The 250,349-nt window shown below is 51.1% G+C and overlaps 6 protein-coding genes and 1 long non-coding RNA gene across 13 annotated transcripts; 4 read left to right on the top strand and 3 right to left on the bottom strand.

The window, feature by feature from the left end:
- Positions 1-22,457: 22,457 nt before the first annotated feature.
- Positions 22,458-73,042, bottom strand: SLC37A1 (solute carrier family 37 member 1). 4 transcript variants are annotated; one of them, XM_033131017.1, is made up of 20 exons: positions 72,788-73,040; positions 68,414-68,639; positions 61,855-61,936; positions 58,931-59,063; positions 58,182-58,260; positions 54,827-54,962; positions 53,275-53,351; positions 52,208-52,374; positions 48,562-48,599; positions 43,084-43,161; positions 39,464-39,595; positions 37,046-37,136; positions 35,833-35,895; positions 35,267-35,352; positions 34,219-34,267; positions 32,939-33,012; positions 30,187-30,265; positions 25,025-25,122; positions 23,030-23,094; positions 22,458-22,565 (listed from the first exon to the last, which is right to left on the bottom strand). In XM_033131017.1, exons 2-20 carry the CDS (start codon positions 68,467-68,469, stop codon positions 22,550-22,552), a joined length of 1,599 nt encoding a protein of 532 aa, XP_032986908.1. In that variant the 5' UTR covers positions 68,470-68,639; positions 72,788-73,040; the 3' UTR covers positions 22,458-22,549. The 4 variants fall into 4 exon arrangements, 3 of the variants coding, with proteins under 3 accessions (XP_032986908.1, XP_032986915.1, XP_032986923.1); XM_033131024.1 differs by lacking the exon at positions 72,788-73,040 and adding an exon at positions 71,904-72,179; XM_033131032.1 differs by lacking the exon at positions 35,833-35,895 and having other exon boundaries at positions 72,788-73,042.
- Positions 73,043-83,211: 10,169 nt separating this feature from the next.
- On the bottom strand, positions 83,212-85,880 carry LOC117031336 (uncharacterized). Its single transcript, XR_004424505.1, has 3 exons — positions 85,839-85,880; positions 84,684-84,775; positions 83,212-83,343 (listed from the first exon to the last, which is right to left on the bottom strand). It is a non-coding gene; the product is annotated as an uncharacterized LOC117031336 (long non-coding RNA).
- Positions 85,881-90,549: 4,669 nt separating this feature from the next.
- Positions 90,550-106,670, top strand: RSPH1 (radial spoke head component 1). Its single transcript, XM_033121892.1, has 9 exons — positions 90,550-90,702; positions 92,050-92,163; positions 92,266-92,371; positions 96,490-96,580; positions 97,075-97,210; positions 100,557-100,628; positions 103,713-103,872; positions 104,808-104,963; positions 106,476-106,670. Exons 1-9 carry the CDS (start codon positions 90,649-90,651, stop codon positions 106,526-106,528), a joined length of 942 nt encoding a protein of 313 aa, XP_032977783.1. The 5' UTR covers positions 90,550-90,648; the 3' UTR covers positions 106,529-106,670.
- Positions 106,671-110,483: 3,813 nt separating this feature from the next.
- UBASH3A (ubiquitin associated and SH3 domain containing A) lies at positions 110,484-151,222 on the bottom strand. 2 transcript variants are annotated; one of them, XM_033122580.1, is made up of 14 exons: positions 151,103-151,215; positions 149,107-149,160; positions 146,449-146,635; positions 143,830-144,028; positions 139,738-139,907; positions 138,512-138,720; positions 130,671-130,797; positions 126,744-126,843; positions 123,875-123,997; positions 121,551-121,643; positions 117,149-117,293; positions 116,316-116,422; positions 113,659-113,768; positions 110,484-111,401 (listed from the first exon to the last, which is right to left on the bottom strand). In XM_033122580.1, exons 1-14 carry the CDS (start codon positions 151,213-151,215, stop codon positions 111,264-111,266), a joined length of 1,875 nt encoding a protein of 624 aa, XP_032978471.1. In that variant the 3' UTR covers positions 110,484-111,263. The 2 variants fall into 2 exon arrangements, with proteins under 2 accessions (XP_032978471.1, XP_032978478.1); XM_033122587.1 differs by lacking the exons at positions 113,659-113,768; positions 116,316-116,422 and having other exon boundaries at positions 151,103-151,222.
- Positions 151,223-155,924: 4,702 nt separating this feature from the next.
- On the top strand, positions 155,925-181,252 carry TMPRSS3 (transmembrane serine protease 3). 3 transcript variants are annotated; one of them, XM_033092072.1, is made up of 13 exons: positions 155,925-156,047; positions 157,387-157,525; positions 161,568-161,678; positions 162,543-162,659; positions 163,058-163,181; positions 166,387-166,512; positions 167,490-167,533; positions 168,260-168,425; positions 169,135-169,304; positions 171,133-171,228; positions 173,787-173,929; positions 174,616-174,768; positions 177,991-181,252. In XM_033092072.1, the coding sequence occupies exons 1-13, from the start codon at positions 156,027-156,029 to the stop codon at positions 178,006-178,008; spliced, it is 1,428 nt and encodes a 475-aa protein (XP_032947963.1). In that variant the 5' UTR covers positions 155,925-156,026; the 3' UTR covers positions 178,009-181,252. The 3 variants fall into 3 exon arrangements, with proteins under 3 accessions (XP_032947963.1, XP_032947983.1, XP_032947972.1); XM_033092092.1 differs by lacking the exon at positions 155,925-156,047 and adding an exon at positions 156,792-156,934; XM_033092081.1 differs by lacking the exons at positions 155,925-156,047; positions 157,387-157,525 and having other exon boundaries at positions 161,569-161,678; positions 163,012-163,181.
- A 32,969-nt stretch (positions 181,253-214,221) lies between these two features.
- Positions 214,222-217,696, top strand: TFF2 (trefoil factor 2). Its single transcript, XM_033132741.1, has 4 exons — positions 214,222-214,421; positions 215,392-215,541; positions 216,471-216,617; positions 217,495-217,696. Exons 1-4 carry the CDS (start codon positions 214,343-214,345, stop codon positions 217,506-217,508), a joined length of 390 nt encoding a protein of 129 aa, XP_032988632.1. The 5' UTR covers positions 214,222-214,342; the 3' UTR covers positions 217,509-217,696.
- Positions 217,697-237,231: 19,535 nt separating this feature from the next.
- LOC117031805 (trefoil factor 3) lies at positions 237,232-240,110 on the top strand. The gene is made up of 3 exons (XM_033122547.1): positions 237,232-237,325; positions 238,678-238,824; positions 239,911-240,110. Exons 1-3 carry the CDS (start codon positions 237,244-237,246, stop codon positions 239,922-239,924), a joined length of 243 nt encoding a protein of 80 aa, XP_032978438.1. The 5' UTR covers positions 237,232-237,243; the 3' UTR covers positions 239,925-240,110.
- The last annotated feature ends 10,239 nt before the right edge of the window (positions 240,111-250,349 follow it).

Raw genomic sequence — 250,349 nt, 5'->3', positions numbered from 1 at the left:
CAGTTGGGCCTGTGTCCCTTTGACATTCATCCATCATGGGATTTTTCTCTTCTGTCATCCCCTCCTCTCCCCTCGGTTTCCCTCCCCTCCCCTCAGCTCCTCTCCCCTCCTCTCCCCTTTCCTCTCCGCTCTCTTTTTTTAGCACTTTCCTACTTTCTGGCACCACGAGGCGCTCCGAGCTCATCTGGCATATTTCCTGCCCTCGTCCCAGAATCAGCCACTTCTCCGGGAGTCCCATCTCCTTTTAGTGGAGAATGAGATTAGAAGCCAACATCTGGTGCCAGGTGTTCTCATTGCCACCGGGTGTTGTTGCTTCTAGACCCTGTCAGCTGACAGCGCAAGAAAATATGTGCATATACTGACCTGTGTATACGTACCTACCTGTAACTGTTTCCACCTATAACCTCTGTATCCATATGAGGTCAAATGTGGTCGTACTGGCATCTTCAGCTCTAACCCATCACCACACGAGTCATTCCAGCCTCTCCTCCTGCTTATCTGTTACCCCATTTCCCCAGGGAGAGAGCCGGCTCCCACCATCCACTGTCCCTTACCTAGTTGTCCGTGCCACCCGTGTGTACTGCTGTTTGGAGAGCATTTGGGGGTGGATGGCCTCGGGGCCTGGCCACCTGGATGCAGAGGTGAGGAGGGCACAGGAGGACACCTGAACCTGCAGCTTCCAGCCGGGGAGTCTGGCTGCACAGCCAGGGGACTGCTCCGCTCCCAGCTCTGGGACCGTGGCCACAGAGCAGTCCAGGCTCTCTGACCTCGACGGAGGCCGAGGCCGCGCAGTGTTCGAGGAGTAAGCTTTTGCCATGAAATTCATGGACATTTGAGCTGCTTCTCTGCGGAATGTTCGGTAAGGGCACTGGACAGACGTGCATTTCCTCCTCCCCTCACGGGCAGAGTGTGGGGACTGCAGAGAGACACGCAAGAAGGATGTTTTCACAAGCCCTGCCTGTGTGGGAGGCAAGAAGCACACACAATACAGCAAACCATCAAAGGCTGCAAGAGAATAAATTAGGACACGGACAGAGGACCCGTCAGCCCAGCCCTTAACCCGGGGAGGATACGTGAGCAGCAAAGCCACATGCTGACAGAGGAAGTTACTGTGAATTAAGCAGTGAACCTCTTGATAGAGGCCCAGGGTCGAGATGGCAACTTCAGAGCAGAATGTTGAAAGGTAGCCATCGTCTTACCCTTCATCCAAAGTGACCTGAACCTTTGAGAAGTCCCCTCGCCTGACCCAGGTAGCTAGGGCGGAAACCCCAGGAGCCCGCCTGATGAAAGCGATGGCGTTAGGAAATTCTCCGCCATGGGGTCTGCTCCTGGAGCAGGGTCCCCGGGACGGCCCTGAAGCCCTTCCTGTCCCTTTGCCCTCCCTGGATGGCTGGGTATGTGGGTTTGGGGCTGCTCTGCTGGCTGTGATTGTCCAGCTCTGGCCAAGAGCCCCCTCTGGCTCTGCCCTGTGGGTCAGCAGAGCTGGCCTGAGCATTTTGCTCAAAAGTAGCCCAACACCAACCATGGGGGAGTGTAGGAAGCCCCCATATAACCTGACCCTGGTACCGATTTCCCGTTGACACACAAGCTGTCATTATCCCCCACACCTCTCCCCACGCAGCTGTACATCCCCTCATTGCCGCGTGTTCCTTTCCCTATAGTGAGACGTCCGGTACTTCTCATCAGACTTTGCAAGTGAGATCACAGAGCAACCGCGAGAGCTCTGGGAAGGTGGTGTGGGTCACCAGGGGCGTCTTTCCTCACGTGTGCGAAATCCTATTCATGAGCCCGTTTAGCACCAGTGGGCATCCCTCATCTGGGACCTGCAGATCGCTCTCCTCCCACCTACAAAACACACACAGCCTCCAAGACCTAGGAAGTCTCATCAGGGCGGCCTAAGAAAATGCACGGTCATATTTTTATCATTTTGCAACCCAGATTAATTCTTCTAAGAAATGCTGTTACCGGCATGTGGGTTTGATGTAATTATGTGCATGGTAAAAATAATACCAGCCCACGCTCCCAATTAATGCCATTATTTGTCCTGCATGACAGGTTGGTTTTATACACTGGCCTTCCACTCACTTTGCAGCTTTAATAAAAAGCGAAGAAAATGGTGTGTGAGATGGCATGAAACCGGAAATAGCAAACCACTTTGGAAAATCAAGCAAGGCTTCCTTTACTGCGTGTGGTGTTTGTAGCGGGTTATTAATAGGTTACACAATAGCACATGATTGTGGTATTAGTTTTACAGGACAAGAAAAGAACCACGCGCTGCAGTCGAAGAGTTAGTCAGATGGCGGATTTGTCACTGTCGAATAAATATCTAGTTATCTGACTGAATGTAAACCTCTCCAGTGACGGATTGGGTGTTCGTGGACAGTGCTCTAATGAATCATTGTTAAACCTACTTAGCTCCCTCGCAGAGGAAGGAGAAAGCTGTCCTAAGTAAACCAAATGGAAACCAGAGAACATGCTCTAGAGTTCTGTGCGTTCTGTTCTTCGCTTTCACCCGGGGCAAATAAGAAAAGCTGCTGCAGTCAGCCGGGTCCTGCCCGCTGCTGTGTGGATGCGGACGTGTTCACCTGGGGCCCTGGGTCAGTGGCAGAGCTGCCTGGCGTCGGTGAGGACATGGGCCGTGGTGACTGTACAAGAGGCAAAGCTTTCTTGGTCCGTGGCACTTGCATGTGTGTCCCTGTGTGTGTTTCTATGTGCAAACTCCGAGAAGAGAGCAAGGGGGGAGTTAAAGATGAGGTTAATGTGTGAATGACGGATGGATGGATGCTTGGACGTACGTATGCATCACAGATGCCTGCATGTATGTGTACGTGGGCGCTTTGATGGATGCATGGATGTACGGCTGGGTAGGTGGACGATAGATGGATGCAAGGACGTATGTATTAGGTTGGTGCAAAAGTCATTGCGGTTTTTGCAATTATTTTTAACCTTTTAAACCACAATGACTTTTGCACCAACCTAATATGCATCGTGGATGCTGAGATGTGTGTACGTATGTGTGTATGTGTGTGTATGTGTGCATGGGTGTGTGCATGGATGTGTGCAAGGACGTGTGCATGGATGTGTGCAAGGATGCTTTGTCGGATGTGTGGGAGAATGAAAAATAAATAGATGTTTGGTTTGGGGGAGAGAAATGCCAGCACGTTCCGTCACAGGGTAAGTGGACACACGTTCACTGGGCGCTCATTTTGCTTCAGGTGTGAGGAGCACAGGCTTTCTGCTTGCGTGAGGGTCCCCTCGCAGGGCGTGGGGACCACTGTGGCTGGCAGAGAGCATCAGGAAGGCCTCTGAGGAGCTGGCATCTGACCAGCACCTGACTGTGAGAAGGCATCAGGCTTGCGCAGGTGGGGAACAACAGTGGTAGAGACGGCCTGGTGACCATGTGCGGTTTCCCAAAGGCCTGAGGGCTGTAACGGGGCAGCCCCTGCAGGTCCCTCTGATCCCCATGCAGGGCTGGGGGGGGTCGCACATCAAACTACCCGGCCGCGGCCCCGACGGTGCCACAAACAGACTAGAGGCCAGGCTTCCTGGGGTGGTGGTGGCGGTGTCCTGTCCTCAGAATGTGACATACACAGGACGCCTGAGAAATTAGGGCCACTGCACAGTCCTCGGTGGGGAAGGCAATTTTACGGAAAAACACGCTGAGGTCACCTGAGTTGAATAGCTTTCAACGTTGAGCTGCTTCTCTGCTGGATTTGTAATGTCTAGGTCAATGCCTGCCTTTTTGTTTTATAAATTGGTTCCCAGATGTCAGCACAAAAAGATCCTGGAAAGTGAATAATGTACGTGGGGCTGGGTATCCTGTCATGGTGACCCAGTTGTGGTGACCTGCTTGGAGGCTCCCGAGGTCGTGTAGACTTAGGTCCCCAGAGGGCACTTAGCTCCCCAGAGGGTTCACTTAGGTCCCCAGAGGGCACTTAGGTCCCCGGGGGGTTCACTTAGGTCCCCAGAGGGCACTTAGGTCCCCGGGGGGTTCACTTAGGTCCCCAGAGGGCACTTAGGTCCCCGGGGGGTTCACTTAGGTCCCCAGAGGGTACTTAGATCCCCGGGGGGTTCACTTAGGTCCCCGGGGGGTTCACTTAGGTCCCCAGAGGGCTCTTAGGTCCCCGGGGGGTTCACTTAGGTCCCCAGGGGATTCACTTAGGTCCCCAGAGGGCACTTAGGTCCCCGGGGGGTTCACTTAGGTCCCCAGAGGGCACTTAGGTCCCCGGGGGGTTCACTTAGGTCCCCAGAGGGCTCTTAGGTCCCCGGGGGGTTCACTTAGGTACCCGGGGGGTTCACTTAGGTCCCCAGAGGGCTCTTAGGTCCCCGGGGGGTTCACTTAGGTCCCCGGGGGGTTCACTTAGGTCCCCAGAGGGCACTTAGGTCCCCAGGGAGCTCACCGCCTCACTGTGAGCCGGGGCTCCAATGACACGTGTAGTGTCTGTGGGCTGAATGGCAGTCCCTTCAAAAGGCGTCTCTCCCCTGGGCCGTGAATGCGACCTTATTGGGAAACAGTGTCTTTGCAGATGGAATCAAGCTGAACATCTGCACTGAGATCATCCTGCATCAGGCGGGTCTCACATCCAATGGCAGGTGTCCTTATGGGGAGGGGGACACGGAGACACGGGGGGGGGGCATGTCAAGATGAGGCAGACACTGGAGTGACACATCTATAAGCCAAGGGTCGCCAAGGACGGCGGGTGACCAGCAGAGCCGGGGACAGGCGCTCCCCGAGCTCCAGAAGGAGCCAGCCCTGCGTGGTTCCTTCATTTTGGACTTCCTTCATTCTGGCCTCGAGAACTGTGAGAGGATGAATTTCTACTGTCTTAAGCCACCAAGTCTGTGGTGTCATGGCAGCCGTGGGAAGCCTTGGGAAGCCTAATTCAGTGTGTGAAGAGTTGTAAAAATCCAACTCGTTTATGACTTCAGTATCACCTTCACAGAGAAAAATGCATGCGAGGGGCATGACGGGAACCTAAAGCGTTTCTTTTTTCTGCTTCACCTGCCACCTGCTCTGTGGACTCAGGCAAGGCTGTCTTCTTTGCAAACCAGGCTGCTTCCTGGGTCCAGAGCGGGAGGTGAGGATGGCCCCTTCCCTTTCAGACCCCAGCCTGGTGTGAAGAGAGGAGAGACGCCCGAGCCGAGGGTGGGGCACCCAGGGGGCCTGGGACAGAGGGGACAGAGTGTAGGAGGAAAGCAAGAACATATCAGTGCGGGAAGACTGTCCAAATGCTTCCCCCTCCCACCAACGCTGCACCAAAGAAGTCAAGACAAGACAGGAAGGAGAGTTTCCGAGCTGGAAGGAGCCAGGCTCGCATCCAGGGACCAGTGCCAGTGACAGCTGGGGTCCCTGGCGCGAAGGGGCTGGCAAGGACTCCTCGCTGACCTGAGGCCACCACAGAGGATGTCCTCCTCCAACCCAATTCGCAGTCATGGAGGTCAAACTGAGACGTGTTTTTCTGCGTCTCCTTCTCTGGGTCTTCCTCCTGGGTTTCAGACTCTCAGTAGCATCTGCCTTTGTGCTGTGACTTTGAAAGCTCACATTTCATTGCAGGGACCTTTAAACACAATGGGAAGACTTGACCTGTCAGCCTTTCAGGAACAGCCCTGCTTGTAAGACGAGACAGACCTGTGCCGAGGGGCTGCCACCTGCACTGAGATAAAATCGACACCTGGGCTTGCTTTGGAGAACATCCTGTGGGACTCAAAAGACCTCTTTCTGAAGACTCCTTCACTGCGTGCTGCATTTCTTCCATAAATGCACTGAGCACCAGACTGTAGGTTCTGAGGACAGGGACATGGTCAGTCCTGATCGCTGCTGGGCCCGGCCTTCTAAATGGTGTCCTCCCAATAGACATGGGTTGAACGACTAATAAATAAAACAAACGAAAAAGTGGACAAATAATTCAGGGACCCTAGACAGCAAAGTAGAGCTCAAATGGCAATCTTGAGTCTGCAGAGCAGAGAGTGACTGGGCACTTGGTGGCACCCAGGAAACTCCTTCTCAGCCTACCCCTTTTAAACACCCTCCTCACCTACCGTTCTTGTTTTACAATCGGGAAACTGAGGTCAGGGAGGTGACGGAACCGTCCACGGGAACACAGCTTGTGCGTGGGAAGTGAGATTCGAACCCAGCGTCCTCCAACCAGAGCTTGGCTCCGTCAGCCGCCCAAGAAAGTGCGACTGGAAGGGAAGGGATAGCTGGGCGCCGAGGTACAGCTGGGAGATACTTTGGGAACTCAGGGCATGAGGGACAGAAACTCTCGGATGGGTTTGGGTTACTTTAAGGGCACACCTGTGGGTTCTATAGGGGGGCCAAGTCTCCCCCAAGAGAGCCCGAGAGAAGGTGGAAGCTGAATCATCAGCAAGTGCTGAGTGAGAACCATCTGGCTGCCGGGAGGAAACCGGTGGTCTGAACACGACTCCTGGGGATGGTCCTTGAGCCGGGGGAGGGGGGTGCAAAGGTCCTGGTATGGGGCTGTGAGAGTGGCAGAGCTGGACGTTTGGGGGTGGTGTCACAGCACTGGAGGGGAGGGGACCTTTGGCAGGAGGGGAGGGATATAATGGTGGCATCTACGTGGTCCTATGCCTTAGAGAAAGAAGAAGGCAGTGCGTAGCACCCACCGCACACGGGGAAGTGGCCCTCACGCACACCACCTTGTTTAAGGGAGAATGGCACACACTTTCAAGTTGTCTGATGGGCTTAAGCTTGGGAGGGAGGAAGGGTGGGCTGCCCTCTGGGACCTACTGCCCAAGGTGTGAGAGACGGTGGTCCCCAAGGGGCTGAGGCATTGGCACCGAGTACTCTCTGAGCCCGAAGAAGCTTTCTCCCGATCACAACACAAACACGGGCTTTACAGCAAACAGACAGCTCCAATATCCACACACAAAACAGTCCACTGCCCGAAAACCTGTGTAATAAGATGGGACCGACCGCCTGAAGACCCACGTGAGAAGATGGACACGCTGCTCCTGAGCGGGGTGGTGAGGCCGCTTCATGGCCCAGGGGAGGCCGCCTGCCCAGTTGCTCTCTGGCGGAGGTGACCTGCCTTCCCCATGATTTCCCAACCTCCGAGGGTGAAGTGCACTGACCGGGGCATAGATGTAAACTCTGGATTCAGGGTGAGGTTCTGCAGACGGCCCCTCCAGCTCGGCCACCCTACGCCTTCTCCATAAGCATACAGCCTCCTGGCCTGGGCCTGGGGAACGGTGTCTGGCCCTGTGCTGTGCACCCACCCCCTCAGCAGGCTTCTGCAACGCACCCATCCCTCCAGTTCACACGCTCATGTCCCATTTATTCCCTCCCTGCGCTCCTCATTTCAGACCACACAGCAGCTGCGTTCTTAAAGAGTCCCCAGATGGGTGCTGAGACACGCTGCATTGCAGAGAGCCTCCTGAGTGCTGCAAAGTCAGACACCAACGGCGTGCACAGTTTTGGGGCTGGGGCTGGTGAGGAGGGGGCCCCTTGAAGTGTGGGTCCCAGCCTCCACAGCAAGGCTTGGTGGGAAACCCCCATTCCCTCTGCCCTCGATCCAGAAGACCCCGGCTGCTGACGACCATAGGAAAGGATGGACGGGGAGGCTGTAAAGATGACGACCCTGACAGGGTCCACCCATCTCGACAGCGTCCCAAAGCAGACATGCTCTCATAGCTACCGTTCAGTAGCTAATCTGAGTCATCATTAGCCAGCTGCCCCTAAATTAGTCCGTGCACATCCGTAGGCATTGCAGGGAAGCAGTGACTGACAGCTTGTCCCCAAACGGAAATGCAGATGACAGGAGCTTCGTCAAAATAGAAAAGGCCGTATTTTTAAAGCGGAGACACAGCTTGCCCTGAAAGGAAGCCAGCGTGGCCTTGAGTCAGTGAGGCGAGCTGTGAAAACGTGACTCAGCAGGACCGGAGGACCGAAGGACCGGCTGGGAGCAGGGCACTCCTCTCTGTGGGGGTCCCCCGCTCTGGTGGGGTCACCCCTGGTGGGCGAGGACTGAGTCTTACTCATCTCCGTGATCCCCACAGCATCCAGCGTGATGTCAGACACAACGGCAATGACTTTGGGGGCGTGAGTGGGTGGGGGCAAGGAGTGAATAAGGCCAGTGACATCTGGGAGGTAGGAGATGAAACCAGCCTCCACGAGGCCAACGGAGGCGAATCTCACTGGATACTGAAAGATGCCTGCTGCCCCTGTCAACCAGGGAGAGACACACAGGCATTTCCAACCTGGCGGAAATACCCCCCAGGCTAAGTTCCGTCCTTGGAGAGTAAGAACAAGAGAGTGGAGGAAAGTCACATCTTCAACAGGAGCGGGCGCCTCACAACGGCTAAATCCTGAATCCAAGACCTCTAAGCCATGCCCTTGTGAAGGATGACAGCAGACAGGAAAAAGTGCCATTTGTTCACTCATTCATTCATTCAGCAACATTATTTTGAATGTCAGTAGGTGCTGGGCACTGAGCTGGGCCCCAGCGACCCAGGGTGAGTGACCACAGCTTGCCCTCCTAGAGGTCACAGAGTAGCATGGAGACAGACAATTCCAATTTTTCACGGGAAGAACTGAGATGGTGCATGAGGGGCACGGAGACTCCGAGGGGCAGCACAGACCCTGCCCACATCCAGTGGGCAAGGATGGGAGAGGTCCTCCCACTCTTGAGCGTTCTGACCTCTTAACACTCTGACTAAACGGTGCTGATTTTAGAAGGGCGGTGGGAAGGAGGCCTGGGGGGGGGTGTATGTCTTCAGAGCACCCATGCAGAACCGAATGCCACAGAATCGTCAGAGTAGCGGACTCCTGGTTTATGGTGAAGCAGAATAAAACATCTGCCTTCTCCGAAACAACTCAGAATGCCTCTGAGTCTTGGGCAACAACACAGGTGGGCTTTTCTTGGTTCCTGCTGCTCACCTACAGTGTAAGTTGCTTGAGGGTGGTGAGCGGATCTTTCGCGACCAGCTCAGTCATCTTTACTACCTAACCCATGTCTTGCTTACAACTATGTGCCCAGTCGATTGTGGGTACTCGTCGGGGGAGCGTAATACGCCTGCTGCGCGTCTTGGGGTACGGGACACGTGCAGTTGCCTTTTAAAACGTCTTTGTGCTTCAACGGCAGACTTTTTCTTATTTGTAGCTTTGAATTGCATTTCACTGGAAAACGAATACAAAAGAGCGTGCTCTAAAATGCGGAGGCGCTTCAACTCGCCCGTCTGGAGGCTGGGGCCTTGGAAAAGATGATTCCACATTTGCCCCTGAGATTTGGTTTCTCCAGCTGCTTTCTGCTGCCAGAACCAGTGCCCTGTCACCTTTCTGAAGTCAGGAGGCGGAGCCATCTGTCAGTCATGACACAGAACACAAAAGTACGGAAATAGAAAAGACGGTTTGGCTCAAGGGCACGGCCGTGTCCTCCGGCACGATTTTCAGGGAGGTTTTGCGCTCACACTTCTCAACTCACGTTGCCAGTTACTCTGGTGGGCACAGCCTCATTCACCTTCGCCTTTAGACTCCTCTGGACAAAGATGAGGGCTTTCTAGAATATCTGCTCTGAATGAATCGTGTTCACGGTGGGCAGTCCCACCGCAGGCCACCCACTGTGACAACAGGCTGCGTCTCAGCGCTGTTCCTATGAGAACAACAGACGGTGTGGTCCGCTGGCAGTGGGGACAAGGTACGGGCCATTCCTTGGAGGCTCGAGAGCAGATTCCCTGAGTTCAGAAGTCTGAGTGAGTAAATGCGCCCACGTGAGGGTTTTGCTTACAGGCACTCTGAATTCCGTACGGCGTAGGAGACCCTGCTGTTTTGAAGACAAGTACTTAAAATGACTCTAGATGGTGTTTTTCCTGGACCCACATGACAAGAAGTGAGCTGAGCAGAGCGAGAGCTGGTCTGTGAGCATGGAGGGTGCCTCCCCCCGCGGACGGGTCTTGCAGCCCCTGCAGGCTCTCCAAATAGGCTCCCGGCGGGCAAACCCACTTTAGTTTGCCACTTAAGTCCTTCAGTGTCCTTTGTGAAAGTTCTTCAAGGGGCAGTGTCTTGTGCAAAACACAGGCCTTCATCCTCTGAAAGTAATGAGCTGCTGGAGAGCTGTGAGGGGGTCATCGTGTGTGAAACAGGCCGTGATTTGCGTGTGGATAGCAGTTTGGGACACAGTTTCTTGTCTTTTAACAGACGTGGCAGCTTCCCTCTTTCTGAGGACAAAAACAGTCAATCGCAAGAAGGCTCCTCGGTGACAGAAATCTCTTTAATGAATTCGGATATTCGCCCTCGTGGCACAGCCACTTCTGGACACACTGTCCTCACTGCAGCCCCTATCCTTACACGGTCCTGCAACCCTCTGGGTAAGGGCCACACGCCCGCATGCCACCTCCAGGGAGCCACCCAGCCTCATCCACGCGGGTGACTGTCCTCACCAGGCTGTGTTTGCTGTACTTGTCTATTTACAGTGACACTGGTCGTGGGAGAAACGTGATGCCCCAGGGTATCCCATGGGTGCCAAACACTCCTCCCCCTCACTTGTATCACCAGCCCTGTGCCTCCAGACGAGCAGGGGCAGTTATTCCTGCCGACTCGGTGCCTCTCTGCCTGGTGGTCTGCTGGCAGGAGGAGTCGCTGCCACCTGGCCTGTTTCTCCGGGATCCTGTCGGCAGGATCACCTCTTTCCTATTATTGCCGCGGAGCCCATGGCTGAAAGGGCGCCACCCAACGTCAGCCCCGCTGAGCCGAGGACGGCCACCCCCACCATGGTATCCCCTCATGGGTGCGTTTCTGGGATTCCTAGAAAAAGTCACCAAAGACTTTTAAATATCTGCAATGTAGGGAGGTCTTTCCGATCAGTAGACGAACTCTGCCGAGCTGGGGCGGAGGCTGGCAGTGAGCAGTGTCCGTGGGCAGTGCCCACGTGGAAACACCCCCGCGGGCCTCACCAGGGAGCCCACACAGCCCCAGGAAAGCACGACGTGACACCATCCTTCATCTATCAACCGGAAAAGGTTAATGAGAAGTTTGGAAATTCTACGCTTGCAGGCAGCTTCCAAGGCCTCCACGCCTCTCCGTGTCGGTCTGATTCATGGAGCCGTTTCCTTCCGCTTCGTCTCTGTCATTCTGTTCCTTTCACGGCCGCCCTGTAGGGAGCTTTGCTGCTTCTCATTCACAAAACAGTTTTCATTTCTTCTGCGCCCATGACACGTGGAAGCGGACGCACGCTGCCGGTCACACCGCAGAACCACCGGGACCGCGTAGAGAACGTTCCCTGGGCAGAGCACTGCTCATCCCTGGGACTAGAAAAAGTATTAGTGCAAAGTTGAACGTGGCCGTGGACCGTGTGTGCCCGTGTGTACGTGCATGCGTGTGTGTACGAGGGATCAAGCCCAGCCCTGGGACAGGGAGCCAGTGAGGGGGACGGAAGGGGGTGCAGGGAGGGCCCCAGGAGGTCTCGTCTGGGCTCTGCTCCCTACTTCCTTCCACGTCTGGGCAAATCGCTGAGTCAGCTTTTGCCGCTGAGGTGCCTAACCTCCCTTTCAGCTCAGGTCTCAGTTTCTGTGACCCGCAGGGGTGGGACAAGCTTTTGCCGTGGAAGGGCTGGTCCGGGCATAGGTGCGGAGCCTGCCCTGTGAGTAAGGACCGACAAGATCACTGCCTGAACCTGCCCTCTGTCCACGTGGCACCATCCTTCTGGACGCCTGTGGAGTCTGCCAAGCTGTGTTCAGAAGCCAAACCGTCGGGGAGAAACTTTGTCCAGATCTGCAGAAGGTCATAAATGTCAAATGTACCCTCATCCCTGTAAAGCCCAGAGAAGTCCCTTTTGGGAAAAGAAGAACTCCAAAGTCTGGTTGTCCAAGACCAGACCCTTGGTGAATATCACTTTCTACAACCAGGAACGGGGTTTCTCACAGAAGAGCAGGCAGTGCCCAGGGGCGGGCCGGACTTGGACCAGTGTCCCTGGGCTGGCAGCCTGGGACCGTGCAAGGACTCCCGCTTCTGTGAGTCTCCTTTCTTCACCTGGGAGTTGGGGAAAGCCACACTGACCGCGCAGGGGTGTGGGAGCCCAGCTCAGCTCCCTGTGAGGAGCGGAACTGCTCTGGTGCTTGGATGACCCCACCCCGTTCATTATGTGGGCTCCTCTTGTGGCGACAGCAAACTCGGAAGCTTTTCTGTTTTGTAGAAAAACAGCACAACAGAATTGTCCGTGAAAGGAATGCGTGGGCAACCGAATCCTGCCAGGAATGCAAACTTGACTTTGTTTTTCAACTGATAATAAAAAAAGAAAGAGAAAAGCAGCAGTTCTGTAGAACCTGCACATACGTGATTCAGGCAAAGATTTTAAAATATATGAGGCCAGAGAGCCCCTGCCTCACAGACGCCCAGTTTATAAATACTCGTAAATACAAGTAGTCTAGAAGCCGAGGGCAGCCCCTGTCCTCGCCTGTCCCCCGTCTCCCGTCACTGGTCCCTCCTGACACAATACCGATGCCACTCCACCCCAGAGCCGGCGGAAAACTATCCAGACTTGGAACTTGAGCGATGCCTCGGATGCAGAATTGGAGGTGGGCAGGCAGGACGGAACCAAGTACAGACTCCTCAGTGACCTTCGCTTGCTCTCTCCCCCAGATCGTTTCACCAACTGTCCCTGCGGGCTTTCTCTCCACTGCTACCTCTGCTGCCTGAGCTGATGGACTCGTCAGTCACAACAGGTGCCTCTGCGAAAACGTGAAGCACAGATGGGCAGAGTGATGGTGTGTACTTGTCCTAGCAGCTTCCTCCTGCCGTCACCTCTGAGCAGAGGTGGCCTGCAAAGAAGGAATTTGAGATTTTATCATCATGGAGGACGATGAGATGAACTGGGGACAGGCTGGATGAGGCTGTCCCATGGGCAGTGGGGACCCCAGGAAGGCATGGGTGCCTGGAGGTCAGTGCTCAGAACACAGAGAGGGGCAGGCAAGTGCCGAAGGCAGACGGTACGGAGGGCGGCACATCCATGGCCTCCTCTTGTAGTTCTCCTCCCGCCTGCAGCCCTGATGCCACGACCCAGACTTCAGACCCCTCCCGTGGCCTCAGTGGTTGGGTGCACGCGGGGCTCTTGAGGGCTGTCCTGTCCTGTTTGGGACACACACTCTGAACTCCAGAGAAGTCACTCACAGATGAACCTTGGGATGCGACCTACTTGGAGTTTTAGATAAGCCTGTACTTAAGTGTCAGAACTTTTTAGAAAGCTTTGACCAGACTTGCAAAGACGTAACCCTGTACTTCCCCCGGGAGCCACACTCAGGGCCGGCTAATCCCGCACTCTTCATCAAACATAAGCACTGCAGATAAGGGGAGCTGACTGGCTTCTTGCAGGTATGCCGTTTCTTGGTAGTGCCATCCTGTTAAAAACACCGTTGGCTCCTGACTGCAGTTACGGGCGCGAGAACTACGGGCCACGCGAGCCTACAACGCCGAGACGGGGGAGCCTTGCCTCAGCCTCTCTCCCTGTGTCCATCTGAAATGATTCCCTGGGTGCCGCCCTGATCCAGTCAGAGGTTTTGGAAATGGATGAGGCCGCGGCTTGATTTCATTCTTGCAAATGGCTGGGTTTAGTTGGCAACCGCTGCTTTGGGCGAGCCTCAGTTTTCTCTCTTTGCTGTGGGTGTTGGAGAAGCTTCTTTCTAATCCTGCAAGCTCCTGAATCTGTTAGCTCTGTATCCCCTTTCATCCCTGTCTATAAGCCAGAGAATTATTCTCTGAGCTCATCTTTTTCTCATAATATCTTCCCAACAGAATCCAACACACACTCCTAAAACCCAGCTTCCCGCCACTTCCCCCAGAGCTACAGTTTCCTGAGGCATAATAAGAGCCGCCTCCCACGGACTCACAGGTCACAGTGCTACTAAAGGCGTCACCATTGCCTCCCAAGAGCCACCATCTTCCGGTCTCTGGTAAGTTTCCTCACTGCCCTCCTACCAGTCCTGTCTTGGAGGTTGGTTACATGGCTGGGACCACTGGGGACCGTCGGGAATCGTAGGGATGGTCAGCGACTCCGCTTCACGTCTAAGTCAGACTCACCGAGCAGTCAGCTTCTCGAACGTTGCTGGCCGCCATGGCCGAGGGAAAAGAGCTCTGGAGGGTCACGACTGGGGATTAAATCTTCCATCCCAGGAGGGATACACGTCACCCCACTCATAGTATGTTGGCCAGATGAGGCAGGGGGCTGGCAGTGCCATCGCTGCTTGTGTTGAGAAGGGTCACGAGCTGGCAATAATTGGCAGAAAACGCTAATGACCACTGCAGAGGACCACTGGGAGGACTTCGGAGGGGCTCAGGGAACGGGTGCATTCTAAGCCGGTTTGCAGCACCCAGGGCCCGGAGGAGAAGCCCCGCCAAGCGGGCTTGCCAAGATGGTCAGGTCGGTCCCTGCTCTGGCTCACGCTGGCTGCACACGATGGGCCTGTGAGACCCTGAACCTTGGCACACACCTGGTCGTGCACCTGACAGCCCTTTGCGCTCCCTCTGCCACCCTCTGCGCGTCCTAATTACGGGAACAGGTCCTGGGTTTTTGTCCCAGCTTGATTTGGGAGCCCTGGAAATGCTCAATCTTTGCTGCTCCCCACACAGCACTTACAAATGGTTTGGGCACCTTTGGAGGAGAGCTGGGTCTGTCCCGGAGGGTGTCAATAACGTGATTAGTTTGTCACCGAATTGAAAGCCCTCCAGTGGTTCCTGGTCCCCATCAAATGCCACCCCCGCTGCTCCGAGTCATAGGCACTGGGATGGTTTTCGTGCATTTCGTATCATCTGGAGGCATCGGTTTATCCTTTTCCCTCCTTGGTATTCCAGAGACATCCACTTCTCATGTCATACTGAAGTTTCTATAAATAAAGTTAGCAGCAACTTGAGTTTCTTACTCATTTCTCTTCCCTTTCAACACCAGGCGACTGGATTTGCACAGTCCTGCGCTGAGGACATGCGTGAAGGTCGAGGTAACCTGGGTCCTTCCTGTCACTCACGCACACCGTGTTTCGGTCCAGGTGGCCCACATGTGAGCACCTGCACAGGTGGGATGAGCGGCCAAGGTGGGGCTCTCTCCTTCCCCTTGTGGGGTCGGTCCCAGGCAGGCCCCGTGGCCCAGGAGGCGCTCAGCTCTGCATCTGGTGAGATGGCTCTGTGGAGTCGCTGACCTGTTGGGGGCTTTGATGTCTTCGCCTGGCCGGTGGAGAACAGTGTTTGCTCTTTGCTCCCACAGAATGAGGCAGGTCCAGGCAGGGAAGTAGTTTGGGGTGCAACGACAGGATTTTAGAATTTGCTTAAAAACACATAACATTGTAAGAGGAAAACGAGACTGCAACGGCAGGTAGAGATGAAACGGGGCTGGCACAGGCTGCTAACCGCGGAGTCAGGTGACAGGGGTGTGGCGCTTATCACGTTACCGTGTCTATTTCTGCATACGCATGAAAATTCCCATCATAAGTGTAGAAATCCCGTAAAACAAAATCACAAGGGAACCTGGCTTGCTCCGGCCTCTCGGGGCAGAGCTGGGCCTCCTCGCCTGGCGGGGGGAAGGACAGACGGACGGTGAGCGGCAGACTCGGGCCGATGCTGACCCTGCTCAGACACAAAGGGTCGAAGGGGCTTGAGCCTGGTGACCTCCCTGGATGGACCTGAGCGCCTTCATTTCTTTATTAAAAGGAGGGGGTGACAGGCGTCACAAGAAGCGATGGGGAGAGTGGGTGGTGACTGAGTGTGAACGAGCTTCCCATGTTGGAGCTGCTCAAATGTCGGGGGGGGGGGGCGGGGGTGATCATCCTCCCTCCGTGCTCGGTCCGTCCCCTTCCCCAGCTGCCTCTGGTTCCCCACGTGTCCCCTTGCCTAGATGCTGAGCTGACACAAAGAGCCTGCCCTTTAGTTCCTTGTACCACGTTAAATTCGATGAGAAGCAATCGGACCCTCTGACAGCCCAACCCTGAGGGGGACCCCAGGGGGCCTGCTGGGCCCGGGTGCCCAGGCGCGGGACGGGCACATCCAATGGGGCCAGCTCCTCCCGGCGGAGCACATCCCTGGAGCTGGGCGTGGCCTCCCCCACTCCTTGGGGCTCATGTGAACCAGCGCTTGGAAGCCCTCTTGTGGCAGCAAAGGAAGAATCTAGGCTGCAGAACAAAGGGAAACAAAAGCAGGGCCTCAGCCTTTCAGACCCCCAGGCAGCTGGCCTCCCCTGAGGCCACCACCCTCGGACTGTGGGGCCCCCGGTCTTCCGCTGACCATGGTGCAGACCCCGGCTGGACACTGCGTCACCATGGTGCCCACCCCAGGGTCTGCAGCGATGGCACTGGTCACAGAGTGAGGATGGCCGCCTGTGCTGGAGGGCACAAGGCACACGGTGGCTGCAAGCAGCACTGCAGAGACGAGGGGCCCCTCCAGCGGGCCTGCCGTGGGCGCTTGCACAGGATGGGGCGGAAAGCACAGACCGGTGGCCAACACACCTGCGTCTGGGCTCCCCTGTGCTCTCGCTTTGGGCCTCAGTTTCCTCAACTGTCAGGTGACCTCTGAAGTCGCCGTCAGCTCTGACATTGTGATTATCTGACCCAAACTGAACCTGTTACTGTTCCACCCAGAACTGGCTTTCCTGCTGACCCTTCCATTTCTGAGGCTGCTGTGTCCTTTCAACAATTCCCCAGCTTCACGCCCCCCGCTTCCAGCATCTGCCCCAGAGCCTCAGCTCCGAGGGCCTGCCCAGCACCGCCCCCCTGAGCCCCTCACCGACTCTGCACCCACCTCCCATCCAGCGTGGCGCTCCTGGCCTCCCCGCCCTCCATCGTCCCTCCTCCCCTTGGCTCTGCGTGTCAGGAGAACCCCAGTCCTGTTAAAATCCCTGGCTCGGCAAGGACTTCCCCTGCATGGTTTGCGCTGCCACCGTGTCCCTGAGTCCTCTGCTTGGTGTCCCCTCCGGGAGGCTGCCTGGTATAAAATGCCCTTCCCCCCGTCCTGCCCTTCGCGTGTTCTGCTTGTTTCTTCCCAGGACTGGCCTCCCTGAAACGGCCTGCCTGCTTGTCGCTTGTTTCCGTCTGTTGTCGCAGGAGGGCAGGGACTGCTCACCCTGTCACTGTCCCCACACTCAGTCTCTCGGGTTTGCAGAGAACCTTCCAGGCTTTGCTCATGTCTGTGATAGGGAGTTTCCTGTCGCCTTGGCGGGGCTGTCGTGCCCAGGTGTACAGTCAAACATGACTCCAGGTGTGACTCGGAGGCACCTGGTCGCCGTGGTGACTGCCCTCAAACATGCGACCAAGTGAAGGCGATGGATTATCTTTGCTGCCCTGGGTGGGCCTGGCTCAGTCAGTGAGGCCCTCAGAGAAGAACCAAGAGTTGCCTGAGGAGGAGGAGCTGCCTGCGGACCCCAGATCAGGCCCTGCCCCAGAGGTGGCACCCGCCAGCCTGCCCCGGGGATGTCAGTCCCGCCTGTGGCTGCAGCTGCGTACTGGAGTCCGTGGGACGTGTGTGTGTGAGATTCCCCTACTGGATGTTTCTCTCTTAGAACCCTGGCTTATCAACACCCCCATATTGTCTACAGGTCTTACACTGGACATGCCTTATTTTGAAAAGCAGGGGTAATGCTAGAAAGCTGAGAAGCGCTCTATGCACGGTTGCTGTTTGCTGGGATGGTTGTGCTTTGAGTCCATTTCCCAGGAGATGATGCAGTAGCTCCGTGAATGCAGCCTGCTGCCACGCCCTCAGTGACATCAGATGTCACCAGCTCTACAAGGTCCTGCCCTTGAAGCCCACGAAGACATCTGTCAGGTGCCCGGAATCACGATTTCAAATCTGACTGGTGGACTGGTGTCACTCACTCAGCAGGGAGACCTGGGGCTACTTCTGGGGGGCTGGTACAGTCTCTCTTGCCCCGACACCGGTTACACAGTTTCTGAACTGTACACAGAAGCTATAGGGGGCTCCTGGGCCAGGATCTGGCTCAGGGATGGGTGGAGAGGACGCCACCCCAGCACTGTCTGGGGGTCACATACGGTGATGGAGTCAGTACTGTCGTTCCTGCCCTTTGAGCAGGTTGCTGCTTCTCGGGGTCCTGAGCACCCAGGTTCCCTGGTGCAGACACAGCTAATGTGTTTATACTATACTTATAGTTGTTTTAGACTGGACTCTTTCTACTTATTACAAAACAAAGTTACTTCATGGGCACTGGTGTCCCTTGGGGACCAGAGAGAGGTGGCGTTTGCACAGCACGGTGACTACACTAAATGCCACTGTCGTGTACACTTGAAAACAGTTAAGTACATGCTGTGTACATTTCACCTCAGTGAAAACATAAAGCACTCGAGAGCAGGAGCAGCTGCATGGCTTCCTGGGGCAATCCAGCTCCTTCTGACGGCCTCGAGGACATTTTGGGGAGTAGGTGCCACTGCTGCAGACCCTGCACGTCCTCAGGCCTCGGGCACAGTGACTTCATAGAAGCACGTTGGATTTTTCTGGGCTCCGCTCCGTGTGCATCAAACCCCAAGGGCCTGCTAGGACAGGGTGTGGCTTCTAACAAATTGCAGAATATCTAATTCGGGCTCACAGGAGAACTTCCAAGGGGGGCAGGGCCTCCTTGGTCATTGACACGTCAGGAGGAAGGTGACAGGATCTCAGGCTCTGCGATTCCCTGTCAGCTTTCATTAACAGTCATGACGTCCGGCTCACTGACCCTTCCTGGACGACAGCTGAGCCTCCCACAACTCCCCTCGTGCCTTGCTCCGGGTGTGACCGTTGTGTCAGTGTGTCCGGGAGGAGGCTGGGACCGTGGCAGAGGTCAGGGGATTCTGGGTGGGCACGAGCTCCGTCCCCTCTTCCCCTGGGATTGCTGAGGAGAGCCAAGCTGCCCAGCCCTCCCTGTCCCAGGACGCCTGCTCCCGCCGTCTCAGCTGCCAACTGCTGTCAACAGTGTGTGCAGTGCCCACTGAGCTGGCTCCTAGCGAGTTCTGAGGGCGGCAGTCCTGCCCTGTTGCGGATCGCTTTAGATGGCCATGGCTGTGACTGTTTCCGAGTTGGGCTTCACGTCTGTCACACATGCCAGCTCCTTCATTCTGTTTTGTGTGTGACAGAGTCTGGCTCCCAGCTGAAGGTTCCCACTGCGCTCAGGACGTCTTCCCAGAGGCACCTGGCAAAGGGGCTCTCCCTCGGTTAGCATCCCTCTGCAGTGGCTGGGAGGAACGGCCCCGGGGGGACAAGGCCAGCTGCCCTTACCCACAGTTCCTTAGAAGCATATCAGACAGTATGAGCCTTCAGGGGACAATGACACCAAGCTGACTGGTGAAAGGATAACTTAAAGGAGTTGATGGCTGGAGTCAGACAGCGTGGCTGGCCCTGCTTTCGGAAAGCTTTGAAGGGGGAGCTCAGAAACATGCGTTTGTTCTTTAGTGGGTGGGCCACTCTGGAACACACCACACAAGGAAGTCCACCTGGCAGTGCCCCTAAACTGGCTGCAGAGCATGGAGGGGCCCGACCAGGCAAGGGGACCAGGTGGCCCATCCTGCCCCACGCCAGCCCTCCAGCCCAGCCCTGTCTGGCCAGCAGGACGGCCTCACGGGACACGACCAGAGCAGTCCCGTGCTGGGGACTGAATGCTCTGCAGTCACCGAGTTGAATGTCAGCCTTGCACTTGTGCTTTGTCAGTGCAGTCGGTGGGACAGTGGAGCATTGCGGGGGGGGGGGGGGGGGGGGGGGGGGGGGACCCCCTGTGACCCCGCCCCCTTCTGCCTCCTCCAGCGGAAGGAAGAAGACATTTTATATTTCAGTACCTTGAACAGCACCTTCCCCTGCGTTTCGAAGGAGGGGCCCACGTTTCCATCTGGCTCTGGGCCCTGGTGCAGAAACAAGCCTGCGGACGGACGCACGGACGGACCGGCCAGGCCCCTGGGCCCGGAAGTCAGGCTGCTGAGGCCCCTGTTACCTCATGAGCAGGGAGGCGGACTGTAGCACCTGCAGACTCCTACGGCAAGCTGGCAGGGGTTTTCTTGAATCTAACAATAAAAAATTAGGACTTGTGTTTGTTTTTCAGTTTCTTTTTCCTAGCAATTTATTTTTATTGAATTTTACAGTTGGCAGTTGGAGAGGTGGTTCCGGGTTTTTTACTTTGAGGGTGCTTCTCATTACGTGAGCTGCTTCCGGGACAGTGTTTCATTCCTTTGTGTTTGGAGGGCTGTGGTCCCACCCTTAGCTCTTTCACTGTTCCTGTCACCAGCTTGCATTTCAATCATCCTGTGCATTTTGTGCTGATTTGAGTAGGAAAGTCTTAGTGACACGCAAATTCATGAGAGGCAAAGTCAAATTTCCATATGAATGCAAGAATCTCAGCTACTGCTCTGGATGAAATGAAGTGTTTTTATATTCAAATCATAGGTCATGATGAAATCTTCCATTCAGGGATCAAGAATGTGCTTCAGCTAAAGGGCTGTGAAAACCAGCTGTGTGTACTCATTTTCAAAGAGGGTCGACTGCCCACTTCTAAGGGCGCCCTTGGTCCTTCAGCTTCTCCTCAGGGTCCCCACAGCAGGCTCCTGGCAGCCTGTCCCTGTGTAACGGCGTGGGAGATTGTCTTCTTTAGTCCCCATTTGGGGAAAACGACAATCACCGACCACCTCAAACTGCCTGTCGCTAAACCCCAGGACATGGTGGCTATTCTTTGGGGAAGGTGCAAAATGAAGTGGGTCTACCAACTCCTGCCCTGGGCATCTGAGCGTTCAGGCCTCAGGGCGCAGCGGACTCCAAACATTTACTAAAGGAACACTGTGCACTACCCTCCCTTTGTTGACTCAATTTAATTCGCAAGTGAACACCTAGGATGGAGGCTGCGTGGTGAACTAGGGGGCTGCAGCCGTGACCCCTGGGGCTGGGCGGGGAGGGGTGCTGAAAGCCAGGGGCAGGAAAACGGACGGCTGCCCTCAGCGAACAAAGGCAAGCAAACACGGGATGCAAAGCAGCAACCTGGGAGCTGGGTGAAGTATGTAAGAAGCTGTAAATGTGTCAGTAACTTCTGTTACTAAGGAAAAAGCAAGCCTGCCTGTGAGGACAACTGCCACCCAGGAGACCTGCCTCCTGTGGCCCTTCCCTAGAGAGGCGCAAGAGCCCTGGTGGGAGTGAGGGGGACCTGTAGCCGCAGGTTGGACCACTGCCCTTCCTGCCGCGGTGAAGGGTGACGGCAGGACTCTCTCAGCACGCAGAAAGTGTTCACACATGGCATTTGGCTCCCAGAAAAATGTGCATCATGCAGACTTTGAAGACGCTTGTTTCTAACAAGTTTGAAAGCCCGCTCTCCACTGTGCGATTTCAAGTGCAGCCCTGCTCCTCCCGTGTTTGACATTTGTAGTCAAGGACAAACCTTGGGATACTCCTTAAATGGCATGATTTGCGAAATCGGCAGATGCTGTGTTGCTGGGGCCGGGCTCAGCCGCGGTGGCCTCCACGGCCGTGCTGCAAACCTGGGGGGCCTGGTTCCAGGCAGGGCAGCCCTTCTCTACTGGAACCGGTCTCAGCTTCCGGCTGCAAAACCACTGACTGTCCCACCCCAGAAAACCAAGAACACGCAGTTCTATCCAGAAGTTTTCTTTTTTTAAAATAATGGAAACATGAGCAGGAGTAATCACCATTCTGCTTGAGTTTTTTACATTTTATTCCAAAGGGTGGATGTTTGCTAGGCATCCGCCGAGGGAACGGTGGCCAGAGAACAACAGCTCTGTCTTAATAAATAACCAAACGCGGTTCTGTTACTACCCTTCTGTAACATAGTACACACCCTGAACAAACAATGCGCTCTGCTGCCGTGCAGCTCAGGATGGGTCCAGGTGTCTGGCGTGTCATGGAGTGCAGCAAATCCCACACTGGGGACCCGTCCACTCCCAGCCCCCCACCAGGTACCAGCAGCGTCATGGCCCTTGGAGCTGGGACCACAGGAATATCGGGGGTGTTCTGGGGCTGGCCTTCCGGTGCCCGCAACCCATGCAGGCCGAGCCGGCTTCACCGCCACGCACTCTCACAGTGGTTTCCCTGGGCCCGGGTAGGGGGAGGAAGCGCCGGCAGTCTTCAGGTGATGTGACAAGTCCAGGGCCCTCTGCGTTTCTGATCCAGCTGTCAGCTCTCTTGTCCTTTGGGAGCCTGGCTGTTAGCTGGCTGCTATGTCACGCGCGCTGCCGTACACTGTCTTCCATATGGCACGTTCAGACGACATCAGGGTCCCCACCGAGCCGCCCTCACCCGGTGCTAGCACTCGACGCTGAAGTACCTGAGATACCGGGGGCACGCCTCACAGCGGCCCAGTTGCCCCCACAGGCCGTGGGGCAGCTGCCAGTGCCCTGCCAGGCGCCTGCTCGTCAGGCCCGGGCGCGCCCACGGCTGAAAGCACGTCCCAGGACTTCCTCACTGCTATCCTGGGCCCCAGGGCTCTCTAACCAGTACCAGGAACTCTCAAGGTGTCTTCTGTGTCTTCTAGGTAGGTGCGAAAGGCAAGAGTAAATCATTCTTTTCAACACAGGATCCTTTATTTGAACTTTCCCTTGAAAGACAGTTTGTGAAGGGCGGGCCCAGCCTCCCTCCATGGGACCCCAGGGGTCAGTGTTCCTTAAACCTGAAAGAAAAGGAAAGAATGGCAGCTGCTTACATAGCCGGCAGCCGGCAGAGGACAGATGCTGAATCCCCGCCAAATGCACAAACCCCACGGAACACCAGCCCCCCTCCCCTATGCCAGGGTCTCCCTGACCCCACCCCACAGCCTCGAGGGGACCGAGGGGAGAGCAGAGGAGACAGAAGGGGACAGGAGGCCAGGCCGAGCTCTGGGGAAAGCTGAGTTCATGGAGAACAAAGGGGCCGTTCCCTCAGTCTCCCACTCAGACACTGAGGAGAGGTGGCCACGAGCACACCCCCCGGAATTCACTAGGAAAAGAAACAGGAGTGTGCGCAGACAGGCAGTGAGGGGCAGCCACGAGCCGAGCCGTCTTTCCTTCCTTCTGCAGGTGCAGAAGGCAGATAAGCCAGAGCGACATTCTCAAGCTGCACTTTAATTACGGGGAGAGGGGCCCCTGGGGGACTTACGGAACTTGGTCCCCCGTCGCCAACCCTGAGCAGCTCAGCTCCTTGTGTATGAGGCGGATCAGGAACTGCACCCAGAACAAAGACAAGACCACCTGTGACCACCAGTGGCAGGGACGCTGAGTGATGGGGACACCTGCTGTCACCGTGTAGACCCCAGCCCTGCGCCCACTGGAACCCACCTGCCTGTGGCTCCCCCACAGCACACACCAGGGGTCTGCCCCACGGAGACACTTCTTCAGAACATAAAAGACTTGCCTAAAGGAGAGCAGCGGGAGCCCCCTGCGCGCCCCCCAAGCTGGCACAGCCAGCCGAGGCCTGGCCCTGAGTCACTACGGAGGACGGGCTCCCGGAAACAGGCTGTCAGGACAGACTTCAGCCTGAATGACCCCCGAGGCCAGTCATGGTTAAAACGAAATGAGTCCAGTCCTAACATGTCCAGACTGGAAACAGACAGAAAATAAAGCCAAGGTGACCCACAACCACGGTGACATGGGGGGGTGGACTGGGGAGCTGCGCAGGTGACGGAGAGTCGGGTCAGCTTCATCAGCCATCAGCGCTGGGAGCTGACCAGGCTGTCACTAGAACAGCCGTGTTTTACGAGGAAGCGTCTAGAGAGCCCCTGGCCCCGCTGGGACCCGGAGTCACTGAGCCGCTGTCAGGCTCACCAGGGGACAACTCCAGGTCACCTGGTCGAGCTCTTCTTCACGTTCCTTTTCATGCTAAAAGGGCTCAGAACCAGTTTGCAAGTCCAGACTAATGACTGAGTGCCACCCTAATAACTGCTTTTGTGTGTTTGAGGCTGTGAATCTAGTCTTTCCCCAAGCGTGACACCGGCCCCCCCCCGAAAAGTGCTCCCCCATGGAAGGCAATGCACTGGGGCTTTGAAACGGGTTCCTGAGGGAAGTCCTGGTTCTGGTGGCCCACTTCTTAGAAGGCCTGGGGTCCTCAAACCCAGGAGGGACCTGTGGGCCAGGAGGCCCTCGGCGGGGCGGTGAGGGGGGTGCTGGCGGAGGGTTCTCAGGGCCGACTTAAAACCCGGGCAGCTACGTGGGACCGAGCCTCAGCGAGAACGCTCGAAGCAGACACGCTCATTGTCTTACATGCTGAAGGTTCAAGTAGGAGCTTCAAAGTCCCTCGAGCCCCGCCTAGGAGCGCAGGCTAAGGAGAACAGGTATTTCTCCTGCAGGTAAGACGCGTGCCAGCCACTCTGCCTGACCCGGGGGAGTGTTCTCACAGTTGCAGTGATAACGGCAGCATGTGGGACATGTCAGGTGCCCCAGGTAGTGTTGGCAGCAGCAGTGGCATTTTTGTTAGATAAATCGAGCCCCGTGAATTTGAACCCCGCCTTCAACTACGAGCATGGCCTGCTGAGTTTGAGGTGGTGTCTCATGAACATGAATTCTACCAGGTCCCAGATGTGACAAGTGTCAGTCGTAGGAAGAAGCCTATGATTATAAAGAGCACATCGCTAAGAGAAAAGAGGAGCAATTATCTGCCGTGCAGCCTGCGGGGATGGAGTAAGTTGTAAACAGCAGCAGAAATTCTGTGTCAGGACAAACATCAAGTTCTAAAACGAGACAGAAGTTCTGGTCTGTGCACACGGTTCCCAACGGAGGGACCTGCCAGCGATAGGCGTTGGCCGATGGCTGGAGCCCGGTGTGACGTGAACTGGAGAGGCTAAGCCTTGCATGTGAGCAAGACCACCGGGTTTGACCACTGCCACGGCCAGTCCCACAGGCCCCCCAGGGGACAAGGTCAGGGGCCCCCGCCCCGGGTCTCCACCGTCCTCTGCCAGCAACTCTAGGCACGGAGGGACCTGCTTCCGCTTTGGACCTCTGTGAAGCCAGAACGAGCAAGGGTCTTGGGCTCGGGCCACGTACACAAGTTGGCATGTGTCCCAGGCCCAACCTCCCTGCGGGCAGCAGGGTCCATGGGAAGAGGTGTCACCAGAGACGCTCATGAAAGGTCACCTGGACGAGAAGTCAGACGACTCACCAGTAAGGCACAGGCGTCTGCAAACATGAGCATGTAGAACACGTTGTTCCACCCGGACGGGGAGATGAGCCCAGCGAGCAAAGGGCCCAGGGCCGCACCTGAAACGAGGCAAGAGGCACACGGCGCTGTGTGAGGAGAGGTCCGGAACGTGATTCAAGTGCCCACGCCCACAGGCCACGCACGGCGGTGCTCACGCCCTCACCCATAGGAAAAACACAGGAAAACAGTGACATCTCATCCTCACCCAGCAGATTGCTGAGCGGGTATAAAACTTAACAACCCTAGGCAGTGCTGAGGGCATGACTGGCACCTTTTTCTAGAAGCAAATCTAACAGTATGTATTGACATTAAAATAATTATAAAGACCACATGCTTTTGATCCAATAATCTCATTAAAATTTTTTATTATAAAGATCCGAATCTAATGCTATAAAATATTATTTGGGAAAGTGTGCGTAAGGTTTGTATGTACTAATACTGTATCGGCGTGAATTGCCTGATTCTGCTCACTGTGCTGTGCTTATGTCAGGGGATTCCTTGTTTTTAGGGAACAGCTACTCATGCCATCTTTATTGGAAAATGGGCAGCGTGTCTGCAATGTCCTCTTCAGAGGCTCAGGAAAAACATGTATCGTGTACAAATGTGTGCTTATATGTGTGTGTTACAAATATGTGTGTGTGCGAGAAAGGCAGACGGTACAATACAGTACAAAACAAATACAGTAAATGTGAATACTTTGTACTTATTTGCAGCTTTTCTTAAGCCTGAAATTATGTGAAAATAATTTTTGTCAAAATAACTTTTTATGTCAAAATAATTTTAAAGAACTGTAAAAACAAAAGAAAGCAAGTACTCCGCAAGATGCCCAAAGATGCCCGTGAAGCATGCCTGTCTCTTGTCTGGCGGAGTCTTTTCCTACACGAGCCTGGAGCAAGTTGTGATCCGTGTGTAGGTGGCTTATTGTTTGGCGTGGGAAGTAGAAAGCATTCACACCAAAGTATGAACTGAGGTTTGATCTCACACACGAAGGAGTCCCGGGCTTTCCTACTTTATGTACTGACGTTCTTTCAAGTATTTACAAAGAGCACTTACTACTTTTATAATCCGAGAAGCAACTGTATGTTTAAGTCTCAGAAGAATTTCCAGGTAAACGCGGCAGATTGTTCTATACCTCTCACACACCACAAAATGGACCCTAATTGAACTGGACAATTATAAACCCACAAAGAGAAGGGCAGATGAGAGAAGGCACCGTCCTGGAAGATGGAATTTGAAGGGCACGACAGCTGACACAGGTACCAGTCTCCTTGCTCTCGAGGGGGACGCAGGGTCTCCCTGCTCAGAGCCCGGCCCGCCCGCCCGCGCGCAGGAGGCAGCGGAGGTGGGGAGGGCGAACGGGAGTGGGTGGTGAGCCTCGTACAAGACACTGTTCCGTGTCGCCCCTGCACCCTCCTCTGATGCCAGGCTTCTCCTCAACGTCACTACTCCACTGGCCCCCTCCCGCCCTAGGAGAGCAGCAGCTAAACCTCTGGAGAATCTGAGCCAGAGCTCTGGGCCCGGGGACACCAAGGACAGTGTAGGGCAAGGATGAGGCCACAGCTGAGCCCAGGGAAGCAGGACGCCACCAGCTCCCGCCCAGCAGCCGCCCACCCGTCCGCCTGCCCACACGATGACAGAATGCAGGCAGCCAGGCCCACACCCCCGTGGACACTGGGGGCGTCTCCTCCAGACCCCAGGAGGATCCCACTGCCGTGAAGACCAGAAGTTCACACGCCCTCCCATATGGAAAGGGCTTCTGACATGTGCATTGTGGCCCATTCTTAACTATGAAGATATGAGGGACGACCAAGATCCACCTGTGTCTGAGGGAGGCTCAGCAAGCTGCAAGGAGGGGAACCTGCGGGGAATAAAGAAACTGGGGACAAGGAAATTCCCAGAGAACTAACAGAAGACTAAGTTGGACCATCTGAAACTCCTGCTTTGTATCTGAAAACCAATTCAGTATCAGCAGTCACGCTGGACTCAGTCTACCACACACTGCAGCCAGGAAATAGGAGTGGGAGCACTAACGGACAGAAAAAGCCTCCTGAAGACTCAGTGATGAGAGCCAGAATGAAAAGTTCAATGCAAAGCTTGGAAAGTCAGGAACATCTCTGAGAAAGTAGAAGAACAGATACAGGTAGGAAGGGAAAAAAGAAAATTGAAGGATTAATCCAGAAAGTTCAACATCTGAATAATAAGTTTTCCAGGAAGAAAATACAGAGATAATAGTAGGGGAAACTTATAAAAACAGAGCCCAGTTTCTCAGAGATGAGGGCATGTGTGTCTAGACTGAGTTGTCCCAGGACATGGGGGTCCGGGGGGAACACATGGGGGGAAGGCCCATACGTTTCAAAGGGAAAACCAGAGGTCAGAGAGGAAGGCCCGAGCTACGGCCCCCAGGGGGCTTCTCCACTTGACAAGGGAAGCTAGAAGGCGCTGCAATCTGGAAGGAAAAGACTGTCAACCTCGAATTCTGTATCGACAAACTATCCATCAAGTGAGAGCAGAATCCAGACACAACAGACTTTCCAGTTCTCAAAACCCCCCTCCCATGAGCCACTGCTCAGGAAGCTACTAGAAGACTTCTTCCAGCGAGGAGGGGTAAACATGGGATCTAGAAAGCAGTGCGAGGTGGGCAGGAGATGAGAGGGACCCATATGTCGGCCCATAGGAGGTGCTGAAAGCTGTTGGGACCCTGGGAGCACAGGGAGGTGCCTGCACAGGCTGACCGTGGAAAGCTGCGACGACAGAGGGGGTCTGTGGGATCGTGGAGGAAGGCGACCACTGCCATAGCAACTTATACACAAGGACGAACGAGGCACTCGTTAGTTTGGGGGAAAACAAATATTTGCATATTCGGGGTGTATAATTAAAGCCATTTCTTGGCTCAAGCAGACAGGACAGTAACACAGCCGGGCAATTGATGAGGCTGGGGAGAGGGAATCTGGGGTGTAAAAGAGGTCCCCACTCCCCGTCTTTCCTATAGGAGGACAGTAGACTGTGTCCCAAAACAAATGAAGGAAGAAACGTGAATGTGCATGCAGGGAGGGTCAGGAAGGACTGCTGAAAGTGAGGCTGAGGGCACCGCTCTTTGCATAGCAATAAGCAGGTAGGCCTAGTCGGCTTCTAAAGTTACAGTATGCTCTCCTTTGATAAAATAAAAATTAACTCGAACAAATTCAGGGCTCTAACTTCTCCGCATCAACCAGGCAGAAGAGACAAGCCACGCTCCCACTGGGATGCGATTCTAAGCACGGAACAGATGAGCTTGTCATTGGAACCATGCGGCCGCTGTGGGGGTGGGTACCGACATAGGTACAGTCAGTCCAGCTTTGCGCCACAGAAACCAGTATTTACAGCATTTAATACACATCCAGGAAGCTCTCTGGTGAGCGGATGTTTTGCTAGACAGTGTGCATTTCCACCCAGGCCTTTCTGTTTCTGTCTAGTTGGGTAGCATTGATGGAGAGAAACAATGACAGAGAAGCAGCGGTGGGCAAGCGTGTGCCGTTTCCATGGCGACTGTTTCCTGGGGCCCCAGCACACGGGAGCGGCAGAGCCTGCAAGTCCGAGCCCCTGTCCGGCGTCTGGTGTGGGTGTGACGCCCACCGTGGTCAGCACGCGTGTGCTCAGCGAGGAGTCCTCGTGAGGGGAAGGCTCTCAGAGCCGTGCTCTGGTTTCCCCTTCGCAGCTCAGGGCCCCCCTGCCCCTTTAAGGTGCAGCATCGCCCCCCTCAGCCAGGTACGTCCCTCGTTCTGAGAGAAGATCAACAAGATATGTTTTCCCGCCTAATTCATACCTGCCCTCTTTTCCAGCTCCCACCGTCTGCTTGGTGCTGCCCGCAGCGCTCCCGCGCAGCCTAACGGGCTTCACACTGGGAGCTGGCCTGACTCCCAGGGGCCTCCGGGGGCAGCGGGCAGAGCGGCTGTGCAGTCCCAGTTCATTGGAAGCGCTCTGCCCAGCAGTCCTGACTTCTGACTGAGCGAGCCTTCCAGGCTGGCAAGCTTCCCCGAGTGCTGCGTGAGCCGGGAGAGTGGCAGCCATGCCACCCCGCAGGCGCCCGTCACGGGGCACAGCACCCGCCTCCCTTTTCCTAGACATGACCGCAGGCCCCAAGAGGTACCACTTTCACATAAACATCAGATGTGACCCCTAATGCCGTCCAGCAAATTCAAAGTCACCCCTGGATCCAGCAAAACGAAGGAACCAATGAAGACAGAAGTGAGGCAGGCATGGCTTTGCAGAAGGCAAGAAGCTTGAGCCCGGCCTTCTGCACAACAGACCAGACCTGGTGTGTCTCAGATCAAGCAGGGACGCCACAGTGAGCAGCTGCTGGAGCCCCTGGGAGAACCTGCAGGCTGAGGGTAGGCAGCCAGTCTCTCTGAGCCCTTCCCTCACTGCCTGGTCCCGCCTGCGAGTCCAGGTGTCTCAGAGCAGCTAGGCGGTGCGAGGTCGTGCAGCCTAGGTAGCTGCAGGATCTTTGGGCAGGGAGCCGTCAGTGCATGTGTTCCCTGCACAAAGGCTCCAGAAAGGTCACGGACGTTGCTGTCAACGGGCGGGGAGACGGGCGGGGGAGACGAGGCTTGGCGGGTTACCAGTTCCCGCCTGTGTACCTCTGAGGGACGAGCTGCTATGTTAGCACCTTTCTTTCCTCCAGGACATGCTACTGAATTCTGTCCAAGAACCTTAATGAGGCCGGTAGCACTGAGAGTCCTGTGTGCTTTGGGGCCCATTAGTTTTCCTGTCATATAGATTTAAATAAGATCCTGTCCTTGAGATGACAGTGATAAACTGTCACTGAACCGGTGCGCCATGGGACATCGTTTGCCAACTGACATCTTAAATGAAAACCTGCATTCTTTCAGACAGAAGCTAGTTCCAACCAGCCACACGTCCATATCATCTCTGGAACCATCTGACCAAAGAGGACCGAGTGCCACACACCCACGTCCCCTGGGTTTGCATGTGCTTCTGACCCACATATTTTAAGAAGGCCAGCTGATCCTAAAACCACCAAAACAATTGGAACCCGTGGCACCTGTTAATTAGGACGGGACAATGTGGTTCCCCCATGACCGCACGTACCTACAGACCCGGTAGAGCTAAAAATATGCACGTACCTACAGACCCGGTCCCGTCGATGATGGCGGTCACGGTGGAGAGGGCATGGGAGTTTCCTTTCAGACTTTTATGAGTCCCCTGAAAACAGGGAAAAACAAGTGTGAAGCATATCCCAGCAGCATCAGTGGAACAAGTAAACCTGCATCTTCCACATGACAATTAATGCAAATAACTTTGCAAAGCAATTCAAAAGGTGGGATACATTCCATTAGAAAATTTAAACTCCACACCATCCCAAACTTATCTTGGAAAGGCAGGCAAAGTTTCAGGGGTTTTTAATAGTCAAAAATCATCAGAAACACTGTTGAAGCATATTCTAGTTTAAAGAACTCTTAGAATTCTCTCCAAATAAACAAATATTCAGCACAATGAACACCTTCCCCGAGGCACCACGCCAACCAACACGGAAGATAAAAAGATGAATGGCACTGGTGCCCATCCCTAAGCTGTGCCAGCGTTAATTAGTGTCCACTTCCCCGTTTCTGGATTCTAGGGATTTCTGTGACTCGTGCCAGATGGCTCTGCAGTATCTAAAACCAGCCGATTTATGGCCAATGCCAGGGAGAATGGGGAAGAGGGCAGGACCCAAGAGACCAACGCAGGGGCTCAAGTCCAAGTGACAGGTCAACAGGAGCTCTGGTTTGCAAAAAGCCACCCATATAAGGTGGGGAGAACATCACAAACTGAGGACATTAAAAGGAAAAAAAGATGAATCAGGAATTAGTGCTTGGACGCCTAAAATGACAAAACAAATCAAAGCTTTTCAAAGTAAATACTGAGTACACGTACCTACGTGTATAATATGAACTAAAGCATACACGCAAAGCGATAATCATCCATAATCCACATTTTCTGGAGTCTGGAAAGGAAGTGAAAGCTGCTCCTCTGCCCTCTGACCCCACGGGGCAGACCACTGCTACTGGTCTGCTGTGGACCTTTCTGGAACGTTCTGTGCTCATGCAGACAACAGCATGGACATGCTTCGTAAAGGCAGTCTGAGGAGCATTGTCTCTACACCAAGGAGGGCCTGGTGGGCAGGGGGGCGCCCTGGGGCAGACGAAGGTGAGAAGAGCTCACCCCCAGTGCCCCTTTGCTCTGCTTCTCTCTGCTGAGCTGGGGACAGGGCTTCTGGGTCCCCGAGGTGCCTAGGGCTGTCAGGTAGCCACAGGTGTGGCCCTGAGGGCAGGTGCAGGGCTGCAGGCCGGGCTTGCTGTGCTTTCTAACCAGGAGAATGAGCTGGAGGCTGTGGTGCTGGCCCGATTCTAGAAGAGGGCAGGGCTGCTGCAGCCAGCAGGAAAGTTCCCGGGACTCAGGAACTGGCCCAGCCATCCTGCCCACGAGTGTCAATTTCCAGGGAAGTGCTTTTGGTTTTAAATGACCTAGGAATGTTCGGCCCAGATTCACAGAAAAGTTACCCACCTTCCTGTGTTAGTCTCATATTGTTATGCTGTATTAGTTGTAACTAAACACCCAACAGGGACGCATCATTAACTAAAATCTACACTTTATTCAGACTCCCTTGGTTTTACTCTGATGTCTGTCCCAGGATGCCATCCAGAACACATGACATTTAGTCACTGAGTCTTCTTAGGCTCTTCTTGGCTGTGCCGGTTTCCCAGACCTTCCTTGTTTCTGATGACCTTGACAGTTTGAGAAGTAGAATCTTCCTCACTGGGATTTGTCTGATGTTTTTCTCATGATTACATGGGGGTCTGGGTTTTGGGGAGGAAAACTAGAGATGAAGTGCCATTTCGTCACATCACACCAAGGGCACGTGTATAAACACGACTCCTCACTGTTGGTGTTGACCTTGACCACCTGCAGAGGTCGTCTGGCAGGTTTCTCCATGCTACACTTCCCTTCCCCGTCCACACTGTCCCGTGGAAGCAGGTGACACGCACAGGCCCCCTGCTGAGGAGATGGGAGACGCACTCCCCTCCTGGAGGGCACGGCATCTGCATAACTTCTTCTGTTCGGGAAACGACTCTTCTCTCCATTATTTATGGAAACTACTTTTTAAAAGGGGATTTTGTATTTTAGTGTCATGCTCCCTTCAGATGCCCATGACTGCCGTGTGACCTGTCTTTCCTGTCAGGTAGAGGAGAGGGGGCTGCCTCCTCTGGGGTGGGACTGGGGTCTCTATGCTCGGGAGTCACGTGGCCCCTGGTCAGCAGAGCAGCCCCCTTCCTTCAGGAAGAATGGTCAGCCATCCCTGTGGACCCCAAGGCCATGGGTGATTCCTGCCACCATGATGTGGCATTTACCATCCTGCACATTAACTATTTCTGTACCACATGGCTTCCTCTCGGGAACATGGCCTGCCAGGGTCGGGACCCCGTCTGGCTCATCTGCAGTCCCCACACCAGCAGGGGGCCGGGTCCAGAGTGGGGGACACAGGGGGGAGCCAACTCACTCTGTCGTGGCCTGGGGCAGACCCTGAGGTGCATGGCCAGCAGCCCATGGGGCGAGGTGAGGGCAGCACAGAGGAGCGAGCCAGAGCCCTGGCCTGAGACCTCAGACGCGGCCTTCCGGCTCACCTCAGCCCCTTGCTTATCCAATGTGGCTGCCATCTCCCTCCCTTTATTTGCTCAGAAAACTCTAAACAGCATAAATACTAGTCATCTTAAAAAAAAAGTGCTTATATAAACATGCATCTTCCTAATAGAGACCATCATTGTCACGAATGGAAGAGGTGACCCGCACGGCCAGCATTCGGCCCCTGGCTCTGCGCTGAGACGTGCAGCCACTCACCAGGTCGGCGGAGACGGCGGTGGTGATGAGTGCGTACGGCCCACTGACCAGGGCCCCACTGAGCAGCAGCATGGCTGTGGGAACAGAAACCAGAGGGGTTTAGTGAGCAGAACCTCAGCAACCCCCTAGGAGGGCACCCTGGTGTCACGCACAGGTCCTGGCCTGAGCTGGATGTGGGCAGGTGCCGGGGGCGCGGAGCACACATCCCTCAGCTGGCAACTGCCCGGGCGAGCGTCATACACGCCTTTCTTTAGAGTCGCCCTGAGATGTGTTTTGTGAGCCCAGCCACACCTCCCCAACGATTCAGGCCGTGTTTGGACCTGGAACTCGGTTTCTTCCACTCAGTGGGCAGCAGCTGCTGACACACGGAGAAGGGGCGAGAAACCTGGCGTACGAGTGCAGACGTGACCCAGGTGAGCAAATGCTCCCTGCCATCTGTGTCAGCCCTCAGCAGCCACAGCCCTCTGTGCAGCGCTAAGGACCTCCTCTCTACACCCACAGCTGCTGACGGTGGCCCCCAGGGAAGCCTGGAGCCCCACAGCCGAGTTCCCCCAGGCAGGACAACCACACCGACTTCTGAAGCTCACAGTTGCTTTCCTAGACTGTCCTCTAGGCTCCCTTTCCTAAACGATCTTCTGGGTTGACAATCCTCTGTGCAGAAGCTTCTGGACTGAGAGGTCACAGAAAACTCAGTGATCCCCCCATCAGCAACTGCATTGGGGTAACTTTCAGTGGGATCACACACAGCCTCCACCCCTTCTGATCTTCATTCACTGCTGGCTTGTTAGGACAGAGACGGTATTTACTAGGCATTAGAGCCCTATATAGAGCGCAGACGGCAGAAAGTTAAAAATAGCCTCGCAGTATTATGTAACCGCCACAATGGCGGGCAACAGGAGCCCATGGGGAGGGGACGGGCTGGGAGCCTGACAGGCCCAGCTCTGCCCAGCTCTCACCTGCCAAGGGTGCAGCCTGCTGCTTTCCAGGTGACATCTGGCGTCCGCGAGTGGCTCCTTGCCACTGGGCACGCAAGGCTTCTCACTGCCCCAGACCAGCTGGCCTGTACCCTCCCACACCTGCAGATGGTCAGGCCTTATGCCCAGAGCAGGAGTTCCCGTGGGCTCCACCCAAAGAGGGACACGGGAATATTTTAATTTAGCACGCCATATGCTCCAGTTACACAAGCTAAATGCTCCTTTGTTTATTTTTTATTTCATTTCACCAAGTCATGCGGTCAAAAAGCATATGAGAGAAAAGAGGGAAAGGCCTCGTGGACTCACCTATGGTGGCCTCCAGACCCATTTTGCTGACAGTGGAGAATACGTAGAGCTGTGAACGGGTGAAAACAGTGGTTTACTACAAGTAGCTGGAAGGCTGCCCGGGAATCTGTATTTCTGAAAAGCCAACCAGAGAGGGGACAGCTCTAAAACAGAACGAAGGCCGCGCTGCCCTAGGTAGGTGGGCTGAAGACAGGTGTCCATGGTGTGGCCAGCCCAGAGGCTGTGGCCTTGTCCCAGACACGCGGGGCCTGGTTCTGCTCACTGGCTGGGGACCCCGCAGGCACCTCTCTCTCTGAGCTCCGGGCAGAAGCACTGGGTGGGGGCAGTGCTCCCTGAGCTCTGAGTCCAACCGCTTCCTGCTCAGGCCATCCGTCCCCACAGCTGTGTCCAAGGACATGGGGGTCACACGGCATGGAGGCCACACACAGTCAGCTCTTTAGCAAAGGTTCTTTGGGTGTCTATAGTGGGCAACACCCATGCCCCCACAATGACTGAAAAGCAGGCCTGGTTCTGGGGACAGTCACAGCCCAGTGGAGTGGTAAACGGGCAAATGCAAGTCAATGAGTAACAATATATGTGATACTGTTGTAAAAACAGCGATGATGTAACAATGCTTCACTTAATGCCCACACTGCCCATGTGAGGTCACGCTGCCGTCATCCTCCTTTTCCGGACAAGGAAACTGAGGCACAGAGGGAAGGCCACCTGCCTGAGCCATGCACCAATAAACCGCAAAGCAGGATGAGCCCATTTACGGTCATGATGGGCGGGGAGGCTGGGAAGATGCCAGGACCCCACAGGTCAGCAGGAGGCTGCTGGGGGAGGGAGGGGACAGGGGTGAGGCAGGTGGGGGCCCAGACTGAATGAGAAGCAGAGGGCAGTTGGCCACCTCATGGGGAAGCTGGGGTTCTGCAGGCTCGCGCGGTGCGCTACGGGGTTTTTCAGGCCATGAGCCATGCACGGAGCAGCCTGGGCCGAGCGGACAGGCGGGCAAGCGTTTGCTGGTGGGGAGGAGCGCGGCTGTTCCTGGGGTGGGGGGCAGGCTCACCGTGGGCGCCGCGAGCAGCAGCATGAGGCCGCAGGTGGAGGCCCTCTTCTTCAGTCGATCTGAGATGACGCCTGCCAGGATCCCACCTGCAATGCAGAGGGGTGGGTCCTGAGGTGCTCGCATCCCCGGCAACGCCCCACGGAGAGGAAGCAGAACAGTTACAGCAGCAAGAAGAAAGGGGCTCCTTGCCTGGTCCCTTTCCACATCCCCATTAGCAGGAAGCTGCCTCAGCAACGCCTGACACCGAACACGCCTATGAGGTTGTGGTCAGACGTAAGTGACCCGGAGGGCAGCTCCCAGTGAGACAGCGGGGAGTCTTGGGTCTGGTTTTAGGCGGGTCCCACAGCCAGTCTGTTGCCTACTGTGAGGTGTGCACCTGTCTGTGGCGCGGTCAGAATCGGGGCACAGGATGCCGGGGAAAAGGGATGTCAACTCAGGTGACATGACATTCTGGGGCACATGTCCGCCTCTCAGGAGGACGTCACCTCTGAGAGATCCCGGGCCCCAGGTGTTCGGACACCATCCTTAGTGTTTTGTGGCGGGAGGACGGGTGGGGGTGGGCTCACCGAAGATCCCGCCCACGTCAAACAAGGTGGACAGCTCCCCCGCCTTCTTGGCATCCAGGTGATCTACAAAAATGACCAGAGTGTCACTTTGGGGACGATCTCACATGACATCCTTGTTTCACAAGCATGATTTAAACCGAGCAGCAACTAGAGAACTCAGACGGACAGAAAACAAGCAGTCCAGCATGGGGGGACATACAGGAAGGATGGAAACGAAACACTCAGCCCCAAAGGGGATGTGCCCGCCGAGTCTAATTAGTACCTGACCTTTGACTCAGTGTAGCCAGAGGTACACGCTACACAGGACAGAAGTGCGATGACTGGCAGGGAAGGACGCTCCGAGCCCCCACAACTCCTTACTGCCGCCCCTCCCCTCAGCCCTCCACAGGCCCTGTCCCTGCTAACATGGGATTGTCCCCTGGCTGCCTCTCCAACTTCCATCTCTGTGAAATTCACACACCCCGCTTATCCTCATGTCACTGCTGGGAACACGTGGCCTGTACTCTGCGAACCCTGCATTCCACGTTTCTCCTCTGTCGCAGGCACCAGAGCCCCCATCTCAGGGGCACGCCCAGTGGCTCCTTGACCATCCCCCATCCTGCCCCAACCCCCCGCCCCCTTTCAGCTCAAGAACTGCTGGGCCCTCCTGGTCGTTCTGTCATCAGGCAGCATGTACGCAGAGCACACTAGTACTGAGCTGGCAAATGCTGGCACAACCTATGGCTTCAGCCCTGCTGGACTCTGGAAATAGGACAAACTCGCTAGAATTCGAGCTCATCTCCAAGAAGCAATTTCCAGGTCAGCTTATGAAGCATTTATTTTCTCAGATCCCCGAGGCCTCCACTTCTGCTCACCAGCTGCTGTGACCCAAAGTCCAGTGTCGCCTAAATTTAAAGGCAGGCTGCCCCAGAATAGCAAACACCTCACGGAACTGGTAACCACGGCCGGGACGTAACATGTCGGACCTTTAAAGCCATCAGGGCTGTTACCATGGCAAAACGTACCATGGTACCATACAAAACGTGCATGTCTGAATTTCCCTTTTGTCTACACATTCCGACTAATCGTGTCGTTTGATTCACAAGTGTCTCTGAAATTGCCTGGTATCACGCGTGCTTTCTCTTTCCAAGACTATGGAAACCAGCAGGTGAAAGGGCATTCGCTCCAGCCACTGCCCAGAACTGAACATCTGTACTTTGCGACAGACACTCACCGACATTTGTGATGTAGAGAGGGAGCCAAAAGAGGAAAGTGTAGCTGACGAGCTTCGCGAAGAGCAAACACAGGGAGAACTCTATCACACCCTGAAAGAGAGAGTCACCGGGTTTATGGAAACATGGGACAATCACCAAAGACCTGATTTCAGAAGGGGCCTGCAGCTCTGGTCCGCCATGAGCACCTCCAGATGTGGCAGAGGGGACGTGTGGCTGCACGGCGTGAGGTCACCGGACAGCTGCCCGATAGACTGTCAGAGCACATGGCCACCTTGTAAGATAGAAACCCAGCGTCCTTCCTTCAGATTGGTCAGTCAGTATGCGCTGCCCTGATTCTCACACCATGGCTGGAAACTTAGCTAACTAAAGACCGCTGGCAGCAGGGGACAGGCGTCTGGTTGCTGCATGTAATGGCTGTTTCTTTCTGCCCTGAAACAGAAAACACTGCAAATGACGGTGACCGGGAAACTCACAGAACCCACAATTCTGCCCATTCTGGGAGACACGCAGGCCAGCGCACCCTGCCTGCGACCAACAGTGTGGGTGCTGGGAAAGCGGCACAGGGCTGGCTGAGGAGCTCAACGGTGAGTGTGCGGCTGCTGTGACGTGCCTGGCAGCGTCCACGACAGGCTGGGCTTCAGAGGGCAGTGGCACTTGTGACGCAATTCCAGGTACCACCTGGGAAGCCTGAGTGACAAACTGGTCCCACTGAGTCCTCGCCCCCCCCGCTCTCCCCCTCCTCGCGCGGTACGTGCACAGAGACGCCCGTCACGGGCTGAAGAACACGCCACTCCACTAAGTGCCTCTGAGACAGTGGGACCCCAGCATGAGGATGTGTGTGCCTTCCTGGGCCCGTGACTAAGCGTCTCATTCAATCCTCAGAACAACAGTAAAGATGACGCCAGCCATTGGCCCGTATTGCGGACCCGGGAAAGGAGGTTCAGAGTGGCTCACACACTTGCCTGGGACACACAGCTCGTCTGTGGCAGGACCTGGACGAGCCAGGCCAGGGCTCTGAGCTTCTTCTCCTCACAACCTCACTTGTACTTTCATAACCAGTGTGCACCCTGCTCTCAGCAAAAGTATCTGAGGCAGCAACACACTAAGATACAACAGAAAGGTTACCAGTTGTTATTAATAACACAATTTAAAAATAACTTTCTATTTAAAACCAGCATCTCCTCCAGGCCAGCCCACAGATCTCTTCAAGGACTCTGGTTACCAGGCCGGGGCTCAGCAGCTCCAGGGGGCGCAGCGGCCCTGGTCTCACGGGGCGCTGGCCGCACCTCCTGTTCTACAGCAGCTCTCCTAGCCTCCTTCATTTGTGGTCTGTTCTGTGGGTTCTGGGTGCAGTGTTTACGCCCCAGCCCACACAATCCCAAAGGGGCCTCTGGGTCGGGGCCCCGCTGTGCCTCCTCACGGGGACCCCTCAGTGAGACGGGGCTGTCTGCGTGAGCGCCACACCTGCTCCTTGGAGTGTGAACACCCACGGCCCGGAGCCCAGATGTGTGCCGGCGTGCTGCACAGGCCTGGCTGTCCTACTCACGTGGGCAGGGCTTGCTCTTCCCTCTCCAGCTGCCCAGATTCTGTCTGGGGGAGCCCAGGAATTTAACACAAGGAAACGCTAAAGCAGTAAGAGGTCTCATCACTGCACACTCCCCGCCACCCACCGGCCCTGTCTTAAATAACCTTCTCACTGATCTCCTCCACATCCTGTCACATACAGGTGGCCCGGCCAGCAGGCACGACACATGCCTGATAGCTCAGAGTCAGGGCCAGCTGCTTCACCAGGCACCAGCACCCCTGATTTTAAATAAAGAACAAGCCCGGGTTCTGTGGACTGTTGGCTTTCTGTCTCCACAGGTGGCTCCTTGTCCCTTCCCTGGGTCCCTGCACACCCTCCTTCCGTGAGCACCGGAGGCCAATCAGACCAGGTTGGTGCTCTGAAAAGCACTTCAAAGGGTAAAGAGAATGGAGCAGGCTCCCCCAGGCCACAGAACACAAGGAGGTGATAGTGACACAGTGAGGAGCACAGTGCCTCCCGGGGGCTCACCCTCGGGCCAGGCACAGAGCGCAGTGGGGAGGCCTGAGCCCCAGGGCGTGAGGCCAGAGGAGCCAGCTTTTCTGGTTTTGCAGGTGCAGATGAGAGGCCGATTTGTCTATGAAATTTCTGAATTTCTAAATGGAGACAGCCAATTTCAAAACCTTTTAAACACAGTGTGAGGCGAACAGAAGCTGCAGCCATGCTCAGTGCTGCCTGCACGCAGCCTTGGCTCCTGCTGTGGATTCCTGACGCACGCATCACACAATCACGACCTCTGGTTTTAAACCTGGTGATCCACGACGTCGCCGGCGTCCTTTCACAGACGACGCAAAGAGGACCCCTCTGGAAACTCTTCCCAGGCACATGTACTCACGGGAATTTTCAAGGCCCCAGTGAAGCTGATGGCAGCCATGCCACTGCCGCCGTCGGCCGGGAGGACGACAACGTGGTTCTGATGGACGGACCGCTTTCCATCTGACAGCAGTAAGCACTGCATCTCCGGGTCCTGGGGCTGAGGACCATTGAAAAGAAGAAAGAAGAGAAAAGGTCACCAGTTCATGGGTTGAAGCGAGGCCAGAATTCCTTGCCCCACCACAAGTCCTGGGGACACGACGCCCTGGACAATATTCTCACCATGTTAGCATCCACATGGTTTTAGGAAATACTAACTAAACATGCAAAACCCTTTGACCCAGCAATTCTAGGATCTATTTGCAAAACTAATTTGAAAAATGAAAAACTACTTATACAATAAAATGCATGTCACACCTCCACTGAGGAAAATTGGTAAGGTACATTCATATAAATGACATATCTCGCAGGAGTTAAAAATAATTTGTAGATTTTAATGACATGGAAAAATGCTTCTGACACATTAAATAATAAAACCACTCAAAACTGCATTTTCATCATGATGTCAAGGAATGTTGACATAGATATCTGTATAACCAGGTAACCACAGGATGTATTTACAGAAATAAAGAAGCTAAATTCTAAACTGGGAATGGTTATTACCAAGCAGTAGAATTAGGTGTAATTTTTATGAAAATGTCAGTATATTCTTTACATGATCTGTATTTTCTGAGGAGTTCAAAAGGAACATGTTATCAGAAAAAAGATTATTTTAAGATTCATAAACCAATTCTGACATTTTGTAAATTCTGATCTTGGCCGTTCCCAAAGGATGTTTGCATTATTAAAGTAAAAACAGCGGCCCCAACTCGGGGTGGGGTTGCAAGTCAGAGCAAGGATGATCCAGAATGTTCCTCATGAGTGAACTAGGAAGTTCAAGGGCGTACAAAGAAATGTTTCTGTGTGTGTCAGACCTTCCCCCAAATCAAACAGCTTTTATTGCATTCATCTCACTGCGGTGTATGTGGTTGGATTCAAAATGCAGTTAAATTAAAAAAAGAAAAAGATAATGCATTGTCATATCTGTCTCTCGAAATTTAGAATGCCCTTCGGTGAAAACAGAACTTTGGGAAAGCGGGTGGTGGCGACAGCAAGGGCAGTTCTGCACAGGCAGGAGGGTCCCCAGCACTGAGAGGCCGCGGGGTGGGGTGGGGGGGGCTGGCCTGGGGAGGAATGCATCCACAGACAGCCCACCCCCTTCCCAATGCTAACTCCACACAAGGGTATGAGAACGGGAACAACGATTTGAGTTTGGAAAGAAACCTTTCTCTCATGAATCACACGAGCCGTCCAGTTAGGAGACTAAATGAATAGTTCTCAACCCTGGAGTCTCCTGGGTCTTGGAGCAACCGGGGTGGCCACGCTGTACCCCGGACCCAGCACAGTAGTCCCTGGGCAGGCCCCCCAGAGGCCAAGGCAGGGTCAAGGCTGAGAACTGCAGGACTTCACAAAATTTTTAACACTAAGTAGGCTGACCTATCCAAGTGGGTGAAATGCAGCCAGATAGAGAATAAGTAGAGTGAAAATATTCTGCTTAGCCAGGGGAGTGCCTCTGACTGAGACAGGTATTGCAGGTCCAGCACCACTGGGAGGGGTTAACGTGCAGACCCACCCTCTGCTCCGTAAGCAGTGAGGAGCCGCTCCACCAGACGGTGGGAACTCCCTATGTAGAGAACAGGCCTCCTGCCCACCCCCACTCATCTCTTCTGCACAGTCCGGGGGCTCCCAGTCACCCAGCTCCAGTCGTCTGCAGTGTCTGGAGGAGATGGGAGAGGTGAGGTCACGGCAGGGTTTCCAAAACAAACCAGGAAGCACGGGTGCCTCCTCCTTATACAGCTAACAACAGACCACCTGGTGGACAGACAGACGGGACGCTGTGTCTGGTGCCCCCACGGGCTCTGACACATCAGCCCTCGAGGGGCTGGGGCCGCTTCAGCCAGGCAGCCCACTCTCAGGTTTACACTTTTGAAGAGCAGAAGGGCTCCACACAGTCCTAACACCACCGTGGAATGGACTGCTCCCATCTAATCACGCGTCCACGCCCCACCCTGGTGCTTCTGCAGCTACACTGTGGCAAGGCCCTCTGTTCCCACAGGAATTCCAGGGCATCCCCCTGGTCCAAAAGGTGGAACAACCTTCAGCATTAAGACGGCCGCTCTTGCCTCAAAGGAAAAAGCAAGTCTTCAATAGTATGGGAGAGGAATTACAGCCTCTTGGACACTGATTAACACCTGATGCTCTGGGCCGAGTATTTGTGTTCCTCCAAAATTCAGATGTTGAACCCCAGTCTCTACTGTGATAGTATTTGGAGGTGGGGCCTTCGGTCCTGCGAGTGGAGCCCTCTGGGTGGGGTTACTGCCCCACCAAGAGAGACAGCAGGGAGCTGGCCCACTCTCTGCCCCCTGCCACCTGCGAGCCAGGGAGGGGCCCTACCCAGGCCCAGGTCTGCGGGGCACTTTGACCTTAGACTTCTCAGCCTCCCCAAGGAAGTGTCTGAAATGGGAAAAATAGATGGTTTCCGGTTAAGCCCCCTAGTCTATGGAATTATTGTTATAGCAACCCAAACTAAGACACCTGATCTTTTTCAACATAAACTCAGAAGTGAGCAGGTTTTAACGCATTTCAGTTGAATTAATCCTACCTACACTCTCCCTAAAATCTAAGGAACAAGATGCACGAGACATTATTTTTCCATATTCCATTATTTCAACCCCCACAACTAAATTTCCTTAGGCGATAAAGGAGAAAAAAAAAGTAAGAAGCCTGTTTAGTACATTTCTCCTGTAAGCTATTTGATTTTAGAAGAAAACAGCTTATAGTTTCGATGCTTAAAACCAAATCTAAAACGCCCGTGCCTCGGTGCGGCAGCCAAGCAGAAGTGAAGTGAGGAACGTCTAGGGGTATCCTGAAAAAGGGGGGTGAAGACCCAGGCACCAGCGGTGACCACTAGGCTGCATCGCAGCCTCCCCACTTCCCAGGGGGGCCAGGCAGGTAACTCCGCCTGCCGGCGCCTCAATTTCCTCTGTAAACGCGGAGAGAAAGGATGGAAGGCTCAAGATGACTTTATGTTATCACTCGGTCCCACCTCACCTTCCCAGCCCACCCTGCACTCCCTCTACCTGAAAGCCCCTTGGCTCAGGTACGTGCAGACTCGCTCCTCACCTTCTTCACAGCTCTAGTCAGTGCCACCTGCTGTGAGGGGGCTCCCAACACCAGGCCTGAACTCAGGCCCATGCACCCCTCTCTCAGCGGGCTGTGTCTTCCTGGCATTTAGCTGCTGCAGGAGGCTGGTTTTCTGTCTGGCCACCCCCTCCCAGGTGGGCTCCCCTGTAGGCATGCTGGGACTGACAGCGCAGCCCAGCCTGGAGCAGCGCCCGCCACACTGAATGCTGCAAACAGCTTTGAATGAATGAGTGAATGAATGAATGACTTAAATTTGATTAAAAGTTTAAAGTAAGCTGAGCCTACTATCCAAAGAAATCTAACAAGGGTAAACTCAAGTTTTACTGCAGAAACACCAGACCCCATTTCATAAGGAGAGAGGACCCTGACTTCCTGCTAGGCGGCATCTGGGTGACTCACCAGGGGCTTCTTCTCAGAGGGTAAGGCTTGCTTCTGCAGTTTAAACCTGTGCATGCCATTCTCATAGCTTTTCGAGTGCTGGAAGGAGAGAATTTAATTAGAGCAATTACTGAATCAACAGCCAGAAATCACACCAAACCTCACTGCAGCAAGGATACTTAACTATCTTCCCCAAAAAGGTACCAAGGGAGAAAAGACAAATGATTAAAATAAAACGAAGGGCTAATCAATTTAATCTCAAAGCTCCAGACTATCAGGTAACAGAAGGTGAAAATAAAACTCTTCCTTGAAGAATAATCCAGACCCAGGTGTACGGTCAGCGGTTTTTAGTTCCCAGTCCCGTGACCGTCACCAGTTCTAGAACATTCTGGTCATCCTTGGAAAAGAAACCATCTGCATCAGCACGCACTCCTCCTTCCTCCCATGTGCACCCAGCCCTGGCAACCACTACATGTGCTTTCTGACTCGGTTTTCCTGCTCTGGACATGTCATATGAGTGGAATCATACCACATGTGACCTTTCATGACTGGCTTCTTTTACTCAGCTTGTATTTTCACAGTTTATCTGTGCTGTAGCGGGGGTCAGCGCTTCATTCCTATTTATTGTTGAAAAACAGTCCACTGTACGGACATACCATATTTTATTTATCTATTCATCAACTGGTAGATATTACGTTGTTTCCTCTTTTTGGCTGTTAGGAATCATGAACTTTCGGGTTCAAGTTTTTCTGTGGACAAATGTTTTCATTTCTCTTGGACGTGTACCCAGGAGTGGAACTGCTGGGTCATACGGTGGGGAACCCTGACTTTCTAAGAAACTGCCAGACAGTTTTGCAAAGTGGCAGCACCATTTTACATGCTCCCCAGCAGTGTATGAGGGTTTCAGTTTGTCATTACTTGTCTGATTCTAGCCATCCTGGTGGGCGTGGTGTCCCATCATGGTTTTGATGATAATTTCCTGATGGCTAATGATACTGAAGAGCCTTTCGTGTGTTTCTTGGCCATTTGTGTATCTTTTTGGAAAATCATCTATTCAGCTCCTTTGCCCATTTTTTAACTGGATTGTCTTTTTATTACTGAGTTGTAAGAGTTTTTGTATAGTCTAGATACAAGTCCCTTATCAGACATATTATTTGGAATATTTTCTCCCATCTGTGGGTTGTCTTTTCACTTTCTTGATGGTGTCCTTGGAAGCATAAAAGTTTTAAATCCAGATGAATTCCAATTTATGTATTTTTCCTTCCACGCCTTGTGCTTTGGGTAGCAAATCTAAGAAGGCTTGGCCTAATTCAAAGTCATGAAGATATACTCCTATATTTTCTTCTAAGAGTTTTATAGTTTTAGCTTTTACATTTAGATCTTTGATCCATCTTAATTTTCATGAATGTTAAGAAGGGGTCTAAATACATTCTTTGCATGGGGATATCCAGCTGTTCCAGCACTGTAGGTGAAAAGATTATCCTTTTCCCACTGAATGGTCTTTGCACCCTTGTCAAAAATCAACTGACCGTAAAGGAATGTTCACTTCTGGACTCTCAGTTCTCTCTCATTGGTCTGTATGTCCACCATTATGACAGTAACACAATCTCAATCAGTGTAGTTTTGTAGTAAGTTTTGAAATCAGGAACTCTTCAACTTTGTTCTTTTTCAAGATTGTTTTGGCTGTTCTGGACCCCTTGAATTTCCATAAGAATTTTACGATCAGCTTGTCAATTTCTGTCAAGCCAGCTATGGTTTTGACACAGATTATACCGAATCTGTAGTCAATTTGGGGAATATTCCCTTCTTGATATTGTCTTTCAATCAGTGAACATGGGATTTTTTTTCATTAATTTAGGTCTTTAATTTCTTTTAACAATGTTTCGTAGTTCTCAATGTATAAGTCTTGCACTTCCTCAATTAAATTTATTCCTAAGTATCTTATTCTTTTTGATGCTATTGCAAATGAGATTTTCTTAACTTCATTTTGAGATTGCTCCTTGCTAATGTATAGAAATACAGTTGATTTCTTTTTTTAAAAACTTAGTTTTTTTTTTAATTGGGGAATGTTTCTCCAGGGCCCATCAGCTCCAAGTCGTTGTCCTTCAGTCTAGTTGTGGTGGGCACAGCTCAGCTCCAAGTCCAGTCGCCGTTTTCAATCTTTAGTTGCAGGGGGTGTAGCTCACCATCCCATGTGGGAACTGAACCCTCAACCTTGTTGTTGAGAGCTCGTGCTCTAACCAACTGAGCCATCCGGCCGCCCCTAGAAATACAGTTGATTTCTGTACACTGATCTTTTATCCTGCAACCTTGCTGACTTGTTAATTAGCTCTAATAGTTTTTTTGTGGACTACTTAGGCTTTTTTAAGATCATGTTATCTGCAAACAGAGGTACTTTTATTTCTTCTCATCCAATCTGCCTGCCTTTTATTTCATTTTCTCGCCTAACTGCCCTGGCTAGAACCCCCTGTGCAACATTAAACAGACATGGCAAGAGCAAGTACCCTTGTCTCATTCCTGATCTTAAGAAGAAGCATCCAGTCTTTCACCATCAAGTGTGATATTAGCTGTGGGGTTGTACAGACGTCCTTTATCTTGTTGAGGCAGTTCTCCTCTACGCGTAGTTTGTTGAGTGTTTTATCACAAAGGATGTTTGATTTTGTCAAATGCTTTTTTTGCTTCTATTGAGACGATCACATTTCTGTCCTTTAATCTATTCACCCGGTGTATTGCATTGATTGGTTTTCAGATGTTAAAACAATTATGTGTTCCTTGGATAAATCCCATTCAATCATGGTATATAACCCATTTTATATGTTTCTGGAAGAGGTTTGCTAGTATTTTGTTGAGGAATTTTACATCTTATTCATAAGAGATACTGGTCTATAGTTTTGATTTCTTCGGATGTCTTGTCTTCTTTTGCTATCAGGATAATACGTTACGAGTGGAAAGTGTTCTCTTTTATTTTTTGGAAGAGTTGTGAATAATTGGTACTAATTCTTCTTTAAATGTTTGGAAGAATTCATCAGTGAAACCATCTGGTCCTGGGCTTTTGTATTAAATTTTTAAAGGCATAATTAAATTCTTTCCTTGTTATAGGTCTATTCAGATTTTCTCTTTTCTTAAGTCATTTTGCGTAGTTTATGTCTTTCCAAGAATTTTTCCATTTTTCTGAATATTCTAATTTGTTAGCATACAGCTGTCCCTTATCACTGTTTTTATTTCTGTAAAGTTGGTAGTGATGTCTCCTCTCTCATTCCAGACTTTGGTAATTTGAGACCACTGTCTTTTTCTTGGTCAGTCTAGCTAAAGGGGGAGAGAAAAGAGGAAGAGGAGACCCTTCTGCAGGGCACTTGGGGACCACAGAGCTCAGTGGGCCGGTCCACTCTCCGGTACTTCTGAAGATTCGCTCTCTCCCCAAAGCCCCTGCACACTCAGTGCCTATGTCCATGCCCAGATGTCGTCCCAGGGTGGCAGATGAGCGCTGAAGTTCTCCCCAGTTCCAGAGGTGGTTGGTCCTTGCATCTCTAAGCTATTCCACAGCACGACAGAAAATTGGATAAGCACGGACATTGAAATTCATGCTCATGGCAGGAAAATGGCTTTTAAAACATTTAGAAATATCAACTAGAATTAAAAAGAATCATATAATGTTAATCTTTCTAAAGGCAGTGATTTTCAGAATTGATTTTGTTTCCTTATTTTTGTAAGGTACCAGAATCCTTCAAGTTAATTGTACTCAAAAGTTCAAAGTGTTAACAAACGGATCCAACCAGAACCCTTGGACTCCCTCTCTGGCACGATGGCGGGTGCTGTTTTGGGAGCAACTGGGCATTTGGCAGAGAGCACGATGGAGTCCTGCCCTCAGAACTCTCTCACCGGCTAGAAGGGGAGACAGCAGTAAGAGGCAAACTGGATTTTATGCTGAGGAAACTGGGGAGCTGCCGGAGGCTGTAAGCAAGGCAGTGCCATGCTCTGACTTCTGTTTCAGGAAAATGTTTCCAGGTGAAGTGTGAAGAACAGATTTTAGAGAAACAAAAGAGGATTGTTTTAGGAGACTGACTAGTGGCTCAGGGAGAGATGATGGCAACCTGGATCAGAGCAGTGGAGGTGACGAGAGGGTTTATATCCCATCCCCCAGCACACACACACACACACACACACACACACACACACACACACAAATGATGGGTCTGGCAGTAGATGGGCTGAAGGAAGGAGGGGCTGGGACGACTGCTCCAGACTGGCTTGTCCATGGGTGGACAGGGCTCCCTGAGATGGGGATGCCAGGGACCTAGCACGTTTCTGGGGTGAAATAAAGAGACCTATCCTGGTTGTGTGAAGTCAGAGAAGACAACAGATGTCTCTGTGGGATGTCAGGTGGGTGTGGGATCTATGAGCGTGGAGCCCGGGGCGAGGGCCAGGCTGGCACATCAGTGGGACTCTCAACATGAACCCACATGGGCCGGGCGAGGTCTCCGACATGAAAGAATGGATGAGGAAGAGGGGGCCGGGCCCCAGGCCGGGGTGTCCCACATCTGGGGGCCTGGCAGAGGAGGGGGGCCAGCAAAGCCCTGTGCAGGCACGGCCATCGTGGTGAACGGAAGGGCAAGAAAAAGCATCTCGTGGAGGGAGGGGCAGCTGCCCTGTCTCATGCTGGTGACAGGTCAAGTGGGGTAAGGCCAGAGCACTGACGACACGTGGCCGGATGCTGCTGCTGTTTCGGTGGAACAGTGGAGGCCTGGGGAGGGGAGAGGAGCCATGCAAGAGAAGTCAGGGAGGGGACAACTCATGGGATCGGCTCCAAGGTAAACAGGTAAGCAGGGACACAGGTGTGACGGTAACAGAGGCTTCCTCCAAGGTGGGTGACGCCATGTGCTGGGAGTGACCCAGGACAGGGGGACTGCAGGAGCACGGTCCCACGGCCCTGACGGGGGAGGGCTGGCCAGGTGGGCAGGGCATCCCACCGAGTGACGGGGGAAAGGCAGAGCCGGCCGTGGGTGCCGGCAGGTATGTGCCCTTTGTGGCCGCTGATCTGCTCAACGGCCCAGACCGCAGGGTCGTTTGTCAGCTGAGCAGAAGCATAGGTGAGGAGAGGTGGCAGTGGGCACTGAGCAGGGGAAAGGTGGCCGGTGGCTGAGCGGAGCCGATGGCCCACCGACATGTGTGGACAGCAGTTTAAAGTGACATCAGCCAGCTCACCTTCGCATCCTTCTGCAGTCACACAGTGTCACCTGTCCAGGGGGGAAAGCCAGGAAGGCCCCAGTCCTCGTGAGGCCGGGCCAGCCCCCAGCCTCTGGTCCCCACTCACACGACGTCCCCAACCTGACTCCAGTCAGTAGGCCTTTCCTAAAACTGCTGACATTTTGAGAGTGGGACCATGTCCACACTTTGTTACCCCTTACTGCACAGACAGGACCAGGCTAGTGGCAGTCATTAGCCACCTGGCAGATGACCCAGCAGCCAAGAAGACACATGAAGCAGAGGGCGAGTCCTTACCGCCACCAGGGTGGATGAGCAGGCGATGTCCTTCGGATCTGAAACACCAAAAGGGCAACAACGTGTGAACCCAGGGCTGGGTGATTCCACCAACACAAGAAGTTAAACCGGAACAAGACCCACAAGACCCATCTGACAGTTGTACTCCATGAGCAGCAACTTAAGAAAAAAGACAAGGCCCGAGGAGGCATGTGTCTTGCATTGAGGGAAAGCGCGGTCAACCCACTAAGAACCCACAGCGCCCCTCCCTCCCTCAGTCCCCAGGAATGCTCAGTCCCCGTGGACTGTGGGGGGCATGGTGGGGAGGGCAGGAAACTGCCACCAAGAAACCCAAGTCGCCAGGCACGTGAAGACTGCGATATGGAGAAGGTACATGTGACACCAAAAGTGAGCCGAGCACGCGCTTACTACAGTGACAAGCCGTGTGAAGTACATTTAAAGAAGCAGAAGGAGACATACAAACAAACACACAGACAGAAAGTGTATTAGAGTCAGGGTTACGAACAACATTTACGATGAGTTGTTTAATGTTATGGAATTAGAAATAAAAAATTACTGCGGATAAAACGGCTCCCTTGCTATAGAACAAAATGCCTTTTATCTAAATGCAAGGAAGGAAGGATATGTGAAGAGTAACAAGACCAGAAGCTGGGCTCCTTCCGTCTCATTACTTAAAAATTACTCTCGTGTGAATTGGGCACCGACGGCCACACTCACGGCCACGAGGAGCGGGGGAAGCAACCCCCCTTCTGTTCAGAACCCAGGGCCGCCAGTAAACAGCTTTATTCCCTCCCCACCACCCAGATCCTGGTCTTTATATCACTTTTGATAAAACAATTTAACTGCCTTGAAACAAACTGAGCTACGGGGCTTTCAACTCCCCACAGCTGAGTTCCTTCCTGTGTGACACAGAGGGTGACGCCTGTGGACGGTCTCGCTGAGCACTTCCTACTGGACTGCAGGCTCCCCCACGCCCGCCCTGTGAGGGGCGGCAGGGACAGCACTGGTGGCCCCAATGGCTCACTTGAGATGTGCGGTCACCCCTTAAAGTGATGGCAGCAGCCCACCCATGTGGGCTTCTCCAGCCACGCTGACCCCCAAGGCTCAGTCAGGAGGCCTCCCTGCTGAGGCGTGGCCAGTCCCTCCACACCATGAGCTTCTCTGGGCTTTCACCGTGTAGGATGTTAGTACCGGAACCCTCGGCTGGGACACGTCCAAGGGCGCTTCCCAGGCAGACCCGAGGGGCCCGGGGGGGCAGCCATGGGTGGGAAGGAGGAGCAGGACAGAGCTCGGGCCTCGCTGCTGGTCACAAGGGGCACAGCACCTGAAGCCTTCGCTGCCCACCCACGGTCAGCAAGCAGGGACGACAAGGGAGCAGAAATAAAGCAGCAAGAAGCACGCGGAACGTGTCTCCCGTCTGCAAAGGGAGTTCTGCTCTTGGACACAGCGTTTGCTTGTCATTACTCACAGCTGCCTTTTGTCATTCATACCTGTCACCTCCCTGTCACAAGGAGAATGAGTGTGACAGCGAGTCCCTCGGCAGAGGGTCTGACGGTCTGAGTTTTGATCTGCCGTGGAGGACAGCGAGTCACCCTCAGATGGACATGCCCTGTGTCCACACTGCACTTGGGCTGGCAGGTGACAGTGGACCACGGAGACAGGCCTCAGTGACACGAGCGGCCAAAGCGGGTCCAGAGCCTGCGAACCGGGCTCTCTCTGCCCCCAGAGACTCATGGGCACAGGGCCCAGCATGAGGGCAAGTCAGGGCTACAGGACACTTCCGCCTCTTCCGCTGACACTGGCCGGAGGGGCCACCTCAGAGGCCTAACATACCGGGGAGCACATGGGAGCCCCATCAAAGCCATGTGCGAGAACCCCTCAGACCTCGGCCCAGAGCCCGTGCCCATGAGAACTGGCTCCTTGTCCATTTGATCAGGAGGAAACAGGGCGGGACAGGCTCCTGTAACCAGTGACAGTGGCCCAGAAGACACAGTGCCTGGTGCTTCTCAGGTGCTTCTTAAAGAAGAGTTCTCCCCGCCCCTCGGCAGCGCCCCTCCCACGCCCCCCAGAAGCCACGGGGGGGCTGGGGCAGGGGCTCAGTGGGAAGGAGGCTCTCGTTTCATTACGAAAGCCCAAACACAACTCCCTTGTTCTGGGAAACCCTGCCCCGAGCAGGCACAAGGCCCGGGAGCAGGACGGAGCTGAGGGGACTGGTACTGAGACCCCGACCAGGCCAGCGAGCCAGTTCGTGTCCCCTGCACACATTCTGCGCCACTGCACTTCCTCCACTTCCTCCCCCCCCACAACCAGCCTTTCAGCACGTGAGGAAGAGAATAACAGGCACCGTGGACTCTAGACCTCGGGCAGACCGCACCCAGGGGCCCCTGCACTGGGGAAAAGCACGTGTGTTGTTGTCCAGGTGACTCGTGTGTAAGGAACACTCTGGAGAGCCCAGGTGACAAAGCTCCAGGTGCTGGGGAGCCAGCCTGGAGGAAAACAGGTGACACAGTGACCTTTCACAGAACTCTGGTGACACTCAAGCTACAGTTAAATGCCACAAGTTGGCACATTGGTAAGGGAGTCAAAACACGACTGCATCCCCTTCTGTTTAGCAAATCACTTGTATTGGCCATTTTGAGACGTTGCTGAAAGCTGGCTGGCCCTGGAGAACGGGGGGGAGCAGCCGCTCCGCCCCCGCAGTGGGCATCGGAATTCCTCGGAGGCTGACTTCCATCTCAACACAGACCAGGCTGGCCTGAGAGCCTCCTATCTGCTCGGCGAGAGGGGGAGCATTTAAAAAATCAAAAACTTCACTTTAGCAACAGGAAAACCAAGGGAGGAACTGAATATGCCTTGACTTCTTGGACGATGAAGCTGGCAGCTTGGACGTGCAGCTCAGCTGCGCTCCACTGACCAGCACGACGGGCTAGCGGCCTCGGGGGTAGCCTGCCCTGGAGTCCACCATAGGCAGCCACCTAGCACCGTATGACTTTGCCTTGCTTTCAGCCAAATCAAAGATGTAAATGCCAAATAAAGCCCAGAGCCAGCGGGGCTGGGAGGCCCCGACACGGCCCCACTTCTCTGTCTTTGGCATAACTGAGAATCTTTGTCCTGCTGGATCTCTGTTTTAAAACTTAATTCCAAATTCAATTCAAACAAAAGTTTGGTATTGAGTCTAGACTGGAACCAGTAATTTGATTTTCTCACAGAACACTCGTCAGCTAATCAAGATACATGATCTTCGGTTACGCCGTGCTTTTACAACGCTGTCCCAGGTATGCCTTATCAGAAAGCAAACAAGCTGACAATCCCATTTCAATGGTGGCAGCAAGACGGGGGCGAGCGGGTGCCAGGCCCATGGCCCTGGACGTGTGCGACGTGGCAGGCCTAAGTCTGACACGCCCAAACCCGGACAACCACACGCCTGGGAGCACAGGGCGGAAGGAATGTCAACAGCGGTTAATCTAGAAATCAGGAAACGGCCGCAAGTGCAGCACAGCCAGGGGAGTCTACCCTTGCAGAAGGCAATCTGCCTGGTGAGGGGGACCCCGCGCCACCGCACCTGCCCAGGACGCAGCAGAGCCCGGCCCCTTCACAACTCGCCCCAAAGCCCTCGGGGCCCTTCTCCCAGGCCCCGGGTACTCACGTTCGATGAGAAAGAGGAAGCACACGATCCCCATGGCGGCCACGATGGCCCCAGGCACGATGAAGGACAGGCCCCAGCACGTGGACACCCAGTAGCCAGCAATCAAAGACCCCAAAATGTTTCCCACGGAGGTGTGGGAATTCCAGACCCCCATAATCAAACCTCGCCTGCAACACAAGACACAAGGCAGCAAATGATGTCGAGAAGCTTAAAGGGGCCGGTTGTGTAGCACACACCAGTGAGAGCAACACGCAAGAGCTAGTCCGGGACTTCAGGGGTGAGGCGGCCACTTCCGCACGATGGATGCAGGTCTGGAGGTGCTGACAAGGGAGCTGGGCTTCCCTTCACCTGGGAGATGTGCGTCGTCACACACCTTGGAGAGTCTTTATTTGTGATTAAAATGAGGAAGCTGGCCCTTTCCTGAAATTCTGGGAAGGCCCCAAACTTAAATCTGTGCCTCTGTAATCTAAATTCGATCCTTTCATGAAATACCCCATTAACCAAAGCTCGGGCTGGCCCACCGGATGAATGAGTGCAGGACAACAGCTGCCCAGGCTCCGGGGGCTGGTCCTCGCGCCCATCGCTGCATCGCGGTTAGTGTCGCCCACGCTTCTGAGCCTTGGACCTGGCCCAGGGCTGAGTGTCACACAGACCTTACAACATCCGGCCTGCAGTCAGGCCACCAGAGGCTGGGTGCACCTCTGCCCCCCACTCCGTGTGCCTCTGAGTCTTGTTTTTAATGTAGCTTCTAAGTCAAAAGGCCTGGGGCGGGTGTCTGACCTCCACACTTCCCCAGTTCCCGGGAGGCCAGGCAAGGCCACTGCCGGTCAGCTGCACAGAAGGTCCCAGCCTCGACCCTGCTCGCTGCAGGGAGGGCCTCTCCCAGGACAAAGGTACCGGGATTTCAGAATCTCAAGTCCTAGAGGTTTCAGTCATCTCATTTCATAGAATAAACTAGTTAAAGTGCTTTTTTTGTTCTGCAATAAATCTAAAGAAAAACTAAAGTCTTAAAAAAAAAATCTTTTAAAAAAAGCAATGCTGCTGGAAACAGGGCCGCCTTTTCTCACCTGCCTTTTCCAAACCAGTTGCTGAGGCAGGTGACGACGCTGGGCCAGCCGGTGGTCTGCACCAGTCCGTTGATGATCTGTGTCAGACGACAAACGGGAGGGCTCACCGGGAGGAAAACTCGCAGCCAGAGCCTGTCCTCAGGCGGGGCTCCCAGAAGCTCCCTCCCCTCGCTTCTTGGGATGTGTGGGGGCACAGCTGGGACTCTCACAAAAAGAAGGGGGGTGGGCAGGCCCTATTTGATGTGAGCCTCAACAGCCAAAGACGTATTTTAAACCACATAAGAGTATATATACATATACTCGTATATATAATTACAAATGTAATACATAGCTATTGTGAAAATTTCAGAATAAGCAGAGAAAAGAAAACCACTTGCTAGGAGATGAACTACTGTTAACGCTTGGGGTCACGCTTTTCAGTCTCTTTCTAATCTAAAACTTCATAACAAGAGAAAACGTTTCTTTTCATAGAACTATGATTGTACTGTAAGTATGGCTTGTGAATCGCACGCTTTCACTGCTCGTGTCGTGAGGAAGGTCCTGTTGTTGGTGAACCTCTGAACCAACGTGGCCTTGGCGTACAGCCTGGAGAAAGCGTTTCTCCACTTTTCAAGAGGACCCTGAGCTTACGATTTAGGAAGAGACTTAGGAAGTGTATTGGCCGATGGGTTTGTGTCAGGGGCAAGCTTACAAGGCACCATGAAACAAGGTCCCGCCTAGCGCCTCCTACCCCCCCCCTCCCCGGGATGGACCAGCTCTCCAGGAGACTGTCGGGGGCACCGCTGGTCTGGCCTCAGGACCGGCCAGGCGTGGCCTCCCCTCCAGGAACATGCTGGGATTCTGGGAAATCGATTTTCCCCCTTCCTTCTAATTTTCTATGAAGTGTGAATTACTTTGGTAATTAAAACAACCAAACTTTTTCAAGTCCTATGGCAACATTTTTCAAAGTGAATTCCGTCCAACACCCCCTTAGGCTATCTGGAGTGCCTCAGAAGTTGGACTCATTATTTCAAGGCATTTTCCATTTCTGGTCAATATTTATCCACAGGGCCGCTGGGAGGCAGAACGGCTGAGCGTTCTAGGAAGAGCGAGGCCCCGCTGGAAGGGTGAAGCCACAGGGCCGGTCTCGCCCTCACCCCCACCTTCCAGCACCCTCGGACCCCCCTTTCCTCCCACTGACCACCTCCAACCCCGTCGCACTGCCAACGACGCCCAACTCCTCCCTTCCTCCTGCCCTCGCGACACCCCACATCCCTCCTGAGTGGTCCGATCTGTCACAGGACAGAACATCTCAAACTAAGATTCTTTCGGAGGCAACTCCTGAAGCTAAGGGAAACTTCATGGCTGCCGGGATTTCCGAGGAGAGAGGAGAGGGACTGTCCATGCCAGCGCTGACCCTGACGCTGGACAGGACACAGGTCTGCCCCCCTTCTTCCCGCTCCCATCACCTGCTATCTTCTCTCTTGGCAGAGTCAGGGGTCTGCGACATAAACACCCAGTCCAACTCATCATGGAAACCCCGTATGTGCTGAGCCGTGGACCCAGACCTTACCTGAGTTACGACGTAGAATCCGAAACTGTGGATGCTGTAGAAATACCCTAACCCAAAGAGGGCAGTGAAGGCGCCACTGGCCAGCATCCCGAAAGTCAGGTAATACCTAATTGGCAGGCGCTCCCCTATGATGCCACTGAGGACACGGAGAAAGAAAGACAAATATGAAGAAACAAACACATCCACAATGTACATGACCCCGCGGCTTCTTTCCGGATGTTTTCATGCTGTTCTCTGAGCTTTTAGAACTCCAAAGCACCACAGTTTCTAAGAAGATCTAATCATGACTATTTCCCACTAGAGCATTTATTAGCCAGAAATTGGCAACTGGCAACATCTTTTAAGACTTTTTATTCCTAGTAAAAGTCACTATCAAATAATGAACCTCAAACACCACTGATCACACACAAAACCTTTCCCTCTGGGAGGAGGGATCGCCTGTGACCATGAGGAAGCCTCTGGGTGCCTGCGCTGTCAGTAAGTCACCGCATTGGCACGTGAGCTGGCTGAGCTCTGCCAGCTCCCCGGCCACAGAACTGGGATCTGGGTTAAAGGTGAGATTTCCTTTAGGGAAATCTGACGTACGGGGGGTGGCACCGCCATGCTCCTTTTGAACAGCAACATGACTCAATACAGAGCCAGCACCTTTGGAGAATTCCCTCCTAGGCTGCCTGGGGCTCACCTGAGATCAGTGTGGGTTACGTGCCAGGTCCATGATGGTGCTGGCGAGGATGAAAAGTCGCGTTTCCTACTAGAGCGCATATTTGACAGGCTTTTACACCCCACGGCCCCCAATGCCATAGGGAGTACATGCTGCACTGCCTTATGGAAAATGCCAGTGTGGAGCAACTTGACATTGCCACTTACTAATGAATAAAGAAATCACAAGTGATCGCGAGCCTTTTGCAATCATTAAAAACTCTACAGGTCTCATTTTCTTCTACGTATCCTTCTAGGAGTCAGATAAACACGAAGCATCATGCAGAATGAAACCTGTCTGCCCATGAACAGCACTGGGGAACCATCTCCAAAATTCTGGTTTCCAAGAGCCAGAGAACTTCTCCTTCTGAATTCACCAAATAAAAAAGAGTGGCCTGCTATCACACAAATGACCTTTAAAGCACTAAAACAGAGGAACCCCTTGAAAATTACAAATAACATTCAGGTCACATTTTAAGCTGAGTAGAAGCTGATCACATGCAAACTCAAGCAGAGCATTCTGGAGAGAAATGAGTTATCTACGCCCACGTGCTTACTTCTGAGATGAGGACACATGTCCCAGAGGGGCTGGCTGACCTGCCCAAGGTCACAGAACAAGTGGCAGAGTCAGATGGGCCTCTTGAGAGCTAGTACCACGGGCTAGGGCTGAGAAGCGCTCTCCTATGCGTTTCTTGCTTGCTGTACAATACTGGGTCCCAATTTGATCTCTACTTACAAGTTTTAAAAGAAAAGCCTGATGCAATGGACACCATTCCACACTGTATCAGACTCAGGCTCTAAAGGTCACACCGCACCTGCTGGGACCTGCCACGATCGACCTGGGCTAACGAAGGCTCTAGTTTAACCCGTGTGTCATGATGTCACTAAAAGGCCATGGAAGGAGCAGCGCATGCCCTTGTTACAGTCAGGAGTCGAGCGTGGGTTTCACAGCAGACAGGATGTCAGAACCCCCACTGGCGAGCTGCATGAAAACTTCTAAGTAGGCAACACTAAAACCACTTCATTTAAACCAGGTTTTTAACCTCAGCACTCCTGACATCCGGCTGGGTTCTCTGTGGTGAGAGGCTGTCCTGTGGACGGCAGCATGCTTAGCAGCTCCCTGGTCTCTGCCCACTAGATGCCAGGGGCACCCCTTCTCCAGTGATGACAACCAAAAATGTCTCCAGATAGCATTCCCTATTTCTTAGGGGGACAAAATCACTCCCAGCTGAGAACAACATTTAATACTGTTTTCTAGTAACGAGAGAAACAGACTCCAACACTTGGGTCTTTCTGTGCTGTAGCTTATTGGTGTCCAGTGAGAACACAGCGTTTAGAACGTAAGTCTTACTCCTCAGGCTGGCACGCGGCTGGCGGCCAGGTTGCCAGCCACGCCCTAGAAGCCCCAGGCTACGCCATGCTTGTCTTCACTCGGGCTCACGTTCTGTCATGCGCCACACACCTCGGGCTCCTGAGTCCAGGATCACCCATGGGTGTGCACTCAGACAAGTGCTGCAGCAGTACGCAAATATGCAACCACAACGAAGGGAAACCATTGTCTCCATCCGCAGAACTGCCTGGCTGGGCAACACACACACACACACACACAGACACACAGACACACACACACACACACACACACACACACACACACACACACACACACAGCACTGGGCTGGGGCGGGGCCCAGGTATGGATGATGCCACACTCTGGGGGGAGGGGGGCGGGGGAACGGTCTCAGGAAAGAGGCTCAACAGTCACAGGATCCCCAAGCTTCGGAATCTCTAAAGATCTCCATCTGAACAAAACCCTCTTAGGCCAAAGGGCTTAGTCCCTATTATTTTGCTTTTTGTTTCAAACCTGGCTGGACTGACACAGTACCAGTATTTGATCTGCCAATGGCAGGTGCTGTTACCCACATCACACTTACCAACTTCCCCCATCAGTTCAAGAACAGGATCAGGAAGGGCCAGGAACAAGCACACGTAACAGACGCTGGGCGTGGGCCACGTGCCGGCGCCGTGCCGAGCGTCCTGTATGCACTCTCGCATTTAATCCCCACCACAAGCCCGTGGGGTGGGAACTACTATTGCCCCCATTTACAAAGGGAAAACTGAGGTCCAAAGCAGTACAGTGAGCTTTGGGCGAGCAGGTGGTGGGGGCCGGGACTCAGATCCCAGCTGTGTGTCTGCAGCCACACCCCAGCCACCAGCCACGCAGCCTGTGCAGTCAGGTGAGGAGCTCTGCGTGGGCCGAGCAGGACGTCCAGGTGGACACGTCCAGCATGGCACACGCAAACAGGTGGCAGCTCTGGGACCAGGGACGAGGACGCGCTCGGCTGAGCATCACGGGGAGCTGCCAGGACCCTGTCCCTCAGTGACCACAGCCTGGCAGGGTTCACAGTGCATCCCAAACCCCGGGGCCAGGAGAGCCATCCAGGGACCACACCCTGCTCAGCGGCCTACCCGGCTCGAGTAAATGCGCTGCTTCGCGGCCGCAGTCCCGCCTGCACAGACAAGCACCACACGTGGGCTCTAATTGATCCCCGTCTCTGAGAAGAGACTGCGGGTGGGCCCCATCCCACGTGCCCGGGAGGGAGCCTTCCGCGCTGAATGGCCAGAGCTGGCGAGGGGCTCGTACACAAAGCAGACCTACCTCAGGTACATGCCGATGGCGTACGCACACAGGAAGGAGTAGTCCAGGGCCCCGAGCAGCTGCTGGTAGTTGTCCTGATCTGCAGGTGAAAATCAACAGGTGACGGTGAGTGGTGCTGTTTTCACTAGCCATCAGGGTATCGTCTGGAGCGGGCAGTAAAACACGAAACGTCTGCCCTCTGAGTGCCGCAGTGTGCACAGAAGCACAGAAGTACACAGAAGCACGGCGCACGTCTTCTGTTCACTTCTCAGCAAAGGGACAGGAAGCCACTGCACTCAGTCAGTCAGGAAACCTACCTTATTCGATCGATAAAACCCACGGAGAGCACGGTGAGCATGGGTTTCTTTATTCTGTTGCACGTAAAACTGGCTTTTCCTCTGCACCCCGCGTAGGCCAGCCCCCACTAGGCCTCTGTGGTCTCTCTCCTTCTCCCTCCCCACCCCGTTTCTGCTCTGCGAGCCTTGACTTCCAGCTCTAATATGAAATGCAAATTGTCTTCAGCAGATCTCCCCACCAGGAGAATCTCTGTCCAGGTGGCAAGAGCCCTGCACACAGGCCCTGCAGACACAGCGGCTGAGCTGTGAGCACTGTGGCAGGACAGCTGTACCCGGGCAGTTACACTCGAGGACGTCATCACTGCCGTAGAAACTGGCAAGGCTGGAAGAGTCCCACGAGGCCATGGGAGAAGCCCGCAGGGGCCGCCCCCTTCAGTGACTGGACGGTCACGGGTGGACTGATGGAGAACTCACCGAATGGGGCCCAGCCGCAGTCAGTCTCGTTGCTTGGGAGCTGGCGAGGGGGCGTGTCACTGGCTTTTTGGCTCTGGCTGTTGAACCTGAGTTCACCCTCGCTCGCAGAAGCACAGTACCTGTGCAGCTCACCCTGCGACATCCACGGGGAGGACAGAAGTCAGAGAGAAGCGCACTCAGGTGACGGTCGCAGAGTAAGAAGTGTCAGCAGAGTAAGCGTCCCCTCCTGTAGCCTCCCCAGGGCAGCCTGTGCACAGGCCACACTGTGCCTGCCAGGCTCTCCGGCAGCCCCACGCCTGAGCACACACACACACAGCACAGACAAGCACACTAAGAACCGCCCAAGTCGACTGCTCAGAGCAGCTGTGCAGCCGAAAGCTGACTGCCGTCGTCCTTGGACCACCTGCCCAGGGTGGACGAATGGGTGCATCTTGCTGGATTTATACAGCTGAGGACTGCACGGCAATATGAGAGAGCAAGTTTCAGGTCTGTGTGACGGCGGTGACAACTCTCAGAAACAAAACAAGCCTCACAAAGGAGCCATCACGGTAGGATTTCACTTAGGAGGGTCAAGACCAGGGAAGTGAATCCGAGGTGACCTTGGTGAGAACCGCAGTCAGCTGGAGGAGGGTAAGGATGGGAGACAGGGCCCAAGGAGCCTGCTGGGAGCTGGAAAGGGGCCAGACCGCAACCCAGGCGATCATTTCCTGGGTGAGCATTGAAATATTTGTCCTGGCATGGCACCCAGGACTCGGCCGCTCTGTGGTCAAATGGCTGGGTCACCACCGCCGAGCTGTTCTGCTGTCATTTAAACATCACCCTAAAAGCCTAGCCAATGGCTCTGCTTTATAAATTCAGACTAGCTGAGAGCTGTCCTCCCAGCGGGGGCTTTGTGGTGTGGTGAGTGGCCCCGCCTGTGCTCAGCTCACACTCCGCCAGGCGGACCCTGAGCTCCAGGCAGGGGTGCTGGGCGGGCTAGCGGCCCCTCCTGTGGGCACAGAGCTGCATTTCCAGTGTTTCCCCATTCACCTGATTTTATACTTTCTCCTCTTTGCCTTCAGAAGTCAGGTGTCTCTGCTCACCTTTCCTGCTGCTGCTCATGGAAGCCCAGCTGGCCAGACCTGGGGCACACTGGTACCACCCTGCTCAGCCCTACTAAGAAAGCCACAGGCAGACGGGAGAGGGCCTGCCTAGGCCAAGAGGGGCCCACAGGCCAGGCTGCAGTGAGCCGGGAGCCCACACACATCATACACAGAAGTGACGGGAAAGGAGTATTGCAGACCACTGCATCAAACAGAATTTGACATCCTGTCTCATCATCTCATACTCCCAGGGAGGAACCATCCGTGGGAAATATAAGAGATTAGAGCTGATCTCTTTTTGTTTCATAAAGAAGCAGAAAAGCCTTTGTTTTGTTTAATCCTAGGAGAAGAGGCAGCCTAACCTCCTGGTTGGGGACTCGGGCTCTGAGCTGGGAACCTGACGCCCTGTGCTGCTTGCGACCTCGGCCAAGTCCCGTGAACTCCTGCCCGTCGGTTATGCAGCCGGTACAGTGCGGCCAGCCCAGCGCTGCCAGAGAGACGACGACCTGTCCCAGTCTCACTGCACTGCCTCTGTCCCAACACCGGCCCTCTGTCACCGGGCTGGTGGCTGCACGCTGAAGCTAATGCTCCAAGCTTTCAAGATCAATCCTGAACCCCAGGAGGTTCCCGACGACTCGTGTTCCTTTAATTCCATGGCACTCCCTGAGGCTCTTCAGCCTCTTCCATTTTTATGAGCTGCCTTCTCTTCAGCTCTGTGTGCGTTTCCCCAAGCAGGAGGACTAAAATCCTCCTGGGATTTAAATGTACGGCGGCTGCTCGCTGGTCCTGATGTTAGTCACGGGTCAGGGGGAGGAGTGTTAAGGCCCACTGTCTCTTTTCTCATCCTTATTTTCTTTTTAAACACTGTATTTCAAAAGGTCTGCAAACATTTTAAGTCATTAAAACTTGGTGTGGCAAAAAAGTGAGAACTTCGCCAGCGCCTGGAAGGGCATGGCAATTTCCTGCTTCCTAGGAGTCAAGGAGGAATTTTAGAGGCTGCTGAGCACATGCATGACGTCTGCCAGCCCCGGGGGTGACTGGAGGACAGGGAGCAGGTCCTGTCCACAGAAGTGACAGCCTTGGCGTCGCCTCTCCCACTGGCCTGAGACTTAGGGGCAGACGTCCAGTGCTCAGTCACTCACAGGACTCAGGGTCAGCAGTTGCCGTCCTGGACCTGTGTCCTTGCCAGTGACTAGAGAGTGAGGGAAGGGCCATAAGCTATCGATGAGCTGTCTCTGGCCCTGGGTGACTCCTTGCAATAGAGGCAAAAGCCATTCAAGCCTGTTGACAGTCTATAGACAAAATGCTGTCAGAGTCAGAAAACTCTCCTGCTTTTCCCCACATTCTACCCGGCTGCTACGCTGGCCTGTCCGCTTTACTCGTCTTTAGACAAAGTCTAGGTAAATGCCTGCTCAACAGCCTCCTGCCCAGAAAGTCTGTGTTCCAGGGATAAGGGAGAACCACCACTACGGACAGACTCAGAACCAAATCAAATGATTGTAGAAGCAATTCGCGAACAATTTAAGATTGGATATTTTGGAGGGAACATTCACACAAGACAGAATAAATATTTAATTAAGCTTCAGAATGCCGAAACTGTCAACTAATGTGACTGAAAGTACACTACCTCTAAAATTATAAATCCTAAAAACATTTTAAAGATTGTAATTTCAGGAAAGAATAACTAAAAACCAAAGCAGCAAAATAACTTCCTTCTACACAATCCATTTCCTCCTTTTTTCTTAGCCCCCACATTCTCCCTCCGCCAAATTGCCTCTTAACAACTAGTCCTTACAGAGATTACAGGTAGGATAGGAAATTAAGTGTTTTATGATTTCTTACCTTAACTATGCTGATAGGCTTTCGAGATAAGTGGAAACTTGCATACAGCAAAAATGTCAGAATAAAAGTGAAGGCTCTATACCTGAAACACAAAACAGTGGTAGGAAATGATGTCCAATAATGAGACGCATGAAGAATACGACTGTATTCTTAAATTACCTTATGCTGCGTATTATTCATTCAGTCCTATATCAATTATCAATCCTATTTATAATATTGCTACAATAGTACATTAAAAAAACTTGCCACTTTTGCTGTCCAAATCGAAACTACTTAAACATTCATTAAAAAAAATTATAATCAAAGAGAAATCTGGGACTCAGCAGATGAGTACATGTTTACAAGGCACACGAAAAGGAAGATTTAGTTTGAAACAAAATGAAGGGCAAGTTTCTTGTAAGCCTGCTATCCTGGGCATGTAAGATGTATTTATTTTTTACTCTTCAGCTTCTATGTAACTTTTCAGAAGGACACAAGCAAGGAAGAAGCATAAATACCTCACTGACCTCTGTGAGGAAAACTCAGTGATGCCGATAAGCTATGAATAAGGCCGATGAATAAAAATACTGGCCCAAAGCCCAGCTGCTCTTTCTGGCTTATGAGAAAAGCAGTTTAAGGGGGAAGTGCTGAAATATGTGGGAGTCTAAAGGAAAGAAGATACTTTAATAAGAAGATAAAAGTTCGTTCCAGTCTAGAAGTTTGAACCACGCTATAGAGACATTTCTTAGGGGAAGAAAATAGGTCAGGAGGAAAAAGTATTTGGCAAGAGATGAAGATAAGGGCTCCCACTAGAAAGGCGGTCCTCTGTGTGGGGAGCCCCAGCCCCTCATCCTGAAAAGACCTTTGGCTTTGAAGCTGAGTGGTGGCTCCAGTGGTAATTCCCCAAGGCAGAGGCAGCTGGTTAGAACAGAGAAAGGCTGGCGCATGTCCCCGGGGGCCCTCGGTGACACTGGGACCGTCCTCCAGTCTCACCTCTACATTTTCAATGTTGTGGTTTCCTCTTCAAGGGCAGCCTTCCATGAGTAACACAAAGAATCCCAGGGGTGTGGCCTATTTCTCTGGACATTAGTGGTCAAACAAATATTTCCAGATTTAAAAAAAAAATCAAGATGCTATTTGAGGTGGGGAAAAAAGGGGTGGTGGGACCACGGGGCTACAGCCAACCACCAGGATAACCGTGCCTTAGGGAAAGGAAAACACCAACCGACTTGCCAGGCACTCAATACATATGTGGGAAACGACTAAAGAAATGCCCCCATGCTCTCCTCTTCATCAAGGAGACACACACCTTTCTAGGACTCTTTGTTTTCCAAGCTGCCAAAGACCAGATAGGAAAAAAGTGAACCCATAGAAAAACAAGTCTGTAATTTATGCCAAACAAGAAAGGTCACGCAGGTACCGTGGGTTTGTTATGAAGTCCAGCCTTTGTCCTGGTGTTTCTGAAAACTGTCAGGTGGAGAACAGAAGCTCTGTTACCCACCCACTGCTCCTACGTGCCGTAAGTTGCCAGCACAGGAAGCTTCTAGGCCACTGGAACGCTGTGAGCCCGCAATACCCAAACTCCCAGCCCACAGGGAGATTCGCTGGTCACTCACCTCCTCACTGGACGTAAATTACTAGGGCGAGTGCAGTCTGTGGGGGGCCCTGACTGCCCCCAGTAGGTACAGGGCCCCCTTTTCCAATCTCCATAAGGGAGTATTTTGAAAAAGTTCTCAGACTGAGTGACCCCCCCCAGCTCCCAAATCAGCTGAAGAGCAGGCGGAGCCCTCGAGAAAGCCACATACCACCTCTGACAGGTGTGCGATCGACCAGGAGGATCTGAATGTCGCAATCACCCAGCTAAGAAGGATTTTGAGAACGTAGCTCTGCTTAAATGGGCCTTGGTTCTGCTCTCTACTCTGTACCCACACATAAATAGACCACTCTGTAAATATTCTATTTTTATTAAATATATTAGCATTTATAAAATAGAATAAATAACCCAGAAATACATAACTCTCCATAGACAATGTCTGCAGAGCCCCGGGGCCCTAACTTACCTGCCTTCTTAGATGCTCGAGGCTGTCCAGGTTATCAGAATCTAGTGGCCATCCCGGGGTCTCCGCCCCCTCCCCGGCCGGCCCCCTCCCAGCCTGGCCCCCTCCTCTATCCAGCAGTTGGGCAGTGGTGCTCCCCAGTGGGCACAGGTGGTCCCAGGACTGCCTGGCTGGGGGGTGTCCCCTGAGCGCTGTGGGCCACAGAGGGTACAACACGTTTCTGGGCTGCACTGAATTGTCAGCTCGGTTTTGTGCGGAAGTGGAATACGCTGATGCATCCCCCCTCTGGGGAAGGTAACTGCCCACAGGTTGCCAGGATCGTCTAAGAACCTTTTTACTTCCGCGGGATTATCCTGGGTCAGGGCTCTAACGTCCTAAATGACCTTCCCTAAGTCCTCTGCCTATTTTGTGATTCTCTTCTCCTTTTCTTCCTTCCTTTATCACTTATGATGCAAGGATTTCAGACGGTGTTATGTCCTTTTATCCATCTCCTATGGGCAGAATACTGTCCTCCCAAATTCACAGCTGTCTCAGATTCTCAGAATGTGACCTTATTTAGACCAACTCTTGCAGATGGGACCAGGGCAGCTGAGGTCCTACTTCACTCATGCATGACCTCAAATCCAATGAGATCCTAAATCCAGGGACTGATGCCCTCATAAAGACCACGTGAAGACACAGGGACAGACAGGGAGGAAGGCCATGTGACGACAGAGGCTGCGAAGGCGAGGAGGCGCCTTTCCCCGGAGCCCCCAGTGGGAGCCGGCCCTACCACACCTCCACCGCAGACTTCCGGCGTCCCCAACAGTCAGAATCAGTTCCTGCTCACACACGCACAGACTTTGTTACAGCAGCCCTAGCAAACTAATAGAACCCACTACTTGAGGTGTTTTGTGTAACATTTAGGCTTCTGAATACTACACAAACACAATTAAAAATGAATTTTCCAATCCTTTCCCTCGTCAGTGTTCCACTTCCTTTGGGCAGTTCTGTCTACCCGTTGCATTGTTTCATCTACCAATACACACTACAGCAGCAGCGTCTGGGCTAAGCCCACGTTTCTATCTCGGCAACGACGGCATGGGGCAGTGTGCACCTTGGAGGCCTCCTCGGAAATGGTCGCAAGTGTGACATGTTACCAGGTGAGCAGCAGCTGCTCCGAGCTGAGACTCGTGCAGAATGTTTCCTCATTTGAGCGCTGTTTATCTCTGTCACACGTGAATCAGGAAAACACACAGGCTTTAGGTGGCAGTTTCTGAGCAGTATGAGCTGGCACAGAAGTTAGTCCAAAGACAGCCTTAGCTCAGAGACGACGACACCACGTGGCTGCCATGTGAGTCCCAGGGGAGGCACCCTGCTGAGGGGTTACCTCCCCATCACCCCCCAGGAAGCCTGCTCTATCAGGAACTGCTGGGAACTGCTGGGAACTGCTGGGAACGCTGAGATGACGTAGGGAACCGGTTCCTCCCACTTTCCCCCAAGTGTGTGTCCCCTGATGACGCGGCACTGCTGATGGTGACAGGATGGCGACCTGGTGCTCTGCTGTGGGAGGAGCTGGGCTGTCTCCGGTCTCCTGCTCAGGCACGTACTGAGTTACAGCCGCAGGGACTCACTTGGTTCTGTTTATCCAGCAGGCTATGATCCATTACTGGTATCGCTTATTTTAAATCTCCCATCACCTCAGGTTTGGCCAGTGAGAAGCCCTCATTTTGCAGCACATCCTTATTTTCTGGCACAAGATGTCCCAGGCTCCTCCTACTTTCCCTGCCCTGGTGCTGACATCAGCCCAGGCTCTGAAGATGCCAGGTTTGTTCAGCGAGAAACAGAACGAGGATGTCCTGACCGGCACAGGGGTGCTCACGGCGGAGGGGGGTCGTTGCTCCCAGGACCTCTTGGTGGGTAGGGATGGAGCATTTTACACACGCACACACACGCACACACGCACATACAACATACACACACGTCACATACCACACAAAACTATATATACCTCTTTCCCCCTCTTGCCCTTCAGTCCTTGATATCTTTAGTTCCACTCCAATACCACATGGTCCATTCAGCCCCACCCCCATATTTATAACTCCTGCACCATCAGTGAGAAGCGGTCTCCCTTCTGTGATATTCCTGACAAAAATGCACAATCAGAATCAAATGACAAGGAAATACTAGACACCCCCAAAACAAAAGACAGTCTATAAAAAAATGGCTTATGCCCTTCAAAAACGTCAAGGTCAGAAAAGACAAAGAAAGGCCAAGAAACATTTCCAGGTGAAAGGAGACTAACCCACAGGACAACTAAGTGCAACATCTGATCTTGGACTGGGTCCTGGGTCAGGGAAAAGCTACCACCCATTGGACATCTGACACAGTTCTGAACATGGACTATGGATTAGATAATAGCATTGGATCAGTGTTAAATTTCTTGACTTTCATCTTTGTGTGTAGTTATATGAGAACATCTTATTCACAGGAACTGCACACTGAAGTATTTAGAAATAAAAGGGCATGAGATCAGCAACATACTCTCAAATGGTTCAGGAAAAACAAATGTGTACACACACACACACACACACACACACTCACACACACTCACACACACGGAGAAGCCAATGAGGCACAATGACAACAAGCTGTCGGCCAGGTGAGCCCAGGCCCCACAGCAAGACTAGGTGCATTTTAACAGTCCCTCTGCCCTAGGCCCACTCTACTCAAGATGCAAAGTCCCAGGAGACACCAGTAAATGGCCTGAGGTCCCATCCTGCCTCCTGCGGGGCCTGCGCTGTTCCAGGAAGCTCAAGGGAATGGACCTCGAGGCCTTCCGTCGGCCGCCATCAGGGGACGGGAAGTCCTGAGACTCACCTCCTTGTCCCAACTGCACCCAAAGGAGGGAAGTCAGTTCCCAAACGGAAATCAAAGTGCTGCTAGAAACAGGCAGGTGCGCTGGACAGAAAAACAAACTTTGCAGGAATGTTAAAGCCAATCTCTTCTCTCACAGCTAAGAAAGGTTATATAATTCTTAAAGGCCAAAGAGCAAGTTGGAGGCAGAGATGGAACAGAATTAAGCAAAACACTCTGTAGCCTGGCCTCCCAGAGTGTGGTCAATGCACTGACAGCACGCATCACCTGGGAAATGCAGACGCTCAGGCGCCCGCCCAAACTACTGAGTCAGAATCTGCATTTTAACAAGTTCTTGGGGTGATTCACACACAATGAAGTTTGAGAAGCAGTGCTCTACCTTTGTAGGTCTCAACCTTAAAAAAAAGACTTTGTGATACATAGTTCTGTGTGGCATTCTTATAATTTTCTTCTGTGTTTTAAAATTATATCAAAATAAAGAAGCTAAACACCCCCAAAACACAAGGTAAGTGTTTAAACACTTGTGGCTAGATTAGCAGTAGACCTGAAATGAATGAACGAGGGAGTGCTCTGGAAAGAAGGAGAAGTCTGAGGTCACACCTGAGACCTGGTGGGGGCTCCACCAACCAGCAGGGGCCCGACAGGCTGCAAAGGTGTGGAGGCCACAAGTGGGTTGTCGTGATGGAGATGACAGGGTCCGGAAAGGCCACTATGGCATAAAAATTATTTTGAGCAGAAAGTATTTGAGTTCCTGAAATCTCTTTTCTGCCCAAAAGCAGAGCCTCCCGAAAGAACTCAGTTGTTGTAACTCTCTTCCTGGGAGTGATGAGGGGAGATGGACTCTTCTTATTGGAAATGAGAATTGTCCCCACCGCACCTAAACAGACACTGTCACGACACTATCATATCTCCCATCTATTCCCCTAAGGGCCCACCTACTTTTCTAAAAAGTCATCTGTTTTCCCACAAGTCCCCCCACTCCATTAAGAGGGTCTCTAAGCCCCAAATTCTAACAGCCCCTTTGAGTCACATTTTTCTGTGAGCTTCCATACATATGCGATCAGTTTAATTTGCATGCCCCAATTACTGAACCTAAGAGCGTAGAGGAAAACTTTTTCCTTCCCCACCGAGATCAGCAAAGGAGAGAAACCACTGAGAGTGTGGGTTAGAGGCCAGAGAGCTGGGCTCCAGACTCTGCCCTCGCCACCTGCTTCTGCTCAGAAGCATAGGACTAACGAGCAATGTGAGCAGGAACCTCAGAGCTGCTCAGGAACAGAGTGCTGCTCTGCTCTGAGTATTTCATTTCCTCTCTGAAAGATCTGCCCCAGTCAGGCCCCTCATTGGAGCTCAGAGTGAATATACTTATTTTACCCACAGCTATTTTATAATCCTGCCGGTAGTTAGCAGTCATTTCTTGGTGGGAAGCATGATTATACAGAAACCACTGAAGACCAGGAAGGGTCCAAACGCTATCTGTCACCGCCAGAACCAAAGACAGAGGGCAACTCAGCAGTGTTCCTGGTCACAGCTTCCAACAAGCAAGCCAACAGTTACGGGGAGGCCAGTATCCACGTGTGTTTTACAGTGAAGCCGGGAAGACAGCTGGCCACCCGGTGGTCCCCACCTATACGTGGCACCACCCGGAGACCAGAGTCGCTGGGACTTACCACTGGTCCCGGGAGAATGAGACGAGGAAGCGGATGCCGGTGGGGAGTGGAGCCATTTACACACAGACCGTGGGCTCCAGTCACGGAATCCGTGCTTCATAAAGAGGCTGTTCAATCTGGTTCCAAGTGGTCCTCTGTTGCCCCTGAACTCACACGGCCTGGAAAGCGAGACGTCCTCTTAGGTCTAGCGGGAGTCCTCTCTTCCTTCCGGCAGAGGCTCAGCTCTCTATAAGGAAAAGGAGGAGTTGAGAATTCAGGTATTCTGATAATGGCCCCGTGGAGTCCCTGGCAGAAATAACTCCCTGCATGGCTGCTACCCAGCCCAGATCAAAGCCTTCCCTGACGACAGGGTCACCCACCCAGAGGGGCTCAAGGTGGCAGGAGAGCGTCTGCCCTGGGGGCATCCGTTCAAAGAGCCCTGAAATGATTTTCACAGGATGTTCTGATGAGGTAAAAAAGAGCCCCTGAGCTCCTGTCCATCTGGAAGGCGTCCACTGAGGAAGCATGGTCCTTGCCTACAACACTGCTGAACTAACACATTCACACGAAGCACGACTACGTGCCCAGTGCTCACAGCATGTGCTCAACCAAAGCAGCCAGGACTCCGGCCGTGTTCGAGTCCACCCATGTGAACCAGGCCACATTGGAGCCACCGTAACAGAGAGGAGTGTAGGCCTGGACCAGATGGCAGCTCATCAAATCAATCATGTAACTGTGGCTATGCAACTGAACTGAAACGCATCGAACGCTGTGGGAATGAACTTCGGCTCCTATCTGCCTCTTCATTTCTCATCTCCTGTGCTCACTTCAGAGGCCACGGGAAATGACCCCATTCCGAAGTCAGGGCTGCAGGCAGAGCAAGACAGGAAAGAATCGGCAGGGAGGCCTGAGCGCCGCAAGGGGCCTGGCACACCGGCCTGCTTTCCTGCCCCACGGCCGACCTCACGGCTTGTCTTATTTTTCAGTTGTTCTTCTCCACGTGGTAGCAGGAATCTTTTGGACCAATGAGTTAAATAAGACAGTTCCCAGTGTATAAGGACCGTGGATTGTCCTGTCTCATGCTTATTTAAAATTCACAGGTTATACACTTTTTAAAAAGAAAGCTACTTTTGAGTAAACATTAATCTTGATTTAAGAAGCTGACATTTATTTAATGTCTTCAAACAACTTCCTTGAGATAACAGACGTCGCAGCAAATAGTTCAGATGTAGAGGGCTGAAACTCTCTTCACAAGTGCCCATGTCTTCCCAGTTAGAATGGATTCCCTCCCCCACGTCATTCCTGCCCTCCCTCCAGAGGGAGCTGTTTCAATGACTTTTCTTTATACCACTTTTGGAAAAAAATTAAAAATCTTTGGTGAGCGCTGGCCCCAGAAACCCTCACCCCTCCATCTTGTCTCAGGGAGGCAGTGGAGAAGCCCCCTCTGCTCCAGCCGGAGCTTCATCTCTATCCCCACCAGCTTGGCCCCAGACCCCACCAGGGCCTTCACTACATTACACAGCCTCAGCTACTCATTCCACCTGGAGTGTCACCTGGCCCCACAGCTGACCTTGGGCTCCCTCATCTTCTGCAGCTAAAAACAGGGAGGACGACACCTACGTTTTGGGGCTGTTATAGGAGGAAATGAGAACCCGAGGAAAGCCCTCAGCAGCAGCCTGGCACTTAGCAGAGGGTCAGTACACAGCCGCTGGTGTTGTTCTCACGGTAAATTCAGGAGGAAGGGACTGCAGGGGACGGCCGCGTCCCATCCCCTGGTTCAGAACCCAGCACACAGCAAGCGCTCAAGAAACGTGGGGAACGAATTTCCACAATTTTTCAAAATCGTTTTTGCTCAAATCTCTACATTTAAAAAATGTTAGTAAAGTTCTGCTCAAAATGAGTGGACTTCTGTTTGGGCTTAAATATACTTTAAGAAACACGTCTGTGACGATGACCTCAGAGTAAAGGATTTGGTTTAACTTTTACAATGGAAGGCCAGAATGCAACATCATCCTGAGTAAACACACTGCTTCTCTCAGCTTGTCTGGAAATAGTCCACTGCCATCTAAGGAATCCATCAATCAACCTCAATTCCATTCTGGCAAAACCCGAAACAACAGCAGAAATCCAGAAGGCACTGGAAAATCAGCAGGAAAGAAAACTCGATTTCCTTCTAAAACAGCGTGGGCTCTTCTGCCTGTGAAACAGGTGAGAGCAAGTGCTATAAATTCTCAAAGTACAATTAAGACGTGCACAGATCGTGATCTTACACGTGGGATGTTCGGAGCTCACTGTAATGAGGCCTCCCCCTGCAAAGCCAGGGCCGTGCTTTGGAAACCATCCCGTGAGAGCTGGTGCAGACCTCTGAGGTCCTCGGGGAGGACTCCGTGCCCTCGCGTGAGCCCACGGCCACCCTGGGAGAGGCACATGCTCACTTCTGGGCAGAACAATGAGGTCAGTGGCTGGCCCCTGGCAAGCGGACTGCTGCGGGGACAATTCAGGTTCGTCCAGTTTCCCTCTGTCCTCTCCTCCGGCTCACCCCCACCACACACGGCAGCAGAACTGGAGCAAATCATGTGGTTTAAACCCTGTTTGGGGCACACAGCCCAAGTACATAAGAAGATATACTTTTTTAAAAAATGTGTGTTAATAGGCACCCCTGGAACCTATAGGGAAAAGTGTCAGAATATCCGGTTTCATTCTACTGTCAGAGCGCCTTGGGAACCAGCCACTCAGACCATCTCTAAGAGAGCCTTCTGCAACAGCCCAACCTAGTCACCCAGTACAGAATGACCCGAGGGAAATATGCATTCTCGAGCCCCACCCTCCGACTCCACACTGGTGATCTGTGCAGCCTAGAAAGTTCCGCATACTCTTCAGAGACAAAAATAATCAGACTCAAAAGTAAGTAATGGCCAGAGTATTATCGAAAGGGCCTTTCCACAACTAAAGCACTGCTGTAAATAATCAAAGCAGCCCCAGGCATATTTTAAATCATCTACTTAAAGACCAAGTTTTAAAAGTGGATCTTATTTCAAGGCAAAGGTGGGTGGGAAACGCATGTCTTCTGAGAAAGAGGAAACACTTCCTTGCCAGGAAACAAACACACCCGCTTTCTATGGCTAGTGCTTTGAAGGCTCTATTCAATATTTAAGATGAATGCCAGAGGCCACTCTCTCTTCCCCTTGGCTTCAATACGAAACGGAGTCCTCCGTCTGCACCACCACCAACCAGGACCTCAGAGGTGGGCTGCGCCAACCAGCACCTGCCGATGCAGTTCGAACACAGTGCGGGGGAAACTTGGGGGCTGGAGGCCAGGACTTCAAGCTTGATCTCAGAGGTTAATGCCGGAGCTGGGGGGGGGGGGGGGCGGAAATCTAAGCTAGTTTCCCACGTTTTCAAACCACCTCACACTATTTAAGTTCAAGGGCAGGCGGGCACTTTCCGGGCAGTGAGCTCTGGGAGACTAAAGGAAAGGTTGCCTTAGGATTCCACCTTTAGAAATTCAAACCTGGGGGTGGGGTAAGGGGCTCTCCAGTGCGCTCCGTTCAAATGCAAATCCTGATGGTTCACCGCGGTCACCAGCATAAGCAGCAAGAAGCTGGGAGGGCAGGATGATGGCAGCTAGAAGTAAAATGAGCCCAAAGGTGGTGGCGGCGACTGGTGGACTTTCCTGGGCTTTAAGCCCTACAAATACGTCAGGTCACGGGCATGGCCCGCGCTAGCTGGGAGGCTCAACGGCTCCGGAACCAGCTGCTCAACAGACAAACAACCCGAAGGCCCGGGTGCTGACGTGCCAGCCCCCCGGGTGCCTTTTTGCGCTGGCTCCTCCCCAGCGACTGATCCGCGGAGGAGGTGGACCCGGCGGGCATGCCCACAGCCACATCACGGGCGGACAATGCGCCGGTCTCCTCCTGCGGGATCCCTAGACCCCCGGCTGTCACCCTGGGCGGGGTGGGTGGGGAGGGGACCTGGCAGGACAGCTCAGCTCGTCCCTGCCCGGGGCTCCGGTGGGCGGCTGCCAGCCCAGCCCCGCTCCCCTGCCTCCACTTCCTGGGAATGCCCGTGCCACCCGGTACCGGACGCCGGCCGGGCGTCCGCTACTCCTCTAGACCCTTCATTCGGAAGACTTCCCTAAAGCTGGGGGAGCTCCAGACCGCCTGGCCCCAGCCAACGACAAAAACAAAGACGGGCGAAGGGGGAGCAGGGCGCAGGGACCCGGCCCGAACGGGCGCTGTACCCCTCCAGCGCGGGCAGCGGGCGGCCCCGCCTGTCGCCCACGGTGGCAGGTGCCGCGAGGCTGCGCCACCAGAGTCCGGATTCCCCGCAGGTGCGGGCGGTGGGGAGGGGTCCTTGCGCCACTTCCCAGCGCCAGTCCCCGTCCCCGCGTCTCACCTGTGCCTCCCAGGCCCCCGCAGCGCAGCCTGGCCCGGTGGCCGGGCCTCCGTGGGCGCTTCCTGCTCTCGACTTCCTGGGGCGGCGCGGAGGCCCCGCGGCCCTTTCACTTTCCTGAGGCCGCGGGGCGCCCGGCCCGGCGGCTGCGGGCGGCTCGGCCCCTCCCCTTGCAGCTCATCCGCTCCCCGGTTCTCCCGCAGGCCCCGGAGCGCGCCAGGGTCCCAAACGGCCATGGGGGCGCCCCCGCGCGGAGTGGCGCCGCCCGCCCGCCTGCCAGCTGTTGGGGCCGCCGTCATTGGTCCGCTCAGGATTCTTCGCGGCCATCCTGTGCCTTGCACCTGCCGCCCAGCGGGCGGGCGGCATTTACCGATACGTTCTCCGCAAGCCAAGCCGCACAAGCCAAGCCGGAGCTCCCCAACGGCCCTTTGTCCTCGAGGTAGGTCTTACCAACAGGAACAAAGCCAGGCGTCCCTCAGGAAGGACCAGTGCTAAAGAGGGCCTGCCTGCCTTGGCCACCTCAGCTCCCTTCCTACCGACCCGTCTCAAGAGTGAGAATCAGGAAACTAGCATTCTGTTAAGTGACAATGCGGACCACGAGGCTATGCTGAACCATCTTTTATCACACCTGTGTGCATGCGTGACACACGCAGCTCACACGGCTGTGCTGGGGAAGCCCAGCCTGGCCCCGGTCACTTGGCCCGGTCACCCAGCATCCCTGGTGCCCTCACCAGGGACAATCGCTCTCTGAATCCCACGCTCACTTCTGGCCCAAATTTGACCTCTGGCAGCCTGTGAGAAAGGCCCGATTAGAGACCCGCCTAGGAGTACCTGCAGAACCCTCCCAGTAGACACAAGGCATCCAAACTCAAGCCAGGAGCCCAGCTCCCAGGAGAACACCTCTCAGGAAAAGCCAAATGAAGCAGAAAATACATTTGACAAATGAAATTCCAGAAGGAAGGCTGCCCCTGCTTTACACAATTCTAAGGCTAAAACCAGTCCAAGGCCGGGCTGTAAATGCCCAGGGAGGTCAGTGTGGACAGAGCCCTGGGCCTCAGGCGGGCACCATGCCCCACGCTGCCCAGCACTCCCCTCACGCCAGCCTTAGAAGGCTGCCCCCTCCCTGCCAGGCCCCACAGTTTTCCACGGGGGCTGTTGTGTTTCCAGAACACCTTGGTATCTTTTTCCGTCTGCTGGATTGGGTTGCATCAAGTGCACCTCTCAGGCTTTTGAGAAGTGTTCTCCATGCAGAAAGGAAAGCTGCCAGCCTCACTGTGGCCCTAATGTGCAGCCACAGGACACCTGCGGGGTCCCCTCTTCCTGCAAGGGAGCTGGTCCAGGCCTCTGGACTTCTCTCTCCCTTTGGGGTGGTCTCTTTCTGCAGACCTCCTGTCTGCCGGTTCCTTCTCCTCCCTTTCCTAACGCTCCATTCCTGGTGAGCCCCAAAGCAGTCCAGTCGGGCCCCCAACCCCCTGTCCTTTGGGGCACTCTGCAGAACCGGCTCAGGGCCCCTCTCTCACTGAACTGGGGCATCAGCCTCCCCAGTTCCAAGCTCTCCCTCATGCAACCCACTCTCTGGCTGTCTCTCACTGCCCTTCTAAAGGCCTAACCCACCCGTGCATCTTTCTGCCCATTGCTGCTGGTTTCCAAGATGCGTGCTTTCTCCTACGTTGGTATTTCTGCTTTGGTCCTCCTGACCCCAGCCTGGCATGGTGAGCTCAAACTTGGGGGCCCAGGTCAATTATTTCTCTGTTCTCTCAGGCAGTCTTCACTGCATTTTCGGGGCGCTGCAGGCACCTCTGGATCCTGACATATCACAATGAGTTAGGACTAGTTATCTCTAAATCCATCTCCTGCCCCCTAGACATGGGTTGGAGGGCTTCTCGGGGTCATGCCCACTCCGAGGGCACTGATCCACGTTTGCAAACTGCATGAATGGATGTGGTGTGACAGTACAGGGTATCCCAACATTTTTCACATTTTCTCACGGAGAAAACGATAATATTTGCATGGCACCCTAGGGAAAACCAGAGGGGACTTATCATATTTGCTTAAAAATATTAATCTTTTATAAAATGTTAATTTTTATATTAATCTTTTATATGATTGTAATAAACATTTAAAATGTGTTGGAGGAGCTAGTAAATTTGTGTAAAACTCCCAAATAAAACAGTTCACATTCTGAAATGAAAACCTGTGATTGCTCTGATGAACACATAAAGTTTTGTGCTTGAAACAATAGCACACAAGTTCAGACCAGAGGGGGCAACTGGGACGCCAAGATTGAGACACTTTGTTCCTGCAACTAATGATAACTTTAAAGCCATTTTTTATAATCAAACACATTTTACAACAGTTGAAATGATATTTAAAGAATCTAACAAGCCTTCCTCTTCTTTCATTGACATATAAGATTGAAATTTCTTGTGAGAGTCGAATGCATTTCCAATCCAGCTAAACTTCACATCCAGTACTTGAAATCACCACCAAGCATGCCAGGCCCAGGGAGGTGTGTCCTTGGGCTGCCGCTGACTCAGATCCGGCCAGGGCTCAGAGAGATGAGGCCAGATGCCCAGACTCGCACTGCCTGGGCGGGACCCTGCTTCAACCCCAAACTTCCATGCTGGCTTTGAATTTGTTTTGATTTTATTTCAGTAAGAGAGGAACAGATGAAATCAGAGGCACGCGCACTCTTATCCAACAAGTATTCACTGGGTGCCTACAGAGGCCAGCGCTGTGCCAGCCCTGACGCCTCGCGGAGTCAACAAGGGGCCTTGCCTTTGCAGAGGTCACAGAGCAAGAGGCAGGTGGCAGGAACAGGTGGTCCACTCAAGGGGAAGCTGACGGGAGGGTCAGGAAGGTGCTATATTCATTTCCTAGGGCTGCTCTCTCAAAGGCCTTCACACCAGTGGCTTAAAACACCGGCAACTGACGGGTCAGGAGGCCAGAAACCTGAGCTCAAGGAGTTGGCAGGGCCCGCTCCCTCCGATGGCCCCGGGAACAACCTGCTCCAGTCTTCCCTTGGCTACTGGTGTTGCCGGTAGTCCTTGGTGCTCGTTGGCTTGTAGGTGCATCACTCCAATCCGCCTGTCATCACGTGGCCTTCTTCCTGTGTCTTCACATCGTCTTCCATCGGTGTGTCTGTGTGTCCATGTCTCCCCCTCATGAGGACACAGTCACAGTGGACTTGGGGTACACTCTACTCCAGAAGCCTTCAACTTCACTAATTACATCTGCAACTAACTACCCTATTTCCAAAGATGGTCACATTCTCAAGTTCTGGGAAGGAAATGGCTTTTTTTTGTTGTTTTCTTTTGGGGGTGGGGCACTATTTAACCCAATACAGGGCCACTGCGTAAGTTTTAGCAGGCTGCAGGGAAATTAACAAAAGTGCACCCCCAGGCTGGCAACACCAGGAAGTTGTTAAGTCATCAGCACCCTAAGCGTCAGGCTGCAGAGGGCACTGCTAGACAGAAGGGGCTTTGGTAGGAATGCAGCTGCCTCCACATTACAGCCCAGCAGGGAAGGGGTGCGGGTAAACAACCCCACCTCTCCTCCTGCCCTCCCCGACCCAACCCAAGACAGGTGGAGGCCCAGGGGCCACACTGCGGCCCCAGGAGGCACTAGGACAGGTGTGGCCCTCCCCATAAGTGAAGACCGCAGACAGGTAGCCAGCAAGCCCAGCACTGTGTTACGTGTTACAACAGAGGGCACACGGGGTGCAAGAGAGTGTCACCTGACCCAGGCTAGGTGGTCACGGCAAGTGACATCTCAGGAGCATACGAGGAACTGGCCAAGGGCACAGTAGGGATGGGACACAGCATGTTGTCACAACAGAAGCCGCAGGCCAGACTGGTGTCAGAGATGGTGCAGGTAACGTGAGGGCGCAGAGGGGACGAGGGGACAATACAGCCGAGATTTCGGCAGTGGGGAGCGCCGACTGGAGAAAGGTCTAGGAGGTGAGAGAAAGGAGGCAAGGGAGAGGGAGGAGCCAGGATGACTGCCAGGCGTCCGGCTTGGGCAGCTAAGTGGATGGAGGCGTCTTCATGGAGAGAGGGAGCATGCAAAGGCCAAACAGACTGGGGGGTGGGCTGAGGCGAGGACTTTACTTGCTCTTGTTGAGTGTGGGGTTCCTGGGGGACCTCTCAGTGGAGCTGTTGACCGGGCTGGATGTGTGGTCTGGAGTCTGAAAGAATCCTAGGCCAGTGAGCGAGGCCTGCTATGGACAGCAATTGACAGCCAGGGAGTAGGAAGCTTCCCTGGGCAGGAGACTAGACTGAACCCCAGAGTGCTAACACTTCAGGGCCAGGCAGGGAGGAGCGGTTGGAAGCCAGGGATGGATTGGTGGGAAAGGCCAGGAGAATGTGTTGTCCAAGAAGCCCAAGGAAAGCAGTGTGTCCAGAAGGGGAGAGAGCGGTCCACAGAGTCAGATGCTGCGAAGATGTCCAGGTTTGCTGGCTTCACCCAGCAGCTCACGGCTGACACTTCCATGGGGGTGGGGTGGGCGGGCAGACTGCTGTGGGTGAGGACTGAGTGGGGAGTGAGGAAGACGAGGCAGCACGGAGCCGACCACCATTTCAGGAAGGGAAGAGACAGGAGGGCCCAAAGCTGGAGAGGGACTTGGGAAGGAGGAGGGTATTTGTAAAACATGGACATTTTCAAGCATATGCTGCAGTTGAGAGAACACTGCAGTGAAACACGTGTACCCATAATCCAGCTGCATCAATTATCAACACACGGCTGATTTTGTTTCCTCTTGGTTTTGACTTCACTTCCTGCCCCCGGATCATTTGGCAGCACATGACAGATATAGTATCTCTTCTGTAAAGTTTTATCTGTATCTCTAAAAGATATGGTTTTAAACACAACCACAAAACCATCATCATGGCTGTGCCAAACCAGAACAATTCCGTAACAGCATCAAGTGTCCAGCCTGGGTCCTCACTTCCCGGACTGTCCTATAAGTGTTCTGGCTCTTGCTTTTGTTTGTTTTAAATGGGGATCCACAGGTGTGACAGTCCACAGGTGTGTTGTTTGACACGTCTCCTCATCTGGAAACTTCCCGGCCTGTCTCTCTCTGCCCCAGCTGCTGGTTGCAGTTGTCATGGAGGCAGGTCACTTGTCTGTTTCCTACACTCTGCCTGGTGCAGACTCCACCTTCACGCTGTGGTCTGAACGGTCTTTTGCCCGCAGCACTTCCTGAAATTGGCAGTGAGGTGTAGAGGCCTGATGAGATTTGGTAGGTTCGAGGCAGGCACACGGCAGCTGGGCATCTCGTTCTGCGGGCTGAGGTTCCTTCTCTAAGTTCACTGATTCTTTAGAAGTCAGAACTCACAGAAGGGAAACTGTGATGGCCGAATTCCACTCTTCTGTCTTTATCAGCGCACTTCTGTAACGAGAAACTTCCCCTCGTCATGTATCTAGTTAACTCTGAGGTAGTTTGTACAGGAAAGGCAGCATAAACTCGGAATAATGCCTTCCTTTGTCACTTTTCCAAATGAGTTGGTTTTCTAGTATTCTTCAAAAGTCACGAGTGTGTTTTGTTACATGCACTGGGGACTGAGTCACAGCTGGTACGCTGACCCACTGAGTACGCTTCTTACTGAATCTCACTTGCCTGCCTTTGGCCAGTGGGAGTCTCTTCTCAAGGTCTGGAGTCCTTCTGACACGACCCTGGCACCTTTGAGTGTCACTGCTTTCTAGTGTGACAAGCTATTCTGAGCTCATCTCACCCAGTTCCTGCCCCAGACCTGGAAGCAGCCATCTTTCCTAGGAGGCCAGGTCCTGAAGAAGTAGGAGACGACGGAGTCGGTAGGTACAGGATAGGGGCTCTCACTCAAGGACACATGTCCCTTCACAGGCAGAAAGACAAGGGATCCAAAGCGCGTGTGGAGAAACAAGCTGCGGATGGAGAAGGGACAGTGCGTAGGCAGAGGCATTTTGGAGGCGGAAGGCCCCAGCTGAGAGCTCTCATCTGTGTTCCCGTTGTCACAGAAGGTGAAGACCATCGCTGAAAGTGAAGAGGGAGGAAGTGACCTCTGGTGTTTGCGGAAGTCTGGAGGATTGAGGGTAGCCACTGGGAACCCTAACGAGAGGACAGCAGCTGTTGCCAGACGATGAGCTGGAAGGAAACGAGTGAATTTCTATTGGCGCTGATCTGTATGACGGTGTGTGAGTGTCTGGGAGCCCAAGTGGGTGCTGGACAAACAGGTGGGCAGAACTCACCGGAAGGGAGGCTTTGCCATCCGCCCAACTTGCATTGAAGACTCACTCCTTTTCCCTGCTCTTAAGAAAGAGGCAACTGTGACACCTACTGGAAAGCTTGCTCATTCATGTGAGAGAAGCAATAAGAGCTAGAACCTTCTATGTGCAAAAGAAGCCCTGTGCTAGGAGCCAGGGTTGCGATGAGACATAAGAGTTTTGAAAAGGACGTCTGTCCAGGAGATCAGCCTCTCCAGGGAAACCGCAAGGTGTGGCGAAGAGGCCGTCCAGGAGAGGACAGAAGCTCCAGCCAGGCCAAGGCAGGCGCAAGCGCAGGCCCTGCCTATCGGGAGCTTGGAGGACCGTGGGCCCCAGAGCCAGAGAAAATGCCTCAAGCTTGGAAAGCATAAACGCATCACCCATTATTTGAGAGATAAGGAAAGGTGAAATCAGAACCTGTTTACATAATGTGGATAATTTTATCTCCGCGGATAGAAAAGCAAGAGTTGTAGCAGTGTGGGCACTAACTGCTAAGCCAGGAGAGCTCTGCTCAATGCTGCTGATAACAACAGAATGAAGGGCGTCCCGCTGTGAAGCGTGGCCCACGTTCCAGGCAGTCCATGTGCCAGGAAGCTGGGGCCCCATCAGTTGTGAGGCGCGGGCCTGCCGGATCCTGCAGAAGCCCAGAGAGGAGCTGCTCAGGCTGCACCAGGCCCGACTGGCTCATGTACGAGAGCTGCGTCTCCCCCAAGGGCTCCCCTCCTGGATGGGGAAGGGAAGGGCCCAGGAAGGGGCCTTGAACATGGTTAGAGAGGGTTAGAGAGTCCCCTTGGCTACATCCTTGGTCCCACTGGGTCAGGGAGTGGGAGGGGGTGTCAGAGAGCTAGGTCTCATCTCCACAACGAGGGGTCTGAACCCACCGAAAGTCAGCCTGCTCAGTCTTTAGAAATAGGGAGGGGTGCCGGGGTGGGGGTTGGGGGGAGGCCAAGAGTGGAAGGCAGTGGCCTCTGGGCTGTAGGATGAGGAACGAAGGGACAGAGCTGTGTCTTTCAGTACTGTTTGATTTTAAACTACAGCTGTGCATTGTCAAATAAAATAAAAATTAATGTAAAAAAAGAGAAGGCTATGCTTAGCTTAGGCAATGGCTTGTTGGTGGTAGGATTGTAGACCCTGCGATACCTGAGTCTGGGACACCTTTCCAAGTGTCCTGAAATCATATGGAGGAAACGGCTCATTTACACGGGTGGGCTTGGCAAACTGCCTGCAGAAGACAGGGTGAGCCAATGTCCTTGCTCTGGATCCTTCGCCCTGATCCTAGAAGAGATCTTTCTTGCCTTTCCTGTGTACGTGGGTAAGGTCCCTGAGAAACGTCCCCCCTCCCAGTGCCTTTGGGGGGAACTGGAGCCAATTGGCCGTGGGCTGCTGGAGGGGCTGGCACTGAACTGGGACTTACATCCCCGCCAGGCGAGCTCCCCTCCGGGCTCATGTGTTGCCTGAGTCCGTCTGCTGTACATTCCCCTTCATTTTCAGCCTCCAGGTAGTTACCAGGTCAGGAACGTGGAAATAGAAGCTGACCCATCACCCAAGGAGTCACGCCCTCAGTGGAGCTTGGCAGATAAATGTGGTAAGCATGACGGGAAATTTTACAAGGTTTCCCGCAAGGCTCAACACTCTGCAGCCCAGGCGTGGTTTGGTCAAGTATACGGCTTATGTTGAGGGCTGTACTTACGACTCCCTTTGGGCCTGTACTGATGATTTCTGAAGACAAGGTACTTTTATTCGAAACGATATGCTGACTAACAAGCCTGGTGGGTAGTAACAGCCACTGCTCATGTTCCCTCACCAAACCTAGTGGTCTTGCTTAGTACCACCGTGCCCATCTTTTCTCAGCCGACAGGGAGTCTGCGCAGGTCTGGCCTCGCATGGTGAGGCTCTTTGTCCAAGCAGCAGAATCCACCGTACTCACCAGGGCGCGGACAGTGCACGAAGCCACTGGCCCCTAATGACCTCAGCACTCACTGTGGCCACAGGAAGGCTGGGCCCGGGGGTCTGCCAAGTAGCTATGTTTTCTAGTTCACTAACTGATTAACTTCTATAGTTGAAACCATTTGTTTTCAGTCTTTTCTAAAACTAGACTTGTGTAACTCAATAATAGATGTGATTTATTGGCTATGGCATTTTTTTCTTTACTGTCCCTTGAAGTCACCTTTTTGAACACCAGTCATGAGTCCACAGTGCGTAGCAGTCTAGAAGGAAAGGCTGGGATCTGGAATCTGAAGATGTGGATTCAAATCCTGAGTCCACACTTACTGGTGGGGGACCCTGGGATGTCACTTTACTCTCCCGAGCACTGGTTTCCCTGCTGTGCCTCCCTGGGGCTGACGTGAGGGTGAAAGAGGTAATGTGTCAGGATGTGGCCTCTGCGAGGGCAGAGAGTTCTACCTGCTTTGTGCTCTGGTGAGCCCGTATCACCTGGAATCAAGCTGGCACAGCGCAGATGCTCAACAAGTCTCTGTTGTCGAATGACCAGTCACAAACGTCCTTCAAACTGTGAGTCAGCGCACAGAGGCCTGGGCGACTCTAATTACTGGGCAGCACAGCAAATTATTCCGATCACGTAACGATTCTAGGACATGTCGGGAGCTGGGGTAAGAGAGTCCTTTCCGTCAGCTTATTTTGTTGATTTGCCGTTTCCTTCTAAAAATGGAGTTTGACTCCCTGCCCCCTCATCTCTAATCTAAATCCTGTTAAGATTTGGTTAGGTGGCAGGAAGTTAATAGAGGTTTTTAAACCAAATATGCCTACAAAATCCGAGCTATCTGCAGCTGACAATGATAGCCAAGCTATCATTTGGCTGTACTAAGGGAACTAATCAAAGGAATGAACTGGTGAAGTGAGACTATTTTCACCAAACTGACCTTGCTTATAAATGCCTGTTTTTACATTTCCATTCTCGTTCAATGGGGGAACTTTAAGGCTCCCTGCACGGAGACCCTGTACCCAGTGCGATAAGTAACTGGCACTACGCTGATGAGTTCTGACATTGCCCGGAGCGGGTTGCCAGGGGCCTGACATGGCCCAAGTAGATCCCAGCCTGGTTCTTTTCCATGCCAGGTCTCAGGGCTCAGATGGCACGGGTGCCAGTCCCAGGAAACCTAACACTACCAACCTGGTTTAAAATCTTCCTGGCTGTCAGGAAGGGGGGAGGGAAACGATTCACTGAGCTCTCCTGCCAGCTGCAGTTGGTCCACAACCACTAAGGGCTTGTCCTAGCAGCTCGATCCTCCTGGGGAGGACAGAAAGACGCACAAACAAGCAGGCATGTCGGAGCCGTAAGAGGAGGGGCCAGAGCTGAGGAAGGGCTTTTGGTGGGCGTCCCAGAGTACTGCTGAATGAGGTACCCAGCAAAGACACCTGAAACAGTGTTTTCTTAATAACATACTGGAGTAGAATATCCTTAAGTAACGCCCCCTGCTTCAAATCTGTATTAAACATTTCCATTCACTCTTTTATCGAACCTTGATTTGAGTCAAGATAATTCTGGTATATCTTTAAAGTAAAACACTATTCAGTCTTTTGAAACACGTTTGAAGAAGTTTTCACATGTTTACCACATAATGAAGGGTATGTGGTCGTGGCAAGTGACAAATAAAACAAAGTACAAGTATATATGCATTTGAACAGCCTAGAAGGGTTCACACCAAAATGCCAGCAGCGGCCGTGTCTGGGAGGTGAGGTTTCCAGTCTTCACTTTCTTCTTTCTACTTTATTGTATTTTCCCGACTTGCCAAGGGCATTTAGTAATTTTAGTACTCTGAGCCTCAACTAAGTGTCAGACTCTGTGCTAGACTGTGGGGGTCAAAGCCCTGGGGGCACTTAGGGAGGTTAACCTGGAAACACAAGTCACAACTGTGCAAGGAGTGTGACAGAAGCACAACCAGAGGGATGGTAAGAAGGGGCCCGAAGCAGTTAGGACAGGGGTCCCGGGGAAGGTGTCAGAGTTGAAGACTTGCTCAGCAGAGGGAAAAACGGGAACAACGTACAGGGAGATGAGGGTGCCTGAGGAAAAAGGATCTAAGTAACTAGTAGTGAATGTAGATGAAGAATAAACCTCGGTGGGGAAGGCCCTTATCCTCGCAAATAATCAAGGAAATACAAAGTAAGGGCACCAGGAGACGCTGCTGTGCCCATCAAGTTAGCAAGGAAGAAAATGACTTACAGCAGTTGAGGCAGCAGTGGAGTCCCTCACTGGGCTCCAGCGGGGCCGGCAGCCGTCCTAGGGCCACGCGGGACGTAGTTAGTGCTCCGCTCCGGCCCAGCACCACCTCAATCTGTATGACTGCACTCTCGAGTGGGACCTGAGATGAGGGCAGAGATCTATGCATCAGAAGTTCACTGTCACTCCATTCGGTCATTCATGTCTTTATTCCGGGGAGTGGGCTCACAGGTGTTGCACTGCATTATTTTGCTATATCACTGCCATATGCATCAAATACTATATAACCATGATTTAAAAACCCAAGTTAAATATATACAGTACATTTCTATAGCATCTGGCATTTCCAGACCATTTTCGTCCTCATTATCTTATTTGATCCTCATGACCTTCCTGCAAGTTGGGCAGGGCGAGCCTTATTCTGAGAAAAGAGGGCACACGTCAGCTTGCAGCCTCCTCCCGTCCCTTCCTTGGAGAACCTGGTCCATTTCTGGAAGGTGCAGCCCCTTGCACTACGGTCTCCCACCACCACCACTGGCCATAGCAAGGTCACCTGTAATGTTAAAGCAGAACCCACCTTACATGTGCACTAGGAGGGGAGAGTGACATCCGTTTTAGGATGAGGAAGTAACATGTAGCCAGCAGGCATCATAATTTGGGTAATTTTTTTTAATAGTATGGATTAATGTTGAATTTACCCCAAACGGGTCTTTAGTTTTTTTCCTCATTTTCTCATAGGCCCCCTAGTATATGACCTAGGGACACAGCTCACTCTGTTGTAGTTATTTAGCTGATGTACTGAGAGAGCCCTGGAAAATGGAAAATGATTTAAGAAGAATAAAAAAACCAAGATTGTAAACCAGAAGAAAAAAGGAATAAAAAATTCACGCACTTTTTTTCTTTTTTACGTGTTGCATAAATAGTATCTAGCATTCAATTTCATGAGCACACGTTAACTGAGCACTTACTATGTGCTGGGCACTGTGTTATGTGGTGGGGGAGAGGAGCACAGGTGAGCCACAGACGGTTTCTACCCTTGGGTTGCTGTCCAACACGAAATTCAAGTCTGCCCAATTTCCTGACAGCTCACCTCCACCCTGGCTGACTCCATCGGCCAGCCCACCCCACTGGCGTGATACATCACTAAAGAATCCCACTTCCTGGGTGGAAAAGAATTTGTTTTTCTCTCTTGAGCACAGCATTCTCAATCCTTCCATTAAGCCAAATATCTCAGGTTGGGGTGTGTGTGCGTGTGTGTGTGTGTGTGTATCTGGTTATTTCCTCCTTGTTGGTTGCCATTTTTTTAAGAGTCATAACCTTGAACAGTTAAAATACTTACACTTAAGAATCTGCCTGTCTGTATATGTCTAGAAACTTCAGTCTCCTCCCACCCTCATGTATATTAGTATTAATGTTTACTGCACGAGCATTAAACATCGTCTGTTCATCACAGACTAACTTCTGATTGTCACAAACAATTACCTGGCTGAACCATCTTTGGCAGCTTGATCCTCTTCAGGAAGAAATAACGATTGAAAATGAGTCAAAACCGTTGTCCAAAGTTCCCCAAAGACCTATTGATAGACAAAAGGTGGTTAGCTTACCATGCGAGTGACACCAGTACAATTATTACTAGTAATAGCTAACAGTTACTAATCGCCAGGCGCTGGGCTAAGCTCATTATAAATATCTTATGTAGACCTCACAACCGCCCCAGTTAACTATGGTTTCCATTTGACAGATGGGTAAATTGACTTCAGAAAGAAATAAACAGAACTAGGATTCCAACCCTGGTTCTGACTCCTACCCACTAGATGCCATAAAAACTCTGTTTCAAAAATTCATTAAATGTATCGGGGTGATATTGGTTAATAAGATTATATGTTTCAAGGGTACAATATTATAACACGTAACCTGTATACTGCACTGTGTGCTCACCACCCAAAGTTTAGTCTCTTTCCATCACCGTATATTTGACCCCCTTTACCCTAAAAACTTTTTAAGAAAGAAGTTGCAATTCCTGTCTTTTTGATACCTAGCTATATATACACCTATTATATGTGCATACATAATAGTTAAATTTGCAAGAATACAAATATTTTAACAACCTCAAATTTCCATAGGTACGATGGGCCTGAACTCATTTTGTTGCAAGTCCCTGTTTTTTATCTGAGCAGTTGCTAGAAACTTAAAAAACAAAACCAAACACGCTGTTTGCATTTGTCTGATCTCCCTGAGTTCTTAAAGGCCCTTTCTCTGCATTGTCCTGGGAAGCGCAGAGGAAACAGGCCCAGGCATTCAGCCAGTCGCCATGGCAACTGCCAGGTTGTCCCTGACTGCAGCTTGGAGGCGTGTCATAAAGGTGTGGCAGATAGGGAGGGGACCCCAGGCGGGCTTCCAGGGCACCTCCAAACCCCGGGGGATCCCACCATAGAAGCAGAAGGCACCCTCACCAGGGCCTCTGCGCAGACGCACCACGGCCAGCCAGGCCCGAGTTTCTTTACCCTTTTCGTACTGGGGGTCACAGGCGTCGGTAGGGAGGTGGGTCTTATTTACAGTTAAGAAAGGAAAGAAAATAATTTCTTACTGGGGAAACGGACCTTGGCGGAACCGGGGGCACTCACCCTCCCCACTCACCTGAGGCCTTGCCGCCTGGACCAGCCCTTCTCCAGGGACAGCGGCATCTGCGCGAGCGCCCAGCTGGGCATGATGGGAAATCCCTCCTGGGGGATGATGGGAAGTGCAAGGTTTTTAAGAGGTAGGAGAGGATTTCCTCCTTTTTTCCGGGGAAGAAACCCCTCTGGTGAAATCCTCCCCTTTTTGCCTCTCATTCCCCGGAAGAAAAGAGGAAGATGAGTTAAGCGAGTGTTTTGAGGGCCTTCAGAGTTTGAAAGCTCTGCTTCTGTGATTACCAAGCACTTCCGGGTCACCCAGGGGTTAGGAGGTCAGGCAGCCTGGAGCTGCAAGGAATCAACTTGGCCTGATGAAGGCTTCCTGGGACTCCCCAGATCTCTCAGAGGGAAAGAGTGGGTTCTCTGTGGCTGACCTGAGCTGGGAGCTGGGGCGCAGCCTCTTTCTGGAAGGGGCGTTTGGATCTGGCCCAGTTGCTGCTGTGGGAGGCTGGGACGTGGTCCTTTTGTTGACCCCGTCTTGCTTTATTTGGACGATTGCTAAACCTGGAGTGTAGTGAATTTACGGTAGATTCACTGAAAGGGTTTTTGGGGACAAACGAGGACTGATTTACATGGGCCATAACAAGGATTGTAAATTTTAGGATTCACCAGTGCTATGGCTAGGGCGCCCAGCTGCTACTGCTGTGGTTCAGAACAGGGTTTGCGTAAGCCTCTTTCTGGTGTTTTCCATCTCAGGCTTATTGAGCTAGAGCTTCCCGGCTTGGTAGGTGGTTTAAGGCCACTCCCAGCAAACCGGAGTTATTCCTTGACGTCAGCGATCTGGGCGCAGGCAGTGCAGTGACGAATAGTAATGGCTCTTGAGTCAGAAGACTTGGTTTGAATTCCATTGGCTGTATGATCGCCCTGTGGCTCCCTTTCCTTAGCTGTACGAAGGGGAAATGACTGTGAGCATTTAGTAAGGTAACTCATACGAAACTCGGAAAACATACCAAACCAGTCAAAACTTAGCAAACATTAGTTACTGTCATTCTCAAAGCAAATTTGAAAGTTACTTTTCTGACGCTTTTATATGCAAAAAGCTAACATTTATTTGCGTGTTCTTGATTACCGTTCCAGATTTCTAACATTTAAAATATTTTTCATGTTTTATTATATAAAGACATGCTCAATTATAGTAAATGTGGCAAAGGCCAAGTTTAAAGAAGGAAATAATGATCCGTTATTCCAAGCTCCTTACTTTTCCCCACAAGAAAAATTGTTAAATTTTGGTGTTTATAGTCTGTTTATCTTTGCAACCAATAAAAAAATATGATTATAAGGTCTTGTGTGTTAATTTGCTTGTAAATTGTTTCTTTCTTCAGTAAGTGATATGTTTGGGCCTGAGATTTGGTTAAGATTGAGCCTTCCTTTATGAAATTGTTTCTGAGGGAAAAGTCTGCATGGTACGCATGTTCAGGAAGATCTGTGGCTTATTCACCTTGTGGATTTGGCACTCGTAATGCCGCCAGCAGGATCAAACTCTGTTATGTTTTTCAGCCACTCCCCCATCTCCCTCAGCAACAACAAACAATGAACCTTGGAGTGGGTGTGAGAGGAACTTTCTATTAATGATATGTGATTTCTTTGTAATATCTTCATAGTTAATCATAATAAATAACAATACATTAATAAAATATCGTCCTTGATCCCTGTGGAAGCTCTTTGAGATTGGTAAGGCTTACTCTACCCAGTTTACAGAATAGGAAACAGACTCAGAAGGCAGGTGAGTTATATGGGGCAGGAAAAATAATTTTCTCTCTACCCTTTTAAGTTCTGGCTGGTCTAATAACCAAATTAACATGAAACAGATTAACAGGAGAAAATAACCAAATTTATTACATATGTACATACGGGGGTTCCTTAAGAATATGGGACCTGAGAGTAGGCAATTCACAGGTAGAGAAGGAGGAGCAAACATTTGGTACACAAATTCTTGCCGGGCCACCCAGAAACAATGGGACACAGAGGGGAGTCTCACAAACAGACTTTACAGGTTCCTCTGTCTGATACATTTAATTTATATTATGCAAAAGTGATCTCCCTTCCTTTAAACAGGTATGTCTATTTGAATTCCTTTAGGGAGGTAAGGGGGAGAATCAAAGTTTCTTTCTGTGTCTTCTGTTTCTTAAAAATAACCAGGTTACTGTAGTCAATGTCCCAAACAGGCATATTTTGGGGTGGCAAACTCTGCTTCTTCTTGGTTGCTGAGGTGACCAAAGCTAATAAGCCTTGGGGACCCAGAATTAAAACTTGGCCATTCTGGCTCTAGGTGAGTATTGTTTTCACCAATCAATGTTGACTTTAAGACCTGTTTTCCCTCCATTTAGATAAATTATTTTGAATACTTAAATATTATATTTAAAGAAATAAAACGATTGGGTTATGCTTATTGTTGAAGGTATTAAATCTCAAAAGCAATTAAGAGCACCAAACAATATTTAGATTTAATTTTATAACTTGCACAAACACACTAGAAATTGGATATACACATGTACGATGGCCAGACCTATATAAAAACAGAACTCTGATGCACAGTCTGCATCCAGGAAACCAACCTGTTATGTCCAGTAACCATCCTAGAAAGCCAGCCTGCTGTAAATCAGACTTGTAGGAAGTCAGTCTGCTATCTCCACCAACTGATCCGGAACAAACAATAACCCTGTAACAACCGGCGTCCAGTGGCCAGGACCTGATTAATAACTGAGAGTTTTCTAACTTTTGTCTGAAGTTCTAACTTAGGACGGAGCAGAGAAAGCTGAATTTGCACACTAACCAATCACACAGGCCCCGCCCCCCCTAGTTAACCAGCCCACAGCTTCTTCAGGACACAGCCTCCAAGCAGGGCTCACCCAGAGCTGTCCCTTTGTCCACTAAGAAGCCTTTCCGCCCTTCTGCCTGCGACTCTCTGCCAAATGCAATCATGGTGGCTGACAGTCATTGCTTGTTCTCATTTGGATGTTTTTTTTAATTTATTTCCACACACAAAATAGATTCCTTCAAAAAAGACAGATAAAGAAAGAAAGGCCTCAACCATATTTCCATCTCACTAGGGATGTAAAGGCCCATATGGACTGGATTTCGCTGGCTTGGTTGAGCAGCATACTGTGTGAAAACACTTTTCTGGGTTCTGTAGGGGAGACAGAGATGAGGAAGGCATGGCTACTGAGTATACAGACATCAGAAAACCACCCAGATGACCTGAGACAGAACTTGTCTCGTGTGTGATGAAGGTGATGCAAGGAACTCTGGGAGTTAAGAGACGGACAGCCCATCTAACTTGGAGGATCAATCGGAGCTGCAGGAAGGTGACAAATACTCAGAGTAAAAACTTACACATACATAGAAATGTGGTTAATGTATACTAATAAGATACACCCCTTAGATTTAAAATTTGCATGTCGTTATCCTCAGACCTTTAAAATAGAGATAGATGGGTGATGGCTAGATGATACATCGAGTTGAAGTCCTTCCTTCTTCTCCAAGTTCCATTCTCCTCTCCCTCCCTGAGGGCGCCCTTAGGACTTTGGAGCTTTTTTGGGAAGTGGCCGCTAGCAGTCTTTGAAGAATGCTGTTATTTTTGGTAGGCAGAGCTGGAACAAGGAAGGCACTTCAGGGGGAGAGTATGGCGCGGGCACAGGCATAGAAGTGGGACAGCGGGGGGCAGTGCCTGTGCTTTGGTTTTGTGTAAAGCATGTAACAAGTACAGGAAGGGATGGTGGCCCTGAGGCTGAGACGATGTCTGGGGCCTGGAACGGGGAGATGCTGAATGCCAGCCAATGAGAGGCTGCATCCGGGTTACTAAGTAGATGACGAGTGTGAGGAGGCTGAGAGGGCCAGATGCTGGAGGCAGAGGGGCTGAGTTAGGGGCTGTGGCCTGCATTTACAGAGGGAGTAAGACGGCCTGGACGGGGCGATGACAGAGGAACTGGGAGGATCGCGAGTGGCCCTGGGGAGGCGGTGTCACACGTCTAGAACAGACTGTCAGATGGCAGGGGGAGGGGCCCATTAGTGGGTGGAAATGAGTGTGAATGTGTGCGTGTGTGTGTAGTGTGTGTATGCATTGTCTGTGGACACGTATGTCCTAAGAGGTCGGAGCTGCCTCCTTGAGTAAGGAGGAACTGTTTACAAACACCAGTAAAGATCTCGGCGGACACATCTCTATGGACAGAAGGGTTGCAAGAGCCCAGAAAGGTGAGGAGGAGCGGGCAGGCTCGCAGGGCCCCCCCAGAAGCCGAGGGGCGGGGTCAGAAGTGGTAGTGCCCAGCATCCCGCAGGGGTGAAGCCCTCTCCAGGGCTGGCCTGACTCTCTTTTGCGCCCCTCCCCTTTAGGGCCCTGATCCAAACAAAGGTGGCTCCTCGTTCCCGCATCACTCAGCAGCCGACTAAAGGGTTTCTAGGGGCCATCTACATGGCGTCCTGGTTGGAGAGCTGGTGGGTACCACGTCCGTCCCAGGCCCCACCTCCGCCCCTTCCCGTTGCTATGACAGCATACGAAGGCTGCCAGTGGCTCCTCCCTAAGCCTCCTGCCTCTCCCCTACACCAGGCCACGCCTCCTCTTCCCGGGCGGTGATTGGTGGATGCGTCCCGTTGCTATGACAGCACTCGTAGACTGCCAGGGGCTCCTCCCTGCTCCTTCCCATCCCTCCGCCCCCTGGGGGAATGAGGCGGGTCTGGACGCGTTTCCATGGCGACGGCGGACGCGGCGGGGCGGGCCGCGAGTACCTACCCACTAGAGACCCGTCGTCGGCGGCTGGCATCGAAGCTGGGGCGAGGCCATGTCGGACCTGGGCTCAGAGGAGTTAGAGGAGGAGGGAGAGAATGATCTTGGGGTAAGAGCTCCGGGTGAGGGAGGGTCTTCCCGGGGTGCGCGGTGGCGGGCGGCTCCCCGGTTGCCGTATTGGGAGAGTCACAGTTCACCCCGGAGGCCCAGCCAGGGACGAGAACCACGACGGCCACCGCGGGCGCTGCGTCCTGGAAGTTGGTGGTGAAAGGTGCAACGTTATGACGTCGGCTTGCCACATCCTTTCTCGCTCTACCCCCTCCCCATCCCACCTCCCATTAAAGGCAAAGATTTCCAAGTCAAAGGCTCCGGAAGCATCCTCCTCCCCGCTGTCACGCTCCATTCTGGCAGTTTTCCTGGATGGCTGGGTCATCCCAGCTGCCATACTATATCATGCCATGTAATCATTTCGGTAATGGAGCTTGGCTCCTTAGGATTGATGGATGAAGGAAAGCTGCTTCCTGGGAGCCTTCAAGAAATACTGAGGAAGTCTCAGGTTCCGTGAAGGCTTCCTGAAGAGATTACCATATAGGTGTGTCATCACATGTGCTTTCTTCACTCTTGTGGGGACTGAGCCAGGTCGCTGGAATTAGTCCCTGGTTTAGGCAGCAGAGAGGAGGCAAGGGGATGCACAGCCAGTGAGGTGAGCTGGGCTGGGGGTGGGCCTTACACACCGCCCACACGAACCTCCCTAAGCCAGAGGCGACCATTTCCTGGCAGATAGGGTGGAACCTCCTCCTCTATGTGTATGCAGGGTTCAGAGTTGAGATAGTTTCAGAATTAACTGAAAAACCTAGCACCTCGGCAGAGATGCCGTTCGTGACTGCTCTGTGAATCCGTCTCCCAGCCTCTTCCTGCTTCGCCGCTCCAGGAGCACCTGTATGCATTGAAGCCACCGGCCACCAGGGAGAGCCAGAAGTGCCTGGGACCTCCATGTTCCAGGCAGCCAGCAGCTAGTGCTAACAAACAGGACAACCTGCAGTGATCTACACTCCAGAATTCCCTGTGCCATGACGTCAAATCTGGGACATCACTGGACGTCACTCACACTTGGCAGCCCCCACTTTCATGTCTGTCTCTCTGCCTGCCTACACTTACGGTTTCTGTTTTAAGGGAGCACCTCTTAAAAAAAGTCAATTGCTCCGGGTCTGCTTCTGGGGAAAACCAACCTACCATACCTGCCCAGTAAGCTTTCTAGTTTGTCTCCTCAAATGGCTCCACTGATGTGTCACTTTTTAGTGCCCAAGGAGATGTTGCCCAGGTGTGGTTACCTATGTCACCTGTAAGCCTGGGCCGAGGATGGGGAGGATTCGATGGAATGCTATTTGGAAGAAGCTTAGCATATGGTTGGCGCTTAAAAATTAGCAGCTGTAATTATCCTGATTTCTTTTGCCAGGAATACGAAGGGGATCGGAACGAGGCAGGTGAAAGGCATGGCCATGGGAAAGCGAGACTGCCCAATGGGGACACATACGAGGGGGACTATGAACACGGTAAAAGACATGGCCAGGTCAGAATGGGTGACTTGAGCGGGTAGTTTTCTCTATTTAATAGTCTATTAGTGAGTATTAAATTCAGGAATGATATGAATCCTATAACCAATGTGTTTCAGGGGATCTACAAATTTAAAAATGGTGCTCGATACATTGGAGAATATGTTAAAAACAAAAAGCACGGTCAAGGCACTTTTATATACCCAGATGGATCAAGATATGAAGGTACAATGTTCTCACAAAGTGGATTTTTGCGTTACATAGGTCTTCTTTCGGGACTGAACGTACCTGTGGAAAGTCAGATAAATGAGAAAGCTTAAAGTTCTCCAGATGAGTCAGTCACTCAACACAACCCTTGCTCCAGCATTTACAGGGTTGATGCAGCTGCCAGAAAGCCTGGAGATCATGGGAAGTGTGACGTCCCTGTGACGAGCACATTTGTCTTCCGTGACCCGCGTTACTGAGCAGCAAATGTAAGGGAGGCTGCTGGGCGAGCACAGGCTTCGGGGGGTGGGTTGCGCCCATGACGTTAGATGCTCTGTAGCGTTTGTCTCCTTGACGTTGGTCTTGCTGTTTCCATTTCTGACGGGCCCCCTTTTTAATGAGCACACTGTTTGTTTAGACCTGGTTACTGATGGCCTCCTGTAACGGAGGCAGACTGCCTAGTTAAACGGGTGTCCTGATCTCTGCCACAGTTCTTTCCATGCCAATGGCATGTCTCAGGAAGGTTCTTGTTCCCTTATTTCCAAGAAGCCCACTGCTGCCCCAGGCACCTGATCACCTGGTGTACCTATAGTGTTAGTCTAATCCCAACAAGGGAAGAAGGAAGTTCTGAACCTGGGAAGAGAGACAAGTGGGCCATGGATGTGAGCCTTCGGACACTGCGTGCAAAATTCTACGTCTGGGCTTCTTTTCTGGGAAGACAGTTATCTAGTTTTCATCAGATTTCCAACATGGGACACCCAGCGGTTCCCCGCGGGTCCCCAGCGTGCCCAGGTTCAACGGAAGCACAGGGTGCGGCATAGTCTCCCAGTCTGACTGAGAAGCCCAGGAGCAAGTGGAGACTGCAGCCCTGCAACAGTCGGGGGGGGCCGGGGGGGACTGGGGGACGGTCCTGGGTTTGTGGGCGACCTGAGCAGAGGCAGGGAAGCAAGGGCGCTTAGGGGGTGGGGATGAGGTTGGAGGGCTGAGTGGGGAGATGGATGGCCAATGAGGGCTATGGGGGGGGCACGGGGAAGCGTCATGCTCCATGCTGGCCCTGTGGCCTCCAAATGGAACGTGTTTAACAATGAAATTGTGCAGAAGCGAGATGGTGGGACTTGGAGTTGGCTTTTCTGGAAGCTCTCAGATGGCAGGAGCTGGAGGAAGAAATGAACACCTGGCTATTGGGGTGCTCGTGGAGAAGAGAGCATGATGAGGAACCAGACAAATTGGGTTTTCTTTCTCAGTCCCGCTGTGTGGCCTTGGGCAGTGTGCCTGTTCTCTCTGGTGTTTGGGTGCTGCATCTGTAAAGCCGTGTTTCGGTCATTACACACCCCACATGAGGTGGCAATGTAAAGACGCCAGCTGGTGGGTCCCCACAAACGCTAGCTCCCTTCTCTTCCACGTTTCTCTGAGCCAGCGGTGGGGGAGGGGCAGCACAGCAAACCAGAGACTAACCCACGTTTTAGATGAGGGGAGAGCATCTTGTTCCCCTTCATCTTGTTAGGGCTTTTAATTTTTAACTTAAAATGTTCTTTAATCCCCAGAGCGCCAGCCCGAGAGCCAGGGGGAGGAACACAGGATGGAGTCACATGTGCTTTATAAGTGCCAGGTGCTCTCCCAGAGGAAAACCCAGACCCAGCCGCCAACCAACTAACCAACCCGCCAACTGTAGGGTGAAAATAAATGTAGTTGAAAAAAACTTCAGTTGACAAAATCGAGAATGATGAGAAAGTACAGGATTAGGGGTAGAAAGACTTGGAGAACAAAAAGTTAGGTGCAAATTTAAAGCAACAGTAATAAAGTTTCTAAATGGCACTCACTTCAAAAGAGAGAATCTGACTCATGGCCGTTGACGGCCAGCTCCAGGAGGTGACCGTTCTGTCTGCTGTCTACCTTCCTCAGTTCTGCACGGCTTCCTGGATAATACCCTGACGATAATTATTATAGTAATTGTTATAATCAGATTGTAATCTGCTGGGCAGAGTCTAACAAGTTGTTAAGTAAACTGGGACTTCTACCAGAGTTTGCTCGCCAGTCCTCACCGGCTTGAAATTTAATGCCTTTTTGGAATTTAATTTTTTTCTTTCACTTTTGAAGAATTTCTACAGACTCCTTAATATATTGCTCTTGCCTCACTACGCTGGAGATCAGCTCCCGCGGTCAAGAGAAGAGGCTGTGATCGTTTTATCGTCGTCTTTTGTTGGGAAGACACCAAATGATGTGTTTCAGTGAAGTCTGCACCAGGGCTGTGCGGGCGTCACCCGCGATGACTCATAGCCAGTCCTGCAGTGTCTGTCCCCTAACTCCATGCAGAACTGGACACTGGCCATGGTGGGGATATTAATATCACAGAAATTGGCAAGTGCTACAAACCAGGGCTGCTTCTTAGTTTTTTTTTTTTAAAGGAGGGTGCAGCTCAAAGTGGCCCATGTGGGGATCAAACTAGCAACCTTAGTGTTAGTAGCAACATACTCTAATCAACTGAGCTACTGGCTGCCCCGACGTACTTGTTTTTTTAACTGGTAATTTACCAGGACATCACTGCCCCCTAAAATCCAGACAAGTCCTCCAGGACTCCCACACGCACTGCATACCCTCACGGCTAGGCGAGGCTCAGCGGTGACTGCCCTCTCAGTGTGGGAATTCATGCTCCTCTTGTCCCTGTCACACATCACACCACAGAACCCAGGCCTCTTCCTTAATGGCCACCAAGTGCTGCCTCCTCCTCTCCATGAGTTTGTGATAAATAGGCCTTTTTTTCTGGGCTGTTGCCCACTGTCGGAGACCAGCTTCTTCTGCTGCCTCACTCTGAGCTCTGTGGATGCCTGTGTGTCTGCCGTCCCCAGACTGAGTGGGGGCTCCTGGTGGCTCCGCTGGCTGTACAGCTGCTTGTCTGTCTCCCAAAGTGCTCAGGCCCTCATAGGACCCACCGATGGAGGAAATATGTAGACATTCCCCTTTGTGGACAAACTTTGGGACGTAACCACGTAAACACATATTTCTTGGAGAATTAACATATTCTTAGCATGCTGTGTATTCTTTATCTTCATGCAGAAGCAGATCCAGTGTTTGGATAAGTCAGAAGTTTACGCAAGTTTGGGGGCTCTCTTTAAGAAAAATAATACAAAGTTGACATAGAAGTGGATTTTTATTTGTAATGAGAAATCAAACCAAATAAAAATTTGAAAATACCACAAACATCACAAAATCCGGGGAAATAACATGAATTTTTAAAAATTCATGTCTGACACAGGCCTTTCCCCTACTTTTGTTGGCTAGTAATGGAACGTCTCTCTAGTTGACAACAATTTTGTCGGATTTTCTATAGAGAAAGTAGAGAACTTCATCCTCCTTCATCAACAAATTGATCGAAATTCCTATTTTTATTTTTCATTGTCTAGAAAAGTGTCATTCAGCGTAACAACTTCTTATTGGCAACACAGTGTTCCAATTTTAGGGTAGTTGTCAACTTTGGGAACGCTATGAAGTTTCTTTCATATGTGAGCTGTGAGATTTGAGGACATACTGGGTTTTCAGTGCATGGCTAGTTTATACCTCTTCACTGACAACATGCATGAACTAGTTCGCTGTTGTGTTATGCATTTTATGACAGCTTTGCCAATTTCAGTATTTCTTATCAAGTCAGCAAGAAGTGAGCAGGACCCCGCGTGGAGGTGAGTGGGTGAGGACACTCAGGCCGGGGAGGGGTCCACGCAGAGGCCTGGCTGGCCAAGTCACGACGTCCGTTGGCAGGCAGCTGTGTGCGGTGGGGCTGTGCTGGGTGGCTGGGCTGGAAAGGTGCATTGGGGCCAGATGGAGAGGTGGGGAATGGACTGGAAGGCTGGCAAGTGACTGAGGACAACCCATCAAGCCTGGAAGTGGTGGCTGGATCACTAAACACACGCAAGCAAAAGTGTGGTGTTGGGACCGCGGGCATAGGGCAGACAAGCGCTGGTCTGAATCCTCGCTGGGCTGCTGACCCGCTGTGACACCTGCTGTCGGCACACATGGCAGAGTGTGGCCCCCATACACACACCACTCCCTGCTGACTGGCCAGAGGGAAGTCAGAGGAGAGAGACAGCAGTGAAGTGCACGCTCCTTCTTCTCACCTGGGCTTGCTGTTGTGTCGTCCCTTCCAGGGGAGTGGGCGAATGACCTAAGGCACGGCCACGGCGTGTACTACTACGTCAACAATGACACCTACACCGGAGAGTGGCTTGCTCACCAAAGGTTCGGTTCTCTCTTTAGTCCTATAGACTGATTCATGCAATAATATGACAGTGTCTCATGGAGAAACAAAATCCTGACAAAAGTGCACAAACCCGCCCTGCCAGGCAGTTCAAATCCTCATGGCTTTGCCATGTGCCTGCTGGATGACGCACCCCAGCCCCCCAGCGGGAGAGCACGGGGTCCTTTACCCCTGAGCCCCGGGGGTGAGGACACAGAAGACCCTTCTGGGGGCCTGAGCCTCAGCTCCTAGGAGTGCTGCCTCTTCCCGGGGAGAACCAGCTGATCTGCAGGAAGGTTCTGCCCACCGCAGGCGATGCCCGCCCCTGCCCGGGCACATCGACCGAGAGGAGGCGTGCTTTGATGGGGCGGATATAGAAGCCAGTGGCTTGTGGGCCCGCATCGACCTAGGCCACCCTCAGTGGACATGCCTGTCTTATACATGCGGAGGTTTCCCCCGCTGCGTGGAAATGCACTTGGCTCCCTGTCTTAAGCAGGCACGGCCAAGGCACTTATGTCTACGCGGAGACCGGCAGCAAGTACGTGGGGACCTGGGTGAACGGACAGCAGGAGGGCGCAGCCCAGCTCATCCACCTGAACCATAGGTACCAGGGCAAGTTCGTGAACAAACACGTAAGTCAGCGGGAAGCGGTGTTCGCCAGTGAGACGCATGGTAGCCTCCTCCCCGGGCTAAGTGATCCAGGGAACAGAAAATACTAAACACTCAGGGAAAGCCTCCGATCCCCTCCGAATACGGGAAATGGGGCGGCATGGCTCTCTCAGCATCCTGACACCCACAGAGGGCAGGGCGGCCTGTTTCTCTGCGCCTCAGTAAAGTCCCTCTCCCCTAGCCGTGGCCTGTCACACCCTTTTAACACGGGGGCGCCTTGACCTCCGTTGTGTGTGCTCCTTCTCACGGGTGAATCAGACATGGTCCTTGTTTGTCTGCAAAGGCATGTGGGGGTCTGACTTTCCTTCCCCTGGGGGGCGCGAGGCGGGCACCGGGGAGGACGACCACACCGGGGCCAGGTGTGGGGGCGGGGCGAGGCATCCGGTCTGAGGCCCCCAGTTTGCGGTACCCACGGTCGGTCATCTCTGTTGGGAGGACTCGGTGGCTTCTTTGTCCTTCTTGTCCGAGCCCTGGGAGGATTCAGAGAGACCCTGACTAACCCAGAACCTACCACCCCAGCGTTTGTTGCAGCCCTGGTCAGGGAACTAGCAGACACTTTCCCTGAAGAAAGAGTTTGCTGAGGGAATTAAAGGTGTTAGAAGGTGGCCCAGGGAACACTTAACTGCTTTAATGAAGTAGGCTCGGCCCCTCCAAGAACTCAGTTTTCATTTCTGTATATAATTCATGCCGTAATTACAGATTCTCCTTTCCGTCCTGGTAAAACAGCACGCTCTCCTCAAATGCACACGTTGTATGTATAATTCCCAGTTAAATTCCCGTGGGATAGTTTTCAGCATGATGAGGTGGGTGGCGGGAAAGTGAATTTGACAAAAGTTAACCTGGAGGAATCAATGAAAGTGAGAGCCCAGACTGAGCTGAGGAATGAGAGCCCAGGTGGAGGCTTCGTTCTGCTGGTTGTAAAAACTTTCAAGTTATACAAATAATACACAAGTACATTCCAGCTGTAGACTCTCGAATCCCCCCACCCTGAGCTCCAATCTCCCTGCTCCCTGCAGTGTGTCCTCCCCCACGTCTTCCTGTGCATTATGTAGGCACATGCTTACACATACAGCTTATATAGGATTATAGTGTGGGGGGTTTAATTACAGAAATAAGGTCACACTACACCAGGACACAAAAACATGCACACAGAGACATCTTCCATCCTTCTGTACACTTGGGAGCATTTGTGTAGGTTGGATACCGGAATTGCTGAATCTACACATATTGCTATTTCAAATCATGGTTGATACCGCCGATTGTCCTAAAAAGCTATGCCAGTTTATATACCCTGGCTAGTAGAATATCAGAGTCTCTTTTCACATGTTCTCACCAACACTAGATATTATTGGTCTTTGACACTTTTTGCAAATCTGATGGGTAAAAAAATGTCATGTCATTGTTTTAATAGTCACTTCCCTGGTTCCTAGTGAGGTCTGGTATCTTTACACACTTTTACTGCTGGTTTGATTTTCTTCCTCAGGGAATGACCTGTTTACGTCCTTGCCGACAAGTTATTCAAACATACTAGAAAGCTGCAATAATTAAAACCATGTGCTACCGGAATAGAGATATACAGATCCATGAAACAGAAAGTCTAGAGACAGGTAGAAGTGTATGTAATAATTGAGCAATAAGGATGTCATTTCAAATTATTGGGGAAATGATGGGAAGAAGTCAAGCAATCAGGCAGGGACAAGTTGGTACCTATTTGGGAGAAAAATAAAACCAGAATGTGCCTTCCAGCAGATAGATAAAGATACTTTCTAGAAGAACTAAAGATTTAAATGCAAATAAGAAAAAAATCACAGATAGAAAAATAGGTGAATATTTATTAACTTCGAGGAAAGAAACTTTCTAAACAGAAATATGATACAAAGGAAAAACCAGGAGATTTTTGCTTGATAAAAATAATCCCTCACAGATTAGAAAATACTATAAACAAAATTTAAGAAATACATGACAAATGGAGTTAGGACATATGCCACATTTAATATGTGAAGTACTTATATCAATCAATGTGATTTAAATGGTCAAAATGTTGAAAGAAATTCAACCTGACTAATAACTTAAAAGATGTGACTTCAAATGATGAGGTCTCATTTTATATATATATAAAAAATGTCAAGATGGAGCAAAATGTTAATGCTCAGAAAAAACAGGGTTTGAGGACAAGAGGACTCTTAAAACGCTATCGTGGGAATAAAAATTACTAGAGCTTCTTCTGGTGTCTCTCTCTCTCTCCCTCCCTCTCTCTCTCTCTCTCTCTCTCTCTCTCTCTCTCTCTCTCTCTCTCTCTCTCTCTCTGTATGTGTGTGTGTGTGTATATATATATATATATATATATATATACATATACATATTTATTTATTTATTTATTTATACAGAGGGTGCCCCACAAATGTATACACATTTTAAGAAAGGAAAAAACTGTATTAAAATTACACTGATGGGAACCACTTGGAGCACCTCTTGTAATTGCAGAAGTCAAACATGACTTGTGTTCATCTTTTGTTATCAGTATATATTGAATATTACAATTTTAATAGTTTTTCCTTTCTTAAAATGTGTATACGTATTTTTGGCACCCTGTGTGTGTGTGTGTGTGTGTGTGTGTGTGTGTGTGTGTATAAACTTTTGTCCAGAAATTCTACTTCTGGTAATTTACCCTGAGGAAAATATCAAGAGTGTACATACAGTTTTAACCCAGCACATGTTTGCTGTAGAAGTCTTAGTCAAAGAAAAGTGTCAGCATGCCAAATATCAACAATAGTAAATGAGTAAAATAGATTATAATTCTCAAATGAAAGAAAATGCCAAGCTGACAATAGTATTGTGGAAGAATGTTTGTAAATATGGGAAGTCATTCATGCCGTGTTTCTAAGTAAAAATAGAGTAGGAGTCAGCATGTGTGATTACGATCAGATTTCTGTTAAAAAACTTCTGTCCTAGAAACGAGGTTACAGAGACCACATCAAAATATTACTAATAGCTCTATCTCTAGTTAGTTTTCTGGAGGGTGTTGACTTAGTGGCATTTTTGTAACAAATACATTACTTTCGTAAAGAGGTAAAATGTAGTTAAAGTGAAAAAAAACAAAACTTCCCGAAAAATTCCAAAATGGGCCCTACACTTTGCAATTCCATTAGCCATTAGTTCATAAAAGCATTCTTTGGTCCATATTGGACGTCCCCCAGTGACATGATGTGGGCAGGTTTTGTGGGGATGACGTTTCTAAACCATTTTGTACCTTCTGTTGGGTGTTGTCACTCAGGGGTGACGTGCCTCTTGGTCTTCCTTCTGTTGTAGCCTTTCGGCCCCGGAAAGTACGTGTTTGATATTGGATGTGAGCAGCATGGGGAGTATCGTCTTACTGATGCGGTAAGTGGCAGAAGATAGATGGTTTCCTACACTTGTAGGCGAAAGAGCCGCTCAGTGACGTGGATGCCAGGGATTGATAAGGTGAGAAGTCACGCCAGCACTTGGGGACTTCTGCGTTTTCATTTTCCTTCTTCACTTGCATGTGCTGGTCTGGAACTCAATTGCCAGAATTAAGTGATGTTATTTTATAGTTATTGTTGAAGTTTCGACCTAGTTTTTGTCCAGAGGAACCAGCTAATCCTGAGCCGGATGGCTCTGAATAGTTATGTCCCAGAAGTGGCACCTGAAATCTGTCACCATGCTGTCACCAAATTCATTGAATAGCGCGGTGTTTCGGGTGTCTGACTGCACCTCTTATAACGGTCTCTTTTTGTTCCTTTACAAACATTAATGTTAATGCTAAATTGATATTCCTGGTTAATATTAAAATTAGCCAGTTGTCATTAGGCATTCAAATGTGTGTGTGTGTGTGTGTGTGTGTGTGTGTGTGTGTGGTGTTGGGGAGGGATGTCTGCGTCTGTATTCCTGTCATGATTGTCTGACCAAGGCCTGTAGATAATTGGCAATTTAGTAAAATACCTTGGCCCCCGTCCCCAGCACCACCCACACCCCCAGGACACCTCTCCGCAGGATGCACCACAGGGCTCCCCCATTGCCCCGGCAGGCCCTGGGCCCCCCTCTTTTCCTGTGGTTTTCCACTTCCTTCCTGTCACTCGGCCACAGAACAGCCCATGGTTCCCCATGGTCTTCGAGTAGATGTCCACCCTCTGTGACCAGACTCTCCCATGGGCTCACGTGACCTGCCCCTCGACCTTTCCCCCTGCTTTGCTCCCCTGACGTGAATCGTGGTCACGTCACCCTCCCAGTCAATCATGAAATAGGAAATGGCCAAAATGCTTGATTTTGTGGCTAAAAATGAGGCCCCTCCCACTCCTGGGCATCACTTCTTCCTGATCCCGGGTTGTCTCGTCTGAATGTGAGGGGGGTCCCCAGAGGTCATGTGGGACATGTCATCCTCCCACGCGGTTCTACACTCAGTGTGTGTGTGTGTGTGTGTGTGTGTGTGTGTATGTGTGTAACCACCTGCACATGTAGTCAAGAACTTAACACACGGCGGCCAGCTTTGTTGTTAATTGTGACAGTGACGTAGTTGGTGCCTTTGCTGGATTCTCCCTGGGACTCTGAAGGAACCTGTCTGCTAAGTTAATCGCACCGCCACTAGTAGCAAATCTAGCCTTCGTGGTCTTATTGGTGATGGAGCAGTTATTACTATTTTCACTTGTGCAGTGATGAGAAGTAAAACACATGAAGTATTTTGAAGTTTCAGGCTCTCCTGGAGAAAGTCACTGGAAGTCAGGGTTTCAGGGCGATGAGAAGCCAGCAGGCATCAATACCGCCTGAGGGGCTGGTACTGATTGAAGGCCCGAGCACTGTCCCTCTTCAGGAATAAACCCAGGAACTGACACACATGGCCTGAGAGCTTTTGTCCACGGTCACCATTGCGTGATGCTCAGACTGCGGTGGAACAGAAAAGCCCGAATGTTCTCTTTGGCCCAATAAGGGGAACACATGCCCTGTAGAGAAGGGGTGGTGAACTGTAGCCCCCTGGCCAAACCTGGCCACAGCCTGTTCTGTTTCTGTTCAATTGTGGTAAAATACATATAACATAAAATTTGCCACTTTAATCATTGTTAAGTGTCCAATCCAGTGGCATTAAGTACATGCACAATATTCTGCACCTATCACCACCATCTGTCCCTTTTCATCTTCCCAAACTGAAACTCTGTCCCCATTAAACAGTCACCCTCTGACCTACTTTCTATCTCTGAATTTGCCTGTCCTGGATATTTTATATAAGAGGAATCATACAGTATTTGTCCTTTTGCATCTGGATTGCTTCACTTAGTATAATGTTTTCAAGGTTTCTCCATGTTGTGGCAGGTGTCAGAATTTCCTTCTTTTTATGGCTGAGTAATTTTCCACTGATGGACTTGGGTTGTTTCCACCTTTGGCTACTGTGAATATTGCTGCAGTGGATACTGGTGACAAGAATCTGGCCAAGTCCCTGTTTTCAGTTTTTCTGGGTGTACACCTAGAATTGAAATTGCTGGGTCACACGGTACTCTATGTTTGGTTTTTTGAGGAACCGACAGATGTTTTCACAGCAGCTGTACCATTTTACCTGGTTCTCCCTCCTGTTGCTGCAGAAAGGTTTTACTGGAGCCCAGCCACGCTGATTCATTTCCTATCACCTGTGGCTGTTTCCAACTACAACAGCAAGGTCACTGGTTCCTGCAGACACCGGATGGCCTGCAAAGCCCAAAATAGTTGATAGAAAAGTGTACTGATGTTAGCTAGCTCGAGAATAATGCTTTTCAAAGTACGGGGTGCAACCTGTTCACAAGTCACAAAGTTCATCTAATGGATTGTGAGCGAAATTTCAAAAAGTGAAACGGGATAAAATAGAAATTTCTAGTGCATTTTGGTAACAGGGCCAACCACGTGACTTTCGCTTCAGGTCCGTCCTTGGTGACGGGGTCGTGATGAGCTGGGGTTTCCTCCTGTGGGCTGCAGCAGCACTGGGGAGCAGCTGCTCTGGAATCCCATTCTTCGCCCGGTAATCCTAGGCACTGCAGCTTTAGTATTCATGCCCTCTGATATCGTTACAGGGTCATCTTAGCAGGGCTTAGGCCTTTTCTTATGGTGATATCAGCTTTCTTATGTGTAAAGAATCTTAGAGCAGGGAAAATGTGGCTGAGCCAGGGAGACGGGCATTTCATCTGGGTCATTTCTTAGCCGGTCCAGGCAGCTGGGAAGTGCATGTCGGATGCTGTCCTGGACTCAGTAGGGACAGTGCAGGGACAGCGTTCCACCGCACTTTTCATTTCTCCTCCTCGGTCCTTTGAGGTCCGCTTTCAGCCATTAGATCATCCCCTGGAGAGTTGGCAATTGATCTGATCACAGAGTCGTGTTACAAAAATGCTCAAATGAAATTGAAGACTGGCCCTTTCGCCCCTGACTTTAAGTATCCCACACTGAGTTTACACACGTGTTGGTAAATTCACATTTCTAAACTTGAAATAGGAAAGAGGAGAAGAGGAAGAGGAGGAGGAGACATTAGTAACCGTCATTCCAAAATGGAGAGCTACCAAAATCACCGAATTGGCCTTGTGGACACCGACCCTCCCTGAGGAGCTGCCGCCCACGGATGGACCAGGCCCTGAAGAGGCCCCGGCCATGGAGGGTACTCCCGTGGAGGGTATGGCGCCTGTGGGGACCCGGCCCTGCACAGCCTGTGCGGACTGGCTGTGGGCCCGTCTCCCTGGGAAGCCAACACTGGGTGTGCAGGGTGCTAGTAGGGAGAAGAACCTTTGGGGTGCGAGCCTCCCAGCGTGGAAGGGGTGTTATCAGCATGACTTAGGCCCTTAGCAAACTTGGCTGATTCCATGGGAAGCTCCGGAGCTAACATGTCCCTTGTATCCCCTCACCTTGGTCAGTGATTGACTGTGGGCGTGACCTGGGGCAAGGCAGCTGACAGCAGCTGGGTGACAGACAAGCCCTTCCCTGAAGAAGGGTCTGGACAGCACTCGTCCACGTGTGTCGCAGTGGTCGACCTGACTAGTCAGACTGTCTGGGATGTCGAAGAAGGTTATATTGCATACTAGTCCTTCTACTGCACGTGGCTGAAAGCCAGCTCCAGTGGGCCTCCGTGAAGGAATGCTACTGCCAATTCATTGGCTCACACAACTGGGAGGGCAGGGTGGAGACAGCCTCCGGCCGCGGTCTCTGGGCTCTGCTCTCCTGGGTACTGGCTCTGCTCTCTTCCCTTTGGACACAAGTCCGCACTGACTTTCTTGATTGTCACCCAATCAGTGCAAGAGCCCTGGGCAACAGAGTGCTTCTCCTTCTCAGTGTGGCTGCCAGAGCCCTTGGGAAGTAGTCACCATCCCTGAACCAGACGCTGAGACTGGGCACAGGACATTCTGTTGGCCAGGCCTGGGATGGAGCTGGGTGACTTCAACTGTGGGGGAGGGTTCCCGAGGGGGGTCCCCCGAGGGAGACGTGGGGCGCTGCTTTCAGGAGGAGGGAGAGTGGGTCCCGCCCAGGTGAGGACGCGACCTCCCACTGCCACACAGGCCGGCGGGCCACCCAACAACATTTTCCTTGGTTCCGTCTCAGGTGGGGGAGAGTCTGTGGAGGAGGTCCAGCCTATGACGGATGTGTCAGAGGGGGAGATGGATTTCCTGAGGCCTGGAGAGGAAGACGGAGATGTGTTCGGGCAGGAGAGCCGTGAGAACGTTCCAGAGGAATTGCAGTATGACACCATAGACCAGGGTGAGCCTGAGCTCTGGGGGAGCAGGAGGGAAGAGGATACACACGCACGTCGCCCAGCCTCGGGCCAGGCCTGAGGGGCTGGGAGGAAGTCTCAGAGGACCATCTATGAACTCATGGCGCAGGAATGTTGTCCCTGCAAACCTCCCATGATGAGAAGGACAGTGGGTGCCCTGTGTGCTCGCTCACCCTCTGCCCTTTGCTAGTCTCCATTTCTACCAGGAGAGCAGGTCTCAGGCTGCACAATCACATCAGGAATGGACAGCATGGTTTTATTTTATTACATGGTTTACCGGGGCCGATCACAGGCACGTGTTAGGAGCTGGCAGTGTTCGGAACCAGCCCTTTGTAAGTGGGTTTAAATGTACCATTCATTGAGAAGCTTCTGCCTCTGCTGGTCCTGGGACAGAGGTGTGACTTCAAGTCTGCTTGGGGCTTCGGGTCCTGGAATCTTTAAAAATCTCTCCCTGAGGCTGAGGGCGTGGCCAGAAAGCTCAGAGCTGGTTCCCTTCTTTCAAAACAATTTCCTGTGTCTGATGTGAAGCGGACACCTTGGTGGAAAGGTGACCGGTGGTCCGGGAACAGCTTGGCGTATGAGGTCCCTGGGCATGGAGCCCTGTACAGCTTAGATCGTCTCTGCTGTAAATTAAGAGCAAATAAATATCTTTCCCTTTCTTTTGAAAATAGTACCTGAAATGAATCACATCAAACCATTTTCTATCTAAATGCTCTAAGCACACACAGAGTTGGGCTTTCGTCAGCAGTGTGGTCCTAAGTACAGTAGTAACGCACCAAAGAATCGTGCGTCCAGCGCTGTGTGACCTCGGACTGAGGGTCTGCACCCCGAAACCTGGCCTCACTGGTTGGTGGCTGGTGACCTCTCATCCTGCCCTCCCTTCGTCCGTCATTTTCATAATGCAGACGAGGATGACCCCTCAGAGGCACAGTGCCGTGGATTCTGTGAGGACGGGGTGGGCTCTTGTCCCAGCAACACCTAAATTGCACAGAGGTGCTCCGTGCGAGGAAGTTCTGGGCATGTCCTGTCCCCTGTGGGACCGACAGAAAGCTCATGGGACATCAGTGAGTTGACTGCCATGTGGTCACATGTGCCCGCTGTGTGACCACTGGGCACAGGAGAGGTGCAGGGCTCACCTGGGCAGCATTAGGAAGTATTTCTGACAGGGGCACCTCCAAGTGAGTTGAGAAGGCTGAGAGGTGGCTGAATGGGTGAAACCAGGAGGGCAGTACCACCCAGACAAGGAGGAGAATCTGAAGGTAGAAAGGGCAGGGAGCCGGGCAGGGTCCCTTTCTGATGGCCTTCCCTTGCTTCGTCTATTGCTGGTACCAAAAGAAAAACTATAAAAGTCTGTATAAGATAAAAATTAACATTCCATGTTTGCCTGATAAATGTTAATATTTACATGATTTATTGCAAAAGATTTGTTAGCAAATAAAGCATTTTAAAATAGAAAAACATTAATATCAAATATACTCACGTATCCCTTCTCTTCCCAGAACATATTAATTTTGAAGAAGATGAAGCTAGACAATTCGATTCTCTAGAGTGAGTCGGGGCCCAGAGAACGGGACCGTGTCATCCAGACGCCTTCTCCTCCTACAGTTTCACTGATCAGCCACTAACCTTTCTTATTTCGCAGTTTGTTAAAATGGTTTACAGTTGCAAATAAATGTTTTGCTATCTTTTGTTTATGAGATGGCATCTGCTGCAAGTTCTTTAAATGAAAAGTTACCAGGTTATTATAGGCTCTGGTTTTGCAGTGCTGTTTTGCCGGATAAAGAAAACTGTCAAACAACCGTAACGCTACAGAAGATGATGCTGGAAGCAGACTTCTGACTGAGCTTGTGGAGTAATTAGATACTGTACATCGTCTCAAATCTCCCTCAAGAGAGCTAGGAAAACACCTCCACAATAGGAATTCCTGGGTGCAATCCTCCTTAAACACAACTTCATAAATACACTCCAGGCTCTGGTAAGAAACCAGCAGCTGCCCTTGGAGGGCGGGCCCTTTCCATGGCTTCAACATGTCTGCGAGGACTTTGGGGCTCCCTGACGGGGGTCCGTGCCGATGGCCGAGGGGCAGGGCTGCCCACAGGCACGGCTTTGGCCTGTGTGTTCACTCTTCAGGCCTCCCAGTGGGCTGGAGGCAACACCTTCACCTAACACCTAGAACACCTTCACATTTCTTGGGTACTGGCCCGTCCCGGCCCCTCCCTTCTGTCCCCAGCACAAGTTCAGTCCCCAGCGTTGAAAAGTCACAAGCTCCCGGAGCAGCCCTTGCCTCCCATCTCACCACCTCCGCTTCACCCATCTTCCTCTGTCCTCAGAGTCACTCAGAGGGCAAGTGACTTTAATTCCCCCCAAATGTCCTTCGTGGCTGGTCTGCCCAACCCTGGGTCATGCAGCGCATCCAGTTTTTATGTCTCTCAGCATGAGGCCTCTCGAAGAACAAAATGTGATGAACACACACAGTTACTGGGCCGCTTTAAGGAAAAGCACACAGCAGCACGAATAGGAAATCACGTTCAAACATTCATTTAGAATAAAGAAAGACTTTTTTAAAAACGACAAACTAAAAAGGTGACACACTCACAAACAGCACACCATGAAGAAAGGCGCCAGAATATTGCTATTAATTCACTGCCTAACACAGCTCCCTATACTTCTTTTTCTACATTTTTTCCAGCCTACTTTTGCCCGCCTCTTCTTATGCCAACAATTTTGAAATATTTTCTCCAGGGAGGTGACCACGATTATTACGATTATTCCTTTGGCTTATCACTTAGCTTACTGATTGTGGAGTGGCATAAAACATGTATCTTCACACTCTGACATACCACTGCTCACAAAACCACTCCAGGATGTGCAGTACACGCAGGCATCCTGATCAGTCCTACTGTGCGGGAGTCCCATCAGAAACTGGACGTGTTGCCACCTCAGGTTGCCGATCTGAGATGTTCTGTTTGATCGGGCTTCAGCGAGGAGCGGCCCCCACACGTACTTGGCTGAGGATTGAAATCACCCCACACACTGTGGTGCTGGATCCGGGGCAAATCCAGGCTGAGATTTGACCTTTGACCCCACACCTGTTTGTCAAATGGTGGTAACTTATCCAAACGGATGGCAGGAGTGTTTCCGGAAGCTCTTCCAGAACAGCAATAAGGGGGCAACGTGTGGAAGTTGCTGCAAAGCACGTACATACATTCAACCAACCCAAACGCTAACTCTACCCATAATTCCACGTACACAGTGCTCCCTTGAATGTTCTCTAAAAATGCCCCGACTCCGTATAGTGCCACTCCTCACGAGGACACATGAGTCTGAATGAGTCAGAGAGAAAAGAGACAGAGCACTTAGGGGATTATGGTTAAAATACTTCACGTCCGCAAAATACACAAAAGCCCGTAACTGTGTGCCCACATGTCAGGGTCTTGGAAGGGCCTCAGGCTGGTGAGTGAACTTTGCACATAGTCACTATTGCTACCCTCTGAGGCAGTGTCCACACAAACAAGTGACAGCAGACCAAGGCGGAACATGCCTAAGAGCAACAGGGTCCTTCAGACCAACCTGCCCAGGAGGGTCAGAGGCAGACTGCTCAGTGGGTGGACAGCTGGGAGAGCTCCCTGGAGGAGGCGGGCTAGACTGGGTGTAGGAATACACATCGCTTTGCAAACCTACCTTTTACTTTCAAAACTTTGTTTATGGTGCTTTGTAAAAGCAGACTTAAACCTGTTTTAGTTGAATGTATCTATTTCTCCTTTTATAGTTCAGGGTTTCTGTGTCATGCTTACAAAGAACTTCTACCACTCAGATAATTTTTTGAAATTCTTACATGCTGTCTTCTAGTAGTTTCACAATTTCATTTTCTTTTTACATTTAGGTCTTTGATTGTGTGTGTGTGTGTGTGTGTGTGTGTGTGTGTGTAATGAGTGAAGAATGATTCTGACTTATTCCCCAGATGGCGGCACTATTATCCCAACACCACTGACTTTGACTTAATCATCTAACTCCCCCAGCCCTTCCATCACCCACTTTACCATACGTGAACACCCACACATTTTAGGGCCATTCCTGGTGTTTCTATTTATACCTCTGACCCCTCTGTCTAAAATCCAGAGCGACTGCCACACTGTTTTAATTGCTGTAGCTCTAGAACATGTCATAATCCTGTTCTTCTTTTTAGATTTTGTTAGTTATTCCTGGATGTCTGTTTTCCCACATGCACTTTAGAATCCACTCATCTTTCCCTAAAAAATATTTCTCAAGATTTTAATTCAATGGTGATCACTTTGTGGATTAATTTAGGGAGATGTCATCTTTGTGATGTTGAATCTTTTTACGTGAGAACATGGTGTGCCTGTCCGGCCATCCAGTCTTCTTCCGTGCCCCCCAATGGGATGAGAAAGTTCTCATGACTTCCTGTAACGGCACTCCTAGGCATCTTGTGTTTTGTTGTCATTGCCACGAAACGGCACATTTTATGTCATCACATCTCCTGATGACGTTGGCATGAACAAACGCTGTTGATGTCTGAACTTTACTCATGAACTCAGCCACGTGGCTGAATTCTCTTCTCAGGGCATGAGGATGTCATTTGATTTCCTTGGGGTTCCAGGTTTGTGGTGCTGACATCTGCAAACACTGACAACAGGCTTTCGATGCATGGGCAGGAGGGAGAGTGGGGGTGGGGAAGGTCGTCTCTGTTTCCCACCTGCACCACCATGGCTCCTTGGGCTGATTTGGGGGCCTGAAGAAGTGGGCGGGAACAGTAAGGCCTGGGTCATTCTCTGCCCCTCTTGTGACCCCAGGTGTGAGACCCAGAAGCCTCAGCCCCAAGAAGGTGAATCCAGACATCTGTGGACCACTCCAAAGAAGTGACCACTATTTAAATTCCATTAGTTTGATATGCAAAGTTTTTATTCATCATCATAAAATGCTAAGGTTGGTATGGTCCCAGGGTGTCCAGCAGAGCAAACGGAGGGACTGGGGGGCGGGCAGCACCTCCAACCTCCCCAGAGCCCTACCTCTGAGCACTGGGATGACTTTCTTTTCCTTTAGCAGGGATGGGGTGAGGACACCCCTGGGGAGACCTGGACCAACTCCTCGGAGTTGAAGGCGCCCCTGTACTCACGCCATCTGGCCACACTTCCCTGTGCTGGGGATCCCTCCTGGTTTCTCTGTCCTGGTGCAAAGCCTACCTTCCACCTTCACTCGATCAAAAAGGGGAAAAGGAGAAGCTAACGAAGACCTGCACCAAGGGGTGCGGGTCTCAAATCCTTACAACTGGCCCCCGTGAAAGCAGCCCCAATGTGTGGGAATGTGGTAGGCTCAGGCATGGCCCCCAAAGGCATCCCCATTGCTGTCCCCAGACCTGTGACCGTGCGAAAGGCCATTTTGCTGATGGGATTACGTGCAGGACCTTGAGATGGGGAGACTGTCCTGAACTATCGGGTGAGCCCAATACCATCACAGGAGACTTTACCAAAGGGAGACGGGGGGGGGGGGGTCGGAAGCAGGAGGGGATGGGAAAGTGGAAGCAGAGGGACCAGAGAGAGATTTGAGGATTGGACACCACTGCTCTTGAAGACGGAGGAAGGTGCCGTGAGACAAAGAAAGCGGGAGCCACCAAAAGTGGAAAATGCAAGGAAACAAAGCCTGCCCTGGGAATGCAGCCTGTTGACCTGCACTAGAACTTGTGGCCTCCAGAACCGACATAGAACAAATAGTGTGTGTGTGTGTGTGTGTGTGTGTGTGTGTTAAAATTTATGTTGTCTTTACCACTCTGCTGTGATTTGTTAAAGCAGCAACAGGAAACAAATACCCGGGGTCTGGTAGGCGGTTTCTTTTCCATTTTATTGACTGTCCTACCTTTTTCAGCCAGTGTGGACACAGGCAAAGAGTGATTGGAATAGAACAAGGGAAAAATGGTTGGGAACTTGATGAATAATAACGAACGTAGCCTTTTGGGGTGTGTGTGTGTGTGTGTGTGTGTGTGTTGGGTCTTTAATTCCTGAAAACCAGAGGCACAGTTCCTTGTTTCCCACCAGGCCACACAGCAGATACACACGTTACAAGGTAGGATCCTGCAGCCAAACCCATGGGGTCAGATGGTGGTTACAGAGGTGAAACCATGGAATCTAGACTCTCTGGAATCTAAAAGTGCATTTTGTGTTTCTGCAAATCACATGAGGTGAGACCAAGATAACTTCAGAGTCCCAGTATCTCACAGCCTTGACATGAGGCTTCCCTCTTCGTCGTGCAGTTGTCAAACATACAGGGAGCTCTCAGTTGCCCGGAATCCAGTTCTTCCAGTTAAACGCCGAGTTGGAGCCATGGGTCAGTGTCTTCACGGGAGGGGCCACCAACTCCCACTGTCCTCCCTCCTGATTTTCTTCGCAGAAGCACATTCCCAGAGAGGGGATCTAGAACAGAGTTGAGTCACATCACTATTTATACCAGGTCAATCGATTTGAGACCCTCTCTAAAGCCAACCGACAGGTATTCCCACCCCTTGGAGGCTGCATTGCTGTCTTGACACCTAACACAGCAGTTGTCAGTGGGAACGGGCCCCCGGGCCAGTGGGAAATGCCTGCGTTATTGTTTGCCACTACTGGGGTGCCACTGGCTTCCAGTGGGTGGAGGCCAGGGCCTGCCAACACCCCACAATGTCCAGGCTGGCCCCACAGCAGACTCATCGGTGCTGAGGCTCAGAGCCCCGTGTACTTATATTCTCGAATTTGGCATCACTAAACGATACAGGTGTTGCGTTTTCGGACCCCCCAAAAAACTACAAAGTAAAACTTGAGACGATTCCTTCATCTGTAAAATGAATGTGTTGGAGTAGATCTTTGTTCTTAAGGCTGTTTTTATTTACGTGTTTTGTTTGCCTTTTTATCTCTCTCTATTGAATGTCTACAAATTCCTTGGCCCCTGAAACTTACGAGAATTCCACGCAGGGGGTGAGGGGGACCCCAGTGCATGCTGCGATTGGCTCAGGGACGACCCTCCCCTGCGGTTTGGAGAGGCTGGGCTGTGTGATGGGTGACTGCGGGGCAGGCCCCTGGCTGGAGAGCCCTCGGTTGGGCAGAGCCCCCTGATCAATTTCTGGGGCAAGCCCAGGGTATTTGGGGAATGAGGTGGGGTGGACACCAGCTCCTCAGGGTAAAAGGTCTCAAGAGTTTGGGAATTCAAGGCTGGCATCTTGAGAGGGAAGGCCGAGGGTCCTGGGAGTGGGAGGGAATTTGGTCGCATGCCATCTCAGGCAGCACCTGGCGTGTGCAGTCCTGCCATCGTGTGGATGACAGGGAAGCCCAGGAGACCTGCGGGATGAGGGAAGGGGTGCAGAAATATAAGCGGGCAGCATACAGGAGTTGGCAGCTTAGCCTCTTGTGGGTGGGAGACAGTGACGTTTGCGGGAGCAACGACAACACTTAGGGAGCAGGTGGTACTGGGGACCAGGAGAACCCCCCCGAAAAATCTATATGAACATCTCCCAGCCGAGCCTGAGATGGTGGCTCAGGAACTTGAGGGTCAGGCGTATGTGGGTCCTAATTGGGGACCTCACAGAAACACTTTGGAGGAAACATATTTCTGCTCAGGTCCAGAGGAAACTGGAACAGCACAGAGAAGGCCCAGGAGCCCCCTGATGACAGCGTCTCACACACAGAAACTCTTTGTTTCTCTCCCACCCAGGTAAGGGAGGAATGTGCTTCCTCTGGCAGGGCAGGAAGGGGGCTCAGAAAGCCAAGTGCTTTGTGCAGGCACAGAGCTGATGTTGGCTGGCTGGGCCAGGGGTCTGTTCCTCTGCAGACCCCAGAGCCCTCAGGGGCTTGGTGACACCTTGCTGCCCACACCTGGGACAAGCTAGTGGTGGTCTGCAGTGGTCCTGTGACAATTTTGTGTGAAGGAACCAGGTAAGGGACCCTCTCCTATGACACGTGTCATCTATACCACTGCACTCCCAGCCTCAAAGTCATTGGTCAATTAATTGGTCAGTTTGATAAAAAGATGAGGGCAGAGAGCAAGTCGGCCCGGTTGATTTTCGGGGCTGGGGCAGGAGCAAGGGGTGAGGCTGAGTTTCTGCGTCTGCCTGCCTCGATTCATTTTATCGGCCAGATAAAAGCAACCTCTGCTTGCTGAGTGATACTCCACAGTTTGTCCAAAGTACCCGTTATCTTTCTTTATGCATCTATGACCCGTTTGCTTTTTCCGTAATTGTTTATACAGCCCCGGCCCAGCACCCGGCACTCTGGCAGCTACAAAAAGATTTTGTGTGTTCCATGGCTGGATGGCTCCAAAGGCAAGAGGGTGGGGGTAGCTTTCTCTCCCTCCCAGGTCTCCAGAGCGAGCCCACCCCGGCGTTGTCCTTTGGCTTCTTATCGCTTTCTCCTTCCTGGACCACTTGCTCAACTATTGGAGTTGCAAGGAGTTATCATGCGAACTGACTTCTAAAAGGGTCTCTGTTATACTTTTTAGATGATCTTGGCAGCAAAGTTGCCATAATGATGATAAAGATGACAAAGCTCTCCCACCAGCCGCCTGCCCAAAGCTGCGCGTTGTACAGGGGCAGGTGGGTCCCTGCTGCCCTGGGCTGTCAGGACAGTAGTTTTCATTCTGAGAAGGGAGTGTAATGACCCTCCGTCCTCAGGCTGCCTCAGAGAGAAAAGGGTGGGCACGTACCTTTCTCACCAGCTGGGCGAAGTCGGCAGAGTCTCGGGGTGGCAGCCGGAGGAGGGGGCGAATGCAGGAGTCCAGCGCCGAGCCATGGCCCACGATGAGGATGACGCCCACTGCAGAAAAAAGAACAGCTTACGGTCCGAGCAGGCGCAGAGTGGGCCTTTGATTAGACCGAGGGTCTGCAAAGTTGTTGGGGTAAAACTACCTCACGGTGCCCCGAAGCCTCAACAGGCGCCCGGGCAGGAAGAAGATGTGGTTGGTAATTGCTTGGTAATACTCTGGAAATACTCGCTAATACTAGCAGTCCCTGCCTGTCATCGTGTGCGGTTCTCCAGAGCGCATGGCATCTCAGGCAGGAGGACCGGGAGCGGGGGTGGTGGGGGCTGGGGGCAGCACCTGCCCCTGCGCTTCATTCACGATGGGACCCTGCCCTGCTCTGAGCTGCCAGCAGCCATCTGACTTGCCACCTCTTGTAGGATGTGGTGGTGGCTGCCACCCAGGTCTGATCTGATTAGCTTGAGAATTATCAGCCAGTTGATCACAATGAACCTGCTGATGTCTCTCTTTGGGTAAGGACATCCAGAGTCCACGAGCTGAGTGAGTCTCCCTCAGGTGACAGCTAAAACCAGACAAAGCAGAACGGGGTCGGGGCGGGAGGGGAAAGGTTTAATCCCGGGTGAGTCCCAAGGTGGCTTGGCCGGACTCACTGGCTCCACCTAGAGGAGGAAATCGGAACGGAGCGCTTCCTTTGAGGGCCACACTGACACAGAGCAAGCAGTCCCTCAGGTAAGTCTCTTTAGGTGACTATAAATTCTCCAACGTGACACCCACACTGAAGCCCCCACCTGCTTTTCCTGTGTCATTTCCCAGTAATTTCTATTCATGTGTTTGGCCTCCAAACTCATGGTCGGTTGTCAGGATGTTGTGGGGTGACTGTGGGGACACAGGTCTGGCTCCTGGCCTGTGCTCTCCAGGGAGGTGACTCCCGCACTGCAGGCCTCTCATTGCCTGTGAGCTTCAAAGTCCCGCGGTGTCAGCGGGGGTGGCATTTCAGACCCCACAGGAAGGCGAGGCGTTAACAGGTAATGTCTGCGGAGGGCCCACCTGAGCCTAGGGATGGTAGGTGTAGCGCTCGCCCTCCAGCCCAGCAGACTTGTCCACTTAGACCCACAGCCCTTGCCCCCCTGCCCTGTTCATGCTCTGCCTCCCAAGCCTCGATGTTCACAGCTAGTGCTGCGTTGTGAGACCCTGCCCACAGCCACGGCTCGGACAGAGGAGCTGTGTGTCCTGCAGCAGCGCGCACACACAGTGTTCAGTAGACCAGTGTTCCGGTCCTGCACCCAAGTTCCGGAAGATCCTGGGACTGCAGCGGGCAGGGGTCCTTGGAAAAGCTGGGGGTCGGGGCTTGAAGCGAGACAGCCAGAAGGTGTGGGCTGGGTGAGGACCTGAAAGAGCGTGAAAGGCTCTCATTTCATTTTCTGTCCTCTGACGTCCTGTGGTCATAACTGTGAGTAACTGAGTTTGATAATCAATCAAATGCCAGTAAAGGATGGTTTCCAAAAGTATGTCCCCTGGGTGCTGATCAGTCAAAAGAGGCCACGTAATCCTGCCTCAGGGCCAGGTGTGCTGGCCACGGCAAGGTGTCGGTCTCTTGCCACAGGATGTCTCAGAGCGTGTCCCCCTGGTGCCCTGGGGACGCTCCAGGAGGGGGCCAGATGCTCGGCACCTCCCCGCATTCCTCGTCAGCAGAATTCTTCATCTCTGAGCATGTCTGGGACGAGGGACCAAAAGAACACAGGTGGGGGAAGCGGGCCTGGTGGTCTCCTACCAACTCCGAGACTCTTGCTCATATTATCTAACATTCCTACTATTCCAGACGCTTGTGCCCCTTTCACCAACACATTCAAACTCCTTGAGGGTAGAGCGTGTGTTTTCCTCACTCAGATTCCCCCGGAGGTTTTGTTTGGTGTCCGACACATTGCTGATGTTCAATACACCCTTGCCGACTTAAGTTTTATGGGATTGGCTTCTAACTTTTTACTCTGGACATTTCAAAGATGCACGCAAGAAGGGTCTGATGAGTCCACACACCCATCCCCGAGCTCCGACCGTTGTCCACGTTGCCCAGCTTGTATCTGTTCTCTACCCCTCCCCCTCCCCCCTGCATTTTATTTTAGAACATATTGCAACATCACACCATCCCACAGAATATACCTCGGTTTGCGTCTCCAAATGAGAAGGACTTTTCATTCTTACAAAACCATCCTGCCATGATCACATGTAACAAAATTAACAAAGTTCCTTAAATACGTCCATATTCCAATTTCTCTACACAGATGTTTTGTTCCCACTGTCCTTCAAGCATGACCTGGCATTTGGTTGTTCCGCTCCTAGTCTCTCTGTTTCCTAGGATCTGGCATGGGTGGTTTGTGTTGACCCTGCTGTCCTGGGTCCCTTCGGCTCAGAATTGGGGTCCCAGAGCCTGGATGGCAGGGAGTATGTGTCTCTGTGTCCCATTACTGCAGAGGCAGTTGTTGCTGGGGAGTGGGGTCGGGGAGGTTGGGCTTCATCACTAGGTTCACAAATGGTTCCCTTTCCATCCCACAGGTAAGAGCCTAACCTCCAGGGGCCGCTCGCCCGAGCACGATGGAGGCACTTACTGTCTTGTGGGCAGCAGCTGACGATGTATTCTATGCTCACTGCACACCTGTCCACGTACTCGCCGTAGCTCTCAGCTGGCATGAGGGAGGCGAGGGGGAACGCAGGCCTGCGGGAAAAGAGGGAGAACGGCTGCCACCCTGGCCTGCAGGGGCTGGGGGGTGGGGTAAGGACTGCGCTGCGGGCAGCTGGAGAAGGACACGCTTTCTGAGCTGGCTGTGCCTCAGGCAGGGCTCACGGTGGGCAGCGAGGCTCCAGCTTTGTGCTCAGAATGGGCAGAGGGCTGGTGTCCACGCTGCAGCACGCATTCTCACGGAACGACGGGTTTTGTGACGGTGAAGACTCAGCCCGGGGAGAGAATGACAGATTCTCCCTTTGACCAAACTCTAGTCAGGCTCCTGGGAGACCTCTACTCACGAGGCCCCACAGGGTCTGTCCTGCTGGAGCCACTTTGAGCAAGAATCCTGCTAAGTCGGTTTGGCCAGAACCCCTGACCCTGGGTATCTGATCCTTCCTGATATCTGAGCAAAGTCCGCACCCTTCCCAACCCCCTCCCCGCCCCCCCAGGTGATGCGATGTCTGATCACCCTGGACTGCCTGTAGCAAGAATCCTGTTAGGTCAGTTTGGCAAGAATTCTACTCTCTCAGAAAATTTCCATCCACCAACCCCACACCTGCTCACTGGCTTCAAATCCCCACTTCTGCCCTTATGATAGTATTTGGAGTCAAGTTCAATCTCTCCCGCCTACTGCAAACCCCCACTGCAGCGGCCCCTCCTCGTGGTTTTAACAAGAACTAGAAAACCCCGGCAGCAGATTACGTGAGGATGGCGTACCTGTAATCAGTGCTGACGTTGAAATTTGCCTCCTTCAGCTCGTCCAGGGTCATGAGTGTTGGGGTGGTTTTGCTGGCCTCCCATTTCGTCCATTCATAGATTCCAGGTTCCACTTTGATCTTCATTTTTTTTTCCAGTTTGAGCTCTGTAGTCAACAGAATACAAGTGTTTCTCTTCAGTGCCCACTTTGGCTTTACGTACGTAAATCTTTTCCTAGGTCTAAATAACACCTTTCATAAACTGGGATTATTTTTTCTTGGCAAATATTGTTTGTGATCACCCACAGCGAGTGCTATTCCTGAGACAAAAACCACCAGATAGTTGGAAGGTATCAGAGGAGCAGTGACCTTCTGTCCATCAGGAAGGGACAGAGTCCCAGGAGCTGGGAGGTGTCCCCAGCATCAGGCTCAGCCTGGTTCATCCTGGCCGCCTAGTGTGTCTCTACAGCTGGACCAACCCCAGGCCTCATCCCTGGGTCAAGAATGAGACTCACCAGTAAACACTGGGCCAACCCAATGATCCACTGAAAAGATGCAGCCGGTCTCAGAGCATGTTAGTCACATGGAAGCACCATCCTGATAGACACAGCAGACTGCGCAAAAGCGGAAGGGTGAAAGGAAGCCATCTTCTGGAACATTCTGACTCCTCCCAGCTGACGCTTCCCATCCATGCACTTTAAACCTTGACCATAAGGCCTATTAAAGTAAGGCCATTTCTTTTTGAGTTTTTTTGGGAAAAGACCTTAATGCTTTTATTTGAAATGGAGAAAACGACATTGAACATAAATGCTGGCAACAGAATCAGTTCCTAGGTCAATGGAATGGTTCCTTTGCAAGTGTGTTTGGAAAGGAGAGTGCAAGCGGGCTAACTGGACTCCCGAGGGCTCCCCCAGCCTGGGAAAGACTGGCGTCCACTGTGACGAGATCACACGAAGGCACAATTGTGAGAGTTTCCCAAAGGACGTTGGCCACTCTTTCTCTTGAGGACATTTTGTAGGCCACTGTTCCATGGGTCACACTTCGGGAAACAGTCTGCCTGGATGTTCAATGGCATGGTATTGAAATAAAGCTTAGCGTGTTAGCATCTCAGCTGTCATTCTGAGAAACAGGCTGTCATGTTTGAGTGAGGACCTATAAGAAGGCTCAGTACCCTGGCTTTTCTGGAATAAACACAGGATTTGTAAACGTATGCCCTTGAACAGGCAGCACCACCACCACCACCACCACCATCATCAGCTACATGTAGAGTAAAAGTCAATGTGAGATCATGTAAAAGAGGTTGACATTATCACTGTCAGAAAACGTTTTTAGAACCTTTAATTTTCTATGCAAGAAATCTAAACAATGGAAATCAGAAAAATAGTCACAAAATTGGAACAAACGTGTTAATAATGAAGAACCATGAAAGATGACAAAAGTGGGACGAAAGTTACATAAAATGTTTTTGACGCTCAGCCATTCTCTTGCTAGGAAGGCTGGCCAAAGGACTATTCTTTACCTTCTTATTTATATGTTGTCACCATGGTGAGAGAAAGGGAAAGGACGATTAAGATCATTACTGGAAAGAAACCTTGTGACTTAAGGACATGAGCAGCGACATCCGAGGGCTGGCCTGGCCGGACACAGGATATCTCTATGCGTCACCCCAGCTCATTAGGGGGCAGCCAGCCAAAGACGGAAATGAGTGGTTTTAAAGGTTAGTGGGAGTGTAGCAGTCTCTTGGGTGGGTTAGAACAAAAAAGCTCATTAAATGTCAGGAATAAAAGGCACGGGTGAGGGAGATGGGAAATTCAGGAACTAATCTCTCACCTTTCATCATGTTATTTGTATGTGTTTCTGTCTTTGTTCACTTCTGATTACTATAGTGGTTGGATTAATTAGTAATCTGTTGATCCTAAGCAATCCAGGGATAAAATGACTTCATGTATGTTTTGCTTAATTCCATCCTATTTATTAAGAGGTATTCTCAGAACGAATACAGCCCAGCAGGGCTTACCCAGCTCGGAGGGGAGCCCCGCCTTCGTGTTGCCATTGTGTGGTCCCCACTTCCTCAGCACTGGAGGAACCGTTTTGCATTTCTTGTGCTTCCTGAACACCTGAGGGGGGTGGGACACTCTGATCGGACACAGAAATAGGGAGTCTGACAACGTGGGACCATGTTTCCTGGGTGGCGGGGTCACTGGTCTGAGAAAGTCTCCTTCTCTCGGTCTCTGTACCCCCAACACTAGAGTGTATGGCTCTGAAACCGAGTGAAACGCCAAGGGGAGTGATTGCATTAGTGCGTGTGTGAGTGTGTGTGTGTGCGAGTGTGTGTGTGTGCGAGTGTGTGTGTGCGCGAGTGTGTGCGAGTGTGTGTGTGTGCGAGTGAGTGTGTGTGTGCGAGTGTGTGTGTGCGCGAGTGTGTGTGTGTGAGTGTGTGTGTGTGTGTGTGTGTGAGTGTGTGTGTGTGTGCGAGTGTGTGTGGAGGGGACGAGTTGTGTTAGGACCTTTGATTTGGCCTTAGTCCTAAAACATCTTCCAACGTGCCACACTGGCCTGGGGGATTATTGGGCCCTTATGTGGTGTTTCTAGAAAGCTGACATCGCTCTCCAACCTGCTCCTGGCCCAGTCAGTTGATAGCCCTGAGAAACAGAGGGTCACAACGACTTCCATGTGAACCCCCAATCCCAGGTGACACAAATCGGCGTGCCTAAGTCTAAGCGACCTGAAAGAGGGGCTCAGGGTCTGCTGTCACGTGCAGATGAGAAATGACAAATGAGGGAGGGCTGCAAGGCTGCCTCCGAGTTCTAGACGTGTAGAAGGTGGACTGTGAACACTCTGTGCTGATAAAATGGACTTTTATCCCTCACAAAATTGGAGACGGGATCACGAAACAGCAAGTTTGTGAGAACAGGGGAGAGGAATGGGTGGGCTAAGGGGGTGAGCAGACCCAAGGAAGGGCCAGGTGACTACTGGCTGGACTCCCGCCTGTGACCCAGGCTTGGGAGGGGACTTGGCCAGAGCTTCCCCCGTGCGGGTACAGGAGATGGAGAAGACATGGGGGCCGGTGGTGGTACACGTGCTGGTTGGATCCCTTGTTGTTCCCACAGCTCCTCCGGTGAAGATTTGAGCCCCAGCTCACCATCCGCTCTGACTCGGCGGCAGGTACAATGCTTGGCGACCCCATCATCTGCCAGATGCCTCCCCCAGCCTCTTTGCTCCCTGTCCCCCTCCTCCAGTGACGTGCCTTCCTCCCTGACCTCAATCTTCTCATTACCAGCTACTACGACCCCTTTCTAAGCTCAGTGTCAAAGGGCTCTGTCTCCAACCAGCACTCCTTTCTTTGAAGCTTCCTCTCTCGTCCCCTAACTCTAGCCCCAGGATTTTACTCCAGAGAACTCACCTCTTTTGTCTACATTCACCTCCCCTGGGTCCTAACTCCCACCTCACCCAGCTTAAGATCCAGGGCCAAGGTTCATCGTTCTCTTGCTGCACCCTCAGCTTCTCACGTCCTCTCTTGCTTCGCTGCTCTCACTTCTCAAACCCATCCAGAGTGAGATCCAGCCATCCATCTGCTCCCCGTCAGCACCCGGAGGAAAGCCCCACGCTCAGCTGATGGCTCTCAGTGTAAAGCTGTGCTCCCCGACCTCAAGTGGGCGCTTTGTGGTGCCCAGTGGCCAGCCTATGGTTTCTCGGTCGTGTGCTGGCGCCTGTCCCTGATAAGCATGTCATACCTTTAGCGCACCTCAAACCTCCAGCAGCCCTCCTCTTTCTCACCTCAGCTAGTGACCCGACCCCCTATGCTCCGTCTGTGTCCATGTGCTCTCCCTGAGACCTGCCACTGTGGAGGGCCAGCCTGAGCTCCTGCACGTGAGCTCCCCCACTTGCTCTTCCCCACACAAGCAGGGGCAGGAAGAGGTCCAGAGGGAGGAGAGCAGCGAAGCCTCCAGAACGGGCTGCCGTTCTCTGGCAGGAGCGGTTTTCTTCCTGCAGGTGGAAACTGCAGAAGCTGTGCTGGCGGCTGCCTAACACACATCAGCCCTTGGTGACGCTGGACAGCTCCCAGCAGTGCTTCCCTTACTCGGGGAGCCTCCTGTTTTGGATTTAGAAGGACCACAGCAGTTCCCAGCTCTCTGGGTTTCTGAATGCCCCTCCCCAGAAGTTTCTCTAAAAATACATGGCAGAAGCTGCCAAAGACATGGTGCGGTGACAGGCCCCTGGCACTCAGTTACAATCCTGGCATTCAGAAATGTGAAGGGGCTCAGTGCCGGCTCACAGTTCTCAGATGGCTGGTCCGTAACTGTCTCGTGACTTATGTAGCCATTCACTGCCACTCATCAAATTCTCACCTCCACTCACTTCCCTCTCCCCTTGGAGAATAACCAGGTCCAGGCCACCTGAGCCCCTCATGAGTTCTCACTGACCTTCCAGGATGTGTTTGGCTGTCTGCACACAGCGGAGGGCTGGGGAGGTGAAGACGGAGGTGATCTGGATGCCGCTGCTCAGTAGTGCTTCTCCTGGAAAAAAGCAGGTGGGAAAACACCTCTGAATGAATGTAGCCTCCTGTGGTGGCAACCCCGACAGGTGGCTTCCCACCTGAGGTAGGCAGGACCTTAAGTGCCCCCAAAATTTCCACCCCATGCTCTACACACTCTGTACAATCCCCTGGAACCAGCGAATCTGTGAGATGGCGGTCCTGTGATTATGTCATGTTCAATGGCAGAAGAGAGGGTCCCACAGGTGAGCCCATTAAAAGCAGAGATTTTTTTCTGGCTGTCACAGAAGTCAGAAAGACTCAAAGGCAGAGGGATTCAACATGCAAGAAACTCTCCTGTTGGCGTCCAAGATCCCGGGGGCGTGTGGCACAGGATATGGAGGTCTCTCGGAACCGACCATGGCCCTGCACTGACAGTGGCAAGGGAACGAGGACTTCAGTCCAAGGCACTGACTTCTCCCACCGCCTGATGCATTTGGAACTGCTTCTGAGGGCCTCCAGGTGGGAACTCAGCCAGCGACACCGTGATTTCAGGCTTCGAGGCTCCGGGCAGGAAACCCGCCTCACTGAGCCTGCAGGACTGTTAGCCGACACCTGGGCGTTCTTTTAAGTTTGTTCTGCAGCGATGGAAAACCACCTGAGGCTCAAGGAAGCACGAGCCTGTGTATCACACACCCTTTTGCAACATGAGAGGACCTGATCTTTGGGAAAGGGGATCTCTTCAGAATAAAAACTACATGGTACCAAAGTCAGGAGGTTTTGGTGGACGCTGTCACTGGCTGAACTGTGTGCCCCCAAATCATACGCTGGAGTCCTAACCCCCAGTGCCTCGGAGTATGACCTTATTTGGGGACAGGGTCTTTACAGAGGAGATGCAGTTAAGATGAGGTCATTAGCATCTAACAATCTGACCGGTGTCCTTATGAAAAGGGGAAATCTGGACACAGAGACGTGCATAGAGGGAGACGAGTGAGGACACAGGGAGAAGACGCCGGCACCGCCCCGGAAAGAGGCCGGGAGCAGGTTCTCCCTTTGACCTCAGAAGAAACAACCCTGCCCTCACCCTCATCTCCCCAGAGCTGTAAATTTCTGGGGAGACAAGACATTTCTGGCGATTGAGCCACTCTATCTGTGCATTTGTTATGGCAGCCCCAGGAAACAAATAGAGAAGCTGACATTGCCAATGTATACCGGGGGGTGCCAAAAAATGTATACACATGACTTCTATTCATCTTTTGTTATCAGTATATATTGAGTAGTACAATTTTAATACACTTTTTTCCTTTTTAAAAATGTGTATACGTCTTTTTGGCACCCTCTGTATACCCGTTCAAAGATACTCCCAGATACACACACAGGATTGTGCAAACACGCAGGCGAGGATCTAGGCATGAAAACACAGAGCTGCGAAGGTGTTTTACAGAAGGGACACACACACGCATGCATGCATGCACAGACCAGTGTGCTGCGGAAGATGGAGCCGAGGCAGGGCCGTGGGAGCTGCTCACAATGACCTATGGGGGTCCCAACTGTGTCACCTTTCCCAGCTCCACGTCCAGTGACCTCACATCAGTGACCTTGAAACCAGCCATGGTGCGAGCACAGCATTTCCACCAGTGAAATCAGCACATACCGCAGATCAGGGCTGCCCCGCCCGCCTGCCAGAGAGCTGGTGACCAAGCGTCACAGCACGGGTGAGGAAACAGGAGCAAGGCCTCCAGCGAGTTCCTTCAGTACCAGCTGTGTGACTTGGGAAGACCAAGCACCTTCCTGATTCTCGATTCGAGTTCCTTAATTCATAAAACGAAGACCATATGAACTCAACAGCCAAGTCTGTTCCAAAGTCAGTCATGTGGAACCAGTGCCCAGACAGAAAACAAAGGCCCAGAGTGACAGATTTTGAAATCAAATCAAAGAGGGGATGTTGTTTTTCTTTCTTAAATGACATCGTTCCTGCAGAGCAATCATTATTTCTTCTCTTCCCTCCCCATTCTTTCCATACCTTTCATTCCTCCCGACTTCCCTAACCATCCATTCCTGGGTCAAATCTCTGCGATTCCTCTTACTAGCTGGGTGACCTTGGGCAACTTACTTCACCTCTGTGTGCCCCAGCTTCCTCACCCGCAGAGAGGGGGTCATGCTAATTCTGACCTCCAAGGGTACGTGGCAAGGGACCAATGTGCATTAGTGATAATCGTTGCTGCGATTATCGATCATCGCTGCTATTCCTACTAGAATGACCTGCAAACGTACCTGCCGTTCTGGACTGGAAAATTCCACAGGACGATAACGGTGGATCATTTTCAAAGTCTTTGATGCCGTTGCCCCGTCGGGGCAGACTGCAAGGGAAGTTCAGGTCTGGCCGGTAGTATTTCCCTGCAGCATAAACATGCACCAGACATTCAGCTCTCTGCTTAATGCATATTTGTCCCGTAACCTCCCCAAGGACAAGACCCACATTATAAGCATGGTTCTCATTTAAATTTTCATCCACTGTGTTTTTTTCCTCAAACGTGCTCCGTGACGTGGATTCAATTTGAGGAGAAAATGCTGCTCTACTGCACATACATTTCCTCAAATACAGAAAATGAAGGTTTCAGCCCCAGGAATCCTGAGACTCTGTCCTCCTCTAACCCTTCCTGAAGATTCACTCGCACAATTTTCCTGATTAAGAACCGAGTGTCTCCATGACTGACTGAGCTTCCCTTGATAAGGATCTCAAGTTGACATTAATTAATTAGGTGAAATTGGACCCTCCCCAAAGCTTAAGTGTGTCACATTGCCTGCAGTGACAGAGTGTGTATGGCAGAGACGCCCCTGCATTGTGCTGGAGTCAATTGCTTGAGAAGGGACTGGAAATCTGGTGGATTCACTGGAACTGTCCCCACCCACCCTTCCAGAGGCTGCAAAGCACCACCGTTCACTTTGAGTTGGACCCTGAGCTCTCATCTGACAGTCTGGTGCCCATCCAGGCACCACCAGTTATTGGTCATGTGACTTGAGGCAAATGACTTTATCTCCTTTATTAGTAAAAGGGGAGATGACAGAGTTGTTGAAATGAATCAGTGAGATAAGGGCCAGAGCGTGGCTCACGTAAGTCGTCAGGAAGTGGTCGGTCTGAGCTCATTATCAACGTAGCGATTGCCCTGCAGAGAGCAGCACACCACGTGAAGCTCTCACATCCTCCCAAGGGATCCCCAGACCTCCTGGTGCAACAGGTCCCAGCAGCCCCGCTGACTTTCCTGAGACCTGTAGACATCACATGTCAGGCCGTGAACATGCCATCCCAGCCTCCCAGCCTTTCACAAACGCAGAGGGAGGCAGTCAGCTATTTTGCGCGCCACGTTTTTTAGTTTCCATGCATGATTTCTCTGAAAGCTCCCTCCCTGGAAATTCCATCGGCAGAGACTTTGTCTGAACCATCAGCTTTAAAGGCCTTTATTCAATGCTACCATATTAGCTGTGTTCACTGGAAAAGGGGGTATTTGTGTTTTTTTCAAAGAGAAGTGCCATCGGTTGTGTCTCATTCTCAAAGGCATTTGTGATCCAAAGGGTGTCAACCTGCTCCACGGAGGAGTCTTGCCTTCAGGGACACTTCATCTGTGGTCACAGCGACGGGTAGAGAGCAGAACTCAGAAGAAGACAGGGTATGGGGCAGGGTTATGTTCTGACGGGAGTGGAGTGTGTAGAACAGGGGTGCTCTGGGTCAGCACTGCTGGGAAGTAAGGGGCGATATGAGGGTGAGGGTGCTTGAGGCAGAGTGAGCAGAAATCAGGAGGAAAACCGGGATCAGAGGAGAGGCAGCAGCACCCCAAACACCCCCTTGTACCGATTAAACAGTGCAACCTACGACGTGCAGACAAACTAGACTATCAGTATTCACTCGATCAAGGGATCCACCAAAGCTTCCTTTAAGCTGGGAATCTCCAGTGCCTTCAAATATTCTCCCTGATCGGTGACTTGAGCTTTTGGCTGGATAGTCAAATACGCTTCCTCATATCCGCCTGCTGTCCTGTTGTTTCCTCTCCGAGACTTTGTGTCTCTGCCTGACCTTGTTTTGTAGACACCATAACACTACCTCTGAGGGTTCTTGGAAGTACTGTGTTTCCCCGAAAATAAGACCCAGACTAACCAACAGTTCTAATGGGTCTTTCAGAGCAAAAATTAATATAAGACTCGGTATTATATTATATTATACCCGGTCTTATATTATATTAAAATAAGACCAGGTCTTATATTAATGTTTGCTCCAAAAGACACATTAGAGCTGATGGTCCGGCTAGGTCTATTTTCGGGGAAACACAGTATGTCAGGTCATGATGTGATCTGCTCAGAATTTTTCTGGTGTGTGCTGGTCATCTGCCAACGGTCTTCCCTAGTCATTTCCCCCTTGTTTGACTTGCTGCGCCACTGGAGGGGCCCCAAAGCACCTGACTAGCCCAGCTACCTTGCGTGGATTTGATCACTACGCTTGTGCATTCCTTGGCTTAGAAATTGTGGCTTCCATTAGGGCTGAGCACTGGCACAGAGGTGGCCCGGCAGTACAGAGACTGGCTTGCGGGGAGGTTGTATTTCCAAGCACTGTCCTTAGTTCTTGGCATCCCGAGGGGTAAGGTGGGGTCAGCAAGAGATACGTTCAAAAATACACCTGATACGCCAGGAAAATGACCACCGCGGTGAAGGTTCGCTTGGAGAGACGGAGTGACGAGACGGCGAGGTAGGGTAAGCGCCAGCAGCTGAGGGCTCAGAGACCGCAGGTCGTCACGTTGACTTGCTTGAAAGTCACTGCTGCGCTCGCTAACCACAAATCCTGTGTGGGCTGCTGAGTAAGCAGGACTGTCCATGTGTCACACAAGCAGACCTGCTTACCACTGAAACCAACACCTTCGTCTCCCTCAAAGCTCCTGAGGTCAGATACTCACAGATAGCACGTGTGCTCAAACGCGTACACGTACTGCCTGTGCAGGCACGTGCAGCATGTACCCATTCTCCATACACAGTCTACACGGAGTCACTCTAAAGAGTGGCACCATGGGGAGTCTGGCTCAGAAGCCTGAGAAGTGATCTCATGGGTCAGACTTATCTTGCTTTAGTGTTTAGACTCGGCCAGGACGTTACCTACCATCAGGAGTGGAGCACTGCTGCAGCCACGACTTCCCGAAGATTTGATCCACCCTCTCCCCGTGGCGTACCACCAACACGCTTTTCCTCAGGATTGCGCCCTGAGATGGAGGAAAGAAAGTGAAGCTGGGGTAAGCAACAGACATGCCAAAAATACTCCATCAGTGGAGTAGCCCAGCCAAACATCGCTCAAGTGTGCAATGGAACATCCATATTAGACATCTTCTAGATGTCTAATCTCTCCTAGTCATCCAACAGCTGGCCGAGGAATGGAATCCCTTCCTTCCTGTTCAGTAGCCATAGCCCAGTTCACCGACATCATGACAGAGAATGAGGATGAGGAATTGCAGGTGGCAGTCTCTTACTTCCTTGCCACTCTTTATTTCCTGGGCATTATAACATTATACAGGAAATGAAAAGAAACAGGAGTCCCTGAACCATGCATGGCACATCAACTTTTCCACTCTCCTGTCTCTCGTCCAAGTCCTTACCCTGTCTTAGTCCATTCCGGCTGCTCTAACGGAATACCACAGATTGGGTGGCTTATAAACAACAGACATTTATCTCTCCTTGTTCTAGAGGCTGGAAGACTCAGGGTGCCAGAGGTGAGGGTGCCAGCATGGTCAGGTGAGGGTCCTCTCCTGTGCTGCCAACTTCTCGCCGTGCCCTCACATGGTGGAATGGGTGAGGGAGCTCTCTGGGGTCTCCCTCATACGGGCCCTAAGCCCTTCCTAAGGGCTCCACGTCAGGACTGAAGCACCTTCCAAAGGCCTCACCTCCTAACCATCCCCTTGGGCATATGGACAAGGCAAAGCGAGTATCACGATTCTCTTACTGGAGTCTGCAGCTGTTTGGTTCTGACGCAAACACCCATCCCCTGGGCAGAGCTGCAAGGGGAAGGTTGTCTCGTTGCCTTACAATTTTGAAGTGTGGTCGCACAGGGACTGTCCATGCTGACACCAGGACGCCTTCCCCTCCGAGAATGAGTGTTAAAGCATCCCCTCCCATTCCCTTGTTCCCACTTGATCGGCAGGTAGGCTGCAGGGCACACATGTGCTCCCGACTGCGACTGTTTGCTGACCGTCTCCAAGCACCATCGATGCATTGCGCTGAGGCGCTGGATCTGGGGCGTTCTCTTCCCTGGAAGAGCCCAGCGCATTTCAGTTTTGAAATGCAGAGCTTGGCAGCAGGAATATTAAGATCCAGTGAACGGTCCATGGGAAGGGGATGGACTGAGCCCGGGTCCACAGCACAACAGGGCTGCGTTGTCTCTGGTCATTAGGTTTGGTGTTTCCTACGGCTGCTATGACCGAGTTCCACCAACGGGGCGGCTTACAACAAGAATGCGTCCTCTCACAGTTCCAGAGCCAGAATTCCGAAGTCAGGGTGTCAACAGGGCCGTCCGTGCTCCCTCAGAGGCTCCAGAGGAGTGTCGCTCCTGCCTCTTCCAGCTCCTGGCAGCCCCAGCAATCCTTGGCTTGTGGCCACATTGCCCCAGTCTGTCCCCACGCTCACATGGTCTCGTCCTTGTTTGTCTGTGTCTTCTCCTCTTGTGTGGATCAAATCCCTCTGTTTCCTTCTCATGAGGACAGTTGTGATTAGATTCAGGGCCCACAGGATAATGCAGATGCACAGAGCATCAATTATGAACACAAACTGGACTCGAATCAGTCCGATATCTGTGTGAGTCACAGAGTGACAGTCCTGCCAGAGCCTCCCGTGAAAGCTCACCGAGTGAGCGCCTAACCAGGTAACTCCAGACGCAGGGTGGAGTGTGACCACCTGGACACGTTATGGGACTGCAGGTGGGGGCACCACACGCAGTCTCGGGCACAAGATCAGAGCTCTCTGAAGTCTCCTCGCTCAGGCCTCCCCCGACAAGCTGACAGCCGCACATGCACTTGTCCCAGACGGAGCCCTTGAAAACTCACCTCCTGACCGTCTCACCAGCCTGACCCGACGCCCGACAAAACGCACACGAGCGCCTAGGGATTCTCACTGAACACAGAACTCTCTCATCCTTCTTTCCTAAGACTCTGTTTGCCTCACCCAACCCCTACTGCGTGCACATCGGTGTGAGCCTCCTGTGTGAAATCACTCCACCTTGACTATTGGAGACTGTGCTTTGGCCAGAGCCTTGGTTAATGCCCGTAGGAAACCAAGTAGCAGGACTGGATCCATGGCTTTATTCTCATGAAGTCTGACGTTGTGGAAAGACACACACGTGTGTGAGCTGCTCTTTGACAGCTGGGTCCTGCTCACGACACCAGAATAATCTCCCATCAAGATCTTCATTCAGTCCCATATGCAAAGGCCCTTTTTCCTTATAAAGTAACATTCCTAGTTCCAGGGATGAGGGCCTCCTATCTTTGGGGCCATTATTCAGCCCATCGTCCCAAACCTGAGGCCACAGTGTTCTTTTCTTGCTATATAGAAGGGGCGAACTCGGACCAGGTGAGGAGGGTTTTCATGCATTTAAAGCACCAGTAGGTTTAGATACAGGCCAAGCCTTTCATTCCAGATTCTCCCCCTCCATCAACCTAGAAAGAGGGGCACAGCCTCGAGGAGGCCCCCTGTTCCAGCCTGCTCTCAGACTGTCCACCTGGCGGGGCAAGTCCAGCCTCCGGAGCCTGGGCAGCTTGGGGATGGGGAGCCCTGTTTTTGTCTCTCTGTGGCTGGCAGTTCTCTGTCTCGTGGTCAGTACCTCCTCTTCCCCGGGCCGTTATCTCCGACTGAAGACCTGGCTCAAGGGGACGTCCCATTGCTATCCCAGCGCCCAGTGTCTTGTGTTCAGCTCTTGTCTGGCCCGAGCCCACTCCAGCCTGGAGGCAGCCTCTGGGGGCAATGGATTCTTGGAGATGGAGGGTGAATTTTGGATTTAGCGTGATTCAATCATGGGTCTCCATTGGGACCCTCATTAGGTCATCCAGCGAGATTTACTGGCCAGGCCCCGAGCCCTGGGACACAGGAAGGAGCCCGACACTGTGGTCCTGCTGTCTGGGCAGCAACCGTCTCTCAGCCCTGAGGGCCTGGCCTGCGGTGGACATTCAACATCCTGTCTCATGTAATTCTCGAAACAGCCCAGTATGGGGGGGGGGCTTACCTATATGCTCCCCACAAGTCTCTGTCTTCAGACCTGTAAGATGGAGATGGAGGGGGACTAATGCCTCCTGTGCTGGTTGGGGTGGCTGAGATGAAATCCTCACATAATGTGTGTGGTACATAGTGGAGACGTGGAGGGATCGCTCATACAGGCCCTGGAGGCATTGCCACGGAACTGGGAACCAGCCAGGGGCCAGCTCAGGTGCCACCCTGCCCCCGGGGTTCCTTGTAAGGAAGGGCTGAGGCCTCAGACCAGAGAGGCCAGCCTGCCTGCCCAGACGGCATCAGGGATGCTGTGGTACCTGTTTGCTTTCGGGGAGGTGCCCTGCCAGCAGCCTTCACCCCCTAGATGTGCCCCATGCAGGTGGCAAGGCTCAGGGGCCCCTGTGGTGCCCCTGACCTTGGTCCTGAGGCTGCGGCCCCCCAAGCTACTGAGTACCAGCCTCCTCATCTCTCCCAGCCTTGACTTCAAACATCAGAAGCTCCATCCAAGGGGGAGGGGACTCCTTAGGGTCACCCAGCTTGTTAAGGAGAGAATCAGGATTCTGGGCAGGGCTGTGTCCCTGTCGGTCCCCTGCCCCCTGGGCTACAAATAGGTGCAGTGCTGCCTGTTCTTGCAGACTCTTCAGGTGCCCGGGAGCCCCCAGGCCAGTTCCCAGCCACGGGAGTGGGGGTGGTGTGGGGGCGGGGTGGAGCCGCTCTGCGCTCTGGGGCAGACAGCGGCTGTGTGTCTATAGAACACCGACCCTGCAAGGCTGTGTCTACACAGACTGACGGTAAAGGGTAGGGTTGCTTAGCTCGTGGTACAGGAAAGGGACTCCGTCACCTGTAAAGCCTGAACGCTGCCCATGCTCCTGGGCCTTGGTGGAGGATGAACTTCCCCATTTCGTCTGCTGCTGACGTCACCATCCTTTCTGGAGTTCAAGTCCACGGCTAGACTGAAGGTGTACATCCTGTGGGAGAAGAAGCGAGACACACTCACGGTGATGGTGGGAAGCGCCTGGTCCCCCATGTGGTCACGGTGGCCCTGTCAGGTCACTGTGAGAGGAACTGAAACGGCGAGAAAGCTCCGTGCTCAGCACAGAGGAACTCCCCAGTAAGTGGGGGTTTGTCACCATGTCACCAGCTGTGATGGCTCATCTGGGTCCCCCCCAATTCATATGTTGAAGTCCTGACCCCCAGACCCTCAGAGTGTGACCTGATTTGGAGACGGGGTCTTTAAAGAGGGGATTAAGGTAAAGTGAGGTCCTTGGGGTGGGCCCTGCTCCAATCTGACTGGTGTCCTTCTGAGAAGAGAACATGGAGACACAGACATGCAGACACGGGTGACCATGTGAGGACACAGGGTCTGTAAGCCCAGGAGAGAGGCCTCGGAGAAACCAGCCTGCCCTCACCTTGATCGTGGGCTCCCAGCCTCCAGCACCCAGAGTGTGAGAGCTCAGATCTGTGCTGTTTCCCTGCCCCGCCTGGTGCCTTGTGATGGTCGGCGGCCCAAGCAGACTAGTACAGCGTCCTCTTAGGGTCACCGTCTATGGTGGCTGGAGGGAGGTGTGATTGGGATGCAGGAATGAATGAGCAGGGAGTTGACATGCGGAGAGCGATGGAAACACACAGGAAAGGGCTGAGGCCCTCGTGGGAGGGTGGCTCAAAACAGCACCTCAGGAGCTGCCAGCCACGAGGAAACTGCTCCCTGCCCAGCGAGCGGAGAAAGGTGCGTGGTGTGGGCAGGCGTTCAGGGGCTATGGGACGACCAAGGAAAAAGATCACAGCAAACCGTGGGGACTCCAGGACACCAGGGGAGGGGGTGACGCCCTAAATGAGCAGGTCTGGAAGGAGGGCAGGGGATGGGCAGAGGAGGAGATTGAAGGAAGAACAGAGAGCCTATTGTCAGACCTTCTCCCAGAACAAGCAAAAGCTTGGTCCCCCGGGAAAATTCATTTTGTAAAAGGAAAGGTCGTCTTTATAAACTCTATTTAAAATAATCGACAATCAGGTTAGAGAAATGGGGCAGTGCCTGGAGAGGAAAATGGGAGAAAGGAAATTGGGCTTGATTTTGTTTCTAAGATAACAGCATGTTTGTTTGCTGGCAGGAAGGATTGGGGAGGTATCGGGAATGTCAGTGGGGACTGTGAGGGGCCCTCGGAGGGCACAGGCTGCCCAGGAGGGGTGGGAGGCAGGCGCCGTGGGCTAGGAGTTTGAATTTGCATCACAGCCCGATGATGGAGAAGGGTGCCTGGGACACAAACTGTAGGTGGGGGGCATGCAGGCCAGAGCTGGTGGACACCCTTCACCCGAAGAAGACAGTACATGGCCTCCTAGTTCAATGAAAAGTCAGACACAAGTCACCTGGTGGGCAGACGTGCCCGAGGGCTGTGTCCAGGCCCCCGGGCCAGCTGGTTGGAGTCACAGAGGAAGAGGAAGGACAGGTGACCCGATCACATAGGGGAGTGGCAGGGCACATGGTCTGTGCTGCTGTTTCCTGAAAAGCGTTCTTCTCATCTGGCTCTTTGGGTTGTCGTATTCTTTATGCTTTTTCAACACGCAGAAACCTTACATTTTAAGGATTTAGTAATCATTGTTAACTACAGATCTGAGTCTCTCTTTAAGATTCTTTCTATCGCTTCTGTGCTTTCAAAACTCCCGCCAGTCCAGAAGTCAGAAATACATTCATGTAAACTGCCTTCTATTTTTAAATCATTTTCTTTTTTTTTTTGGTTAGTTCTTGGCTTTGTCAGGAGCTGATTTCCACGTACAATGCGAGGGCACGTATGGTAGTACCATGTCTTTGATGCCCATTTCTTTCCTTCTGTCTGATGCACCATTAGCTGTAAACCCCCACCAGGCCAGGCCTCCAGCTCCGTTATCCGTCCTGTTCCACTGACCTGTTTTTACCTCTTTCCCTCGAGCCAGCACCATATTATAGATTTGTAACATGTTTTTAACATCTGGTTAAAGATGTTTAAAAAGATGTTAAAGAGAGGAGACTATCTCCTCTCGTTATTTTTATTTTTGGAAGTGTTCTCAACTCTCCTGTTTATTTTTCCAGGTAAACTTTTCAGTCACTCACTGAAGTTCCAGCAAATGATCCCACAGGGAGTTTTCCTGGAATTTCATTAAACCTGGAAATGACTCCGGGAGGCACTGATATATTCACATGATTCATTTTTTTTTTTTTTTTTAATCATGAACGTGCTGTGTTTCTACTTTTTCAGCCAATTTGTAAATGTTTGCATTGCTCTCCTAGAGGCTTCCTGACCCCAGATTCTCAGGAAACGGCTAGCTCCCCAAGCCTCCATCCTGAGACGCCAAGGAGGCACAGAGGTGGGGGCATCTCAGGGGCATCCATCCTGCCTCTCCTGGGCCCACAGCCTCAGGGCACCTGTTCTCACCTCCACCATCACACGCCCTAGACCATTCGTCACCAGCGTGGTGTTTTGTTTTAATGCAGTTCTTGTCTGCAAGTTGTATCTTCTCTCTTCGTGTTGTTGCCTGTCCTGGTTTGAGCTGCAAACTCCCACGGGTGAGGACCGGGTCAAACAGACTGACTTTGTTCATATGAAATGTGAGCGTTAGTTGATCGTAAGCAGACCCATAACCCTGATATTACATTCGAACCACTGACATTTCCCTCTTCAAACGAGCACACTTTCAGTAGTGGAGACACTATTCATAGTCTCCAATTGACACAGGAAATGTGGGTTGGTTTCCTCTTCCTGGAGGGGAGGTGGGGACACCCGCACCCTGCCTGTGGCTCAGTGTAGAGAGCAAAGCCTGTTATCTATAAATAACATCTGTGAAGTTTACAGTTAGGCACAAAACTGAATATTTTCTTGCTGGTCTTTCAAATGAAATACAATCAAGATTATGACAGGAAGGTTGGCAACGAGAGGAGAAAGGGAAGAACTTAGCATTTCGTTATTTCTGTTTTTCTCTTTGACTTAAGAGAAACACTTAATGGTCACCTTACACCATAGAAAGGGATGGGTTTAAATTCTCACTGGCTTTTAAAAGGGGCATAGCTGCAGTCCGGCTGTGGGGTTCTATGGTGACGTCCCTGTGTTAGTTTGCTGAGAACACCATAAACAGATTTCTTCTCTCACAGTTCTGGGAGGTAGAAGTCCAACATCAAGGTGTCGGCAGGGCTGGTTTCTCCGGAGGGCTCTTTCCTGGGCTTATCAGTAGCCGTCTTTTCCCTGTGTCCTCACGGGCTTGTCCCTACATGTATATCTGTGTCCAGATCCCCTCTTACAAGGACACCAGTCAGATGGGACTAGGGCCCACTCTAACGGCATCATTTTAACCAAGTCTCCTCTGTACACGGCCATCTCCAACCATAGTCACATTCTCAGGTGCTGGGGCTCAGGGCTCTACCATGTGGATTTGGGGAGGACACAGTTCAGCCCGGAATAATACCTTTATTATTGTTAAGCTACTTGCCACCAGCTCACGCTGTGGTTTTGGAAAGTTACTGGGCTTGTACAGCTTGAGTGTTGGAAATTTTCTCCTCTTCTCTAGAAGATGACAAAACATTCCCTGAGCGCCACCATTCAAGCTTCTCTGTCCTCACTTCCTCAATTATGCTACATACGTTCTTCTATATGGAGAGTTGAAAACTGCTGTGACTCAACAATATGCTCCATTGTCACCACCACTTTGGTCACCTCTCAGCCTTTTCTTCACAGTAATGGACAAATATCATCACGTGAATGACTGTTGAGGGCCCCCCGAGTCCCGGAACCACCGGCATACAGGCTGTGCTTGTTGGACTGGTGACAGGTGACTGACGTTTTAGTTGTTCAGCAATGAGCTCCATGGCAGCAAACTCCCACCCAGAAGTGTGTCCCCTCAGGCTGGTGGGGCACTCGTCCCCGTGTACTTGCACACCTGTCCTGGGCACTGTTCTTGCTGCCTGGGTTCCAAAGCCAAGGGCCAGCCCTGTGGCTGAAGCGGGAGGGGCTGTTCATCTGTCTGGCCATAGCTGAGCTACACTTTGAACTGTGCCATTGGATCACATTTTCCACTACTCATCATGTTACTGACATGCCAAGGCATTGAAGGACCATTTTCTAATTTAAAAATCTTTAAGTGTTTAACAAAGTCCATTTTGGGCAGTTTTAAAGGACTTGGTCAGGATACCTGAGTTTGACAGCACCTGAGTCTGAGTTATTTGCCATTCTGGCCCGTAAGCACCTGCCGCAGTTTGTGTCTCTGCTTCTCCAGTGGAGATGGGGGTGCTTGCAAAACACAGCCGAGCAGACACCACACAGCCTCGCCAGTACTTATTTGTTGCTCCTTGTGTTGCAATTTTTCTTAATACTTCTTAATTCCTAAGGTAAACTTGTCTCCAGGAAGAATCGTCCCAGAAATGTCAGGCTTAACGGCTGGAATGGTTATGTTGGTGACAGGTGACCCACAGGTTAATTGTGAAGCAAAGAATGTAAGAGCCACAAACTCATCTTTTACAGTCTTCACTGCGTAGTTCTAGACACATCCAGGTTTGCCAATCGCCTGGTGACAGTGAAGACCCCCTGTCCTGAGCAGGGAGCGGAGGTCCTGCTGAAGCGGGGGCTGTAGGGGAGCCCCACGCCGCTGCGAACTCAGATGGTCAGCTGGGTGTCACCAGCATCTCCTCAAACACTGCATTAGGCCAGATGGGGATGCAGTGGGTTCTAAAAGGAAACAGTGCTTCCTTAACTGTGTGACGTCCCCCAGCCCCACCAGCCCTCCCGAGGTGGAGTGTTCTCTGTTCTCCAGGAGGAGGCTGGTATTTGATTATCTCTGCAGTCCCTGGCTGCACCAATATACTGTGAGTTTTGCTGGCTCCCAGGACCCATGGCCATTTATGCTTTTCCAGAACAACTGGTCTGCCTGCACCACGGACGGCTGTAATCGTGTGGTAGACGCCGTGGCCCTGCTCACACTTGGAGCCAGGGCCCCACGCTGTGCATCCTGTGTATACACCTCAGCCTGGGCCGTCTGACTTCTCTGTCTTTTACTCGATTTCCTTATATTATTTTCTTTACATTCAAAATGGATTAATTTACATTTTGAATAAGTAGTATATTTATATGGTTTAAAAATTTTAAATTATGGAAAGGTGGAAAGGGAAAAGTCTCCCTCTCATTCCTGTCCCATTCTCCCAGCTCCAACCCCAACCCCCATGGGTCACCACTGTGAGACGTCTCTAGAGATTCTCGTTTCCAGGGGACTTTTAGGCAGAGACACGCATATAAATGCGTATCACACATACATATATACAGACAGTTATGTTTATCTTCACGTTTTCCCCACAATTATTGCTATACACACTGTTCTGCCACTTAGCTAGGATGTTTTCCATATCAGCACATAAAATACTTCCTCATGACCATTTTTAACAACAGCAAATATTCTGTTGTATGGCTGTACCATGACTTACTGCATGGACTTAGATTTTAATTTAATTACCCCTTCCAGAAGTTTAGGTCATGACTTTTTCCACTTATCCAATCAAATGCCATCTAGTTGCTGCTGTGAAGAGATTTTGCAGATGAGATTAAACTCCCTACTCATTGACGTTAAGTTAATCGGAAGGGAGGTTATCCTGGGTGCGGCTGGTTTTCTGTTGGAAAATCTTTAAGAAAAGGATGGTGCTTTGCTGAGCTCAGAGATTCCAGATGGCAGCTGTGTCTGCGATTGCTCTTCCATCTGCTTAGTGGCTGTTCCTGATTGTCATACACTCGCCCATGGTTTGCAGCCCGCCCTGGGCTGCTTCCCTCCTTCTTGCCTGCACTTAATTAGCTAGTCCCAACAGTTGCACAAGGAAATTCCATGTAATAAATCCACAAATGCGTGTGTAGATACATAGTGTGCAATATATGTCTATATTATAATAATGTACATAATACAAAATCGTAGAAAAATAGACATTCACTGTTATATTATTAATAATCGTTATATATTAAGTATAAAATAATATAAAGAGCATATTTTATATATGTATTTATAATATAAATATGTATGCATATCATGTAAAAATTACTGGCTCCGCTGCTCAGTGACGCTAAATGTGGTACCGGGAGTGGGGAGCTGCTGTAACAAGTACCTGAAATTTGAGAGCAGCTTTGAGACAGAGTGGTGGGGGGAGGCTGGCAGAATATTGAGAAGCATAATGACGTCTAAATGACCATAATGGACTGTTAATAGAAATCTGGATAATAAAGGTATCGCTGGTGAGGACTCAGGGAGTGAGACATGTTAGAGGAAACTGGAGGAAAGAGGTCCTTATTATGTAGTGGGAAAAAGTGGAGATTGTCGGCGGAGAGCAGAACCTGTATGTGAGGAAGTTAGTTACGTAGCTAAGGACAGTTTCACGCCAAGTGTTAGAAGGGTGGACTGGTTTCTTCCTGTTGCCTGTAGGGAAGGGTGTGAGGAGAGAGAGAAACAGAGGGAAGAAGTGGTAAACAAAAGGAACCAGTACGTGATGATTTTGAAAATTCTCAGCCTCTCCAGATAACGCTAAAGATGCTAAAATTAAGAAATTCCAGCCGAATGTGAAGAAGCCACCAGGAGCACTACAGCTTCACAGGAAATGAAGTCTACCAACAACCATGCGAGCTTGGGAGAGACCCCTGGCCTCCGATTTGCCCCCAGCACCAGCCCAAACCTGATTGCCACCTTGGGAGACCCAGGCCCAGACTCCCAACCCGTGAAAACCATGAGATAGTAAACGTATATGGCTTTAGCTGATAAGGTCATCTGTTATGTAGCAATAGAAAACTAATAATGAAACTTTGGACTTGACAGTTTATACGAGGTAGGACAATTAAGTTCACGAACTCATCCTAGAGAAAGTGCTCCATACCTCATTGCTGAATATCACTACGGTCACCTTTGAAGTGCTCCCCTTGGGAAGCTATGCACTGACACCAGTGCCTAGTCCACCCTTCAAAGAAATTTTGGAACTCTTTTTCTGGAATGGCCATCAGAGCTGTCGTCGTATAACCCTTGATGTCCTGAATGTCATCAAAATGTCTTCCTTTCAATATTTCCTTTATCTTCAGGTAAAGAAAGAAGTCGTTGGGGGCCAGATCAGGTGAGTAGGGAGGGTGTTCCAATATAGTTATTTGTTTACTGGCTAAAAACTCCCTCACAGGCAGTGCCACGTATTGTCGTGATATAAGAGCCATGAATTGCTGGTGAAAAGTCCAGGTCGTCTAACTTTTTCACGCAGCCTTTTCAGCACTTCCAAATAGTAAACTTGGTTCACTGTTTGTCCAGTTGGTACAAATTCATAATGAATAATCCCTCTGGTATAAAAAAAAAAATTAGCAACAAGTTTGTGAACTTAATTGTCAGACCTCATACACTGGGTAAAAAGATATGTAAAACCAAGCTTAGGACCTCGCATTGTAATTTGTTATGTCCATAATAAGGGAGTGGTATTTTGAAGTCATTTTGGGATTATGATCTCAGAAGCCATATAAAGTAATTCATGTTTTCTGAATATTATCAGCATAAAACCACGAATCAGCCAAGATACTTCCTGTACAGCTGTGGGATACTGTTGCCAGCATGGAGAAGGCAATTTCTACCAATGATGGAAGGTCTAGAAGCAAGCAAACCCTGTGACCACTGTTTTCAGACCCTTCAGAGCGAGGCTTGGACTGCTCGAAAGCCGACACTCACCTGTGCTTAACCCAGGTGTCACACTCCCGGACTCGCTCTGTGTAGTTCTCTGGCAGGAAGCCCCGGCAGCCCGTCCGCTGTGAGACCCCAATCACCCAGCCCTCGCTGGCTTCCTCCTGCTGAGTGGGGTCCACAAAGAGGTGGTCTCCAGGAGTTAGTGGCAGCTCATCCATGTTCTGGGGTTTATACTGGAATAGCGCCCTCAGGGTCTGGAAAAGAAGCAACTGTTTTCAAGTCTCGAGCAAGGACTTTGGTGGAAGAGACGGCAATGGGAGGCTTATCATGTTTGCCTCTGGCTTTCAAGCTTGCCAGCGGGCTATACGTCTCCAGCACACTACCCAAACCTTTGTCTGATGATAGTGCAGAATACACCAAAATGTAGCGTGGACTTCTTTGGACACATTTAGAAATGAATTTTGGTGTCTTCTATTACCCACCTACCATTTATCTACTGTCTGTCTATTTATCTATTATCAATCTTATCTATCTGTCTGTCTATCTGTATATCTAATCTATCATCTGTCTGTTTATCTACTATCCATCTATATCTATCTATCTATCTATCTATCTATCTATCTATCTATCTATCTATCTATCTATCTATCTATATTTATCTATCAGTCATCTACCATCTATCTCTACGTACTTATTTCTTACATGAAAGACCTTGCAGCGTAATCAGACTTGCACATCCCTTCCCTGGTGCGAGGTTGTCTACAGCTTCTCCCACAACATGGACCTTGGTGGACTCATTTATACTTATTCTGTGGGTCCTTAAGGAGTACTATATATGTGGCTTCTTTTTTGAACCAATCAATTTAGGGGGAGAAAGTCTTGGAATGAAGTTTCACCCAAATCATTTTTTAAACAAATTAATAAGTAACACAATGTATTCATAAACCTTTGCAATATTCCATTTTTATTAACAGACATGTTTCCATTCTTTCCAAATTTCTGTGTCTACAACATATGTATACATATGAATGCTAGTTTCAAATTGCACAGAAAAGCACATGATTTTAGAGAAAGTTCTTCCTTTTACTAAAGTATCTCCAGCAGGGGGCTGTGGGGGTGAGTGCTGTGTGTGTGTGTATGTGTGTGTGTGTGTGTGTGTGTGTGCAGCCATTCATTCATCCAGCCCACCTGCTGGGGTGAGGGCTATGGGGTGGGGGGAGGGGCAGGGCATTCAGTCATCCAGTCTGCTTGCCCGGCCTGGGCTCGCTCACCTGATAGTGCACAAATCGCATGTCCCTCGAGTACAGCATCGCAGTCCACTGGCAGCTGAGGCCTGGGTGCACGGCTCTGGCCAGCTGCTCCAGTGTCCTCTGGTGGTGGGGGTAGAACTTGTGGGCCAGTGTCAGATGCAGCTGCTTGGTGCAAGGCTTCACGGTGCAGTCTGCAGAACCAGGTAAACAGGGTGCCGAGCCTTTACCCACCGTCGGCATTGCATGTCCAGGCTGGCTACGCACCCAGGATGGCCACGCACCCAGGATGGCTACACACCCAGGCTGGCTACGCACCCACGATGGCCACGCACCCAGGATGGCTACACGCCCAGGCTGGCTACCCATCCAGGCTGGCTACGCACCCACGATGGCCATGCACCCTGGATGGCTATGCACCCAGTCTGTCTACACACCCAGGATGGCCACATACCCTGGATGGCTACGTGCCCAGGATGGACATACACCCAGGATGGCTACGGATCCAAGCTGCCTACGCACCCAGGCTGGCTATGCGCCCACGATGGCCACGCACCCTGGATGGCTACCCAGCCAGTCTGTCTACACACCCAGGATGGCCACATACCCTGGATGGCTACGTGCCCAGGATGGACATACACCCAGGATGGCTATGGGTCCAAGCTGCCTATGCACCCAGGCTGTCTATGCACCGAGGACGGCCACGCACCCCGGATGGCTACCCAGCCAGTATGGCTATGTACCCAGGATGGCCACACACCTATGATGGCCACACGTCCCGGATGGCCACACATCCTGGATGGCTACATGCCCAGGCTGTCTACGCTCCGAGGATGGCCACACACCCAGGATGGTCACGCACCCAGGATTGCTACTCACCCAGGATGGCCATGCATCTATGATAGCCACGTAACCTGGATCGCTATGTACACAGGACGGCCACGCACCACGGATGCTCATGCACCCTGAATGGCTACACACCCGTGATGGCCACTCATCCCGAATGGCTATACATCCACAATGGCTACATGCCCAGGCTCGGTGGTGAGAATCTTTATGCATGGGCCCCCGCCTCTGCTCACTCCCTCCCCCGTGCACCTTGGCTTCCTTGGCCAGAGAAGACTCCATCCAGACGGTGCCCTCTCACAGAGTTCCCCTTGAAGAGGACATGGTTGAGTTCCTGGAGATTGTACGAGGACGTAGGAAAGAGGAGAGTAAAGAGAGATGGGTTTCGGGGGGTGTTTGGGACCCATCGATTTGCAAGCTAGTTGATAAACAGGTGTAAAGTAGACAGTTTCTCCTCCATTCCCTGGGGTATGCATATGGCTCAGCAGCATGGACTGGTGGCTTGCACTGCAGGTCAGTGGCTTGTGTTCAACTGCAGAGTCTCAGGAAGAAAGGGCCTGAGACAACCTAACTGTCAGACACGGTGGCCTCTCTGACCCTCGGCTCACTTCGGTGAAGCAGGAGCCCTGGGAGTGACCCCTTGTCTTTCTGGGGGGGAGGGGTCTTGGCCCTCATGGCCCCAGCTCTCCTGGTCCTCATTCCAGGGCTCTCAGGCCAGCCAAGGTCTGATTTCAGTTGGGCCACAAACTAGTTTATGATCTGGGCAGGTGGTGACCAACAGGAGTAGCACAGAGTGTGGTATCAGGTAGACCTGGCTTTAGATGCATTCTGCCCCTTTTGGCAGAGCCACCGTGGCCTGACTCAGCTTCCATTTCCATAGCAACAGCGTGAGGACAGTGACAGCTGTCGAAACTGGTCTCTGAACTGACGGTGTCCAGGACAGTTCAGTAAATACCAGTTACCTGCCACCTCTCCCATGGGCAACACACACCACTTCTCCCCTGAAAAATGTCAAGGATGCCGCAAGCGCTTTTTGGAGCCCAGACTCGGCAGCCCCACCTGTGCTTTATCTGCCACATCTTTAGTAGCAAACTTGACACCATGGAGATGAGAAGATCGAAGCAAGAGAGCGAGTGGGCGTAGGGGAAATTCCTTCTCTCAGGTGTCTCAGCAGTGGGGGCAGGACGGCCCTGCCACATGAGTCAGTGTGGCCTCAGAAAGACCCAGCTCTGCCGTCGTCAGAGGGATCAGTGAGTCATGCCCGACTCTTGAATGGGCCCTTGTCTTTTCTTCTCTCTGTGGCCCAAGCACAGGCCTCGGAAGGGTGGGGCAGAGCCTCTTAGGACCTGGCGATAGATCGAGGTCAAAGCCGCTCGCTCTGTCGGGACCTGTGGTCAGTCAGTATGACACCCAGGTGGGGTGGCGCGAGCCAGAGCTGGGCTCCAGGTCCAGTGTACCACCCACTGGGTAGGGGACTCTGTTTGTTTCCTGGCGCTGTTGTCACAAATTGTTATAAACTGCATGGCTTAAAAAACAACATAGGAATTTGTCTTCTCACAGTTCTAGAGAATAGATAACCAAAATCAAAGTGTCAGCATGGCCACACGCCCTCGGGGGCTGCAGGGGAGGGTCCTTCCTGTCTCTTCCAGCCTCTGGGGGCTGCTGGCGTTGCTGGACGTCGGCTGCATCACCCCATCTGTGCCTCCGTCTTCACGCGGCCTCCTCCTATGTCTCTGTCCTCTCCTCTTCTTACAAGGACTACAGTCACTGCATTTAGGGCTCACTCGACTCCAGGACGACCTCTGTTTTAACTATATCTACAAAGATTCTGTTTAATTATATATATATATATATAAAGACTCTTTTAATTATATCTACAAAGACTCTGTTTCCAAATAGGGTCCTTTTCTGAGGTTCTGGGTGGATATGAATTTTAGGGGACAATATGACAGTGACCTTCAGGCAGGCCCTTCACCCTTCATGGCCTCAGTCTCTCCATTTTTAAAATGGGCAATGAGACTCACTGGGGGGGCATGAAGAGTAAGTGAGGCGCTGAGGTAAGTGGCTCTGACGTAAGCGGCTGACACATTGTATCAGAACCACGTTTTCCTTTCAGAGGCAGGAGACGAGAGAGCCATCCTTTGAACTGGCATTTACATGAAGGAGACTAGTCCACAGAGACATGGGTCCCGTGATAATAATCCAGCAGCTATGATCCCCGAACTCTGTGAGCCAGCCTCCAAGTGGAAACCTGGGATTCAGGGATTTACTTATGAGGCTGGGACATGGGTTCGTGCACCTCTGAGGATGGGGGACGTGGGACGCCTGTGGAGGGCACAGAAGGGTCTCACCACCGGGGCTGGGGCCCCGAGTTTCGGAATCAGCACATCACAACCACACTGACAAGTGTCTGTGTGCCAGGAACTACGAGGAACTTCTGCAAAAGCAGGCTGTGTGGTTTGAAGAACCAGAGCCTCGCCATTTTGCCGAGAAAGAAAAATGGCTCAGGGACTTGAGCTGACTTGATTAAGGCACGGCAATAACCAGAAATGCAGGAGAAAGTCACATCTTCAGAGGTCAAGTCCAGATTCTTCTGACTGACCCCAGCTGGAGCTTCAGCCTCCAGACCAGGGCTGGCGTTTGGAGAAAAGGGAATTTTGCTGATTTTCAAAGTGAGTCTAGATAATCTTTCCCCAAGAAGCCAAGGAGAGAAAACTAAGCTCATACCATAAAAATTAAAACTAATCAGCGAGGACCTGTGTGTAACACACGGTGCTGACCTGGTGAGGAAAGGTGGCCACTGTGGGACACTTTCCAGCCCACAATCCCTGCCACCACACTGCCACACAATGTCCCCCCTGGGACAGTTTCTCAGGCAGCTAGAAAATGGCAAGTGTTTGGAAAATCACTTTGAAATCAATGTAAATGAGGCTATTCCCACTTGGAGAAAAGACGGGTGCTGGTTCCCAGATTTTGTTTGCTTACTTGTTAAGGACGTCTGGCTCACTAGCAAGGCTCTAGTAAATCGTTCGGCCTCAGGTTAAGGCCCTGTCAAAGTAGCTGACTGAAAAGGGAGAGGTGGAGATGGAAATGCCCTGGGCAGGGGTGTGCACCCCAAACCCAGCCCAGCCAGCCCAGCAGACGTCTGACCACCACTGAGGGAGGAATAGCCACCTTGGGTGTCCAGGTGTGGCCAGCACAGCCCCAGACACCAAGGGGTCGCTTTCTATTAACTGGGCCCTGTGTGTGCCACTGGCTGGGGCTGCCTACCTGCTAAGACAGCAGCTTCTGTGGCGAACATCATGGCGAATTCCCGGATGACGTCTGCATGGCTGTCGGTGACGAAGAAGCCCAGGTAGCTGATGGAAGAATGGAGAACCAGAGGGACCACCGAGGGGAAGGAGCCCAGCATCCTGTCCCCAGCTCTCTTGAGGGCCTCATAGAGATATTCCACCTTCTGGTCTTCACACTACGGGAAGAGAAACAGTGGGCGTGCCTACTCACTGCTTATTGGAAGGTCTCCTATCTTCGCCTGAAAATCAAAGGCCTTCCAAAGTGAGAGGCAACAAGCATTATTGAGCTCAATCAGAAGAGCTAGTCAGGGTGCACTGATTCAGGCAGAAACCCAAATACTGTGCCGATGAGGAGACAAAGGCGAGGGGTGTCTGTCTGCGAGAGAGGGAAGGGGAACAATTCCATCCCCAGACGGAAGGCGGTTCTAAGTGCAGATGACATCACACAGTGATGTTCAGTCTAAACACTGTTTGTAATTTCCAGTCCGTGGTCATCAGTCCAGCAGTCATCACACCTGCTTTCTTGTTATCTTTGCAAACGGTCCCCGGGGACACAGGTTTCTCAGGCCCAGGGCAAAGGTTGTTTTGCCCTGTTTTAGCATTCGGGAGGTTTGAGGAGGGAGCCCGGCGGGCGGTTCCTCTGCGGTGGCTCCATTTATTATTTTTTATGCCAATTAATGTAATTAATAAAAATTATGCTGCGTGGTGATCCTCTTTCTGTTCACAACTAACATCATTTATCCAGTCTATGTGTTTGGGGTTAGGGGTTTGTTCTACACCTGGTCCTCAGTTTCTCAGAGATTGCAGGTAAGACTCTTTTTGGAACGGAATATCCTTTCACTGCTCAGTTTGGAAATCCCTTGTCACTGAACTACAGGCTGTGGGGACAGAGCCAGGAGTGCAGTTTCCAGGCTCTAGGACTCACATGGAAAGGTGCTCACTCGGGGAGTAAACTGTGGCCATCAGCTGTGGCTAGTTGGCCGTCAGCTGTAACCAGTGAGCCATTGGCCACTAATATAACTGCTGTGGCTACGCTAGCAAATGACGGAGTGTGGATTGTGGATTGTGTGGCTCCTGCTTCCTGTGTCTCTAACTCAGCCGCCAGTGAGACTATAGTGGTGTGACTCCCCTATCTGTGGCTCCGTGGGTGTTCCTTTTTGGCCTCACCATGTCCTGCGTTCTTATGTGGGGAGCGGGACTAGAGACCCCGCAGGCCGCCCCGCATGACACAGGCCCTCCATGCCTGTCATGTTGACTCAACTCCACGTCCCATCCTGAGCCAGTCCCCTCTCTATGCCTTGGCCCAGAGCTGTGCTCACCATGGCATCATTTAGCTTCTGGCAGTTTCTGTAGACTCCTAAGCTGCCATGGGCGTGCTACTCGGAGCCCCAGTGAGGAGGGTAGCAGCCTGCACCTCCCGCTGTTGACCGGCCGGCCCAGCCACAGGCCACACTCTCGCGGCGACCGAGCCAGTCATGGACGCTGACGGGCCCTTGGCTCTGAGGCTCGCAGGAAAGTGCTGCTGGCAAGTCCCCTCCTCTGCCACCCGTGCTCCTGCCCACCTTCCACAGGTATCAGCCCTCCACGCAGTGACCTGAAGGCTTGCCCTGCCCCTCCTTTCTTCTCCTTCATCCTTCACAGGTGATTCTCCGAAAGAAATCTGCTGCACTTCTAACCCCAGCTTGGGTCTGCTTCTTGGAGGACCCTGAACCAATACACACTCCGACACTCTCTCCCCACTGCCTCGATTCACTGCACACAGCTCTGTGTGACCCCTCTTCCTAGTGCCGCCCCCCACAGTGCCACCCCCACCCCACAGGGGCAGCACCCCGTCACTTGGGCCGTTCTGTCAAAACTGTTCAGTCTGACTGTTGAGTGGAACCCTTCGAACTGGCTGACAGCAGGGCAGGGCTGGGCCAGCCTATGCCCGCTCCAGGTTTCTCGGGTGGGAGCCACAGAGGAAGTGGTATCTGTCCCTCCTTCATTCTCACACCCCTTTCTTCTATTGTGAGCACCCCAGGTCCTTCTCACCTTCCCCGGGCCCCTATGGAGCTGCTCATTTGACAATTTTCTAAATCAGGACTGGTCCTTGAGGCAGGGAACAGCACCGCATTTGTGACTGGCCAACAACCACCCACTCTTCCATCAATCCATCACACATTTCTGAAGCCTCTACTCTATTTTAGGCGCCATGCTAATCTCTGGGGTACCCAGACGAGTAAAGCATCCACCTTCCATGAGGGATTCCGTCTGGTGCACCAGACACAGGGAAAGTGCCACTAGAGATATAAACAAAAAGGAGGTGGGAGCACAAAGGACAGCAACCTCATCTGCTTGGGAAGCTGGAGAAGACTTAAAAAAGGGAGGAGGTAAATGAGTTGGGTTCTGGAGGATGAATAGGAGTTGGCCAGATGAGGGTGAGGAGAAAAGTGAAGGATACCTCAGGCAGAGAGGCCAGCAAATACTACAGGTGTGCACTGCCCCATGAACGTAAATCATAGGACTGCTCCATGTGTCCCCTCATTCCCTAGTTATCATAGAAATGACATCAGCTGCCGTGTTAATGAGCGTTAAAGGCGTGCTGGGGCCGGCTCACCGTGAAGAAGTCACAGAGCGTTATGTGAGGAAAGACTTCGTGCGCTCTGTTCTTTGTGCACTGGCGCTTGCTCTCTCTCCAGAACTCTTGAAGTTTTTCCAGCAGGGGCCCCGTGGGACAGAGGAAAAGGGCGTACTCCTGGGGGATGGGGTCGTCAAGAGAAGGGTCATTGCAATGACAGTGCAGCCTGCAACAGAGAACAGGACACGTTCAGCCGGCGTCCTGACAAAAAGACTCAATGGCGGCAACTCAGAACAACAGGCCGTGCTGAGCATGTGACATGTACACGTCACATAACGTCCTCCAGCCACTGCATGGGTGACACGCACCAAGCATGTGGCCTTGTGTGGCCACAGAGCAGGTGGGTGTCCACTCAGGTCTGAGACCCAGGTTAGTCTGATTCGCACAGCATAGACCAAGAAAACGAGAGAAAAGCTCTTCCAATGACTTTGTTGGTCTAGCCATCTTCTTAGTGTTAAAAAAATTTTGTGGAAAAACAATTTACATTTTAATTTTATCTCAAACTTCAAATTAAACGTAAAAATCAAATCCACAAAGAAGGAGACAAAATTTAGTCAACTCATATTTTCTTTCAATTCAGGAAGTTGTTTTAGATACATGGGAAAATGACCAATAAGCCAATATTCAAGTTCATTCTTACTGATAATAAAAATGAGAATTAAAACAACTGTTTTAATTCTCATCTGTCAAATGAATGATGTGATTTCAAAGGGTAAAAGTCACGCTCAGTGGTGTCAAAGGTGGAGCAAAACTTAAGGCTAAGTCTGTGCAATCTTTACATAAAGCAATTTGCAGTACGTGTCAAGAGCCTTAAAATTCACATTCCATTTGAACGGAATTTCCAGGAATTCTACTTCCGCAAATTTAATGAAAGGAAAGAGCAAAAAGCATAAATAAAACTGCATGTATAAAATATTTATTGTAGGGTTATTTATAATAGGAAAGAAAGATGAGCTGAACGGTAGCAAATTTACCTATCTATTCCTTAGAAATTATGGTTTCAAAGAATTTCTAATGACTCAGGGAAGTGCTTGGGAGATAACCTTAGGTTTAGAAAGCAGTATGTAACCACGCAGGAACACATTACTTACGTGCAAACACATTCTGCCTGATAATAACAAAAAATACCAGCTGTCCCCCCTTTATCCTGGCTCCCTTCCCTCTTGGGGGGGCAGGTTTTCTTCTAGACATTTCAGTCATAAATCCATAGGTAGCATTTGTGTGTTTTATATAAATTATAAGCCATCGTCTAAATTATTCTGCAAGTAATTGTATGTTTTACTCAACAATATGTCTTCCCAATTTGCCCATGTGGACAACACACGCATCTAGCTGAGCTGTAAAACATCCTGTCAGGCACATGTGTGTAATCCTCCATTCGCTCATTCCATTGGTGCACATTTAAATGGTTTCCTTTTTTAATACCGTGATTAAGATTTTTGTACATTTTCTTATGCCCATTCTCCAGAGAATGTCTGTAGACTTGGAGCTGCTTGGGCAGGCGGCTACACACATGCTCGGTGTTGACTAGACACCCCAGATTGCAACCAGGAAAGTAAGCGATCACCCCTTCCGTCCCCTTCACCAGCATTTGAAGGTGCCCGTGGTTTCGAATGGCATCTTGATTTGCCCCTCCCTGATTACTAGTGAGGTTGGGCCCACTCTTGGCTGAGACTCGGGGACCCTACTGTGTCCCCGCTCCTTGGTGGGACTTGTAGTCTTACTGGCTGAGTCACAACCAGCAGGGACCAACCAGGGCCGTCACAGCAGTGGGACTGGTTTCTAACTCAAACTTGGCACCGACTTCAGAGCTCACCGAGCCCAGGGGGCCCTGGGTATTTCCCTCTGACCCGTGGAGGGGCTGCACACTCTGCCCTTGGCCTAGAGATCCTGGAGGGGGAAGGGTGCTGGACACTGAAAGGTGCACGTGCAGTCAGTGTCTGCCGGCCTGCTCTGCAGACAGCTCCGCCGCCTTACAGGAGCTGGTTTTTATTGTTTGATTCTCACTGTGACTGTCCTGGGGCAGAGCCAGAGGGGACTTCCCGCCGAGGGGAAGAAGATGGCCTCATGGCACATTCCGGCGGCCCAGTCTGAGAACGGGGTGCCCCCTCGGGATTCCCAGAGCAGACAACCGAGGCCGGGCGCCGTGGGTGGTGAGCCAAGTCACAGAGCGTGAGTGGCTGAGCCACCGGGAACCCAGCTCCTCAGCCTACGCCCCAGTCACCGGGCGCCCCTTAAGCTGCACGGTACCCATGCCTTAGGGGGCATTCATGACCCCAGGAAATTCTCTCCCTGTCAGAGGCAGCCCGAGGGAGTGGCAACCTCTGTTTTATATCAGCAAAAAGGGCTCTTCCCTATTTATTCAACGAATCACATGAATTGTCTCCTTTGCAGTCACATTTGGATTAAATCAGATTTTTAAGGGAAGAAAGCCTTGTTTGATGGTCTTTCTCTTTTGTTTTCTATTTGAAACTGGGCTCTTTCTTCCTTTCCCTGGTGCCGGGAGGCAGGCATGGAGGTGGCCCTGCCTCCGCCCCACCCAGACTGTACCGGGTACGTCCCAGTGTGCTCTCTGAGTCCTCAGGCAGGAGCAGGTCCGTCCACACACCCCGGCTCTGCAAAGACAGCCCCACTCACCACTCTGCTGCCTCCTCTGCCGTCTTCCTTCCCGTGGCTGCCAGTGCCTTCAGCCTAAAGGAAAACAGAACGAAGGAGCGTTGAGAACCCTGCCTTCCATTGGCTGGGAAAGAAAGGACGGGCAGGGATAGCCCTGCCACCCACCGGACCTCTGGAGGGCCCCAGGAGGGGCTGGACCGCGAGACTTCACAGCTGGGTACAGCACTCAGGCCTCCATCCTCCGCGTGGCCTCATTGTGGTTTTTGAAAATACAGATCTGCTCATATCCCCCTGCTGATTTTCCTTTGGTGGCTCCCACCTCCAGTCCTTGGCACAACCCAAGGGCCCATGCTCTCAGGCTCACCCACACCTGCAATCCCGTCTCCCCTGCCCTCCTCCACAGCCAGGTGGACCCACTCCCGGATCCTCCAGTCAGCTGTGAAGGGCCATCCAGGGCCCCGATTGACACACCTGCCTCCCCACCAAATATGGCCCTCGCCAACATGCCCATGGTTCTTCCACACTCAGATCAAATGCCCCTCTTCCAGGAAGCCCCCCCAGACCACCCACTAGGGTGGACCTGCAGCCCCTCCTGTGTTTCCCCACTGCACATGTGGTCACCACTCTTCTCATCTCAATGGACTTGTGTCCATTAGCCTCCCCTCTCAGCCTCTGGGCCCCTGAGGCCTAAGCGTTGTAACTGGACATATATATATATATTGAGTTGAACTGAACTACACAAAATTGAACAGAATGGAATATGGCTAAGGGAAGTCATTCAGGAGTTCAGCCGGAAATAGCTGGAGGTGATGAGAAAGCCAGGGGTTGCTGCCCAAAGCTGCCACCCTGTGAACACCGACAGGATGTGCTCTCTGGAGAAGCCTCGGCCTGGAGCCTTACCTGGGACACCCCAGCCTAATGAGAAGCTTAAAACATGTTTCCTGCCCCCATACGGCTAATGTTTGAATGTGAAGGGATTCTGAGTATGTGTCCACACCACAGCGGCAGTAGTGTGAGAAAACGTGGACTTCCGGCCCTGCCCTACTACCAGCTGCCCCTCTGGCCTCAGTGTCCCCGTCTGTACCTGATGGCAGGTGCCCAGGGCGGAATCCGCACACAGCAGTCACTCTGCTCACGCTGGTTCCCGTTCCCCATTTCCCAGGCCCCCGGTTTATTATGAGCATGAGGTGAGGACAAAGTTCTGATCTGGTTTGGAGAAGAAGGGGCTCTGGCCAACTTCAACATGATTTCATCCACTGGGGTCAGGGTTTTGTGATAATGTTTAAGGAAAGTTTGCCCCCCTCCCAAATCCAGAGTTACTCAAGGGGACTTCTGACGCGTTTTTCATGTGAATGAGCACGTGAAAGGCCCAGAGCTAAGAGTCTCGTTTCCGTGGAAGCTGTAACCCAATGTCAGTACCATAGTTCATTGCTTTGGGGTCCTTCTTCCCTCTCTGACAGGGGTCACTCCTAAGGTGAAAATTTCCTACGTGTGGTCGTTTACCTTGGGTAACATGGGTTGGGTAGTTCCTGAACCATTTTGTTTCATTATCAGACATTCAAGAGGTTTTCCCTAAGGATGAATGGTCCCCTGCTCCATTGAGAAACACATTCTCCTCTCAACAGGTCCCAGCACTAGAGACTCATGGGTTTCGGGGCCTTTCAAATTAGTTTAAAATATCATCTCAGAGTCCCCGAGCTGCCCACAAAGAGGGTACACAGGCCCTGAGCTCCTCCAAACCCCGAGAAATAGGGGCACCACAGTGACACATGGCTTTCAATTTTCACAAATTTCAGGGTCCTCCCCCCATCAGCCAGCTGCCAGAGTTTTTCTTTAAAAGGCAAAGGTCATGTCATTCACGAAAAGCAGGAAAGGGCCTTATTTTGAGACTGTATCTCACCCTGCAAGCAGAACCCCTTGACAGGAAGTAAGCGCCCTGAGCAGCCAGTGTTTTGCGGCTGGGACCTCAGAAGGGTCAGGCTGGGGGTCTGGGGCAGGCCCGCCGGGCAGTACTCACGCGGTGTGTGCCGGGAAGCCCATCCCCAGGAGGGGGTCCAGGAGCGAGGTGGTGCTGCGGCCCTTGAGCTTGCTGTTGACCTTGGCGTAGACCTGTGTCTCCCCGGCTGCCATCTCTTCCTGCCTGCAGACTGAAATGAGTAGATAAAGCCAGAGAAGGAGAGGCAAGAGAGGCTGAGGCTGCGAAGAAAAACCTCAAGTCTTTTTTGATCTTTCTGACAAAAGTTAATATCCTGTTTGCATGAGATATTGGTTTTCAGAATTCTCTTTACAGGGTGCTGGGGTGTAGCGTCTACCAACCCTGTTTTCACAGTGGGGGTTGGGTGTCAGAGGTCCAACCGAGTCCCTGTGTGGGATCAACCTTTGCTCTGTATTTGGGAGCAAGTCTGCCTGGGAGGGAGGGAGTGGAGGGGCGAGGGTTCTCCACTGGGTCCCACTGGCCACAGAACCCCGTGGGACCCTGGATCTTAATTTCCTTATCTGCAAACAAGACATCACGCTACACTGTATCTATTTTCCATGTTTACGCTAAAAGTTTTGGTTCTTTTAGTTATTCATCAACTTCTTTTTCGATTTTAAAACCTTGTAAAGTTTAACACACACTCAGAACAGTTGCTGTATTGTATGTGTACAGATCCACGAATTTTCATAAAGTGAATACACCCATGTGACTCCTCCAGGACTAGCAATAAAACTGTGGTCCTCAGCTGGGGGAATTCTGGCCCCTGGCCCCAGGGACCATTGGCAATGTCTGGAGGCATTCTCGGTTGTGTCAGCTGGAGGAGGGGGTGTTTGTTACTGGCATCTAGCAGTCGAGGCCAGGGGTGCTGCTCTGCCCACGAAAGCAAAGTATCCAGACCAACACACGAACAGCGTCAAGCCTGAGACACCGTCCTCTAGGTCCTGCTAATCTTCTCCGAATCATTCCAATTTTAGTATATGTGCTGCCGAAGCAAACATAAGTACAATTAATTTTTATGTATTGACAACATATCCAATAATCTGGCTCAGATCACTTATTAATTCTAATATTTTGTAGAGTCTTTGGATTTTTCCATGTGCCCAATTATGTAATCAAATCATAACAATTTTCCTCTTCCTTTCTAATATTTCTACACTTTATTTCCTCTTCTTGCCATATTGTTCTGGCAAAGGCCTTCAGTGCCATGTGGAATAGAATGGCTTTTTGGTAGCTACCTTTATTCAGACTAAGAAAATTCCTTTTCACTCCTAGTTTACTGGTGTTTTCAAAGATTAGTGGATGTTGCGTTTTATCAAATGCTTTTCTAGCATCTATTGAGATGATCATATTGTTTTCCTCCATTACTCAGTGAATGAGGTAATGTACACCAAGGGACTTTTGAATGTCAAATCAACCTTGTTTTCCTAACATAAAACCTCCTTAGTCAGAATATGTTATCCTTTTTATGTATTGCTGGATTCAATTTGCTCATATTTTGTTTAGAATTTTTGCATCAACGTTTGTAAATTAGCTTGGCCTGTTGTTTTCCTTTCTCGTAATTTCCCTGTGGGGTTTTGGTGTCAGTAGAGCGATCAACTTTTTCTGATTTTCCTGCAGCTTTCCTGGTGTTAGCACTGAAAGTTCCCATCCTGGCAGCTCTCTCAGTCTCAGGCAAACAAGGACAGTTGGTCACCTTAAATGTCAGCATTATTCTGGCCACATGAATGAGCTGGGATGTATTTCCTCTTTCCTGATTCTCTGGGTTTTTGTGAGATTGGTATAATTTCTTTCTTAAATGTTTGAAAATATTTACTAGTAAAATCATCTGGACCTAGAATTTTCTTTGTTCAAAAGTTTCAAATTGTGAATTTAATTTATTTAACATATATAGGAGTATTCTTCTTATACCTGTTATATTACGTTGTTTTTCAAATAATTTGACCGTTTTACCTAAGTTGTCAAATTCCTGGCATGGAATTGCCAGGTCTTCTTTATTTTCTTCCAATTCTGTTACATAATTTTCTATGTGGAAGCCTTGCAGTATTTATTAGATTATTTTTAGGTGTTGGATCATTTTTGATGCCACTGTAAATTATATATTTAAAAAATTTCATGTTTGTATTCTTTTTGCTGGTAATCAAAATACTATTGATTTCACATTGAACTTATATCCAGAAGTCTTGCTTGACTTACTTATCAGTTCTAATCATTTATCTTTGTCCCAAAACAGTTTTGTCTATGATTAATGATAGTTTTATTCATTTCTTACCAGTGCATATTCTTTTCTTTTAAAGTTTCTTCCCCGCCTCTTTCATTTCTTTTTTCTTCTTCTTTTATTCTGTTCCCTTTTTATTCTTTTATTTTTTTCTTCTTTCTTTTTTTTTGATTTTATTGAACTGGCTTGGACTCTAGTTGTTGACTAGAAATGGTATATATCTATATAATGCATCTACTTGTATTGTTCTCCATCTCAGAGGAAAAGGCGTCAATATTTCACCTTTAAATGAAAGTTTATATTTTAAAATAATATCTTTTTTCTTTGAGGGATTCAAAGGATGAAATAATTTCATTATCAAATAAATTATATATCTTAAATTCGAAAGTCTGAAAATAGACAAAGCTTGTTACCCAGAGGGAAAAGAGTAGATCTGGGGTCTGAAATATAGCCTCTACTCACATATATTTTTTCTCTTCTAAATAATAAACCACTTTTTGAGCAATTGTGCTTATAACATGTTAAAATGTAAATTTCTTTTTCTAAAAAAACCCTTAATTGTGTAAGTGAGGAAATGCCCATTTATCTCAATCCCTTTTCTTAGCTTGAAAAGTTACCTTCCAAGGCCAACAGAGGAAATATTAAAGCTTCCTAATGGACAATTTCGCCTGTGACTGACCCCCAAAGCCTCTCTTCCCTGCTAAAGGAAGGGGTCAAGGTGGCGACTGAGACCTCGCCCAGAACTCAAGCTGTGTGCAAAGGGCTATGAAAGCCTCACAGCTTCTGGGGAGTCCTCGGATAGGATGTCCCTTCTCACACCTCCAAACCAAGACTACTTAAGACACCAGCTTGATGAATACCAGATGCAACCCTAGGTATGCCGATTTCTGCTTCCTTAATGATTTAATTTTGAACTTAATTGATTTGTAGGTAAACTTTCTGCGAGACTGCTTTATGGTGGTGGAAGTTTAGCAACCCTCATGGACCCTCTCCTTGCTACCCCCTGGCAAACCAGCTCCACCTTTGACCTCATCTGACATGCAAGCCAACTCGTCAACAGATGTTCACACTTGTGAATGTGACCTGTGACTACAGAGTCTTGTTAACCCACTTGGGTTTCTGCTCAGCTCATCGATGTACGTGGAACCCATCACACACTCGTTGTCCAGGCACCGTGAGAGCACATTCTGGACTCTGTCCTCCAAAGTCGTGCTCCAGGTGGGAGCAGGACCTACCACTCAGGAAAAAGCAAAGAAAGATTGAGTTCTAAGTTTCTTGTCACTGTCTTTGAGGGCAAATACTCATTCAGGGAATGGAGAGGAGTTAGGAAAGATGTGAAGGAAGGAGCAGAGTTTGGAGGATGCTCTGTGTTCAGTCCGGAAGCCATTGATTGGTAGGTGCATGAGCAGGGGCTGGAGGCGGGAAAACACGTCTGAGGCCAACCATGACTGGCTGCATGTCTCCTTGGCTGCTGCTGCCATCTACAATTCCCACCAACGCTACCTTCACAACAACCCCAATTCCAGCCCTCTCCTCATCAGTACCACTAGCACCTTACGATTTAACTTTTGTAACCTCACGGTGGCGGAGGTTTTCAGTAGCCCATCTGGGCTCTCAGTGCATCCACCTGACGCCCCCCCCCCCCCCCCCGCACACTCAGCGCACAGGCACAGATCCTGTCTTGGCGCTTCTCGGCTCCTCCGTGGCTTTTCATCACACAGAAATCAAACCGGAGTCCCTGCAATGGCCTGGGGCCCCCATGAGTTGTCCATTGATCTCTTCAGGCCCATAGGCTTTCTTGGGGTTCTTCAAACACCCCCAGCTCATCTTCTTGGGTCTTTGGCATTGATGGTCCGGTCCTTGGAACAACCTCTCTTCCTAGCTCACAAGACACTTCATCCCATTATCGAGGTCTCCCCTGAAACAGCATTTCTCCCTAGAGGCCTTTCCCACTACCCTGTCCCGTCACACTCAGTCTCTCCCAGCCTCATCCCATCCTAGCATTTGTCATCACCTGAGACCACAGGTGAACGCTTTGACCCCTCTGCCATATGCTCTGTGTCTCGATGCCTGGCTCGTGGCCGATGGCCCATAAATATTTGCTGAATAAATGAATGCATGATTTGTATCCACCAGCCTTCCAAAGGGGTTCTTAGTCCCCAGCCCACAGCAGCAGGGCTATGTTCTCTCGTGATAAAACACCTTTAAGCTGTATTATGTGCAGAAACCTCTTGGGACAAAAAGGTCTCTGCAAAATGGAGCGTGCAGTGTCTCTGTGAGAACACATCAGGTTCCCTGTTTTTTGTCTTCAGAGCAGCTGCAAGTCTAGACTTGGGCTTAGTCACATGGGGGGACAGAAACTCCCACCAAAGCGTTTTCCCTGCCCGCTTGGGGTGCTTGCTTTGCACTGGGCAGGACCTACCTGTTCTTTTAAATAAAAGGAGTGCCCGTGTTTCAAAGACTCTGTTATGTGAAGTTTCTGCAAAGGTTTGCTTACCTTCCTTACTAATTAAAGGGAAGTCACATTTTCCCCTCCCCAGCCCCCCAGTCCTACCGCCAGGGGCTATCTGATAGCCCCACGGGGGTTGAGTTACACAGACGCCCGCGATAATGCCATTTGCTGCGATGATTGAGTCGACAAGGCTGAGTGACTTGGTGGAAATACTTCCCGATTGGACTCACCTGTTGGCAGCCTGCTTACCAACACGCTTGCTTTTATCATGAAAAAGAAAATTATTTCTGCTCTTAATGATGGCGGCTCCAGAAATGGTGAGTAAAGTAGAGGGAGGGGAAGAGAAGACTCTTCTAAAAGATGACTCAGCAACATTTCTTGATGTTGTGAAACCTGCCAATGACGGCCTGTTGGGAAGGGACCTCCTTACCAGGCTCCAATGTTTCAGGAAGTGCTTTATCATTTATTTTTATTCTTGTTATAAAGTGAAGCTGTGTAGTGTGCCACATGCTATGGGAACCATCCAGTGTCCGCAAGAATCAAAGTAAAAAATGCTACTGAATGTATTAGTTTTCTAAGAGATTTTTCAAAGTTATTCTTGTGATGGAAATGAAATAAATGTCTTTAGCGCATAAATATCTTGCTTAGATTTTCCTACGATCACGTGAAAGAGCACGAAAACGAAGCTGGTTTTAAATGGCTTGATAATTCCCTTTTGAATTTCAAATATTACAATGAGTAAACAGAAAGAAAATAAAAGCAGATGCTCTAAGTACCTATGTTTCTGTGCCTGTTGGAACCTCTGGATTTAGCACGTTGAGGACGCAGGTTCTTAGAGAATCATGCCTGAGACCTGGGAAGCAGACTGGGATTTAGTTAGAACGCTCGACCATCCTCTTGCTCCCTCCGTCCCTCTTAGAGTTTCTGGAAAGGACTTCCTGAGGCTCCAGCCTCTTGGCCTGTGATAGGAGGGATTCTCTTGGAGGAAACAGAGCCCCAGTGTAGCTTCAGTGCACGCCAGCCACTCCTCCCTTTGCTATGTGGGGGGGGGGGGACTGGGCACCCCAGGGCCCGGATACTTTTATCCTTAATTAGGTCATGCCTGTGCGAGCCAGGAAAGGCTTGTGCTTGCGGGAAGCTACAAATACTGTGGGCAAGTGTCCCCTCCCTGGGGCCATGGACATTTTGGGGACGCAGACATTATGTGAGTATGAAATCTTCTTATGTTTGTGGTTGGCGTGTCACATGCGCAGGCCAAGGGTCGCGTTTACGTGGGACAAACGGCAACGACAACAAAGAGAAGGAACGTGCTTTGAACGTAATTTGTCTTCTGAAAAAGAATGGTACAGTAACTTCTACATGGTAAAAGGGCCTATCTCTGAAGATGTGTACTCGATAGATTTTAAGATTTGGTCCAAGAAACATCGGGAATGTCATTAGTTTAGCACAGTTCATTGTTTTTTGCCAACTCTAGAAGTTTCTCTGTTATCTGCTGTGTCTCAGAAAACAATATGTTCTTGCCGGACCGTTTTAATTAATCGGTACTGAATTCGCTTTATGTGGGTTGTCGGATTTCAAAGATTTAATGCAACAAAGATGCGTCAGACGTAATGCTGTAAATGGGGGAGCAAATGCTTTCTGTTCTTCCTGGTGAAGGAGGTGGAGGTGGAGCCGGAAGTCAGAAGCCCTGAAATAGTCACCATGGGGGAAAACGACCCACCCGCTGCTGAAGCCCCCTTCTCCTTCAGATCGCTGTTTGGTCTTGATGATTTGAAAATAAGTCCTGTTACGCCAGGTAGGTAACAGGGGCAGGTGTGATTTCTGCCCCTCCCCCTGCCCCCCAGATGACAAATGTGGTTGAGTGGAGTCTTTACACTCATCAGTGGGATACATGTGTTTCCTTGGTTTACGGAATTCCCCAGAGAAGGGACACTGGAGGGGGATCCTTCTGTTCAGCCCCTTTGTGACTCCCTGCGTACATGTGTCTGTAGTCTCTGGATTGAAGTTTTCAAAAGTTGAGACCCCACCTCTCCCTGGGCATGAGGGGTCAGATCCCGGCCAGGAACTCTCCGAGTCCTCCAGGAAGGCCTGAGAGGACTTTGGAAGGGCTCACCGGCCCTTCCAAAAAACCTTAAAATAAGCCAGACGTCACTGAAGGTATTTGATGTCTAGATTAAAATTCAACAGCAGGTGATGGAGTTGCTCCTAGAGACCAAGGAAGGAAAGCTCGTTTTGCAAACAGGTCACAAGTGCTTGGAGATACAGCAGACTCCATAATGCCTATCCAGCTAGGATTTTTTTTGGCCAGAGCCCATCAGGACTTGTCGTGGTGAGCTGTGGCTCACTGGTCCTGGGTGCAGCCAGGAATACTGGCCTCTGGGGCTGGGAAGAGGGGTCTCTGGCTAAGGGGCTCTGGCTGAGGTTCCAGAAAGCATGGAGTGGGGGCTACCTGACTGATTCCTTTTAAACCACCTGGGCAATTAATGTGGTGTTGTCGGGGGTGGGGGGGGCGGGATGAAGAGGATGAGAGGTGAGGGGAGAGATTTCAAGTAAAAGAAAAGAGACACAATTTAAAACTACGACTCCAAAATTAACGTAAATGTACATTTTAAACGTACATTTTGAATGTCACCCAATCCCTCCCATTTACCTGGTTTTTATATCTGCGTTCATTCTCCTCCTGTCCTTGCTTGTAAATTCTTAGCGCACCTGGGGACAGGTGGTTTTCCATGTGCTGCTTGGTTGTTATAAATGCCTTTTTTTTAAATAACATCACAACATTCCATCAAGTCGATATGTAACTTACGTAGCCACTTTATCATCATATGACATATAGTTGTTTCTAGTATTTTTATGACGTAAATAACATGAACGTGAATAGCACTATGCACATTCCTCTCTGCTAATTTTTTATTATTTTCTCACGGCAAATTCCTAGTAGTGGGAAGAAACAAAAGCTTTTTAAAATTTTTCATTTTAAATAAAGCAATATATTGTTCGTTATAGAAATTTAGAAAATACAATCGAAAAGGTTTTACAAAGTTGCCCACGATTTTACTCAGAGATAACCCTATTTGCACTGTGTTGTTGAACTTCTTCCCTTTTTCTCATCAACATATCTATGTTTCCCTTTGGAAGTGACATGTCTTATTTGGACTATTTTGAAGCTTTTCTTTTTAACTAAACAATATCATCTTCATCTTTCCATGGCATTAAATGATTATTCTTCAGCGGTTGGCAGACTGCGGCCCACGGGCCAAATCTGGCCCACTGCCTGTTTCTAGAAATAAAGTTTTGTTGGAACACAGACACTTCCGTGTATTCACATATTGTCTACGACTCATTCATGCCATTAGTGGAGTCGAGTAATTGTGACGGAGACCACATGGTTCATAAAATAAAAAAATATTTATTATGTGGTTCTTTACAGAGAAAGTTTGCTGATCCTCTTTCTCTAACAGTTAAGTATCATTTGTTATTTCACCAGCTCCTCTTGACCATTTAGGGTGTTTGCCATTCATCAATATTTTAATGCCACTCCTCTAAGTCCCCTTGTAGGTAAAAATTTATGTCCACCTATGATGACATCTTAGGACAAATTCCTAGATGTGGAATTACTAGTTCAAAAATTCCGTCTATTTTGAGCTTTTGGTACATAGTTCAAATTTGACTCTTAACAAGTTTACACAGTACACATTTCTATGGACTATAAGTGGAGGTCCGCTTCCTTTCACTTTAGACTGCAGTGGGAATGATGATGATGATGGTGTCATCATGAAGTTGATATTTACTTATGTCTAATTTGTGATTTTTCTCATCTCCAGAGAGGTTGAAGATTTTCTGTGCTTGTTTACCATTTGTGTTCCTTCTTTGGAGAGATGCTGTGCGTCTTGCATTTTATTCCAGGCGCGCCCTCCAAGACAGAGCAAGGAGAGGGGTGGGGCCGTGGTCCCGCCCACAGGGCACCAGGGTTGAGGAGCAGTGAAGAGGCCAACACTTCACTTCTGCTTACTCTGTGCTCCTTTTCCTCCCAGTCTACCTCTTTTCTCCCCATATTTGCATTCAAATTCTCTTCTTTTCCAGGTGCCTCAAATAGTATTGGCTAGTTATAATCTCGCTATTGCGGGGTGGGGGGGTAGGTGAAGTTGTGGGTTTCCAAAGACAGGCAGGGAGAGGGGAGAGGGCTTTCTGGCACTTCCATGGGAGACATCTCGGCTCAACATCTTCAAGGCCAGGAGAGGCCGGGGAAGTCCCCATCCCAAGTGGGGCGTGATACCTGGAAGGCTTTCTCCCCTTCCTCCATTCCAACCTTCCTAATTTTAAGTAAAGACAACTTGCGCATAGATGTATTTTCAGGATTGATGAGCTAATTTGCATGAAATGGCCTGTTCTTCACAGAGTAAAGGGTGCCGATGCAGATTCTCCTGGTTATAGTTTTGGGTCTCTTAATGCTCTTCACATTTTCTTTTCCACCCAATCTGCATGGTCCTTTGGGCAAGAACTGGGAAAAGGCTGAGGTTTTACCATACTTGCAAACTAACAAGTCAGCCTGCCACAGGCCATGGAAGCTGGCAGAAGACATGAGACTCCTGGGTCAGAGACAAAGGACTTTGTTACTCACAGCACGAGTGGCACGCACGTACTGTTTGAGTCAGTTACCCCTGCTCACCAAGTCCCGTGGAGGTGATATACAGCAGCCCAGTGTACGTTGCATGCACAGTGGATCTGCATTACAGCTGAGGAACCCACAGCTAAGGAAATCTGAATCTTAATAATGAGCGACAAGCAGAGCGGCACAATTTTTTCCCTCAAAGGAAGACATTATATTTATTAAGCTGGACAGTAAATAAACCTGCCATTGACTCTGGAGAAACTAGCTCTATCTCCTAAGGTTGTTTGCTCTGCCAACATCTTTAGAAAGATGTTCTGGAAACATAGCCATCGGTGACTCTGCACAAGACCCATGGAGAATGGTCTGCTACGTCATCTAGTGACCCTCTTAGAGGTCCCAGCTCTCCCTCTCCTGAAAGTTCCCTGTTTGGGTTTGACATGTCACCCTCCTCTGTTAGGAAATGTCTTGCAAATTGGTGATCTACTTTCTTTCCCTATTAGTTTCCTAGGGTCACACACTAGGTGGCTTGAAATAACAGAACTCTATTGTCTCACCATTCTGGAGGCCAGAAGTCTGAGGTCGAGGACTTGACAGGGCCACGGTCCCTCTGAACCTGCAGGGGAATCCTTCCTGGCCTCGTCCTGGATGTGGTGGTTTGTTGGCCATCTTTGGTGTTCCTTGGCTTGTAGATAAATCACCCTGATCTCTGCCTTCATCACTCTGGGTCTCTTCATATCATCTTCTCTCTCTCTCTCTCTCTCTCTCTCTCTCTCTCTCTCTGTGTGTGTGTATGTGTGTGTGTGTGTGTGTGTCTTTGTGTCCACATTTCCCCTCTGCTTAAGGACCAGTCATATTAGATTAGGGCCCGTGCTAATGACCTCATTGGCACTTGATTACCTCTGTAAACATTCTATTTCCAAATAAGATGACATTCTGGGGTACTCGTGGTTGGAACTTCAACATATCTTTTGGGGGGACACATTTCAACTCATAAGACCATGCCCTAGCTCAAGATGGACAGCATGGGGTCAGAGTTGGAGAGTGTGGGGCTGAACTTCTGGAGAACGTGGCCCCCTGCTCGGTGGCCCTTTCTCTAAATTAAGGTAACTTTCTTTGGCTGGAACTTTCTCTGATCCGAGGGGAGGGGAACGGACATTTTAAGTTTTCTTTTATTGAAATTCTCTGTGCTGTGGCGTTTTGCTCTTTGTCCCCCTTTGGCTTTCAGACGCGGATGCGGTGGCTGCACAGATCCTGTCACTGCTGCCCCTGAAGTTCTTCCCAATCATCGTCATTGGGCTCATTGCACTGATATTAGCTGTGGCCATCGGTCTGGGCGGTGAGGACGATTCATTATTCAGTAGGCCCTCTACCTTCTCAGGCACTGAAACTTTCATGAGCTCCCCCACCCCGTGTGGTGCTGCCCTCCAGCCTCACTTACTGGAGGCAGATGTCCTTTGCCTTGGCCGACTCTGAGTTTTATTTGCCTGCATGAATGTAAAGCCAACCTGGGGCCCAGCAGGGGCCTCTGGTCATGGTCGGGGCTTTGTCACCACGGAACCTGCCCAGTGAGCAGTGCCCAAAGGCAGCTGATGAAATAGAATCCCGCGGCAGGAGGGGGTGCAGGGCTGGGTGCAGCAGACAAGGAGGCCTTTCACGTCATGCCAAGCACGCCTGCTATTTGTAAAACAAGTACGTTTGCCACTTTTGAGAAAGTGAGTTATTTGGATGGTCTCTAATAGAGAACAAGCTCTCATTTTCTCTTTCAAATAACCAGATCACAGATTGGTTTAATTCTCCATCTGCTCTGTGGTGTGGTCCTTCACTTCTTGCCCAGAGTCAGAGACGACAGGAGGCAGATTGGGGGTGAGAGTCCTTCCTCAGGGCTCCTTGCTCAGCCGGCTAAGCCGGTCGGCCCACAGCCACGCATTTCGTCTCTTGACCTGGAGCCCTTCAGAGTCTAAATTCACCTCAAGTTGTGGCTCAAGGCCACTTAGTGAGGCCAAGTGGGGTGCAGCAGCCCCACCCCCTGGAATTTAGAACCGAAACTGGGCTGGGAGAATCAGGCTGCTGACAGAGGTACACTCTCGGTGCAGGTTTCATTACTGACGGGCAGGCTCAGGGCCACGTGGCAGGGCACGGTTGTGAGTGCGGCGCACTGCGGGAGCCCTCCGCTAACACTCCGGTCTTCCCCTGTCCTCAGTCCACTTCGACTGCTCCGGGAAATACAGGTGCCGGTCATCTTTTAAGTGTATTGAGCTGTCGGCGCGATGCGACGGGGTCTCCGACTGCAAAGACGGGGAGGATGAGTACCGATGTGGTAAGGTCACGCCTCTTCCCTGTAGATGTGGGAGGAAGTCAGCACAACCCACGCCTGGCCTTTCCCATCTGTGCAATAGGTCCAAGTCAATGCCAATGTCAAGTCATGTCCTCAACTGGGATCCAGCTGGCATTCGTACCCAGAGATCCTGGGCTGGGAGTTAAGGGAGGGCCATTCCGGGCTTAAATTCGGTTGGGGAGACTCCATGAGCCCTAGGAAGAGACCACCAAGAGAGCTCAGGGTGTCCAGACAGGAAGAGGGCCCCGCCAGGATGGGAGTGCTGTGGGCGAGGTCCGCTTCAGCACAGGAGGGTGTGAGCTGACTGCAGAGAGATCTCTGCCCGTGACCTCAGGGCTCCGCCGGCCACTCACGGACTGCTGCGCCCGTGTCTCGGCCAGTTCGCGTGAGCGGTCAGCATGGCGTGCTTCAGGTGTTCACAGCCGCTGTCTGGAGGACCATGTGCTCTGAAGACTGGAAAGGTCACCACGCGAACGTCGCCTGTGGCCAGCTGGGCTTTCCAAGGTACCTAACTGAAAAGGGGCCTCCCGCCCATGGGGAGAACATTAATCGTGACAATGCTGAAGCACGACTCCGGTTTAGCTGGGCGCTGACAGCCTGCGTCACCCGCGCACATTGCACCTGCATGGCGGCACCAGGCGCCTGCTCCAGGTCACATAGCAAATGGCATGTTTGGGGTGTCTCAGCACCAGGACAGACCTAGATGCAAACATGCAATAAAGAGCTTTGGAGCAGAAGACCAAACCCCGGTTCCTCAGGCCACAGCTGCAGGGTAGCTTCCTGTCACCACCCCGATTGGTCCTGGTGGTCACGTCTTCATCCATGCACACTTCATCCATGCACACTTCGTAAGGAGCCCTGGAGAGCACAGTGCCAAAACTCAGCAGTTGGGTGGAAACAGTTACCGTATTTTGCCGTGTATAATGCGCACTGTTTTGGCCCAAATTTGTGAGGGGAAAATAAGGATGCGCGTTATACATGGGTAGTACTAATTCCGTGCTATATAAATGTTTTTAATTCTTTTATTTATGCGTGTGAGTTAAAAGTGCAATGATAAATAAATACTAAAATTTCTTTATAATACAAAAAACAAGTACCTAAATGTAAACAAATAAAAATTTGAATTGAAAATTAAAATGAAAGATTTTTTTCTTCCCTTGGGCCAAAAACGTGGGTGCACGTTACACATAGGAGCGCATTATACACAGCAAAATACGGTATTCAGAACAATTGTTTAGCAACATTAGAAGAAAGCACTATTATAGTGAGCCTTCACTTGTCAGTGTTTGCTCTTGTCCGTGTGGCTTTTTGCACGGGGGGAGGGGGGTGGGGGACACATGTTCATCCTGATTCTGGGCCTCCTTCTAGCCCGCCAGCTGCTCTCTTCCATGGGAGCCCATGATGCCTCCCTTCCCTCTCTGCTCTGGCTCCTGGGTTCACAGCAGGCAGGCTTCTGAGCGCCACAGGCCTGCTGGGGAGTGAGCACAGTGACAAGAGCAGACTTGGAACCCAGTTCCTGTTTGCGCCCCAGGAAGTGGGGTGGGGGTTAAAGCCTCGCTGTTTTGAATTCTCTAGGCACCTCCATCCTCAGATTTAGGGCATCATAGTCTGAGCTCCTTTCTCCAAGGCCAGCGATACCCCAAAGGCCCCCTGAGAGCTGCCCCCTCATCTCGGTGATTCAGAAATCAGCTGCCATTCCTGCTCAGTGACAACAACACACACCCACACGAGTGCCTGCGAGAATTCTGTGGACTTTCCTCCTTGTTGACAAGTGGGAGGGGGTTTCACACACACACACACACACACACACACAAACTCTGCATCACACACACACACCACATACATACACCACACACACACCACACATAACACACCACACACACGTATCTCACACACACACACACACACACACACACACACACACCACATACATACACCACACACACACACCACACATAACACAGACGTGCACACACACACTGGGTCGCTGCAAACAGCTGAAAGCTTCCGGGTCAGGATTTCTGCTCCCTCCCAGGCCCTTCCCCAGGCTCTGGAGGGGTGCTGCCCTCTTCCTGTCCCCTCCTCTCCTACCTGGAGCACCAGCTCTGCCCCCAGCCCCAGGCCTCTCCTTAGCTCTGCAGGGCTCAGTCACCCCTTCCAGGGTCACCCTCGGGTCTCTGTGGGACAGTCCTTCCCCCTGAACCCACTCCCTCTGAGGGGAGCCTGTCCCCTCGGCATTGCCCGTTTTCCTCGCTATCAACTTTCCTTTTCTTCCCTGTGTGCGGCTTCAATTCTAGGATTTGCGTCTGTATTCTCTCTCGCTTACTCTTCCTACTTCTTTCTTTAGAGCCCTCCTCTGCTCTTTGCACTGCTGTCTCCCATGTCAGATTTGTGTGACTAACAGAGGATGGGCTGTCCAGTCGGATACCTGGACAATCCCAGTGCTCGTCCCGGCCACTCCACGGCACATGCCTCAAGGATAAGGACAACAACAGTCCCGCTGGAAAGGGTCGCAGGGAGGCTCAAGTGACCTCGGGGCGTGTAGAGGGAGCCTGGTGCCCAGGAGCGCCCGTGAGGATCTGTGGCTGGTACTCCACGTGGAAATGCAGAGGTATTCCCCTGTGGGGCTGCATTTGCAGCAGCTGGGGTCCCTCTGCACTTCCACCCCGCGTGTAGCCCAGCCCACCTGTCCCTTTCACGCTGCACCTGTCCTAGCAGCAGGTTGAGCAGCACCTGGCAGGGCTGAGCTGGCCACTGCCGCGGCCTTGGTTACATTTCCTCAAAACTCAAACTTAACGGAACTTTGTACTCCAGTAGCTGGTGTGTGAGTGCACGAAGCAGGCCAGCTGCTTCCCATTGTGTTTGAAGGAGGGGGCTGTCCTTCAAGGGGGTTCACCACCATCTCCACCACATACCTCTTCACACACTTGACTTTTTACCTGGGTCTTCTTTACCAGTGCTCTCCAGAAGACCTGTTTCCTGACTCTTTAACCATTTGCTTGCTTCTGGTGTCCCCTGACTCTCTTCTGTCTGTGTTTGTCTCTCCCTCCAATGGGAACCCACGCCAGCTCTGGGCAGATGGGGAAGGTCTTTCATTCCCCTCGACCTACTGTCCTTGGGGTGCTCAGGGTCCCAACTTTGGTACCCACCTGAAAACACCCGTTTAGCTCTGTGTTCTGGTCCCTCCAGGGCTTGTTTCAGGCTAAGCAGGGGTCAGTTCAGCTGCATGTGGCAGGGGACCCCCAGCTCCTTCAGGAAGTTGTACCTGGAGCCCGTGCTGCTGCGTGGATGGGGCCGTGGGGAGGGGCCAGAAGGGGCCACCGTCCCAGACTCCACCAGGTCTGGAGCGCCTTGAAAAATTGGCAAGGGGAAACCATTGACAGTTTGGGGGGGATACCATGACATCCCTGCAGTACAATACATGTAGCTGCAACTTGAGTGCATTGACGGTTTGGGGGAACACCGTGATATCCCCTGTATGATACCTGTAATTCTGTGACTTGGGCACATTGACAGTTTGGGGGGGACACAGTGACATCCCCCAGTACGTGGTACCTGTAGCTGTGACTTGGGCAGAATGACGGTTTTGGGGGGACACAGTGACATTCCCCCCAGTACGTGATACTTGTAGCTGGGACCGGGGCACAGGTTGATTTGAAGCATAAGGCAAACCTCACACGCCAGGTCTGAGATTCCAATGTGCTTGCAGCTACGTCAGTTCAGACACCCTCAGAGTGGATTTGCTTGAGGAGCAGTTCCAAGGGGACTTTGTTTCCATCAATCACCTCCTGTCGGACGACAAAGTGACCGCCCTGCACCACGCGGTGTATATGAGGTAGGTGCCCGGCGGGTCTGCTGTTGGCACTGTGTCACCATCCACTGCACTTATAAAGCTGTGCTCAGCTGTCGGTGACTCAAGAGGCACGAGAGTGTTTTCTCCAAGTGCAAGGTGGGGCTTGGCCACCTCGGTTAGACTGGGTGGCACCCCAGCTGGGTGCAAGGACCTAACCCAAAACAGCAAATGTGGCTGACAGACAAAGGGAGGAGGGAGGGCAGAGGAGGAATAGAGAGTACTCCTTGGGGCAGGTCATAAACGCAGCACTGAGCCTGCCATGTAGTAGGCGCTGCAGATGTGTTTGGGGGGAGGGAGAGAGGAAGGCAGAAGAGAGGAAGGGGGAGAGAAGGAAGGAGGGATGAAGGGAGGGAAGGAGGAAAGAAAGAGGGAGGAAGGGAGGGAGTGAGAAAGGGAGGGAGGGAGGGAGCAAGACAGGGAGGGAGGAAAAAAGGGAAGGAAGAAGGAAGGGAGGGAGGGAAGGAGGAAAAGAAAGAAGAAAGAGGGAGCATAGAGTAAATCCTTTCCCGGCAGTCAGAGATCCCTGCTCTGGGAGGAGTCCTCTCCCAGGTGGGTAGGTGGTAGGTCCCAGGCTGCAAGGACTTCCTGCCAGGGGAGCCCACCATTCATCCGAGGGGCTCTCTTTGTCCTCCGGGGGCCAGTAAAGAACACTGGGGTAAAGCTAACACGCGGATGACACCAGCATATGTTTACATAACATAACTCATTATACATCTCTTATGATCAGCTACACAAACCGTGAAATACTCAACAGCCTGTCACATGCAATACTTCACTGTAGTCGAGAGTTTTTAATGAATCTGTGACCTCATGCTCATGGTTTTGTTACATGGACTAAAACTGTAATCTGTACTTAAGAGAAGGGGAAGTGGTTTCCTTTTACCCCAAGATTAAGTTAAGAAGAGTGATTTCGCAGGCCTCTGGTGTTTATTGTTAAGCCCACTCTTTGTCCACTTTAGGGAGGAATGTGCCTCGGGTCGCGTGGTTACCTTGAAGTGCACAGGTAAGAGTTTCAGAAATGCAGAGGGACATGGAAGCCAGAGCTCCCCCACTTACCCCTGCCTCCTCCCTTCCAACTCGGTGCCAGGTGGGATCTCTGTGGACCCCACCTCGGGGGAGGGGAGCAGTGTCAGCCCAGTGTCACCTGTCAGGTGGGGGAGGCAACCCGAGTGACTTCTCAGCAGCAAACAGGACATGGTTCATGTCCTGTCTCTCTGCAGTGGCTCCAGTGACCTAACTTTCTCCCCTGCCCCCTCGATGGGAAAGTGTGCACAGCCTGTGCAGTGCCCAGACCCCCATCCCAGGCAGGCGGCCCCTGTTCCTGGCCGCAGGGAGGGTTCCCGCTGCAGGGGTTGGGTCTGGAGAAGTGAGGCAGGCGCACGCCAGCACCTGCGCTGGGATGATGGAGCTGCGGGAGGTTCCCCACGCGCCGGGGTGTTGTCATCCCTGGGGCATCTTGGCCGGGGTGCTGCCAGCATCGGGCTCCTTCCTGTGACAGGCTCCTGCCACTGCACCCTCACAACCCTACTCGCATCTCACATCTGGGCTGACCTGCCCCACCCCACACCCCACGCACCCCCCACACCTTTGCAGGGCTCTTCCCGGGCCGTGAGCTCTGTAAGGGCGGCAGGGTGTCAGGGAAAGAGGAGAGATCTATAGCTGCAGCACCACTTTCCCCAGAAAGGTCTGTGGGATCATCCCTCAACTGCTGTCCCCCCTCCCCTCACAGCCTGTGGTCTGAGGACCGGCTACAGCGCCCGCATCGTGGGTGGAAACATGTCCTCACTCGCACAGTGGCCCTGGCAGGCCAGCCTTCAGTTCCAGGGCTACCACTTGTGCGGGGGCTCCATCATCACCCCCCTGTGGATTGTCACCGCTGCCCACTGTGTTTATGAGTGAGTATGGGAACTCACCTTCCACAGACCCGTCCGGTCCAGCCGCGTTGGGAGGCGAGGGATTTGGCTGGTCAGCAGCAGGTCCAGGCCACATCGTCACACGTAGTGTCCACGTGGAGGGACCCTCCCTCCTCAGTGTGGATCCATCACCGTCGGCTGGTATATCTTAGACCTGCAGCTCTTACAGAAAAGATAGAAAGAGGAGGAAGGAAGCTCTCACACAGGAGGAAACCCACCACATAAAGGTCTGAGATCTCCCTAAGATCTCCCTTAGGTCTCACTAATCACAGCGGACCATGTTGTGGCTGAGAGGGCAAGAGACAGTGCAGGGTGGGTGGGGGCATCAAGTCTCCCCAGAGCAGTCTCTCTCAGGGAGGTTAGCACAGAGGAAAACCACAGGAAATACCCCAAACACGCTGTTATTTTTACCTCCTTCTATTTTGGTTGCTGTCTGATGGACCATGGGCCCTGATGGACCCTCAGAGTCAGCAAGCTTGAGCTCAGAGGTGCAGGGAGCGAGGCCATTGTAGGAAACTCGGGTGGGTCTGTGCTGCTGCAGAGCATGGGGGCCAAGGTCGATCCAAGCATCAGCAGGCAGGGCCATGGGACATCTGCCATCTGCCTGGTGCTGCATGTGGGGAATACCTGAGGTCCATGGCTTAATGTCGTTGGGGTTTGCCTGCTCTACCTCTCGGCCTTCTCATTGCAGCCTGTACCTCCCCAAGTCATGGACCATCCAGGTGGGCCTGGTCTCCCTGCTGGACAGTCCAGCGCCCTCCTACCTGGTGGAAAAAATCATCTACCACAGCAAGTACAAGCCGAAGAGGTTGGGTAACGACATTGCCCTCATGAAGTTGGCGGTGCCGCTCACTTTCAATGGTACGCCCGGGTTTCTTTGTCATTCTGTTGCTTTCGTTTGTTTCAAGAGATTTGTAATTGCTTGTTGAAGCATTTTTATGACAGCCACTGTACAATCCTTGTCGGGTAATTCCAACACCTGATTCATAAGCTTGTTGTCATCAGTTGGTTCTCTTCTCATTAAAGGGGTGATTTGCCTGGTTCTCGGTTTGATGGGAAATTTTCAGTTGCATTCTGGATCTTTGGGTTACTATGTTAGGAGACGCTGGGTCCTATGTACATCTTCACTTTTAGCAGGTGGTCCCTCAGTTCAGGGTCGCTGCAGCTCTCAGCCTACTTTTGTGGGCCATGGTTCTGATGATGATTTGATTTGAAAGCTTTTTTGGTTCTACTTTGGTCAACTTGGTTTATCTGGTGCCACTGGGACTCCCACCAGTGCCACTTTCTTCCTGCTGGTGCCACCTGGAGATGAAAGGGACTTCTTCAGGCCAGGCCACCTGGTACCTCTAGGTGGTAGAAGGGATTTCTCTCGTGTGGAGACAAAGAGCTTTTCTCTGTCTGGTGCTTGTTTTGGGGAGGTCCCCTGCCAGTGCCACCCATTTGCCCAGTGTCTTGATCTTGGCTGAGAAAGAGCACTTCCTAGGCCAGACAGCTGGTTGTGGTGGGGTCCTCCCCGCAGCCATTTCTTTATGAGCTGGAAGATACTGGGCGTCTTCCACTCCCGGAAGTACTCAGAAACATTCTCTCCCAACTAGTTGCTGACTTCAGTAGTCTCCATCTCTCCACGGGAAATGTCAAGACCTGACCTCTGGAGGTTACAAAAACACCACCAAAAAGCCACTCAAGATAGAACTTTCAAACATTTTGCAGATGCAAACACAACCTCAGGAGCCTACTCCTAAATAAATTATAGCTCCCTGTTCCATCCCGAGTGTTACTGACAGCTTGGGGTGCAGGCAGAGCGTAATAAATAAGACCCCGTGTTGGAGCACAATTCTGGCATGAGACCAGCAGCACATTTGACTTGGCACAGCCATCAGCGGGTTTATCACACGGCACACGTAACACTCTGCACGTAACACTCTCACTTGGAAAGAAATACTTCTAGAGAAACAAAGAGAAATTGTAATGGTGGTGTTCGTTTGTTAATTATTATTAATGATAGTTGATTATACAAAACGAGGTGCCAACACCTGTACTTTGATAAAAATTAAAATAAACCCTCCCCTTAATCTTTTGCTACCTTTCCATTATTGTCATACCCAGAAGAGCGTAGCATATCTCAGAATGTATCCAGGTGAAAGCCCCGTGACAGCTGTGACACCGAGTAGTGGAGGGCTTATGTGACAGCCCACAAGGGCGGGAGAGCTGTGGCCCTCAGGTGTATCAGGAGAGACAGCAATACTCATGAAGTGACATTGTGAAGCATCACAACAGGAATAGACAAACTATAGCCCTTGGGCCAAATCTGACCATTGGCCTGTTTTTGTAAATAAAGTTTTATTGGAACACAGCCAGACCCATTTGTCTACTGTTGCCTGTGGCTGCTTTCATGCTACTGTGGCAGAGTTGAGCAGCTGCCATCCAGATCACTGGGACTGCAAAACCTAAGATGTTTACCGTTTTGCCTTTTAACAGAACACATGCTGACCCCCGGTCTAGTCTCGCTGAAGTTGTCACAGTCTAGGGTTGTTTTAAAGTTGTAGGGGGAGGGGCCCTGCTGGGAGCTAACCGCATTCAGATGACCGAGGCTGGACCTTTCTTTGGGAGACCGATTGCGGTAAGCTGAGGAGACTGTTTTCTTGGACGACGGCTACAGTACACTGAGAGTTGTTTCCTCTCTACACAGAGATGACCCAACCCATTTGTCTGCCCAACTCCGAAGAGAACTTTCCTGATGGAAAAATGTGCTGGACGTCAGGATGGGGGTCCACCGAGGAAGGAGGTCAGTCGTCTGAAGTCAAGGATCTGAGTCCAGGGGTCTCAGAACCGCGAGGGCCAGGGTGCATGTCCACACCGACATGCACCCCACAGTGTCCCCACGTAACGCTCCCGTGGGACGCCCACCTGTCCTGGTCAGGGGTGGGAGCACCTGCCCCAACAAACACACAGTCAGCCGAGCCGTTGTGGGTCAGGAGTCACGGTTCCATCTGTCTTGGGACGTGAAATCGCAGACTTCCTCAGGGGAGAACTAAATCATGAGGGAGAACTGTGGACATGTCCTGATGGACAGCCCTTCACCAATGCACCAGGTTCTCCTTCCTCCTACTCCATCCTCTTCCTCCCACTGTGTTAACCACGTTCTTAGGCACCCAGTAGAGAATCCACCTGAGATTTATTCAGAAGACAGAGGTTTGTAACTGGTGAGGAATTTTTGTCTTGTGTGACTTTCTTGGATGTGTCATTTCATTCTACAAAGATCAAGTAGAAAAAGCAAACAGACAGGACCTTATTGCTATCATGGTTATGTGATTAATAATGTTAGTAAGAACAGTACCTGCCATCCTTTCATCAGCGTGGGGCACAGATGCGTCACAATTCTTAGGTTTTTCCATCAATCGCTTTCCTTGTTAGTGGGAAGAGTATTCGTTTCCTGGGGCTATTGCAACAAATTACCATAAACAGAGTGGCTTAAAACAGCAGCCTAGGGGCCGGAAGTCTGAAGTCCAGGTGGTGCAGGCATGGTTCCCTCTGGAGGAGAATCCATTCCTGGCCTATCTCTGGGTCCTGGTGGCCCCAGCTGTCCTTGGTGTCCTCGGCTTGTAGACGCATCACTCCATTCTCTGTCCCCATCTTCACACGGCTTTCCCTGCGTGTCTGTGTCTCAGCTCCCTCTCATAAGGACAGCAGTCTTTGGAGTTAAGACTGATCCGGGATGATTTCATCTTGAGATTCCTCCCTTAATTACACCTGCAAAGACCCTGTTCCAAATAGGGTCACATTCTAAGTTTGCATGCGGACATGCTTTGGGGGAGGGGTCGACCCAAGGAGGTTCAGAAGTTTTCTCTTGAGACTTCTTAGCTGAGTCCACCAGCTCCCAAATGTCCAAGGCACAGGGGGGCTTACCCAGACCCAAATGTCGGCTCATTTGGCTGGCTGGCTTCTCCTGCCCATATTGGAAGCTTCTCCCACAAATGCTTCTGGGTCCGCTTCACCGCCTACCAGGTGCTGAGCTGAATGTCTCCGTGGGACACCGCCTGCTCTTCACAGCAGCCCCTGATGGGTCATTACTCTCCCGCCCATCATGAGGGCAGGGAGACCGGGGTGCACTGAGCCCTGGCTTGGGCTCACATGACCGGGTGATGGACGGTCTGGGATTCTGCATTCGTGCTCCCCACCCACGCCCCTATTCATGGTGTCATTCATGAACTCGGAGTTCCCGAAGAGGATTATTTCATTGTCTTCATTGGATCCTTACGGGGTGAGAAGGGATAGGTCCCACTTTCAGCCCAAGCTCACGGCCCGGCGGCCCCCATGGCAGGGCTGGTGTTTATGAGAGTGGAATGGGGAAACCCTGCAGAAAACGTGGCACAACTCACTCTAGTAGAACAGTTAAAATGAGGGTTTTGAGGTACACAGATCCCCCACGCCGCCTGTGGACACCTGCTGGAGGAATGGGGATGGCGTGGGCCCCGCTTTAAGCTCGTAGAGCATAAAGAGAACCCAGTTTACCAACGAGTTAGTCAGTGGGTGTTGATCCCGTTGGGCTGGTGGTGAGCTGAGCCACAGCAGATAGGTTAGTTTCTTGTCGCTGCTGCAACAAATGACCCCAAACTCAGTGGCTTAAAACCACAGGAATGCATTCTCGCACAGGTGTGGGATGCGGAAGTCTTGGAGGGCTGGAACCCTCCCTGCCTCACCCGGCTGCCAGAGGCCCCGCGTTCCTTGGCTCGTGGCCTCTCCTCCGTCTTCACAGCCAGCCACACAGCACCTTCAGTCTGTCTCTTCTCTGGTCTCTGCTTCCGTCACTACATGTCCTCCTCTGACCCATTTAAGGACCCTGTGATCACACCCTTGGGTCCATTCACAACCCAGGGTCATGTCCCAGTCTCACGGTCTTATCACAACTGCAAAGTCCCCTTTTCCATGTAAGGTGACATAGTCCTAGGTCCTGGGGAATGGGATGTGGACGTATCGGGAGGACACTTTTCTGCTGACCACCCCAAGGTTCCACGAAGAAGCTGTATGGGTGACCTTCATGAGCCTCAGTTTCCCTCTGTGACCTGGGCTGCTCTGAGAACTAAATGGATTGGTGCGCATCGTGTGCTTGGTGCAGGATGGGCCCTAGGGAGGTCCATGTCCCCACCTCCTCCCGACTTGGTCCCCTAAAGGAAGGGGTGGCCTGGACCTGAAGTGGCAGGGCCTGCAGGGCCCGTCATTAGGGAGGGAGCCCTGGGGCTGGCTGGTGCTCAGAGCAGACCCCAGACCCTCCAATGGCAGGTGTGGCCTCTGAATCCTGAGCAGGGCTCCCCTCACCGCGTGACCCCCCTTGCTCTGACGCAGGCGACGCCTCCCCAGTCCTCAACCACGCAGCTGTGCCTTTAATCTCCAACAAGATCTGCAACCACAGGGACGTGTACGGGGGCATCATCTCGCCCTCCATGGTCTGTGCCGGCTACCTGAAAGGTGGTGTGGACAGCTGCCAGGTAGGGGCCTGTGGTGACCTGTGGGGACCTCGGCCGGGGGCACGGCCAGGCTCTGGTATGGCGACCCAGCCCGTGGGACAGGCCACCACCAGCATGTCCCTGTGACTGACTGTAAAGCAAATTTACAGGGTGTGGGGAAGGAGTTTGCACAAGATATCGGCCCCTTTCCTGGGCGGTCGGGCCTGTGTTTACCCAGCGCTCCCACTCTGCTTGGGCGCTGGGCGGGGGGAGGGGTCTCAAGGGTGTTTCCCTCCCCAGCCCTGGTCCTCAGAGTTTCCGGGGGGGGGGACAAAAAGGGGTGGAAGATAAGTGGGAGCCCCTGAATGTGGGCCTCCGAAGCCACAGCGGGCGGGACTCAATACTGCCTGGGTCCAGAGGTCAGCTACAGCCCCTGGCCAGGCAGACCCCTCCCTCTGAGAGCACTCCCTCGGCTACGTGCATCTGTCTTGACCTTCATGGGTGCGATGTACGGAGAAGCTGGCAGGGAGACAGCTGCAGGGATCCCCCGAGGGATAAAGGACCCCACTGTCGGGAATGCCGAGTCAGTTCTAGAGGGGCTGGGGGTGAACGCAGAGCCTTCATCACGCCATAATTTATGATGGGGTGAATGGGGAGCCCTGCGCTCGACAAGGGACAGCCGTGGCGGTGCCTGTTCTGTCACCGTAGTCTCTGTCCCTGCTGTCTAGGGAGACAGCGGGGGACCCCTGGTGTGTCAGGAGAGAAGGCTGTGGAAGTTGGTGGGCGCCACGAGCTTTGGCATCGGCTGTGCAGATGTGAACAAGCCCGGGGTGTACACCCGTATCACATCCTTCCTGGACTGGATTCATGAGCAGCTGGAGGTGGGTGCAGTGCCCGCTCCGCTCACGCTGGGCCCGGATGGTCCACTGCCGTGCCCCCACCCCCAGCCCTACTGTGCAGAGAACTGGAGGGTGACCAGTCATTGTTGATCTGGCAAGCAGTGGCTTTGTGGTTCTTGGGTGTGGGACGTGAGCAGGTTAACCCCACGGGCAAGGCTCCGTGTGGGTGTGGCCCTGGCAGGGTGGCACACGAGGCTCTGGTATGGTGACTCAGCCCGTGAGACGGGCCTGTGGTATCATGTCTCTGCCAAGGGCGGGGGCGGGGAGGAGGGGCAGCTGACAGGGGCCCTGGGGGATGGGAACCAGTCCCGTGGGCACTGCACACATGGAGGAGAGGGTGGACAACGGGAGGTCGCTGGGGGATGACCCCCAATGCCCACTGAGGGGCCTGGACCTAGCCAGGGGCTAGGGATGAGATGGAGAGTCTCTGATCAGGGGCAGCTCTGTGCTTTGGGGGCGCCCCCGGGAGCTGGGGCCTGGCAGAGAAAGGCAGGTCAGTGAGGCTGGCTTGGCGGGACCGGGGAGGGCCGGGGGACCCCTGGAGCCGGGGGGAAGGAAGCATAGGACCCCCAGGGAAAAGAAGGGTGCTCCAGCTGACTGCAGGGCCCAGTGCAGTGGTCCAATGGTCAGGGCGTGAGGCCGGGCTATGCGGGAGCCGCACAGCAGGGCGCCCTCCACCTCGTGGGCACCCAGCAAACACTGGCCGGCTTGATCTCCGACTCTGAGCCCACATCACATCTTGGACCCGTTTCAAAGACTTTTTTTTTCTAATTGAGGCAAAATTTACATAACATAAAATTGGCCATTTTGAAGTGAACAGCCCGGTGGCAGCGAGCACGCTCACTGCGCTGGACAGTCACCACCTCTGTGTCATTCCAGGCATTTTTGTCATCCCGAAATCAAACCTCATTGAGCTGTTCCTCCCTCCTGCCCCTTCCCCAGCCTCCAGCTCCAGGAATCTGCTTTCTGTCCCTGTGGATCAAAGACCTTTTCAAAGTTTCCTTTTAACGGGAAACTATTGGCTAAGGAGGACGGCAAAGCTCTCCAGGGCCTCTGCCATTCAGTTCCACATCTTCCTGGTGGGATTTCTGCTTTAAATGAGAGGCTATGGAATGGTTCCCGTTGTACAAGCCCGAGGCCCCGGGCCCGGGACTTGGCCGGCTTGGAATCCCAGCCCTGCTGTTGTGTGGCTGTGTGTCCTCTGTGGGTACGAATAGTTCCTGCCTCTGAACTATGGTGGCCGGTCGCAGGACAGCAAATGCTGGATGACAGGCTCGTCAGGGAGCGCCTGGGCTCAGACTGTTTTAATCAGCAGGCAGGCCCAGCACTGAGCTCTTCAGTGCGAAATGCAGCCAAAGCCCATCAGCCTCTTAAACAGCGTCAGAGAATAGACTTTGAAAGAGCAGGCGTCTGGCTGTGGTGGCTGCCGATGGCCCATGAACAAAGGCCTGGGGTGCAGACAGCTGTGCAGGCATGGGGGGTGGAGGGCAGCAAAGCAAGAGTGGGCCCCCAGTTGCTCACGGAGCCACGGAGGTATGCCCTCCACGGGGCTGCACGCAGGGGCTGAGAGTCCTGTGACCAAGCTTCTCACCATTGAAGTTGAGCTTAAAACAGGTGCACGTGAAAGAAACCAGCCCCCAGCCTTCAAGGTGCCGGGGAGGGCTGGGGGTTCCACAGCCACCCTGGGAGCCCGCTGATGGTGGAGCCGAATGACATCTAGCCCATTTCCCTCCGGGCCATCCTGGTGACAGGCCCTAGGACCGTCCCCATATTATAGGTGAGGGGACCCACTCAGGGCCCTGAAGCTAATCCGGGCAGAGCATGATTCCAGCCTCAGCATACGCTGCACAGCTGGGGAGTCCTGCACACACCACATTGCACAGCAGATTTGGCAGAAGTCCAATGTGGGGGTGTGCAGGACTCCCCAGCTGTCTGTGGACATGGAAGACGCTCAGGACCCTTCTCTAGAGGGTGTTATCAGAGGTGTGGGGTGAAGACCCTGGTGATTTTGATGCACGGTGTCATGCGGGAGACCCTGCTCGCTGCGCCATGTGTCACGCGGGGCGGCCTGCGGGGTCTCTGGTCCCGCTCCCCACATAAGAACGCAGGACATGGTGAGGCCAAAAAGGAACACCCACGGAGCCATAGGTAGGGGAGTCACACCACTATAGTCTCTCTGGCAGCTGGGTTGGAGAAACAGGAACCAGGAGCCACACAATTTTCAACCCTCACTGCACCGCTTGCAGGCTCAGCCCCCATCTCCTTGCTAGCCCCCATTTTCTGCTAGCCTAGCCACGGCAGTTATATTAGTGCCCAATGACTCACTGGTTACAGCTGACGGCCAACTAGCCACAGCTGATGGTCATGCAATCACAGTTGATGGCTATTTACTACCTGAGCCAGCACCTTTCTATGTGAGGCCAAGAGCTTGGAAACTGCTCTCTGGGGCTCTGTCCCCACACACGGCAACTTCAGGACACCCCTTTAGGGTACAGGCATGAGCCATGTGGCTCCCTGGGCGGGCTTAGAACGGGCTTCCACTCTTCCCATGACACTGGAGGACCCGTTTCGTCCGTGACTAGTGGATGGTCCCCTTGATGCCCCAGAGCACTTAGTCCTCAGCTGTCTCCGGCCCACTGAAGGCCAGTGTGACACGCGGTCTCTCTCCAGATATTCCCAGGGAAGACCCAGAAGAGGCTTCCCTTCCCACAAGAGGTTTTCCGGGGGCTCTGCATTTTCAGTTGTTGCTTTTCAACATCGATGTGAGGGCCTTCCAAGAGCTCACACGTCTGGAGGGGGATGACTCCACTTGTTAGCTGGTGGCACTGCCGGCTGCGGCCGTGGTTTTCTCTGTCTATTTGGGGCTTCAAACTACATTGCCCTGACGCAGACTGGGACTTGGGAACACAGTGCTCAGAGCTGGTAAGGTCACGTGGAAACTATGAAAAGAATCTCAGGTCAGTGGTGAAAACCGCAGAGGTGGGCAGGGTGGGAGGAGCCTACGGGGAGGACGGCCATGTCCCACTCGCCTGGGACCCATGCAGAGCTGGCAGCCTCCCCCAGCAGAGGCCAACTCTGTCCCCATTAATCGTGGAGAAGAGCCGATGCCTCACTCAGGGTAAAATGCAGGTGCCCACTCAGTCCTAATGCTGGAGGGCTGGCTGGAAATGCTAAAAAATATAACACCTATGTTTTCATTTCTAGAGGGACCTGAAAACTTGAAGACAAAGGGGACAAGCCACCACCTTGAGTTCCTGCCAAGATGGAGACATCAGCCCCCCCATGGATTGCTGGGTGGAAACTTTGTACATGAGCCTTCAATGCTTGGCTTTCTGGCACTAACAGCAGAGCCAAAAGGAGGGGGGACGTCTTTGTGTCCCTCTACATCTAGTACACTTTGCTTCTAACATCTCTGACAAGCCACTGCGGCATTGGATTAAAATGACCTTGAAGCGCCTTTCTGACCTTCATTAAGAACGAAACAGAAACGCCTCTGCAGTGCTACCTTTCCCCACTTGTCCATTTGGTTTTCTCTCCAGGGGTCCTTCAGCATCATTGTTGAGATAAGCAAATGTCACACGAAGGGCAAACGGCGAGCGAGACTTGAGCCTCTCGGTGAAGAAGGGCCAGACCAGAACTGCAGGCGCTCGTCACTGTACACCCCACTGGCCACACCTCCTCATCCCTGGGCACCAGAACCTGACCGAGACTTTCTACTTCCAAGATCTCTTTTTGCACATGGGAACTTCATCTCTGATTAGTTTGAAGGTTTATTTCTACTCTATTTTGTAGCACTTGTATTATTGTCCTTTGCTTCCAAAGGACATGTGCTCTCTGAATGCATTCATCAGTCAGCGTTTGTCTGAATGTGTACCAACAGCTCATGTAAACTGAAATCATAAGCTTGATTCCAGAGGCTCGATGACTTTGATCTCTTGTATATGCTGTGTGGGTCTTGCATTTTTCTGTTAGAACACGTTTCTCAGCAGATCAGAATGATCTCATATTACATCACGAGATGCAGAAGCAGAGTATGAAAGAAGTACTGGGACAAGCCAGGGCCCTCTAACCCCACACAGCGGGTCCTGAAGGAAATAGAGTGGACAGTCACGTGTCATCAGGAGGCCAAAGGCTTCCCTGCCTCTCTGTAGGGTCCCGGTAGCGCACACAAGTTACTGTCAGGAATCGTCGTGCGTTGGCACTCGATCACACATGAATTCATCAGAGAGTGAACATGCTGCTTTGTCTTGAGGCAACAAGGGGGCAGATGGGTGAGTTTCAAAGAGAGCAGGGTAGGTCCAGGTGCCTGGGAGGAAGTAGCTCCAGTGAGCCCCCCAGGAGGCCGGAGACAAGGGTGGAGGATGAAGGGAGAGGCAAAAGCAGACAGCTTGGAGCAAAAGTACTTACATGTTCCTCACCATTCAGAGTGGCTGCACAGATCTCTGTCTGTGTCAGAAAGGGACAAGGCCATTTTCATTGTAAGTGGTTTCGCCTGGGTCTCTTTGAAAGTAGTGTTAGCTCCCCATGGTGAGAAGATGAAAGATTTCATGTGTGATAACCTCAGTTGAGAAAACCTGATGGTGGGATCAGCAGGCAAGCATTTCTAGCCTGTGGCGGTTTCATTCGCTTTTAATTATGACTGAATTTTGTGGAGAAATAGTTGCCGTCTCACAATCTTCTTTCAGAAGGCGTGGGTGATGCTAAAGGCAGGTAGCTAGTCAGCCTGTGCCACGTGCCCGGCGCTGTTCTACATGCTTCACACATTCTCTGGCTTTATCATCACAATAAGCCTATAGGACCAGAAGTGTCGGGGATCCATTTGGTCGACAAGGACACCGAGGCATGAGAGTGAAGGGATTTTCCCAAGACCACACATCAGGCCAGTGAGGATTCAGGATTTGCACCAAGCACATCATACCAGCAGGAATTCAAGCAATTAACTAATTGAAAAATGACTCTTTGGCATTTGAGTGTAAAGGGACTTTGCTCCAGCAGTTTGGACCCATTGGAGCCATGTTAGTCATTCAAGGTGGTGAATAACTTCTCCCTCCTTCAGACACGTTTGGTCTCCGTGTAGACATTTGCTGGCTCGGACTGGAAGGTGACGGGTGGGGCTCTTTGTTCCTTTTTCCCACAGACACAGCTGTCTCACACCTCACAGCCAGCCAGAGTGGGAGCCAAGAGAGGAAGTCGTGGCTGGAGCGCCTACCCTGCAGCTCGAGGAACAGCCAGAAGAACATGCCATGGATGAGGTGAGCTGCTTCCCCTGGCAGCTTGGACCTGAAGAAGCAACTGTGGGGCGTCCATGTCCCAAGTGAGGGGAGCCCCACCTGTGCCTGATGTCCAGGACAGAACCATGGAAACAGCTCCTCTCTCTAGTACTTTAGTGTCAATATGGCCTTATTTAACCATTTTAAAAAGAATTATAGAAGACCTAATGATATTATAGAAAGTTTGGGGAAAAAGAGTATTAAAAATTGGTCAACAACTTAAATGGCCATGAAAACTGTCACTTGCCTCCCTCTCCTAAGAGGAAGGCCTGGCTGGGGTCTGAGGACACCTGCTGACACCTCTGTTCTCCACCTCTCACGTGGAGAAACCGCTTGCACTGGTGCAGGAAGATACGCAGACGCCTGCGTGTGCAGACATGTCACTTGTCACGGGAACCAGCCCAGGAGCCACTGGCGGATGGACAAGTGCCAGGTGTGGGTGCCACATGTTGGTCTCCACGTCCAAAGGCTGGCTCCCGCTTCGAGAATTCCCAACAGAGCAGCACTAGGTTTGGGATGCAGGGTTCCCACGTCCTGTTCGAACGTGCAAATGCAAATTCCTGATGACCCGGCCTCCAGCCACCGGGAGGCACAGGGGCACACCAGTGACGTAGAAATAGAGAGACAACCAAGAAGAACCAAGTTTCTGCTGCCTGATTGTCCACAACACGGGCTTAAGATCAGTTAATTTAGACAAATTCACACGTCGGGCTATGTTTTCTCCTACAGCGTGAAAAAGAAAACCTCACTCACTTGTTGCCATCTTGGTGATTTGGGGACACCATGTTCTCTGCACAGTGGCCAGAAGAGCTGTGTAGGGCCACTGCCTGTGTGTCTGCTCGTGGGCGACCTGTGGGCGAGTGCGTTCTGATTCACTCACCTCTTCCGGGTTGCCTAAATAATCGGAATTTCTCCAAAATTCATGGACCTGTAGAGAGGTCATTCTTCAGGCTCCCATAGTACTTGGTGTGTGTGTGTATGTACGTGTTAGTTTGTGTGTGTGGATACACATATATAATGCCACTTCAATGGCAATGACACCGTTTGTTTCTGAGCCTGTCTCTCCTTGTAAGTTGAGAGCTCCCTGAGGAGGGTGCCGGACTCCACCCACCTGTGACACCCAGCGCCCAATCCAGGGTCCGGACAGAGCTGCTCATGAACACAGGTGGAATGAATCAATGATGACAATAAACATGCCACCGAAATGGACTTGGTCTAAGTTCCATTGTTTCATAAACCAACACACACTCGGGGTGGAAACAGGTGGAATCAACCTAAAGATAACATTTATAATTTAATGCCATGATTAATTTTTAAGAAAGCCTCCATCTTTCTCCCCTTAAAAGTACAAAACAACTCAATATGTGAAAATTGCATCCTCCTACATCACCATTTCTATCCCGTTTTCTGGTCGACCCTACAGCAATCAAAATCATGTAAAAAATATGACTCCAAGTCCAGTTCACAGAAAAAAAATCACTAAAAGATGATGCATTACAAAATGGAGGATTTTTTTTAAAAGAATGAAAAGAAAACAATAGTGATGGTCTCTAAAATCCACCCTGTAAGAGCTGATATCATACTATCAGAGTTGGGGAGATGGACTCTTAAGACACATTTTCTCCATCAGGGTCTCTTTTTCACTTTCCCCCCTTTCTTGCCTTTTCCTTTCACACCTTGGAGCTTCTCCTTCCCTCATTTCCTTGGTGAGGTGGGAGCAGCAATGGCAGGGTTACAGGAAGAGCTGGGGTTGCTGTCGCCCTTCACACCTGTCTTGGCTTCTGCAGATCCTTTCGTTCCCTGGAGAGTGCTGGTGCCAGGACACAGCACCTGCACCTGCAAAGCGCCCTCTTCTCTCGCTCACCGGTCCCCGGGAATGACCAGCAGAGGCGGTCACCTTCAGGCAGGGACATTGTGCAAGAGGCACCCAGGTTGGTACCTCAGAATTTATAGAATATGAATGATTCCCAACCCAGCACAAAAGCTCCGAGCTCACATCCTGGAGGCACGTGTGAAACAGAAACTTTGACAGCCAAAAGCTTTTTTGAAGACAAGAGTTTATTGAGCCAAATGCTAGCCCGAAGAGGACCCGGTCCTGGGGCGTGCCGTCTGAACCACCAGCAGCAGGGCCGGTGGAGAAGACAGGCATATCCACTCTCCTGGAGCTGACGGGCGCTTTTATGGAAACGATTTGGGGACGATGGATGAGCTGCTTTGAAAGAGTTCACACTGGTTCTAGTTAAAGGGGTTGGGAGAAGATGAGGTGAGCAGCTCTGGGTAGGTGCACAGTCCATGAGGAAGAGGGGTTTGTGCTGTGCCTTTGGGTTGGTGGTGGGCACCAGTCTGCAAAGTTCACGCGTAAGCAAGAAGTAGAGGCTTCTGGGGGCCAGTGGTGCCTGGCTGTTTTAGGTAATCGTGGAAATAGCCACCTGGAAATTACCTCAAAGTCCCAGCATACACTCAGGAGTGTGAGCAGTCTTTGGTTAGTTTTACTCTACAGTTGTGAGCTCATTAACCTCCCTTGTCTCTTCCTTGCACCCTCCAGCCTGCTATAATTTAATTTAGGACATTTCAGTATTTTTTTTTCTTGTCCCATCAGAGGAAAAGGCAAGAAAAAGGAAAGTATGGGAGTGAGACAGTTCCTTGGTCCCGATGGCTCCTGATTTATCACACCCACCTGCAGAGAGCCTTCTTCAAAGGAAACCTAGACATTTCCCAGGCCTGGCCGCCAGGGGGCGGTCTGGAGGGCAGCCACTCCCACCTACTCCTTCTGGTCATGGAAAGTTTCGGATTGTTTCCCAGACTGGGGGCTGCTGCCTCCTGGGCCTGTGACCCTGGGGCCGCATCTCACCTTCCTCCTGGCTTGTTGGAGCTCCCTGTGGGGAAGGGCAAGTGGGAATTGTGAGAGCTGCTTGCTGCCAAGCTGTACCTGGAGATGCCCACCAGGAGTCAGAACCAGCCACAGGAAGTAGGCCGGGCATCAAGGCCGCAGGGCAAGAGTCCAGAGTCTGCACCCCATTCCATGCCAGCAGGAGTCAGGCCTTCAGCTGTGTATTGTGAGAACACTTCCGCAGCCCTTCGGGAGTGTGTAAGGGGGTGTTGTCTTCGGGGGTACAGGCATGCCCTGGGGGAGGCACAGCAGGGCTGAGGGTTCGGCCTAACCACTTCCCGGGCACATTCCTGGAAAAGGAGCCATCATCAACCACACAGACGGTTGTTGAGAAAAATAACCACCAACATGATCTGAGGTTTATGTTTGGTGTGTGTCGTCACAAGTATTATGACTTTGGAAACATTCATGCTGTTCTAATACTTTTTTCAGTTGAAAATTGTATTGAGATAATCATGGAGTCACATGTTGTCCTAAGAAACAGTACAGAGAGAGGTGTCTTGTAAACTTTGCCCGGTTTTCCCTAATGATAACATTTTACAAAACTATAGTACGTGTCCCATGCAGGATATCGGCAATGATAAGGTACACTGGTCTTATTTGTACTCGTGCGTGTGTGTGTGTGTGTGTGTGTTTGTGTGAGTCTATGTATGCGTGTGGGTCTGTGTGTATGTTTGTGTGGGTCTATGTGTGTGTGTGTATGTGTATGTGTGTATGTCTGTGTATATATGTGTAATGTGTCTTGTGTATCTGTGTATGTGTGTGGGTCTGTATGTGTCTGTGTGTGTCTGTGTGTATGTGTGTGTGTGACTGTGTTTGTGTGTGTATTTAGCTCCGTACATTGTAGAACCTGCGTAGGCTTGTATTTCCACCACCACAGTGAAGATACAGAACAGTTCATTGCTGCAAGGATGCCTCCCTCACGAATCCACCTCCCCACCCCCATCTCTAACCCCTGGCAACCACTAATCTGTTCTTCATTTCTAAAATATGGTCATTTAAAAATTTTTAGATAAAATGGAATCATACAGGTTTTATTTCTCTCAGATAAATTCCCAGGGGTGCAATTGCTGGGTGATACCGTAGTTGCATAGTGACACTTTTAAGAGATTGCCACACTCTTTTCCAGAGTGACCCCAGCAGTTTCCATTCACTCCCAAACATGACAGATGCAGCTTTCCAAAGCCTCATCAGCCTCTGGTGTTATCTTTTATTTTAGCCGTCCTGACAGGCATGTGGTGGTATTCACAATGGGTGTAAGCTGCCTCTCCCTAACGGCTGGCCGTGTTGGCCATCTGTTCACGTGGTCATTGCCATCTGATATCCTCTTCGTGTGCTTTGTCCATTTTCTAACTGGATTGCTTTCTACTCTTGAGTTTTGAAAGTTCGTTGTATGTTTTAGATACAAGTCCTTTATAGGATATGCAGTTTGAAAATACGTTCTCCCAGTCTATAGCTTGTCTGTACATCCTCCTCACATGGGTATTCACAGAGCAAAAGTTTTTAATTTTGATGAAGTCCAGTTTATCCGTTTTCCCTCCTTTGTGTCATATGCATGGTGTCAAGTTAAAGAACTCCTTGCCTAGACCTAGGTCCCAAAGATTTTCGCCTATTTTTTAAAAGTCAACTCTAATTGAAAAGTTAAAAAAGGGAGGAAAAGATAAAAAGGAGTAAGAGGTTCAAAGTTCCAGATATAAAACAAACAAGTCATGGGGATAAAATGTACAGCACAGGGAATACAGTCAATAACATTGTGATAGCGTAGGACAGTGACAGATGGTTGCTGGACTTATCATGGTGGTCACTTCTTTAGCACAGGGAATATTGTCAATAATATGGTAATAACTCTGTATCATGCCAGGTGGGTCCTGTTGAATAACTATGATGTACACCTGAAACTAACATAATATTGTATGTTAGCTATATTTTAATAAAAATCTTTTTTAAAAAGATCTATAGTTTTATGTTTCACATTTAATTCTATGATTTTGATTTAATTTTTGTATAAGGTATGAGGGTGACATCAAAGTTTATTTTATTTTATTTTTTTTAAAGTTTACTTTTTTTTCTATGGATTTTAATTGTTCCAGCATGATCTGTTGAAAATGCTATCATTCCTTCATTGAATTTATTTTACACTTTTGCCAAAAATCAGTTGGGGGTATTTGTGTGGGTCTATTTCTGGGTCCTCCGTTCTGTTCTGTTGATCTCTGTGTCTGCCTCTCTGCCAATACCACACTGCCTGATCCCTGTGGCTGTACAATAAGTCTAAATATCAGGTGGAGTGATTCCCCTCACTTTATTCTTCATTTTCAAGGTTGTTTTAGCTGTTCAAGGGCTTGTATGTTTCCATATAAACTTTAACATAAGCTTATCTACGTCTACAAAAATCCTTGTTGGGATTTTGATAGGAATTGCATAAATTTATAGATCAATTTGGAGGTAATTGACATCTTTACTATGTTGAGGCTTCCAATCCATGAATATGGTATGTCTCTCCATTTATTAGGTCATTGGTTTCTTTCATCAGAATTTTGTAATTTCTAGCACACCGATCCTCAGCATGGTTTGTTAAGCATATACGTGACTATTCCATTTTTTGAATGATTGTAAATACTATTGTGTTTTTCAATTACCTTTTTTGCCTGCTTTCTGATAGTATATACAAATACAATTGATTTTTGTCTGCTACACTTGTATCCCATGACTTTGCTGAACTCTTTTATTATTTTTAAGAGGTATTTTTTTTTGTAGATTCCTTGAGATTTTTATACATAAGTGGTCATGCCATCTACAAACAGTTTTCTTTCTTCCCTTCTTATCTGTATGCTTTTTATGTCTTTTTCTTCCATTATTTCAGTCACTAGAAATTCTAGGACTATGTTGAATAAGAGTGGTGAGAGTGAATATTCTTGCCTGTTCACAATCTCAGGATGAAAGCATTCAGTCTTTATTAAGTATGACATTAGCTCTAGGTGTTTGTAGAAGCTCTGTTTTAGGTTGAGGTAATTTCCACTATTCCTAACTTGCTAAGAGTTTTTATCATGAATGGGTGTTGGATTTTGTGAGACATTTTATTCACATCAGTTGATATGAACATATGATTTTCCTTCTTTAGCTTGTCGATATGATGGATTACATCGATTATTTTCTAATGTTGAATAAGCCACGCATAGCTGGAATAGACCTTACTTGGTCATGTTGTATACTTCTTTTTTATGTATGTTGCTAAATTAGATTTGCTAATATTTTGTTGAGGAATTTTGCATCTAAGTTCATGAGAGACACTGGTCTGTAGTTTTCTCTTTTGTGTAGTGTCTTTGTCTGGTTTTGGTGTCAGGGTAATGTTGGCCTCATAAAAATGAGTCGGGAAATGTTCACCTCTTCTATTTTCTGGAAGAGATTATGCAAAATTAGAGTTCATTTTTCTTTAAAAACTGGGTGGAAATTTCTTTTTCTGGAGATTTAAAATTATGAATTCAAATTCTTTGATGTTTATAGGGCTATTCAGATTGTGTATTCCATCTTCGCTGACTTTTGGTAGTCTGTGGTTTTTGAGAAATTAGTCCATTTCTTCTAAGTTGTCAAATTTATGAGCATAAAGTTCTTCATCATATTCCCTTATTATCCTTAAGTTGTCTGCAGGGTCTGTAGTGCTAGCCCTTGTTTAATTTCTGATATTCTTTGTATTATTTTTGTCATTTTGCTATAGACCTGTCAGTTTTATTCATTTTCCCAAAGAACGAGTCCTTTTGTTTCACTGATTTTTTCTATTGGTTTCCTATTTTCAATTTCATTCATTTCTGCTCTTGTCTCTACTATTTCCTTCCTTCTCAATGCTTTGGGTTTATTTGGCTCTTATTTTTCTAATTTTTTCAGGTTAAATCTTAAGTTTTTTATTTGAAAGCTTTCCTCATTTCTAATGTAAGTTAATGCAATAAAATTCTCTCTCAGCACTGCTTTAGTTGAGTCTCACAAATCTTGATATGTTGAGTATTCATATTCATTCGGTTCCATCTATCTTAAGATTCCTTTTGAAAATTCCTTTTGACCTGTGGATTATTTAGAAGAGCATTATTTAACTTTGTCATTGTAGGAGGTCTTCCTGTTGTGTTATTAATTTCTCTTTTGATTTAATTCTGGTCAGAGAACACACTCTGTACGATTTCAATTCTTTTACATTTGCTGAAATTTATTTTATGGCCCAGGATACCATCTATGTTGATAAATTTACATGGGCACTAAGGAAAAATGTGTCTTCTGCCATATTTCTGAAACGTCCTATAAATAAAGGTAGATCCTGTTGGTTGGTATGTGATTCATATCACCATATCCGTGCTGGTTTTCTTTCTAGGGGTTCCATCAGTTGCTGGGTGGGGTTCTTGATGTCTCCAACTCTAATTGTGAGCTTAACTATTTCTCGTTTCACTTCTATCAGTTTTTGTTTCATAGCGTTTGAGGCGTGGTTGTTTGGTGAGGACGAATCCTTCTGAAATTTTTAAATGCAAAATAATTTTTTGAAAGCCATGTCATTGTCATGAAAATTCTGAGCATACCCGCACCACATTTTCACTCCGAACCACATTCAGGCCCTCATCACGTTACCCTCAGCGCAGACTGTGTGGCAGGAAAGGCCAAGTCCACGGAGGTCTGGGGCTCAGAAAATAATGTTCCCCTTTAATTTTTAAAAATATATTTAAAAAATATATATATTGTTTAAGTCCACCAACATTAAACAGTATTGAGGGCTTTTCTATTTATTGATTTATTTATTATTAGTTTCAGGTGTAAATATCTTTTTTCTTAAGTGGGATTCTTACATGGAAAAATGAAAAAGGTTAAGGGTAGACCTGGGAAGCCACAGTCCAAACACACCATTAAAACACTTCAGGACCATGCCATCCCTTTTTTAAAGCAGAGATTTAAATGTAGAACGCTACAGACGAAGGAGTGGCCTCGAGGCCACTCCCTGCACGTGCATTGGGAATGAACCTCACCTGGGGCCCGGCCGTGGGACTCCCAGCTTGACAGTTGCACAGACGCCTTTCTCCCTCCTATTGAAGAAAGCGTGTGAGAAGGCGAGCGAGAGAGAGAATACTGTAGGGAGAACCATGAATCCCTTCTAATTTATATTTTAAAACGGAAGTCACTTATTGTAATGTTGCTGGTGACGCCATGGAGAAGGCCGGTGGGTGGCACACGCTGGCTCTTCTTTTATGTGCTTCTTGCATCTTGGGGACGTGACTGGCTCCTGAGGCGCGAGGATGAACGCCGTTGTGAGCTGCCTCAGTGGTTTTCATCGAGAAGTGAGGCAGCGCCTTCCTGGAGATGCACAGCAAACGAGGGGGAATGCGGTGACCTGGGCTCCAGGCCCAGGTATTTTTTTAACCTTGCCCCCGCCCCCCAGAGTCCTCCTTGATAACCTGCCTTGGCTGGATTGTAGGGTTGTTAGGAAGAGAAAACAGGATCCTTGTGAGGAGGGGCTCTTGCTCTCGTTTGTTTTTGCATCAGCTTCCAGTAGCGACTCTAATGATGAAAGTGGCACAAACAGTCTCAGTTTTGTCTCCAGCCGTGTGAATGGCGTAGAAGCTGGAACACTGACAAAAAGCTAACTCCGCGAGGTCGCCTGTCCCACAACCTGCCTGACCACTGCCACACCTGTTGTCAGCACCTCTGCCCTCCAGAAGGTGACGCACGGCAGGGACACAAAGCCCAGATAAGGACACAAGCAACCAGCTGGGGCTTGGCCTGAGAAGCATAATTCTTTCTGGTTTCTGTTTGTTTGTTTGTTTGAATCATAATTCTTTATACATCATAACTCATGCTCTCAGATTTGCCTGACATCTAGAGCCCAGCCCTCAGCAGCTGCATTTAGAAGAAGTAAATAAGAAAGGGAAGGCATGAATGAAAGGTACAAAATAGAAATAAAGTTTAATGAGGATCTTTAGAGACGACCAAATCCACTGCCTTTGTTCAGCAAATAGAAGTGTCCCTACTGGTCGATGGTAGCCAACCACTACCCCAGCGGTCACTCTGGCCTCTTCTCCACCAGGCCTTTGTCTCTGGGACGTATCAAGCAGTGCAGAGACTTGCGACTGCCATCCTTGGGAAGTGCTACTTACAGATAATTTACAGGTAGTTCTTCTTGTCCTTTTCTCAGCAGGAGTGGGCACTGCTCACCATCAGTCCAGGCCGTAGAGAAAAATCCTCATGCCTGAAATAAGAAATCTACCCACATATGTCGGGGTAGACATGGCTTGAACTTGACCAAAGGGTCACATCAAAGGGCTCCATGGGGGTGGGGGTGGGGAGTGGGTGCAGAAGGGAACATGGCCGGTGGGGGAACAGGAGACTTAGGGATGGACCAACCAACAGTCACGGTCAGCAGGGGTGAAGCACTGAGGCCCAAGGGGGCAAGAGTCCAGCCAGGTTCTGCAGGGGGGAGGAAGGGACACAGCTAGCAACTCGGGAGGGGACTGGTGCAGTCTACTCACCACTGGGACTGACGTGGGGATTAATGGGGAGGATCCAGTGCCCACACCTGCTCCAGGCTCCCTGGGCCTGGGCGAGGGACCAGCACATAAATTCTAGACTCATCTGCTGGGAGGAACAGGGTTTTGTTCAGACCTGGGTGGTGCTGAGCTGAGTGTGGGAGGTTTAAGTAACTGTGGCTTGTGTCATGCAGGGTCTCTGGTCCTGCTCCCCGCACAAGAACGCAGGATATGGTGAGGCCAGAAAGGAACACCCGCGGAGCCATAGATAGGGGAGTCATACCACTATAGTCTCGCTGGCGGCTGGGTTGGAGACACAAAAGCAAACATCCACTAGTCCCCCAACAAGGGGTCCTCCTGCACTCCAGCCCCGCCGGCAGCTGGGAGAGACACAGGAAATAGAAGCCGCACAATGTGCAATCCACCGTCAGCTTTTCTGCCTGCCAGCCACCCACCCAACCAACCAACACAGCCACAGCAGTTATATCAGTGGCCAATGGCTAACTGGTTACAGCTGATGACCATCTACTACCCGAGCCAGCACCTTTCCACGTGAGGCCGAGAGCCTGGAAACTGCTCTCTGGGACTCTGTCCCCACATTTAGCACCTGGGGGAGGCCCCTGGGGTCGCGTAGGGGGTGCTGCCAGGGATGGCTTGGCAGTGAGGAATCAGGTATCAGCTTACCATCTCTCACTCCTGGTTTTAAATTCCTAGGAGACCATAGGTGGGACCATAGGTGGGATCCAGGTTTTGGAACCTGGATGAGTGGAAGGATTACTGTGCCTAGTGCTGCCATGCTCTTCGAGAAGAGGGGAGAAGCCGGGTGAGTGGGGGGAGGAGAGTGTGGAGGGGCTTGGGGGGAGGTCCCTGTTTTCACCATTTCCAGGCCCAGATGGGTTCTGTTCGCTTCATGAGCAAGTCTGCATTTCAGCGACATGCCCTGAACGGGCCCCTGGGACCTGTTGGCTGGGACGAGGGAGGACTCTGGGCGGGAATGGGTGGCGTCACTCAGCGGAGTTGCTGAAATCTAAGAGATAACAGGCAGCTCACACCAACCCCAGACCTGTGTTTAACTTCAGGGAAGGTGTGAGGAAGCAGGTCGTGGGGAGGCGTGTCAGCCAGGCGGGGCCCCGGGAACCCCTCCAAGGTCAAATACCCGCTCCATGAATGACTCACTGCCTGGGGAGCCCGCGGAACTCTCCTCTGCCTCTCTGGCGAGCGCAAAATCACTACATTTTATATTTCTAATACAGTATTGTTCAATCACAAAAGTTGGTTATGCTCACGACAGAGACATTTCAAGTGACTAGGAAAGCAGAGTCCAAGGAAAACAGTGTAACTCAGCCTTTCACCATTCAGTGCCACTCACTGGGGTCTCTTCTCCCCACCCCTTTTTTACTACTGAGTTGTTTGTAAACTTTTGTTACCTTGCTCTTTTTGATTTAACACCATAGCATGAAAATTCCCCATGCCGTCACATGTGTCACAGAACTACGAGTGTGCTAGTGATGGTGGCAGAGTATTTCATCATGTAGCTCTCACCAACGTGTGTTAATGATTTTCCCATTATTGGTACTTTGAGTCGTTTACAGTTTTTCACTATTACTGAGCTTTCTTTTGATGGACATTTTCATGCAACATGATTTTTCCGTGTTGAGGATTCTTTCTTTAGGACATCCCCAAAAGCAGATTCGCTGGGTCAGACTGTACCATGACACAAAGTACCACGCTGGTTTCCGCAAAGGTGCCCCATAGGGAGGTAGGCGTCTGTGTCACCTGATCGTCAGCAGCATTGAATCTTCTGACCAAAAAACACCATCCAACAATTTGATTGGCGTGAACATTGTTGCTGTCACTTTAAATTATTTATTTGATTACTTATCATTTTTTTCCGTCTTTCCTATGATTTTTAGGCCTTCGTATCTCGCCTTTGGAGAATTTGATGTTTATACTTTTTGCCTCTTTAGCTGTTGGAGTTCCAGGGTTTTAAAGTTCACCTTTAAATGTGAGATCTGTATGTCTTAAAGTTTTTAAACCTTTGTCCATCAAACATACTATAAATGTTTTACATTAAAAAATTTTCATATCCAAAGTTTAAAATATTTTACCCAGTCAAGTTTGCTCTGTACCTACATTATGTTACATATATTTAAATGATTTCTCTTATATTTAAATGTATGTTGCATACATTTAAATAATTCTCTTACCTTTAAATTATTCTCTTATTGCTACAAGGCTTAGAAATGCCTCCATCTTCCAGAAATTAGTTTAGTATTTGCTGCTATTTAATTTACATAAAACTTAGCTGCTGCAGCAGCTACTTTGGTTGTTGGTCAGGAGCTCAGACTGGTTACTGTAGCTGCCTTCCGCTTTCTTGCCCCACTATCTTCTGCTCTCACTTCAGCGGGATGTGGTTATTTCCCTGATAAGTGACGAACACCCCAACATCTCTCGGATGTGAGTCCTTCAGTGCTCTCATATTTATCGGGTTGCTTCAGTTTCCCAAGGACCAGGACCACAGTGTGAGAAAGCACTCGTAGGAGCCCCAGGGACCCCCTGGGGCTGCAGGCACCACCCTCCTAGTTGCCACTGTGCACTAGTCACACTATTTCCCCAGGTTCCTAGGACCACCCCCTCTGCTGGGCGCTCCTCCTCTGCCTGCTGGTTCAGTGGCATGGAGAGGCCAAAAGGGCAGTCTCCAGGGCAGTCAATGGACTCAAGAGCGTGTTTCCAGGTGGAAGCCAGCCTCTCTCGGACAGCAGCACTCCAAGGCCACGGTCATGGGGATGGGAAGCAAATCTTCCAGGAGAGTCATCCTTTAATCACAAGGAAAGCCACTCCCACTTTCGTTGCTTGCTTTCTGGACAGGTGCACTTTAGCTGGGAAGGACCATCTATCGCTCTGGTTTGAGGCATATGCTCAACTGCCATCGACCCGCTGGCAGCTGAGCAGACGATCCCACCAGTCCATCAAGCTAACAGCGGCTGGGTGGGGGGGCAGGTGGAAAGGCCAGTGCACACGGTCCTTGTTCTCCTTCTGGTCCTCCAATGCACTGTAGCCCACACCTGGATCACGCCTTCCATGAATTCACACTGGCACTGCAGCCAGTAGCCGCAGGCACAGAGCGAGGGCCTGGCCAGACCCAGACTCTGAATCCCTGCCCCTTCCAGGAGTCCCATGGAATCAGTTCGCCACCAGGCCGCCAGCCACTGCTCCTGGGGAATGCTGCCATATCCGGGACCACCTGCCAGCCTCTGCTGCTGGGAACTCAGAAGGAGTGTGACTCAGATCAGCCACCATGAGGGGAGACCATGACATTGATCCTATGTCACCACCTCCCCTTTAACATGGGCCAGTGTGAGTAAGCAGGGAAAAGAAAACTGGTGTCTTCACATTCATGAGATTTTAGTTCAATCCTGGCTGACACCTTGCTTACAGCTCATCAGCCAGAGGATCCAGCTAAGCTGTCACCAAATATCTGACACACAGAAACTGTGCGATAATAAATGCTACTTGTTTTAAATCGCAAAATGTGGGGGTCACCTGTCACATGGCGACAGGGGAACTGATGCAGAATCTGGGCTGTGTTTTTCTTACCAGACTTCCAGAAGAGCCCACACAATATTTATGTCTGCCCTAAATACTTCACAAGCCGTTGGAATTTCTGGGCCCAAGTGCAGAGTGTCTTGTATGACGGCCTGGACCACCATGTGCAGAGCCATGTATCATTCTGAACTTCCCTTAAAATTTCAGATTTCATTGGCAGCCTGCTAAATGAGCCAGATCAGTACATTCAAATGTAAGATGTGTTGCTTCCCAAACCGGAAGGAGCCCATGAGTGTTTCCTGGGGTGAGTGTAGACATTCATCTTCCCCTGTGAGAGGACATTTCCTTCCACTACTAGGCCAGGCCCCAGAGCTGTGGCGGTCCCGATCTCTGATCCACGTGCATTTCACGAAGGTATCCTCCTGCTTGTTTCCCAAATCCAGGTAACATAACATCATGTCTGCAATGTGATGGGCCCGCAGGATGTTTAGCAAAATGCTCAGGGTCTCCCCCGTGTGTGTTGTGCCAGTAGGTCTGTAAAGGTGTACTGCTGCCCATGCCATCCAAGGGCAAAGTACTGCTGGTCATCTGTTCTGGCAGGAATGGGGGAAAGAAAGCACGCGCTGGGTCAGTAGCTGCACGTCAGGTGCCAGGGGACTTGCTGCAGTGACAATACCATGCCCAGACCCTCAGCTGCAGTTGTCCAATCACCACTCGGTTAAGTGTGTGATACTTTATACACAGGACTTGAAGATGGTAGTCTGCGGGCCAGATCTGGCCTCTGGCCTATTTTTGTACAATCTGCAAACTAAGAATGATTTCTCCATTTTCTAAAGGTTGCAAAGATAAAACAAAGATTGTGTGACAGAGATCAAACGTGGCCCACAAAACCTGAAATATTTGCTGTCTGGACATTTACAGAGAACGTGTGCCGACCCTGCTCTATCGTCATTCTACACAACTCACTTGGCCGCACAGGGGGGTCAGCGGGCGTGTGGAACGACCACGGCTGCATTTTTCAAGTCCTTGATGGTGACATTGATTTCTGCAGTTGCCCTTGGACTGTGATGTTGGTTTTGGTTCACTGTCTTGTTGGGGGGGGGCTTCCGCCATAATATCCCTTACCCCAAGGATCAGAGAAGAAATGTGGCTACTTGGTGCATCCATTCTGGGCCTGGGGGCTCCCCAATGGATGGGTGTGACTCCACAAGATGGACTTGGGCCAAGATTCCATCTCACACCTAAAATCCAGTTTCTCGTTGGTGAACCACGTGGGGTTTAGGTCTCTGACGATTAGTGTCCATTCAGAGCTAATATGTAATGACCTTCAGAGCTAATATTTAATGACCTTCAGAAATTCTCGATGTTTTCCTTTCTCCAGTGTAGTTACTCTGGCCGTGTTAGTTTCTCAGGTCTGCTGTAAATAAAGTACCACAAACAGAGTTTACAACAGAAACTTATTGTCTCACAGTTCTGGAGGCTAGAAGTTGGAGAGCGAGGTGTCACCAGGGTCTGTTCCTTCCGAGGCTCAGTCTGTTCCATGTCTCTCTCCTGGCTCTGTAGGCTCAGGTGTACTTTGGCTTGTAGACGACATGCTCCCTGTGTTTTCACATCATCTGTCCTCTGTGTCCAAATGTCCCCTTTGTATAAGGACAACAGACAGACTGGGTTAGGACCGACTCCCACGGATTCATCTTAACTTGGTCATCTGCAAAGACCCTCTTTCCAAATGAGGTCACATCACAGGTCCTGGGGGTTAGGATTTCAGCATCTTTTGGGGACACAATTCAACCCAGAGCACTGTTAAAGGGCTCAGAGCATTCTGGGAGGGCCCTCGTATGCACTTGTGACCTTTCTGTAAGGTTCTTCCTCAAAGGGACCCAGCCTCCATTCTGGTTTAGGGCTGGATCCCACATCGACTCTGGCCTACAAAGGCTGGAGAAGCCACAGGCCTTGTGAAGGATGCTGGTGGCCCTCCCCAAGGTATTTCCGAACACCCACATGATGGGAGCACCCTCTAGGCATTCCTGGGGGGGCGGTGCAAAGGGCGCACAAAATAGACGCACTCCAGCACAGAAGCCTCCCTGAGCCCAGGACCACTGTGCTGCGGCAGCACTGGGCCCCCACACCTAATGTGAAGCACCTGGGAACTTTCTAGAATGCAAATTTGACTCCATGAAATCTGGAAGGGAGCATGTCCATCGACATTCCAGGGATGGGAGCTGCCAGCCCCCCTTGAGTGTGAGGCTGCCATGTGTTGGTGGGGAGGGGGTTCCAGCATTTTGGCTGCATGAACTGTTGGTCACCATGGAGACCAGGGCTTGTTACGCACCTGCTAGGTGGTGACCCCTCCCACCTAGTGTACTCGTGCCAGCACCTTCGGGGCGTGAGCTGTCCTCCCAGGCAGCCTCTGCCTCTGTCCAGTGCAGGAGGGGTCTGGTCCTCATGCACCTGGAAGCAATGCTGAGGTGTGGAAATGGACCCAAGGAGAGCCCCATCCTGTGTCTGCATCCTGTGTGAGCCATGGAAGCTTCTATGCAGAGGAGAGCTGCTCCACCTCAAACAGAGGTCCAGGGCTCACCTCTGCTGTGGAGAAGGTGCAGGTGTGTTTGGGGCTCAAAACTCTCAGCTTCACGTTTCTGGCCAAACACCCCAATCCCCTGTCTGAGAATTTCACCCTCTCCCTGCCAATGCCAAGATGGCAGTGTAAGGACACTGGAAGTGACGGACATTGAACTATTGCCACGAATCTAGGAATTGGGTCTGACCTGACCCAGCCCTCTCTGCCCTGCAACCTTGGGGGCTGCCGAGAAAGCCTTTCCGGTTTTCCTGTTCTCAGGGGGCACCCTTCATCCTTGGTTTGCTCTTTCCTTTTTGAATGTTGTATAGAAGTTATCTGACCCCAAGTCTTTGTCACATGACTGTCACCACAGAAATGAAATACCTCACTACTTGCCCTCCCAGATGCTTGCCTAACACTGCACTTCTTTTCATGTTACCCTGTTCTTTGAGATGCCAGGATAATGCCCCACGCTGTGAGTCACTGGAGCCCCAGTGTCCCTGGTCAGAAGACGTGACAAGGAGTTAACCTCAGGGTCTCATTTCCAGGGTCTGTTAGCAGGGTCACTGCCAATAGCAATTTCTGCATCAGTGAGAGGCCGGGCAGGGAACAGGTGTGTCACTCCCAATCCCCGTAATTAAATGGAGAGAGTGTTGACCTCTCTTTGGGGCCAGTGGACCCCTCAGCCTAGAGGAGCGAGGAGAGGGGTCCCTCATGGGCACCCAGAGAAGACTGCTATGTGGAGAGGGCCGGGCACAGGGATGTGGCTAGTCCAAGGTGACTCTATAGGGAGGGACCCAGGAAATAAAACCCTGAGCTCACTTCCTCCCAAGCACCCATCTCCTGCTGGTGCACCCACAGCAACCAGAAGCCAGAGAGGACGAGGGCCGGGGACACGGCCCACACAGCAACTCTCCCAGGGCATGAGGCTGGAGAAGGGCAGACCATGGAAACCCAACTCTCCCATTTCAGGCGTTCATCTCTGCCCTGAACCAGCACTGGGATGGGGGCACGGGTCAGGGAAGTGAGAGGGTATATAATACTTTAGGTTTTTTTCCCTTTCCTCTGATAATGAACACTTATGAATATTTATATTGCTTTCTCCCCTTCCTTCTTTCCTTCCTTCCTTCCTTCCTTCCTACCTTCCTCTTCCTTCCTTTTTAAGCGTCTCCCTTTCTTCCTTTTTAAAAAGCTATTGCAAACAGTGATGTAAAGCTCATCTTTGTGCTTCCTTCTGCCCGATGTGAGGCTTTATCTGGAGAGGTGCCAGGCCTAGAATTAGGGCACTTGCTGAGTCGTAAGGTAGGTGTAGCTTCAGCTTCACTAAACACCGCCCACTTTTTCTCCACATCGTGACACAGGGCGCATCCCCACTTCTGAGAGCTCCCGTTTGGACTGAGAAATGCACGTGGTGGTTCTCCATCACCCAGGTCTGGTGGTCTCACTGTCTCTGGCAAACGTAACCCACCCCACGGAGACTCTCTGTGACCCAGGTCCTCCCTGGGTCTGCACATCAGGGCTCCCTGGAGATGCCAGCTCAGGATTGGCAGCTGGAGAGGTGGGGGGCGGGGCCTGGGGAAGGAATGAGGAAGAATGTGATGGCGCGTTCTGACCCGGGCTCCTGCCCAGAGCGGGGCAGGACTGACTGACTTATTTACTAAGAAAAGTGAAGCGAGAGTCACTTTCTTTGGAGCCTAAACTCTCACTGAAGAAAAAATATTCCTCCTATCATTCAGTCGTGCACTCACGTACTCATTCATTCTTTAACACGTATTTATTAAATAAGGAGCCCTTGTAGGTGCTGAGGTCCCCTGAATGCACAAAGCAGACCGACCCCGCACCAGGGACCTTCCACTCTACTGGGGGAGGGACAATAAATCATGAACATCGTGTGGGAATGAATCACTGTGTAGATTTGAAGAAAATAAGAGCTAGGAAAGAGGAAGAGCCAGAGCAGGGCAGGGAGACCAGGGGAGCTGGGGTTGGAGGTGGCCCTTGGAGGTACAGTGTCCTGGGGGACCTCACTGGGAGGACATGAGCAAGTGACCCCACAGTCGCGGGGAGAGGGATCCTCTAGAGGGAAAAACTGCTGTACTTTATCAGTTTCCATGTCAGCTCTTATATACACAGCTTCATTTTTAAAAGGAAAAATAAAAAGAAAGTGAAAAAAATTAATTTAGAGAAATAAGTAAACGTGCTCACTCAGTGTCTGTGAGTAGGAGTGGAACACTTGTGAGTGCTCAGTGCCAGTGCCAACTAAAGCGTGAGTCCTCTGGGCAGGCCACGTTTCCTCGGTGAAGGCCTGAACGGTGCCCTGCTCACATACGGCTTTGCCATGGAAATGCCTAACTCGGCAACACTGCGGGAGAGAAGACGAAGTGTGAAGTTCAAGTTCTCTGGGGAGACAAGGGCGGGAGCAGGGCTGCCATTTTCCCCTTTGTCTTCCCCCCACTCCCTGGACTTGGATTCTCAAAGTAGCTGAAAACTGCACGCTCCTGCTGAAAGGACGCGGCCAGGTGGGTGGGCCTCAACGCTCCTTCTGCTTCCCTCTGGGTTGCGTGCCAAGGGACCCTGTGAGCCATTGTTGGCACAACTGTGCTTTGCGTGGGCCATCTCTAGCTATGAATCACTTTCCAGTGTAATGTTGACAGTAGCAGGAGGGCCTCGCCGATCCGTTCGTGACCTGGACCAGCTCGTGGCCAAGGAGACTCCCATGGATAAGAGTGGGACAGGCTCAATCTCAGATCCCTCCACCAAGATGACCGTGTGACATGAGTTTCTCTTTATCAGCAAACTGGTTCATTTGGTTTGCCCGTGTTTAGGAAACACCTTTTAATCGGTGGCGATTACTTGGCATGGAGGACTGTGGGACCCTCCTTAGGCAAATGTTATCTAACACTCTTTCAGTAAACAGAGCCCACATTTAAAATCGAGGGTTCAGACAGATTTTCACCCCTGACTTGTATTCTCCTTGGGAGCAGAGAGAAGAAGGTCACGGCCGCCATGGAGTCCAAGGTGATCTTCGTCGTGCTCATGGTCTTCTCACTGGCCCTCAGCACCCTGGCCCAGTACCAGGCCGGTAAGACAGCCCTCCTCCTGCTTCGTGGTGGGCATGCAGGGCCGGGTAGTCTTGATGGGAGTCTCTGTTTCACTCTGCATGTTTGTGAACCAAGCGCTGTTTTGTGCCAGGCGCTGTTCTAGGCGCTTGGAAGGTTTTGGATGGCAACAGCAGGTGGAGAGTAGCAGTGAGGTGAAAAGGCCAATGAAGGCTTTGAGAACTGCTGTGAGAAAGTGGGTTCCTGGTGGGCTGCTGTCTTCTAGTATTGACCCTGGACTATTACGCTATTCTTGAGCATCATGTTTCAAAGAGCAATCTTTGACATAATGTACAAGAACAGCTCTTCAAAGGTCCAACCCAGACTCTGCCCCAGGGGGTGGACCCACTGCAAGTCCACACAGATATCCAAGTGCCTACTTCATGGGCGGACATGCCCGGAGAAACTCTGGCAAGTATGTGGGTTCTCCTGGGCCCCATGCTCCACGGAACCCAGAGTACCTGACCCACTGGTGCCTCTCATCAATATTAAGTAGTCCGTGGGTGTCACCGAATGAGACAGCACTGTTCCTTCCTTTGAACTTGTTTGGTCTCAATGCCTTTATCTGCAGAGTGGGATCAATCATTTATCTCAGAGGGTTAAGAAAATTAAGTGTGACAATGTTTGTGAAAAGTCCTTTGCAATCTACAAAGTGCTAAATAAACATTGCTTATTATTCTTAGAATGTTTTGCTGGATTGCACAAAGGAACAAAGGTGGGCGCCCTGCCCTCTCAGTCTAGGAAAAGAGCGTCCCACACATACCTGTCTTTGGATGGGCTGTCCTTTTCAGAGAACCTGACGCCCAAGGTCACGGCCAGCTGTGACCACCTTGGCCTGGGATCTCAGACCACCCGTCTCTCCGACTCTCCTCCCTTTCCGTTCAGGCTCCTTCCCTCTGTGTCCCTGTATTTTCCAGGCCCCCAAGGCCTTGCTCCTTGTCCCCTTTCTCTTCTCACTCTGCCCAGGGACAGAATGACCCAGAAGTGTATGGGGCTACTGCCCATCTGGCCTTCCCAAGCCCCTGCGGACAGCACACGTCCATGAGCAACCCCTGAGCATGTGACAGAACGGAGCTCCTCAGCCTCCTCGGCCCTCAAGCCCAAGACGGACACGGGGAAGGGGCCCCAGACTCCTCTTTCACTGCCTGCCTCAGCCGCCACCGCCCAGGTCCTAGTTTGCCTGCTCAGAGCCCTAGACTGTGAACCTGAGTACAGACCCCACAGATCTCGCTTCCAAGTCATGTAGGAGCTGTCAGCTGGCCCGGCTTCCCCGTGTGTTCTCCACAATTTCATCACTCCCCTGGTTAAAGCTGTCACTCTCAGACTGAAACAGCCTACCTAGTTCTCAGCCTGGCTCTTCCCAGACCACCCCCACCCCAACCTCTGTATTGTGCCTGCAAATGGATTTATACCTCTGTGAACACACTTGTGCTCTCTCTTCAACGTCATTGAGCATGCTGCTTCCTCTGCTCGGAGCACCCACTGCTTTTTCCTCATCTTGTCAGCCACTTCCTACAGGAAGCCCTCCTTGCTTTATTCAGTCTTGTTGTCACTTGTCCCTCCTACACTTGCCTTGGACACACTGGGGTGGCCTCACTAGGCTGCTACATATATATACTTGGCTTTCTCCTCCATTAGACTTTTGGCTTCTTAACAACTATATCTTTATTTTTAATTTCTGGGTCCCCATCACCCAGCACAGAGCTTGGCATGAGCCCGATCCCTCAGGGACCTGCCCTGTCTGTTTTTCCTGTACTGGCTCCTCTTTCTAGCACCTACAAGTGGTGCTCGATAGATGTCTATTGATGGAGTAAGTTTAATAATTGTTTGCTGAAATTAATGAGTGAACGAATACATTGTCTAGGTAGATGCAATGTTTACAAATCCCAGGCACCTTGCACCTTCCCTGAGGTTACATGTTTTCGCATCAGGAAATGAGGACAGGGTCTGCCTCTCGGACCCGAGCCCTGGTCTATGTACGCCACACCAGCGGGTTGCTGATTTAATTGGAGAAGGAAGCTGGACTGGAGTGTGGATAATACCAGTGAGGAAGTCAGCCCACGACTTAAGCTTTGCCTCTTGCCCCATGTGCTTTCAGAGACATGTCAAGTGGACCCGATCAAAAGACAAAACTGTGGTCCTCCTGGAGTCTCGTCTTCCATGTGTGCAGAGAAAGGTTGCTGCTTTGACAGCACAATTCCTGGGTTCCCATGGTGCTTCCACCCTATGGCTGTCGATAACCTTCCAGAAGGTATGTCCATGACAACACTGTGGGGTCTGAGGATGTAGAATTAGTGAGAAAAACCACCTGGGACCAAGGGAACCTACTCTGCCTTGCCAGCTGTGTTTTTACTCAGAATGATGGCCACAAGGTGATTGTGAAGAAGTGGTTTAGCCTAAATCAGGCTGAATTGAGGTCTGGGGAGGGAAAGGCAGGGCTGAAAGGCGGTCTCGCAAGGCACCCTAGGTTTTTCCTGGCTTTTCTTCACATCTCTAACCAAAAGCCTGTGAAGAATCACCCTAGGTAGTGCTGGCACACATAATTGCTCGCTGGGGGTGGGAGTGAAAGGAATGACAAAATATGAAGACAGTGCATGTTTTCTAGAGACTTTTCCCATTGATTCTTTCAAGTCAAATTCTCTGCAATCATTTACAAGTGAAGGACACTCTTACACTCACTAATGCAGCTCTTCCCCCACTTCCCCTTTTAGAGGAGTGCTGATTTTAGACGCTCTCCCGGTGGGAGTGGCACCTCGACTTGGAATGGCCCTCCCCTCCCCCAGGCTGGAGCTCAGCCACGTCAGCGTCAGCGGCCAGACGTCTGCTGGGAGTACGGGTTGGGGTGGGGGTGGGGTGAAGTGGGGTGGGGGGTGGAGGAGAGGGGCCTCTGTGGCTGAGGCTTCATTCACTGCAGGTTGCTCTGATTTTTCGTGCTCAAAATTGGCCTAAGAATTAAAAGAGATGAATGCTACTTTGTGCTTTTAAAAAATATAAACATTTTCCTTCTTCTCAAAGAGAGGTGGCCTATTTCCCCCTCTGGTTTCTTGTCGTGGATTATACATTAACTCACGCTACCTCCTGCGAGATATGAGGGGTAGAGGAGAGAATGAAGCGGCTACAGGCTTGCTGAAGTTGCCAGGTAGATATTAGCAGCCGGGTCCGTGCACAAGTTCCTCAGATTGCCAAGTCTTCAGGAAGCATCTTGAAGCCACACCTTGGTCGAGTCATGAAAGTAGGCGCCAAACTCTCCTAACGTTTTGTAAATATTCGTGTAGATGGCCCACGTCCTGGTAATAAAAGCTGCCTTTCGGTTCCTTCACTTCCCCCAGGTGGAAACTGGCTCAGTAGATAAAACCCACGGCCGGCCAAGTATCTGAGTGTTAATCAGAGAAAAGTTGCAGAGCCTGGCATGAGTTGACATTTTGAGAGACCCTCCTCCCTCAAAGGGCCACCTGTCACCTTATTACTGACACAGTCAAGATGGAAGGACAGGGAGCCAACTGGGCCTGCCAACCACACCCTGGGGTGGAACAGACACCCCACACTGTGTCAGGAGTACAGACCGAGCAGCCACCGACACTCCAGCCCCCACAGCGCTGCAGTGAAAATGAGGGGAGGGCGCCCACTACGGGCTGTCACCCTACCCCAGGAGCTCAGATAAGCAAGTCCATCGCTGCCCGGATCGGTTCCCCTGCCCCACCCCAGGTGCCCTTGCATGGGGCACAAACTGCCCAGCTATTCCTGGGGTCACAGGAGCCGTGGCGCCCTTCCACCCTCCACAGCCAACTGGGTCTCAAGAAAAAGAAGGGGCACCGAGCTTTGTGTGTCCAGTTTTTTTCCCCCAAATTTGCCAGTCAGATCAATCACTCCCCTAACCCTTGGCCACTGGGACAAGCCAGCACAGAGACCCCAGGGGCCAGGGGTACCGTGCACAGGCAGAGACATGAGGTGGGGACCCCAGCGTGTGCACACTGCAGCTCACACGGGTGTGCAGTACTGAGTGTCCTGGTCCGTGTGCTGTGGGGATCCCCGTGGCTTCTCTGCATTGGAGAATATGCAGAGAAATTTTCGCTTCTCGTTTTTGTCCATCGCATGTCTGATCTCTCTCACAGTCTCTGCCTGCTTGTTCCAGGTAAAAAGAAACTAACTTTATTTAGTTCAGTTCCTTCTGAAACACAGCGTGTTCCCCTGGCCCCCCCTGCAGGTAACGGTCCCCGAGGAATAAGCTGTGCTCTACGGCTCTGAAAAATAGATGAGGCAGCTGGCGGGGCTCACGCGTTTCCAGGGCAGGGGCCTTTCATTGTGCGTCAGCTCCCTTCCCTCACCCTGGAGAGCTGTGTGCGTGAAGTGAGACTTTCCAGGGAGCCATGATGCATAGATTGGGGGGCCCCTTAACTCTACGTCGTCCTGTATCCAGGGGGCACCCAGCAGTGAAGTGCCCTCCTCCTGGCACGTCTGGCAAATGCGTCAGACAGTGGGCCTGGCGGCCAGGTGACAGGGAGACTGACTCGGTGGGTCCCCCGCCTTGCTTCTGTTTTCCTGCATCCGGGTCCAGTGAAAGGACTGAACGGATGCAGGGCTGGCAGCTGCAGCCCCTCCCTCCCATCAGGTTACACAGAAAGAAATCAACAATCCACAATCCATATCCTCCTCCGGTGTCCACTTCCCAGACGCCTGGCCTTGCGGCTCCGCCATCTGGATGCCAGGCCTCTCGGGGCTTACAGTCACTGGGAGGAGAGACACGGGGGACTCCTGCAGGGATGTCCTTCTGTCCTGTCACAGACCGGCACCGTGGACAGGACCGGGAGATGGGATTCGAAAGGGGAGGTGGCTTACTGTCTGCCACATGTCCTTCTGGAAGCTCACAAGAATCCCTCAGAATTCCACCAGAGGGCTGCAGCTGCGGCAGGGGAGAAAAGGCTGGAGGCAATGGAGTGTGCGGGACAGGTGACTGACAGCAGTGCCGTGGAAGCACGGCCCCCCGGACCCCCGCACAAGTTGCAAGGGCGTTAGGACCATGCCCTGGACCGTCCCTCCTCGGGCTGCCCAGCAATGAGCTGGACGCCTCCAGCTCTCACTCAAGCTTCGGGGGTCGGTGGGAGCTGCTGGATTCTGTGTGTCGTGACAGCTGGGGACGCACGTGTGGATGCGGGCACTGGGCCCACGGGGACAGGGGGGCAGTGGCTGACATGCCACCTCCTTTTCGTGTTCAGAGCCAGGGGCAGGGTGAGATGAGAGAAGAGGAGGGTGGGAGAGAGAACCGAGAAAGGCCGCAGAAGAGTGACATGTTTCCTCCCCACGCCCAGGAATATAGAGACATCGTCAGAACCTGCCAGGGTCAACCTCCACCCACTGCCACCCCTCCCCCATGCTGTGTCCCCCCACCCCCAATGCCTCATGGCAGTGATCATCTCAGGGGGGAGGGACCCTGGACCAGGGCGTTTGGTCTGGCACCTCAGCCCCACCCAGGCCTCTCTGCAGCCATGAGCCCATGGCCAGGGAGGTCGGGGACAGGGGTGCAGAGCTGACGTCTTAAGGGAGAAATGGCCGACTTCTCTGGGTCTCTGCAGAGTCCTTGAAGTGTCCGGGAGGGTGGTGGGAAAAAGGCAAGCTGTGGTGATAAAGTGCCTGAACAAGGACAGCTCTGCTGATAAGGAGCAGGAGTGGTTAGCAGTTTGAGGAGCGTCTCACACACACACACACACACACACACACACACACACACACACACACACACCTTAAAGGGCCAGGGCCCCTCCCCTCCCCACAACCTCAGACTCCAGGCTGAGGGCCATTTGGAGGCCAGTGTTCTCTTGTCCCTCATAACCACTGGATTTCGGTCGGGAAAAGGAAATTAATAACAGTATAATTTTCATATTCGAATACACGGCTTGGTAGTGGAAAGTTTTATATGTTTTCTATTTTTGTTTTTAGAAAGAGACTTTCTACTTCAGAACAACAACACAGTGGAGTGATGTGTCAATTTAAGGTTTGCGTGGTTTTACCAGACATGAAGCTAAAGTGCTAATCTGGCCCGTCTGATACCAGAAGCTGGCAAAGCTGCCCCTGACATCCCACATGCTGCCCTTTTCCCACACTGGCCTGGAAACCACCAACTCAGGGAACTTTCTAGAACTTTCTGTGTCCTTGACGAGCTTCAGACAAAAGTTCGGGAAGTGATGCAGGGACTTTCTAGTGGGTCATTAGTGGGTCATTAGTGGGTCATTAGTGCGGAGAGTGTTGCTTCTGCATCAGCACGGAGTGGACTCGGGATGTGTAATGGAGGAGCAGAGGGTGAGCAGCTGACCACGGTCCTGGGAGCAGGGGGCGGGCAGAGGAGCAGAGAGGGGCCCAGGAAAGGTGGCAACGAGCGCTGACCCCTGAGGCTGGCGGTGCTGTCGCCCTGGGGTTCTAGTGACACTCTAAACCCATATAATAGCCACCCCCACCCCTTTGTTCTTCAGCTTGAGGTGGTGAAAAGTCAGCTTGGGCCGCCCCTAGTAGGGCCACAGGCTGTGTGGCTGAAAAAACAGAAATTCATTCCCTTGCAGGTCTAGAGGCTGGAAGTAAGAGATTGAGGCGTCAGCAGGGTTAGTTTCTCCCGAGGCCTCTGACCGTGGCTCGTGGGTAAACGTCTTCTCCCTGTGCCCTCACATGGTCGTCCCTCTGTGTACGTTTGTGTCTTAATCTCCTCCTTTCATAAGGACACCAGCCCTATTGGATTAAGACCCACCTAAAGGCTTCATTCTAACTTAATTACAGTCCTAAAGACCTTTAAATAAGATCACATTCTAAAATAGTGGGGGTAAGGACTTCAACTTATGAATTTGGGGGACACACAATTCAACCCCAAACAGTTGGTGTCTGTTACTTGCAACCGAAAAGCCCGAATCCATGCAAATTACCAAAGTGCAGGTGTCACGATGGTTTGCTGTTACTTGAGAGGAGTCAATTCAGCTATCGATGGTGAGAAAACCAATTGGACATGTGAAACTGAACACATGCCAAGAGTACAGACAGTAGGAAAACTCATAGCTTGTGGTATGTAGGTGGCAGTAACCTGTGGGATGTGTTACATGATCTAAAGTTGGAATAAGCAGAAATATGATTACAGACGGGAGAGGAGGAAGAAGCCACATATCAGAAGCAGACAGTGCGTGTCCAGGCACACAGCTCTGTCATTCCTAAACCAGGCACCCATTGTTGACCCAGCTGGGCCCCAGGTGTCTGCCCCAAAACACAGACTAACAGCAGGGCTGCTGTGTGGGTCACCGCGGGCTACAGCTGGGCCAGCGGTGTTAGCTCAGAGTCTCCCCAGGGAAGCCCGAGCGTGTGGTGGCCCCAAGCACCATCCATGTCTTGGTCCCTTGCTCAAACCCCAGTTCTGGCCCTGGTCACCATGCATTGGTGGAAAGGCCAAGAGTGGGACAGGACACATGAGTTCCTTGTGACAGAGGATCGCGGTGTGTGGTCGTTTGTACCCAAGACAAGTGTCAACCTGCCGCTTCGCCTGCCTCTCGCTTTTCACCACAGGTCGCACGTAGGTTAACCTAATAAACTCTGTGGCTTGAGCCCCTTAATTTTATCCGCGAACCTGTCTGCTCTGCCTGGTAGTGGGCCACTGTTTCTTGGTAATTCCCCACACAGCAGAGTCCTGTTCAGATGGTGCTGAACTAACGACCAGACCGAGAGGCAATTCTTAAAGCCAAGTTGTGGCTTGAAATCATATTGGTAGGGTTATTGGGAAGAACGTCGTTAGCTTAAGAAAACTCCCTCGTTTTTCTTTGTGGGAGTGGAAGGGGCAATTTGTGGAAATATCCAATGCTGAGAGCCTGACAGGAAGCATCAGTGGTTGTCAGAGGACAATTTATATTTGGTCCAAATATCAATGGCTGTTATGGAACAGTTGTCCATTTAAAGATCCACGCAGAGATAATAGTTAGTAACAGAACGATAAATAGTATTATTTTAAAGGTATTTCTTAGTTGTTCTTAGCTCTTAATATTTCCCTGAGCTGGACATTTTGGGGGTTGCAACGCGGTCAGTTAGGCAGAACATGCTATATACATATACGCACAATGAGGCTGAGTGAGTGAACCTAATAAATAGGGAACATCTATTCTAAAGGAGAACACTGCTGGCTTTTTCTTTTGCATTTCCTCTGATCTAGTTCAGCAGTGTTGAGACTCACAAGAACTCAGAATGCACCCTACTTTCAAGCTACTAGTTTCCTTGGTGATGGAAGAAGACAGGAGAGCCCCGGTTCAGAAACAAAGGACTTTATTACCCATAGTACAGCAAGCAGCATGAGGTCAGCATGTTCGTGCCCCCAAGTCCTCCTGGGGTGACATGGATGGACTCAGACGGATGTTGGCACACAGCGTAGGCTGCGTTCCAGGAGAGGGACCCTGACCTCTTATCTTTTAAGACTTAAAAGACTCAACTCTTTTAAGGGGCAGTAAGTTTGCCTGCCCTCTGCTCCAGAGGGGGACACCATATCTGCCTTCCCAGGTTGTTTGCTCCACAAACATCCTTGAAAAGATAGTCTGGAGTGAAGGACTATTTCGATCACTCCTATTCATCTCGTTGGTGGAGGGGGTGGAGGTGAGGGCAGGATTTCCGCCCAGGGTTATGAGGGCGGCCAACACCGGACAGCTGAGATAAACCCCAGTTTATGAGTCACGTACACTCCCAGCCTGGGAGAGGAGGACAGCACACGCCATTCTAGGCCACAGGGGGTTGTGCTCAGGAACAGAGCGAACAGCCAGGGGTCGTGGAACGCAGCTTTGCTGTATCAAGAGGGTGGGGTGCCCCTGGCTCCCATGAAGGACGTGATTGGCTTGTTTAAATAATTCCGTGGGCTGGCAGGGAAGTGAGATCCGCTACTTGGGGATAAGCAGGAACTGCTCCTGGTCTCTTGATAAGGAGGGTTGTTTGGCTGGGTGGCCTTATCTGTGGGAGCAGGTAGGGAGGGGAACTTGCGGTTAGGCCATTTGAGGTCCTCTCAATTCCACCAGATGTCAAGGCACACTTAACATTGAACCCTAAGTTTAGGTCCCATACCATAAAGATAGTTAGTCCTCGCTCACAAGGTGTCACAAATGTGAGAGGCTCATGGGAAATTGTGTCCCAACAGTCAGTATACTAAATATATCATTTTCAAGACCAGATGACAGAAGGAGAAAAAAAGCATTGAGGCCTATTTCCATAACATTTCATTTATAAATAAAATAAAATAAAAATATTTCCCTCCATCTTCATTTTTTAGAGTTCATTTTTAGAGAGTTTTGAGACGATAATACCTGGGTAAGCAGATTTTTTTTTTCTTTTCTTAAAAAGCCAGTTAGTAAATACGTCAGGATTTGTGGACCATACAGTCTGTCACAACCACTCAGCTCCACCGTCACAGCTTGAAAGTAGCCATAGACCATGTGCAAGTGAATGGACATGGCTGTCTTTTCATACAGTTTTATTTTAGAAACAGGCAATGAGTCCATGAGCCATGGTTTGCCAACTCCTCCTACAATATATCATTTTGCCTTGACAGTGGTAACCTAAATTATTTAAATGTTTTTAAGTTTTAAGGTCAACCAGATTGTGGCTTGTCTCAGCATGGTGTCAAAGAAACCAAAACGAAGTACCCACTCAGAGAGCAAAGAGACATCATCTTAAAGTAATGTACATCTTGACTAAACTCTCCAAAGACATGCGAAGAGGAATCACTTGGTATCACATATTGGAAACTGTGCTAAAATTTGTCTGTTCAGTTACACTCCGAAATATAATGCATGACAACATCTCAAATTTCATTCCCTCCCAATTCTCATCAGCATTGGTTCATCTACTTACGTCTTCTCCTAGCTTTGACTACGTTCTTTGTTATGCAGATACATTTAGTCCTGGGCTTTAAAAGACTATTATTTACCCACTGCATTGATCAGCACAGCCAATTGCCAGAAACCTGGAAAAGCTAGGGAGGGAATTGAATTTCTATGTTGGTTATTCCCCCAACACCTCTTCTATATTTAGGGACAGTAGGCACATAAATGTTGGTCATAAAAATATCTTCCCCTGATGATAGTGTAGAAATGAGATATTATCCTACTCAGGTGATACCTTGGAGAGCATTGAATAAACCCTCATTCCACTTTTCCTTTTTTTACAGATAAGAAAACTGTGATCAGGAGATGTAAGGAGAATTGCCCTTATTTGTTTGCTTGTGTCTGTATCTAGCTATTATTTTATGAATTCCAAAAGGTAACTTGGATAGTGTGCAACACTGTAAGTTCCTGTTCCTCTGCTCCTAGGTTTCAATTATCTATAATACTTCTCCACTCCACTCTCTCCCCCGCCCACAATTAAGTGAGTCTATTAAAGATAGATGCTGGGTCAGTTTCTGAGTGTACAAAATGAATGAGGCATAGATCTGGCTCTGGATCTCATCCTCCACTTACTTGCTGTGCTATTTGGCGGAACTCTTTTACCTATATCGACCATAAAGTGGGGGTGATCATTTTAGCCCATCTTTTGGAGGGTTGTAAGGATTAAAGGCAACCTAGCATGTAAAATCCTTAGACTATTGCCTTGCACAATGCTAGCCTGCAGTAAGTATTGGATGTTATCTTTGGTACAAATAATAACGGAACCAGAAAAGTAAAAATCTGCTTAAAATGTCAGTGTGGCTAAATGTTGTGAATCAGGTGAACCAAAGGTGCTTGGGCAAGGGGTGAAGGACACCTGTCTTCTCTCTGGGAGGAGTAAAGGAAGTCTTCCTGGAAAAAGTTCCTCTTGAGTTAAGAGCTAAAGCATGAGCAGGAGTTGCAAGGCAAGGAGTGGAGAAAGAGGTCTGCAGAGACAGGAGACAGTGAAGGCCAAGGCTCCGAGGTCATGGTGTGTTTAGAGAAGTGTGAGATGCTTCCATTACATGGAAGACCTAGCAACAAGAGAGGCTGGAGGGGTATGTGGGCCCCATGCATGAGGATCTTGATTTTCATACTCAGGAGACTCATACATGGTCTTTACCTAACAGGCTGTGAGGAGTGAAAGAGTGGCAGGGGAGTGACATATATAGATTTTCATTTTATAAAGGTAAATAAGTCACTTTCGTCTGGATGGGGACAAAACTATTTGTGCCTGACAGACTAGTTAGGTGACATGTGTAGCAAATGAAGTGAGAAGTCATGAGGACTAGACTGGGTTGTAAACACAAATGCCAAACAGATGCCACCACTGAAGAAGTGCAGCCTGGCGGGAACTGGCTGCAGCAACCTGGAGAACTCACCCTGCACTAAGGGGTCACCACAACTTCAGTCTGAAGAACTCCTTCAAAATTCTTTGAAGAACAGGCCTGCAAGTGACAGAGTCACTCAGCTTTGCTTGGTCTAAAAAAGTATTTTGGAATCACTGTACCTTCTGCTCAATTCTGCTGTGAACCTAGCACTTCTTTAAAAAAATAAAATCTACTTTGTTTAAAAAAAAAAGATTTTGCTTTTATATTTTTAAGGATAGTTTCACCGGGTATAAAATTCTGACTTGACGATGTTTTCCTTTTCTTTTAGCATGTGAAAATTGCCATTCCCATGGCTTCTGGTTTGCATTGTTTCAGATAAGAAGTCACTTGTGATTCTTATTATGTACCCCTGTGTGCAGTATGTCTTTTCTCTAGTTACTATAAAAATATTTTTAATTTCTTATTTTCAACAATTTGATCATCCTGTGCCCTGATGTGGTTTCCTTTATATTTATCTTTCTTGGAGTTCATTGAGCTTCTAGGATATATGAGTTTATATTTTTCATCATGTTTCCAAAAAAAAAAAAATTTAGCCATTATTTCTTCAGTACTTTCTCGTCTCTCCTACTGTCACACCAATTATACATATGTTAGACTGCTTGGCATTATCTCACAGGTCACCGAGATTCTGTTCGCTTTCTTCAGTGCCTTTTCCCTCTGTGCTTCAGTGTGAAGACTTTCTGCACTACCACCTTCAAATAAACCAGCCATTTCTTCTACAGTAGCTAATCTAAAGCCCAGGCAATGAATTTCTCATTTCAGATATTGTATTTTTCATTCTAGAATTTCCACTTGGTTCATTTTTAGTTTCTATTTCTCTACTCAGATTTTTAAATTTGTTCCTTCATTATGTTTTTATGTTTCTCTTTAAATATTTGAACATTTTAATGTAGATTCTGGGTCTATTTCTATTCACTGATTTTTCTAATGATTATAGGTCATGCTTTTTCACACACCTAGTAAATTTTGATTTTATGTTGAACATGATGAATGCTATGTCATGTGTCTGAATTTTGTTGTCTTCATTAACAAAATGCTAAGTTTTGTTCTTTTAGGCAGTTAATTTACTTGCAGACTTATTTTAAAATTTTGCTAGAATGGGTATAGAGTGCCTTTACTTGAAAACTAGATAAAACCTACTCTTAGGGCATGTAATAAACTGAATGTTTGTGTACCCCTAAATTCATATGTTGAAGCCCTAATCCCCGCTAAGGGGTATTTGGAGATGGGGCCTTTGGGATGTGATTAGGGTTAGATGAGGTCATCGGGGTGGGGCCCTCATGATGGGATTAGAGTCCTTATAAGAAGAGACACCAGAGAGTTTATTCTCTCTCTCTCTCTCCCTCCCTCCCTCTTTCCATTCTTCCCTCCCTCCTTCCCTACCCTCACCAGGTGATGACATAGTAAGAAGGCAGCCATCTGCAAGCCAGGAGGGGAGCTCTCAATAGGACCTGATCTTGCTGCACCCTGATATTGAATACTAGCCTGCAGAACTGTGAGAAATAAATTTCTGTTGTTTAAGCCACTCAGTCTGTGGTACTTTGTTACAGCAGCCTGAGCTGACTAAGACGCAGCATGGCCTTTCTCTGTCCCTGTGGAATGCTTGAGATGGCCAACACATTTTCTCCCCTGTGGCTGGTCAGAGTTCAAATGATTCCAGCCCTGTGATAGCCCCACTGATTGTTCCATTCAGCCTCCTCAGGGCTGTTCTTCCCCCAGTAGCTATTTCTGCGTGGCCTTGTGTGTGTGGGCAGCTTAGGAGGTCCCCATTCATATTTTGGAGTCTCCTCTTCTTGGGTACCTACCCTGAGAACCCACCGCCTCAGTGGCCTCCAATCCCGGCATCCATCTCCTCAGCCTGCTGTAACCTGTAAGGGCTCCCCTCGCTGTGCTGCCATCCACACAGCACCTCCAGGTGGAAAACAAGTGGGACTATGGGACTCCCCACATTGCTTCCGTCTCAGTATGTCACTGCCTGTGGCTCAACACCTGTGAACAGTATTTCATGAGTTTTGGGGATCCTCATGGTGAGAGGGATAGTCTGTTACCACTTCACCCCATGACAGTCAGAAGCAGACGGCCACATGGACAATATCTGGGGACGTTCCTATTTGTTTTCTGAGTGGGCTGATGGACGATAGCACCACGGGGTGTGTGCAATGGCCATGGGAAGGGTGTGGAGAAGGACGGCTAAAAACAACTGTAGTACTACTGCAGGCTGGCACTGGTCTGACACCAAGCATTTACAGTGGCAGCGATCGATGGCGTGTGCCAGTCCATCGCCGCAGGTGGGCGGGGCCTCGAGGCAGAAGACAGGTGAGCACATCTGGCAGATGACAGGATGGTGGGAAGAGTGGGTGGAGTGAGGACCATGGAAATTGGGCTGGGGAAGGAGAGAAGGAAGGGAGAGACATGATGGCACTCAGAGGGAAAACAGAGGGGTTAGGGGATTAGAGGGTCTGAAGATTTATGGAACAGGCACGGAGGGAATAAGAGAAAATGTTAGAATTTCAGGACATCCTGAACAGGAAGAACATTTTGCATGTCCTTTTTCAGAGGTAGAGCACGGGTTCTGGGTGTGGTCGTTAGAGGGGAAGGAGACGTCAGATAGGGCTGGAAGTTCCTAGAGATGAGGAGGAAATAAGAACCTGAGTGACCACAAATTTGCATGAGCTGTCCACCGGAATGGCTGGGACGCGCTAAGGCTTGGTGCGACAAGAAACAGTGAACTCAGTGCTAAAATCCTTAAAAAGGACATGGGCTAAAGGTCACTAGAGGACGACAAGGCAGGGCCTTGGGAGGGTGGTCCACACCTGCATCTCCAAGGAGCATTGCTTTTGTATGAGGACAAAGACATGGGGGCTCAAGGTCAGTGTCCAGCTCCCTGCCTGAGCTCATGTGATGGGAGTATGGACAGCCAACGCGGCCGCAGACATGCTGTGTGAACATCTCCACGTTCACATATGTAGGTGCCACTCAGACTGGAGACATCACACCTATTGTAATCAATGCCCCACAGGTGGGAGTTACTTGTCTTGAAAATGTGCCTTTTTCCCATTTGTGCAAATGCACTGTTTGGGCGGTGGGTGCCCTGCACCTGAGCTCAGCGGGTGACTGACCACCTGCACCTGAGATGGGTGCAAGAGAACGTCTCAGGGAAGACGCAGTCTCCTGTTAGAGCCAGGGGAGAGCGAGCGACTAAGGTTGAGGATGGTGAACCGTGGTTTTAGACCAGGTGGTTTCAGCTGGAGCCTTGGAAAGGCCAGGATAGGGGCAATGGGAAGTCACGTTGAGGGAGAGGAAGCAGAGAGGACAGGCAGGATGAGGATGGATGACTCAGGGCCTTATGTCTTGGTGGTGACTAAGGGTGATGGGAACACGGGACAGGGAAAGGTGACTTTGCAAGGTTTTCAAAGATGGAGTCCCAGTGGTCGCTCAGCGGTGGGCAGTCAGAGATCTAGTCTGGAGCTGCTAGAGCTGGGCCCACAGAAGCCCTGGGGCACGAGGCCTGAGGACCCCGGTTTTGGATTCCATGCATCTTTGGGTGCCTGGCTGCTGAACCCGTGACTTACAGATTGGCGACCCCTTGTAATTCCTGCGGGGGTGGGGAAATTAACGATCTCCTCTTTGCCTCCCCACCACATCTTTCCAATTTTCTGCTGGAGTGTCTCCCCTCCAGCTTGTCGCCTTTCTTTCGGCCCGATCCACAGACTCCCTTCTGCAGAACATCTGACCCCTGGGCACCGCCGGTTTACAGATGCCACCTTCCAGGAAATGCAGAGAGCTCCCATGGAAGATACAGTGAGGAATTCCAGGGGTTACTGACATGAACTTGTTTTTACATTCATCTGGGGCCACTCCTTTCACCTGGTCAGCTTCCTCTCCATGGAGCCAAGGAGATGCCGACCAGGCCCCGGGGAGCCCCTAACTGTACAGCCCTGCAGGGGCGTCTTCTCTCTGCTGACCACTGGCCTGGTCACTTTCCCCAGTAGTCTTGGGCCCAGTGCTTTTTAAAAAATCCTGTGGTAAGCACCTACTTTATCAGGAGAAATACACGGCTTATCCCTTCCTGGGTGTGACCCTGCGAGTGCTCAGTGTCAGATGCGCACGTGGCCAGTTTTCCACGTCAGCATCCTGACACAACCCGGCTTCCTGCCTGGGCAGGGGAGGCCCCTTCATGTACAGGGAGCATGGCAGCTGCCCGGAAGCCTGGCCCCCACGGCCAGCCCTCTGTCTCTCCGCCGGGAGCTATCTCAGCCCCTTTTTCTAACAAAGGATCCAAAGGGTTGTTGCCACAGGGAGAGAGAAAGGTTATCTGTGCTCGCTGAGCAAACAGAGAGAAGATGATAAAACAGCCCCTGGCTGTGGGAACTGTGCATTCGGCAGGTGGCCTGGGGTGCAGCTGAGCATAGACATGGGACCTCACGGTGCCCGGCTCCTGGCAGCGGTCCTCGTCCTGGGTCTGTGCGCCCTGGCGGGGGCCAAGAAACCTTGTAAGTGCATACCTGTGCGTGACCTTCCGCGGCTCAGTGTCCTTCATTGGGCAGAGTAGCGAACCCAGAGAAACTTCTAGTGCCCCAAACGCAATGAGGGTGCATAGGTTCCTTGCTTTCTGCTGTGCTTCCTGCCACTTCTTGGTGGCTCTGTTCTTACTTGTTTCCAGCAAAGGAAAAGGTGTGATGATGAGTTGACTTGAGAGAGGAAGCAGCTTGTAAGGCACCTTAAGATTTGTGGTGTTGGCCGTACAGGCAGCTCCCATTTAGGTGCCTGCCGTGTGTCCCCGAAAGTAAGACCTAGCTGGACAGTCAGCTCTCATGTGTCTTTTGGAGCAAAAATTAATACAAGACCCGGTCTTATTTTACTATAATATAAGACCAGGTACGATATGATATAATATAATATAATATAATATAATATAATATAATATAATATAATATAATATAATATAATATAATATAATATAATATAATACTGGGTCTTATATAAGACCAGGTCTTACATTAATTTTTGCTCCAAAACACGCATTAGAGCTGATTGTCCGGCTAGGTCTTATTTTTGGGGAAACACGATACATGCTTTTCTGCTATTCGGGGAGGATCCTTGGGGTCCGTGAGACGCCCAAGAGAGGCCTCCCTCCTGGGAAAGGTCCAGATGACCACCGGGGCTGGGGGGCCAGCTTGAGGAGAGGGGTTGGGCAGTGGGTGGGGCACCAAGGGCTCCTTGTAGTTTGGTCTTGGTCACCTTTCATCTTGACCTCTGCCTGGGTCCATCTGTCCACCTCTTTCCAGAAAGTTGTTTTATTTTTTACTTATTTATTTTTACCAATAAGACAGTTTCAGCAAAGCCCTGTCACATATGGGTGAGAGAAGACTTTGCATTTCCCCGTGTGGCAGCAGGACCAGTGGTGTCCTGGTCCTGCCCTGGGGGCCGAGGTGGGCGTGCTGACCGAGGGTGTCTCCACAGCTGCCTGCCAGTGCTCGAGGATGAACCCACAGAACAGGAAGAATTGCGGCTTCCCAGGCATCACCAGTGAGCAGTGCTTCGCGGCCGGATGCTGCTTCGACTCCAGGGTTCCCGGGGTTCCCTGGTGCTTCAACCCCCTCCCACAGCAAGGTAACCTGCAGGACAGCTGGCCCCTCTCCCTGCACCCATGGCTGGCAGCCCCGGATCCGGGACACGTGCCCAGGGCAGCAAAAGGGAAAATGCCCCCATCACCCCATGTACACACCTAGGGCCCCATTGGTCCCTTTTGGTAGACATATATGGGAACCCATATATGTACAATACTTATTTTTCTGTATTTAAAGAAAAACCAATTCATGGGCCTCTTCAGGCTGTGAAAGTTTGACTTCTGCACAAGCTTCTAGGGGGAAGGAGGCATTTCATAGGATATTATTCACATGGCTGCTCCCCGACTTCAGGGCTAAGAAATCGAGTTGGCTGGAATTCCCTTCCGAGAGTGGGTTTTATGTCAGTGCCTATGCGCAAGATAGAAAGTCATGAATTTCGAGGCGTGCGCTAAAGAAGCCGTGCGTGTGGACCTGGGCACCCACGGCCCCTCGTCCACACTCCCCAGGGCTCTGGGGCTGCTGGCTGGCCAGAGCCCTCCCTTGAGGGGAAGTGCCATTGGGTTTTAGTACTTGGACCAAATGCTTTTCATCCTTATTCCCTCTAGCCTTTTCTCATTGTGGTACCACCCCAAAACGGGGCCACCCCACTTTACAGAGGGTCCAGAGAGGAGAAACGACTTTACTGAGAACCCCAGTACCCCAGATCTGACTTGTGACATCTGTGGGGAAGAAGGGGCAGCTAGCCACTGGCGCCAGCCCAACTACACAGTCCTTGGTGTCACGGCCCCAGGAGTCCCTCGTGACACACCAAGGCTGTAAATCCAGCGGGGGCTGGGGGGGGCACTCCTTCTTCAGTGGGGACTGCTTGGCAAATGTTCCCGGGGATGATGGGAATGGAAGTTTCTAGTTAGCTAGCAAGCCTAACTGAGTCTCCATGTTGTTCCTCTCCCAAACCCGGTCACGGGTGAACAGGTCAGGAGGAGTGTGTCATGGAGGTCTCGGCCCGTAGGGACTGTGGCTACCCAGGCATCAGTGCCAAGGAGTGTGCGGCTCGAAAGTGCTGCTTCTCTAACATTATCCCTGAAGTGCCCTGGTGTTTCTTCCCACGCCCCGTGCAAGGTAAGGTCGTGTGGACGAGCCCCCATCTGGCTCCTGGACACAAAGGATTTCCTGGGGGCGGGGGCCCCTGAACCCCGGGGGGGGGGGTGACCACTGCAGGAAACAAGTATACTGGTGGGTGAGCCTGCCTGTATTGTGAACCAGCTCTGAAGGGAATTCCACAATGTTCTCAAAAAGGACAGCGTGTTTTCAACTAATTTAAAGTCCCCAGCATCCCCCTGTGTCTTTTGTGATGGTTTAAAGGCACCTCATTCTAAGCCACGCCCCGGGATCCCAGCACATTTTGGGGACCTCGCCCATTTTACTGCAGTTCAGTCACCATGTTTGGATGCTACTAAATGCCATTGCTGTGCTGGGTACCGGGGACAAGGCTCAGAACAAAGCAGAGGTGGCCCCTTCTCTCATGGACCTCACTGAATTCTTACATGTGACCACGTGTGACAAGCTCTGCCCGCAGAGTCCTGCTTCAGCCAGTCCCCCGCCCCCACCTTCACAGTCACAATGTGTCTCCTGACACAGAGTTTGCTAAGATAAAGGAAAGACCAGGCATTTTCCAAAAAAAATAGGAGGAGGTCACTGATCCGTGAAGGGCGCTTTTCTTTCCCTTTTTAGGAAAGCAGTGCGCTCCAAAGAGCACAGTCTTCACTTTCAGGAATTTCTAAGTGTGACCTAACGGTCTACCTGGAAAATGGCCAGTTATTTGGGGAGAATGGCCCCCAAGAGGACACCCCAGCCCTGGGCACTGTGTCCGGGGGGGACTCCTTCTTCCGTGGGGACTGCGGGGCAAACTGCCAGTTATCACGTGACCCACTGCGTCAGCCCAGGCCCGCTGAGCTGCCCAACTGCCCACCAACCATCTCCCATTTTAACTTTCCAGACTGTCATTACTGAGAGGAAGAAATACTGGACAGTCCGCTTCCTGGATGTCCTAAAACAAGAGAAGAGCACTCAGCGGCTCAGCAGTCTTGTAGTTCATGTTTCCTGAATTCCTGGGTTTTCTTAATCTGCTTTTTTTTATCCTGGTCAGTGGTTTAACATTCAGTGTCTTCAAATAAAGAAAACCCTTAAAATCTGCTGAATTTCTTTTCGGCTTCATTGACATAGAAGTGGAGATAGTTTTTTGTTTTAGTTTTTGTTTTGTGTGTGTGTGTGTGTGTGTAGTTTTAATACTCTTTCATTTACTCTAAGAGCAACAATTCATCTGACACATTCAGGCTACTCTAGCAGCAATCAAGTATCACGTGGAAGTGAATCAAGAATCCACGTCACTTTATAACTCCCGTACCCAGTCCTTTGTACACAAACTCAAATGACTTTAGCCCTGAAGTCTCCTGGAGTAACGTAATACTTCAGATTGCAATTACAAAATTGTTTCACTTTTCCCAAATGCATCACAGACCACCGCCTTTTGAAACGAGTGCCAGGCCACCTGCTCCTACTGTGTGTGGGGCGGGGTGGGGCTGGGTTGACATCAGGTGCACTCCCCCCGCCCCCAGCAGTTTGCTTCCTTGTTTTCTCCCCTCTCCCTACCTGAGAGCATCTGCAGTTGGAATCTGTTCTAAGGAGGAGGTTGACATCTGTCACGGAGGCTATCCCAGCCTGTGGCAAGGTGGTTGCTTGACAGGTTTTACGTCTCTAGGTCCAGGGGTCCTAGCATTCCTTAGGTCAAGGTGGGAGTGGGGTGTGCATGACACCAGGCCAGTCTTTCTGTAGCTTCTCCCTCCTCCCTGACTCTCCTCCAGCCATAGTCACTGGCTTAACCCATGTGTCACCTGGTGGCCCACCTCAGAAATCTGAGGCCTCTCCTTCCTGGGTAGGGGAGGGGCCAGGGCATTGACTTTGCACTGGAAGGCAGGAATTTTTGAAAAGTGTTTCAAGGAAGGGACTTGGCCCCCCACCACCTCTCAGGACTCCTATTTTGACACCACCTACAGCCTACAGTCACTGCTGTATGTTCATTTTGCTCACAAGACACTCATCAACTCAATAACTCAGAGGCTGCTGTTTGGACGCAGGGTCTCAGAAACACTAGACAATCGGCCAGTGGAGACAGACTCAGACATCTGTGAACTTACTCATCGCTGGGCGCCGGTGCCTCTCACGTTTGTCTACACTGTGTAGTTCACGTGTTCCTGACTCAGCCAGGCCGGCCACACCCGAGGCCAAGCTGCAGCACTCCCCAAGGGCTGCATGAATTAGCCTACCCACACCCCAGACGAGAGTTTGGTGGGTTGGTGGAAGGAAGTTCCTGGTTTTGCGCCAACCTTGGGCATTTTCTGGTCCACTGGCCTCTTGTTCCCAGGCTGAGGGGGCCCTTTGCCACGACTCTCTGGGTGCAGGAATGATGGTGTTCCTCTCGGGATTCTCTTCTCACGGCCCCACCCCACCCCGCTCCCTCCTTCAGAATTCGCTCTGAGGCATTAGCACCCTAATTTCTGAGTCTGTTCCCACATTGTCCCTCTGACAATCGAGGGCAGATTCTTAAATGATTTCAGTAGCATTCACGGGCTCGGGGTCTTTGGGCTGCTTCCCTCTGTTTCCGATGTTGTAACTCCTGCTTGCTCCAAAGCCAGGGGTGACCGCTAACTGGCATCCCAGCGTGGCCCTTCTTTAAGTAGGCCACCAGAGTGTCCTGTCGCCTGTGCAGCAATGTTTGGGGACATGTGAACCCACCCCATCAGGAAAACCAACCTTTCTTTCTCCTCCTCACTGTCTTAAGTTGTCTCTCTCCTGTCTTGTCCCTTGCCCTGCCTTTCCTCCTTGGATGAATTATTTTTGTCCTCTGCTGGTCTCTGCTTCCCTTCCCCGCCACAGTCACCGCTGGGCTCCAGCAGGGATTTTGCTGATGGTGGAGGAGGGGGAGGCTTGGTGCAGAGGGTCCAGCAGTGACCCCCCACCGCCCCCGCACCGTGGGGAGCAGGGGAAGGGGAAGCCAGCTGCAGTCCCCACCCATTGCCTCAGGTCTCCTGGCCCCTTAGGTTCCAGGTAATGAGCTCAGGTAATGAAGGTGCTTTGAGAAAGGACCGCCAGAGAGAGGGTTGGCCAGCTCGTTGTTCGAGGAACCTTAGGAGCCATAGCACGCCTGTGTGGGTTGATAGCCCAGGTGTGTGACCTTGGGGAGCTCCTCTTTCCTCTCAGATTTCAGGTGTTCCGTTTGTAAATAGGGGTAATACTTACATCCTAGTCAGACTGTGGTGGGAATTAGAAATAAGGTTTGTGAGCTGCCTGGTGCCCTAGGGTGCTCCACTCACTGCAGCACCTTCCCGGAGAGTCTGGGCACAGGAGACTGTCTGCTCCTCTTGTCCTGGCACCGAGCAGGGCCCCTCGGTGGCCCCTGTGTGGAAGCCCCTTCCACACACCCGTCCGGGCCGTCTGATGACAGCATCCAGAATGTGGGCGGGTCCTGAAGACTCTGGACGTCCTCATCCCATTCACTGCACGTGCACTTTACATTGACTACATACGGTCGGTTCTCATTATTCCAGGTGGTTATGTTCATTGACTGAATTAGCAAATAGTGAACCATTGCGATACGAAAACAGAAGACCAGGCTCCTGGAGCCCCTTTACCAATTTCATCAACCCATCAATGCCTGACCTTGCTTGCTTCATGTGTGCTTGTTTACGGAAAACATATTTAAATATATTGTTGAGTCACTAACACTGAACTCCCTGTCGACAGCCCTGCCACTCACCCCCAAAGGAAGCTGGTCTAGGCTCGTGTTTTCCCTGTAAGACACACCACAGCCTTCTTGCCCTTGGGACTCGAGATAGCCCTTCCCCACTGCATTTGGGGAGCATTTCAAGACCCATCCCTGCCGAGTCCCCTCCTGGTGGTCCTCTGTGGCCCTGGCTACTGCTGGGGTCCTGGTGGGCAGCGGCCCCCAACACAGGCTGGAACACTGCTGCTGGCAGCTCACCAGGAAAGCCCTGGGGGTGTGCCCCGGCTAGCGCGCTCCCATGAAAAGGGAATTTGTCAGCCCCCTGTGCCCTTCTGTTTTCACAGCCTTTGTCCCTTCTCTGTGTCTGCATTTGTGGGGACAGTGTGAGGTTCCAGCACACCCCTGGGGATCTCCTTCACCTCCCTGCCACCCTGATGGATTGGGAACAGGGGAGCCGCCTCACTCCATGGCCCCAAGTGTCTGATCCCAGCTCCAGCCCAGCCAGACCTCCCGGCAACTCAGACATGGAGGTGCTAACGCCGTGACCCCCGGCCTGGGTGACCCGGTTTCCATAAGGTCCCATGGGTGGCGGCCTCCGTGTTTATTCCCTGTGATCCAAAGAAAGCTCAGCACTTACTCAATGCTCAACCTTAACTTTGCAGAGTCAGAAATGCGGCTTCAGGGAAGGGAGGACGATTCTATGTGTCCCACTTGGGACACATGGCTGATGAATCTAAGCTGTTGTCGGTAAGGACCTTCCAGGGCCACAGATGCTCATACGTCTGGGCTGTCTGTCCTCCAGCGCCCTCTGCTGGTGTATAGAGCATATAAAACGTATTCTATATGTTGGATCAAGGTTTGCAAAACAAGTTGTTTACTAGTAGGGACAGGACTATGGCCACATGTGTTTGCGACTGATAAGAGTGAAGTAGAAAACATGTTTTTGTGTGAAACTGAGCATAAGAAAATTGAGTGATAAACACATTTACCAAACAACGTCTGGTTATCACCTAAGAGATAAACAACTCCTGGAAAACCGCTTCTGGTTATCACTTAAGAAGTAAACAAGTCCAAGAAAAGAGGATAAAAGCAGAACAGCAGAGCAATTCTGTGAGTGGTCCTACTGGGCGCTCCGGCTAAGACCGTCTGCAAGGCTCTGAGCAAGGCACTATCTGACAGAGTCCTCTGCGAGGGGCAAGCCGTGACGCTCGGGGACTCTCCGAAGCTCTTCCCTGCAAGACCAGCTCGCCTCAGACCCGGCATGGGCCCAGTCGTCTCTCCCAAACCAGGGACCTTCTCCACCTCGATTGACTCTGGGACTTGGTTCGTTATTAAATTCTATTCTGTTCTGTGTAACCTTCTGTGCTGACCAGAGCACTGGCCTCTGGAGGGACATTGGCTCCCAAATAAAGCTGTGTTACTCACTCTATCTGAACCTGTGTGTCAGGACTTTGCTCCCCACTTGCGTCACAAGTACCACGTAGGGACGTAGGGCCCTGCCGAGGGGTTAATGTCCCCTTGACTTTCAGGAAGCGACTGAAATGTGGCGACGGCCTTACAGGCGCTCGCGACACTGGCCACCCTGGGAACGGACTTCCCCAGCCTTCACCTGCAGCGTATTGGCACGTGGTTTTCCCCAAGCAGCAAAGATTTGGCTTCTGACTAAGCATGGCTTCGTAATGTCGAGAGATTGACCTCAATGACGACTGTAAGCTGCTAAACGTATACAGTCGGATCAGGCTGACTTATTGATACGGGCTCAGGAAGCAGAGATTGTGTGTTTAATACTGCAGCTTGGGGGGAGAGACGGCTCTCCTCCTGGCTTGAAGGTGGCCGCCTTCTAGCCATGTCCTCACTCGAGACAGGCTTTGTGTCTCTTCCTCTGCTTATCAGGACACTAATCCTATCAGGTCAGGATCCTACCTTAATGAGCTCGTTTTAGCTTGATTATGTCCATAAAGACCCATCTCCAAACTCAGTCCCGTGAGGGTTAGGGCTTCCATAGATGAATGGGGAGGGCACAATTCAGTCACAGCATCGCTTTTTCATTAATCAGTCCACTGTCTTCACCCTAGGGATACTGATCATGAAAAACGCCCATAACTGGAGGGTTGTTTTTTTAAAAAATTAGTTTTATTGAGGTGTATATTATACTTTTATTGAGGTATATGTTATAATTCAAGATAATAAAAATTGCCTGTTTTAAGTAAATCAGGTCAGTGAGTTTAGAAAACTGTATACAGTCACGTAAACTCACCTCCCCAGCTGCCCTCATGCCCTTTTGTAGTCAATGCCCCCTCCTACCTTGAGCCCCAAAGACGGACGCCCTGCTTCCTTTCTCTGTAGTTTTGCCTCTTCTGGGATCTCATGTCAGTTTAATCAGTTTAATAGTGTGTGGCCACTTGGGTGCCTTCTCTCACTCAGCACGCTGCTGTTGAGAGTCGTGTGGGTCGTTCAGGCCTTTTCTTTGCTGAGTGGTGTTCTGTGGATATTTCACAGTGTGTCCACCCTTCACCAGGTGATGGACATTTGGGGGGTTTCCAGCTCTTCCTGTTATGAATGCGGCTGTGGTGAACAATTCTGTATAAGTCTCGAGTGGACTCGGGTGACACCTTTTCTCTTGGTAACTATCTAGTAGAATTGTTGGGGAGTGTGGTGTTCCGTTGAACTTTATAAGAATCTGACTAATTGTTTTCCAAAGTGCACCATGTTGCCTTCCCACCAACAAAGTACGAAAATTCCAGGTATTCTCCACATTCTGCCAGCACGTAATGTCATTGCTTTTAATAAGTTTTAGCCATGCTAGTGTAGGTGACATGGTATCACATTTTCATTTACATTTCCCTAATAACTAATGATATCGATTGTCTTTCCAGGGGCTTTTCTTGTGCTTACATCTTCTCAGGTAAAGTGTTTGTCCAAATCCTTTACACTGTTTTCATCAGGCATTTTGTCTTCTCTATACTGAGTTGTAAGAGTTCTTCATCTATTCTGAATACTGGTCCTTTATCAGATATATGTCGTGAGAATATTTTCTCCCAGACAGTGACTTGCCTTTTCACTTCCTTAGCAGTATCTTTCAAAGAGCAAATGCTTTTAATTTTGATAAAGTCCAATTTTTCCAATTTTTTAAATGATTCATACTTTATATGTCCTAGATAAAAAATAAATAAATAAATAAAAAGTCTGCTGAATCCAAGGCTGAAAAGATTTCCTATTATTTTCTATTTCTTCCAGAAGTTTAATAGCTTTAGCTCTTACATTTGGGTTTATGACACATTTCAGATTAATTTTTCAGCATGAATTTGGACATTTTCTTTTTTACTCTGGGAAACAATTTTTGTAGCATTGGAATGATTTGGTATTTGCAGCATTGGAAGAATTTCCCTGTGAGACCATCGGGGCATGGGGACTGTTACAGACTTGCTCCTGATAACGTTCTTTATTTCTTCCATGGTTTATTTGAGCTTTGCATCTCTATTGGAGCAAGTTTGGTAAAGTGTGATTTTCCTAGAAACTTCTCTATTCCATCCAGATTTTCAAAAATTGTTGCATACATTTATTCAGAGTAGCCTCTTAAAATTTTTAAAGTTTTCTCTGTTTCAATAAGTGTTTCTTATTTGTCAATACTTATTTTGTATATTTGGGGGTTTCCCCTCTTCTTTTTGATTTCATTAGTCAGTGGTTTGCATATTTTAAAAAAACCTGAGATTTTGATTTATTAATTAATTTTACTATTTTTCTCTTAACGACTTTATTAATTTCTTTACCTTTGTGTTATTTTGGCTTATGTTCCTATTGTTTCTCTAGCTTTCTGAGTTGGGAATTGAATTCACGTATTATTGATATGTGTTTAAAGCTATACATTTTCCACTGATCATTATTTTAACCATTCTTCATAGATTGAGAAGTGTGGTGTTTTTATGATCATGTTTTTAAAAAATTCTATAATTTTCATTTAGAGTTTATCTTTTAGCCGCAAGTGTTTAATAGAAGAGATTTAAATTTCTCTGTGCAAGAACCTTTCAAAAACGTTGTCGTGATTTCCTGGTTTAGTTGTATTTGATCATAGAGAGATTGTAACATTTCTCCTTTATGGAACGTAATGCTTTTTTTATGAATGAACGTATGGTTACATTTTGTGAGTATTTCATGTGCACTTAAGAGTTGTATTGTCAGGACCTAAAGTTTGATACACAGACTCGTGTGTCCTTCTGCCCTATCGATTACATCGCTGAAGTCTCTGTTTCCTTACTGAGTTTTTGTTGAACAGGATCGTCTTATACGCAGAGTGGTGTCCCCGTCAGCACAGCACGGTTCCCACACACGTCCATCGTGTTTCTGTTTCTGCCTGTACCACCCGTTCTTCCCGTTTTGTAAAGCAGGATAGTTTTGCTCAGGCCTAACTGGGACGAAGATACTTAGAACTGTCATATTCTTCCTACGAAATGCGGCTCATCAAGTGTCCTTGCTCACGGTGAGCGACTGCTTTGGCCTGAACCCTGTTTTGTCTGACGTCAAGATCACATCCCCGCCCTTGGCTCCGTGTCCCAGTAGTTGAACCACTTTTGATCATTAGTGTTTCAAAGTTCTACATTTTTAGCAATAGATTGACTGATTTTTAATCTCAATGACTATTGGTGAAAAGCAGGAAGCAAAAGGAATACTGGTCAAGAGACACAGGAAGCTAAGGAGGAGAATAATAATAAAAATAATAATACTGCAAATTCATCTTCAGACCCTGACCTCCAACAGGTTAGTTATCAGATGAATTAACAATCTCAAAGAGCACGTCATCGTTTCCTCAGAAAGTAAAAACGACGTTAGAAGGAAAAAATTATGATCATTATATAAATTATTGCACTTTTAATGAAACACTCATCCAACATAATCAACATTTTTGTATCAGTTCACTTTATCTTATACCATTCAAAGTTACTATAAGTTATTTTTGTAGTTCCTGAATAAAGATTCAGGGGGTTTTGGGTTTTGTTTTTTTTACTATGAAAAGTGTTCAGTCAAAAGTCTTGGGAGCCGCTGCCCGCTGCCTGCTTGGCACTCCTTCCACTATTGAACCTCGGAATAACACCATCTGTCATTTATTAGCCCGAGAATATTTGAACTTTCCTGTTTTATAGTTTCATTGCTCTGCAACATGTACCTTGGCACCCTGAGTATATTGAATTATGGTCCAGATGATGCACATTACAGCAAATGGAGCCAGTGCAGGGTGCCAACCATCTGCCCCCAGTCTGCTTTACCAGCGATCTGCAAACGCGGGAGGCACGAAGCATTCAGCTTCCGGTGCTGATGGTTTTCCATTCATTCAATGGCTACTGGGCGCTTGCTTGGAACCATGCAATTAGCCATACACCCCACTGCGAGGACTTCCATCCCCCTGCAGTTGGGGTACCAGGGAGCAGAGCAGAGAGCAGCTTCCAATAAGCAGAGGAGGCTTGGGAGAGGAGCTGGGAGGGCAGATGACGTAAAGGGCCCGCTCCGGGCCTGGGTGGCTGCTAAGCGTGTGCAACCAGAGCCAGAGGCAGTCTGGGAGGCTGAGTGGTGAGAGAGACCCGGGCAAGCTGAACAGAGTCGTGAGGGGTCGAGAATGTCTATAGAGCTTGCATCTCAGCAGCATCACAACCGTAATGAAGCAGTTGTGTGTGGATCTCCTGTAATGGAGGCAGCAACACGTGTGACTACCACGGGGCTGGTGCTTTACCCACTCGGCTGCAGTGTACATCATGGCTGCAGCCCACACCCACCTGGGGGCATCAGGGTTATCCATCAGGAGACCAACACCCACTGTCATGAGGGGTGGCATGCAGGGTCTCTGGTCCCGCTCCCCACATAAGAACGCAGGACATGGTGAGGCCAAAAAGGAACACCCACGGAGCCATAGATGGGGGAGTCATACCACTATATTCTCACTGGCAGCTGGGTTGGAGACACAGGAAGAAGGAGCCACATGATCCACAACCGCCGTCCACTTCTCTGCCTGCCAACCTCACGTGCCAACTGCAAACCACCGTGCTAACTGCAATCCGTGCCTCTCCACAATCCGCACTTGCTAGTGTAGCCACGACAGTTATATTAGTGGCCAATGGCTAACCGATAACAGCTGATGGCCAACTAGTCACAGCTGACGGCCATCTACTACCCGAGCCAGCACCTTTCCACGTGAGGCCGAGAACCTGGAACCTGCTCTCTGAGACTCTGTCCCCACACCCACACAGGCTTGAATTCCAGTCTTCTGTCTCTAGACCCTGCAGGGCCATCCTCTTTCAACTTTCTTTCATTACAACAAGATGAAGATAAAAGACCTGGGATGTGACCACTGTGCTTGGTCCTGGAGCGGCTGCCATCTGGAAACCAAGCCCTGGGCTCCCTTTCGCCTGGGGGCTATCCGGGGTCTCACCCACCACACATGCTCCAAGTCTCAGGACAGACTCGCTCTGCCCTGGTGCCCCAGCAAGAAGTGTGTTCTCATTGCACATTCATTCGTCTTCCTGTTTTTCAACGTTCCAGGCAAACCATCCCCATTGACTCAGTCACGTCGCTTCCGCCTGGCAGAGCCCAGTTCAGACTTCCCTGTTCCTTTAAGATTTCCTCTGTGAGGAAGAAGATGTGCTAACATCAAGGCCCCAACGCCCATAGATCTCTTCCTCCCACAGGACTGCATGTTTATTTGTGAATTTATTTTTGGAAACAGCATATTCACTTCCTCACTTCCTGTTACTGTGTGGAGCCACTAGAGGGCAGTAGCTACAGCACCAGGAAGGCGACATGGATTCCACGGCGCTGACCTGTTTGGGACTCTGACGTTCCCTCCTCGCGCTCGCCTTCTTCTCAGCAGTGAGCATAACATCTTCCGCCTCTGTAACCTCCCACAGCACCTGGGCAGAAGCCTGTGCACACAGTGAATGTTTAGTAAATATTGACGAATTGTTCTTTGTTCAATAATGTTTCTGCCTGTAAGAGCTTAACAAATATTAACGCGTTGGCAAAACCCCTGAAGACATTCAGAAGCAAGGTGTCATATAAGTGCAATATACGTATGAATAATCTACTAATAAACCTTGGTATTTAGCTTCTTGCTATTTGCTAGGCAAAACAGGCCTGTTATGGGCCTTGAGAACACGTGGAAACCTTTGTAATCAGAGTTCTGGGTGGTGGTGGGGGCGCTGGTCTCAGGGAAACGCAGGCTTGAGGATGTTGACATTCTTTGTGATCTCACACTTTGCTTTCAATTCTCTGGTGGGCTGAATACTTGACACAGGGAAATAAAGTATTTCTGTTCAGCAGGGAAAAGCATCCTTTGAAACACTGAAATGATGGTGAGGAGAACAAAGGTCCACAGGAGCCCCGGACAAAGGTCATCCACATGGCCCGTTAGCACAAACCAGCCAGTCTGCCTGTGAGCAGCAGCCCTGGAGAGGTGGCCCGCTGAGAGGAATTCCTCATGCGCCCAGAGAGACCCCCTTCCCCTGTGTGGACAGCCCCAGGACCCCAGGTGTAGTGCAAGGGATCCTGCCGACTTCGCCAAGTGTCACGCGGGGTGTCCGGGGTGTCTGGTCCCGCTCCCCACACAAGAACGCAGGACATGGTGAGGCCAAAAAGGAACACCCACGGAGCCATAAGTAGGGGAGTCATATCTCTATACTCTCGCTGGCGGCTGGGTTGGAGACACAGGAACCAGGAGCAACACAATTCTCAACCCTCACTGCGCCGCTTGCAGGCTCAGCCACCATCTTCTTGCTAGCTCCCCCCTTTTTCTTCTGCTAGCCTAGCCTCGGCAGTTATATTCATGGCTAATGGCTCACTGGTTACAGCTGACGGCCAACTAGCCACAGCTGCTGGCCATTTGATCACAGTCGATGGCCATTTACTACCTGAGCCAGCACCTTTCTATGTGAGGCCGAGAGCCTAGAAACTGCTTTTTGGGGCTCTGTCCCCACACCAGGCCAACACTGAGTTGCCTGCTCAACCTGAAATTCAAGAGACCACGTGGAGACTCAATTTTGGGTCACCTTATACCTTCTCTCTGCAGTTTTGATGGCCTACTGTGTTTTGGTTGGGGGCAAACAACGTATTTCTTAAGGGTGAGATCAGCTTTCAATTTTTTTTGAATTCCCGAAAAACTACTCCTTACCAGGGGGGCTGATCACAGTCAGAGATGTGGCAAAAAAAAAAGCCAACCGTGAGCTATGGTTGCATCTCATGAGATGTAAGGTGCTTTCAATTCTGATCATTCTATTCCACATTTTAGTGAAAAATCTAATAGGTCATTTCTGCTGGCGAGCAGTCAACAATCACCCACCTGCTCATCACACAAATTAGCGGTCATTTCTAAGAAGTTGGAATACTGATGTCTAGATTATTTTCTCTGATGTACTGTGAGATGGGACCTGGCATGGCAGACACAGCAACTGTGCGTCTGATCCACAGACAACTAGAATGCAAGGTGGAAACCCACTTGGTGCTTCCCCACTGGGTTGCCAGGACGCTCATGCATTCCCCACCGGGGACACAGCCATGTTGTCATTCTCAGAGGGTTTGGTGAATCTACTAATATAGAAGGAAAGCTGAAAGAGATTGCACTGCAGAAGCCCAAGGACTGAGAATTAAAATTAGAAAACTTGAAATTACTTCAGACTTTTATTCACCATCAAGCTGGATACTGGATGGGATTTCTAAGTGGTCTCCCCCCACCACCCCTGACCAGATAAATCTCTTTGATATTGACCAGGCCTCCTGGATGGGACATTAAAATGTCACCTAAACCAGAAGCCCCGAGTTCGGATCCCAGGCTGCAGGACTGGCTTCCCCCGGGCTTGTCCATACTCAGCATCTTCTCTCCCTGCTTCCCAAACCACCTTATGTGTTTTGGATGTTTATAATAAAAAGTTCAAATGGTCATCTTTGAAACCCTTTTCCTCAGATAAACGGTATATAATGTAATGGTCATTCATTATACATTCACTGCCCAGATTTATTGATGTTGGACTTTTGTTCTATTTGCCTCGATGTCTCCAATTTTGTAAAAAAGAAATAAAAGCATAAAAGTGCCTCCTTTACTCATCCTTTTCCTGCTCAGCTCAGAGTTAACCATTGTTCTGAAGTCCATGTATATTATCCTCATGCAGGTCCATGGACACGTTTTGTATTGTTTTGTTGTTGTGTTAAATCAGAAATGGTATAAGATGCAGGTTTTTCAACGTCTGTGTTACCATGGCCCACCCCCCGGCAAAAGTCCACAGACGGAAATCCATTCCATGCCTTCTGCTTCTTCTGAGTCTCATGTCCCATCCAGGATCCTGCAGGCTATTTTTGCTTTGTCTTTTTCACTCTCCTTTGCCTACAGGTCATTGGTTTTATACTTGAACCAACTGTTTTGTTGTTATCTCCAGAAGGGTTGGGTCTGATATGAGCTAGCTGGCCATCTGTATTTCCTTTTTAATGCCTTAAGGTTTACTTTTCACTTTGGGGCCTTTAATTCATCTGGAAATTTGTTAATGGGCTGTAAGTTGTGGATCGAAATTTACCTTTTAAAAAACATGGATAATTAAAAGATGCTTAGTGTTTCGAGGTAGGGATCTGAATTTATCTTTTTCTAATATGAGTGATTGTCCCAACAGCATTTTTTCAATTGTTCTCTTTCCCCACTGATAGGAAATATATTTCTGTCATTATCCAAGTTTTCTTACATACGTGGATCTAATTCTGGCTTCCTATTGTGTTTGATTGTCTAGGATTCTGTCACCGCACCAACACTTCCCTGTTTTAACACATAGTTTTATAATTAGTCTTCATATCTGATTGGATAGATAGATACCCTCTGATTCTTCGCTTCCTTTTTTTATTACTTGTCCTTTAAAGTTTTACTGGATGTTTTTGGCCCTTTCCTTATAAATTCTAGGATGAATTTGTGGTGTTTCATAAAAATTTCCCTTTGGACTTTGATTAAAAAATGCATTGAATATATGGTTGAATTTTGAGAAAATTGCCATCTTTAAAACACGTGGTCTTCTCACCCGTGATGGGTTCCTCTCTACTTACCTAGTTCTTCTTTCAGGTACTTCAGTAAAGTACATAATTGTTTGCCTGTCTGGCCTTCCATTAGACTATAATATAAAGTCCCTTGTGAAAAAGAAACGTATCTTATTTCCCATTGTCTTCTCTCACTAGAGCCTGTCGTGATGATCTGCCCGTGAGAGGCTCTCAAAAAAAAAAATATATAGACCTTCTGTCTTTGGATTTGATATTAAATACAGAATCCAAAGAATAAAGGCAGTCCTAGCTACTCCTCTTGTAGGAAGGTGGGCGGTTCAGCTGATACACCCAGAAGTAACAGATGTCCTGTTTTAAAGGAAGATGGCAGACCTTGAAATTTTAAACATAATTTGGCAGAGAACTGTTAGATGATTCTCAAATGGTGCACCTGCACTGAAGCTACAAAAGGTTCAAAGCAAAAGAGAATTTTGGAGGAATGATGTGTGAGAACTTTCAGAGAGAGCTGTTGATATGCTGGGCGTCCCTCCTGCTCCCGTCTTGCCCCAGGAGGAGGGTGGGGTGCTCCTGTCCTTCATCTGCAGCCCAGCGAATGAAGGCGTAGAGGTCCCGTCCAGAGAGCCTGGTCCATGTCCGCCATAGTTGGGGTTCCTAGGAGGCTGGCTTCTGACTCTTGAGAACTGATATCTAGCGAGAACCGGATGAGCCTTTGGGACCTGCCTCCATCTCAGAGTTTGTGGGGGTGAAAGGTGAATAAATGTTTCCAGTGAACCAGAGACAGGCTGTGGGACCCAGGAGAACGACGTGTGGCCACCATGGTGCTTGGCAAGAGGTGTGAACACTTGCGGTGTGAACATCTTCCGGAGGAACTCAAGGCATCACCAGTTCCCAGGGGATGGGAGGAGTTGGTGAGCCAGTGGCGTTGGTGAGGCCTCCTCAGCCTCAGAGGAAGTGCAGGTGAGGAGCCCCGGGGAGCCCCCAGAGCGACCCTGAGATTAGGAGTGTGATGGGCCGGGAGGGAGGAGGCAGCCAGCGGAAACCGTTGGGCAAGAGCAGGCCTTAGCCCCGCCTCTCCCCACCCTGGCCCCGCCTCTCCCCACCCTGGCCCCGCCCAACCCAGGGTTCCTACGCTCGTAGGAACAAGGCTGGAGAGGAGAGAAGATGAGCATTGTGATCACCGCACATTTCAAACACAGGCTAAAATAGCGGTAATAGTGCGACGAGCCCCCAGGTGACCATCAATTAGATTCAACAACAATCAGCTTCCAGCTAGTGTTGGTCTCTGCGTTCCCCTCCCCCTGCCTTCCTGGATGATTGTGAAGGAAATCCCCCATCTCACACCATAATACCTCGGTATGCATCCCGAAGAGATGAGAATATGTACGTATCTGAGTGTGTGCACAGATACACACTCGTAAGCCTGCAATACGATTATCACACTATACAAGTACCGTTAATTCCTCTACGACATCAAATGAAAACACGTGACTTTAAATCAGGGTCCAAATTTTGATTATCAAATGGCACTGGCCGCTTCAGGTCCTGAATGACAACTGTGGTTTATGAGTTTGGGGGATCGTAGGATCATTCGCCTTTTCATCTCAGGAGCCAAAGAAGGAGTCCCCACTGGGTGGGGACGAAAGCAAAGTCACTTAATGATGAGATCCTGTGAGCCCTGGTGGTCGCTCAGCTCCCTGACGCCTGATTAGGGCCTGCTCTGGTCTGAATGCGGGGGTCCCCCCAGACCCATATGCACAAGGTGATGGCACAGGAGGTGGGGCCTTTGGGAGGTGCTGAGGTCATGACGCTGGCCCTCTCGTGCCTGGGATGAGTGCCTTATAACAAGGCTGCAGAGAGAGCCGTCGCCCGCCTCCGTGAGAGGACACAGCGAGAAGATGCTGGCTACGGACCGGGAAGAGGGTCCTCACCAGAACATGCCCGTGCTGGCACCCTGATCCCCGACTTCCGGCCTCCGGAACGGTGAGAAATCAGTGTTGTTTACAGCCGCTCAGTCTGTGGTTTTCTGTCAGAGCAGCCTGATGGAGCAAGGCAGGGCAAGATACACACTCAGACCCACACACACGTTTCCTGTCAGCGCCCAGGCACGTGTGTCAGAACGTGACACACTCATGTTTGATCGCTTGGCTTGTGTCTTTGTTTCCAGAGCATGAGAGTGCCTGTGCCTGTGTGCCATCGAAGTCACTCAGCCTTTAAATCAGACTCAGAAATGACTGCCACCCAGGGAGGGGCAGGTGGGCCTCGTCCCGCTGGCCTGGGATCATGCCTGTCAAGTCTGCAGTCTCGGCGTAATCATTGCTATCACCTGGACACTCTGAAGTGCCCCTGTTTGGACAACTCCTTACACGGTCACCTCCCCGTGGGGCCTCCCCGGGTGTGGGCTGCCACGTGCCTGGGCCTCCTGGACCAGAGCCTGGCTGGGCCCTGACCAGGAAGTGACAGTTTTGCATTTCCCACAAGAATTGTTGCCGTAGCCTCCCGAGACAAGGAACTTGGAAGAAAAGACCAGGTGGGGATTACTGGGGTGACGTGTGGGAGCATGGGAAGGGATTCAACAAACATGAGGTGACGGACTAGCCAGGGAGTCACAGAGAGCGACCATCAGATGGGCACCGAGAGGGCAGGGGACAGGTGTGGGATCACAGGCCTGCAGTCAGTAGTGCAGACAGGGTCCTGGGGAGGGGGCACCGGGCACTGGGCAGAGCCGCCCCCTCACAGGGGAGCTGGGTCAGGGTGCGAAAGGGGAGGGTCCCCGTGAGAAACCTGTCAAGATCATCAACCATGCCCTTCTCCTCCTCTCACCGACAAAGTACAAGTTAAACAGACGCTCAGAGCCGATGTCCCTCCCTCAGTGTATTGGTTTCCTGCCACCACAAAAAGCCACAAACTGGTGGTGTAAACAACAGGAATCTGCTCTCCCACGTTTCTGGAGAAAAGTGTGAGGTCAAGGTGTTGGTCTCATCAGGGCCGGGCTCCCCCTGCGGGAATCAAGGGAGGGGCCTCCCTGCCTCTTCCAGGCTGTGGTGGCCGCCTCAGTCCAGGGCGTCCTGGCTCTCAGCTGCACCTCTCCAGTCTGTGCCTCGGCTGTCACATGCATCGCCCTGCGTGTCTGCATTCACATCGGCTTCCTCCTGTGTCTGTTTCTGCATCTCTTCCCCTCTTATAAGGATGCCACTCAAGCTGGATTTAGGACCTACCCTACTGCAGTGTGACCTCATCTTAGCTTAAACAATTACACCTATTCCCAGAAAGCCACGCTCCGAGGTTCCAGGAAGGACGTGAATTTGGGGAGGACACGATTCTACCCAGCACACTTGGCAGTCACTTAGTGACAATGGTTTGTTTCACAGGGAAGAAATCTGAAACCCAAGAGAGGTCGGGAGCTTGCCCAACTCGGGCTGGTGGGAGGACCGGGCTCCCTGGGGTCTCCTGCTGCTGCCCGGGCCTTTCAGGGACCATGTTCGCCCTCCTTCTAGGACATACTCAGCACAGGGCCCTGGCAGATGTGACTCGACGCCTTCCAGGTCCTCCCCTCGGTGGCTGTGAGACCTCGCTTCCTGCTGGAGCAGGGCCAGCTGCTCGGGTCTGGGTCCGGGAGGTGGGGCTGCCAATGACGGGCAGGTCTCCTCAGATACATCTGCTCCCCGGCTACCAGCTCTGTTTATTTCTGACTTATCTCTTCCTCTGGTGCCCTGGTCATCAGCCCGGTCATTCCTGGGGAGGTTTCCTTGTGATAGCACCTGGGCCGATGCAACAGCTCGAAAGCCAAAGCTGTGGAATCAGTGGTCACTGAGGCTGGAACCACCCCAAGGACACCTTGAGCCAGACAGCAGTTTCCCCTATGTGCTCAGGGGCTGTCACATACCCCCACCATCTGTGGTAGGATGAGAGGCATCCGAGGGCCCTCTCACTGGGACCCTGTCCCCCTCCCCTCCGCTGCACAGTTGCTGGGTGACACATTTGCAGGGTCTAACGCCCTCCCTGTTTGTCCTCAGTGGAAGCCACGCCAAAAGCCAGGAGGCTCCCCGAATCGATCCACTAGGATGGCTGCTCACATCCTGAAGCTTCGACGGGAGGAAACTGAGAACACAGAGGGAGCGGCCCGCCCCCAGGCAGCTGCAGAACGTGGTGACAGCTGGTCAGCAGGCGGCCCCGGGAGGTGTGGGACCCCAGGGCCCACCCAGGGATGCTGATGAGCATGACCTTGTACCTTCTTCTTCCACCTGGCTCTCTGCTGGCTTCAGTAACCAAGAGTGACCAGATTAGACGCCGAGAGGTGACACGTCCTAACGCTGTGTAGGACACCATATTTTCTGAGGGGTGGTGCGTTAGTACTACCTGTCTGGAACCCCCTCTGACCCTCACCCACCTGTGAACGCCTACCCATCCCTCAAGACCCAGTCAGGTTTCATCCTGATGAGAAGCCAGCTGTGCAGCATTCTGCCAGGTCTAATCGCATTGCATCACAAGTCACGCTTCAAGGCTTGTTCTTCCTCACAGGGCTGTGGGCTCTGAGGTCCGCAGCTCTGCCTGGTGTCCGTAGGGCCCAGCTCTCAGGCCAAGTGCCTGGCCCGTGATCCACTCTCGGTCCATGCTTGCTACACACATGTACCAATGGCCAGGCCATGCATCCTGCACCTCAGTCTCAGAGCCAGACCGCCTGCTACTTGGGCCCGTCCAGGTGGCCCTTACCTTCCCTGGGACAGCTGCACACCAAGCCCAGGGTGTGTGGTGTTTGTAGGGGGAGGGGGAGTTCCCTGGCTCAATGGATAGTAACGGAGTTTCACTGAAAGCAAAACACCAGCGGTGGCTCTGGGCGCGGATGCTCAGTGGGCTTCAGTCTCTGGATTACCTGCTTGGGGGCAGGGCCCTGGTATCCACATGGTTCTAGCCGGTGGAGACCAGGACACTCAAAGATGTTGCTTGTCAGAGCAGCCTTCGAATAACTGCCCCTTCTAGGCCCGTTTCTGAGGTGTTTGCACTTTCTGGAACGCGGCCCACGTCCACAGCCTGGCCAGGCCCAAGGGTGTTATGGGTGGGTAGGCAGAAGGTCTGGCTGGAAACAGCTCCCAGGAGTTTCTCCAGGAGGATCTTTTTCATAGCATAAAAATGGTGCCCTCTTTTAGCTTGGGTGCACTCCCTCCCTCTGGGAACAGAGCAAACGCCCTGAAAACAATGTAGGAATGGCTCTTCTCGTCTTCCCGCCTGCATTTGCCTTGGAGAAGGTGGGAGACCAGTGGCAGGCATTGCCCAAATCAGGTCATCGATGGCTCACTGAGTATAAGGGGCTGGGCCTGTGTGGGGACAGAGCCAGGAGTGCAGTTTCCAGGCTCTCGGCCTCACGTGGAAAGGTGCTGGCTCAGGTAGTAAATGGCCGTCAACTGTGACTGGATGGCCATCAGCTGTGGCTAGTTGGCCGTCAGCTGTAACCAGTGAGCCATTGGCCACTAATATAACTGCTGTGGCTAGGCTAGCAGAAAATGGGGGCTAGCAAGGAGATGGTGGCTGAGCCTGCAAGCGGAGCAGTAAGGGTTGAGAATTGTGTGGCTCCTGGTTCCTGTGTCTCCAACCCAGCCGCCAGCGAGACTATAGTGGTGTGACTCCCCTATCTATGGCTCCGTGGGTGTTCCTTTTTGGCCTCACCATGTCCTGCGTTCTTATGTGGGGAGCGGGAGCTGAGACCCCGCATGATACCCTGCATGACAGCCTGGAGAGTCCCACTGTGGGACACGGTCCTTGTCCCCAATGCGTGCACAGTCTGGCCCCATCGGTCACTCAATAAAGGACCATTCTGTGGGCAAACTTTTGGGTGCTCAGATCCCCCCAACCGGGAGGACTAAGTTCAACTATCCAGCTGCACCTGCTGCTGGGATGGCATGCAAAACCCACCTGAGGCTCCTGGAAAAGTCACTGGGTAACACTGGCAGCACCTGACAGGATGCCCCAGGCAGAAAAGAACTATGGAGACACCACAGTAACTAGAACACCATACGCTCTCTCCTGCACGGGAAGGGGGGAGGCTGTGAACAAGAGCCGAGATTGCAGGGCCCTACAGAGGGGGGCTGACCCCAGCTCCACATGGCCTTCTAGAGCAACCTCTGATGGCCACCTTAACTTCTGTGCCTTAGTTTTTTCCTCTGGAAAATGGGTATAACGATTCTCATGTCATTTAGATATGCTGTTATAAAACAATTTTCCAGATTTGCCTTCATTTAAAAAAAAAGCAAGCTGGGCATAGGTGTATGGTAAGTTCCCATTTGTGTTAAAAACGTGCTTAGATCTAGAGAACGTTCTGGAAAAATACTCAAGACCGTATCAAACACGGACACCACTAGACAGGAGGGCATCTTTAGCATTGTCTGATTTTCAAAACAATTGCACGTATTGTATTTTTATTACAATGTATTGAATACGTTTACTGACTACACTTATGGAAATGTAGTTCATGATAAAAATATTTTTTGCTGGATAAAAAGCAAAAAGGAAAGGACAGGAATGTGCCTTCCAGGAGTTGTGAGAGAACAATGAAATTGCACCTGACTCTTCAAGAACTCAGGGCTGATCTGGGAGTAAGTGGCGTGGGGACTCAAGTCATTGACTAGGGTAGCTTCTGGATTGCTCCTGGCAGGCTGAGCCTTGACCATCCCCCCAGGCCATGCAGACGGGGGCTGACACAGCCCTGCTCCCGGACAGAGGAGTGTCAACCCCAGCGTCACCAGTGGGGTCAGCACCACCCTCTCCCCTTCACGGAGGTGAGCCTGTGGGGCTTTCCCATCAAGCCCAGGGAACAGCAGGCGGGGCTAGAGCCAGAGGCAAAGCCTGTCCCCAGACAAACAGACTCCGGAATACCTGTGCAAACACAGGCGTATAAATGAGACTTCTTGGCAGAGGTGGCACATCCACTGAGTGGCCGGCTCACACAGCGCGCCCGTCACCATGGAGGCCAGACTGCCCTGGCTGCTGACAGTGGTCCTGGCCTTGGTGTTCTCCAGCTCGTCCGGGGAGTATGTGGGCCTGTGTGAGTACCTCTCTGACTTCTCTTCCCTCCACAGCAGGAAGGATGGGGTGGGGGCGGCTGGTGGCAGGGTGGGAACGCAGCACCAAGGGAAGGGGCACGGGAGACCCAGGCTTGGAGCTTTCTGTGGACTTGAGGAAGGCAATGGAGCCCCCACGTTAATTGAATAATTGCCATTTACCAGACACACACGTTTTCCCTCGACAGCCCTAGATATGGGTTTTGTTGTCCTCATTTTAGACAAGGAAACAGGCGCAGAAAGTTAATAACTGGCCTAAGGCAATCCTGCCCGTCAGCACTGAAAGCAGGATTCGAACCCAGGCCTGCCTGGCTGGCAGCCAGCCCCCAGACCACCATCCCGTCACCTGCTTTGCTAGACTTACGAATCACAACACAGGCCTTTATGCTTTGTGTTGACGCAATCACAAAACAAAAGGGAAGACAAATGACAAGGATTCCTTCCAGAACAATTCTGAAATTGTTTAGCCCTTGCAGTGTAACTCCAGGCAGGAGATGTGACCGTTTCATTATCCCAGCTTTGAAGAAACGAGGGTGTGGCTTTTATCAGCTCACCTCTGTAGCCGTGTCAAAGGCAGCGTTCCCAGACTTGGCACCTCCCGATTCACCTGGAGCCCAGGATGCTCCAATTACACGTCTCTGGGTGGGAGCGGGGGTGGGCATCAGTCGTAGTGAGAGGTCCCCCGTGGGTCCCAATGTGAGCAAAGTTTGGGAACCATGGGAGTGAGGACTTACACACTGGCAGCAATAGAAGAGGATTTAAGAGACTTCGTGTGATTTCTATTTTCCTAAGGAAAAGTTAGGTGATGAGGCAAAGGGGACATACTAACCTTAGACGTACAGGTTTGCTTGAAAAACGAACATTGAAGACTGGAGGATGTAAGGGAAGGTGTGACAAGCCAAACAATTTGGGGACAGGGAGGTGCAGGAAAGAAGTGAAAAACTCAGCGTGCATTGTGGTTTTCTCTATTGGATGTATATCTTCTGTTACACTTTTCATTTAAAAAGAAAGGGTGGGAGGGATTTTCGTTGATAAAACAGTAAAAGGGAACTTTGTTTCTGGGTTCAAGGGACCTGGTCCATGGCTTCTGCCCGCTGAAGGGAGCCTAGGCCCATGCTGACTTCCTGAGGTGCTAAGAGCACCCGGGCAGATGACCAGACTTCCTACAGAACATTTCTCTTTAAATATTTACACGGAAAAAGCATCCTCCTCGAGCCAATGTGGGTGGGGGGTCACATATTTGGGACTCGGGATGGGGGTGCAAACTTGCAAACTGAAGCCAGCAGACCAACCCCAAGTAGCGCCCTGGCAGCTGACTGGGCTTTGTCTGGCACAGCGGAGAACCAGTGTGCCGTCCCGGCCAAGGACAGGGTGGACTGCGGCTATCCCCAGGTCACCGCTGAGCAGTGCAATAGCAGGGGCTGCTGCTTCGACTCCAGCATCCCCGGGGTACCCTGGTGCTTCAAGCCACTGGAGAAGTCAGGTAAGCCAGCCCCACAGGCACCAGGCCCTTTGTGGGCCTGCGATGGCTCCTCCGGGTCCCCCTGGGCCCTGGGCCATGCTGTCCGTTGGTGGACGCCTCAGTCAGAGGCTTCGTGTCCAGGGCAGTCAGCTGCCAGTGGCTGTCCCCGGCTGTCCTGTTGCCGAGCGGTTTGTGCAAAATGTAAAAGCAATCGTTTCCAAAAAGTATTCAAAGTCAAGGTATTATGTAGAAAGAACTAGTTTAAAATTATCTTGGAGTACGTGTGGAAAGCTGGGCCGACTTTCCAGGAGGTATTCAGCAAACCAGCCAGCCACCATTATCTGTGACATGCAGATAGCAGACGGGTGGCAGCACCAGGCCTGCAGCCCTGGTGTCTCTCCGTACCCTGCCACCTTCCCCCCACCCCGCCTCACCACGAAGCACCCCTCCTGCTCCCTCCCTGGGTGGTGCAGTGGGGTGCAGGACAACCACCGGGGAGCCCCACGTCAGCAACAGATGGCGTGCACACGGGTGGCTGCTGTCTGGGCCCTGCCGGCCCCACCCCACACATCCTGGGCGTGGAGGTCACCATAAGCCACCTGGCAGCCCAAGTGCCAGCTCACCTCTGAGGAGGACATAGCTACGTTAGGCGCCTTCCTGGAGTCAGCACCCTGGGGGCCGCTCTTGCCCTTTGTCCCAGGATAATGAGGAAGGGGCTGCCCCCCAGCTGGTCAGTAACGGGGTCCCTGCCCACTGCCCAGGGAGGACCTCCTCCCCATTGCCAGCAGATCCGGGCAGAGGTCTAGATAAGGTTTTGGGACCAGGAGGCAGAGCTACCCATTGTCCCTTTGCTGGGTGTCCTTATTCTATCTATTCCTCAGCCTGGGGTGACACCTTCTTTTCTGGACATGGGGTGTCCCCTGGGGCTTGGCAGGACATGTGGCTGTTCTCCCACAGGGTGGGGGACTCAACACGTCCCCAGTGACTTGGGGGAGAATGCAGCCTAAGGCGCTGAACTTGGGTTCTGTCTTGACCTTGAGAAGCTGGGTGTCGGGTGGGTGGAGACCAGACCTGCTCACGGTAATGCATCCTGTGCTTTGTTTCCAGAATGTACATTTTGAAGCCACGCCCACTGCCCCTGGACACCCTGGGAGGTGAACGTCCACATCCAGGCACTCTGCCCGCTCATCTCTGCCTTTCTATCACCCTGCTCCTGGCAAGGCTTCATCTGAAAGTTGATGTCTGGGGCCTGATGTCTTAAAGAATAAAGATCCATGCTCAGCACAAGGCCAGGTGTTCATTCCTGAGACTTTATGTTGTTGTGTTTTATTTCTGCCAAGTTGCTCTCACTCCCTTCTCAACAATTCACAGGTGGGGGATGGCAAGGGGTGTCATAGCATCTCTGACAGAGGGTCTGTCCCAGCCTCGTGAGCAGGAAAATAACCCCGAAGTAGCTACACCACTTGCAAGGATGTTGCAAACCTCAGACCTAGTGCTGACAAGGTGGGGAGGGCCAGCGACCTCCCTAGTGGTCACCTCTACCTGCGGGTTGAGAAAAGACATTTCAAATGTAAGTTTCAAAAAACAAATTATTGAAGTCTTTCTTGGTGAAGAGGAAGCCAATAAAACCATCTTAGAAGCTGGCACCTTCTTGCTATTTATTTGCAAGTCAAGTTTGTCGTGGCATGGATTAATAACCCCTGGTCATTCACAAAAGACGAAAGCGTTCACAGACTCTACAAAGTGGTAGAGTGAGAAAACGTTTTATTACAGTTAGGAAGAGAGAAAATGCCCATGGCAGTGTGCAAAGAGGATGGCTGCCCCAGCTTGTAAGGAGAGAAACGCCGGGGTGGGCGTCACTGGGGCAGAGACCAGAGTCTAAGAGTGGACATCCGCACCTCGTTTCAGGTTAGCGTTTTCTTATATAGGAAAGGGGGAGTCAGGCAGGTTTGAGGGCTGACATCCTTCCTGGGGTCTGGTCTGTCTGAAGACGATGTTATCTCCCGACTCTGGACTCAGACTCGGCCATCGAGGCCTGGGGCTTTTTGTCACCTGCAAAAACTACAAGGGAGCGGTAAATCGGAGTCCAGTGTCTGCGCACCTGAGGATTAAGACATTGTTCTTTTCCAGGTTAGGACGTTGTTAATTAGCCTTGAGAAAGGGAACAAACAGAGTTCTTCAGTTAATCAGTGAGGGGACAAACAAAAAGAAAACAGGTGAATATCAGGATGGATCAAACTGCAAACAGACTAGGTTAAATTACAGGTAACTGGATAGCCAGCTACGCGGTGAGTCACACTGCAAACTAGCTAAGTCTAACTGCATTATTGATTCCCTGAATTTCACCCTTACGAAGTTTAACCTCTGTTTCACCTTGGGTGGATTTCTCTTGCTTTCTTCTGAAAATGGACGCAGCTACATGAACAAATGGAGCAGTTGCGCTGTGAAGATTCCGTCTCAAGTCCTCAGGAAGTCTTTTGAACCCCTCGAGAAGCACTGTCCCCACCCCGTATTCTGGGACACCAGGAGGGTTTCTAAGGCGGGAAGACCACCCTACACCCACTGGTTTCAACATTCGCTCAGGCTGAGTGTCCTGTGCTATTTCTGCTGATGGAAGTCTCAGGTCACAGAGACAATCCTACCACACGCCGTCAGAAAGCAGTGCTGCCCTCGGAGGGGGTCCTTGGTCGGAGAAGCCCCATCCGTTCCGCTGGCAGAGCCCCAGCTCCCTTCAAACCACAGCTTTTGTTTGGGGCTTGCACTTGGGGCCAGGTCCCTGGAGGTGTTTCTATCCTTGTCTTGCAGATAAGGAACCTGTCCCATGGCCCCTGCTGAGAGGGACCGCGTCGGGATGTCCAGGTCTGAGTCCTGAGCCTTGTGTTTCCCTTCTAATGCCCAGCAGCTACACCTTCCAGGCCTGGGGGCCTTTCCAGGGACATCTCAGACCGAGGAACACCGACAGGGCACAGCATCTGCACTCAGGACCCTGCTGGGACCCGAGCAGTTCTCACCTGGATCCTTCTCTCCCCACAGACCACACCCAGACTTTGAGGCCAAACCTGAGCTTTGCAGGAGGGATGTAGGGGTCACCCCGGGCCCAGGGCATCAGCCTCAGGTCAGGCCCCACAGCTGCTGCTTTGGCACTGCCCATGTGCCCAGCTGATAAAGAGCTCTGCTCTTTCCCTCGCTACCCACCTGTGGCCTCCCCTCTAGGGCGACACTCTCTGCATCCTGGCTGCGTGGCTTATCTGTGGTGACCCCCCACACACACATTTCAAAAGAGTCCCTTGCTGATCTCTGCCGATCTCTGCCATCCCTGAGCCCTGCTCTTTCAGCTCTGGACACCGCCCACCACCGTGTCCCCACCCATCCCTGGACTGCCTGGCATCTGCCACGGTGCCCAGGGGGGACGGGTCCCACCCCAGGACCTGCAGCTGGGGGCCACCACCCTCACCACTGACTGCAGAGCTGGTCCCATCTCCACGGCCGCACCTGTCCCTCCCTTAGCTATGACAACGCTTCTGGCATGTTTTCAATGGTTCACCACTTACTCTTGCTGCCCTGTGTGTGGTGGTTTAGGTTTGTCACCATCCAGTGGAAAAGCATGACACTGGGAGATTTGTTATGTGAGGTCTGGTTGGAAGAGCAAGACTCCCTCTGACGTGGCACGTCAGTCCCCACGTGCAAGCCCCCATGCCTGGGCTGGGCCCGGCAACTGCCCTCATCCTGCCCGAGGGACTCCATCCTGTCCTTCCTCTCTGACTGTCCTGAGTCATATCTGTTCATATCTGTCAGATCGTGGTGGCTCCCCGAACCCACCCCAAAGATGTGCGAACTGCCTGGGAATGGAGGTGCCACCTCAGCCCCAGAGGGCCTCAGCTCGTGCTCCCTTGGCCCTGGGTACGGACTTCTGGAAAACTGCTGAGGTTCCCATCCTGTGGCTCAGGAGTCCCTGCCCTGTGGCCAGGCATCCCAAGGGTTAAACAGCTGGTGGGGTTTCATGCTGTGGCTGGGGGCGCTCAGAGGAGGCTTCCCAGGAAGGACGGGGACACGTGCTTCCCACACTGGTTGCACAGCCCTGAGGCTGGGGGAAGAGCCAAGCCCTGGATCAGTGACAAGGAGAACCCCCCACCTTAGTGGCAGAAAGACCCTGACACTCGTGCCCCCCACCCTTCTCAGATGGAGCCCGAGGCCCCCGTGAGCTGTCACCGTCTACCCGTCACTCAGTGGCCACTGCTTTTACGACAGGACCACAGACATGTATAGAGCCTATAAAATGTATTATTATACATGTTGGATTGAGGTTTGCAAAACAAGTTGTTTACTAGTAGGGACAGGACTACGGCCGCACGTGTGTGAGACTGATGAGAATAAAGTGATGGTAAATACGTTTATGTTTGTATGTGAAACTGAGCACAACAAAATTGAGTCATAAACATGTTCACCTAAGAGATCAACCACGTGTGGTTCTCACCTAAGAGGTAAACAAGGCCAAGGAAAAGAGGATAAAGGCAGAACTCCAGGGGCAGACGGGCGGCTCAGTTTGGTAGAGTGTGAGCTCTGGGCAGTGGGGCTGCTGGTTCGATTCCCACATGGGCCAGCGACCTGCACCCTCCGCAACTAGAATGAGGTCAATGAGCTGCCGCTCAGCTCCTGGGGGGCCAGATGGCTCAGTTGGTTGGAGTGCGGGCTCTCAACAACAAGGTTGCCAGTTCAACTCCCGCAAGGGATGGTGGGCTGCGCCCCCTGCAACTAACAACAGCAACTGGACCTGGAGCTGAGCTGCGCCCTCCACAACTAAGATTGTAAGGACAACAACTTGACTTGGAAAAAGTCCCGGAAATACACACTGTTCCTCAATAAAGTCCTGTTCTCCTTACAAAATCTTAAAACAATAAAAAAGAAAAAAGAAAGAAAAGGCGGAACTCCAAAGCAATGCCATGAGTGGCCCGACTGGGGGCTCCAGCTAAGACCGTCTGCGAGGCTCTGAGCGAGACAGTCTGAAACGTTCCTCCGGGATGTTCACGTCTGGGCGATCCGACAGAGTCCTCTGCGAGGGGCAAGCCGCGACACTCGGGGACTCTCCGAAGCTCTTCCCTGCAAGACCAGCTCGTCTCAGACCCGTCCTGGGCCCAGTCGTCTCTCCCAAACCAGGGACCTTCTCCACCTCGACTGACTCTGGGACTTGGTTGGTTATTAAATTCTATTCTGTTCTGTATAACCTGCGCTTGCCAGAGCATTGGCCTCTGGAGGCACATTGGCTGCCAAATAAAGCTGTGTTACTCACTGTGTCTGAACCTGTGCGTCAGGACTTTGTTCCCCACACGCGTCACGCAGGGACACAGGGCCCTGCTGAGGGGTTAATGTCCCCTTGGCTTTCAGGAAGAGACTGAAATGTGGCGACTGCCTTACAGGCGCTTGCGACACGACACCACCCAGGGGTGGTCCTCCCCGCTCCCAGATGGTGCTTCTATTCCATGGTCTCCCGTTCAGGACCCCAGTCTTGACAGTGTGCTTCCCTCGGACTCAGGGAGACCCCAGGCCAAGTTCAGAGGAGGTAGCCACCATCCTCCCAGCACAGGAGGCCCTTCCAGTGACCACCCTGCCCAGGAGAATTGTCCACATGTGGGGGACTGGAAGGGGGGGGCTTAATTTTCTTGTCCTGGGACTCAAACTTCTCTCTGTTGTTCCTGCAGGGGGCATGGGGGAAGTCAGGCTCGGCTGTCTGCCCCATATGTCCTGGGGAGCCGGGTCAAGGTGAAGGCTAGCCCCTCCCCCAAAGCCAGTGCTTCAGGAAGGTTCAGCAATGGACGTGGACATTAGAATCACCTGGGAAGTTATAAAAAGTCTCAGGGTCTCTGTGGTGGGCCCGGCCCCGGTAACGTCCAGACAGGCAGAGAAGCCTGGCCCACCTGCCTCTGAGGGCAGGACCGGGATGTGACGTCACGAGCACAAGCGCTTCAAACTGGAGACGCAAATGCAGACCCAGGGTTCAGGATTGTTCCTCTCCAGGCGGCATTCAAAACTACACTAACACGCAAAACCTGTGGCTCCCTTGTGCCCACAGGGTCTCTGGGCCAGACGACCACAGACATCTGGGGACCCCACCAGGCCACTTTTTAAATTACATTAAAATATCATTTATCTTGATTACTGAGTTTGGGGCACCCCCTTCAATTTCGTGCCTCATCCTAGCTCCACGGGAGTCTGTAACATTCTCATAGTGAGTTCACAGCCCACTGACAATGATGGAGTGACACACGCAAGCCCACGGAGCGGTCCCATCTGACCTGGTCCAAACCACGTGGTGAGCAGCAGCCCCCTCTGCTGGCTGACAGGAGTAACTGCGGCTTCCTGCAATTCCAGCTGTAGCCTGGCTTCGTGCCTCCCCTTCTAAATCCATTTATTAAGATACCCAGCACCCAACTACCTTTGCCTCCAACAGCATCCAATCCTGATAATCCCTATTTCCCTGAACCTCCCCAAACTCACGTAACACAAGCCCAATCCTATAATAAGTCCTTTCTAACATCTTACTGAGAGCCCCGTGATGTGTGCTGTTCCTGGCTGCCACAGGTCCAACCCAAGCTGACTGCACGTCTTCTCCTGGGGTTTTTGGTGGGAGGGTGTCTGCACGACCCAGGCCAAAGCCTTGGTGAGGCCGGTGGGGGCACAGGGACACGTGGTCTCGCCCAGTGGTTCTCAGTGGGCCACAGGAGACAGCTGGAAATCTGCAGGCACATTTCCGAGTGTCCCGTGAATAGGGGAGGGGCATTACTGGCATTGAGTGGACACAAGGCCAGAGATGGCCAGTGTCCTAAGGTCTTTACAACACCCTTCTGGACGCTCAGGGCAGCCACAAACCTGTGTAGGCGTAGGACGATCTCGGGTTAAGATTTAACCATAAGTTTCATTTTTACCCTGAAACTTATAATTAACACCTGAGGCTTATTGATCACAATCTCAGTGGTCTACCAGGCTCCTGCCACTATTGTTCCTGGTTGCTGACTCCACCAGAGAATCACGTGGCCAGAGGGAAGGATCCATGCAGACCCCCAGAACCATCACGTAACCTTTGGAAACGCCCCGATTTTTCCCTTAAATACCTCCAGCTGGTCTGAGAATGGAGGGCAGTTTTTGGAGGTGTTAACCCGCTGCCTTCTCAGACCACCGGTGCTCTGATAATAAATGCTTATTCTATGACACAATTCTTGTGTCGGTCTATTGGCTGAGCGGCGCAGGCAGCACGAGTCCCAGGCTCAGTTGACTTCTGGTTTCATAAATAGCAATGGCTATGGCTGCTATGTATGCCTCCAGAGGGAGCTGTAAGCAGTCTCGCTGAACCCCCAGGTTCCAGAAGGGTCTGGGAGGGCACCCCAAATGTCCTGGAACCTCGCTTAGGTGTGCTAGCCCAGGGGAGCTGGAGGGAATGGATGTGTGGAGCGGATGTCTGGGGGAGGCCCACCCCAACCTCCTGGGGTTCACTGAGAAGTGCCCCAGAGTAGGTCAGGAAGAACCCTGCCCTGCCTGTGGGAGCCAGGATCCCAGGAAGCCCCCAGCTCGCTCTGCAGGGGAGCCAGGACAGAATTCACTCCAAAGTGCCTACGTGGGGGCTTTAAGTTCAGCAGCAGGGAAAAGTCAAGTCAGTTTTTTGCACGATCAATGTTTTCAGTGAGGGTGGTGGACCAAAAAAAGGGCTACATAGGAAACCTAACAAGTTCAGGGGAGGCCGGCATGGCGGGCCCTACAAACTGAGACTGAAATCAACCACATAGGATAGGCTGAACATGAAAATTCCCAACTAAAAGCAAGTCACGGTGGGTAGTCATGGAGGCCTGTATCTTCCTTGACAAAGGTCAATCTTTACCTTAAATGAGCCTGTCTATCATCTTTTTGCATCTAAGATGACAGATCTTTGAAATGTCAGAGTAATGTCTTTTTCCAGACCCCTCAGGACACACCCCCAGAGCACAGACCACCGAACCCCTCATTGTTATCTTGTTGTCCGAATACCACCTCTATGTGCTGTAAATGTGAACTGTTAACTATCCCGCATCCACCATGTAAAAGATATGTCTCCCCACGATTTTTTTATCCAATCCCAGAGACTCCCCTGCTTTGCTTTCTCCCGCCCCCTTAATCTACCACCCACGGATTTCACGAAACCCTCTTTAGGATTCCTCCTTTGATTCTAATGTATAAAATAAGCTGCAAAACTGCTGTTCTCTGGAGCATTTTCTCAGTCCGTTGAGATTTTGCTTTCCAACAATTGTCATCATTTTTGCTCAAATAAATTCATCAAAATTCTCTACAGGTTTGGACGTTTGTTATGTTGACAGGCTGGATACGTGTCCACCACATGTCTTGTGTGTCTGCCCAGGTGTGCAGCTGCCTCCCGTTTCTGAGTGAAGCCCATGGGTCACAGTGATACCTGGGAGCAAGGGGGGAGGAAGATGGAGAGGTATAGGACTCCTGAGTCTTTTCTGCCTGGGGCGGGTGGTTTCTGCCAGCAGGAGTGTTGTCCAGTGCCTTTAATCCTGCCCCCTAGCGTAACACTGGCTGACACCCAGAGTGACTGGTAAAAATGAGCAAAGCTAATATTGACCAAGCACTTAGCATGTGTCAAACACCAATCACACCTGAGATCTGTGAACTCATCCGATGCCCTAAGCAATCCCAGGGGTTGGAGGCATCCCTCCTCCCCCATGTCCCCATTTTCAGAGGAGGAAGTAGACAGGGAGCCACATAGTAACCTGCTCGGTATTTGCAGCCAGGAAGGAAGCCTGGGTGGATGCACCTACAGCAGGAGGTGGTGGAGGGCTCACAGCCTTTTTAGAGAACTGTGGCTGAATTACCTTGTTTCCCCGAAAATAAGACCTAGCTGGACCATCAGCTCTAATGCGTCTTTTGGAGCAAAAATTAATATAAGACCCAGTATTTTATATTATATTATATTATACCCAGTCTTATAGTAAAATAAGACCAGGTCTTATATTAATTTTTGCTCCAAAAGACGCATTAGAGCTGATGGTCCAGCTAGGTCTTATTTTCAGGGAAACGGTACAACACCTCCCACAGGTCATTTGCTGTGAAGTCATTTTATAAGCAGCAGCAAATATCGGGCAAAGAAATTAGACAGTTAACTAGTTTTCCACCTTGTTTGATGGTCCGAGACAATTTTCTAGGTTTAAAAATGAAACGCTGACATGCTGACAAACTAAACATGAATAATTACTCCTAAGTACTCGCTTTCCAGGAGCCAGCACAGAACCCTGCTGAGCCCAATTCAGTCCTGGAGTTCTGTGCAGCCCTCTGGGAGTTGCCAAGAGGTGTGTGGTCTTCTTTGGGGATTTTAAACAACACCCGTGGCTCTGGGCAGTCAAGTTAATTGAGTACCCAGAGAGTGCTAATCGGTTTTAAAATTTGGGGTTGGGGAGTGCTACCATGTGAACCAGAAGCTTTTTCTTTCTTTTTATCCAAAGTGCAGTGAGTAATCTTACATTTATGCTTACTTTACAAATGAGGAAACTGAGAGAAATTTGCTTCAGGACACAGAGCCTCACCAAGGTTCCAGCCTGAGACATGCTGGCCACTTTTGTATAGTCATCACCGGTGGACGTCAGGGCACTGTGGACACTCAGCTGTCCACGTCCAGGGCCCACATGGCCTTTATACTTGCCCACAAAATCTCCCCACCTCCTGGTCACTGCACCTCTAGAATTTCTGTTCACTAGTGGCTCAGGGTGAATTCAAATAATGATGAATTGTGCTTCATAAGCTCCAGGGATCGTTTTGACATCAAATACCTTCCTCACTGACTTGGAAGTGGTACACATTTCTAGAACGTTCCAGAACCCATGGAATGAGAACGTCGAGTTGCCCAGGATAAGCCAGACCCCCTTGCTTCTGGTGGGAAGGGACGGGAAACATTAGGTTCCTCCCCCTCCCCACCCTCCCCTACCCCCACATACGTGCAGCGGGGCCACTAAACCTATAATTATTTCCTGTGCTGTTTATATGCCTTTCCCCGCCTCTTGAATTTAAGTACAGTTGGTCATGAAAAGCACTGCTTCAACAGTTCTTATTTGGCAGTGGTTCCTTCTGTGTTGGTTGGATAGCTCTGTATTGTTCCAGAATATGTTGGAATTCACTGAAACTCATCACTCTATTCCAAGAATTCTTAAACTTTTAAGGCCACAGAGAGGGGGTTTGCTCGGTTCTCAGACACCGATACAAAGTCAGAGGAGCAAGAGATGCCTTCGGGGTGGGCGTGGGGGTAGGCCTGCGAGGGGCAGGCATAACAGGGGGTCTCAGACCTCACTGGGGGTGGGTCTGACACTTCTGGACTGAGGGGGCAAGGAAGAAGCACTGCGTGGGTAGGGCCTCAGACTGCAGCCAAGTTCAGACAAGTCCCCAAACCGAAATGCCCGCAGAGGAATCTTGTGTCAGGGAGGAATGGCCTGGGGAGCAGCAGGGGACGAGTGGCCTGGTGTGAGGGCTGTGGTTCCCAGGGGCCAATGCCTGTCAGTCAGCTGTGTTCCTACATTAGGTTCTCTCAGAGGGACATCTGGGTGGCAGGTGCCACATCTCCAGGGTTTTCACAGAATCTCCTCCCTTGCCCTGTGTTTGCTCTCAGGCCCTTCAGGGTGCTGGGCTGCAAAGGCTGGAAAGTCTCCCCTTGGACCTCCAGTCTTCCGGGTCCAAGAGGCACTGTTGTGTATTGGAAAGTTAAGAGACTCTGTGCCTCAATGTCCCCATTGGCAAAATGGGGACAATTGCAATAGCTGTATCAGAGGGTGTTTAATGGCTGTGAAAGCAACACGCAAGCTCAGAAAGACCCTGGGAGGTCTGAGCCAGCAGACCTTGGTCCAGCTGCTTTGCGGTGGGGGTTCTCAAACTTTCTTCCTTAGCTTGTATGGTGCTTTTGAAATCTAAATGTGCTTTATGCTGAGTGAAATAAGCCAGACACCAAGGCCATATGTTCTTTGATTGCACTATATACCGTGTCCAGAACAGGAACAGGAAGTGGATTAATGGTGTCAGGGCTGAGGGAGGGGGTATGGAGAGTGACTGCTGATGGGGAATGAAATGTTCTGGAACTAGAGAGTGTTAAGAGCTGCACAGTTCTGTGAAACACTAAAAAGCAGGAATTGTGCTTTAACAGGGTGAATTTTATGGTATGTGAAATGTGCTTATATCTTTCTTTGTTGATATACTGACTTTAGACAAAGTCCGACTTTCTGCTGAGAATTGAGTTTGTTTCTGTGGGGACAGAGTCCCAGAGAGCAGTTTCCAGGCTCTCGGCCTCACGTGGAAAGGTGCTGGCTCGGGTAGTAGATGGCCATCGGCTGTGACTAGTTGGCCATCAGCTGTTACCGTTTAGCCATTAGCCACTGATAGAACTGCCGGGGCTGAACCAGCAAGCACAGATTGCAGATTGTGGATGGTGGAGTGCGGATTGTGGATTGCAGATTTCAGTTAGCAAGTGAGGTTGGTTGGCAGAGAAGCAGAAGGCGGTTTGCAGATCGTGTGGCTCCTGCTTCCTG

Source organism: Rhinolophus ferrumequinum, chromosome 2 (genome assembly GCF_004115265.2).
Source record: "Rhinolophus ferrumequinum isolate MPI-CBG mRhiFer1 chromosome 2, mRhiFer1_v1.p, whole genome shotgun sequence".
Lineage (NCBI taxonomy): Eukaryota > Metazoa > Chordata > Mammalia > Chiroptera > Rhinolophidae > Rhinolophus > Rhinolophus ferrumequinum.
Note: the sequence above shows the minus strand (reverse complement) of the source record. Positions and strands in the feature narration are given on the sequence as shown.

Coding starts and splice junctions, on each gene's coding strand:
- SLC37A1 (XM_033131017.1), bottom strand. CDS start 68,469: ATGGCTCCACTCCCCACCGGCATCCGCTTCCTCGTCTCATTCTCCCGG. Junction 48,600..52,207: donor CTTCCTCTTTCTCATCGAAC/GTGAGTACCCGG, acceptor TTGGTGTTTCAG/ATCCGAAGGACATCGCCTGC. Junction 43,162..48,561: donor GCTCATCCACCCTGGTGGCG/GTAAGGACTCGC, acceptor CTCTCCTTCCAG/CACTCGAAAAGCTATGAGAA.
- TFF2 (XM_033132741.1), top strand. CDS start 214,343: ATGGGACCTCACGGTGCCCGGCTCCTGGCAGCGGTCCTCGTCCTGGGT. Junction 214,422..215,391: donor GGCGGGGGCCAAGAAACCTT/GTAAGTGCATAC, acceptor GTGTCTCCACAG/CTGCCTGCCAGTGCTCGAGG. Junction 215,542..216,470: donor CAACCCCCTCCCACAGCAAG/GTAACCTGCAGG, acceptor ACGGGTGAACAG/GTCAGGAGGAGTGTGTCATG.
- TMPRSS3 (XM_033092072.1), top strand. CDS start 156,027: ATGATGGCGGCTCCAGAAATG. Junction 163,182..166,386: donor GGCCAGCTGGGCTTTCCAAG/GTACCTAACTGA, acceptor ATGTGCTTGCAG/CTACGTCAGTTCAGACACCC. Junction 168,426..169,134: donor GCTGCCCACTGTGTTTATGA/GTGAGTATGGGA, acceptor TTCTCATTGCAG/CCTGTACCTCCCCAAGTCAT.
- UBASH3A (XM_033122580.1), bottom strand. CDS start 151,215: ATGGCAGCCGGGGAGACACAGGTCTACGCCAAGGTCAACAGCAAGCTC. Junction 146,636..149,106: donor GCAGAGGAGGCAGCAGAGTG/GTGAGTGGGGCT, acceptor TCTCTGTTGCAG/GCTGCACTGTCATTGCAATG. Junction 123,998..126,743: donor GCAGTGCTCCACTCCTGATG/GTAGGTAACGTC, acceptor TTTATGCTGCAG/GGAAATACTACCGGCCAGAC.
- LOC117031805 (XM_033122547.1), top strand. CDS start 237,244: ATGGAGGCCAGACTGCCCTGGCTGCTGACAGTGGTCCTGGCCTTGGTG. Junction 237,326..238,677: donor CGGGGAGTATGTGGGCCTGT/GTGAGTACCTCT, acceptor TGTCTGGCACAG/CGGAGAACCAGTGTGCCGTC.
- RSPH1 (XM_033121892.1), top strand. CDS start 90,649: ATGTCGGACCTGGGCTCAGAGGAGTTAGAGGAGGAGGGAGAGAATGAT. Junction 97,211..100,556: donor GCAAGTTCGTGAACAAACAC/GTAAGTCAGCGG, acceptor CTTCTGTTGTAG/CCTTTCGGCCCCGGAAAGTA. Junction 103,873..104,807: donor AGAGGCCCCGGCCATGGAGG/GTACTCCCGTGG, acceptor GTTCCGTCTCAG/GTGGGGGAGAGTCTGTGGAG.